The sequence below is a fragment of the Gymnogyps californianus genome, unplaced genomic scaffold (assembly GCF_018139145.2).
Source record: "Gymnogyps californianus isolate 813 unplaced genomic scaffold, ASM1813914v2 HiC_scaffold_37, whole genome shotgun sequence".
Classification (NCBI taxonomy): Eukaryota; Metazoa; Chordata; class Aves; order Accipitriformes; family Cathartidae; genus Gymnogyps; species Gymnogyps californianus.
Genome location: NW_026114257.1, coordinates 344,155 through 632,512, shown reverse-complemented (window position 1 = coordinate 632,512; position 288,358 = coordinate 344,155). Strand labels below are relative to the sequence as shown.

Sequence of the window (288,358 nt, the reverse complement as noted above, 5' to 3'; positions counted from 1 at the left end):
AGAGCTTCTTTAATGTAGAAGCTGAGAAGTCTTCCTGATGTGGAAGAATACAGGTTATCGAACTGGGAGATAAGACCTTAACTTCAGTTGGCTTACTGTGGGACTGATACAGATATGGGAACACTAATGGACTGTATTGGGTTTGCGTGGCAAGGTTTTGGTAGCGGGGGGGGGGCTACAGGGGTGGCTTCTGTGAGAAGCTGCTAGAAGCTTCCCCTATGTCTGATAGAGACAATGCCAGCCAGCTCCAAGATGGACCCGCCGCTGGCCAAGACTGAGCCAATATCAGCGACGGTGGTAGTGCCTCTGTGATAACATATTTAAGAAAGGGAAAAAGTTACTGTGCAGCAGCAATTGCAGATGGAGAGAGGAGTGAGAATATGTGAGAGAAACAACTCTGCAGACACCAAGGTCAGGGAAGAAGGAGGGGGAGGAGGTGCTCCAGGCACCGGAGCAGAGATTCCCCTGCAGCCCCTGGTGAAGACCATGGTGAGGCAGGCTGTCCCCCTGCAGTCCATGGAGGTTAACGGTGGAGCAGATATCCACCTGCAGCCCATGGAGGACCCCACACTGGAGCAGGTGGATGCGCCCGAAGGAGGCTGTGACCCCGTGGGAAGCCTGTGCTGGAGCAGGCTCCTGGCAGGACCTGTGACCCCGTGGAGAGAAGCCCACGCTGAAGCAGGTTTACTGGCAGGACTTGTGACCCCATGGGGGACCCACGCTGGAGCAGTCTGTTCCTGAAGGACTGCACCCCATGGAAAGGACCCACACTGGAGCAGTTCATGGAGGACTGTCTCCTGTGGGAGGGACCCCACGCTGGAGCAAGGGAAGAGTGTGACGAGGAAGGAGCGGCAGAGACAACGTGTGATGAACTGACCGAAACCCCCATTCCTGGTCCCCCTGCACGGCTCGGCGGGGGGGGTGGGGGTGGGGAGGAGGTAAAGAATTCGGGAGTAAAGTTGAACCCAGGAAGAAGGGAGGGGTGGGGGGAAGGTGTTTTTAAGATTTGGTTTTATTTCTCATTATCCTACTCTGATTTGACTGGTAATAAATTAAATTAATTTCCCTGAGTCGAGTCTGTTTTGCCCGTGATGGTAATTGGTGAGTGATCTCCCTGTCCTTATCTCAACCCACGAGCCTTTCGTTTTATTTTCTCTCCCCTGTCCAGCTGTGGTGGGGGAGTGATAGAGCGGCTTTGGTGGGCACCTGGCATCCAGCCAAGGTCAACCCACCACATGGACTTTCCAAAGAAGACAACCATTTGCATCCTGGAGAGAACGAAAAAAGAAGAAGAAATATAAGGGTGATCAGAAGCTATTCATCAGCTGGACAGTAGAGCTTTTTAAGCAGCTGTGTCCTGGTTTCAGCTAGGACAGAGTTAATTTTCTTCCTAGTAGCTGGTATAGTGCTGTGTTTTGGATTTAGTAGGAAAATAATGTTGATAACACACTGATGTTTTTAGTTGTTGCTAAGTAGTGTTTATACTAAGTCAAGGATTTTTCAGCTTCTCATGCCCAGCCAGCAAGAAGGCTGGAGGGGCACAAGAAGCTGGGAGGGGACACAGCCAGGACAGCTGACCCAAACTGGCCAAAGAGCTATTCCATACCATATGACATCATGCCCAGTATATAAACTGGGGGGAGTTGGCTGGGAGGGGCGGATCGCGGCTCGGGAACTAACTGGGCATCGGTCAACGAGTGGTGAGCAATTGCATTGTGCACCACTTGCTTTGTATAGTTTAATTCTTTTAGTATTACTATTGTCATATTATTATTATCATTATCATTGTTTTTCCTTCCTTTCTGTCCTATTAAACTGTCTTTATCTCAACTCACGAGGTTTTTTTTTCCTGATTCTCTCCCCCATCCCACTGGGTGGGGGGGAGCGAGCAAGCGGCTGTGTGGTGCTTAGCTGCCGGCTGGGGTTAAACCACAACAAGCTGGCCACTAAATATTGTTCTTAATACAGAAATCTTTTTTGGAGATAAAAAATCTCTGTCTTCAAGAAATATACCAGTAATAAAATCAGCCATTTTTGATTTATAGTGGATAAAGTCATTCAAATATTAAACTATTAAAACATTGATAGATAAGGAGAGGAATAGTAAAGGCTTAATTTAAACTAGCATGGGAACAGGATAAAAGAATAGAAAGTGAGATAATGAAGCACAGGCAGAATAGGTGTTTTAAAACTACAAAGCTATATGAAACATTGTAAAAATTAAACAGATCTAGAATTCTCATGGCAGTCTGTGGAACTAGATACTCAAATATTTGATACTCAAATATTGAGTATCCAGTTCCACAGACTGCCATGAGAATACTGAGTAAAATGTTTTAAGATATATGAAAAAACTCCAGCAGCATCTCCTTATTCCTGCTAAATGTCTCCCTAACCTAAAAAGTAGAGCAAACTACAGAAAATTAGATCTTGCTTGGATATTAACCATATATGAGATTATATACAGACAGTGGATAAAGCAAACCTTTCCATTTATACAAGATGAATGGATGAAAAAAAATGAAAAAGGCAATGTAGTACAGTGTCCCTCTGTTGTTAAAAAGCTGCTAAAAGCAGAGAGTTTGCTGCATTTCAGTGATGAGTGAAATTAGTCCTTCATATATTCATCTACCCATAATACTTTGCTAATTGAAGGGTAAGGCAAAATCATGTTACCACAGCTTGAATATATACTTTGTGTCATTGAGGCTTAAGGCTATCCATTTGACTTCCCACTTGCCTTGTTTATGATCATTTACATTGTCGTGGTGCATCCCTTATAACATTAAACCAAAAAATTTAGATCGCATGTCCAGATGCCAAGAGATGAAGCTGATCAAATGTATTTCCTCAGTAACAAAATGCTTAGAAGCAAGAATACTGTTAAGATAACACTCACATCAAATCCTAGCCTACATAAGTTCCCAATCTTCATATCATGCTATTCCTACATTGTCATTTTCAACTATGATGAACCTACAATAGTGATGCATACATCAAAAGTACTTTGGCATGAACTTCAAAATGCAAAATCTCATGTCTGAGTTTTTAAATAATCTTTAATAAATTTTAAATAATTTATTGAGATTTTTTATTTTAACATGGAAAGGTCAGACTTTCTGCTAACATTTATTCATGGTCTGCTATTTGAGACAATGAACCACTCCAAAATAAATATGATCAGCTTTGCCACACATGATCAGCTTTGCACACCAGCCAGAATAAGCAAGCAAAGATATTTAGTGTCCTCCATCACCTTTTGAAATGCATTATGTATAACATTATTCAAGTGTATATGGACACAGTTGTTCAGTATTATCTGAGCTCTGAAGAGATCAACAGATGAATGCTAAGGCTGAATTTTTCACTATGATGGATCCAAAGACTATGTGCTTGCATTTTAAGAATGGCAAGGAAAGGAAGGACAGAGAGAAGTAATGCTATAAGGGAGGCAATATGTACTATGGAAGTTTAGGATTATGCTAGTCACTTGTAATGAATTGTGAGTGAAGTTCAGCATGAAGAGGAACGGAAGAGAAGTGTGAGCTAACAAACGAACATGATCCTATTGGGCATTTCCATTCAAGGAGGAGAAAAAGAATCAACAGACTGTTCAAGTTACTTGAATTAATGCTTTGCCTATAATTCATGAAAATATATTTGGTTTATGTTCTTAGTCCACGTAAATTTGTCCTGCTTCAGAGACAGACTCAGCTATGATCCTAATCCACAGAAACTGAGTCATTTTGTCTGTCTTCAATATTATTGAATAACACTATTTCCTAGAAGCTTGACTGATATTACGGTAACAGTGAGATTCTCAGAAGTCTGTGTTGGCTGCAAATAGTACACAATCTAAATACCAAATTTTTCTGCATGTGAAAAGGTCAATCAATTGCACTGTGCTAACAGGAATCACAATGCTAAGTCAAGGCAACATTTCTAGAGTTTGTCTGGGATGATGTGGATTTGTTTTAGGCAATGGCCTGTCCTCACTCCCATGTCCTTAGTACCTGTTCTAAATCTTATTAAAATAACCAGAAATTAATGACATTTTTTCGACATTTTCTTCACTGCAGCCACGTCAAAATATGTCTCCTTGAGAAATGAGTTCAAGTGTAATAAAAAGGTGGAGAGCTATATTGTAAATAGCCAGGCCCAGTTAGTTCTTTTCATGTCAGTTCCTCTACAATCTATAGCAGAAAAGAGTTTTCAGAAGTACACTCATTGTTAGCTGGTTTTCTTCCATACTTTACATCAGAGAAACTGACTGCAGTTACAATAGTTTGTGCTTTCTCTTCTTTACCTATTGCAAGAGACTTTCTGAGTTGTAGGTTTAAAAACCAAACCAAACAGCAGAATGGCACTTCAATGACATTGCATTATCCTGGAATGGCAGTGAGGGAACTGGGGTCTACCCTAAAACCTCAGTTGTGTGTATATTAGCATGTGTGTATGTCCTGGTTTCGGCTGGGACAGAGTTAACTTTCTTTTTAGTAGCTGGTACAGTGCTGTGTTTTGGATTTAGTGTGAGAATGATGTTGATAACACTCTGAGGTTTTTAGTTGTTGCTAAGTAGCGCTTATCTTAAGCCAAGGACTTTTCAGTTTCCCATGCTCTGCCAGCAAGCAGGTGTGCAAGAAGCTGGGAGGGAGCATAGCTGGGGCAGCTGACCTGAACTAGCCAAAGGGATATTCCATACCATGGAACGTCATGCCCAGTATATAAACAGGGGGGAGTTGGCCAGGAGGGGCGGATCGCGGCTCGGGAACTAACTGGGCATTGGTCAGCGGGTGGTGAGCAATTGCATTGTGCATCACTGGTTTTTTTTTCTTTCCCCCCCCTTCCTCTTTTTTGTTATATTCCTTTTCATTACTATTATTATTCTATTTTATTATTACTATTGTTAGTATTATATTTTACTTTAGTTATTAAACTGTTCTTATCTCAACCCATGAGTTTTACTTTTTTTCCTTTCCTTTCCTCCTCCTCACCCCACTGGGAGGGGGGAGGGGGAAACGGCTGCGTGGTGCTGAGTTGCTGACTGGGGTTAAACCATGACAGTGTATGTCAGCCTTGCTAACTCAGTATTCTGCCCTTGTTTTTAAACAACCTCAGTGCTCCGCTTGCAACCACATCATGTGCCTTGTATGCAGGAAAGTACTTAGATATGAATTCAAGTTTCATTTCCTGAGAATGTAAAGAAAATACAGATACAAAACTATCTAGAAGAATAGTATGATGGATTCTCCTTTTGCTTTTAAATGCCTTTATATCAATGTATCCTCATTAGTATAAGGGGAACCTCAGTGGCTGTGAGGGGACAGTCCTGGTTTTTTTGTACAAAATATGACCTAGATATTTCCCTCTCCTGCCTCCCATATCTATTGTTATAGACTGAGATGCTGATGAAAGCCATGGGCAGCAGCAGCAGGCTTTTCAGATGGGAAAGTGCAGGAACCAACTTGGTATAGGATTTTCAGGTACTGTTGTGTAATGGTTGGTATGATTTTATTTGCTTTTCATTTGTATTTTGTTCACAGAAATAATATATACAGGAATCATGCTCATCATTCCATCTTGAAAATGTCAACCCAGGAGATGACAGATATGACACAATTACTTATTGGTCTTTCAACTTTACATGGTTGTCTAGTTACTTACAACTTTGAACAGGGAGTAGAATAAAGAACTTCCTAACTATAGAAGTACTCTGAGCAACTATTGAATATATCTAGGCTTCATATTGATGCACAGTGTATATCTAAAAGACTTAATATAGTGGAACTATTATTAAGGACCCTGCAGTAGTCCTTATTCATACTGATGTCAGTTGCAACAGGGATTTGTTTGGATGAAGGTTTTTAGAATCTAACAAAAAATGTCTCTTGCTGATCCAATGCCAATGCTAGACCATTGCTATTACTGTATGATTTCTTTTTTCAAGTATTTTTTAATTTCTGGCTGATCTCTTGTATTCTATACAGGAATCCTATTCTGCAAGAAAAAATGACACTAATGCAATTATTTTTTAAATGTTAGAAGGGGCCCTGATTTGTCATGTCATATACTGTGTTTGCTTTTATACAGATCCCCAGAAACTATTACAACTTTTATTCTCAGTCTTTCTATAAGCCAGGAAAATGGATGTGGGAACCATCATGCTATATCAGACCCACTGAAACCATGTCACTGTCCCATCTGTAACCAAAACCAACTGGTTCAGAGTAGGATACATAAAACATAGAGAAGATTGGTAATTAAGTCTGTCCACATCTTCTTGACTATTAAGGTCTGATTGCACCTTAAAACTCATTGTTAACATTAGTAGGCTCCACTTTACATCTGACAGCTGTATTTCAAACACTCACTCTATAAAGCACTGGCTTTTTAATTCAACTTTTCCAAAATGGTAGCCATTAAAAATAAAATTAGAATTGAAGTGGTGAAGAAATCAAGATGGTATTCAGTTTATTGTGTTTTGCCTAGACTTAGGAAATCATTAGTTACCAAGTACAGGTGCTCTCAGGAGCAGTAAAATATTCTAGACTATGCTGTCAGACCAGCAAACAGTAAAATGCTGTGCTAAGTTTCTGATTAGACATGTTTTTCCCTGATTATGGTTAAGTGCCATCTAGCTAAAGTGCTTTAAGTGACTCATACAGAATTAGATATGTAATTGGTTTTGTTAAGGTTTTAGTAAGTTGATATGGGATACAAAACTTCCAAGAACGTGCACAAGATTTTGAGTGGAACTTCTAGAGTTAGTTAGTGCCTATCCAAATGTTAACTGTTTGAACAGCCCTAACATTCGTGTACATGGTATGCCTTGTTATATATATCGCTGCAGTACTGTATTGGGTTTGCGTGGCAAGGTTTTGGTAGTGGGGGGGCAACAGGGGTGACTTCTGTGAGAATATGCCAGAAGCTTCCCCTATGTCCGATAGAGACAATGCCAGCCAGCTCCAAGATGGACCCGCTGCTGGCCAAGGCCGAGCCAATCAGCGACGGTGGTAGCACCTCTGTGATAACATATTTAAGAAAGGGAAAAGAAGTTACAGGGGAGTAGCAGTTGCAGCCGGAGAGAGGAGTGAGAATATGTGAGAGAAGCAACTCTGCAGACACCAAGGTCAGGGAAGAAGGAGGGGGAGGAGGTGCTCCAGGCGCCAGAGCAGAGATTCCCCTGCAGCCCGTGGTGAAGACCATGGTGAGGCAGGCTGTCCCCCTGCAGCCCATGGAGGTCCACAGTGGAGCAGATATCCACCTGCAGCCTGTGGAGGACCCCACGCCGGAGCAGGTAGATGCGCCCAAAGGAGGCTGTGACCCTGTGGGAAGCCCAGGCTGGAGCAGGTTTTCTGGCAGGTCTTGTGACCCCATGGGGGACCCACGCTGGAGCAGTCTGTTCCTGAAGGACTGCACCCCATGGAAGGGACCCATGCTGGAGCAGTTCGTGAAGAACTGCAGCCCGTGGGAAGGACCCACGTTGGAGAAGGTAGTGGAGGACTGTCTCCTGTGGGAGGGACCCCACGCTGGAGCAGGGGAAGAGTGTGAGGAGTCCTCCCCCTGAGGAGGAAGGAGCAGCAGAAACAATGTGTGATGAACTGACCGCAACCCCCATTCCCCATCCCCCTGTGCCGCTGGGGGGAGGAGGTAGAAAATTCAGGAGTGAAGTTAAGCCTGGGAAGAAGGGATGGGTGGGGGGGAAGGTGTTTTTAAAATTTGGTTTTATTTCTCATTATCCTACTCTGATTTGATTGGTCATAAATTAAATTAATTTCCCCAAGTCGAGTCTGTTTTTCCTGTGATGGTAATTGCTGAGTGATCTCCCTGTCCTTATCTTGACCCATGAGCCTTTCATTATATTTTCTCTCCCCTGTCCAGCTGAGGAGGGGAGTGATGGAGCGGCTTTGGTGGGCACCTGGCGTCCAGCCAGGGTCAACCCACCACAAGTACAAAATAGCTTGTCCAGCAGAACTGCAGTTGACGTTTCTGGTCACCCTGAACTGGCATGTCAGCTCTTGCTAGCTCAGAAGGTAATTCATATATCTCCAAGGAATTAAGTTGAAAATCAAATGAAGATTGTTTATTTTTTCAGGTGCAAGGGTCCATGTAATATCTCCAAAGACAAAGATACAGATAATACAGATGCTTATTTTGCCATGTACTGATTCTCTTTTTGCTTACGAACAATAAAAAAATCATTATTTTTTCTGTACATTTTTTACATAATAATTTTCAGAAGTTGTAAGTAGAAAACAATTGCCACTATTACTATATCTATAATCTATATCTATAATATATATTTAATCGGGGCTGTAAGATTCTGCAACATTTTATTTTTAGTCACTCCATTATTGGTAATTATAATGGTGCCCTGCTAGTCAATTAACTATTAATTTCACTCTTTCTTATGTATACATCACCAGTACTTCCTAGATATCTTTAAAAGGTTATGAGTTTGGGATGTTTGCCATGCCCTTTCTTAACAGGAAAGGAATCAGCAATTCCATAACATCAAATAATGTAGTAGGAAACCTGCTTTCCAACCTGGCTGAAATGATAAATTATGCAGTGTTCTGACTGTATCAACAGGCCTAAAAAGAGAGAGAAAGAAGGGGAGAGGGGTGGAAAGAGACGCCAAAAAATTCCGAACATAAAATGCTAATTGCAACTGAAGACAAACACCCGAATTTCTGCCACAATAGGGAGAATAGTGTTGCCAGGGTGCATTGCAATGGCCATTTGGCATTTCAGCTGTTGGCCCTGCAGCATATAATCACAGGGTGTATTTAAGTTCTCCAGCAATTGCAAGTCTACTAAAAATGTAGTATTCTGACATCCATCAAGCTGAAGGAATGACAGTTAAAAAATATATATGAATATAAATTGTGTTCTTCCTGAGGGTGCTTTTTGTATAAAAAATTATTGAGCTTGCATTTGAGTAAGGTTTTTTCAATCTTCTCCTTTGCAATCCTTGAAGTTACTTGGTAACAATAACACAGTATAATTGTTTTATGAAGCTATTATGAGTATTTTCATAATGACTACCTGTGCACTAGGCAGAGAGAAATTTTCCACTGCTGCAGTACGAGAGTCTCTGTGCCTTTGAAACATGCATGCCATTTCCCTCAACATGTCAAACAGTTTTAGGAACAGTTGTGAGGGATTTGAAAACCACAGCTGTCTCTTTTTCCTGCTCCTTTGGAAGCTATCTGTGCTAAGAGCAATAACCTCTGCTCCCTTCATGTGATGACATTCCCAGAAGAAATGTCTTTTATGCAATGGCTTCCAGGTCATAGAAAATAAAAGTCACTGAGTGGCCTATGTGGCAAAACCTAAAGAAATGGAATGAAATACCAGCTTAGTGGTGATGTAGGATAGAAACCCCATATCATGGGCAAGTAGCGGTTAAGCCCTTGCTTACCTCTATCATTGTGGGCTTTTGGTTGAAAGCTAATCTTCAAGAGCCAAGAGATTAAGGTCCCTGTCCAACACAGCATTGATACATAGGCTTAATGTTAAGTATATTGGTAATTCTACTGAGTCAACAATAGTCTTCATGTCATACAAGAACTTTCCAGTTAAAGGTCTCAAGTAGGCAGTGCTATACAGGCAGAATGTTGAAGAATTAAATGAAAAACATAGTTTTAAGCCACTAAATCAGGAACATCCTTTCCACTGTAGGATGAAACATGAATTTTCTTTCTCTTGTGGAAATACCTTCCTTGAAACATATTTTCTTCAGCTCCATCTCAGTAGTGGCAAAGGGACAAGTTTGAAGGTCAGACCTTAAGAAGATCTTTTATTTCAATATCTACAAAGGTATTGAACAAAACAAAGCTGTGCTGCAAGTCAGTCTCCAATTTGGAGCATTGTGGACACAGCTAAACAGGATTATTGGAAGCATCCTAAACTCATTAATGTATTCATTCTCTCAGACTGAATATCCCTTGCTTTCCTGGATATAATAGCTTGATTATTTCTGCATGGCACTTTTGTTGGATCTTGGAGATGTAGTTTACACAGCAAAATCTTAATTCCTTATAAATTTTTTTGGAAGTTGTGTCTAAATAATGACACAAAAATGAACCTTCTGCATCTGGATTGTTCACCCAATTCAAAAAGCACAAAAAACTTTCCACCCTACCTGCAAGCCTGGTTCAACATTACACACATTTACCTGAGTTTACAAGCAAACGTACAGCTAAAATAATGCAGAGGCTGCAATGGAGACATAAAAGGAATTTAAAGCTACTTCTCTGATAAAAAAAAGAAGAAAGATGATATTAGATGCAGGGCAAGAGGCCACATACAATCCCATAGCTGAATATTCCTGAAGGGAAAGGGGGAAAGGAAAGCAGGCCTGCATGAAGAGGCACCCTGAAATTAGTCTTCAAGCAAAAATCTGTGGTGACCACTGATCTGAGATTGTTTATTCCCCATCTCTAGCTGTTAAGTTTACAGATCTCAGCTGGGCCCATTTGGTATTTATCCTTTCTCTAGGGAGAGAAGGGGAAAAACAGTGTACAGACTTCCCAGTCTTTGAAAGTCCAAAATAATAGCTGTTATACTTCACATTGGCTGACCTCTGCAAGTGAGGACATGCCTCCAACTGGCTCAGCTATTTTCTCAGTGGAGATGTCACTGTGCTGCACATGCTCCATGTTACTGAAGGACATTTTGGCACATCTTAACAATCAGGACTCCAGTGAAAGCAACTTTCATTTTCATGAGAAGATTCAGTCCAAACTGTATCTGGCAAATTAAGATTTGTTGTGAGTTCACTGTGTTTAGATTGTGTGACACTGCTAAACCTAACAAATGGTATTACTTCATAAACTAAACATACATTTTATTGTAGTAATGCATCAAAAGATGATGCCCTAAGACAGTTCTTCAGATAACTCTGCAGGCATTATAAAATGATTACTTCAAAACATGAAAGCACAAGAAAGACTGTTCTTCATAGCAGGTGTTATAGACTTTATGACCAAGATTTTAACTGCATGTGGTTTAGCCATTTTCTTTGAACTTCAGAATTGTGACAATGAATGTGGCTTAAAAACTAAGATCAATGTTTGTCATGATAGTATGGCTGCCTAAGAACTCTTATCTCCTTGACAGCACATCAGCCACTATAGTAAGGGCTGGGATCAAGTTTAATAAGACTATGTCATTAAAAAAGAGGAAAAAAAGCATGATAAAAATTAAATCAGTTTCATAAGAAAAGTACTTCTTACTCCAAAATGCTCCACTGCCTGGTCCATAAAAAGATCTCAAGGGAAAAGGAGGGCAAATGAAAGAAATATAAGGCTTGTTCTTCTGTGCATGATACCAAAGATCTTACTATTTAGGTTAGCAATTTCACAAGAAAACAAAGCTCTGAGACCATGTGGAGCACCTAAATTTGTGGACGGATTTCAAAGTGAGGCGGGTGGTGGAAAAGACATACCCAGTAATGGCTTAGTGGTAGGCTATATTTTAGGTCCCAATCCACAGGAATTTAAGAGAGGCTTGGAAACTCCATTTACATTTGCATATGGTATGGCTGGACTCTAGATAAAAGTGCTGGGAGCAGAATGAATGAAGTGGAGCCTCTTGAACTTGGGGGTGTGGGGTGTCAGTCTTCTACAGTTACTAGTCAGAAGAATAAGTCTAGTTTGCAGCTGCCATATGGCCACCTCATATACATTGCCAAGTCCTGACAGTAGCTGGTGTGAGGTTCAAAATTATTTTTGTTCAAGACTCTCTGTATTGCAATTGAGATTTTAGAGGCCAGAATTAGAGGGTGCTGAATTCTTTCAGCTCCAACCAAACACAGCAGAAGTTGAAAGCATGCAGATTGGACCTTTTGAAGATACCAGTTGAACATCTTGTGGGAAAACTGTTCTTACATGATCATGCTGCTCTATGTATTATGCATCTTGGAAACATAAGATTAGTGTTGTGCAGGAAATACTGTAACAGGCCAGAAAACAAAACAAACAGCAGTCATTCCCCACTCTCAGCCATTTCATCGACTTTCTGCTACTGTTAAAGATGGTTTGACTAAAAGCAGAGAGAAGGGAGTCTGAGCACCCCTCCTACAGGAAAACCTGCAGTGCAGCATAATGGGGAAGGAAATCTCTGCAAACTCTATTAGAGAGTTCTTCTCAGTCATTCCAAATGGGGAGGAGGCAAGGTTTGCCTTCCTGTAAAGGGACACAGCAAATTCCTGTGGATATCAGCTACAGACTGATGTCAGAGTGATCCCAGGCAATCAACTGCAGAGCAAACTGTGCAGCCATGGAGTTATCTAACAAACTTGCACAGAAGATAATCCCCAGGGAAAAGCCTCATAAATAATCATATACATAATCCCATTATGAAAGAAATCCCTTGTAATCTTTAAAGGTTAAATGACATCAAGGCCCTCCCAAAATAAAAACAAAACAGATCATCAGGGAAATTGTTTCTGATTGTTAGAATATTAGAACAGTGTTGCCAGTTCAAACACTCTAAAGGACATTTGTCTGAAAAACCATATGATACAATTCATTGGACAATGACCTGAACACACAGCAAGCTGCTGTCTAGCTGCTAATACTGGGGGCATGAGGAGGGGAAGAAAAAAAATTGCTATGAAAAGAACAGCCATAGGATTAGCAGGCAGAAAATTCAACAAATGAGCTAAATTCTTGTGGATCTGTGATTCACAAAAAGAAAATTTATTTTCTGGATTACAGACTAGGAGAGGTGTATGGATTCCTAAGACCTGTTAGAGTTTCAGGTACATATGAAGCCTCTTCACTGAGAATACTTCACAGTTTACTGAGCATGAAGAGTACTCAAGGTATTCCTAACCAGTCATGGTTTGGTGTGTCTCAAGCAGGGTGAAATTGGATGTCGTTGTTTAGAATGAAATAAAAAATGCTGCAGTGTGACAGGCAGTTCAAAAAGAAAGAGGAAATATAAAAATGCTTATTTGAAAAGGGTGGACATGAGAAACACGCAAACACTGTGTGAAACAAGTGAAAGGGAATGTATTCTGAAAGAAAAGGCTGGCTGCAACATGAAGACTTGTCCTTTCGTAACATGCAGCACTGGGCTGTGATAAACCCAGTGTTATTTGCCAGTGTTGTTTCTGCCTTTCTGATGTATACATGAAATTTATATACAACTGAGTTCTTCAAGTTGTGGCATAAGCCTTGAGACTGTTAATTTTGAACATGTGGATTTGGAACATGTGAACTGTCAATAGCATATCTAATTATTACCTTGCTTATTTAACTAGCACTTACATCCTCCGGAAGAAAAACAGAACGATATAAGTTGGTCATCAGGCATTTGAGTTTCTGCTGTTAGAATGACAAACTGATCCACCTGCAACACCTTATAGCAGTTTATCTGTTATTTTATCTGTTTTGCAGTTGGGGTGCTTCTACTTACCTTTGCTTGCCCCAGGTTTTCAGCTGCCATTATCCCATTGTTGACTTTTCAAACAAGCACTGTTAGATCTTTTCCAATCCTGTCATTTGTGTTTGGAAGGAGATTGCCAAGTTAAGAATGCCTCTATCTTCAGTCAAACCCATCTTAATTTTTTTTTCCTGTGATGCCTACAAAAGCTTCTGCAATTGTTATGTTACTGACATGCAGACCATTGCTTAGGATGGTAAGACAGTGTCTTTGTTGCCTTTACTGCTTCATCTGGCTCTTTCCATCTGTTGATTCCTGTAGACTGCAAGGCATTTTCAGCCAAGATCGTAATTTTCTTCTGTGTTTGTAAACAATATAGAGCTGAAGGATTCTGGGACTCCAGCAGGGCTCTGGTAAACAGCAACAGCACCAAGCAACAACAAAATACTGCATGTGGTAGAAATACTCTTGTTGGATGACTACATGTTTAATAGAGAAGACAGTAAATATTTTTTTAACATTTTTTGTATGTTTTTTTATGAAGTGAATGGCGTTACCAACATGAGTAAATTAAAAGAGCTGCACCGAAAGGATTTATGGCCAACTTGACATCAAAGACATGAAGTTTAGGAGTTGCTTGAATTTTGAGGGAAATCGCTAAATGGAAATGTTGGTTTTTGTAATGAATGAAATGATAGCTGGAATCAGTGCAGGTAGTCTTTAATGAATGGGAAAGGAAGTGAAGACACAAGGGGGTAATATATACAAAGATATATATGTATATATATGTATATATATACAGGAAGGAAGAATTGTCTAAAGTAAGCAAATGGTTGACAGAAAGGAAATTATATTAAGCAGTGAAACAGACAGATCTAGGAAGAAAAAAAAAAAGAAAGAGGAGTTTTGAGGGAAGAACAATCAGAAAGTAGAGACAGGTATTGGGCAGTTAAGAGCATCAGTCTGAAAATGTTTAAGATGTCTCTTTCAAAAGAAAACACTGAAATTATGGGAAATGAAATTAAATAAATTGAACATGGAGTACTTTGGCAATCAATTAAAAAACCAACATAACTAAAGTAATAATAATAGATTTTTTTTTAAAACAAAACAGTCAAAGGAGTTTGCAAAGAAAGAAGTGGAAAAAGCAAAGATTTAAACCATTATTTCTGTAGCTTGGTATTAAAAAGAAAAGAAGCAAACTGATCATGTTTTACAGCATTGTAATCTGGAGAACCATGTTCAGCAGCTAAATTTAAAAGACATAAAGATGATAAACTATTGGTGATAGCTGAAGCACACTAAACAAATATGAACTGTGTTACACAGAGGACTATTTTTCAAGTTACAAAACCGTATCCGATTTGGTGGCACACACATGTTAAGATTCAGTTATTCAAACACCCTCCTTTGAAAACATGTATTCAAGATTTGATCGAGCATTTCTGTGGAGGATCTTAACTTAGTATATAAGAGGATGGTAACAACAGAGTTGATATTCTGCACAGGCCCATGATCCATGTAACCCAGAACTCTCTGACTGGCCATCAAAGACATTTAGTTCAAGAATATTAGAATTAAAGCAAGCACTGAGTAGTACTTTCTCTATATGGATACAGCATGTGTTTGTTCACTGACATAATGATGCTTCTGCTTTATTCTCCATTTCTTACTTAACTTTGGTTTTATTTTGTTTGTTTGTTTGTTTTTTAATTTTTTGTGCCTCAGCCAATCATTGAATAGACATTTTTCAGAGAACTTGGTGGTTCTCTTTTCTGACCAGTAATAGCTAATTCAAAGGCCAGCTGTTTTTTCCTGGATACCTTTAGGAAGAATTGGGCAATGGACAGTCCCACAGGAATGCCTATTATTTCTCCCAGTAGCTTTTTGAATATTCTTGTAGACTATTCCTAGCTGGGTTTTTTTAGGGAAACCTTGTTAAAAGTGAGTTTGTGACAAAGGCTGCCAAAAAGTAGGAATGAATCCAGCCAGCCTTATTGCATGGAAGATGCACTGTATGTGGCACAATGCTGACAGCATGAGAAGTATATAGAGTTTGTGAAGTGTCCCTGCAGTCTACCATGTAGTACCTATTCTTGCTTTCCTGATGAAATAGCTGGGGAAGACGTTTCAAAGATTTTTTGCTCCCTGAATTTTGCAGCTGAAAAGGTCAACTGAACCTTTAGAACAGGTGATCATAGACACGAAAATGTGTTTACAAATACAAAGAAAATAGAGATCTAAAACCAGAGTAATTTGTACATTTGTACAGGGACAAATTCTGCTCTCAATTATAGCTGAGACACAACCTTGTTGACTCAATTAACATTACCAAAGGGACAAATTGGCCTGAGGCTGAGTTGGCCCCTTATTTTTTGAATAACATGATTATTTGGAGAGGCAGCTGTAGGACAGTCTTAAAGCAGAAGTTAATAATCTAATTGTGTTACATTTAGGGCTAATAAAACTGTAGCATTTGAGTGTGATGAATTATGGAAGAAGACAGAAGATCCCAGGCAAAGTAATAAAGGAGAGATGATAAAGACAAGCTTATTACAATTAGTAAGTATCACTGAGGTGACACATGGTAGCTTATGATTAGATTACTGCAAGGGAAATTGGAACAGCTACAGTCAATAAAAAAGAAAAGTAATAAAGTGAAAAAGAAGCATGCTGGATATAAATATGAAGCAACAAATACAGAAGATTATAAGATTGAGCATAAACAATTATAATGCAATCAGAAATGAAAGACATTTAAGAAATAAGTGCCCAACTAAAACAAAACTCTCCTCATTACATAAGGAATAAAGATAAGTTAAAAGAGATAGCAGAGCCTTGGAATGTGATTTACTGACAGAAAGAAGTATACATAGCTAGACTTATAAAAAGACTTATTTAACTGAGGAATCCCAAAAGAATATAGGGACAGACAGTAAAAAACCTCATTTCCCAAGGGAAGAAGTAGAAGAAATACTGAAGAAAAATAAGAACTTGCCAACAGAGATGATCAGGAAATTAGAATGTTTGAAGACTGTGAAAATATCAGGACAGACAGATCCATTCCAGATCTCCCAAGGAAGAGGCAGGAGAGATAAGGAAGGTTTTAGCAGATATATAATAGGCAAAGCCATTCTGAAGGAGACAGGGAATGAAGCATTGGCTTTACTTGATATTTTAGAAGATATACAGGGAAGATTAAGATGACAATTGACCTCTGAAATTAAATCAGCAGACCATACATCTGGAAGGCAGCACTGACCAAGATAAATAGCACAGCGGGTGTTCATGAGTCTCACGGTTATAACAGCAAGTTGTGGTTGGATATTGGCAAATCCTCAATTTATGCCTCAGTTTCTCCATCTGGAAAGTTGAGAAATTGATATTTATTAAAAAGAATTCTAATTGCAGCTAATAAATTATTTACAATTTTTTTTTTTTTTTTTTTTTTTTTTACTTAGAAAGAGAGGAAATCTTCCGTTAATGAGAACTGTTTTGTCATAATTTCACACAGTTTGGAGAATCCCAGCCTACCTTTCTGTAGTTTCCACAGGGCTTTGTGGTCCTCTTATAGGATTTTTGACAGAACTTCACTAGCTACAATTGACATCTTTTTCATATGAAGTTAGGAAAGTTCAAATACTCTGGAGTTTAGCTCTGTTTAGCGTTATAGTCTTATCCAATCCAGTGGTTTTCTGGTGATTTAATGCACAGGAGAAAGACACCTCACTTTCTCAGTACTAGATGGCTGTTGCCTTGTGCTATAGCATTCAGCCAAACAGGATATACAAAACACTGACTTCTCTTTCTAAAATTCAGTCAAGTCTATTTTTTGGAGTCAGACAGTGAAGCTGTAATAGATTTCATTTTCTCTGTCTTGATTTCTATTCTTAAGATCACAGAAGATTATAATAAGGTGATTTATTGAAAATTGCTTTGGTTGTTTTAAGGATCAGTGGCATCACAGAGAACACAGAATTCATATTGGAGTTGAGGGTTTCTGGAGAGACATTATAATTTCTGCTAACAAATTGAGGGTTTACTTCCATTTATAAAAGCAATAGGTGCATTGTGAAAATGTGTATCACTATTGCAGTGGCTTCACATTAAATATTTTCACAGGAAGAGGTTTCAAAATACACAGCAATAAAGGAATGTAGTAAATAATAAACTTAAATGCTTCCACAAGACAACAGGCAGTACTGTATATAAGCCTGAATAATTCAGAATACAGTAATATTTTGTAATGTAAAAGATACTAAAATGTGAAATGGGAATTTTGGGGAGAACACAGGTGTTTGTTTCATTAGCTTTAGTGAGTTTGGGATAGGCCAACACAAAAAATCTCATTGTGAAAGTAGCTACATACTAATGAAAAAATAGCAGAAGCAATTAATAGAATTGCAAAAGATTTTGAATGACAGTAATTCTGTCTCAGAAATGAGGTCTTTTACAGACTGTTGAGAATTGTCTGCTTCTGTCTGTGGGGAGAATTTGGTCAGATTTCAGCTTCAGAGACATTCTTCCCATCATGAAGTCCATATTTAGGTACAGATTCCCAAGCTGATGATTTGCTTGAGAGAAAAATTTATCTATCATCTCCAGCTGAAGTGATTTGAAAGGTTCCCGTTGGCTCCAAATGGGAATTGGAGCAGGCTGTGTGTAAGAAGGTAGCCCCTAATCTCTCTAGCAGACTAACTCATCTTTGCTGCTTTTAAAATTGTTTCCTAGCACTGCCAGATCAACCAGTTTCAGTTGCTAAAACATATCAAAACGAGAGATTTCTAAGCTAGATGTGCTAGAGCAAGGCAACCTGGTTTAAATAGCCAACAGTGAGCAACACATAGTAAAAAAGAGACAAAACTGTACAAACAAAATAAAATAGGATCAACTCAAAATAAAATTAGCCTCAAATCATGTCTTGCTGTTGTTCAAAGGAGCACTTTCGCAGGTGTTAATGAAAGTTGATTTCTATCGATATAGGTGGGGAATTTTAATATGGTCAAACAGGGAGGAGCATTTCACTGTTATGGTCGGACAAGCTATTTCCTTTCTGTGCCTCCCTCCTCAGTTCTTGTGTATAATGCTCTCCTCTCCCCACTTACACTGTTATGCTCTTTTCCGGAATAGAAAACATCTCCTGGATTTGTTGGCTTTCAAAACAATGGAGAATATTTCCAAACATCAGGAAAATTATATGTTAAACACATTTTGTAGTTGAAATGGCCTCAGTACACTTATTTTTTTATGCAACAATAATGTAAAAATCTTGATGCAAATAGCAAAACAAAGTTATGGGGAAACAAACTGTCGTGGTTTAACCCCAGCCGGCAGCTAAGCACCACGCAGCCGCTCGCTCACTGCCCCCCCACCCCTGGGATGGGGGAGAGAATCAGGAAAAAAAACCTCGTGAGTTGAGATAAAGACAGTTTAATAGGACAGAAAGGAAGGAAAAACAATGATAATGATAATAATAATATGACAATAGTAATACTAAAAGAATTAAACTATACAAAGCAAGTGGTGCACAATGCAATTGCTCACCACTCGTTGACCGATGCCCAGTTAGTTCCCAAGCCGCGATCTGCCCCTCCCAGCCAGCTCCCCCAGTTTATATACTGGGCATGATGTCATATGGTATGGAATAGCTCTTTGGCCAGTTTGGGTCAGCTGTCCTGGCTGTGTCCCCTCCCAGCTTCTTGTGCCCCTCCAGACTTCTTGCTGGCTGGGCATGAGAAGTTGAAAAATCCTTGACTTAGGATAAACACCACTTAGCAACAACTAAAACCATCAGTGTGTTATCAACATTCTTTTCCTACTAAATCCAAAACACAGCACTATACCAGCTACTAGGAAGAAAATTAACTCTGTCCTAGCTGAAACCAGGACACTGCCACAGGAAAATCAGCCCAATTTGGCCTTCACCCATGACTGCCAGCTACCACAGAAGGCCTGACTCTGGTCTCTGCACTACTCCACTCCAGCACTATAGTAGTAGCTGGAATTTTCCTATTCATCCATATTTACCCTATACTCACCAACAACCAGACAACCCTCACCCTATGTTTATATTTGGGAGCCCTATCTACACTATTCGCCACTACATGTGCCCTCACACAAAATGTCTATCCACAGTTGGTGCCTCGATGTCTGTCCAATCCATTATCTGCAGGAAGCTGGTGTACAATGTCAGTGTGCTCTGTACAAACTTCTGCCATATGGACCGTGTGCACTGGACTTCATCCAGGTCTTTGGAGGCCTGGTTATTGTCCAGGTTGCTGTAGACCACCTCCACTACTGCTAATTCCCTCAGATACTGGATACCTTCCTCAGTGGTGGTCCACCTGACTCGGTAGTTTACAAGATCTTCCTTGAGAGGATACCTTAGAATCATAAAATCATTTAGGTTGGAAAAGACCCTTAAGATCATCGAGTCCAACCATTAACCTAACACTACCAAGTCCACCACTAAACCATGTCCCTAAGCGCCACATCTACACGTCTTTTAAATACCTCCAGGGATGGTGACTCAACCACTTCCCTGGGCAGCCTGTTCCAATGCTTGACAACCCTTTCGGTGAAGAAATTTTTCCTAATATCCAATCTAAACCTCCCCTGGTGCAACTTGAGGCCATTTCCTCTTGTCCTATCACTTGGTACTTGGGAGAAGAGATCGATACCCACCTCCCTACAACCTCCTTTCAGGTAGTTGTAGAGAGCGATAAGGTCTCCCTTCAGCCTCCTTTTCTCCAGACTAAACAACCCCAGTTCCCTCAGCCGCTCCTCATAGGACTTGTGCTCTAGACCCTTCACCAGCTTCGTTGCTCTTCTTTGGACACACTCCAGCACCTCAATGTCTTTCTTGTAGTGAGGGGCCCAAAACTGAACACAGGATTCGAGGTGTGGCCTCACCAGTGCCAAGTACAGGGGGATGACCACTTCCCTAGTCCTGCTGGCCACACTATTTCTGATACAAGCCAGGATGCTATTGGCCTTCTTGGCCACCTGGGCACACTGCTGGCTCATATTCAGCCAGCTGTTGCCCAACACCCCCCACGTCCTTTTCCGCCGGGCAGCTTTCCAGCCACTCTTCCCTAGGCCTGTAGTGTTGCATGGGGTTGTTATGACCCAAGTGCAGGACTTGGCACTTAGCCTTGTTGAATCTCATACAATTGGCCTCGGCCCATTGATCCAGCCTGTCCAGATCCCTCTACAGAGCCTTCCTACCCTCAAGCAGATCAACACTCCTGCCCAACTTGGTGTCGTCTGCAAACTTCCTGAGGGTGCACTCGATCCCCTCATCCAGATCGTTGATAAAGATATTAAACAAAACTGGCCCCCCAAAACCTTGCCTTCATGCTTGACAGGAGCCATTTCCAGAGGTTGTGGATTGTCGCCCCTCTTCCGATCCCTTTGTCCATTCCCCAATCCCCAGTTAGGGATCCCAATTGCTGGGCTTCCTTACCCTCCGATTCCTGACTGTTAAATATCCCAGCATTGGAGCAACCAGGTGATAGTTTGCTTGCCTGGATGATGGCTGTAATCTTTCCGCATATCTTGCAGCTCACTCAGGTATAGAGACTGGGTGGTTTCTGACTCATTTATGATTTCTGTCTCTTCCCTCTCCTGTTCTTGTGGCTGCTCTGCTGCAGAACAGGCTGCCTCTTCTGATTCTTCCTCCTGCTCCCTCTCAGGAGGAGCTTCTTCCTCCCTGACTAACTGAGTTGACTTCTGCTTCCATTGTTTCTTCCTGACTATAGGAGCAACTGTTATAGTCGAGGGTTGGGTCTCTGGCTTAGCCACAGTGTCCGTTTATATGTCCTCAGATCCAGAGACCCTTTTGCCCCCTTGAGGGTGCTGAACAGAGGCTCGGTAGGTGTAGGCCAGGCCCCAGCACAGTGCAAAACATTGTGTCTTTTTGGCATAGGCAAAGCATCCTTTCTTCAAGTGGTTTGCCACTTCAATGTCTGTTCGTGTGTGAAGTCCCAGACCATTGGAGGTGAAAACTGCTCTAGGTACCTGCCCAAAATCTCCCACGCACCTTGCCACCCATGACTCAACTGCCACAGGGCACATCCTTGTGTGGCATTCCTAACCAGTTGGTTAACCTTAGGAAAAGCCAGAATCAGATTCATGGCACACACCAATACGAGCATTCTGGTTGCCCAAGGATGTTCAAGAAACTGAACAGCCATTGTAACAAGGCAGGAAATATCTACCTGGGAGGAGAAGGGGCAGGTGCCATTCTTTGTTTCCCCCACAAAGTGGCTCCCAGAGGAGGAGAAAGGTGCAATTGTTAATTGTCTCCACGAGATGGTTCCCAGAGATGGAAGCAATGCAGGACCCAAATACCAGATTAGGCTCAAGGCCAGTGCTTTTATCATAGCTCTCCCAGGCAAAGCAAAACAAAAAGTGATAAACAGCACAGCAAACAGCAAAAGCTGAAAGCAGCCATTAACAAGCCGTGAAATCTGATGTACAGCAAGAGAGGGAGCATGCCACAGAGCAGGTAAGGAAACATAAACCAGTGTTGAGAACAAATAAGTCAACATCGTGACCAGCAACAGCAAGTAACAACTTGCCAAGCAACAGCTAAACAGGTATATCACAACTATAAATTCTATCTAGCACACCCCGATCAAATCTATCATTATCTCAAAACCCTTTGGCCACACATTAGGCACCAAAAAGGACTGTGGTGAGTTGACCCTGACTGGCAGGTAAGCCTCCACCCAGTCACTCGCTCGCTCACCCCGACAGCGGGATGCGGGAGAGAATTGGAAGGGCAAGAGCAAGGACAAAAAATTTGTGGGTCAAGATAAAGACAGTTTAATAAGTGAAGGGGAAAAAAAGAAAAGAAATAAGTCATGCAAAAAAATTCACTCGCCACCAGCAGACCGATGCCCAGCCATTCTCCAAGCAATGGCTACTTTGGAAAAACTCCCCCTCCCCCCCAGTTGATGTTACATGGTATGGAACAGCTCTTTGGTCAGTTTGGGTCAACTGTCCTGGCTGTGTCCCCTCCCAACTTCTTGCCCACCCCCAGCCTACTGGTGAGGGGGCAGAGAGAGAAACAGAGAAGGCCTTGGCATTGTGCAAGCACTGTTCAGCAATAGCCATTGGTGTGTTATCAGCACTGTTTTGGTCACAAATCCAAAACACAGCACCATGTGGGCTGCTGTGAAGAAAATTAACTCCATTCCAGCCAGACCCAGTACAAACCATTTTATAACATGTTACAGGAACTGAATCCTTGGTTGTGTAACTAAATGCTGGTAGAACTAGAACCTATAGGGGTTTTGCATATCATCCATTCATGCCATATCCAAAATGTAAAGACATGATAAATGTAAGTGCATTAGTCACTATTACATAACATATGTAATATTAAAATGTGTCAGATTTAAAATTTGCAACTTTTGCTTTTTATGCCTGGGTTACTTTTTGTTGAAACAGTTGTTGAAACCCAAAGACCACAATTGTTGAAATGCAAATGTACCACTACTAACTGCATATCATATTTACTGCCAAATCTTTCATTATATCAACAGCAAACAGTCCAAAACTATTTCCATAGATGAAAATATGGAACCGAGCCCAACAGGAGACTTTTATCCTCCTCCAAATTCACCAGCTGCTGGAAGTCAGACATGGCATGAAAGAGATCCAGGTGAGTATTATGGGACCATTTTGCCCCAAAGTTTTGAAACATCTAATAAATCTCCACATCTACCTCTCAATTATTGCAATAAAATGCTCCTTTTAAATGATGCTTTCTAAGAGAATCTTGTTTTTTCTATGTAGTATATTTGTTGAGGTTTTTTTAATGTAATTAAAGAAACAGCAAAGGTGCATAGTATGAAAAGTCACATAACTCTTTTCACCTGGTTGACTGTAATACTGTTATCAAAATATTGCAAATGAATCACAGAATGGTTGAGTTTGTCAGGGACCTCCAGAGGTCATCTGGTCCAATCCCCCTGCTCAAGCAGGGCCACCTACAGCCACTTCCCCAGGACTGTGTCTAGATTTTTTATTTAATATAATAAAAAAAAGGATGGAGATTCCACAACCTCTTGGACAACCTGTTACAGGGCTCAGTTACCCTTATAGTAAAAGAGTGTTTCCTGATGTTCAGACAGAACCTCCTGTGTTTCAGTTTGTGCCCATTGCCTCTGGTCACTGGGCACCACTGAAAAGAGCCTGGCTCCATCTTCTTTGCAACCTCCCTTCAGGTATTTCTATACATGGATAAGATCCTCCCCTCAAGCCTTCTCTTCTCCAGGCTAAACAGTCCCAACTGTCTCCAGCCTTCCCTCATAGGAGAGATGCTCCAGTCCCTTCAATCATCTTCGTGGCCCTTCTCCGGACTCTCTCCAGTATGTCCATGTCTCTCTTGTACTGAGGAGCCTAGAACTGGATACAGGACTCCAGGTGTGGCCTCACCAGTGCTGAGTAGAGGGGAAGGATCACCTCCCTTGACCTGCTGGTAACACTCCTCCTAAGGCAGCACAGGATATAATTGGTCTTCTTTGCAGCAAGGGCACATTGCTGGCTCATGTTCAACATGGTGTCCACCTAGACCCCCAGGTCCTTTTCTGCAAAGTTGCTTTCCAGCCAGGCGGCCCCCAGCATATATTGGTGCATGAGGTTGTTCCTCCTCAGGTGCAGGACTTTGCAGTTCCTCTTACTGAACTGTATGAGGTTCCTGTCAGCCCATTTCTGCAGCCTGTCAAGGTCCCTCTGGATGGCAGCACAACCCCCTGGCATATCAGCCACTCCTCCCAGTTTTGTGTCATCAGCAAACTTGCTGAGGGTACACTCTGCCCCCTCATCCAGATCATTAATGAAGATGTTGAACAGGATCGGACCCAGTATTGACCCCTGGGGTCCACCGCTATTTACTGGCCTCCATCTAGACTTTGTGCCACTGATCACCACCCTCTGGACCTGGCCATTCAGTCAGTTTTTCAACCAGCCTCACTGTCCAAGCCCATACATCAACAGCTTCTCTATGAGGATCTTATGGGAGACAGTATGGCCCTACTGAAGTCCAGGTAGACAATATCCAATGAAGTAATCTATATTGTGCACATTGTATAAAAGATCATTACAGTGGGATTATGAATAAAATAACTTGAGTTAAAAAACCAAGGTGTCTCCATACTTTACTAAGATAGCAATAATTTACTCAGCTGTTGGAATTTTACACTGATATAGCCTCTTGTATGTGGATTTAGTCCATACTGTATACCTATAATGTGTCTCAGAATAGGCCTAAGACTTTCTCTTAGGAACCCTCATGTCCCCTCTGGGGGACTACATCTGTATGTTCAAGTGTGCTGATATGTTTCTGTGCTTTGGATAATCGGAAACAAAGAACATGTTTGGAGAAGAAAATCGACTGCCAAAAGAGTAAATTTAATTGTCGTAACATTCTATGTTTCATAAACCTTAATGTCAGTGCAGACTTTTCCCTCCTCCTTATGATGCGAAAGAATAGTCGGACATATAGGCATTTGTGCACTGGTTAGTTTAACGGGTCCTATGTTTGAGGTTCTGTAGGGTGCGGTTTGGGTATTTTGGTTTTGGTTTTGGTTTTTTTTAGAATCTGAAATATGTAGCTCAGTGTGTAAAAGTGAAAAAGATATGCAGTTCCTTGCTTTTTTGCTCTTCCTGACGTTTGCCGGCTTCTCGACACACTGCTCACCATTCCTCTCACCTCTTTAGTTTTGGTTGACTCTTTGTGGCGCTCTTGGTTTTTATCTTGTCTTAGGAGTTTTTTGCTTATCTTTTCTGCCTTCAGGCTTTCTTTGATCGTTGTGTACGTGGTAACGTGTTCAGCACTTTAATTCAGCTGTATTTTTTTTTTTTCATGATACTTGGTCTGTTGATACTCTTTTTAATCTTTTTCTCCCGACTTTCATATTTTAACTCTGTATTTCATTACTTGAATATGGGAGGAGTCCATTTATGTTCTCATCATTAGGCTGTCTTTTTGTTAGCTTTGTGAGCCTGAAGACCTCATACCTAAACACCTGAGCACTACTAACACACTACTCCTAGCCACATCATTCACTGCAACCTCCAGCCTAAGCATAACCCTACTAGTCCAGACAGGATTCAATTGTATACCCACAATAAACCCAATAAATGGAAACAACCCAACAATCACCCATCAACACCCTAGGCAACATCGTAGCTGGCCTACTCATCACATCCTACATCACCCCAACAAACCACCCCCCACCCCCAATAACCATATCCACACTCACAAAAACTGCACCTATCATCGTTACAATCCTCGGCAATCCCCGTAGCCCTAGAACTCTCAAACATAGCACATACCCTAACCCAACCAAAACAAAACACCTACCTAAACTTCCCCTCCACATTAGGATACTTCAACCCTTTAACACATTGCCTTAGCTCTACAAACCTACTAAACAGTGGACAAAAAATTGCCTCACACTTAATTGATCTATCCTGATATAAAAAAATTGGCCCCAAAGGTCTTGCCGATCTACAATTCATAGCAGTCAAAAACCTCAACTACCCTTCACACTGGACTAATCAAACCTATCTAGGATCCTTCACTTTATCCATCCTTATCATCATTCTATCAACACATAGACCCAAAATTAATGGCCCCCAACCTCCAAAAATCTTGCCCCCTACTAAAAATAATCAATAACCCCTTAATTGATCTACCCACTCCCCAAACACCTCTGCTTCATGAAACTTTGGATCCCTACTAGGCATCTGCCTAATAACACAAATCCTAACTGGCCTACTAATAGCCATACACTACACCACGGATACAACCCTAGCCTTTTCGTCCGTTGCCCACACATGCCAAAACATACAATACAGCTGACTAATCCACAACCTACACACAAACGGAGCCTCATTCTTCTTCATCTGTATCTATCCACACAGTGGATGAGGATTCTAATATGGCTCGTACCTATACAAAGAAACCTGACATACAGGAGTTATCCTCCTGCTCACGCTCATAGCAACTGCCTTTGTAGGATATGTCCTACCATGAGGAAAAATATAATTCTGAGGGGCTACAGTTATCACCAATCTATTCTCAGCTATCCCCTACATTGGACAAACCCTAGTAGAATGAGCCTGAGGAGGATTCTCGGTAGACAACCCCACACTAACCCGATTCTTTGCCCTATACTTCCTCCTCCCCTTCGTAATCGCAGGACCCACTATAATTCACCTCACCTTCCTCCATGAGTCAGGCTCAAACAACCCTCTAGGTATCGTATCAAACTGTGATAAAATTCCATTCCACCCCTACTTCTCCCTAAAAGACATTTTAGGATTCATACTCATACTTCTCCCACTAATAACTCTAGCCTTATTCTCACCCAACTTACTAGGAGACCCAGGAAACTTCACCCCAGCAAACTCACTAGTCACACTCCCTCATATCAAACCAGAATGATACTTCCTATTCACATACGCTATTCTACGCTCAATCCCCAGCAAACTAGGAGGAGTACTAGCCCTAGCTGCCTCAATTTTATTCCTAAGCCCGTTCCTACACAAAGGCCAGAGCCCTGCTTCAAAAGAGAAAAACCTCCAGCAAGGGCTTCCACACAGAAGGTGCCAGGACTGAAAGTTGTTTGTAGCTATCAATTTTCCTTGGCAACCTTTTCACAGCCCCACCAACACTGGGGCTCCGCGCTTGCTCTATCACCCAACACTCTTTCTCACACTCGCCAGAGCCCAGCAACAAAACGTACAACCGCCACCTAGGACTGCCACACAGAAGTGGCCAGGACTGAAAGCTGTTGGCTGCCCTCAACTTCTCCTGGCAGCCCCTGTGATGGGTGCACTTTTCCTGTTTGAACTAACTGAACTTTGGGCCAGGCAGTTGCTCAACAAGTAGGCCTAACTGACATTAATCCTGTTGTGCAAGGCTATCGGCAAGAACCCAGCACCAAAACCACAAAACTGGTTTGGCTGTAGACTGGGCTGATAAGCGGCAGAAACTGCATGAACACAGCAAAAAACCTGACTACGAGCCAACAACTTTAAGCTATAAATCTATGCAGCCACCAGAGTCTGTTGAGCTCTCCTGCATGGCAGTGGGCTGCACGACAGTGATCTCCCCTTGAATAGGGATGCCTCTCAAGGTTATTCCTCAAGGTTGAGAGATCCCTTACTTGACACTTGATGTCTACAGCGAGGTAAATGATATTTTTTACACATCAAGCTATAGCTTAATTATTAGACGTGTAGTAGAATGCTTGACTGCCCTTTAATCATTGTTTAATAAAACGAGGACTCGTCTCAATAATTCTCCTGCGACACAGCACTCAGCTTGGTGTCATCCACAAACTTGCTGAGGGTGCACTCAATCTGATACTCTTTTTAATCTTTTTCTCCTGACTTTCATATTTTAACTCTGTATTTCATTACTTGAATATGGGAGGAGTCCATTTATGTTCTCATCATTAGGCTGTCTTTTTGTTAGCTTCCTTTCTCACAAAGTTATTTCAAGAGACTAGGTTTGTTTGGTTTTCTTCATTTTTCTGTACTTTCCTTCTCATGGGTCTATTGTATTTTTTTAATGTGTTTTCAGCATTAAGTGCTGAATTTAAAAAATGTAGCCTGTGGCTTTATGTAACCAGACATAAAAACAGCAAGGCAACAGAATTGTTCTTCAGCCCCCAGAAGGTGTCCTAGTCAAAACATTCTTCTTTGTGATTGTGGTCTCTTTTGCCTTCACACTTTTATTGCCATTTTTAATGAGACAGTATTGTACTTCTGCTTTTGTTGGGGGGGGGGGGATGTTAAATAAATCTTTGTGGTTGTGGGAAAAATAGTCCTAGTGTTCTTCTCAGAAGCGGCCTCTGCATATCCCCATTTGTGAAACACAGTTCTCTTGTGCTGCTGAGTGAGCTATAAGGGCTTCCTAGAAATGCAGTGCCTCTTGGACTGCCTGTGCCCCAGTTCAGCTGAGCCAGATTTTTACAGTTGATCTCTGCAGTCTCCAGCTATCTCAGTTCCTTCTTATCCACTGGTCATTTTTGCTGCAAAGAACTATGCCCTATGAATAGACTCTTGGCTTGTTTGCTTTTTACCGGCCTTCTTTATTTTAATAGTAGCAAACAATTTTATCGTTCAGATTGATTAAGTAGTTTTACAAAGAAACCTTTGCCCTTAGGTAGGTAGATTTTTGGACTGAAACTACCTTTGGCCCTCTTTATGTTTCACACACCAGAGAACTCTGAAAAATGAGAGAGAGAGAATGAAAGAGAGGCTTGAATTAATGTATTTCAACATCTTTCTGCTTGTAGGAGCTAGTTCAACATTCTTCTCTGTATATCATATTCTACGGCATTGCTAGGTGTAGTGGGCGTTTATATCTCTGACCCTTGAACACTTGGCAGTGAGGTTATCTTTGAGTGAGGCTTTGAGGCATTTTATTTTGTCTGTCCTTTAAGATGTTTGACCCTTCCTATGAAGGAACAGGAATACCACTGTTTTGGAGACCATTATAGTTGGGAAGCATAAACCTTTTGTACTTGAGCATCTATGTTTGGCTCCAGTCTGGCTCTGAGGCTATCATACCACAGAGGAAACATGGTAAGGTAGTGATTACCAAGATCTCTTGAGACCTGCACTCACTAGGAAGCGGCATGTGTCACTTCCTGGCATGTTGTCATGTCAGTTTTAGATGCCTGACATCATCTTTAAATTTGAAAGAGCTTTAAACTAGGTTCAAAGAGAGGGGAAAGGATAAAATCAGGCTTACTAGTGATAAGCTATGGGATGGCATGACAATGTTTGAGGGACAGTGTGCTAGTGAGGGATTTCACTCTGCTCCATGATGTACTGAGTACACTGGAGTGCATTTGAAATGTTTGTACACTAATGCACGCAGTATGAGGAATAAACAAGAGGAACTAGAAGCTTTGGCTCAGTCCCAGAGCTACGACATCATTGGCATAATTGAGAATTAGTGGGAAGAGTCCTGTGACTGGAGCGCTGTGATGGATGGTTATAGGCTCTTCAGGAGAGATAGGCAGGGCAGGTGAGGTGGACGGGTAGCGCTGTATGTAAAGGAGGGGTTGGACTGCACAGTGCTTGCAGTTGGGGACAACATGGTTAAGAGTCTCTGGGTAAGGACTGGGGGAAAAACTAATAAGGCGGATGTTGTTGTGGGAGTCTACTATAGATCACCCAGCCAGGATGATGACACCGACATATTATTCCATAAGGAATTAAGGGAAATCTATAGACCAATTACCCTTGTCCTTATGGGCGACTTCAACTTCCCAGATGTTAACTGGGACTATCACACAGCAGACACAAACAGGTCCAGGAAATTCCTGAAGCATGTTGAAGATGATAACATTTTGATACAGGTACTAAGGGAGCCGACTAGGAAAGGTGCCCTCCTAGATCTGTTGTTTGTAAAAAGAGATGGTCTCGTGGGTGAAGTGATGATTGGTGGCTGTCTTGGCCACAGTGATCATAGAATCATAGAATGGATCATTTAGTCCAACCCCCGCTGCCACGGGCAGGGACATCTTTCACTAGATCAGGTTGCTCAAAGCTCTGTCCAACCTGACCTCAAACACTTCCAGAGATGGGGCATCTACAACTTCTCTGGGCAACCTGTTCCAGTGTCTCACCACCCTCATCATAAAACATTTCCTCATGTCCAATCTAAATCTACCCTCTTTCAGTTTAAACTGTTGCCCCTTGTCATGTCACTACAGGCCCTGGTAAACAGTCTCTCTCTGTCTTTCTTGTAAGTATTGAAAGGCTGCAATAAGGTCTCCCCGGAGCCTTCTCTTCCCCAGGCCAAACAACCCCAACTCTCTCAGCCTTTCTTCATAGGAAAGGTGTTCCAGCCCTCTCATCATTTTTGTGGCACCTCCTCTGGACCTGCTCTAACAGGTCCATGTCTGTCTTGTACCGGGGACCCCAGAGCTGGATGCAGTACTCCAGGTGGGGTCTCACGAGAGTGGAGTAGTAGGGGAGAATCACCTCCCTCGACCTGCTGGCCACCCTTCTTTTGATGCAGCCCAGGATACGATTGGCTTTCTGGGCTGCAAGCACACATGGCCGACTCATGTCCAATTTTTCATCCACCAGTATCCCCAAGTCCTCCTCCTCAGGGCTGCTCTCAATCCATTCATCCCCCATCCTGTATGGATTGCCCCGATGCAGATGCAGGACCTTGCACTTGGCCTTGTTGAACCTGAGGAGGTTCCCAAGGGCCCACTCCTCAAGCCTGTCGAGGTCCCTCTGGATGGCATCCCTTCCCTCCAGCGAATCAGCTGCACCACTCAGCTTGGTGTCATCTGCAGACTTGCTGAGGGTGCACTCAATCCCACTGTCTATGTCGTTGATGAAGATATTAAATAGTATTGGTCCCAGTATGGACCCTTGAGGGACACCACTCCTTACTGGTTTCCACTTGGACATTGAGCCATTAACTGTAACTCTCTGGACACGGCCATCCAGCCAGTTCCTTATCCATCTAACATCTGTCAAACCCCTATCTCTCCATTTTAGTGGCAAGAATGTTGTGGGGGACCATATCAAAGGCCTTACAGAAGTCCAGGTAGATGACATCTGTAGCTCTTCCCTTGTCCACTACGATGCAGTTACTCCATCGTAGAAGGCCATCAGATTAGTCAGGCACGATTTGCCCTTGGTGAAGCCATGCTGGCTGTCTCTAATCACCTCCCTGTCTTCCATATGTTTCGACATGTCTTCCAGGAGGATCTGTTCCATGATCTTACTGGTCAGGGAGGTGAGGCTGACTGGTTGGTAGTTCCCAGGGTCTTCCTTTTTACCCTTTTTAAAAATGGGCATGATGTTTCCCATTTTCCAGTCATTGGGGACTCCACCTGACTGCCATGACTTTTCAAATATGATGGAGAGTGGCTTGGCAACTACATCTGCCAGATCCCTCAGGACCCTGGGATGCATCTCGTCGGGTCCCATGGACTTGTGCATGTTCAGGTTCCTCAGGTGACCTTGAACCTGATCTTCTCCTACAGTTCCCCCAGTTCCTGCGCTGAGGTTCAGGGGCTTGAGAGATGTGGGAAGAGAGATTACCATTGAAAACTGAGGCAAAAAATTGTTGAGTACCTCAGCCTTCTCCATGTCGGTTGTCACCAGCTCTCCTGTCTTATTTACCAGAGGGGGTACATTTTCTTTAGTCTTCCTTTTCTGGCCAATGTGCCTGTAGAAGCTGCTCTTATTATTCTTCGCATCCCTTTCCAAATTGAGCTCCAACTGTGCCTTAGCTTTCCTGATCCCATCCATACACATCTGGGCAGTATCCCTATATTCTTCCCAGGATGCGTGTCCCTGCTTCCACTGCCTGTGCATGGTTGAGTTTAAAATCTTTGGTGATATGAGAAAAACTGTCGGCAGAGCTACTACCCTGGATTTTGAGAGAGCAGACTTTAGGCTGCTAGTTTGTAAGGTCCCCGGGAATCTGATTTCAAGGGTATTGGGGTCCATAAATGCTGGTCACTTTTTAAGAGCCATCTTTTAAGAGCGCAGGAGCAGACAATTCCAATGCGTCAGAAGTCAAGCGAGCGGGGCAGAAGGCCAGCTTGGCTGAACAGGGAACTCCTATTGGAACTTAGGCGGAAAGTGTATGGACTTTGGAAGCAAGGTCAGGCTACACAGGAGAACTACAGAGATGCTGTTCGCCACTGTAGGGAGAAAATTTGTACGACCAAAGCTCAATTGGAGTTGAAGCTGGCCAGTACTGTGGTGGATAACAAAAAAAGGCTTTTTTAAGTATGTTAACAGCAAAAGGAGGACTGAAGAAAACATTGATCCTTTACTTGATGAGGTTGGTCACCTCACAAATAGGGATGAAGATAAAGCAGAGACATTTAATGCCTTCTTCGCCTCTGTCTTTAACACCAATGATGGGCCCTGGGACTCCTGGAGCCCTGGGTTGGAGGACCGCAACTGAGGGAGTGATAAGCTCCCAGTTGACTTTGAACTTGTACAGGATTTTCTGCTGCAACTGACTGCACATAAGTCTATCGGGCCCGATGGGATTCATCCCAGGGTACTAAAAGAGTTGGCCGACGTTATTGCGAGACCTCTCTCAGTTATTTATCAATGGCCTTGGGAATCTGGAGAGGTCCCAGTCAACTGGAAGCTAGCAAATGTTATTCCCATTTTCAAGAAGGGCAAGAAAGAAGACCCTGGTAATTACAGGCCTGTCAGTCTCACTTCAGTGCCTGGTAAAAGAGAAGATTATTCTGGGAGTTACTGAAAAACACTTGAAAGACAATGCAGTCACTGGTCAAAGCTAACATGGGTTCATGAAGGGAAAGTCATGCCTTTTACTAACTTAATATCCTTTTAGGACAAGGTTACCCGCCTAGTGGACAAAGGAGAGGCAGTGGATGTGTTTGGTTTTTTTATTTTAGCAAAGCTTTTGATACTGTCTCTCACAGTAGCCTTCTGGACAAAAAGTCCAGCATACAGCTAGACACGTACACAATACGATGGGTGAACAATTGGCTGAAGGGTCAGGCTCAAAGAGTTGTAGTAAATGGAGTAGCATCTGGCTGGTGGCCAGTCACTAGTGGTATTCCCCAGGGCTCAATTTTAGGGCCAGTTCTCTTCAATGTTTTTATCAATGATCTGGATGCAGGAGTTGAGTGCACACTAAGTAAGTTTGCCGACAATACTAAATTAGGAGGAGCCATTGATCCCCTCGAGGATAGAGAGACCTTATAGAGAGACCTTGATAGATTAGAGCACTGGGCAATCACCAACCGTATGAAATGTAACAAGGACAAATGCCGTATTCTGCACCTGGGATGGTGTAATCCTGGATGTACATATAGATTGGGAGACAAGAGGCTGGAGTGCATCCCTGCAGAAAGGGATCTGGGGGTTTTGGTTGATGGTAAGCTCAATACGAGTCAACAATGTGCCCTGGCGGCCAAAAGGGCCAACCATATCCTGGGGTGCATTAAGCACAGTATAGCTAACCGGTCGAAAGAAGTGATTGTCCCACTATACTCGGCATTGGTGCAGCCTCACCTCGAGTACTGTGTGCAGTTTTGGGCTCCACAATATGAGAAGGATACAAAAATATTAGAATGTGTCCAAAGGAGGGCACCAAAGATGGTGAAAGGCCTAGAGGGCATGACTTATGAAGAGCGGCTGAGGATACTAGGTTTGTTCAGTTTAGAGAAGAGGAGACTGAGAGGTGACCTCATTGCTGTCTACAACTTCCTCATGAGGGGGAGCGGAGAGGGAGGTGCTGATCTCTTCTCTCTGGTGCCCGGTGACAGGATGCGAGGGAATTGCTTAAAGCTGCATCAGGAGAAGTTCAGATTGCATATTAGGAAAAAGTTCTTCACTGAGAGGGTGGTCAAGCACTGGAACAAGCTCCCCAGGGAAGTGGTCATGGCCCCAAGCCTGTCAGTGTTCAAGAAGTGTTTGGACAATGCTCTTAGATATATGGTTTAACTTTTAGGTTGCTCTGTGTGGAGTCAGGAGTTGAACTCGATGATCCTCGTGGGTCCCTTCCAACTCAGGGTATTCTATGATTCTATGATATGATAGCATCCTTCTACCTTCACAATGGCCCTAAACATCCTTTAACTAAAGTCAATGATAAAATTTCCATGTCCTGTATATGAAATTGGAATCAAGATTTGATTTGGTAGCTATTATATGTACTCGGTCTATTCAGATGTTACTGAACAGAAGTTTTATTAGTATACTTTTCACTGGTCAGATCTTTAGGATATCAGGCTATTATTTTCTATGAGTGCCTGACCTGTGAGATGCAGAATATTTTGAGTTACCAGAAGGACTGATATTCAATACCTCATTATTTATAGAGTGTTTACAGTCAGTACATAAAAGTGTCTCTCTGCCACTCCTTTCCTCTCACACTTTTACTCTACTCCAGCATGGGTCCTCCACGGGCTGCAGGGAACATCTGCTCTGCCATGGAGCACCTCCTCCTCCTCCTTCTCTGACCTTGGTGTTCCCTCTGTTGTTTCTCAATCTTTTTTCCCCTCCTCCTCTGCTTGTCTAGTGCTTACTGCCCTTTCTTAAATATGTTTTCACAGAGGCACCACAAACTTCTCTGATTGGCTCAGCTTTGTCCTGCGGTGGGTCTGATACCGAGCTGGCTGGAACCAGCTGTGTCTGGCACAGGGCAGCCCCATATCTCTTTTACTTCTTCCCATAGAGGCCACCACTGCAGCCCCCGGCTACCAAAACCTTGCCACGTATGCCCAATACAGATTTACAAAGGGAAAATCATGCCTGACCAACCTCATAGCCTTCTATGTTGAAATGACAAGCTTGATGGATGAGGGGAGAGTAGTGCATGTTGCTTATCTCCCAACTTTAGTTAGGCTTTTTGACATCCTCCTAGAAAAACTAATGATGTATGGACTAGATAAATAGACTGTGAGGTAGATTGAAAACTGACTGAACTGCCAGGCTCGGAGGGTTGTGATCAGTGGCACCATGTCCAGCTGGAGGCCAGTCACTAGTGGTGTACCCCAGGGGTCGATACTGGGGCCAATGCTGTTTAACCCTCTCTGTTGATGACCTGGATGAAGGGGCAGAGCAAACCCTCAGCAAGTTTGCTGATGACCCCAAATTGGAAGGAGTGTTTGATACACCAGGTCAGTTTGCTGCTATTCAAAGAAACCTCAACAGGGTGGACAAATGGGCTGACAGAAACCTCATGCAGTTCAACAAAGGGAAATGGCAAGTCCAGCACCTGGGGAAGAATAACCTCATGCACCAGTATATGCTGGGGGCCACCCAGCTGCAAAGCAGCTTTATTGTAAAAGACCTGGGGGTCCTGGTGGACAACAATCTGAACACGAGTCAGCAATGTGCCCTTGCCACAAAGGCCGCCAATAGCATCCTGGGCTACGTTGCAAAGAGCGTTGTCAGCAGTTCGACGGAGGTTATACTTCCCCTCTACTCAGCACTGGTGAGGCTGCATCTGGAGTACTGTGTCCAATTCTGGGCTCCCTCATACAGGAGAGACATGGACATACCGGAATGACTCCAGTGCAGGGACACAGGGATGGTTAAGGGACTGTAGCATCTGTCATACAAGGAGAGGTTGAGAGCTGGAACTGTTTAGCCTAGAGAAGAGAAAGCTCAGGGGGAATCTTATCAATGTGTATAAATCCTGATGGGAGGGGGCAAAGAGGATGGAGCCAGACTCTCCTCAGTGGTGTCCAGTGACAGGACCAGAGGCAATGGGCACAAATTGAAATACAGGCAATTCCACTTAAACATAAGAAAAAAACATTTTACTGTGAGGGTGACCGAGCACTGGAACAGGTTGCCCAGAGAGGTTGTAGAGTCTCCATCCTTGGCAATATTCCTTGGCATTTCCTTGATTGGACACAATGATGAGGGTGGTGAGACACTGGAATTGGTTGCCCAGAGAAGTTGTGGATGCCCCATCTCTGGAAGTGTTCAAGGTCAGGTTGGACGGGGCTTTGAGGAACCTGACCTAGTGAAAGATGTCCCTGCCCATGGCAGAGGGGTTGGAACTATATGATCTTTAAAGGTCCCTTCCAACCCAAACCATTCTTTGATCCTATGATTCTATGATCTTTATGCAGTTGATCATCCACAGCAATAAAAAGCATCCTACAACTTCTCTGTATTGAGGAATGTTTTTGTTATTTTATATTCTGGGACATATAAGGACATATAGATAGAACCCTTCTATGTTTATGAAAGGAAATGCTGTTGAGGTTAATAAATCTGTTAAAATTTGAGGACTGTAAAGAGCAACAGACTGACAATAGAATTCAGTACTCTGGAAAGTTTGCTTGTAGGTGAGGATTAGAAGGTTGATCTGCTTGCCCAGTCTAAAGGATTTCTGGCTCTCATGATCTTACAGTCAGCTGAAAGGTCTTGCATCACTTTCCTCTCTTAGGTATCACAATACATTTTGAACACCGGAAATAAAATAATGAAATTGCATGGAAAGGTTTAATAGAGAATGACAAATAAAGTAATTCAGTTGATGCTTTAAGAAATTGATTCCCATTTTGTCATAACTTTCCTAAAGCGCAATATTGCCTAAGTGTTTTCTCTCCAGCTGTAGTACTGAAAATAGCATTGCAGGAAACTCTTCAGTTTTCTTTTCTTATCTCTTTCACCACTCATCACCAAACATAATGCAATAAAATGGTTTGCCTGCTGGAAAAGGCAAAAAAGCATAGCATGCTTTTTGATTGTCTTTGGGCATGGGTGCTGGAAGGGAAACCAGCGTCACAGTTTGATAGACTGGATTACCCAGTATCAGAGGTGTGCCTGTGAAAATATTCTTGGAGCTGAATAGGTTGATTTGAAAATGGGAGATTACTGAATGTTTATATGTTGAAATATTTTGCTCCAGTATAAAATTTACATGTAAAAATTTTTGTTCTGAAGTTGATGTAAAAGCAAAAATAAAATTAAGATAATCTTTTTAAACTTGAAGGGAGTCTCTCTCTTCAAACTGTCACCCAGTATGTTTATATTTTCACCTAAGAGCACTCTCTCTCTCTCTCCTCTCTCTCTCTCTCTCATGTACATGCATTATAACACCTAGGATTTCTATACCTGTCTCAGAAAGGTACCAAGTAAACTGATCAGGAGTGTTTTGATGATTTTCAGCCCTAGAAAACATTGATTTTTCAAAATTTAATTTTTCATAGAAATAAATTCATCAGCAAAAAAATATTAGGTGGGCTTTTCTTTGGTCTCAGATGAAATTTACGGTGAGGAAGAAAGAGACTCTAGATTAGCTAATAAACCAGTGGTCAGCACATTGACATGAAATATGGAAGAGCTAGACTCAAAGCCTGATCTCTGCCTGATGTTGAACAGGAATACAAGTGTGGGCTTCTCTATCCCAGGCATTAAGCATTTTAGACATCAAGTTGTTCAGACATGTCCATCTTTCAAAAAAATAAAATGTCACAATGTCAAAAGGTCCTTCTGTGAAGGATATTGTGCTGGTTTTGGCTGGGATAGAGTTAATTTTCTTCATAGTAGCTAGCATGGGGCTATGTTTTGGATTTGTGCTGAAAACGGTGTTGATAATACAGGGATGTTTTCCTTATTGCTGAGCAGTGTTTACACAGCGTCAAGGCCTTTTCTGCTTCTCACCCCACCCCACCAGCGAGTAGGCTGGGGATGCACAAGAAGTTGGGAGGGGACACAGCTGGGACAGCTGACCCCAACTGACCAAAGGGGTATTCCATGCCATATGACATCATGTCAATTAACATTTTTTGGTTTCTAGAATTCTTGGTTCTCAGCCAACCTCAGTGCCAAGCTGCCTTCTCATGCATGAGACTAATTCTGCTGAGCACAGTGGACATGATTCATCATCATCTTACACCTATCTGACATGAAGTAAAAATCTTAGTAAGCTACCCCACAAGGTGTGAGGCAGTGGAGATTCAGGCTCAGCTGAATGTAATGTTTGTAGATATAGAATATACTCTGGCATCAGAAATTAACTCAGGTATTGCCTCCTAGAAATGACCAGTTTGTTTGAAACTGTAGTATGAAGGGATGTCTCTGATGCCTTGTTAGTAATGTTATGGACTTCGTAGCTTCCACACTTTCACTAGAATTGTATGAACAGCATGTTGAAAATGGTTTTATCTAGTTTTTTTTCTGTGAATAGAACATGAATGTGCCATTATGATGCAAAGTACATTGTTTTAACAAAGAAGCTGCTACACGTATTTCAGCCTTTCATTCTTTACAGTTGTGTATTCTATATATGACATCTTTCTGAAGGTACTTCACTGTGCTGTGCAGTATACATTAAAGTTTGTTTTGGTAGGTAATGGGTATTTTCTGGCAGTGCAGGATTTTGTATTCACCTTGGTGAAGAAACAGTCTTCTGTGGCAGAACAGTTTGATGCATTTGCTTTGTAATTTATGCTGTCCTGTATATACTGACTAGAATTCTCGTTGCTCTAAAGTGAAAGCAGGAAAAATGGCATAGCTTTAAAGCAAAATAGTAGGGTTATAATAGCCACAAATCTCCTTTTCAGTAAATTATTTTCAAATTTAATAGGAATCCTCATTACATTGCAGTTCATATAGCATTCTTCTTTAAAGCAGCTAAAATAATTTTGTTTAAAAAAATCCAACAACTTTTGCATTTTTTAATGAAGTAACAGTCAGCAAATAAATTACATCTCTGTTTCATTTCAGAAATCAGAGGTGCAGACATATGCAAAACTTCTAAGCAGGAGCTAGGCAATTCATTCTTTCAAGAGTTCTTTTGCTGAATGTGGTTTTTCATAAGTGAAAGAGTTTTTACCTCCAATCTGTAGTTTATTTTTTCCTTAGGAAAATTTACCTGCAGTATTTTTAATTAGTAATAAAATTTAACTCTTTTTATATTCTCTCTCTTGCAATAATCTACATGTGGTATAATGAAATTGTGTCCCAGAAAGAATTTTATCAGGATGTTTGATTACTGGTAAGGTATGTGACAAATATTGCTGAACACAGTATACTAGTGAAAGGCTGTAACTACAAGCTATTCAGGCACACTTGTCTTTTCCTTTTCCCCCCCCGAGAAAATAACATTGGAATGTTTTTTCAGTGATAGTGTATGCGCACACATTAGAACCACAGTACAAAGGTGATAATTGATGAATTTTGTCCTATGTTTTATAAAAACATACCTCTGTTGTGAAATAGTGAAAAGATCCTTGTTCTTAGATGAAACTAGGGTCTTACATGAAGAAGCTGGGGCTGTCATTTGAGCAGAAAATGGAAGGGATAAAGGGGAATTGTGACCATTATTCTAGAGCACCTAGGTGCCAGGGCCTTCACAGGCCTCAACTGTGGAAGAGTGGCAGAGACAAAGCAGTCTCTCAGGTAGAGAGGTCCTGAGTTAGGTAAGGCATTCTAGGTCAATATTAACACTTAAACTCCAGTCAGTTCAGAAAGCACTGGCTGAATTTACTATCAATCATTAGGGCACTCACATTTTACAGGGCAAGCCTATCTTCAACTTCTAAGATTTAATGTCTCCAAGAATAGTACAATGTAGTGTGCTAATATTAAAAGTGACAATCTCACACTAAGGATAAGAGTAGCATAATCCATGTAGGAAAGTCAGATACAACATAGCCACAATCCAGTCAAATATGTATGAATATGTTAGTCTCATTGATTTGAAATTGAACTCATATATGATGCTGATGTGTGCCCTATAAATAAATGTTATAATTAACCTAGAAACCGAATAACTTAATTTGGTTCAAAGTATAAATACATTTTAATTAATTAAAATTTCAGACGGAATACAGTGTTTACTTTATGTAGTACCAATAATCTTATATAGTAGAAATTTTTCATTTGTCAAAGCTATTGTGTTATCATCTCCACACAGTGAGCCCAAAAGAGATGTTTATTGTTGATATGGAAATTGGAAGAGGTGGGAAGACCTTACTTGATGTCAGAGTCCAATACTCTCTGACCAGCTTCTTTTAGGTATTCCACACAAGGAGGGTTTAATGTTTTAATGCAGAATTTACTTATTTGAATATATTTGATGTTACGCGGGATTTTGATTTAGCAGTGTGATACAGCAATATACTGAAATCACAACACAATTATAGCAATTGCAATATACAGTTGGATCACAATACAAATGTGATTCCCATTACCGGTCTATGTATGCTCACCGTCACGACGCTGGGCATCCCCAATCACCGGGAAGGAATACATGGGTTGAAGCCAGCTCGAGCTCGTTGCTCTCTTCAAAGTTCATTTTATTGGTTGCTCAGTTTTTATGCTCTTTGTTGGGCTGAGACTCGTATACACTTCCTCCATGCTGGTCTGGCTAGCTCAGGAAGACATTCACTCCTTTTTTATTAACTTGGGGAAGGCCATTTACACAACCAGTTGATCCACTCCACTGATACAGCCATTTATCTAAAACAAAGGCCACCCTCAGGTCCCCTTTGTGTTGAGAGAAGTTCAGCTTTCTTTACAGCAGCTGTGGTCACTGCCTGCATTCTTCCCTGAGCTTCATGAGCATATGGCCTGTGCCCATCTCCTCTGAGCCTTTGTCCTGGTTTCGGCTAGGACAGAGTTAATTTTCTTCCTAGTAGCTGGTACAGTGCTGTGTTTTGGATTTAGTGTGAGAATAATGTTGATAACACGCTGATGTTTTAGTTGTTGCTAAGTAGCGCTTATCTTAAGCCAAGGCCTTTTCAGTTTCCCATGCTCTGCCAGCAAGCAGGTGTGCAAGAAGCTGGGAGGGAGCATAGCCGGGGCAGCTGACCCGAACTAGCCAAAGGGGTATTCCATACCATAGAATGTCATGCCCAGTATATAAACGGACGGGGGAGTTGGACGGGAGGTGCGGATTGCTGCTGGGGCATCGGTCAGCGGGTGGTGAGCAATTGCATTGTGCATCACTTGTCTTTTCTTGGGTGTTATTTCTCTTTTTTTTGTTATATTCCTTTTCATTACAATTATTATTATTATATTAGTAGTAGTAGTAGTAGTAGTATATTTTATTTTACTTTAGTTATTAAACCATTCCTATCTCAACCCACGAGTGTTACCTTTTTTTTTTCCCTCCTCCCCATCCCACTGGGAGGGGGGAGGGGAAGCAGCTGCGTGGTGCTTAGTTGCTGGCTGGGGTTAAACCACGACAGCCTTCTTCCATTGTAGGGGTTTGTTGATCGGTCACACCTGAGACATGGAAAATATGAACTAGTGAGACTTATGTATCTTTTATTTTTAGCAAAGTTACATTGTTTAATTGTGCTTTTGGGAAGGGCGTGGGATGGGTTTTGAAATAACAGAATAATAAATACCATAAAATGGAATGTGTATGGCAATTACCCTACACACCTGAGTGTAGGTGTTCCATTAAAAAGTGCAATAAAAAATATGTGGCTGTTGAAGGAACAGATAGCATTGTAATGTTCTGTAAGACTGCATCTAGGGAGTTTCTGAAGTCATAGATATCTTCACTGTTTGGCTTGTCTGGTATGAAAGGTATGTGCAGTTTTTTGCAGGACAAAGAGCAGTGGAATAATATTCATTAACATGTTGGAAAGTTTAAAATTAGTTTATTGGTCACAGGGGAGTTGGGTTACAAAATGATTTATAAAAAGAGTTGTAAACATAGATATTTTCAGTTTACAAAATGATGCGTACTGAAGTGTAACACTGGGCTTCTAGGCCAATGTGAATGTTGCGTTGTATTTCCACTGCAGACATGTCTTCTCCTACAGTGAAGAAACCTGAAAAGACTTTGCTTAGTTCTACAACCTCCCAGGATTCTTCACCAAGACTGAGCACTATTCCCCAGCATCACCATCCAGGAATCCCAGGAGTTGCACACAGTGGTGAGGGCTATGAAGGAGGAAGAAATGCTTCCCTATTTATTTGGTCTTCTGATGTGCTTTTTGCAGCTTTTCTTAGAGACTCAATCCCATATATATTACTGATGAGAGTGCAAAGGGAATGAAGTGTGTTGGAGATTTTGTAGTTTCCTTGCAGGAATCCTCATTAAACATAGCTTGACTGTTTCAAGTCACTGGAAAGGACTAAAGCCAGTGAATAAAATAAGCCAACTGCATGAAGAAATTGACATAGAAAATAAAGCTCCCAAATCTTTCCTCCCTCCATTTGTATTCTTTTTTAAAATTGTTGTTACTATTATGTACCTTAATGGGTAAGATTTCACTCAGTTTCATACCCAATAGAAGTCATAACCAGGTTGATTATATGAAACAGTGAAATAGATACCAAGGCTTCTTTTGCACAATCTGTCTAGAGATACGGCGTTCTGATATTTTTCATCAACTACTTCCTGACATCTATAGTAAAACTTTCTTTGATTTTGTATGGGATTTGCATGCAGAGATTAAAGGGTGAAGGCGGCACTTGGATTGTGATGGCTTGTCAAGTGTGGTGGGTTGACCTTGGCTGGACGCCAGGTGCCCACCAAGCCGCTCTATCACTCCCCCTCTTCAACTGGACAGGGGGAGAAAAATATGATGAAAGGCTCGTGGGTCGAGATAAGGACAGGGAGATCACTCAGCAATTACCATCTCGGGCAAAACAGACTCGACTTGGGGAAAATTAATTTATTACCAATCAAAAGTCAGAGTAGGGTAATGAGAAATAAAAACAAATCTTAAAACACCTTCCCCCACCCCTCCCTTCTTCCTGGGCTCAACTTCACTCCCAATTTCTCTACCTTCTCCCCCTGAGCGGCACAGGGGGACGGGGGAATGGGGGTTGCGGTCAGTTCATCACACGTTGTCTCTTCCACTCCTTCCTCCTCACTCTCTTCCCCTGCTCCAGCATGGGGTCCCTCCCACGGGAGACAGTCCTCCACGAACTTCTCCAACGTGGGTCCTTCCCATGGGCTGCAGTTCTTCACGAACTGCTCCAGCGTGGGTCCTTTCCACGTGTCCTTTCCACAGGGTGCAGTCCTTCAGGAACAGATTGCTCCAGCGTGGGTCCCCCGCGGGGTCACAAGACCTGCCAGAAAACCTGCTCCAGCCTGGGCTCTCCATGGGGTCACAGCCTCCTTCGGGCACATCCACCTGCTCTGGCATGGGGTCCTCCACGGGCTGCAGGTGGATATCTGCTCCACTGTGGACCTCCATGGGCTGCAGGGGGCCAACCTGCGCCACCATGGTCTTCACCACAGGCTGCAGGGGAACCTCTGCTCCGGCGCCTGGAGCACCTCCTCCCCCTCCTTCTTCACTGACCTTGGTGTCTGCAGAGTTGTTTCTCTCACATATTCTCACTCCTCTCTCCCAGCTGCTGTTGTGCAGCAGTTTTTTCCCCTTCTTAAATATGTTATCACACAGATGCTACCAACATCGCTGATTGGCTCAGCCTTGGCCAGCAGTGGGTCCATTTTGGAGCTGGCTGGAACTGGCACTGTCTGACACGAGAGCAGCTTTTGGTATCTTCTCACAGAAGCCACCCCTGCAGCCCCCCCGCTACCAAAACCTTGCCACATTAGCTCTCATTTTGTACCTTCCCACTAATGAAACAAAAATCTTTTTTTTCCTCCCCACTTCCATTGTACTGTCTCTCCCTTTTAATAAGGTACAAAATAAGTGCCCTCTAGATGTGTAATAAGGGTGCCATATACATTACTACATAGTATAACAAAGTAACACTGTCCAATTCTCTCTTGACAACTCAGCAGTAGCAGGGCATTCTGTACATTCCTTTAATTGTGAAAATATTGTTGGTTATTTAGACATATAGTCTGTAGATGGAGAAGCATGTGTTTTGTGGGAAGTGGGAAGAAAGAGAAAGCAAAGGAAAAAGGTATATAGAATAGATCCTTTTTGTTTGCTAGAAATATTTTTATTGAATGGAATGGTTTCCTAGGTCCTGAAATTGAGTGTTTGTTAGCAGTTTTGTCATGGAGCAGCAAGGGCCAGCTGCTCCCTAAGGTAGTGGGAGCCAAACACAATTAATACAACTAGCAGGGCAGGGGCATTGCCAGGCAGGGCTCAGCCCAGCCCCACAGTACCTGAGTGAGACAAGCAAGGCAGGCCCAGTGATAGTAGTCAAGTTCAACCAAGCACCCAGATCATCAGGCAAGCTTGTGGTGATAAAGCAAGTCCAAGGTCAAGTCAGACTTCAGATCAACAGGGTCTATAGCCAGACCTAACCATACTAAGCAGGAGACTGATGCTCTTACAATATAGCTCAAGCAAGGACTGAAGGCCCAGGGCTGAGCTTAAATGGAGCTCCTGGGCCCATGGGCAGAGGGTGTGGGTGGAGGTCCCAGATGAGGCTGGTCAGGGCCATTAAGGCCTATTAGTGCACTCGGGGTCCTGACAATTTTCATAATGGTCAGCTAATTATTCATGGTATTATTGCTTAATAATTATTGCCCTGTCCCTGCATGAGGCAAGTAGAGTACAGTACAGTGAGGAATCACTGTTTCCTAGGATTCAGTGACTGGTCTCTGTTGGATTACTGTAGCCAAAAACATAGGTTTTACATATTAAGCAACATATTTATTTTATTAATTTGGGCTCCAGAGAAGGAAACTTTATAACTGGAATATGTTTTCTGCTGAAGTATCACTATTAAATTTAAATAAAAATGAAATCAAATGACAGCATAATCCATAAGAACAAAAAATCTAGTTTATAAATAATATTTATGAATAAAATAACATTTATGAATTTGGAATAATAGCTCTTTCCATTCCCTGAGGAAGGACACAAATGTTTGTGTAAAGATATCATGAAGCAAAAGTACATTGTGCTGGTTTATAAGTGACTTTTTTTTGTCTTGCTGTAATATAGAGATGAAGAATAGTACAAGAAACAAGATGAAAAATAATTTTAATTTTATTTTATTTTCCTCTAGTCATCTCAACTAGAACTCCACCTCCACCTTCAACATTGCCATTTCCAGCACAAGCTATTCTCCCTCCTGCCCCATCTAGCTACTTCTCTCATCCAACGATCAGATATTCTCCCCACCTGAATCCTCAGGATACTCTGAAGAATTATGTACCTTCTTATGATCTGTCCAGCCCTCAGACTAGCCAGGTACTGTAAAAAAAAAAAGTGAACACTCCAAAAGAAATCCTCTGAAGAATGTATATCTTCTACGGTGTTTAGACCTGATATTTCACTAGTTCTGGTATCAGAGCAACCTGGAAGTTGGAATAGAAGTGATTCGGCAAGTTTTACAATTAGACATGGATAAATAAATTGGGTTGTTTGCTGGAGCAGATTAGTAATATTCTCTCACCATTGCTCTGTCAATCATAATAAAAAAACCTTGTATTGAATCTAGCAGCACTAACAGAACAGATTCTAATCCCACGCTCCTCTTGCACACAAAAATCTTCAGTGGCAGTTCTATATGCAAAAGGGCTACAGGAGTGATAGGAAACTTCAGTAAGCCTAATGCTAAAAGTCACTGTAATTTTCACCTTTGGTTTACATGCTAGAACACAGATGAAGCTCCTGCTGCAGGGAGGAGCAAGAAATATTCTAAAATAAGTACTCATACAAACACACTAAAGGACATGCAGGTATATTTATAGACCAGCAATTAAGATAAAATCTGGCAAGATAATATTTGTGATGTTTCACATATACTTGACAATTCTTTGCACAGATACAAAAGCATTTCAGTAATGAATATGACACAAGCCTGCAGATTTGATTCTTTCTTTATTTTGTAAAGAAAATGCAATAACAGTTGTGTTCCTGGCTGCTATACTGCTTCAAACTTGTTTCTGATGTGGGAGATTATTGTGGTTTTCATTAGAAAAGTAATCTGTAAAGGACTATGTGCAAGACTGCTTTTAGAATCAGCACATAGCATTAATATGATCTGCATTATAAGACAAACTGAAGTTGAGCCTTGGTCTTGTCAATACTTGAAATATTTCCAGTATCAGTGTAATATAACCTTTGCTGCTTGGTCTGGTTTCCAGGTTTGCTGCCTTGTTTGAAATGCAGTCCTGTAACTTGTACTGTAGTATGTTTTAGGGGGATACTTGGGAATATGCACTGAAACAACAGTGTAACTTTCTCAGGTTTCCCTGCTCCCAAGAATTAGTCTTTTTTGTAAAGATCATATTATCAGCTTTGATAAACATAAAGGGATTTTCACGATAAACATATTTAGCACAACTGACAGGCTCTTCAGTGAGCATTTCAGGCATTACAACAATAGAACTTCAGACTGAATCAATGTTTCAGTGCTGAATAACAGATAAGGCCCTTCTGGGCTGTTCAAAAAGTCATTGTGTTTACTGGCCCGCATTGGCTAACATTCTGATCCAGCTGCATAACTTTGCACGTATTTTAAAAATGTGTTGGTCTGTAAAGTCTCAGCTTACTTTGGAGCGAGAAGTACTAGTAATGTGATTTTTATAGGTTTACAATATTGATGCAAATTAAACCAACCAGTGAAATTGGAATATCTATCTCAGCTTTAGACTACAAATTACTGTCTGTCCGTGGATTAAAAGCCTTTCAGTCTCTTATAGCTTTTTTGCTGAGTCAACTGGGAACACTGCATGCAGGAACTGATTTTAATTTGTGCAAAATTTCACGAATAACAAAGTCTAATTAAGCTATCCATTAAAACTCTTTAACATTAATCCAGTGTGGAAAATCTTAGAGTTGTGCTGGAACTTTATTTTAAACTGATGCCTTAATTAGACACTATTAAGGGAAAAATATGCAAATTAAAACCAGGCCCTTAGTATTATGCATTTCTTTAATTTTTCAGTGCTTATTTCTTGCCTTTTGATTTCTTATATGTTAAAAGGGCAGATTTAGGTGATAAACTCTCTAGATTGTTCAGTATTTTGCTTTGGATCACCAATGTAAAAACACAACATCTAAATGAAGTATCTGAGTTTCTGCCAGTTGATAAATGTGCTGTTGTCATTTTAATATTGTGAAGTCCATTTACCGAGCAAGATAAGCTTTTTCAACTCTTTCCCAAGAGCCAAGTCCATTATCTGCAAATAAAAGATTAATCTGTTAACTTTAAAAAGCTAATGATTTCAGAGTAGCAGCAAACTAAAAACATTTCCTATTCTTGTGTTGTAGCACCCTAGAGAATAAGAGGCCAAATTGGCTTTGATTTACTACTTTTGTCACCTTTCATAACTTTTAGATCAGGGTAATATTTTTCATTTCACTTGATGTTTGATTTAATTTCTGAGAAAAGGAAATGGGTTACATAACACCAAGTGTGGGATTTCAGGCTTATGTACCAGCAATTCTCTGCAATTTATCATCATTAATCACTATTATTAATTTAATTTAAAATTTAATTCTTTAAAATTCTGCTCTATGTGCTACATTAGAGAACCTACATGCCTAGTCAAAATCTCTCCAAACAGAACAATTACAGGATGTCAATACAAAACTGTAACATAGCAAAAAATTTTTTTTTTTCTGTGAAGTTTCAGTGACAGAAGGAAATTGTTGTGATAAACTGGTTTGGCTCAAAGCATGCCATTGTTTCTTTTCTAAATAAAACATGATTTTTTATTCAAACAAAATTAATTATTATAAAATGCAGAACTGCGTCTGTAGGAATACCACATCAAATTTAATTATACTTTCCCACCTCAAAACATATTCATTTGGATTGCAAAAGGGGAACTATGATAATAGTTTTAATTTCAGCTTTAGAAATAGAAAGAATGGATACCCTGACAGCATTTACCTAAAATGAACTGTTTCCCCCCAACATCTTTCAGTAATACACTAATTTAGATTGTTATGACAAGCAACTGAGATGCCTTGTACTCTTCACAACAATTCTGAGCATAATAATAATTACATTAGTGCTGCACTAATTATAGTGAGTCATGCTAGTCAATAGAATGGTTTAACTACAATTAAAGACACAGAGCTTCCATAGGTTTCCCCGGGGGAAATAGTGGGCACTCTGTCCTGTCATCCAGGTCGTTAATGAAGACATTACATAGTATTGGCCCCAGTACTGATCCAATGCTGAATACAGCAGGATAATCACCTCTTTTGAGTGGCTGGTTATGCTGTGTTTAATGCACCCCAGGATGCGGTTTGCCCTCTTGGCTGCCAGGGCACACTGCTGACTCATGTTGAGCCTACTGTCAACCAGCACCCCCAGATCCCTTTCTGCAGGGCTGCTCTCCAGCCACTCCTCTCCCAATTTAATCTTGTGCCCAGCGTTACTCCGTCCCAGGTGCAGAATCTGGCGCTTTAACTTGTTAAATTTCATGCCATTAATGATTGCCCAATGCTCCAATCTATCTGGATCCCTCTGCAAGGCCTCTTGTCCCTCAAGAGAGTCAACAGCACCTCCCAGTTTGGTATCATCAGCAAACTTGCTAATGCTGCATTCAACTCCTGCATCCAAATCATTGATAAAAATATTGAACAGAACTGGCCCTAGAATTGAGCCCTGAGGAACATGGCTGGTGACCGGTCGCCAGCCAGATGTAGCCCCATTCACTACAACCCTTTGAGCTCTGCTGTTCAGCCACTTCTTCACCCAGTGCACTGTGAACCTGCTCATCCCACAGTTGGACAACTTGTCCAGAAGGATGCTGTGAGGGACAGTATCAAAAGCCTCACTAAAATCCAGAAAAACTACATCCACCGCCTTCCCTTCATCCACTGGGTGGGTGACCTTATCGTAGAAGGATATCAAATTAGTTAAACAGGACTTTCCCTTTGTGAACCCATGTTGACTGTGCCTGATGATTGCATTCTCCTTTAAATGCTTTTCAATAGCACTGATTAATGTACCTTTTTACTGTTATATGACCTAAGAGATTAAATTAATGCTAATTGCTTAACTTTCCTGTAAATGCAGGATTGGTCTCCATTTGCAAAATATGTCCACTTCATTTTTTCTAGGGATTTTTCCTAGTTTAGTTTTACATGTCCTAAAGAACAAGGCTCCCACTCTCTCCCTTCAGGCATTTCAAAAGTCTAGTAGATTACACTGACAGGAAATTTTTCCTGATATTCCTTTTAAATTTCTTCTTTCTATATTGCATTCAATTGCCCCTCATTTATACTTCCTGTACTTTCCAAATAATTTATTCCTGTCTTCTCTGTTTATACTTTGCACATACTTGTAGTAATAATATCAGTCCACAACTATTGTTTTGTTATCCTAGAGCCATGCTTACCTCTCTTAACCTTTCCTTATAAATCATTTGAATCAGGTCCTTATCAGTCTGTCTTCTGTGAATACTCTCTAGTTTGATAGTATCCATCTGATAATGTTTCCCAGTAGTCTTTGCATTGTATAGGTGTGGAGAAATGGGCAGGCAGGAACCTCATGAAGTTCAATAAGGGGAAGTGCAAAGTCCTGCACCTGGGGAGGAACAACCCCATGCACCAATATATGCTGGGGGCCACCCAGCTGGAAAGCAGCTTTGTAGTAAAAGACCTGGGGGTCCTGGTGGACAACAATCTGAATATAAGCCAGCAATGTGCCCTTCCTGCAAAGGCTGCCAACAGCATCCTGTGCTACCTTAGGAGGAGTGTTACCAGCAGGTTGAGGGAGGTGATCCTTCCCCTCTACTCAGCACTGGTGAGGCCACACCTGTGGTATTGTGTCCAGTTCTGGGCTCCCCAGTACAAGAGAGACATGGACATACTGGAGAGAGTTCAATGAAGGGCTACTAAGATGAAGGGACAGGAGCATCTCTCCTCAGGAAAGGCTGGAGACAGTTGGGACTGTTTAGCCTAGAGAAGAGAAGGCTCAGGGGGGATCTTATCAATGTATAGAAATACCTGAAGGGAGGTTGCAAAGAAGATGGAGCCAGGCTCTTTTCAGTGGTGCCCAGTGACCAGAGGCAATGGGCACAAACTGAAACACAGGAGGTTCTGTCTGAACATCAGGAAACACTTTTTCACTGTGAGGGTGAATGAACACTGGAACAGGTTGCCCAGGGAGGCTGTAGAGTCTCCCTCCTTGGAGCTATTCAAAAGCAACCGGCTCTAGGTGACCCTGCTTGAGCAGGGGGGTAGGACAAGATGACTTCCAGAGGTCCCTTCCAACCTCAATCATTCTGTGATTCTGTCATTCTGTGTATTTTAAAATAGTTCTGATTCACAGAAAACATAATCAGCTTCAAAATTTTTATCAGCCACTTTTGAAATAAGTCTTTATTTACTAGATGTTAATATTTACTTCAAGTTATGTACTGTTGATGTAAGGCTGAAGTCATGTTTAAACACTAGACAAATATATACATTTATCTTTGAACATTGCCAAGTTCAATTATGTATATCTGCAGAAGACAGAATATGCAGGCTGCCTCTTGTACACCCTGTGCATCTATCCATGAAAAGAAATTATTAGGCTCATTATACTATTGACAGGAACAGAGTTCCCATTATTAAAGTCCTCTGTGAAAGAGGCATTTTGGTAGGTGGCCTTTAGTCAGTTGTTCTGATATATGCCTTATAGTGCATCCTATTCTGATCCCCCAAACCCTCCTCCTGCCCCCATACATGTGAATTATAAGTTAGGTTTCCAGAGCATGTAATCTCTTTGAAGAGATGTGCCCAGATCTTACTTATGCTCCCAGCCAGAATAGTATGTGAACATACAGGTTTTGCAGTGTTCCCTTGTCAGCTGAATCCCACTGGGTGAACAACAACTTTATTATGAAACAATTTGATGGATGCTGCATTCAGAAAGGGATAAAACTTTCTAAAACATACTGTGACTTGAACATGTAGTGCCTATCTGCTAATGAAAGGATCTGATGCCTGCTGAAAATATCGTGTATAGTTTCATAGATTTTTTTAGAATGACATATTCCAGCATTCTGGAAAACCCTAAGATAGGTGAGTAGGATCCTTAAACACAAACTGTATATTTCACAAAGCATTTTTTTGGTTTTGTTTTGTAGCCTAACAGCAGTGGTCAAGTAGTAGGGAAAGTGCCTGGCCGTTTTACTCCAGTTTTGGCACCCTTGCCCCATCATAGTGCTGTGCGACCAGTGACCCTGACCATGACAGATGCTAAACCCATCACTACATGCACTGAAGGTGAGGCATCTTCACCTGCAGCAACCAGTGAGTATTTCTCTAGGAAACAAAAAATGTCCATGAAATATTTAATATGATTTTAAAATGAGACCAGAGAAAGGTGCCTTTTCCTACTATTTGACCAAGTAGATGCTCATCATCTTACATGGAGAGCAAATGTGATCTGATTGCAAAGCTTTTCCTCCTCAAATTTCAGCCAATGTATCATGTTACATGAATTGATGTTTGCAACACAACAGCCAAAATGAAAGGGAAAAGCCTGTCACTTGACTACTACACAAGAAAAAAGAAAACATGATTGTTCATCTAAGGTAGACATTGTTATGATGCTGAGAAGCACACTCAGACAGCAAGGTTTTATATAGTGACCAGCACTGGGATTTCCAAAAAGAGATTGCATAATTTGTCCCTCAATGAGCTTTTCTACAGAAATCAAGGCTTTTTACAATGCATACTGAATCTAAGTTATGACAATTGTGTGCTGATATAGGTTGTGTTATTTTAAGCAAAAATAAATGATGTGGCAAAATAAAATTTTAATTCCTTATCATTGATACAACAAGGAGTAGCAGATGAACTGCCTTTTTTTTATTTCTTAAGCCCCTTTAAAATTTCAAGCTCTTTGTTACTCTATGCTCAGGACCATGTTATTATTGTATTATCTTCAAAGGAATTGCAGTCTTGGAAAGAAGAACATTGGTGTTACTATACATGGTGTAGATTTTTCTTTTCTGATTAATCGTTTCATGCCCAGTGATGCAGAGAAATGTATTTTATCTACTTTCTGCATTTCTGTTGCCATTAATTTTTTGGACTGGAGAAGTCCAATATCACTATAGTGTTTATTCAAGTGGCAAAGGCTTTTAGGAGATACTTCTGATCATAGAATTTGGAAGAAAATCTATAGCAAAGTATTCATTTTTTTTCCTAAGGGGATTTAGAGCTCAAACTATATTTAAGTCAAATTGAATAACAACAACAAAAATCTTATCATGCATCAAAAATATTAATTTCTTTAGGATCAGTTACATTAAAATGGCTGGCTTTAGTCACATTCATTGTTTGAACTGTGGGTCCAGTCCCTAACCTTTGGACTGTCATTAATCAAGACCATAATCTGTATGCTTCTTAGGTATTTACACGATCTCAAATCTTTGCTTTAGAACATGAAGCAGACATTCAAATACATTTGAGCAGGTAGCATAAAAGATAAAAACCGTACAAGTATTTATTATAAATAAATAATAGCAACTTTTGGAATTCAGTTTAAGCAAACACCATTGTTTACTTGTAAATCAACAAGTAATTATATTGATAGGTTTATGGAAATATTTTAGCCATTCTTTTAGAATAGCAGATCTGCTAAAGAGATTAAGTGCTACAGTGGATCTGTATCCTCTGTGCTGGTTTACACTGCAATTCTTGCACCTTTCAAGTAGAGGTATTTTCAGCAACAAACTAGAAGTTATTGCTCTAATCTTTTACCTAGAATAGGCTGTGTTGGAATGTTTTCAGGTTACCTGCCTATAGTATGGCCTGTTATAAGAAAACAGACCTTATTTGTTCATTAATAACTGTCCTACTACTTAAAGGAAAAATATGGACTAAGTTTTCAAAACCACTTAATGACGTTTGGCACCCAGTTTCTATTGAATTTCATTGAAACTTGGGCACCTAATTGCTGTATGATTCTTTGAAAATCTCAGTGTAGCTATTTGAAATAAGACCTCTTCATGCATATAAAAGTGTGAAGCAACCTCTCCCTTAAAGATTTGCTGTCTGTCACTACAGTGCATAAATAAAAAAATCTACATGCAAAACTTATTTGAACATGCCTATTGTGTAAGTGCAATAGGATACAAATGCTACATGTTCTAGAGACTTGTGCTTTTCAAAGTTGTGCAGTTGTACACCTACATGATAGAGGCTTTTGAAAATGGATTGGTAACTGGAAAAAGAAAATAATAAAAAATAAAGGAATATATCCCTTTGATGAAGAAAATAACAAAAAATCAGGGACCATATCCTGTTGATATATAATATTATATATAAATATATGTACATATGAAAAGCTCTGACCACTCCCACATGCCTCATAGACTGCTCATATGTGAATCTAATGGGAGAATTAGGCTTGAATAGCTTTTTAAGGCATAATTTTAAATTTATTTCTAATAACTGATTAATTGTAAAAAAATCCAATGTTTGGCCAACAAGTTGTGACAACTATTCAGTCTAATGAGAATACAATGGCAAATTATTAATACTGCTTTCCATTCTGAAGTACAAAGTCAGAATTGTTTTGAATGAGAAAGAACAGCAGGCTTTGATAATATTTGGCAATCCTAAAGCATGATTTCCTTCTAATATCTGATCCATTTTATGGCAGTTTTTCAGTAAAACCCAATTACTGTGAAAAGTCAGATTTAAAAGACCTCAAAATGTGAATAATTTCATATACTCACATTTGCTATATGCTTTTACAATTTTGTACATACTCCCATCTAGTTTCTCATTGGCTTCTGTGTTTATATTCATTCAGTTTTAGTAGTTCTGCTTTGTCTGCCAACAAAGGTGCCAGGCTGTGATGATGCCTTTTACAGTATGGACATCTCCACATTTGGAAGTGGACTAAGACCACCTACCTAATTTCATAAATACCACCAAAAGCTATGAGAGGGTAATGACTTTCAGTGATTACTGATCTAGGTCAGAAATGAATGGTGAAAGGTGAAAGGTGAAAGGTTCCATTTCCTGAGCTTCTGTACCAGTGAAGGGGGTGATTTTATTACATTGCCCCTAAGTGAATTTTATTTCCTGATATATAAAGCAACTGAATATATAATGTTATGTTCCACAAAAAAAACCCCTCCCTTCTCATGTAAATAGTAATCAGATTGCACCCTTCTAAAGAATTGTAAAGATTAATTTCATGCCACATTAGTAAGCTGAGCTTTTGATTCTGATTTTCATTTTTCCCTAATGATTTTGTCATGGCCATTCACAACAGTGAGAATTAGTGTAAACTAATAGGTCATTCTTCTTCTCTCACATCAGCATAATATCACTGATTTCATTGGATACGAGACATACTGCTGTAATGGAAATGAGAATCAGGCCCACAATGCTTTCAAAGACAGTTCTTAATCTAATTACTTTTTAAAAAAGTAAAATTTAGTAATCAGAGGAACGATTATTTAACAGCAATCATCATTCTAATTTCTGATTTATACTTGCAGCTTCCACTTAGATTTATAGGAACTGCACATGCTTTCCTAATGGCTGAATCTGCTCCAAATTTACTTTTGCATTATATAAAAGAAAAACACAGGTATATCCTATATATTATAAATCATAATTCTGGATCTCTCATGATTGTACTGTACCTGCATAGGGTAATAGTTATGATAAGTCGTTTTTTTATCAGTCTGTTTTGTTCTTCCTTAATCAGCCTACACAGCTTCAGGCACATCCCAAGCCAGTCGATATGTGGGACTGAGCCTAAGAGACCCATCCTTTCTACACCAGCAACAGGTGGGCAAGCTTCACATAGCTGTAATGATATAGACAAGCTTTTGCATTATTACCTTTCTATATGCTGCCACTGTTATCTTGGATTAGAATGGGATCCTAAGGATCCCAGTATTTTGTCATCTGAAGACTAAATTTAATAAAAGTATTACCAAACCCTTTAAACATCAACATAATAAAAAAAGCAAAATTAAGCAGTCCAAATTATTATTCTCAAGCTATTTTCCAGATGTTTAAGCCTACATTTCTGCATTTTAGTTCCAGAAGATGAATTATAAAACCAAATTCTCAGTGGAATACATCATTATTCCTGGTTTAATAGATTTAAATTAGTTTGCTGATTTCAGACATGATAAGGACACATTTCTGTTCTAGTTTCTTACATCATTTATGCTTCAAGTAGCATTTTAAATGTCACATCTCATTAATGCTGTAAATTTAATGCAAATGTTTACCCAAACGATGAAAATATATAGATGAGATTAATGGTGGTTTATTGACAAATCAGACACAGTCAATAGCAAAGGCATGCAAATACGGAAATCCTACATTGTTAGTAACAATGTAATAGAAATAATTTCAGGCCCTTTAAAATCTAAACATATTTTATGATGTGTGTGCATGTTGCTCCTAGATCTTAACAGCAGAGGATTTTGAAATCAACAGCATGTAAAATATTTCAAGGAAAAAAAATTGAATATGGCAGGAAGAAAAAGGCTGTTATTATATTTATTGTACTGTTTTTTTCCTTGGGCTTGGGTTCCTCTCAACAGTTGGTATACACACCTGTTTTATTCTTAGTAAAACCTATCTGTTCTGTGTTTGTTGTGATATAGCTAAGCTATCTCTACCCACTACAAAGGCAAGGTAGCAGTATGTCTGTATTAAAGGTCACCAGATGCAGAGTTCAGAGAAAATCATAAAGATGGTAGTTTATTCAACATAGTTGTCATTTTGCCTTTTTTTAAACCAGTGAAACCTAACTGGAAAAATCTGTACACAGTTATGAAAATACCAAATAACAATTAGTGGGTTTGCCAACCATTTTTTTTTTTTCAGTAAATTTTCTGGTAAAGTTGCTTTTTCACCTAAGATTGTTATAATATGAAATGTGTTATAATTACTATAATATGGTTCTTTTTGACAGATGTACAGTATGAGTTCATTGTATTTTAAAATGTACACAGGATTTATAGACTTTTTAAAAAAAACAATGCAGATATTTTCTGGAAAAATGACAACCTTCTAACATCCTGTTAGTTTGGGGATTCACAGGAAAAATATATAAATATAAAATTTTGTACTATCACTATATGTGAAGAGACATTTTTCTATAAATTTGTTATAATTTAACTCCCTTCCCCTTCTTCCAAGTTCATTCAAAGAGTTACAGACACCATCTTACATTCCTAGAAGGTACTGGCAGCACACTTAATTTTCCTCTTAGCTGAGTTTAGCATATAAGTCATAAAAAGTACATACTTGCCATCACAAAATCACTGCTTATTTAATGCATCTTCTACATATTTTTGTTTTTATATAGTCTGAAATAAATTTGGAGAATTTCAGTAGCGTCATAGGACCATGAGTGGGAGGGATCTCAAGGGTCATCAAGTCCAGTCCCTTGGTATTCCAAGTACCATGTCATATACTCCCATGATAAAACATGTGGCCAGATGGTTCAGAGGAAATCAAAATAGATCTTACATAGACTTCACAATTGGAAAATATCTTCCTATTCAGTGCCACTATGGGAATCAAGTGTTCTCCCTTTTATAGTAAATTGTTCATTTGGTGACCAGTAGGAGCCATAGAGTAAAAAGGAAAAATATGTCATAGTTTCATCTTTGCTGTGAATTATGTATTCTGTTCTAAATTATGTAAGAGGTATGTTTGTATGCTTGCATATGTGTGTTTCATGTGTGCATGTGAATGCTTGCACACACACACACACACATATATATATATAAAATTAGGGAATAGGTTGTTCTGTTGAAGACATTGAAGGAACAGAATACTTTAACAACAAAGCTTTCTCAGAATGGATAGATATGAATGTATAAGTGCAGTGTATATAAAATGAGTTGATAATAAATTAATTTTCCCCTTCATCCTCTTAATTCCTAAAAGGATCTCAGAGATGACAGTGCCATATATACTTACTATCCAGAAAGGGGGAGAAAACCAGAAATTGCCTAAATTATTTCAATAGATTAAAGGTTATCCTTTGTTATGGCAGAAAAGACTGAGTTACTATGTCCTTTCATTACATTACAACACTTTGAGAGACCACTTTTATTTTAGCAAGTTCTAAATGCATTTTGTTTAAAGCAGCCCATGATGAATGGAAAGGAAACTCAAGGGTTACATGAAATAAGGGCAATCAATCATGTTATATTAGGTGAGAGAAATTCTGAATTAGAAAGCCAATGATTTAGTTCCATAGAAGTCTTTTAAATATTCACCATACCCTGTAATATACATTGACCCCTTAAGAATAAATATTGTCACAGGTACACTTTTCCTTCATTGGAGGGGAATTTATAAAGATTTATTCTCCCAAGTTATGAGAAATATCAAGATGTTTTACTGACTGGTTTTTTGTTGTTTTTGTTGCTGTTTTTAAAAAAAACCAAAATGTAGCATATATACATTATAGCAACAAATAATATTAAATATAACTGTGAAAGATAGAATATAATAGCACGTATGGGAGCAGCACATTTGCATTTACTGAGCTGAATACTGTGAAAAATATGCCTTTACATGTGTTACTTAGCATGCTACACTGATAAAAAGGCAGAGTTATAATGAAGAATTATAAGTCTATGCAGTTGAATTTCTGTTGTGACTGCTGCTGGGTCTAGTTGTTAGCTGCCTTGAAATGCCAGGTATTTCTGTACTGTAACACCATCAGTAGCAAAGCAAACCTCTTGCTTGAGTGGCATCTAAAGAGTCACCCGCATCTTAACATTTTGTTGGAGAAAAGTCATGTAATGATAGCTCCACCAAAATATCATAAATTGTTAATGACTACTTGGATTGTTTTCCTTGATTCACTGTCAACTTACAAGAGTTGTTAAGTATTAGTAATGGGCGGGGGTCAGGGGAATAATGGGGGAGGGGGAAGGGTACTGATCTTAAAATTATAGGGGTTAGTATTTGCATCAGGACATTTTTTTTCTTAATTTTCTATTGGAAGTTGATTTAATTTTATGAACTGAAATCTAGTGTTCTGTGCTCAGCATCTGTGCTAAGAAATATCTTTACTGAGTTATGCATAAAAGAAAATGTGGATAATCTTCATACTGGGATGGCAGCACCCTTCCCTCTTACCCTTTTTTCACTCATTCACTCACTGCTTATATGTGCAGGCACTGAAGATTCATGGTTTCTAAATGTGGCTAAAAAGAAAAAGCAACAATCAGTATCATCTCGGTCAAATTCAATCTTCTACAAGTGAACTCAGTCTCTGTGCCAGATTTTCATTTGTGTCTCCATTGTTGTGGCTGTAAAATTTTACTGGAGAAATAATTTTAAAAATAATTCAGTTCCAAATAACATATCAATGGCCAATAGACCACAGTTCTCATAGTTGTTTGATGACATTTCCTTAGCCTCACTGTATTTATATTCTCTATTTTGTGAACTCATTATATCCTTGAAATCACAGGAATATTTCGAGATTGATTGACATAATTTCTAGATCCAAAGTTAGAATATTGCCAGAAATACAAGCACTGAACTTTATCAGTTTGAAGTAAAGAAAATAATTTATATATATATTTGTATTTATTGTAAGTAAAGATTAATCTTTTCACAATTAATAAGATTCTTATTGAAGTGAACTACATATATAACTGGCGTACTCATTCTTGGCCATGATGCGATTTTATATGCACCTTTTAGCTAGGACTAGGTGGTTTTATTTTTGGTTAGGAAAACATAAGTAAATGGGATACGTTTGAAGCTTGTGAAGCCAATGACCATTAAAATTTTCTGTCATAGTAAAATGTGCTAACTAATGCTGGCCCAGGTACTGAGGAACTGGTGAACTCTTCCAGTCCTTGCATTGCTTAAGACAATTGCATGGATTTCAGTATGGCAATGTGAAGAATAGGGGACTATGGGGATGTCACATGGATTTCACATTGGGGATGTGAAGGTTAAAGGCAGACTTGGCTGCAGTGACCATGAGGTGGAGGAGTTCAGGATCCTGACAGGAGGGAGCAGGACAAAAAGCAAGATCACTACCTTGGACTTCATCAGAGCAGACTTTGGCCTCTTCAAGGATCTGCTTGGAAGAGTCCCATGGGATAAGGCCCTAGAGGGAAGAGGGCCAAGAAAGCTGGTTGATATTCAAGGACCACCTTGTATATCCCAATGAATAGGAAGTCAGGCAAAAATGCCAGGAGGCCTGTGTGGATGAACAAGGTGCTCCTGGCCAAAGTCAAACACAAAAAGGAAGTATACAGAAGGTAGAAGCAGGGAGAAGTAACATGGGAGAAATACAGAAACACTGGCCAAGCATGCAGAGACACAGTTAGGAAAGCCAAAGCGTAACTGGAATTGAATCTGGCAAGGGCTGTCAAAGGCAACAAGAAGGGCTTCTCTAAGTACATAAGTAACAAAAGGAAGACTAGGGAAAATGTGGGCCCACTGATGAATGGGGCAGGGGCCCTGGTGACACAGGACATGGAAAAGGCTGAGGTACTGAACACCACCTTCATCTCAGTCTTTACTAGCAAGACCAGCTTTCAGGATTCCCAGGCACCAGAGATCTGGGGGAAAATCTGGAGCGAGGAAGATGTACCCTTGTTGGAAGAGGATCAGGTCAGTGAATACTTAAGTAACTTGGACATACATAAGTCCATGGGCCCTGATGGGATGCACCCAAGAGTGCTGGCTGATGTCATTATGAGACCACTCTTGATAATCTTTGAACCATCGTGGTGATTTTGGAGAGGTGCCTGAACACTGGAGGAAAGCAAATGTCACTCCTATCTTCAGGAAGGGCAAGAAGGAGGACCCAGGGAACTACATGCTGGTCAGCCTCACCTCAATCCCTGGGAAGGTGATGAAAAACAAATCCTGGAAACATTTTCCAGGCACATGAAGGACAAGAAAATCATCAAGAGTAGTCAGCATGGATTCACCTCATGAAGTTCAATAAGGGGAAGTGCAAAGTCCTGCACCTGGGGAGGAACAACCCCATGCACCAATATATGCTGGGGGCCACCCAGCTGGAAAGCAGCTTTGTAGTAAAAGACCTGGGGGTCCTGGTGGACAACAATCTGAATATAAGCCAGCAATGTGCCCTTCCTGCAAAGGCTGCCAACAGCATCCTGTGCTACCTTAGGAGGAGTGTTACCAGCAGGTTGAGGGAGGTGATCCTTCCCCTCTACTCAGCACTGGTGAGGCCACACCTGTGGTATTGTGTCCAGTTCTGGGCTCCCCAGTACAAGAGAGACATGGACATACTGGAGAGAGTTCAATGAAGGGCTACTAAGATGAAGGGACAGGAGCATCTCTCCTCAGGAAAGGCTGGAGACAGTTGGGACTGTTTAGCCTAGAGAAGAGAAGGCTCAGGGGGGATCTTATCAATGTATAGAAATACCTGAAGGGAGGGTGTAAAGAAGACGGAGCCAGGCTCTTTTCAGTGGTGCCCAGTGACCAGAGGCAATGGGCACAAACTGAAACACAGGAGGTTCTGTCTGAACATCAGGAAACACTTTTTCACTGTGAGGGTGAATGAACACTGGAACAGGTTGCCCAGGGAGGCTGTAGAGTCTCCCTCCTTGGAGCTATTCAAAAGGTATCTGGACATGGTCCTTGGCAACAGGCTCTAGGTGACCCTGCTTGAGCCAGGGGGTAGGACAAGACCTCCGTAGGTCCCTTCCAACCTCAATCATTCTGTGGTTCTGTGATTCACTAGAGCCTGGACTTTCTGTGTACTATGTACAGTATGCATGATGTTCACACAGCTTTGAGCTATTTTACCATATATGCAGTAATGAGAAACACTTCTGATCTGTAAAATGTAATTTTAAAATGAGAAAATGTTAAACAGCTTTTTATTTAATTATTTCTTACATACAGGACTGTCCTGACACTTCAGTAGGAAATTGTTGTTTCTAGATGCATTGTTTAGTTACTGAATCATGCAATTCAAAATGGAATTCTCTTCATACTATTCAACATTGAAACTATAAACTTAAATTTCCACTGAAAGCAATTTCTGCTTTTAAATTGTTTCGGGTGTACATTGCTTTTACTTTCAGCAAAAAGATGAAAGAACACAGGAGGACTGTTTAAAAGAACTTCTCAGTAAAGGCAGGAAACAAGTTATCAACACGCAGACTGTTCTTATCGTGTCTCTTATCATAATAGAGAGTTTGACGTAAAACTTGGTCACATGACTACCAGAGAGGTATGTAAATGAATAAGAGGTCACCTTTCTTATGTGCTTGTTGGAAAGGAAACACATTTAAAGGAAATTTCAGTCAAAACAATGACAGTATGCAAATGTTTAGCTTTATGGGCTTTTCTCAATGGTTGTCTTTTTCTCACACACTTTTCAAAATATTTATTTACCTTTTCTAATGATCAGAGAGCCCTGAAATGAAGCTTAATCTTCATTCACCACTCTTAAAATATGAAAATACAGAATCTGCTTAAATAATAACCCCTAAAATTTTTCAGAATATGATTAGAGGATGAGCTGGTGCCTATGGGATTCTAATGTATATGAGAGCTGTACAGTTAAAACTCTGCAGAACAGTTCTGTCTGGAAGGTGTCCAATTTAAACTGAGAAGATAGCTATATTGATATCTAGCTCTTCTGTGGAACTTCACATTGGTAAGCCTCAAATCATTTTGCAAAGAGACATCATTATTATTGCCATTTTACCATTGGCAAAACAGGTACAGGGAGGTGAATGACTTGTAGACCAGTGGGAGTTAGGAACAATACCCAGTCTGCTGCTCTGTTACTTAGTTGGTCTATATCCCCTTTGCATTACTCTGCTGTGTTGGATGAGTGGTTGCATTGGCTCACTAGAGGAGTATTTTCAGAGCAGGTAGTCTTTACTACAGGCTTTGTGTTCTTTACTGCTTTCTGATTGTTGTGGTAAGATGTAAGAGAGGTGTGCAGGTGCAAGCCTGAAAACATGGTTGGGCTGCATGTGAGGTGTCACTATCCTGATTTGATCAACTGCAGAACTTGGCCTATTGAGAGGATTTCTTTTTCTCCTCAGGATAAATCTTCATGTTCTTTTTATGTGAAGTTATGTGAGAAATATAAAATATTCAATAATTTTTATGGATTGAAGATGTTACTGAAGGGGAGATTATATAGCATGCCTTGCTCAAAATAGCAAAGCTAGATGACTGAAATGCAGGTCATCCTAACGGACTTCTAGGAAAGATTTTAGAGGTTCCATAAGTTACCCTGAGGGCTGTAACTGTCCAGAAAGCCTTCAAAATTACCCCAAATAATATATAGAACTCAAATATTTTATTCTAGTGCCCCATGTACTTTTAAAGCTAGAAATAAATGTTAATGTTAGCTAGAAATTAGTGTTAAGCTAATCTCAGCCTTGCCCTACTGGAGTGTAAAGGTCCCCCCAGGGCAATATTCCTGCTGTTGGTCTCAAACTGACATTAGGGGAATCTTCCATTAAATGAAATTAGGGCTTTCAAAGATCTTTTAAGCTGTTCCAGACTTTTTACCCAGCAGAAAATACTAAATAAATTTTAGGGATGCAGATTTTGAAAGTGATATTTCTAAGTATTTTAATATCTTGGCCCTCTGTCTTAGACATTCTGATCTCTAAGCAGTAGTGATTTGTAGGAGAAAATTTTACATGAGGAAGGAAAAACATTTTCCTGGCAGGTTTACTTTTAAAACCAAAATGGCAGCTATTTGAAACTGCCAAGGAATGTGGAACATTAGATTTTAATGTTAGGAAGGTGGTTTTAGATATAGCCGATGCAATCCCAAGCTTGTTATAGCACCCTTTATCATGCAGATCGCCAGTTTTTCATGCACCTATTGCTAACACAAATATGACACAACTGATGCAATGAATAGCACTACAATTTAACTATAGATTTGGTCTAGTATGAATTTTCATATACATGTGAGTGTATGTGTGTACAGCATATATAAAAATGTATATGTGTTATAATTACAGTTATAGTATGTAGATGTATATGTGTTTGGATGTGCATGAGTGTATACAGTATGAAATATGCCATTATTAACATTTATGAAACAATGGAAAAGCTCTTTTTGGATTTTTTAAATTATACATTTAGGATATTAATTGTACATACAGAAAATCTTCATAAATACTTTAGGAGGAAAATAAGTATTTTGTACAATAGCTGATATATTAAAATGTAACATATTAACCATTTATTGTTTTACCCAAATACCAAATGCAATCAGATTCTATTACAAAGGAAGTGCTTGACAGATTTTTGAGTTAGACAAGCAAGAAATCATTCAGTAACAGTAAGTTTGGGATTTTTGCATCTCATGCTTTTAATTGGCCAAAGAATTTTTATACATAGGTTTAAAATTTTGTAAAAGAAAAAAAGTATTGTTTATATGTATTTTAATCTTTAGGCCTTATGTTTCAGGTCAAAAGTGAATTTTTATAACTAAGTTTTAAGCTCTTAAAATATGCTTCTGTACTGTAACTGATGACACATTCTTAAGGATTATAGCCAACATGCAGCTAGTTGCACTATTTGAGTAACTGAGGAGATACATTTTATTGGGTCATCAAAATTAAAAACTTACTTATGATACAGTTTTATATAATGACTACACCAAAATGCATATACGTACCCCTTCATTTTAGCATATTTAATGTACTTTTCATAGTTACCTCTAGCAAACTTTTTGATAAAATGGTTCCTTTTCTGATTAATTTCATGTAGTTTAATTATGCTTTTAATGGCTTTAGACAGTCTCTTGAATTCTTTATAGAACAAGAAACAAACCCTATGAAAACACCAGAGACTAAGATTTCTGTTTCTCAGATCTTAACATCAGGAAGCTTATGAGTGTAACAGCCAGACAGGGTCAAGTTTGCAATATTGTCTTGTCCTTAGCATATGTATTTGTCAGGAAAAGACTGTAATTAATTCTGCTTTTGTGAAAATAATTTTTTTCATTTTGGTTGCTGTAGCCTGCACTCTCTAAAGACTGTGAATGTGCATAGAGAAAACCGGAATAAATTTAAAGCAATTAAACTCGGCAACAAAGTTATCTTCAATTCAGAGTGCTGTGTCACGCACAGTATACAGTAATTTATATATAGCATGACAAAGGTTAAAAATGTATGCTTTTTGTATGTTTTATTCACAAGACAAAAGTTTAATTTCTTAAACTTAAAAATAAGTATATATTTTCAATAAATCTGCTAGCACTGTGGAACAGCTGTTAAAAACAGCTATATAGGGTTACATGAACAATCTGTGAAGGCAGAACTGATGATTTGAGTATCTGGGAAGAATTTGTTTTAGCTTACATTTAGTGCATTCCTCATTATATTTAAATTTAATAAAGTATTTTAAATGCTGTTATTCTGAGTCTAGAACAAGATTAGATTATTTTATCACCTTTTGCTAAGTAATACCTTTTTCAGTAACACTAAATTCATAAACTTCAATGAAAAATACCTTTATCCTTAAATAGCAAAATGAAGGCATACAGTTTGGGTAATTTGGGCAGTTTTTCTAAGTTGCATGTCTTCTATGTTTCATCAAATGCATGCTTCAAGATATTGATTATATTTGACCTTTACTTAATACACATTATTTAGAAGATTACATAGACCAAATAGCATTTTGATTTTCTTTCTTAAAATATTTCACTATTGCATATTAACATTTTCTTTTATTCCAGCTCAGTTTGTAATCTAATAATGGCTAATTGTTATGTGCTAAATATTAGTTACTCTTTTATGCTTTATTAATAGAGGTACATATAAGAGTTAATTTTTTCAGAATGTACTTTTTTGTTTGTTTTGTTTTCTTTTTTTAAAAAGTTACTTTTTGGGAAAGTAAGGCTTTTGCCATGTACAGTACTAGTTTGCATATATTCATTTAAATACTAAAAACTGTAGTACTGCTTGATCCATATCTGACTGCTAGGTTTCAATTGACAGCTGAGGATTTGTGACTGGACCATGAATCAAAACGGCAGGCATTTATACCCCAGTGCCAGTGAGGATACATTGGGAATTACTTGGCAAAGGTAACATTTTAATTATTTCCACCCCTACAACACATCTAAAAAAGTTACATTGAGCTACAGTATCTGTTTTAGCAGGCCTCCAGGAGAATATGTGTCAACATTTGAACAAAACATATCCATGTAACATTTCTTGAATACACATTTAGATTATATTTAATGTAAATTAAAGTTTAGAAAATACCTTAGTTAAGCATCTGGAATGCCATTGTTTGCTTTCAAATGCAAAGGGTTTGTAATTTTAAAGGAATGCAGATTTTAGGCTTTAAAAAAGGAAAATGTGATTTGCAGAATTAAAGGTCATATACTTTGGGGTCTAGTGGTTAATACAAAAAAAGAATGTGTGATTAAAGATATAGACAAGTAAAATAATAGACTTCTGATGTGGTGCTGTTTTGGGCAATGAATAATCATACTATCCGTAGAAACATTTCTGACTTTTACTGGTATAGATTTAGGTCACTAACATGTACATGAAGGTAAGATAAACTAACTCCTTTCTAAACAAAATTATAAAATTACAAAATAGTTAGGTTTGATATCCACAGAAGAATTTCTTTTAGTGTACAAGAAAAACCTTAACTAGTGGTACAGTAATCAATTACACATTTTTACCTCTGCTAATGTATAATTGGTTACAGTAGTAGTAGGGGTGTGTGTATATAAGTAGGTATATAAAGAAAGTAGGTATATAAATAAATAAGCATTATTATGAGATATATCAATCTTTCAGCTCTTTCAAGTGCAGGATTCTCCTTAACATAGGAGTTTAGGGGGTTTATACATGTGATATAAAGCCTGCAGGTTGGGGCCCTGTCAAATGAAGCAGTAGCTTTTTGCTCCCTCAAAGTAATTTTAAATACTTCAGGTACACATACAACAGCATAGTCACTTTTAAAATATTTTATATATGTATGTGAATGTGACTCTATACAGAAAATCTCGCTATACAAAATGCCATACGACGCACTGTATTGTACTACTGATAGCTAAAAAAGTTTGGAGGTTTGACTATCAACTTGGAATGGTAATTATAAAAATGGAAAATGAGTGCTGTGTACAAATCCAAAGTTTAAATATCATAAATATTAATGTTTTACAAACCTATTGGTAGTGACTTCCTTATTCAATTGCAAATATTTTCTGTACTTTTTCTCTAATAATAATATTGGAAATCTGGAAGAATTTTGATATCCTGGTGGAAGAGCAAGGTATAGTTGTTTCCTCCATCATAGATAAATTGGTACAATGGAGAATTAGCTAATGGAGTCACTTCAACTCCTCAAGGGCTGTGATTCACATTATAAATCCTCATCATGCAGTAATTGGCACAGTGTTCAATTACTTGTGTACCATCAAAAATGAATCCAAACTGAGATAATTATTTATTCTCCCCCTACAGAGGGTGTTGTTTTCTCAACATGTTGACAGGCGTTAGTAAAATACCTCACAACTACCTATCTAGAAAAATCCTTGGATGGTGTAAATCAGTCTTACCACTCTTGACCTTTTTAAAGCAAGGCCAGTTTATACCAGTTGAAGCATTGGAACAGTGTTTAGTGAATTCTGTTTTTCAGTACCTCTCATACATGATCCTTGAGTGTCAATTACAAAAAGAAAGGAAGAAAAAAAACCTTCGATGGTGGATACAAACATGTTCTGTGATCTTCTCACCTTTTGTATGGAAAATTGCTTTGCAGGTAGCCCCCAGGGTGTTGGTCAGGTGTGCTAGCTACCAAAAAGCTAAGCTGCACATGTGCTTCCATGGGCATCCTTTGACCATGCCTTGGCCATGCTTGCATATGCATGGTCTTTATGGAGCGAGTTGGGCACAGTCTCGAAGGACAGAGAAACATACCTGTAGTTCTCCCTAAGTAGAAGTTTGTTTGGTTTTTTTTTTTAATGTAGACTTTGGAATACATCATTCTTCAAACATCTGGGAAGGTGAGGACATAAAAACAGAAATGATATGTATTCAAACTGATGAGCTGTCTTTATAAAACTAAAAAGAAGAATGGATTCCAAAAAGGAATTATTGCTCATTGGTAAAATAATATATCCTAGTTCAAAAGGTTAAATTAAGTTTTTTTCCTACAAAATTGTTTGATAGGCCTGTTCCCTCAAATCCATAGTACTAAATTTGACAGTAACCAGACTGACCTTTTACAATAGGGTCTTGTGATTATTTTAAGTGGTGCATTGATTTTTCAGAAATTTTGTTGAACTCAGGAAGGTTAAAGAATTGGCAATGCCTGAATATGAGCTGTCCTGTCTATACAGAGCACCAAACCGAAAGCTTTCTCACGGTGCATTGGCAGTGACCTACACCTTGGGGATTTTGTGAAGGTGAGAGATGATAAAATCCCTATACTTGTTATTTTTGCATCCTTTGTCTTATTAGCAGCTGCCTGTCATGCCTAATGGGAAATGGTATATGAATTTTAAAATGCATCTGTTGGGGTTTTTTTTCCAAGTAAAACTATTTGTCTGTTGTCATTTATGATCCCAGATACAAGAGAACAATGAGATACATATGCAAAAGAATTGACATTTGCAAAGAGAAAGTGTTGAATAATGCAAAATAAAAATCTTAAATCATTGGTATATCTTTTTCTTCAAAAGTAGAACAGTTGTAATGGGTAATTATGATACAAATGTAGATTAATATTTTATGTGATTGAAGTAAACATACTGATGTCTTTAAAGGAGATATTTATATAAAACATCCTCTAAGCATCCCAAAGAATGAGAAAAAACAGGCTTTTGGTAAGATATTTGGAATTAAAATTATTTTGTACCATGACTGTCTAGAGCTAAATTTGTAGTTGTCCATTTACCATGTTTACTATCAATCTGTTAAGATTTAAACAATAGTTAAATACATGTCTAAAAGTAAACTCCCATGCAAAGTGCTTTAAGACTATATTGGTCAATTTTTTGCTGTGCAGATTAAGAAGATAATGCTATGAAAAAAAACCCTTCTTTTATATCTGCAGTTCTGTGAGAATAACTTTGTTTTCCTAGAGACAGAAAGAAAAAAAAAAAGCTGTGCAAATTATTTAGGCTCAAATAGGAAACTACAGTCTCAGACACTGCATAGAAAGTAAGAACATATGAAACAAGTAAACTTGAGTCATGAGTGAGAGCAAGAAAAGGAGGGGGGGAGAGATTTTGATACACAGGAGCTTGCGGTCTGATTCTGAAGCCATTCTAATACTAATATGTATTATTAGTATGATACTAATTCTAATATGACAACTGATAAGGGGCTGTAGGATTAGACTCTTATATTTTATTTGCGAGACCTTCACAAACTATAAACATACTCAGTACTGAAATGTACATTTTAACACAACTATTAAGTATCTTTTTATTCTAAACTATTGTTATTTATATTGTTTTTTAAAACAATCTTAACACGTTGAAGTCCTCGATTGCTTGTGGTAACTTGGTTCTTTGAAATTTGCATTTTGTTCATCGGATTATGGTCATTGTTTTGCTGTACTGAATTTTGTCTCGGTGTATTGACCGAACAGTTGACTATTACTGTAACATTACATTTGCACTACCTGGGCAAATGCACTAGGATAATATTTCCTGTTTTCAGGCTGTTATCTTGACACATAAGTACAGTATAACAGCTGGCTTGTTCCTGGAGCTCCTGAGGGGACCTTTCTTCTCAGAGTGCTGAATTTCTTTCTCAGCTTTAGCTGTAGCAGTATTCAAATGTTCAACTTTTCAAGCAGCACTTTTTTTCCCCAGCACCACTCTGGGGTTATGATAATAGCTCTGATAAGGCAGTCAAATGGGATAATCTACAGTTTGTGAAAGGAGTAGGAGGGGAACTGAAAATTGCTAAGAATTACTTTTTTTTACTTTTTCTTTAGAATCTAGCAAACACACTATTAAAGTAATACTTTCACCAGCATTGCTTTTTAAAATGTTACACATTTGGGCAACAGACACACCTGTTAGAGTAATGGTTTCCTCCCCCCCAAATTCTGTAATATTTTGGGAAAAAAAGTATCAGTTCAAGCATTTCAAATTAAGAACAAAAAGGCCAAAGTATCCTATTGGTAATTGTATACATAGCAGAAAAAAACCTAATGATTTCTGGTCTTTATCAATTTAAATTGCTATTTCTGATAGCTGCACCCAACTCTGTAATAAAGCTTTGCAGAATGTTGTTTCCTTTCCATCTAGGCAAACATCTTTAGAACACTTCCTAAGAAATTAATTGTATTCAAGCTAGACTTGCATGCTGCCATCCCACAGGAAATGGGTCAGCAATCCATTAAAATGCCATTAGATAATCTAATTTGGAACTTAATCTCTAAATTAACCATGCTCCATATTTGAAGTATACTTGAGAGAAAGAAAAGTTTATGTTTGAGTGGATTGGGGAGCCAAAGTATGAAGGAGGCTGTTTTTTCTGTAGCTGTGGTCACGTTTCAAGCTGTCTGGTAACCAGGAGAAACCAGACATGATGTAATTCCAGACTGAACTTGAATTTCAGGGATTTAGAATGGGGGAACAATGGACCATAGGAATTTATAATGTCCATTTTCCACATTATTTTGTTTGAAGCTTTAAGTTAATTTTTATGGGAGAAGCAGCAAGAACTGCAGTGTGACCAAAATTAGATGATCCAGAGATGTTAATGTAGAGAAAACAACTTCTTCAGTGATATTGTCTGAGCAGCACTGCAGATGTCAGCAGGGTTAGAAAAGTTCCTGCTCTGCAGTAAACTGGTTGCCTGTTCTGAGCAGCTTTGTTCACTTAGGTTGAACAAAACTTAATCTTATGTTTCCTGTCAGATGATTTTTGGCAGCACTGTTAGGGAAGGAGGAACAAGTTCCAGGAAATTCCCAAGCGTAAGCCATACCTTTAACCCCTTGGTTACTCTGAAATTCTATTTCTTGATCATCTTAACTCCAATTATTTCTTTTGAAACAATAAAACTACACTTTTGGGGGGTTTTTTTGTTTGTTTTTTTGGGGCTGCAATTAGGATTATCTGCATTCAGTCTTGTTATAGTGCAATAAACAAACTTTTGATTGTATTTACAAAAGTGTTAATATATAAAATTTAACAAATTGCATTTAAAAACTGTAAAATTTGGAAAAAGAAGTATAAATACTGCCATGATTAAGCTTACAAATATGTCCACTGACATTTGTGGAAGAGTGAATCAGAACAGATTTAGAGAACAAGAATAGCTAGTCTGGAAACAAACAGGTTTTTTCCCTAAACCTTTCCTTTGCATATTCCTACAGTTGTTTTCTTGTTGGTCTACCACAATACTCCTACTTGATAGCTTGTTACTTCTTTATTTATTTGGTTTAATTAGTTTACCTGAAAGTGTAGAATCTGTTTTTCTTATGTGACAGAACTGTCTCTGGTAACCCAAGCCCTCATTCTCCATAGTTTGACTCTATGGCAGTTGGCTCTCCAGTTGGTTACAGCCCTTTGTGTGCATGTGTGTGCTTGCAAGCCTTCCTCCTTTAACCCCTCTCCCCACAACAAGCATGCCCAAGTGGTCCAAAGCACATAATGGATATGCACCATATCTCCAGGCCCTATGTTCACAGTGGATTTTCTTTGGTAGACAAGGTCTGTATTTCCTATCCCTGACCCTTTTTACCTCTTTGTTACTCTATCCCAAAAAGGGGCCTGTGGGGAGAAGAAACAATATTTTAACAGTAAAATTCCCTTTTTCCTCCTCCAGGCATCAGCCTTCTAAATGAGGTTCTGATGATGAATATTTTATTAGTACCATAATCTTTTCATCAGATCATATTGGACAAATCTTACAAAATGTATAAATGGGTTTAACTGTGAATATTTTAAGATTTTTTGTTTGACTATGGTTTTTGAATTTAGACAACAGTAAAAAACATTGCATTGGGAAAAGGCAATAAGACTATTTTTTTATAAATAGGTTGAAAGCCAGTCTTTCAACAAGCAAAGATTAGCTGCTCTTATAAGTTGGAAATATAGTAAACACTTTATTACTATAGGGTTAAAAAAAAGTACGTTTTCAGGTAGCATTGAAGAATGTGCCCATTTAAAAAGAAAAGCTGTTGAATAATATTGTCACTACAGACATTTTAAAGACATCTTAGGGCATCCATACTTCTTATAATTCCTTGTGAAAAAAGTGAGTTCTGCTCCCTTCAGAGTTTGAGCATGATGAAGGCAGGCACGATTGCCAGTGTTTTCACATTTTTACTGTTAGGAATCAAAATGGTAAATTAAGGGGTTTAGAGATGAAGAATATTGCACATGAGTAAATGACAAAAGTTATTTCTTAACAATCATAGGACGTATCACCTGAGGAACATATTCACTGGATTTTACAAAATAATTTTATTCCTCTCCTCTGCATTCACACAGTGGCAACTGAAAGGATCACATAAATCTGTCAAAGTGAAATGTAATTATTAGTTAAATAGATAAAAGGACCATTTTCCCCTCTTAATAAAAACTTCTAACTCCTGCTGGCATTACCCATCAATGTACATACTCATGCAGGGAGAGAATACTATGAACGGATCACAGAATCAAAGAATCACAGAATGGTTGAGGTTGGAAGGGACCTCTGGAAGTCATCTGGTCCAACCCCCCTGCTCAAGCAGGGCCACCTAGAGCCTGTTGCCAAGGACCATGTCCAGATACCTTTTGAATAGCTCCAAGAAGGGAGACTCCACAGCCTCCCTGGGCAACCTGTTCCAGTGTTCATTCACCCTCACAGTGAAAAAGTGTTTCCTGATGTTCAGACAGAACCTCCTGTGTTTCATTTTGTGCCCATTGCCTCTTGTCCTGTCACTAGGAACCACTGAAAAGAGCCTGTCTCCATCTTCTTTGCAACCTCCCTTCAGGTATTTCTATACATGGATAAGATCCTCCCCTCAAGCCTTCTCTTCTCTAGGCTAAACAGTCCCAACTGTCTCCAGCCTTCCCTCATAGGAGAGATGCTCCTGTCCATCATCTTCATGGCCCTTTGTTGAACTCTCTCCAGTATGTCCATATCTCTCTTGTACTGAGGAGCCTAGAACTGGATACAGGACTCCAGGTGTGGCCTCACCAGTGCTGAGTAGAGGGGAAGGATCACCTCCCTCGACCTGCTGGTAACACTCCTCCTAAGGCAGCACAGGATATAATTGGTCTTCTTTGCGGCAAGGGCACATTGCTGGCTCATGTTCAACATGGTGTCCACCTAGACCCCCAGGTCCTTTTCTGCAAAGTTGCTTTCCAGCTGGGTGGCCCCCAGCATATATTGGTGCATGGGGTTGTTCCTCCCCAGGTGCAGGACTTTGCACTTCCCCTTATTGAACTTCATGAGGTTCCTGTCAGCCCATTTCTCCAGCCTGTCAAGGTCCCTCTGGGTGGCAGCACAACCCCCGGCATATCAGCCACTCCTCCCAATTTTGTGTTATCTGCAAACTTGATGAGGGAACACTGCCCCCCTCATCCAGATCATTAATGAAGATGTTGAACAGGACTGGACCCAGTATTGACCCCTAAGGTCCACTGCTATTCACTGGCCTCCAAGTAGCCTTTGTTCCACTGATGACCACACTCTGGGCCTGGCCGTTCAGTCAGTTTTCAATCCACCTCACTGTCTGCTCATCCAGCCCATACATCAACAGCTTCTCTATGAGAATCTTATGGGAGAGAGTGTCAAAGGCCTTCCTGAAGTCCATGTAGACAATATTCACCGCTGTCCCCTCATCTACCAGTTTGGATGCCCAAAGAAATGGAAGAAAAGAAAACTTGCAGCTTCCAGCCCTCACAAAAATATATCAGAGGTTTCAGATTTCATATGTGATATTATGAACTATATCAATCTAATGTCCAATGTGTATTCACAAGTAAGGAGGTGTGTTTGTGCAAATATCTAGTGTGGAGAAACATTTAATAGAATAAAATGTGCAGGAAGCATGTGTTTGCACACTGTATGTCCAGATTTGATTTTACTTGTTTGGTAATGATTGCTGATATAATGATGCCCTTTTCCTTAATTAACATGACCAGTTTTTTTCAAAAGCCCATTATTTCTGAGCTGTTACAAGCACATCTAAATAAAAGGCTGTTCATGTCTGCTCTGGCTTCTAAGTAGAAGCATCTCAATCCTTCTTTGAAATATGACATAAGTCCATCTTGTAAATACTTACTAGTAGGTACAGTACTTATTACTAGTTAGTATTTGGTAAAAACATGAAGGTCAATGGGACTTAGACTCCTGAGTGACATAGGTGCTTCTGAAATGGTGGTTTAAGTTTCAAAGTCACTGAATTGGCTTTGAAAATATTTCCCTTCTCTGACTTTGGTTAAACAATTTCATGGCACTCGTTGCTACCCCTGACAGTAAATGTGGAAAAAAATAATAGCTTTTTCAAACATTCTTTCAAAATTCTATGTTCTATTGGGGACTTGTGCACCTCAGAGGCATATCTTGCAAATTGAGAGAGGGTAAACTTGTGTAACACAAGCGAGTACAGAATTGCACAGGAGATTGTGTGCTTTTGAAATGAACAGTCTTACTTGTACACTCTAATGAACTTATTAGTTTTTAAATTATGTCTGTGGTTCCATATGGTGTCACACATACAGTTTAGTTATATCTGCTCCATATACTTGATTCTGGAACTTTTGGGGACTTTCATAGGCAGACTGGTGTAATACAACAATAACACTGCCTGCGGTTCATATCAACAAATTTACTTTTGTCTTTCGAATGAGTTATGCAGTTGCACAGGAAACTACATAGTGCAAATTCAGGTGATGTTCACAAATTTGATATCTTATGTTATCTTAAATAGTGTAATTTATAATGAATATTGATTTAATCCTTAGAAAAATTGTGTTCTTATTTTTGCAACATACTTAATTTGTGTTTCATTTTCTTTCTCTCTGTTTTCCTTTCTGTCATTACCTCTCTCCACCTCCTCTTCCAAAAGTCCTGGTACCTGGGCTAGCTTGATTCCTTTTCAAGTACCAAATGGGACACGAATTCTGCCAACAAATGTCCCAAATCATTGTTTGAACGTAATTGGAGAGCCTTTCCTTCAAGCAGAAACAAGCAACTGAGAGGAAAATGAAATTTTAAAAAAAAATTTAAGAAAAGAAGGAAGAAAGATGGGATGAAAAACAAAACTGAAGAAAGAAGAAAAATAGACCAGCAACTGCAGCACTTAAAATCACTAATTCCCTTACGGTTGAAACTGTAATGACATACAAAGAGTTGATGATATTTCACTAATGGGTAGAAAGAAGCCCCTGCGAAGTAGCCTTTGTTATATGAAGTCCACTGGGAAATACATGTTCTGTCTCTGACAATATATTTTAACTGACTTACTAGATGCCTTAATATTTGCATGATATCTAGTTTTACTGATTTAGTATTCTTGTTGTTTACACATGGGATCATTATTCCTGGTTATCTCACAAAACAAATACTAGATGGCAGCAACAGATCTGCAGGAGAGCAAGGGCCATGAGACAGCCATTTTCTCAACACTAATTTCAAAAAGTTTAAGAAATAAAAACAGTAGCCTTTAGTTATAAGTATGAATTTATTAAAAATTGGCCCTTAACCCAGCCTTTTCTAGTGCGTTACTGAGTTTGAAATTTTCAAAGTCAGTAGAAACACACAGGCTCTATGGAAGAAATGCCTCTATAAAGGTAAAAGTTTATCTCCTCATACAACAGTAAAAATAAATTTTAAAAAGAGGGTTTTTTCCCCACTAAAGAAACACTCACAAAGGCAAGTGCAATTTAAAAATCATATATAAAGGGGGTCATCATTATAAGTCCTTCAGCCCTTGGACTCTAAATTGAGGGGATTAAAAAGAAGAATTAAAAATTACTTTGAACAGATTTATTTTTTTCCCCTCGGTTTCTGAGGGCATTAAAAGGCAAATCATGTCCTTGAGAAGAAAGTAATGGAAACACAGCACTTACATTGGTTTAGCTGCTGCTTCAATGGAAGAGTAGGATCTATTTATTTAAAGTTACTGGTTGTATCAAGAACCCATATGGTGTACATACAGTTCTGTAAAATCTGCAGCATAGAGACAGGCAATCCATGTCATGAGGGCAAAGCATATCGGGTGAGGGATAAGATATATTTAAAACAATGTATTTGCAAAGTAAGTCTAATCACAGGGTGCTCAAAACTCTCATGGTGCTTTCAGAAATTAGCCTTTTTCAACAAATTTCTCTTATTGACAGAGCTGTAATGTGCATGGCCAGACAATTTTTGCCTCTATGTCACTTTAAAAAAAATTAATTAGAATACTTTTCCAGTAATCTAATTTGCACGAAGATATAATGTCTGTTACGTGCCTTGCCTTGAAATCTAAAAAAAATGGAAAAAAAATGACATTCACTACACGTGTTTTGCTGCATTTATTGTTATTTTAAGTCTTTATCATTTTTATGACAAAATATTTTGTACTCTAAATGAGAAAAAGTATGACATCATGGATGTTTTTAGACAGTTCTACCTTTATCTCACATTTAAAAAGCATATCATGGCTGTGTATAGTTGCTGCTTAAAAATTGTAATCAACCAGCAATATTTTCAGTATTTTGGTGTTTTTTTCTATTAATCTTTTGTGCTTTTATCTTCCAATTAATATATGGGGGGGAGGGGGTTCAATTTATATGAATTATACAATACCAGGTTTTGCTTATGTAGGTAGTGCTTTTAGCTGTATTGGTTATTATAGGTAAGTACTTGGATTTAAAAGAAAAGAAAGAGTAATGTATGCATTTTTGTTTGTTTTAATTGACCAAAGTGGGTACTGCTATTTTTGCAATGTGATGAGGCCCTTTTGTGTACTGAGTGATGGACAGGGGATTTTTTTTTTTTTATACATACATATATATATATTCTGGGGTGGATGGGGAGGATTTTTAACAGTTTACAGTGTAGCTGTGCACCCTTAGCCAGGCAAGGGCTGCAAAGCGACTGTTCTGCCTAATGTGACAAACTTTCAAATCAGTTCCCTCTTTTTAACTTCCCACGTGAGGTGCAAGCTGAAATAATTTCCGGATTAAAATAATAATACAAATGTATTCTGTTGGAGGCAGACATGACTTGAGAAAATTGTTTTACTTTAAATTTCTTTTTTCTTTTTTTTTTTTTTCTTGAAAGAGAAAGAGAGGTGAAGACCCACAGTGAGATGGAACCTTTTCCATTTTGGCAAAGATACCACATCCTAAAGTGTCCATTTTAGAAGGTGTTTTTAGCTCAGAATAACATAGAAACATGTTTCGTCTAGAAAATACACATACAGGGCCAAAAACTTCTCTGGCATAACTCCAAAGGAGTTTTATTTGCAGATAATTTGGCTTCCTAAATCTAAATGACTGGTGAATATTCTTTTTTTTCCCCTCTATGTCAAAGAATTATTTTTTTAATTTGTTAACACACAGCATCTGTTTTATAGTCATCTACATTCATAAACTATGTCAGTGATTTAAAATGTCTTCACATACAACAGGTCAGATGGAAAGTTGCATTTCTGGACTGTAATGTGAATGGAATTTTGAATGCATAGAATTAGTGTGATGTAAATAAAAGTTTATTTTCAGTACAAGCAAATCTTACAGATTAGCAGTAGACCTGTTGCTGGAGTCATTTTTACAAATAAAGGTGCCATGTTATATATGGCTCAACACAGGGTGTATTTCCCCTTCAAAGCACATCCTTCTATTATGGTGCAAGTAAAGGGGGAAATAGACTTGTGAAAATAGGGCACCCCTGTGGGATAACTCAGTCCATTATAGTTGTCTCTTCAGAGATTTTCTTAAAATATCCCATTCTTGAATGGCCAGTGAAGTGCAGCTCAGGCAATGGCAGCACCACTGAGATCTTGAGCAGTAACACACTGACTACAGTACTCTCTAATCCTTGTCAGAGCAAATGGAAATGAAGCAGTGGTTACAAAAGAGGCAGCTACAGTGGCTCAACCCCACTAGAGCTCCTGCTACCATGATTGTCACCAGTGAGCTGCAAAGATGGGCCATCTTAGGAGAAAGGTGCATAGGCAGGGTCTGAAAGGCTACAGAGAGAAGCTGTAGAAAAACAAATCTTTAAGATTTACATTTAGCTAAATTAAAAAAAAAAAACAAATCAACTTTATGTTGCTCTTTTTTTTCTGAACCTCATAGTAAGTGAAGTCATTCACTAAGTAAATGGTTGTTAAGAATAACATAAAGTGAACCTACCTGTGGATCCCTGGTAAAATAAACCATGCATTATCCTTTCAGCATATCCCTGATAATGAACAGTTATGGAACATAGGTATGTGCTGGAGGAATATCCTTGATTAGTTATGTTAGCAAGGTGTGCCCTTAAGCTTTTAATATCACAGCAGAATGAAACTGAAACAAATTTAGACTTCAAAGTGCAATAATCAAAATGTTGCCTATCTTTGTAGGAAAGTGGATGGTCTTAGCTGAACTTTTCCATTATCTCTGACCTCTTTTATGACCAAACTGAGCTTAAAGGTACAATATTTTAAAAAGTAAATTCCTTGCATGTGAATGAGTTGGTTTGTTAAGCAACTGTGGGTTTTCCTTCTTGCCTTTAATAGAAAGGCTTGGTTTGAATAAAGCAAACTTTTAATTTGCTATCTTTTTTTAAGCTTAAAAGTCAAAAGATTACAATAATACTGAGAACTCAAATCTAGTCTCTGTCCTCCTCCTTCACCAGGAAGTGAATTCTGATTAAATCAAGCCACCCCATTCTGTGATGTGCACTGTTCTGCCTTTATTAAGTTGCTTTGCAGTCCTGGCCTCATGGCTGTGCCACTGAAATGTGTTTCCCCTGGAGTGACATGAACATTTGAGGCTGGGGGGGGGGGGGGGAGGGGAGCGGGGAGCAGTGAAGGAGACTGTACATAAAGACACGGCAAAAATATTAATTATAGCAATATAGTTGTTGGGTGATGTTCAGGTGGGCAGCCCCATTGAAAATATGTGAATGAATTTGTGAAGCTGCAAGCAGCAAGAAGAATGGAGGAGCTTCTGAATGAACGGCCTACCTTGTAGACAGGAATTTGTACACTGTATAGTTTTGTTAAGATTTTTTAAAAATTAAAGTACCCTTGTTTGTAAATCTAACTTTTTAACAATTATAATGGAAATATATGTCATTTTGATTTTTAAAATAAACAAGAATATTCCTTGTTTGGAAACTGGACTTGAGTTAAAACTCTCCAGTTTTTAATTTATATATTAAAAAAATCATCTGTCCATGTCAGGAGTTATTTTGCAGATTCCTATGCTTGAAAAGCATAGGTTACTAATCCTCTGAAACATTTAAATGGAGAAAAGTTATATTTTATGAAGGTTATTTCACTGTATTTAGTATTAGAAAAGCTGGTTTTCAGAGCATTTCAAAATTTTGGAAGCACCACTGTCTTTTTATTAGTATATATGGCCTTTAACAAAACTTGTCATGATTGTTACATAATGGTATTTGAGATTAGGTTCACAGAGCAATTTAGGATAGTCAGAGAACTAAACCAGTACTTTTATCTCATATAGGTGTGTCCTCAGGGAGCAGAATTTTGGATTTGCAACTTGTAGCTTCATAAGGATTTAATGAAAGAGATTGCACAGGGACACACTAAGCTGTGACATCCAAGAGTGTTCCATACCTAAACTCTAAATTATATCTACTGTGTAAGATTATGAAAGCTGCAGAAAGTTAACCTATACTCAGTGCACAGTATTTGCTTTTAATGAAAAATCTCTATAATGTTGCTGGCAGCAAGACCCCAAACATGACATCCAATATAGTTTACATGTTCTTGTCAAGGTCTTTTGCTAACATTAACCAGGTGCACTTTTTGTAATTGAGTTTCTATTAAAAAATTAAGAAATATGGTAATATGCAGGCTAATCAAGATAAATAGAAAAAGCTCAAAATTGAATGCTCTTCTCCATGCTAAAGGAGCTGAAAACTATTGCCGCCTTATTTGCACTTTTTGCTAGTTCCCCTATTTTTCTAATCCCTCAAAATTATGTGGATGTGGTAGAGCACAGTAGTTGGAAGATAACATAGACCACTGATTTTGACCTTTAAACCTGCACAATGACCTTTGCATCAGCCAAACTTATTGCCACGATAACTCTTTGTACTGTTTCCATGCTACAGCTCTATTGGTCACACTGTTAGTAGTAAAGGGGACAAGATGGAAATGGTCAATTTTTAAATTTTTTGTTGCAAATTTTTCTTCAATAGTTCTAAGTAGTTTTTTAATAATAAAAGGGTTCACTAGTTATTACTCTTTAGAAATATGTGTTGAAATTCAAATGTATGTTGTATTTTTGAAAAGGGCTTCAGTGCCATTAGCATTGTAATACACTAGAATACACATTTGACACATTTATTGCATGATAGAGTACTGGTAAAAGAAAAGGTGGCCTAAATACATGGAAAGCAGTTTGAGCTAGTGACACTAAAGCCAGTCTTTGTATTACTGTATTCCTGACAGAATGGTTTTGAAAACTGTGCTACAGGGACTGATGTGGCAAATGTATGTCTATATGCAGAAGGAAATTTTCTAGGAAGTATGGCTTATTATGCATTCTTCATTGAGGGCATTGAATTTGCATGGACTGATAAAGGTTGATGCAAAATGAGAAAGAAACAAAAATCAGCAAAATGTTTACCAAAAATCTCAAACAAATGACCAGTGCCTGTTCAATTTCACACTCTCCGTTGAGTCCAGTTGTAAACGTTTCAGATATAGATAACATTTTCTTCTTCAAAAAAAAATCTCTACAACATTGTAGAATGTGAGTGGTACCTCAGTCCCAGGCATAGACTTCTCAAGAGCTGTGTTAGATTCTCTTCATCAAGCTCTTAATTTCTGCTGATATCATATAGAACCTTTAGTAAACTGCAAAGGGACACCCCATCTCAATGATATTTCTCTGAGAACAACTTTTGTAGAGCTGTGTATTTCTTTAGATACATTTAGTACAACTGTATGATGTGACAAGTATTCAGTTATTGCTTACTAGCTACACACTGGGGTTGATCCATTTTAAAGCTTCTGGCATTTTCCCTCTATGATGTAGGCCATAAATATTGAAAGTTACATTTTAATTAAAAAGGAGGTACATGCACATTCTTGGTGTAACAAACCTTATCTAGTAGAATGCATTACACTACATTTAATTTATTTTTGGAACTAGGGCCTCATGGCATCAGATCCATTTTGAGAAAGAATGTTAAACAAGGGTTTATATTGTGCCTGGTTGGAGGATAAAAATGTTCTTTTTGGTACTTTTTTGTAGGTTACAAATGACATCAAATGCCACGAGTTTTAAAATGGTGTAAATAAAGCTTGACTTCATGTGATTGTTACTGTTATATCCAGCCTAAACTGCTAGCAGCTGCTCATACTGCAGTCAGTTACTGGAAGCAAATATAATTCCTATGCAAAAAACATTTAAACAATAAAATGAGCTATGCTACAGACCCTGATCTCATGTTTTCTTTTCCATCTGTAAGAGTAATAAGTTGGTAATATTTTAGAAATTAACTTTAATCCTTGTATCCCAACAGCACTGCACACTTTAGAGAGGTCTCTCTATACTTCCTAAGCCAGATTTAACATATCTGTTTGCATAGATGTTGATTTAGTGCCTACCCTGAAAAAAACAAAACCAAAGAGGTGAAATGTTATAAAATCAGTAAATGAAAGAAGTACTTTATCAGCTCGCAGTATGAGAAACAAACAGGATGAACTGGAAGCGTTGGTCAGTTCCCAGAGCTATGATGTCATTGGTATTAGAGAGACTTGGTGGAATGAGTCCCACGATTGGAGTGCTGGGATGGAGGGCTACAGGCTGTTCAGGAGGGATAGGCAGGGCAGGTGAGGTGGAGGTGTTGCACTATATGTAAGGGAAAGGTTTGATTGTACAGCCCTTACAGTTAGGGATGATGTGGTTGAGAGCCTCTGGGTGAGGATTAGGGGAATGGAAAACATAGGAGATGTTGTAGTGGGTGTCTACTACCGATCGCCCAGCCAGGATGATAGCACTGATGAGTTATTCTATAGGCAATTAGGAGAAATCTCTGGATCGGTAGCCCTTGTCCTTATGGGAGACTTCAACTGCCCAGACATCAGCTGGGAATATCATACTGCTGTGACGAGCAGGTCTTGGAAATTCTTGAAGTTTGTAGGAGATGATGACTTCTTGTCACAAGTACTCAGTGAGCCAACTAGGAAAGCCGCCTTCCTAGACTTGTTATTTATTTGTGAATAGAGAAGGACTCATGGGAGATGTGATGGTAGATGGCTGTCTTGGCCACAGTGATCACAAAATGGTTGAGTTTAAAATTTTCGGTGTAATGAGAAAAAAGGTCAGCAGAGTTGCTACCCTGGACATCAGGAGAGCAAACTTTAAGCTATTCAGGGAGCTACTTGGCAGTGTCCCCTGGGAATCTGCTTTTGAGGGCTTAGGAGTCCACGAGTGCTGGTCAGTTTTTAAGAACCACCTTTTAAAAGCACAGGAAAAAGAAATTGTATGATCTCTGGAAGCAAGGTCAGGCTTCGCAGGAAGATTACAGAGCTGTGGTTCGCATGTGCAGGGAGAAGAGACGAAAGGCCAAAGCTCAACTAGAGATGAAACTGGCCAGTGTTGTGTCAGATAACAAGAAGGGCTTTTTTAAGTACGTTAATAGCAAGAGGTCTAAAGAAAACATTGGACCAATACTTGTTGAAGATGGTCACCTGACAAATAGGGATGAAGAAAAAAAGGAGGCATTCAATGCTTTTTTTGCCTCAGTCTTTAATAAAACTGACAGACCTTGGGCTGGCCGGTCCCCTGAGTCAGAGGGCCACGAGTGTGGGAACAGTGACTTTCCATTTGTGGATGCTGAAATTGTAAGGGACCAGCTGTATCAGCTGAATGTTCATACGTCCATGGGGCCTGATGGGATTCATCCCAGAGTACTGAAGGAGCTAGTGGATGTTATGGCAGGACCCCTCTCAATCATCTACCAAAGGTCTTGGGAGTCTGGGGAGGTCCCTGCTGACTGGAAGCTAGTCTACGTTATTCCAATTTACAAGAAGGGTGTGAGGGAAGACCCAGGGAACTACAGACCTGTTAGTCTAACCTCAGTACCTGGAAAAATTATGGAGAAGATCATACTGGGTGCTATTGAAAGGCATTTAAAGGGCAATGCAATCCTCAGGCACAGTCAACATGGGTTCACAAAGGGAAAGTCCTGTTTAACTAATTTGATATCCTTCTACAATAAGGTCACCCGTCTAGTGGGTGAAGGGAAGGCGGTGGATGTGGTTTTTCTGGATTTTAGTAAGGCTTTTGATACTGGGTGAAGAACTGGCTGAATGGCAGGGCTCAAAGGGTTGTAGTGAATGGGGCTACATCTGGCTGGCGACCGGTCACCAGCCGTGTTCCTCAGGGCTCAATTCTAGGGCCAGTTCTGTTCAATATTTTTATCAATGATTTGGATGCAGGAGTTGAATGCAGCATTAGCAAGTTTGCCGATAATACTAAACTGGGAGGTGCTGTTGACTCTCTTGAGGGACAAGAGGCCTTGCAGAGGGATCCGGATAGATTGGAGCATTGGGCAATCATTAATGGCATGAAATTTAACAAGACCAAATACCTGGGACGGAGTAACGCTGGGCACAAGATTAAATTGGGAGAGGAGTGGCTGGAGAGCAGCCCTGCAGAAAGGGATCTGGGGGTGCTGGTTGACAGTAGGCTCAACATGAGTCAGCAGTGTGCCCTGGCAGCCAAGAGGGCAAACCGCATCCTGGGGTGCATTAAACACAGCATAACCAGCCACTCAAAAGAGGTGATTATCCTGCTGTATTCAGCATTGGATCAGTACTGGGGCCAATACTATGTAATGTCTTCATTAACGACCTGGATGACAGGACAGAGTGCCCACTATTTCCCCCGGGGAAACCTATGGAAGCTCTGTGTCTTTAATTGTAGTTAAACCATTCTATTGACTAGCATGACTCACTATAATTAGTGCAGCACTAATGTAATTATTATTATGCTCAGAATTGTTGTGAAGAGTACAAGGCATCTCAGTTGCTTGTCATAACAATCTAAATTAGTGTATTACTGAAAGATGTTGGGGGGAAACAGTTCATTTTAGGTAAATGCTGTCAGGGTATCCATTCTTTCTATTTCTAAAGCTGAAATTAAAACTATTATCATAGTTCCCCTTTTGCAATCCAAATGAATATGTTTTGAGGTGGGAAAGTATAATTAAATTTGATGTGGTATTCCTACAGACGCAGTTCTGCATTTTATAATAATTAATTTTGTTTGAATAAAAAATCATGTTTTATTTAGAAAAGAAACAATGGCATGCTTTGAGCCAAACCAGTTTATCACAACAATTTCCTTCTGTCACTGAAACTTCACAGAAAAAAAAAAATTTTTTGCTATGTTACAGTTTTGTATTGACATCCTGTAATTGTTCTGTTTGGAGAGATTTTGACTAGGCATGTAGGTTCTCTAATGTAGCACATAGAGCAGAATTTTAAAGAATTAAATTTTAAATTAAATTAATAATAGTGATTAATGATGATAAATTGCAGAGAATTGCTGGTACATAAGCCTGAAATCCCACACTTGGTGTTATGTAACCCCATTTCCTTTTCTCAGAAATTAAATCAAACATCAAGTGAAATGAAAAATATTACCCTGATCTAAAAGTTATGAAAGGTGACAAAAGTAGTAAATCAAAGCCAATTTGGCCTCTTATTCTCTAGGGTGCTACAACACAAGAATAGGAAATGTTTTTAGTTTGCTGCTACTCTGAAATCATTAGCTTTTTAAAGTTAACAGATTAATCTTTTATTTGCAGATAATGGACTTGGCTCTTGGGAAAGAGTTGAAAAAGCTTATCTTGCTCGGTAAATGGACTTCACAATATTAAAATGACAACAGCACATTTATCAACTGGCAGAAACTCAGATACTTCATTTAGATGTTGTGTTTTTACATTGGTGATCCAAAGCAAAATACTGAACAATCTAGAGAGTTTATCACCTAAATCTGCCCTTTTAACATATAAGAAATCAAAAGGCAAGAAATAAGCACTGAAAAATTAAAGAAATGCATAATACTAAGGGCCTGGTTTTAATTTGCATATTTTTCCCTTAATAGTGTCTAATTAAGGCATCAGTTTAAAATAAAGTTCCAGCACAACTCTAAGATTTTCCACACTGGATTAATGTTAAAGAGTTTTAATGGATAGCTTAATTAGACTTTGTTATTCGTGAAATTTTGCACAAATTAAAATCAGTTCCTGCATGCAGTGTTCCCAGTTGACTCAGCAAAAAAGCTATAAGAGACTGAAAGGCTTTTAATCCACGGACAGACAGTAATTTGTAGTCTAAAGCTGAGATAGATATTCCAATTTCACTGGTTGGTTTAATTTGCATCAATATTGTAAACCTATAAAAATCACATTACTAGTACTTCTCGCTCCAAAGTAAGCTGAGACTTTACAGACCAACACATTTTTAAAATACGTGCAAAGTTATGCAGCTGGATCAGAATGTTAGCCAATGCGGGCCAGTAAACACAATGACTTTTTGAACAGCCCAGAAGGGCCTTATCTGTTATTCAGCACTGAAACATTGATTCAGTCTGAAGTTCTATTGTTGTAATGCCTGAAATGCTCACTGAAGAGCCTGTCAGTTGTGCTAAATATGTTTATCGTGAAAATCCCTTTATGTTTATCAAAGCTGATAATATGATCTTTACAAAAAAGACTAATTCTTGGGAGCAGGGAAACCTGAGAAAGTTACACTGTTGTTTCAGTGCATATTCCCAAGTATCCCCCTAAAACATACTACAGTACAAGTTACAGGACTGCATTTCAAACAAGGCAGCAAACCTGGAAACCAGACCAAGCAGCAAAGGTTATATTACACTGATACTGGAAATATTTCAAGTATTGACAAGACCAAGGCTCAACTTCAGTTTGTCTTATAATGCAGATCATATTAATGCTATGTGCTGATTCTAAAAGCAGTCTTGCACATAGTCCTTTACAGATTACTTTTCTAATGAAAACCACAATAATCTCCCACATCAGAAACAAGTTTGAAGCAGTATAGCAGCCAGGAACACAACTGTTATTGCATTTTCTTTACAAAATAAAGAAAGAATCAAATCTGCAGGCTTGTGTCATATTCATTACTGAAATGCTTTTGTATCTGTGCAAAGAATTGTCAAGTATATGTGAAACATCACAAATATTATCTTGCCAGATTTTATCTTAATTGCTGGTCTATAAATATACCTGCATGTCCTTTAGTGTGTTTGTATGAGTACTTATTTTAGAATATTTCTTGCTCCTCCCTGCAGCAGGAGCTTCATCTGTGTTCTAGCATGTAAACCAAAGGTGAAAATTACAGTGACTTTTAGCATTAGGCTTACTGAAGTTTCCTATCACTCCTGTAGCCCTTTTGCATATAGAACTGCCACTGAAGATTTTTGTGTGCAAGAGGAGCGTGGGATTAGAATCTGTTCTGTTAGTGCTGCTAGATTCAATACAAGGTTTTTTTATTATGATTGACAGAGCAATGGTGAGAGAATATTACTAATCTGCTCCAGCAAACAACCCAATTTATTTATCCATGTCTAATTGTAAAACTTGCCGAATCACTTCTATTCCAACTTCCAGGTTGCTCTGATACCAGAACTAGTGAAATATCAGGTCTAAACACCGTAGAAGATATACATTCTTCAGAGGATTTCTTTTGGAGTGTTCACTTTTTTTTTTACAGTACCTGGCTAGTCTGAGGGCTGGACAGATCATAAGAAGGTACATAATTCTTCAGAGTATCCTGAGGATTCAGGTGGGGAGAATATCTGATCGTTGGATGAGAGAAGTAGCTAGATGGGGCAGGAGGGAGAATAGCTTGTGCTGGAAATGGCAATGTTGAAGGTGGAGGTGGAGTTCTAGTTGAGATGACTAGAGGAAAATAAAATAAAATTAAAATTATTTTTCATCTTGTTTCTTGTACTATTCTTCATCTCTATATTACAGCAAGACAAAAAAAAGTCACTTATAAACCAGCACAATGTACTTTTGCTTCATGATATCTTTACACAAACATTTGTGTCCTTCCTCAGGGAATGGAAAGAGCTATTATTCCAAATTCATAAATGTTATTTTATTCATAAATATTATTTATAAACTAGATTTTTTGTTCTTATGGATTATGCTGTCATTTGATTTCATTTTTATTTAAATTTAATAGTGATACTTCAGCAGAAAACATATTCCAGTTATAAAGTTTCCTTCTCTGGAGCCCAAATTAATAAAATAAATATGTTGCTTAATATGTAAAACCTATGTTTTTGGCTACAGTAATCCAACAGAGACCAGTCACTGAATCCTAGGAAACAGTGATTCCTCACTGTACTGTACTCTACTTGCCTCATGCAGGGACAGGGCAATAATTATTAAGCAATAATACCATGAATAATTAGCTGACCATTATGAAAATTGTCAGGACCCCGAGTGCACTAATAGGCCTTAATGGCCCTGACCAGCCTCATCTGGGACCTCCACCCACACCCTCTGCCCATGGGCCCAGGAGCTCCATTTAAGCTCAGCCCTGGGCCTTCAGTCCTTGCTTGAGCTATATTGTAAGAGCATCAGTCTCCTGCTTAGTATGGTTAGGTCTGGCTATAGACCCTGTTGATCTGAAGTCTGACTTGACCTTGGACTTGCTTTATCACCACAAGCTTGCCTGATGATCTGGGTGCTTGGTTGAACTTGACTACTATCACTGGGCCTGCCTTGCTTGTCTCACTCAGGTACTGTGGGGCTGGGCTGAGCCCTGCCTGGCAATGCCCCTGCCCTGCTAGTTGTATTAATTGTGTTTGGCTCCCACTACCTTAGGGAGCAGCTGGCCCTTGCTGCTCCATGACAAAACTGCTAACAAACACTCAATTTCAGGACCTAGGAAACCATTCCATTCAATAAAAATATTTCTAGCAAACAAAAAGGATCTATTCTATATACCTTTTTCCTTTGCTTTCTCTTTCTTCCCACTTCCCACAAAACACATGCTTCTCCATCTACAGACTATATGTCTAAATAACCAACAATATTTTCACAATTAAAGGAATGTACAGAATGCCCTGCTACTGCTGAGTTGTCAAGAGAGAATTGGACAGTGTTACTTTGTTATACTATGTAGTAATGTATATGGCACCCTTATTACACATCTAGAGGGCACTTATTTTGTACCTTATTAAAAGGGAGAGACAGTACAATGGAAGTGGGGAGGAAAAAAAAGATTTTTGTTTCATTAGTGGGAAGGTACAAAATGAGAGCTAATGTGGCAAGGTTTTGGTAGCGGGGGGGCTGCAGGGGTGGCTTCTGTGAGAAGATACCAAAAGCTGCTCTCGTGTCAGACAGTGCCAGTTCCAGCCAGCTCCAAAATGGACCCACTGCTGGCCAAGGCTGAGCCAATCAGCGATGTTGGTAGCATCTGTGTGATAACATATTTAAGAAGGGGAAAAAACTGCTGCACAACAGCAGCTGGGAGAGAGGAGTGAGAATATGTGAGAGAAACAACTCTGCAGACACCAAGGTCAGTGAAGAAGGAGGGGGAGGAGGTGCTCCAGGCGCCGGAGCAGAGGTTCCCCTGCAGCCTGTGGTGAAGACCATGGTGGCGCAGGTTGGCCCCCTGCAGCCCATGGAGGTCCACAGTGGAGCAGATATCCACCTGCAGCCCATGGAGGACCCCATGCCAGAGCAGGTGGATGTGCCCGAAGGAGGCTGTGACCCCATGGAGAGCCCAGGCTGGAGCAGGTTTTCTGGCAGGTCTTGTGACCCCGCGGGGGACCCACGCTGGAGCAATCTGTTCCTGAAGGACTGCACCCTGTGGAAAGGACACGTGGAAAGGACCCACGCTGGAGCAGTTCGTGAAGAACTGCAGCCCATGGGAAGGACCCACGTTGGAGAAGTTCGTGGAGGACTGTCTCCCGTGGGAGGGACCCCATGCTGGAGCAGGGGAAGAGAGTGAGGAGGAAGGAGTGGAAGAGACAACGTGTGATGAACTGACCGCAACCCCCATTCCCCCGTCCCCCTGTGCCGCTCAGGGGGAGAAGGTAGAGAAATTGGGAGTGAAGTTGAGCCCAGGAAGAAGGGAGGGGTGGGGGGAAGGTGTTTTAAGATTTGTTTTTATTTCTCATTACCCTACTCTGACTTTTGATTGGTAATAAATTAATTTTCCCCAAGTCGAGTCTGTTTTGCCCGAGATGGTAATTGCTGAGTGATCTCCCTGTCCTTATCTCGACCCACGAGCCTTTCATCATATTTTTCTCCCCCTGTCCAGTTGAAGAGGGGGAGTGATAGAGCGGCTTGGTGGGCACCTGGCGTCCAGCCAAGGTCAACCCACCACACTTGACAAGCCATCACAATCCAAGTGCCGCCTTCACCCTTTAATCTCTGCATGCAAATCCCATACAAAATCAAAGAAAGTTTTACTATAGATGTCAGGAAGTAGTTGATGAAAAATATCAGAACGCCGTATCTCTAGACAGATTGTGCAAAAGAAGCCTTGGTATCTATTTCACTGTTTCATATAATCAACCTGGTTATGACTTCTATTGGGTATGAAACTGAGTGAAATCTTACCCATTAAGGTACATAATAGTAACAACAATTTTAAAAAAGAATACAAATGGAGGGAGGAAAGATTTGGGAGCTTTATTTTCTATGTCAATTTCTTCATGCAGTTGGCTTATTTTATTCACTGGCTTTAGTCCTTTCCAGTGACTTGAAACAGTCAAGCTATGTTTAATGAGGATTCCTGCAAGGAAACTACAAAATCTCCAACACACTTCATTCCCTTTGCACTCTCATCAGTAATATATATGGGATTGAGTCTCTAAGAAAAGCTGCAAAAAGCACATCAGAAGACCAAATAAATAGGGAAGCATTTCTTCCTCCTTCATAGCCCTCACCACTGTGTGCAACTCCTGGGATTCCTGGATGGTGATGCTGGGGAATAGTGCTCAGTCTTGGTGAAGAATCCTGGGAGGTTGTAGAACTAAGCAAAGTCTTTTCAGGTTTCTTCACTGTAGGAGAAGACATGTCTGCAGTGGAAATACAACGCAACATTCACATTGGCCTAGAAGCCCAGTGTTACACTTCAGTACGCATCATTTTGTAAACTGAAAATATCTATGTTTACAACTCTTTTTATAAATCATTTTGTAACCCAACTCCCCTGTGACCAATAAACTAATTTTAAACTTTCCAACATGTTAATGAATATTATTCCACTGCTCTTTGTCCTGCAAAAAACTGCACATACCTTTCATACCAGACAAGCCAAACAGTGAAGATATCTATGACTTCAGAAACTCCCTAGATGCAGTCTTACAGAACATTACAATGCTATCTGTTCCTTCAACAGCCACATATTTTTTATTGCACTTTTTAATGGAACACCTACACTCAGGTGTGTAGGGTAATTGCCATACACATTCCATTTTATGGTATTTATTATTCTGTTATTTCAAAACCCATCCCACGCCCTTCCCAAAAGCACAATTAAACAATGTAACTTTGCTAAAAATAAAAGATACATAAGTCTCACTAGTTCATATTTTCCATGTCTCAGGTGTGACCGATCAACAAACCCCTACAATGGAAGAAGGCTGTCGTGGTTTAACCCCAGCCAGCAACTAAGCACCACGCAGCTGCTTCCCCCTCCCCCCTCCCAGTGGGATGGGGAGGAGGGAAAAAAAAAAGGTAACACTCGTGGGTTGAGATAGGAATGGTTTAATAACTAAAGTAAAATAAAATATACTACTACTACTACTACTACTAATATAATAATAATAATTGTAATGAAAAGGAATATAACAAAAAAAAGAGAAATAACACCCAAGAAAAGACAAGTGATGCACAATGCAATTGCTCACCACCCGCTGACCGATGCCCCAGCAGCAATCCGCACCTCCCGTCCAACTCCCCCGTCCGTTTATATACTGGGCATGACATTCTATGGTATGGAATACCCCTTTGGCTAGTTCGGGTCAGCTGCCCCGGCTATGCTCCCTCCCAGCTTCTTGCACACCTGCTTGCTGGCAGAGCATGGGAAACTGAAAAGGCCTTGGCTTAAGATAAGCGCTACTTAGCAACAACTAAAACATCAGCGTGTTATCAACATTATTCTCACACTAAATCCAAAACACAGCACTGTACCAGCTACTAGGAAGAAAATTAACTCTGTCCTAGCCGAAACCAGGACAAAGGCTCAGAGGAGATGGGCACAGGCCATATGCTCATGAAGCTCAGGGAAGAATGCAGGCAGTGACCACAGCTGCTGTAAAGAAAGCTGAACTTCTCTCAACACAAAGGGGACCTGAGGGTGGCCTTTGTTTTAGATAAATGGCTGTATCAGTGGAGTGGATCAACTGGTTGTGTAAATGGCCTTCCCCAAGTTAATAAAAAAGGAGTGAATGTCTTCCTGAGCTAGCCAGACCAGCATGGAGGAAGTGTATACGAGTCTCAGCCCAACAAAGAGCATAAAAACTGAGCAACCAATAAAATGAACTTTGAAGAGAGCAACGAGCTCGAGCTGGCTTCAACCCATGTATTCCTTCCCGGTGATTGGGGATGCCCAGCGTCGTGACGGTGAGCATACATAGACCGGTAATGGGAATCACATTTGTATTGTGATCCAACTGTATATTGCAATTGCTATAATTGTGTTGTGATTTCAGTATATTGCTGTATCACACTGCTAAATCAAAATCCCGCGTAACATCAAATATATTCAAATAAGTAAATTCTGCATTAAAACATTAAACCCTCCTTGTGTGGAATACCTAAAAGAAGCTGGTCAGAGAGTATTGGACTCTGACATCAAGTAAGGTCTTCCCACCTCTTCCAATTTCCATATCAACAATAAACATCTCTTTTGGGCTCACTGTGTGGAGATGATAACACAATAGCTTTGACAAATGAAAAATTTCTACTATATAAGATTATTGGTACTACATAAAGTAAACACTGTATTCCGTCTGAAATTTTAATTAATTAAAATGTATTTATACTTTGAACCAAATTAAGTTATTCGGTTTCTAGGTTAATTATAACATTTATTTATAGGGCACACATCAGCATCATATATGAGTTCAATTTCAAATCAATGAGACTAACATATTCATACATATTTGACTGGATTGTGGCTATGTTGTATCTGACTTTCCTACATGGATTATGCTACTCTTATCCTTAGTGTGAGATTGTCACTTTTAATATTAGCACACTACATTGTACTATTCTTGGAGACATTAAATCTTAGAAGTTGAAGATAGGCTTGCCCTGTAAAATGTGAGTGCCCTAATGATTGATAGTAAATTCAGCCAGTGCTTTCTGAACTGACTGGAGTTTAAGTGTTAATATTGACCTAGAATGCCTTACCTAACTCAGGACCTCTCTACCTGAGAGACTGCTTTGTCTCTGCCACTCTTCCACAGTTGAGGCCTGTGAAGGCCCTGGCACCTAGGTGCTCTAGAATAATGGTCACAATTCCCCTTTATCCCTTCCATTTTCTGCTCAAATGACAGCCCCAGCTTCTTCATGTAAGACCCTAGTTTCATCTAAGAACAAGGATCTTTTCACTATTTCACAACAGAGGTATGTTTTTATAAAACATAGGACAAAATTCATCAATTATCACCTTTGTACTGTGGTTCTAATGTGTGCGCATACACTATCACTGAAAAAACATTCCAATGTTATTTTCTCGGGGGGGGGAAAAGGAAAAGACAAGTGTGCCTGAATAGCTTGTAGTTACAGCCTTTCACTAGTATACTGTGTTCAGCAATATTTGTCACATACCTTACCAGTAATCAAACATCCTGATAAAATTCTTTCTGGGACACAATTTCATTATACCACATGTAGATTATTGCAAGAGAGAGAATATAAAAAGAGTTAAATTTTATTACTAATTAAAAATACTGCAGGTAAATTTTCCTAAGGAAAAAATAAACTACAGATTGGAGGTAAAAACTCTTTCACTTATGAAAAACCACATTCAGCAAAAGAACTCTTGAAAGAATGAATTGCCTAGCTCCTGCTTAGAAGTTTTGCATATGTCTGCACCTCTGATTTCTGAAATGAAACAGAGATGTAATTTATTTGCTGACTGTTACTTCATTAAAAAATGCAAAAGTTGTTGGATTTTTTTAAACAAAATTATTTTAGCTGCTTTAAAGAAGAATGCTATATGAACTGCAATGTAATGAGGATTCCTATTAAATTTGAAAATAATTTACTGAAAAGGAGATTTGTGGCTATTATAACCCTACTATTTTGCTTTAAAGCTATGCCATTTTTCCTGCTTTCACTTTAGAGCAATGAGAATTCTAGTCAGTATATACAGGACAGCATAAATTACAAAGCAAATGCATCAAACTGTTCTGCCACAGAAGACTGTTTCTTCACCAAGGTGAATACAAAATCCTGCACTGCCAGAAAATACCCATGTCGTGGTTTAACCCCAGCCGGCAGCTAAGCACCACGCAGCCGCTTGCTCACTGCCCCCCCACCCCTGGGATGGGGGAGAGAATCAGGAAAAAAACTCGTGAGTTGAGATAAAGACAGTTTAATAGGACAGAAAGGAATGAAAAACAATGATAATGATAATAATAATAATATGACAATAGCAATACTAAAAGAATTAAACTATACAAAGCAAGTGGTGCACAATGCAATTGCTCACCACTCGTTGACCGATGCCCAGTTAGTTCCCGAGCCGCGATCCCCCCTCCCAGTTAACTCCCCCCAGTTTATATACTGGGCATGATGTCATATGGTATGGAATAGCTCTTTGGCCAGTTTGGGTCAGCTGTCCTGATGGTGTCCCCTCCCAGCTTCTTGTGCCCCTCCAGCCTTCTTGCTGCCTGGGCACGAGAAGCTGAAAAATCCTTGACTTAGTATAAACACTACTTAGCAACAACTAAAAACATCGGTGTGTTATCAACATTCTTTTCCTACTAAATCCAAAACACAGCACTATACCAGCTACTAGGAAGAAAATTAACTCTGTCCTAGCCGAAACCAGGACAACCCATTACCTACCAAAACAAACTTTAATGTATACTGCACAGCACAGTGAAGTACCTTCAGAAAGATGTCATATATAGAATACACAACTGTAAAGAATGAAAGGCTGAAATACGTGTAGCAGCTTCTTTGTTAAAACAATGTACTTTGCATCATAATGGCACATTCATGTTCTATTCACAGAAAAAAAACTAGATAAAACCATTTTCAACATGCTGTTCATACAATTCTAGTGAAAGTGTGGAAGCTACGAAGTCCATAACATTACTAACAAGGCATCAGAGACATCCCTTCATACTACAGTTTCAAACAAACTGGTCATTTCTAGGAGGCAATACCTGAGTTAATTTCTGATGCCAGAGTATATTCTATATCTACAAACATTACATTCAGCTGAGCCTGAATCTCCACTGCCTCACACCTTGTGGGGTAGCTTACTAAGATTTTTACTTCATGTCAGATAGGTGTAAGATGATGATGAATCATGTCCACTGTGCTCAGCAGAATTAGTCTCATGCATGAGAAGGCAGCTTGGCACTGAGGTTGGCTGAGAACCAAGAATTCTAGAAACCAAAAAATGTTAATTGACATGATGTCATATGGCATGGAATACCCCTTTGGTCAGTTGGGGTCAGCTGTCCCAGCTGTGTCCCCTCCCAACTTCTTGTGCATCCCCAGCCTACTCGCTGGTGGGGTGGGGTGAGAAGCAGAAAAGGCCTTGACGCTGTGTAAACACTGCTCAGCAATAAGGAAAACATCCCTGTATTATCAACACCGTTTTCAGCACAAATCCAAAACATAGCCCCATGCTAGCTACTATGAAGAAAATTAACTCTATCCCAGCCAAAACCAGCACAATATCCTTCACAGAAGGACCTTTTGACATTGTGACATTTTATTTTTTTGAAAGATGGACATGTCTGAACAACTTGATGTCTAAAATGCTTAATGCCTGGGATAGAGAAGCCCACACTTGTATTCCTGTTCAACATCAGGCAGAGATCAGGCTTTGAGTCTAGCTCTTCCATATTTCATGTCAATGTGCTGACCACTGGTTTATTAGCTAATCTAGAGTCTCTTTCTTCCTCACCGTAAATTTCATCTGAGACCAAAGAAAAGCCCACCTAATATTTTTTTGCTGATGAATTTATTTCTATGAAAAATTAAATTTTGAAAAATCAATGTTTTCTAGGGCTGAAAATCATCAAAACACTCCTGATCAGTTTACTTGGTACCTTTCTGAGACAGGTATAGAAATCCTAGGTGTTATAATGCATGTACATGAGAGAGAGAGAGAGAGGAGAGAGAGAGAGAGTGCTCTTAGGTGAAAATATAAACATACTGGGTGACAGTTTGAAGAGAGAGACTCCCTTCAAGTTTAAAAAGATTATCTTAATTTTATTTTTGCTTTTACATCAACTTCAGAACAAAAATTTTTACATGTAAATTTTATACTGGAGCAAAATATTTCAACATATAAACATTCAGTAATCTCCCATTTTCAAATCAACCTATTCAGCTCCAAGAATATTTTCACAGGCACACCTCTGATACTGGGTAATCCAGTCTATCAAACTGTGACGCTGGTTTCCCTTCCAGCACCCATGCCCAAAGACAATCAAAAAGCATGCTATGCTTTTTTGCCTTTTCCAGCAGGCAAACCATTTTATTGCATTATGTTTGGTGATGAGTGGTGAAAGAGATAAGAAAAGAAAACTGAAGAGTTTCCTGCAATGCTATTTTCAGTACTACAGCTGGAGAGAAAACACTTAGGCAATATTGCGCTTTAGGAAAGTTATGACAAAATGGGAATCAATTTCTTAAAGCATCAACTGAATTACTTTATTTGTCATTCTCTATTAAACCTTTCCATGCAATTTCATTATTTTATTTCCGGTGTTCAAAATGTATTGTGATACCTAAGAGAGGAAAGTGATGCAAGACCTTTCAGCTGACTGTAAGATCATGAGAGCCAGAAATCCTTTAGACTGGGCAAGCAGATCAACCTTCTAATCCTCACCTACAAGCAAACTTTCCAGAGTACTGAATTCTATTGTCAGTCTGTTGCTCTTTACAGTCCTCAAATTTTAACAGATTTATTAACCTCAACAGCATTTCCTTTCATAAACATAGAAGGGTTCTATCTATATGTCCTTATATGTCCCAGAATATAAAATAACAAAAACATTCCTCAATACAGAGAAGTTGTAGGATGCTTTTTATTGCTGTGGATGATCAACTGCATAAAGATCATAGAATCATAGGATCAAAGAATGGTTTGGGTTGGAAGGGACCTTTAAAGATCATATAGTTCCAACCCCTCTGCCATGGGCAGGGACATCTTTCACTAGGTCAGGTTCCTCAAAGCCCCGTCCAACCTGACCTTGAACACTTCCAGAGATGGGGCATCCACAACTTCTCTGGGCAACCAATTCCAGTGTCTCACCACCCTCATCATTGTGTCCAATCAAGGAAATGCCAAGGAATATTGCCAAGGATGGAGACTCTACAACCTCTCTGGGCAACCTGTTCCAGTGCTCGGTCACCCTCACAGTAAAATGTTTTTTTCTTATGTTTAAGTGGAATTGCCTGTATTTCAATTTGTGCCCATTGCCTCTGGTCCTGTCACTGGACACCACTGAGGAGAGTCTGGCTCCATCCTCTTTGCCCCCTCCCATCAGGATTTATACACATTGATAAGATTCCCCCTGAGCTTTCTCTTCTCTAGGCTAAACAGTTCCAGCTCTCAACCTCTCCTTGTATGACAGATGCTACAGTCCCTTAACCATCCCTGTGTCCCTGCACTGGAGTCATTCCGGTATGTCCATGTCTCTCCTGTATGAGGGAGCCCAGAATTGGACACAGTACTCCAGATGCAGCCTCACCAGTGCTGAGTAGAGGGGAAGTATAACCTCCGTCGAACTGCTGACAACGCTCTTTGCAACGTAGCCCAGGATGCTATTGGCGGCCTTTGTGGCAAGGGCACATTGCTGACTCGTGTTCAGATTGTTGTCCACCAGGACCCCCAGGTCTTTTACAATAAAGCTGCTTTGCAGCTGGGTGGCCCCCAGCATATACTGGTGCATGAGGTTATTCTTCCCCAGGTGCTGGACTTGCCATTTCCCTTTGTTGAACTGCATGAGGTTTCTGTCAGCCCATTTGTCCACCCTGTTGAGGTTTCTTTGAATAGCAGCAAACTGACCTGGTGTATCAAACACTCCTTCCAATTTGGGGTCATCAGCAAACTTGCTGAGGGTTTGCTCTGCCCCTTCATCCAGGTCATCAACAGAGAGGGTTAAACAGCATTGGCCCCAGTATCGACCCCTGGGGTACACCACTAGTGACTGGCCTCCAGCTGGACATGGTGCCACTGATCACAACCCTCCGAGCCTGGCAGTTCAGTCAGTTTTCAATCTACCTCACAGTCTATTTATCTAGTCCATACATCATTAGTTTTTCTAGGAGGATGTCAAAAAGCCTAACTAAAGTTGGGAGATAAGCAACATGCACTACTCTCCCCTCATCCATCAAGCTTGTCATTTCAACATAGAAGGCTATGAGGTTGGTCAGGCATGATTTTCCCTTTGTAAATCTGTATTGGGCATACGTGGCAAGGTTTTGGTAGCCGGGGGCTGCAGTGGTGGCCTCTATGGGAAGAAGTAAAAGAGATATGGGGCTGCCCTGTGCCAGACACAGCTGGTTCCAGCCAGCTCGGTATCAGACCCACCGCAGGACAAAGCTGAGCCAATCAGAGAAGTTTGTGGTGCCTCTGTGAAAACATATTTAAGAAAGGGCAGTAAGCACTAGACAAGCAGAGGAGGAGGGGAAAAAAGATTGAGAAACAACAGAGGGAACACCAAGGTCAGAGAAGGAGGAGGAGGAGGTGCTCCATGGCAGAGCAGATGTTCCCTGCAGCCCGTGGAGGACCCATGCTGGAGTAGAGTAAAAGTGTGAGAGGAAAGGAGTGGCAGAGAGACACTTTTATGTACTGACTGTAAACACTCTATAAATAATGAGGTATTGAATATCAGTCCTTCTGGTAACTCAAAATATTCTGCATCTCACAGGTCAGGCACTCATAGAAAATAATAGCCTGATATCCTAAAGATCTGACCAGTGAAAAGTATACTAATAAAACTTCTGTTCAGTAACATCTGAATAGACCGAGTACATATAATAGCTACCAAATCAAATCTTGATTCCAATTTCATATACAGGACATGGAAATTTTATCATTGACTTTAGTTAAAGGATGTTTAGGGCCATTGTGAAGGTAGAAGGATGCTATCATATCATAGAATCATAGAATACCCTGAGTTGGAAGGGACCCACGAGGATCATCGAGTTCAACTCCTGACTCCACACAGAGCAACCTAAAAGTTAAACCATATATCTAAGAGCATTGTCCAAACACTTCTTGAACACTGACAGGCTTGGGGCCATGACCACTTCCCTGGGGAGCTTGTTCCAGTGCTTGACCACCCTCTCAGTGAAGAACTTTTTCCTAATATGCAATCTGAACTTCCCCTGATGCAGCTTTAAGCAATTCCCTCGCATCCTGTCACCGGGCACCAGAGAGAAGAGATCAGCACCTCCCTCTCCGCTCCCCCTCATGAGGAAGTTGTAGACAGCAATGAGGTCACCTCTCAGTCTCCTCTTCTCTAAACTGAACAAACCTAGTATCCTCAGCCGCTCTTCATAAGTCATGCCCTCTAGGCCTTTCACCATCTTTGGTGCCCTCCTTTGGACACATTCTAATATTTTTGTATCCTTCTCATATTGTGGAGCCCAAAACTGCACACAGTACTCGAGGTGAGGCTGCACCAATGCCGAGTATAGTGGGACAATCACTTCTTTCGACCGGTTAGCTATACTGTGCTTAATGCACCCCAGGATATGGTTGGCCCTTTTGGCCACCAGGGCACATTGTTGACTCGTATTGAGCTTACCATCAACCAAAACCCCCAGATCCCTTTCTGCAGGGATGCACTCCAGCCTCTTGTCTCCCAATCTATATGTACATCCAGGATTACACCATCCCAGGTGCAGAATACGGCATTTGTCCTTGTTACATTTCATACGGTTGGTGATTGCCCAGTGCTCTAATCTATCAAGGTCTCTCTATAAGGTCTCTCTATCCTCGAGGGGATCAATGGCTCCTCCTAATTTAGTATTGTCGGCAAACTTACTTAGTGTGCACTCAACTCCTGCATCCAGATCATTGATAAAAACATTGAAGAGAACTGGCCCTAAAATTGAGCCCTGGGGAATACCACTAGTGACTGGCCACCAGCCAGATGCTACTCCATTTACTACAACTCTTTGAGCCTGACCCTTCAGCCAATTGTTCACCCATCGTATTGTGTACGTGTCTAGCTGTATGCTGGACTTTTTGTCCAGAAGGCTACTGTGAGAGACAGTATCAAAAGCTTTGCTAAAATAAAAAAACCAAACACATCCACTGCCTCTCCTTTGTCCACTAGGCGGGTAACCTTGTCCTAAAAGGATATTAAGTTAGTAAAAGGCATGACTTTCCCTTCATGAACCCATGTTAGCTTTGACCAGTGACTGCATTGTCTTTCAAGTGTTTTTCAGTAACTCCCAGAATAATCTTCTCTTTTACCAGGCACTGAAGTGAGACTGACAGGCCTGTAATTACCAGGGTCTTCTTTCTTGCCCTTCTTGAAAATGGGAATAACATTTGCTAGCTTCCAGTTGACTGGGACCTCTCCAGATTCCCAAGGCCATTGATAAATAACTGAGAGAGGTCTCGCAATAACGTCGGCCAACTCTTTTAGTACCCTGGGATGAATCCCATCGGGCCCGATAGACTTATGTGCAGTCAGTTGCAGCAGAAAATCCTGTACAAGTTCAAAGTCAACTGGGAGCTTATCACTCCCTCAGTTGCGGTCCTCCAACCCAGGGCTCCAGGAGTCCCAGGGCCCATCATTGGTGTTAAAGACAGAGGCGAAGAAGGCATTAAATGTCTCTGCTTTATCTTCATCCCTATTTGTGAGGTGACCAACCTCATCAAGTAAAGGATCAATGTTTTCTTCAGTCCTCCTTTTGCTGTTAACATACTTAAAAAAGCCTTTTTTTGTTATCCACCACAGTACTGGCCAGCTTCAACTCCAATTGAGCTTTGGTCGTACAAATTTTCTCCCTACAGTGGCGAACAGCATCTCTGTAGTTCTCCTGTGTAGCCTGACCTTGCTTCCAAAGTCCATACACTTTCCGCCTAAGTTCCAATAGGAGTTCCCTGTTCAGCCAAGCTGGCCTTCTGCCCCGCTCGCTTGACTTCTGACGCATTGGAATTGTCTGCTCCTGCGCTCTTAAAAGATGGCTCTTAAAAAGTGACCAGCATTTATGGACCCCAATACCCTTGAAATCAGATTCCCGGGGACCTTACAAACTAGCAGCCTAAAGTCTGCTCTCTCAAAATCCAGGGTAGTAGCTCTGCCGACAGTTTTTCTCATATCACCAAAGATTTTAAACTCAACCATGCACAGGCAGTGGAAGCAGGGACACGCATCCTGGGAAGAATATAGGGATACTGCCCAGATGTGTATGGATGGGATCAGGAAAGCTAAGGCACAGTTGGAGCTCAATTTGGAAAGGGATGCGAAGAATAATAAGAGCAGCTTCTACAGGCACATTGGCCAGAAAAGGAAGACTAAAGAAAATGTACCCCCTCTGGTAAATAAGACAGGAGAGCTGGTGACAACCGACATGGAGAAGGCTGAGGTACTCAACAATTTTTTGCCTCAGTTTTCAATGGTAATCTCTCTTCCCACATCTCTCAAGCCCCTGAACCTCAGCGCAGGAACTGGGGGAACTGTAGGAGAAGATCAGGTTCAAGGTCACCTGAGGAACCTGAACATGCACAAGTCCATGGGACCCGACGAGATGCATCCCAGGGTCCTGAGGGATCTGGCAGATGTAGTTGCCAAGCCACTCTCCATCATATTTGAAAAGTCATGGCAGTCAGGTGGAGTCCCCAATGACTGGAAAATGGGAAACATCATGCCCATTTTTAAAAAGGGTAAAAAGGAAGACCCTGGGAACTACCAACCAGTCAGCCTCACCTCCCTGACCAGTAAGATCATGGAACAGATCCTCCTGGAAGACATGTCGAAACATATGGAAGACAGGGAGGTGATTAGAGACAGCCAGCATGGCTTCACCAAGGGCAAATCGTGCCTGACTAATCTGATGGCCTTCTACGATGGAGTAACTGCATCGTAGTGGACAAGGGAAGAGCTACAGATGTCATCTACCTGGACTTCTGTAAGGCCTTTGATATGGTCCCCCACAACATTCTTGCCACTAAAATGGAGAGATAGGGGTTTGACAGATGTTAGATGGATAAGGAACTGGCTGGATGGCCGTGTCCAGAGAGTTACAGTTAATGGCTCAATGTCCAAGTGGAAACCAGTAAGGAGTGGTGTCCCTCAAGGGTCCATACTGGGACCAATACTATTTAATATCTTCATCAACGACATAGACAGTGGGATTGAGTGCACCCTCAGCAAGTCTGCAGATGACACCAAGCTGAGTGGTGCAGCTGATTCGCTGGAGGGAAGGGATGCCATCCAGAGGGACCTCGACAGGCTTGAGGAGTGGGCCCTTGGGAACCTCCTCAGGTTCAACAAGGCCAAGTGCAAGGTCCTGCATCTGCATCGGGGCAATCCATACAGGATGGGGGATGAATGGATTGAGAGCAGCCCTGAGGAGGAGGACTTGGGGATACTGGTGGATGAAAAATTGGACATGAGTCGGCCATGTGTGCTTGCAGCCCAGAAAGCCAATCGTATCCTGGGCTGCATCAAAAGAAGGGTGGCCAGCAGGTCGAGGGAGGTGATTCTCCCCTACTACTCCACTCTCGTGAGACCCCACCTGGAGTACTGCATCCAGCTCTGGGGTCCCCGGTACAAGACAGACATGGACCTGTTAGAGCAGGTCCAGAGGAGGTGCCACAAAAATGATGAGAGGGCTGGAACACCTTTCCTATGAAGAAAGGCTGAGAGAGTTGGGGTTGTTTGGCCTGGGGAAGAGAAGGCTCCGGGGAGACCTTATTGCAGCCTTTCAATACTTACAAGAAAGACAGAGAGAGACTGTTTACCAGGGCCTGTAGTGACATGACAAGGGGCAACAGTTTAAACTGAAAGAGGGTAGATTTAGATTGGACATGAGGAAATGTTTTATGATGAGGGTGGTGAGACACTGGAACAGGTTGCCCAGAGAAGTTGTAGATGCCCCATCTCTGGAAGTGTTTGAGGTCAGGTTGGACAGAGCTTTGAGCAACCTGATCTAGTGAAAGATGTCCCTGCCCGTGGCAGCGGGGGTTGGACTAAATGATCCATTCTATGATTCTATGATCACTGTGGCCAAGACAGCCACCAATCATCACTTCACCCACGAGACCATCTCTTTTTACAAACAACAGATCTAGGAGGGCACCTTTCCTAGTCGGCTCCCTTAGTACCTGTATCAAAATGTTATCATCTTCAACATGCTTCAGGAATTTCCTGGACCTGTTTGTGTCTGCTGTGTGATAGTCCCAGTTAACATCTGGGAAGTTGAAGTCGCCCATAAGGACAAGGGTAATTGGTCTATAGATTTCCCTTAATTCCTTATGGAATAATATGTCGGTGTCATCATCCTGGCTGGGTGATCTATAGTAGACTCCCACAACAACATCCGCCTTATTAGTTTTTTCCCCCAGTCCTTACCCAGAGACTCTTAACCATGTTGTCCCCAACTGCAAGCACTGTGCAGTCCAACCCCTCCTTTACATACAGCGCTACCCGTCCACCTCACCTGCCCTGCCTATCTCTCCTGAAGAGCCTATAACCATCCATCACAGCGCTCCAGTCACAGGACTCTTCCCACTAATTCTCAATTATGCCAATGATGTCGTAGCTCTGGGACTGAGCCAAAGCTTCTAGTTCCTCTTGTTTATTCCTCATACTGCGTGCATTAGTGTACAAACATTTCAAATGCACTCCAGTGTACTCAGTACATCATGGAGCAGAGTGAAATCCTCACTAGCACACTGTCCCTCAAACATTGTCATGCCATCCCATAGCTTATCACTAGTAAGCCTGATTTTATCCTTTCCCTCTCTTTGAACCTAGTTTAAAGCTCTTTCAAATTTAAAGATGATGTCAGGCATCTAAAACTGACATGACAACATGCCAGGAAGTGACACATGCCGCTTCCTAGTGAGTGCAGGTCTCAAGAGATCTTGGTAATCACTACCTTACCATGTTTCCTCTGTGGTATGATAGCCTCAGAGCCAGACTGGAGCCAAACATAGATGCTCAAGTACAAAAGGTTTATGCTTCCCAACTATAATGGTCTCCAAAACAGTGGTATTCCTGTTCCTTCATAGGAAGGGTCAAACATCTTAAAGGACAGACAAAATAAAATGCCTCAAAGCCTCACTCAAAGATAACCTCACTGCCAAGTGTTCAAGGGTCAGAGATATAAACGCCCACTACACCTAGCAATGCCGTAGAATATGATATACAGAGAAGAATGTTGAACTAGCTCCTACAAGCAGAAAGATGTTTGAAATACATTAATTCAAGCCTCTCTTTCATTCTCTCTCTCTCATTTTTCAGAGTTCTCTGGTGTGTGAAACATAAAGAGGGCCAAAGGTAGTTTCAGTCCAAAAATCTACCTACCTAAGGGCAAAGGTTTCTTTGTAAAACTACTTAATCAATCTGAACGATAAAATTGTTTGCTACTATTAAAATAAAGAAGGCCGGTAAAAAGCAAACAAGCCAAGAGTCTATTCATAGGGCATAGTTCTTTGCAGCAAAAATGACCAGTGGATAAGAAGGAACTGAGATAGCTGGAGACTGCAGAGATCAACTGTAAAAATCTGGCTCAGCTGAACTGGGGCACAGGCAGTCCAAGAGGCACTGCATTTCTAGGAAGCCCTTATAGCTCACTCAGCAGCACAAGAGAACTGTGTTTCACAAATGGGGATATGCAGAGGCCGCTTCTGAGAAGAACACTAGGACTATTTTTCCCACAACCACAAAGATTTATTTAACATCCCCCCCCCCCAAACAAAAGCAGAAGTACAATACTGTCTCATTAAAAATGGCAATAAAAGTGTGAAGGCAAAAGAGACCACAATCACAAAGAAGAATGTTTTGACTAGGACACCTTCTGGGGCTGAAGAACAATTCTGTTGCCTTGCTGTTTTTATGTCTGGTTACATAAAGCCACAGGCTACATTTTTTAAATTCAGCACTTAATGCTGAAAACACATTAAAAAAATACAATAGACCCATGAGAAGGAAAGTACAGAAAAATGAAGAAAACCAAACAAACCTAGTCTCTTGAAATAACTTTGTGAGAAAGGAAGCTAACAAAAAGACAGCCTAATGATGAGAACATAAATGGACTCCTCCCATATTCAAGTAATGAAATACAGAGTTAAAATATGAAAGTCAGGAGAAAAAGATTAAAAAGAGTATCAGATTGAGTGCACCCTCAGCAAGTTTGTGGATGACACCAAGCTGAGTGCTGTGTCGCAGGAGAATTATTGAGACGAGTCCTCGTTTTATTAAACAATGATTAAAGGGCAGTCAAGCATTCTACTACACGTCTAATAATTAAGCTATAGCTTGATGTGTAAAAAATATCATTTACCTCGCTGTAGACATCAAGTGTCAAGTAAGGGATCTCTCAACCTTGAGGAATAACCTTGAGAGGCATCCCTATTCAAGGGAGATCACTGTCGTGCAGCCCACTGCCATGCAGGAGAGCTCAACAGACTCTGGTGGCTGCATAGATTTATAGCTTAAAGTTGTTGGCTCGTAGTCAGGTTTTTTGCTGTGTTCATGCAGTTTCTGCCGCTTATCAGCCCAGTCTACAGCCAAAACCAGTTTTGTGGTTTTGGTGCTGGGTTCTTGCCGATAGCCTTGCACAACAGGATTAATGTCAGTTAGGCCTACTTGTTGAGCAACTGCCTGGCCCAAAGTTCAGTTAGTTCAAACAGGAAAAGTGCACCATCACAGGGGCTGCCAGGAGAAGTTGAGGGCAGCCAACAGCTTTCAGTCCTGGCCACTTCTGTGTGGCAGTCCTAGGTGGCGGTTGTACGTTTTGTTGCTGGGCTCTGGCGAGTGTGAGAAAGAGTGTTGGGTGATAGAGCAAGCGCGGAGCCCCAGTGTTGGTGGGGCTGTGAAAAGGTTGCCAAGGAAAATTGATAGCTACAAACAACTTTCAGTCCTGGCACCTTCTGTGTGGAAGCCCTTGCTGGAGGTTTTTCTCTTTTGAAGCAGGGCTCTGGCCTTTGTGTAGGAACGGGCTTAGGAATAAAATTGAGGCAGCTAGGGCTAGTACTCCTCCTAGTTTGCTGGGGATTGAGCGTAGAATAGCGTATGTGAATAGGAAGTATCATTCTGGTTTGATATGAGGGAGTGTGACTAGTGAGTTTGCTGGGGTGAAGTTTCCTGGGTCTCCTAGTAAGTTGGGTGAGAATAAGGCTAGAGTTATTAGTGGAGAAGTATGAGTATGAATCCTAAAATGTCTTTTAGGGAGAAGTAGGGGTGGAATGGAATTTTATCACAGTTTGATACGATACCTAGAGGGTTGTTTGAGCCTGACTCATGGAGGAAGGTGAGGTGAATTATAGTGGGTCCTGCGATTACGAAGGGGAGGAGGAAGTATAGGGCAAAGAATCGGGTTAGTGTGGGGTTGTCTACCGAGAATCCTCCTCAGGCTCATTCTACTAGGGTTTGTCCAATGTAGGGGATAGCTGAGAATAGATTGGTGATAACTGTAGCCCCTCAGAATTATATTTTTCCTCATGGTAGGACATATCCTACAAAGGCAGTTGCTATGAGCGTGAGCAGGAGGATAACTCCTGTATGTCAGGTTTCTTTGTATAGGTACGAGCCATATTAGAATCCTCATCCACTGTGTGGATAGATACAGATGAAGAAGAATGAGGCTCCGTTTGTGTGTAGGTTGTGGATTAGTCAGCTGTATTGTATGTTTTGGCATGTGTGGGCAACGGACGAAAAGGCTAGGGTTGTATCCGTGGTGTAGTGTATGGCTATTAGTAGGCCAGTTAGGATTTGTGTTATTAGGCAGATGCCTAGTAGGGATCCAAAGTTTCATGAAGCAGAGGTGTTTGGGGGAGTGGGTAGATCAATTAAGGGGTTATTGATTATTTTTAGTAGGGGGCAAGATTTTTGGAGGTTGGGGGCCATTAATTTTGGGTCTATGTGTTGATAGAATGATGATAAGGATGGATAAAGTGAAGGATCCTAGATAGGTTTGATTAGTCCAGTGTGAAGGGTAGTTGAGGTTTTTGACTGCTATGAATTGTAGATCGGCAAGACCTTTGGGGCCAATTTTTTTATATCAGGATAGATCAATTAAGTGTGAGGCAATTTTTTGTCCACTGTTTAGTAGGTTTGTAGAGCTAAGGCAATGTGTTAAAGGGTTGAAGTATCCTAATGTGGAGGGGAAGTTTAGGTAGGTGTTTTGTTTTGGTTGGGTTAGGGTATGTGCTATGTTTGAGAGTTCTAGGGCTACGGGATTGCCGAGGATTGTAACGATGATAGGTGCAGTTTTTGTGAGTGTGGATATGGTTATTGGGGGGTGGGGGGTGGTTTGTTGGGGTGATGTAGGATGTGATGAGTAGGCCAGCTACGATGTTGCCTAGGGTGTTGATGGGTGATTGTTGGGTTGTTTCCATTTATTGGGTTTATTGTGGGTATACAATTGAATCCTGTCTGGACTAGTAGGGTTATGCTTAGGCTGGAGGTTGCAGTGAATGATGTGGCTAGGAGTAGTGTGTTAGTAGTGCTCAGGTGTTTAGGTATGAGGTCTTCAGGCTCACAAAGCTAACAAAAAGACAGCCTAATGATGAGAACATAAATGGACTCCTCCCATATTCAAGTAATGAAATACAGAGTTAAAATATGAAAGTCGGGAGAAAAAGATTAAAAAGAGTATCAACAGACCAAGTATCATGAAAAAAAAAAATACAGCTGAATTAAAGTGCTGAACACGTTACCACGTACACAACGATCAAAGAAAGCCTGAAGGCAGAAAAGATAAGCAAAAAACTCCTAAGACAAGATAAAAACCAAGAGCGCCACAAAGAGTCAACCAAAACTAAAGAGGTGAGAGGAATGGTGAGCAGTGTGTCGAGAAGCCGGCAAACGTCAGGAAGAGCAAAAAAGCAAGGAACTGCATATCTTTTTCACTTTTACACACTGAGCTACATATTTCAGATTCTAAAAAAAAACCAAAACCAAAAACCAAAATACCCAAACCGCACCCTACAGAACCTCAAACATAGGACCCGTTAAACTAACCAGTGCACAAATGCCTATATGTCCGACTATTCTTTCGCATCATAAGGAGGAGGGAAAAGTCTGCACTGACATTAAGGTTTATGAAACATAGAATGTTACGACAATTAAATTTACTCTTTTGGCAGTCGATTTTCTTCTCCAAACATGTTCTTTGTTTCCGATTATCCAAAGCACAGAAACATATCAGCACACTTGAACATACAGATGTAGTCCCCCAGAGGGGACATGAGGGTTCCTAAGAGAAAGTCTTAGGCCTATTCTGAGACACATTATAGGTATACAGTATGGACTAAATCCACATACAAGAGGCTATATCAGTGTAAAATTCCAACAGCTGAGTAAATTATTGCTATCTTAGTAAAGTATGGAGACACCTTGGTTTTTTAACTCAAGTTATTTTATTCATAATCCCACTGTAATGATCTTTTATACAATGTGCACAATATAGATTACTTCATTGGATATTGTCTACCTGGACTTCAGTAGGGCCATACTGTCTCCCATAAGATCCTCATAGAGAAGCTGTTGATGTATGGGCTTGGACAGTGAGGCTGGTTGAAAAACTGACTGAATGGCCAGGTCCAGAGGGTGGTGATCAGTGGCACAAAGTCTAGATGGAGGCCAGTAAATAGCGGTGGACCCAGGGGTCAATACTGGGTCCGATCCTGTTCAACATCTTCATTAATGATCTGGATGAGGGGGCAGAGTGTACCCTCAGCAAGTTTGCTGATGACACAAAACTGGGAGGAGTGGCTGATATGCCAGGGGGTTGTGCTGCCATCCAGAGGGACCTTGACAGGCTGCAGAAATGGGCTGACAGGAACCTCATACAGTTCAGTAAGAGGAACTGCAAAGTCCTGCACCTGAGGAGGAACAACCTCATGCACCAATATATGCTGGGGGCCGCCTGGCTGGAAAGCAACTTTGCAGAAAAGGACCTGGGGGTCTAGGTGGACACCATGTTGAACATGAGCCAGCAATGTGCCCTTGCGCAAAGAAGACCAATTATATCCTGTGCTGCCTTAGGAGGAGTGTTACCAGCAGGTCGAAGGGAGGTGATCCTTCCCTCTACTCAGCACTGGTGAGGCCACACCTGGAGTCCTGTATCCAGTTCTAGGCTCCTCAGTACAAGAGAGACATGGACATACTGGAGAGAGTCCGGAGAAGGGCCACGAAGATGATTGAAGGGACTGGAGCATCTCTCCTATGAGGGAAGGCTGGAGACAGTTGGGACTGTTTAGCCTGGAGAAGAGAAGGCTTGAGGGGAGGATCTTATCCATGTATAGAAATACCTGAAGGGAGGTTGCAAAGAAGATGGAGCCAGGCTCTTTTCAGTGGTGCCCAGTGACCAGAGGCAATGGGCACAAACTGAAACACAGGAGGTTCTGTCTGAACATCAGGAAACACTCTTTTACTATAAGGGTAACTGAGCCCTGTAACAGGTTGTCCAAGAGGTTGTGGAATCTCCATCCTTTTTTTTATTATATTAAATAAAAAATCTAGACACAGTCCTGGGGAAGTGGCTGTAGGTGGCCCTGCTTGAGCAGGGGGATTGGACCAGATGACCTCTGGAGGTCCCTGACAAACTCAACCATTCTGTGATTCATTTGCAATATTTTGATAACAGTATTACAGTCAACCAGGTGAAAAGAGTTATGTGACTTTTCATACTATGCACCTTTGCTGTTTCTTTAATTACATTAAAAAAACCTCAACAAATATACTACATAGAAAAAACAAGATTCTCTTAGAAAGCATCATTTAAAAGGAGCATTTTATTGCAATAATTGAGAGGTAGATGTGGAGATTTATTAGATGTTTCAAAACTTTGGGGCAAAATGGTCCCATAATACTCACCTGGATCTCTTTCATGCCATGTCTGACTTCCAGCAGCTGGTGAATTTGGAGGAGGATAAAAGTCTCCTGTTGGGCTCGGTTCCATATTTTCATCTATGGAAATAGTTTTGGACTGTTTGCTGTTGATATAATGAAAGATTTGGCAGTAAATATGATATGCAGTTAGTAGTGGTACATTTGCATTTCAACAATTGTGGTCTTTGGGTTTCAACAACTGTTTCAACAAAAAGTAACCCAGGCATAAAAGCAAAAGTTGCAAATTTTAAATCTGACACATTTTAATATTACATATGTTATGTAATAGTGACTAATGCACTTACATTTATCATGTCTTTACATTTTGGATATGGCATGAATGGATGATATGCAAAACCCCTATAGGTTCTAGTTCTACCAGCATTTAGTTACACAACCAAGGATTCAGTTCCTGTAACATGTTATAAAATGGTTTGTACTGGGTCTGGCTGGAATGGAGTTAATTTTCTTCACAGCAGCCCACATGGTGCTGTGTTTTGGATTTGTGACCAAAACAGTGCTGATAACACACCAATGGCTATTGCTGAACAGTGCTTGCACAATGCCAAGGCCTTCTCTGTTTCTCTCTCTGCCCCTCACCAGTAGGCTGGGGGTGGGCAAGAAGTTGGGAGGGGACACAGCCAGGACAGTTGACCCAAACTGACCAAAGAGCTGTTCCATACCATGTAACATCAACTGGGGGGGAGGGGGAGTTTTTCCAAAGTAGCCATTGCTTGGAGAATGGCTGGGCATCGGTCTGCTGGTGGCGAGTGAATTTTTTTGCATGACTTATTTCTTTTCTTTTTTTCCCCTTCACTTATTAAACTGTCTTTATCTTGACCCACAAATTTTTTGTCCTTGCTCTTGCCCTTCCAATTCTCTCCCGCATCCCGCTGTCGGGGTGAGCGAGCGAGTGACTGGGTGGAGGCTTACCTGCCAGTCAGGGTCAACTCACCACAGTCCTTTTTGGTGCCTAATGTGTGGCCAAAGGGTTTTGAGATAATGATAGATTTGATCGGGGTGTGCTAGATAGAATTTATAGTTGTGATATACCTGTTTAGCTGTTGCTTGGCAAGTTGTTACTTGCTGTTGCTGGTCACGATGTTGACTTATTTGTTCTCAACACTGGTTTATGTTTCCTTACCTGCTCTGTGGCATGCTCCCTCTCTTGCTGTACATCAGATTTCACGGCTTGTTAATGGCTGCTTTCAGCTTTTGCTGTTTGCTGTGCTGTTTATCACTTTTTGTTTTGCTTTGCCTGGGAGAGCTATGATAAAAGCACTGGCCTTGAGCCTAATCTGGTATTTGGGTCCTGCATTGCTTCCATCTCTGGGAACCATCTCGTGGAGACAATTAACAATTGCACCTTTCTCCTCCTCTGGGAGCCACTTTGTGGGGGAAACAAAGAATGGCACCTGCCCCTTCTCCTCCCAGGTAGATATTTCCTGCCTTGTTACAATGGCTGTTCAGTTTCTTGAACATCCTTGGGCAACCAGAATGCTCGTATTGGTGTGTGCCATGAATCTGATTCTGGCTTTTCCTAAGGTTAACCAACTGGTTAGGAATGCCACACAAGGATGTGCCCTGTGGCAGTTGAGTCATGGGTGGCAAGGTGCGTGGGAGATTTTGGGCAGGTACCTAGAGCAGTTTTCACCTCCAATGGTCTGGGACTTCACACACGAACAGACATTGAAGTGGCAAACCACTTGAAGAAAGGATGCTTTGCCTATGCCAAAAAGACACAATGTTTTGCACTGTGCTGGGGCCTGGCCTACACCTACCGAGCCTCTGTTCAGCACCCTCAAGGGGGCAAAAGGGTCTCTGGATCTGAGGACATATAAACGGACACTGTGGCTAAGCCAGAGACCCAACCCTCGACTATAACAGTTGCTCCTATAGTCAGGAAGAAACAATGGAAGCAGAAGTCAACTCAGTTAGTCAGGGAGGAAGAAGCTCCTCCTGAGAGGGAGCAGGAGGAAGAATCAGAAGAGGCAGCCTGTTCTGCAGCAGAGCAGCCACAAGAACAGGAGAGGGAAGAGACAGAAATCATAAATGAGTCAGAAACCACCCAGTCTCTATACCTGAGTGAGCTGCAAGATATGCGGAAAGATTACAGCCATCATCCAGGCAAGCAAACTATCACCTGGTTGCTCCAATGCTGGGATATTTAACAGTCAGGAATCGGAGGGTAAGGAAGCCCAGCAATTGGGATCCCTAACTGGGGATTGGGGAATGGACAAAGGGATCGGAAGAGGGGCGACAATCCACAACCTCTGGAAATGGCTCCTGTCAAGCATGAAGGCAAGGTTTTGGGGGGCCAGTTTTGTTTAATAACTTTATCAACGATCTGGATGAGGGGATCGAGTGCACCCTCAGGAAGTTTGCAGACGACACCAAGTTGGGCAGGAGTGTTGATCTGCTTGAGGGTAGGAAGGCTCTGTAGAGGGATCTGGACAGGCTGGATCAATGGGCCGAGGCCAATTGTATGAGATTCAACAAGGCTAAGTGCCAAGTCCTGCACTTGGGTCATAACAACCCCATGCAACACTACAGGCCTAGGGAAGAGTGGCTGGAAAGCTGCCCGGCGGAAAAGGACGTGGGGGGTGTTGGGCAACAGCTGGCTGAATATGAGCCAGCAGTGTGCCCAGGTGGCCAAGAAGGCCAATAGCATCCTGGCTTGTATCAGAAATAGTGTGGCCAGCAGGACTAGGGAAGTGGTCGTCCCCCTGTACTTGGCACTGGTGAGGCCACACCTCGAATCCTGTGTTCAGTTTTGGGCCCCTCACTACAAGAAAGACATTGAGGTGCTGGAGTGTGTCCAAAGAAGAGCAACGAAGCTGGTGAAGGGTCTAGAGCACAAGTCCTATGAGGAGCGGCTGAGGGAACTGGGGTTGTTTAGTCTGGAGAAAAGGAGGCTGAAGGGAGACCTTATCGCTCTCTACAACTACCTGAAAGGAGGTTGTAGGGAGGTGGGTATCGATCTCTTCTCCCAAGTACCAAGTGATAGGACAAGAGGAAATGGCCTCAAGTTGCACCAGGGGAGGTTTAGATTGGATATTAGGAAAAATTTCTTCACCGAAAGGGTTGTCAAGCATTGGAACAGGCTGCCCAGGGAAGTGGTTGAGTCACCATCCCTGGAGGTATTTAAAAGATGTGTAGATGTGGCGCTTAGGGACATGGTTTAGTGGTGGACTTGGTAGTGTTAGGTTAATGGTTGGACTCGATGATCTTAAGGGTCTTTTCCAACCTAAATGATTTTATGATTCTAAGGTATCCTCTCAAGGAAGATCTTGTAAACTACCGAGTCAGGTGGACCACCACTGAGGAAGGTATCCAGTATCTGAGGGAATTAGCAGTAGTGGAGGTGGTCTACAGCAACCTGGACAATAACCAGGCCTCCAAAGACCTGGATGAAGTCCAGTGCACACGGTCCATATGGCAGAAGTTTGTACAGAGCACACTGACATCGTACACCAGCTTCCTGCAGATAATGGATTGGACAGACATCGAGGCACCAACTGTGGATAGACTGGCCTGCCAGCTCTGGTGATTCGAAGAGAATCTCTCTTCCTCCCCAACCCTACAAGCCTGTGTCTCAGCTGTGGAGAAATTGTCCCAACAGGTCCAGCAATTTAAAGAGAATATCTCTTCCTCCTTGCCCCTACAGGCCGGCGTCTCAGCTATCAAGAGTGCCATATGGAGTCAGCATTTATCTGCTCAAGGGTGACACCGCGTGCCACTCTGTGGTTCTATCTGTGTGACACAGGGAGGACATGAGGAAGCAGGATGGTGCACCTACCTTGAACGTAGAAGCTTGGGTACATGAACTGCAAGGAAAAATAGCAGCCAAAAAGAGTCCATCCAGGAAGATTACTGCTCCTGTTGCTGTTGAGCAATTCTGCAGACACAGTAGAAGAAGGGCTGATCCTCCTTTTAATCCTAATGAAGGGACTTCTGGTTTGCAATTACAGGACTCATGTAATGAATGCTCTGACCAGGAATAGAGGGGCCCTGCCTCCAGCCAGGTGGAGGAAAGGGACAACCGGGTTTATTGGACTGTGTGGATTCGATGGCCTGGCACATCAGACCCACAGGAGTATAAGGCTCTAGTGGACACCGGTGCACAGTGTACTCTAATGCCATCAAGCTATAAAGGGGCAGAACCCATCTGTATTTCTGGTGTGACAGGGGGATCCCAACAGTTGTCTGTCTTGGAGGCTGAGGTGAGCCTAACAGGGAACAAGTGGCAAAAGCATCCTATTGTGACTGGCCCAGAGGCTCCATGTATCCTTGGCATACACTACCTCAGGAGAGGGTACTTCAAGGACCCAAAAGGGTACCAGTGGGCTTTTGGTATAGCTGCCTTGAGTATGGAGAAAATTAAAAAGCTGTCTACCTTGCCTAGCCTCTTGGAGGATCCTTCTGTTGTGGGGTTGCTGAGGGTTGAAGAACAGCAGATGCTGATTGCTACCATGACAGTGCACCAGCAGCAATATTGCACCAACCAAGACTCCCTGGTTCCCATCCATGAGTTGATTTGTCAACTGGAGAGCCAGGGAGTAATCAGCAGGACTCGCTCACCCTTTAACAGCCCCATATGGCCAGTGCAAAATTCTGACGGAGGGTGGAGGCTAACAGTAGATTGCCATTGCTGAGTGCTGCCGTACCGGGCATGCTAGAACTCCAGTATGAACTGGAGTCAAAGGCAGTCAAGTGCTATGCTTCAAATGATATTGCTAATGCACTTTTCTCAATTCCTTTGGCAGCAGAGTACAGGTCACAGTTTTGATGTGGAGGAGTGTCCAATACACCTGGAACCAACTGCTCCAGGGGTAGAAGCACAGCCCATGGACTGATACAGACTGCACTGGAACAGGGTGAAGCCCCTGAACACCTACAATATATCAATGAGATCATCGTATGGGGCAACACGGCAGAAGAAGTGATTGTGAAAAGGAAAAGAAAAATCCAAATCCTTCTGAAAGCTGGTTTTGCCATAAAACAGAGCAAGGTCAAAGGACTTAAAAGGCAGCTACAAAGAGAATGGAGGCTCTCTCTTCACAAGGAGTAGCCAAGGGGCAATGGGTACAAGTTGCACTGGGAGAGGTTTCATCTTGACATAGGAAAATAACTTTTACAGTAAGAACAATCATTCACTGGAAAAACCTCCCCAGGGATGTGGTAGAGTCCCCATCACCAGAGGTTTTCAAGATGCAATCGGACAGGGTGCTAGATAATCTTATCTAAGCTCCCTTTCCCACGAAAGGTTGGACCAGATGATCTTTCAAGGTCCCTTCCAACCTGGGCTGTTCTACAATTCTATGATTCTATGACCTGCAGAAGAGATCCAGTTTGGGGGAATAAAATTGCAAGATGGGCATCATCATATTCCAATGGATGTGATCAATAAGATAACAGCCATGTTCCCACCAGCTAACAAAAAAGAAACACAAGGTCTTCTAGGTGTTGTGGGTTTCTGGAGACTGTATATTCTGGGTTACAGTGAGCTTGTGTGCTCTCTTTATTGAGTGACCTGAAAGAACTGTTTCAACTGGGGCCCTGAGTAGTGATAAGCCTTTGAACAGATCAAACGGGAGACAGTTTGCACAGTAGCCTTTGGGCCGGTCTGGACAGGACAAGATTTTAGAAAGCTGGTCTACACAGCTGGGGAGCATGGCCTCAACTGGTGCCTCTGGCAGAAAGCACCCAGAGAGACTCAAAGTTGACCTCTAGGGTTTTGGAGCCAGGGGTGTAGAGGATCCAAGGCCCACTACACCCTGACTGAAAAGGAGATACTAGCAGCATATGAAGGGGCTCAAGCCGCTTCAGAAGTAGTTGGTACAGAAGCACAGTTCCTCTTAGCACCGCGATTGCCTGTACTGCAGTGGATGTTCAAAGGAAGGGTCCCCGCTACACATGCAACCAAGGCTATGTGGAGTAAGTGGGTAGTGTTGATCATGCAATGGGCTCGAATGGGGAACTCCAACTGCCCAGGAATCCTGGAAGAGATCATGGACTGGTGTTGTAGGTTAACCCCGGTCAGCAGATAAGCCCCACACAGCTGCTTGCTCACTCTCCCCCAGCGGGATGGGGGAGAGAATCAGAAGAGTAAAAGTGAGAAAACTTGTGGGGGATAAGGACAGTTTAATAGGTAAAGCAAAAATTGTGTGTGCAAGTAAAGCAAAATAAGGAATTCATTCACTGCTTCCCATTGGCAGGCAGATATTTAGCCATCTCCAGGAAAGCAGGGCTCCATCATGCATAATGGTTACTTGGGAAGACAAACACCATCACTCCAAACTTCCCCCCCTTCCTCCTTCTTCCCCCAGCTTTATATGCTGAGCATGACATCATATGGTATGGAATATCCCTTTGGTCAGTTGGGGTCAGCTGTCCTGGCTGTGTCCCCTCCCAACTTCTTGTGCACCCCCAGCCTACTCGCTGATGGGGCAGCGTGAGAAACAGAAAAGGCCTTGACTCTGTGTAAGCACTGCTCAGCAATAAGGAAAACATCCCTGTGTTATCAACACTGTTTTGGTCACAAATCCAAAACGTAGCACCATACAAGCTATTGTGAAGAAAATTAACTCTATCCCAGCCAAAACCAGTACAACTGGCCAGAAGGCAGAGATTTTGGAGCATCGCCCAAGGAGGTGACTCATGCCAAGAAGGCCCCACCGTATAATAAATTACCAGAAAAAGAGAAGCAATATGCTCTCTTTACTGATGGGTCCTGTCATATTGTGGGAAACCATCAGAGTTGGAAAGCTGCTGTGTGGTATCCCACACAACTAATCACCAGGCTGCTAGAATTGAAGTGTCTCAGGTGGACCTGGACTTGGAATGTAAGGGTGAGCTATTCGTAGCTTGGTGGGCCCATGATACATCAGGAGATCATGGATACGTCATGATGTATCCATGATACATCAAGAGATGCAATGTACAGATGGGGTTGTAACTGAGGGGTGGACTTGACCATCAACACCATCACACAGGCTATCCATGAATGAGAAATATGCGCCATAAGCAAGCCCAGCAGGTAAAGCCTCCCTGGCATAGAGGACGGTGGCTGTGATATCAATATGGTGAGGCCTGGCAGATCGATTATATTGCATGGCCACAAACACACCAAGGCAAGTGCAACGTTTTTACAGTGGTGGAAGTGACTACCAGATGGCTGGAAGCATACCCTATTACCCATACCATTGCCCAAAACACCATCCTGGGCCTTGAAAAACAAGTTCTGTGGTGACACAGGAACCCAGAAAGAATTGAGTCATACAACAGGACTCATTTCCGAAACAACCTCACAGACACCTGGGCCAAGGAACATGGCATTGAATGGTGTACCACATCCCATATCACGCACCAGCCTCTGGGAAAATTGAATGATACAATGAACTGTTATAAACTGTACTGAAAGTGATGGGTGCTGGGATATTCAAGAATTGAGATGCAAATTTAGCAGAAGTCACTTGGCTGGTTAACAGTAGAGGGTCTGCTAATTGACCTGGCCCTGCCCAAACAAAACCCCTATGTACTGTGGAAGGAGATAATGTCCCCATAGTGCATGTAGGGACCTGGCTGGGAAAGACAGTGTGGGTTACTCCGTCCTCAGGAAAAGGCAAACCCATTCGTGGGATTGCTTTTGCTCAAGGACCCAGGTGCACTTGGTGGCTAATGCGGAAGGATGGGATCCTGTCTCACTACTCAGATACTTCCTGGTTCACTGAAGGTGCAGAATCCTGCAGTATGAGCGATTCCATAGTATTTGTGATATTATGGTATAATAGGATAGCTTCAGAAAACAAAGGTATTCTAGGGAGTAGCAAAACCACATTATTCTACAATTGTAATGAGAGTAGAGAAGATTCTTCAGCTCTGTGGTATTACTTGCCTCTCTGAAAGTATGAAAGGAGTGTTTCTCAGAGTTGGGGGGGGGGGGCACAGGGGACAGCAACCACACCCAAGTGTGCCGAAGCAAGAAAGAAGTGGCCTCTTGAGACCAAATCTCACTGTATTAGATGCATGGAGAACCTCAAAAAATGACCAGTTGTGATAATAATAAGAAGATGACGATGGTTGGCAGGTATTTTGCCAACCCTTATTTAAAGGGTGAAGTAAGAAACACACTTTCATATAGCAGTGGTAATGCTATGAATATAGACCATTTGTGATTAACCCTGGTTGCTTAAAGTACCCTAAAACCTATTCCAAACAAAAAAAAAATCTGTCCTAACATAACAATCAAGAAGGAAAGCCAAGAAGGAGCCCTCAAAGACAGGTTTTATGCATAAAATTAGCTACTAATATTATACACTTAGTATTCTCCAAGCCATAAGATCTTTTTGTTATTGAGCATCAGTTTCAGGGCAGCTAACACTGATTTCTTAATAGATCATTAGTAATTGTTTCAAAACCTGACAGAAAGGTCATTATCTGTGATAATACAGATAATGACACACAGTTATGCCATCATTTCAAATTATAGGAGATTTTTTTTTCCTAAGTTACTTATCTATATATTATAGACTATAAGCATCCTACTTGACAAAAATCAATGAAAATTCAGAAAACATTATGCTGTTGATAGCATTTGTGAATTACTTTTCCCACACTGTTAATGTTGGCTTCACATCAGTATTTATTTAATGGTTTTACCTGCTTGGTGGAGAGGACAGTGACCTCTCTAGATTTACACCCGAGTTCATGTCATGGTAATATAGTTGGCTCGGAAGCTCTCCAATTGGGAAGTTCACACCAGTTCCCCGGGTTATAGGTGCTGAAAAAATACATCATTGAGAAGAGTGAAAGCTAATCTCTAATTTTTTTTACCATCTTTTCATTTCTTAACACTGGGGAAAAAAACATCATGATGTTATTACATGTTTTCTGCCTCCCGCAGAAACCAAGTTCTAGCAATGATTATATATCTTCAAAATTAATCTCCTCCCAAACCCCTAGAAATCCCTTGATGGTTATGCAGACTTAACATATTTATGTACATAATTGTTTCAATGTGAAGGAGTGAAAAAACCCATGACATGAAGATATTATTATTTGTACAAAAAGTGGTCTTCTGCATTGAGACCATATGGTAGTGCTTCCCTTTTCTTTCGCTCAATGACAGAGATGCTGGTTTGCTTATGTATACCTACATGCAAACACACATATGCTCAATGTTACAGAGGCACTGAGTATTTTAGCATTTCAAGAATAAATTATACGTTGTGGTATATTTACCTTTGTTCACTCTGTACATTGTTCATGTTAACTACCTTTGACACTTAAAAGAATAACTGCATGTTGTGTAACATCTGAAAGTTTGTATTTTTCCTGACAGTTAAAAACCACAATTCTTTTGTGACCCAAACTTAAAACAAAAACAATAACAACCCCCCACACACACAACCACACCCCCACCACCACCATGGTAAGAAATCCCACAAAAGTCACATGCTTTAAAATTCAGTATTAGAGTCATAGAATGGTTTGGGTTGGAAGGAACCTTTGAAGATTATCTATTCCAACCCCCCTGCCATGGGCAGGGACATCTTTCACTAGATCAGGTTGCTCAAAGCCCCGTCCAACCTGACCTTGAATGTTTCCAGGGATGAGGCATCTACCACCTCTCTGGGCAACCTGTTCCAGTGTCTCACCACCCTCATCATAAAAAATTTCCTCATGTCCAATCTAAATCTACCCTCTTTCAGTTTAAAACCGTTGCCCCTTGTCCTGTCACTACAGGCCCTGGTAAAAAGTCTCTCCATCTTTCTTATAAGCCCCTTTAAGTACTGAAAGGCTGCAATAAGGTCTCCCCGGCCGGAGTCTTCTCTTCTCCAGGCTGAACAATCCCAAGTCTCTCAGCCTTTCTTCATAGGAGAGGTGTTCCAGCCCTCTGATCATTTTTGTGGCCTTTCTCTGGACCTGCTCTAACAGGTCCATGCCTGTCTCATACTGGGGACCTCAGAGCTGGATGCAGTACTCCAGGTAGGATCTCACGAGAGCGGAGTAGAGTAGAAGTATATTATGTGCAACAGTCAGCAGCAGAAGGTATGATTTCATAAGGTAACTACAATACTGATACATTTTAAAATATTTTCCCACTTAAAGAATTTAAACACCTTTCAATTACAAGTAAATCTGAATTTCATATATGCAAATCCTCAACTTCCTCAAAATGACATGGCTATGTCTTGAGCAAACACAAAAAAACCCCAACATGTGTCTTAACACTGCAGGATCATGCTGTTCAGTATTTTGCTGATGCAAAAAAAAATTTATTATAATTGTTAGAAGTTAATTCTTGACCATAGTGAATGAAAGTAGAATGACACCTTAAGCCTTGCTAAGTCAATTAAATTCTTAAGCATCCTGTCCTCGTATAAATTAGTTCCCATGTAAGATCTAGGACAGATAGTTTTGGATAGTTCTGTCTCATTTTTGTTCTTGCTCTCATCTAATCATGAAAGATTTTCCTGGACCATTCAATTGTCATCACCTTGGCAATATATTATGTCATCACTGCAAACACTTCTACACATCACTTTCAAATTTGTTTTTGTTTGTTTTTTAATGAAATCTTGAAATACATTAAATAGCATTTGTACTAATGGGGGGTGGTGCTGAAAAAGCAGTGAAAACTGAAAAAATGCATTGTTTTTATGCCATAGCATTACAGTAAGTTTTTAGATGTAAATAAAACAGGTCTTCAATCTATATTCATTATATATAAAATTTTGTCTTTTTCATCTACAAAAAAAAGCTTTACCTGCCCTTTGATATTTGTAAGTGATGCTATCTTTTGTGTCTTTGTGTGTTTTTGTGTGTGCTGGTGTTCATGTTCTTTCCAACCTCAAAATAAACTACTGCAATTAAAAACTCAATTAGTACAGGAAGTGCTATAAATAAGAGAAATAGACTAGCCTATAATACATTAGTCATCCTCCCTATCCTTGCTATGATGTAATTTTCCTTTAAGAGGTATGAATTAGAAAGCAAACTAAGAGAAAAGAATAATCAGATGGTTCACAGAATTCAAAGATGTGCAGAATAACCTGAAAAAGTTGAAATTCTAACAAATAAGTTTCATTACCTATGGTAATTTTATTAACATATCAGTCCATGAAGTTGTGCACAAGAACACGCAACAAATTCATTCAGTTTTTAAATAAGAGATTTCAATCTATATTTGAAGAGACAAAGAAAGCCTTCTACTTGTGTTTTTATAAATGCATGCAAGGAACCATAAAATTGTGCTCAAAGTTATCAAAATTCTGCACAACAATAAGCATTTTCTACCCATCTTTGGGCCCGAAACAAACTCCATTCTAATCAATAGAAAACCTTCACTTTATTTCAGTAAGCTTTTGATACAGTTCTTAGCATGTGTTATATCATTAAATGTAATGGTTAACTTACTTCTGGATACCCTCACAAGTTCTGACACATTGAACACTCCAGATTTTATAAAACTATCTTCAAGGTACACTGAAAGAGATCACAATGCCATAATCAGTATAATTAGAAGAAAAATAAATATACAGAAATACACACAGTATATAACAACAGTATAAACATAGAAAGTTCAAAAGTTACACCAAAATACACTGAAAGGAGAACACAGGATGAAATAAGAGCTGAAATGCAAATAGAGGTGTAAAAAAATTTGAGAGTCTAGTCTGTAGGAAAAGAGATTCCTTAATACATTCATGAAAATTAGCAAGCAGTATGATGAGTTCCTAGTTAGCCATCTGAAAAAAAACTATATAAAAATCAGTTCCTTTATTTTCCTTTTTAATTTTTATGTCAGTATCAAACTAAGATCATTATCGACAGGACAAGGCAGTTTCATTATAGGATAGGCAGTAATCCATTTCTGTTGAACAGCTTTTTTGCTTAAATCTTGTCCTGTTGCTAGTGACTTCACATGACCTTAGATACCGAATCTTCACTTGAGGCTGAAGAGTGTTTTACTGTTGATGTCAATGAAAGCAAGAACTGAGCAATAAAACAGTGGTTTTATTCAAACAACCCTATTCAAACAGTGTTTTTTTTACTTACATGCTGAAATATAGATTTAGCAATTTACATTCAGGCAACCAGGTTTTACTAGTTAATAGTGTTACCATTTTGGCATTTGTTTACTTATTCCGAGATAGGCAGTTGTCGTTTACTTTCCCTGACGCAGAAATTCAGACACATTTTGGAGTAGTGCAATGAAGTAACAACATATATTGATCGATTTCATTATCAGCTATCCCAGTTATGTAGCTACATACCTTTTATATAGACAGTTGAGAAACTAAGCCTTCCATGGAAGTCTCTTATCTGTAATTATTAAATAAACTGATATGGCTACATAAGCTGTTATGTCTGAACTTGAGATTACATGACATGATGACCTTTATAAGTATGAATACAGTCCATTTATCTTTAGAATTATTGGGATTTATATGCTGTACACATCACTACTCCACTACTATTACATTACTGAGAATTTGCTTTTACAAAGAGGATATGCATGTATGGTATTCATGTGGGACAGCACACTAAGCATTGCTTACTGTGGTTTGTATAAAGTAAAATATAGTCTCCTTTCTCATTTAAAAGTGCATTTTTGGTTTGGAAATTACCAAACTTATGTTCCAAGTGTTTGAATGTGTAATACTAGCATCATAAATACACACAAAAAATATAGATGCAGCTAGTGGAATATTTATCAGTATAGAAAATATGATGTCCCTTTTCTCTTAAAGTGTCTTTTAGCAACTACTGTTTTATCATCAAATAATTTAGCATAATAGCACCACTATAATCAGAGACATGACTTTAAGAGTAGTACACTTAAGAGATCTGTCCTTGGATATACTTGGAGAAGTCTACACTTACTTACTTTTCTGGAGCAAGCAAGGAGGGGAGAGAGAGAGGAGTTTCTGCTGATTTTCAGTCTTACTAGTCCTGCAGAGCTGAGTCAGCCAGAATCCCTAACATTATTTACTAGCACATGTATAAATGGTGCATCTGACAACACAAGCTGAGAAATGTGAACACATCCAATTGAGTGCAAACTTGGCAGCCTTCTCTAACATCTGTTATGCTACATCTGTTACAACTATAAGCCAGTGTGAAAAGAACAAAAGACACACTTAAAAATGGAAACAATTTCATATTGTAAAAGGCCACAGGAGCAATTCCAAGTCAACCTTCCAGAGCTGAAAAGCCACTAATAAGTGGAGCTGCAGTAGACATATAGAGTACCATAAATCTATTGAGTCTACTGAATTATTTTGAATGATGCTCTGACAGTACCATGATGTCTCCATCTTCAAGTTATGCCATATGATATCACTGTATCTGTTTTCATTAGTAGTTTTTGTAAATCTTCCCCTTTCACCTACTTCTTTTCGTGTTCCCTCCCTGCTCTTATTTTTAACAGCTTCTCTCAAGTTTTTCCACTTTTTTCTCTCTATTCTCCTTCTCCTAGAAGCTGCAGGCATCTCTGCAATTTTCTTCATCTCCAAGATGACATAGTTTGAAATTACTCAAACTATCACTGCTCATTTTATTTAGAGAAAAAAAAAATCCTATAGGAGTTTTCTATATATATATTATTTCAGGCCTTCTCATAAATTTATTTTTCCATGTTGGCAATGCTAAGGGTACCCACATAATGTAAAGGGCAATAGGAAGGTTTTCTCCTTGTGATAGCAAAGCAGCAGCAGAGAAAGAGTTTTGCAACTGCATGGCATCATTATCATCACACACACAAAAGGACAAGATAAAACTGGCCATATGCTGCAGAGAGATGGTCTTTATCTATCACCCTGCAGATTTCACCCCTGCTGTGGATGAGCTACAAATAATCATAACCATAGATATATACAAATACTTTGCCCGACATTAGGAAAGAGCAAGAAGACATGCAGATGTTAATGACAACGAGGCCTGATTTCATCTTTATCTAATGTAACAAAACATTATGAAAATTTTGAAGTTAAAACACAGCAACCATAAAGACTATATTTTACAGTTATTGAGCTATTTCATTCTGAGCCTTATGTTCTAATAGTGAAGGTGGATTCCAATGATGTCTTTGAGTACAGAAAAACACACACAGTATGTTTTGCTGCTAAATTGGAGAGATATGTTTGATGGATGGATCATTAGATGGATAAGGAATTGGCTGGATGGCTGCATCCAAAGAGTTACAGTCAGTGGCTCAATGTCCAAGTGGAAACCAGTAAGGAGTGGTGTCCCTCAAGGGTCCATACTGGGACCAATACTATTTAATATCTTCATCAACAACATAGACAGTGGGATCAAGTGCACCCTCAGCAAGTCTGCAGATGACACCAAGCTGAGTGGTGCAGCTGATTCGCTGGAGGGAAGGGATGCCATCCAGAGGGACCTCGACAGGCTTGAGGAGTGGGCCCTTGGGAACCTCCTCAGGTTCAACAAGGCCAAGTGCAAGGTCTTGCACCTGCATCGGGGCAATCCCCAATATCAATACAGGATGGGGGATGAATGGATTGAGAGCAGCCCTGAGGAGGAGGACTTGGGGATACTGGTGGATGAAAAATTGGACATGAGCCGGCCATGTGTGCTTGCAGCCCAGAAAGCCAATCGTATCCTGGGCTGCATCAAAAGAAGGGTGGCCAGCAGGTCGAGGGAGGTGATTCTCCCCTACTACTCCATTCTCATGAGACCCCACCTGGAGTACTGCATCCAGCTCTGGGTCCGCCAAGTACAAGAAAGACATGGACCTGTTAGAGCAGGTCCAGAGGAGGTGCCACAAAAATGATCAGAGGGATGGAACACCTTTCCTATGAAGAAAGGCTGAGAGAGTTAGGGTTGTTTGGCCTGGAGAAGAGAAGGCTCTGGGGAGACCTTATTGCAGCCTTTCAGTACTTAAAGGGGGCTTATAAGAAAGACAGCAAGAGTTTTTACCAGGGCCTGTAGTGACAGGACAAGGGGCAACAGTTTAAACTGAAAGAGGGCAGATTTAGATCAGACATAATGAAGACTTTTTTTGCAATGAGGGTGGTAGGACACTGGAACTGTTTGCCCAGAGAAATTGTAGATGCCCCATCTCTGGAAGTGTTCAAGGTCAGGTTGGATGGGGCTTTGAGCAAGCTGATCTAGTCGAAGATGTCCTTGCCCGCAGCAGAAGGGTTAGAACTATATGATCTTTAAAGGTTCCTTCCAACCCAAACCATTCTATGATGCAGTTTCAGCACCAGTAGAGTTCAGCAGTTTTAACTGGTTAAGAAGTCAATTTGTGGTAGATACATTATAGCTGTCTTCTTGCTGTGCAATAGAAACAGTAGCTTAATAACACAGAACACTTTAATTTATTTAAGAAGCAGGCACTGTAATTATGGTAAGATATAAACAGTAAAATTCTGTACTTCAAAATTGAGCACTGCAGAACATTTTGATTTTAAAGATTTGAGGCAGAGCCCATCACCTCGGGAAGCTGACCTCCCTATTGAACAAGACTTAACATTCATATTCAACAGTATTATACTGCATGCAAGAAAGCAATACTCTGTACAGTGTATGTGGAGGTGTTGGTTTGGGTGGTTGTTTTGTTTGGGGTTTTTTTTGGTTTTTTTTCCAAGTATTCCCTAACGTACTGCCCCCATTAACATGTTAAAGATAATCTAAATTGACATTCTTACTGTGTGTTTCTGAACTATTCAGTATAGAAACTAAAGTATTTGATAACACTTTATTGTTGTAATGCTGCTTCATTGTTCTTAAAGAATGTACTATATCTTTTGATAGTCATGATGACACATTGCTGTCCTTGCTAAATCTAAGTACAAAGCATTGCCATTTAATAAACTTATCTTGTCTGAGAGATGACACTCTCCAAAATGCATTTCTTTATCTTTTTTTTTTTTATCTGAATCCTATAAAAAGACTTTGTCAAAAGCTGCATAGTGGAATTTCATATAATTAATTGGTCACTTCCCAAACCTGTAAACTAACACTAGATATTCCCCCCTCTTTTAGTTTTATTTTTTTAGCATAAAAGACATTCTTATGAAATACATTTTCCTAACAGTATTACAAAGACCAGACTTGTGATGTTAATGATAACAGGCAAAAAGGTTAAGAGTTGAGCAGCAGTTCTGAACAAGCCATTCTAAAATAGCCTGTAAACAAGAGGAACCTGAGATAACTTCCAGTTCTTATATTTCTTCCACCCTATCTCTGGGCTATGCATCCAAGATCTGAGTTATGATTATCAGTTTTAAGCATTTTGAGAGTTAAAAATGAAAAAAGTCTGAAACTATTGAAAAATATTTTCAACTTGCACTAACATGTACTGTACGGGCCTTGTTCTCAAGTTGCTTAAAAGCTTACCAGTTACATCTGGCTTTACAAATCTTTAACCAGCCTTTTTAGTGTGTTCTGATTTAATCGCACTTTTATGAATGCCCATTTATGTTCTGCGGTATACTGTCTAGTGTCAAAACATGAAATTGCTTCCTGCTACCATTAAATATCTTCCCCCCCCCCCCCCCCGATATGGCCTTGATTTTGAATATCTTATAAAGCAGGAGTAAGGATCCAATCAATGTAGGAAATATTTAGCTTCACTGTATTTTTATTTTTTTTTGAAAGTGGAATTATAAATGAGTAGGTAGACTTCCCAGCAGTGAGATGATAGAGTCAATTACAATGGCTACTCTGAAGAGAAGGGAATGGAAGCCTGAGCCTTTTATCCAGCACTTTACATCACCTGACTTAAAGCCTAGCCTAGCGTGTTAAGTGCTGGATGCTACTACAGGTTTGTTTAACCTCTGGAACAGCTATGATTAAAGATAAGAGGAGCAGTCAAGATTGAAGTATTTTATCACAATGTCTGAAAATAGACATTTTAAGGACCAGTTCCCATTACTCTCCACAGCAGCAAACGTCAACAGGGAGCTCTTAAAATTTCAGTTGGAATACTAATAGCATAAAGCTACTACTCAGTAAGGCTGATGCAAAATTAGTCTCACAATCCTATATATATGTTTACTATGAAGTCTAGCAAATTTCTGACTGTTTCTTATTGGATGCATTTTGGAAGCCAATATCTTGAACAGAGTAACAAAAACATATTACCATGGAACCAAAATTTCCCCAAAGGGAACTAAGAGCAGACAACATGAGCCAAGAAGCAATGCAGATTTCAGCAGTGATGTCAGTTGTAACAGCTGAATTAAGGCCCTGGCCAACTTACTTACAAACATCATAGATAGAGGTGATTTTTTGTTACCATGTGATTGTCTCTAGCCTTATTGTATGGCTACAGTTCATTTTTTTCCCTACAAATTGCAGTGATGTGTGTTCCCTGTCCCAGTTACAAGTCCCTTGACTAAATTGAATTTTAGCATAGTAAGGACCTAAGAAGGTGCCTATCAAAATTTAAAATTAACTAGATAATATGAATAATATTATAAATCTTAACTAAAACAATCTTCTAGAATGCTGTAGCAATTTCAAGATGGTAAAGCTCAATTTAATTGAACACAGAGCATCAATTTAATTGAACACAGAGCACTGCAATCCATCATATGTGTTGCCATGCAGCCTAGCAAAAAGAAAAAAGAAGAAAAAAAAACCCACACCACACGAAAAAGGGGAACCAATATGAGTACACAGTACCTTCCACCCAGAAGGACATGAAATGCTTTACAAGCTACAGTCAAAATTTTAAAAAGATATCAGGGAAACTGTTTTCTAACATTTCAGCAATTATCTAGTACCCAAAACAAGACTTTGGAATTCTAACTTCTAACACAACCAGTATTTAGTAAATTTGCGGTTGCATATGCTTCCGACTAGAAATCATTGTGTGCACCGTTGAGCATGAGTGCATCTGAAGTGAAAAAAACAGCATCAATTTAGAAAGCACACCATCACATACTAGCTTATTAAAAGACAACTAGCCCATCCAAATGAAAATGCAAAGACAGTTTTAAATAGACTGCAGAAGTCACCCAAACCAATATTCAAACAGGATGCATAGCCATCATTGGAGAAAAAAGGAGGGAGGCTGTGGAATTTGTAGGTTTCTGATCATCAAGATAGGACAGCTGCACATCCATCCCCCCCCTTGGCTCAGAGCTCAGAGACTGATGAGAATGAGTATCATCTCTCAATCACTCATTACTAATTCTTGGAGCACTTGGGAAAGGGAGAACTCCCAAGAAAATCAAACCCTGACCAAGCCAAATCCTGTTTTATTTGGAGATTGCTATCTGAGATGCTATGGTTGCAGGCATACAGGAAACAGCAAGCATTTCAGAATATCCACGCCCATGCTGATAAAGCAAGACAAACTGTATGTTTAAATACCATTCTGTTTGAAGCCCCAAACTGCTACTATAGCATCATTGCTTCGACAAGAAAAGCTGCTTATATTGATGAGGCCAGATGGTTTCTCTTCTATTCCTATTAATTAGGGGGCTAATTCCCCATCCACAAGAAGGTTACTTACAATATGACAAAATAATGAAGTCATCTGTGCCAAGTCACACAGAACGCAAACACATTTGCTTATTGCATTTCAATAAGAGTACAAAGGTTGAGACTATATGCTACTGTTTGTTAAGAGATGATTCCTGAAATTTTATATTTTAAAACATAAAACCAAACCATTTCTTTCTAGAACATTCATATAGGCAAATTTATTACACATTTCTTAGGGCTTGATCCAGAGTAATGTGTTCCCTATGCCTACTAGCCCATCTGAAAGCTCAAAAAGCCTCTTGGGTTCTACAGCTGCAAGGTATATTTGCATAATGAGAAATAGGTGAAGCTGGTTGCAAGTTTGGGTTTTTTTCTTTTTTCTTCTAATTAAAAAAGATGTTGTCAAAAAAAGAATAAATAAATGGTGATTTTACACAGTTTTTTTATTTTAAAAAGGAAAAATAGCAAGGTTGGGGCTAGAGATCAATTTAACTACACCTCATTCAGATCAGGAATCTGATCCTGGATTTCGAACATCTTAGATGAATGCCTTTAACACGTTACAGGTTATTTTGGAAGACAGAAGGGAGACAGTGAGGAGGAATGAAAGGGGGGAGAGGCAGTATCTCTCTCCTAATAATGTTTCACTTTGTATAAATAACTTAATATTCATTAGCACAGGGAATTGAACCTGAGTCGTCTTCACTCCAGATAAATACCCTGACTGAGGTTTTCTAACTAATACTCTCAGTCTCCAAGTATTTTCAGTTTAGGATCTTCCCAAGCCAGATGATGTTTCAGTCCATTTAGTAACCCTCAGTGGATTTCTCTTCCATTAACTTGTCCAGTCTCTCTTTAAACTCATGTAAGCTTTTACCAGCCAGCACACTGTTAGCGTCCCTGAACCAATCTGGACAAAAGTAGTGTTCAAACTCCTCTCTGGAGGAAGCGTCTCTCACTCTGGTGCAGTTCATCTATCTGTTTGGAGCCAACTTAACGCCTACAAAGAAGTGACCCTTACAACCTGGCTCACAAAAATTTTTCTGAAGAGCAAGTTTCATTCTTTCGCAATGTACCAGCTGAAAGCTGCTGAAAAATAAAACTTAGAGGAGAGTATCCCCTGGATCTTGCTACAAAAGTTACATACCACTCCCACCACAATCTACACCATCTTAACACTGTAATATGCAATAAGAGTATTTCATGCATTTTAAGGAACCTATTATAAAGAATTCCAACACGTTCACTTAATGTTCTTTTGTTTGACAAGTGATATTACCCTCCCTTTATGGTTAAGGCAAATTACTAGAAACCCTACAAAATTCCACACTCCAGCCAAACCTAGAAAACTCCACTTTTAACATCAACCGCCTTGCTAGCTACCAGTCAGTTTCCAACCTCCTTTTTCCTCAGCAATGTCTTTAAGAAGGCAGTGGCATCCAAAGCTGAGCACCTGTCCCTTGCCAACATCCTGGCTCCTTGATACACAAGTATCAGATCAAAATATGATATAAGAACCTTCTGGCGTTGCTGGACCCTGTGCTCCTGGCCTGGGATAGAAAACACTCCTCAGAGTGGATATTCTCTGGGATTTTGACAGAAGTGACTGCATGGTCCTAATAGGAGTCTTGTTAAGTTTAGTAAGTAAGAGCAGGACATCATTCATTCTTCTCAGACTTTAAGGTATGCAACCTCCCTCTTGTTCCCTTGAACAGTTCCAAATCTCTATTTTATCAAGTCCCACAAACCTCAGTGCTTCTTTCCTCTTTAACAGAGAGGCTGTAAGTTCATGCATCCTCAAATAGGCAGATGATATCCAGTTATGCATCCGTCCAGCTCTCATCCCTTTTCAAACAAGGGGTTTCAAGGGAAGCAAGTATAGCTTCAATTTTCTCTTCCCACTTAGCAACAGATAAAAGGAATAATATCACCAACAATGTCTTCAAAGACAGATAAAATGTTGAGATCAAATTTAAAAGCAAGTAGTTTCATAATGAAACTAGACATTAATGTCTCTGCTTTACATCACTCTACCTCCTGGGAAGCTGGAGTTCTTGGAAAAGATGTCAAAGGGGTATTTGATCTCAACCCAGCAGGCAAGCCAAAAGGAAGCCCATAGGGCTTGTCTTCTCCCAGCCCCATAGTTCTAGCTTTGGCAGCAACGTTACTCCTCTGGTGATTGCCAAAGGAGAGTACAGATGGAGTTGACAATGTGGATTGGTGGGAATAGATTAACCAGAGGATGTTATCCTCACCAGTGAAATACATACCTGTACTTCCCTAACCCAAATGTTAAATGGCCCTCGAAAAAGAAAGAAAACATGAAATGAGATGAAGGTCCAGACCCTGCAGTCAGCTCCTCAAACCCATAGGCTACAGATTTGATCCTCCAAAATGAGGTGATACATTTGGCTTTTTTCCTTACACTTGCAAACAGACATATTTTAAAATAAAAATAAATGTTCTAAAGCTGAATGGTTCCAAGTCTTACAAAACCCTAATTATCCTGAAGGAAATTTTGTGGGCTTATTGTATGTTTAAGTTTGCTGTTGTGACTTCTTAGGTGGGGCAGATTTTGCGGTGGGTTGTTTTGTTTGTTTTTTAAATTGGTACAATACATCGTTTGTGTCATATATTTAACAGAGAATTAAAAGCCTTACCATATAACTCACACAGTTTGGAGGGAAACAGTATCAAAGTCTGCATTCAAGAATGATTTTAAACTTCAATATAAGCCTACATGATAAAGAAAACACTTTAAAAAAATCACTGCATATCATGAGTTTTTCTGCCTTTATCGGTCTAAAACACATCAGAAATACATACAGGAAGATTGAAGATGTTTATATTATAGAAGCAATGGAAATTGGTTTTTAACATTATATAACCAGCTCTGATTGTTTTACCACCTTTAGCCATTCCCATCCAACATGTGTGGCATATTCCAACCTACTTACAGGATACTTTTGATCATATCTGTAATACAACAATATATAGTCACAATGTAGATTATTTTCCCTAATGTTTGCATAGATCCACAAAATACTTATTTACATGTAACAGCCCAGCATTACACAATTATTGCTTTGCTAGACTTAGTGTGATTCACTTAGCAAACTGAGTTAGCCCCAACTTCTTTCAGATAGACACTTTGAGAGCTGAAATGAGAAGATTCCTTGCCCATTAAGAAACCTGCTAGTATGAGGAAGCCTCTGACACACTTGTTTGTCTTATCTTGATAAAATTAATAAAACAAAGTTTTACAGGATTTACTGACATAGCCTATTTGATTACAGGAATAACTCCATAAAAATAAGAAGAGTTTTTGCACAGTATGTGGAATGGCAAAATCTGGTTTTGATTTTCTCTTTTACTTTTTTTTTTTTTTGAGAAGGGTCAGTGATTTCATGGAAACAATTACTTCAATCACCTTGCCCCCAAAAAACCATTAATACACCCTACTAACTGTGTGTGAAAGCAAACAAACAAAAACCCCAGAGCTATGAGTTGATAAGCTTTTAGAGAAAATGAACATATTTACAAGGCATGCATTAAAAAAAATATTACAGGAAAAATGCAGCTTGTAGTTCACGTCACAAACTTTAAAGGAAGGGCAATTTTATGTCACCCATGGTGAAAGAATAATTGTAGCATTTGGAGGTTTGAGATTGTACTGGTTTTGGCTGGGACAGAGTTAGCTTTCTTCATAATAGCTAGTATGGGGCTATTTTTGAGATTTGTGATGAAAACAGTGTTGATAACACAGGGATGTTTTAGTTATTGCTGAGCAGTGCTTACACAGAGTCAAGGACTTTTCTGCTTCTCACACTGCCCCACCAGCAAGTAGGCTGGGGGTGCACAACAAGTTGGGAGGGGACATAGCTGGGACAGCTGACCCCAACTGATCAAACAGATATTCCATACCATATGATGTCATGCTCAGCAATAAAAACAGGAGGGGAAGTTTGCTGGGGTTGCCATTGCTCAGGGACTGGCAGGGCATCAGTCAGCTGGTGGTGAGCAATTTTTTTTTTTTTTTTTTATCTCAACCCATGAGTTTTTGCACTTTTACCCTTCTAATTCTCTCCCCCATCCCACTGGGGGAGAGTGAGCAAGTGGCTGTGTGGTGCTTAACTGCCTACCAGGGTTAAACCACAAAGATTAATGTTATTTAGGTTCTTGTGTCCTTGTTTTTCTGCCCATCCCCCACTTACAAATTTCTAAAAAGCAGCAAAATTCTTTTGATTGAGCAAGTCTTAATGAACTGAGGCATTGCCAGTCCAAGAGAGCTAATATCATCCCACTTTATCTTGATTATATGTACTTACCAGTGCAAAATACATTGCTGACCAATTATGTTCTCTTTAACTATTAACAGTAGTATCTCTTCTTAGAAAAAGTTAGATTGCATGTGTCTTGGAACTCATATTTACCTGGTGGATTCCTGGCAGGATCACTGTGGCTTGGACTTCCTGATTGTCCAGAATCTGTAAAGAAAAAAATCAAAGAAAACAAAATAACAATAGTAAATTAACAAACAAACAAACCAAACCACAGAGTAATTTCTTCTGAAATTATCTCACAACCCTTTAATATCCTCCTTCAGTATTAAACTAGTACTTTGTTCTTTAAAAGTAATTTCCCTGCCTTTCTACATGAAGGCATTACTGTACAAACACATTATATGTAACTCATTTTATACAAAACTAGAAATACTGTGAAAGATGTAATGATTCTGACAGAAGGAACTCAAAGATCACTGAATTAGGACAAGAAAGTCATTCAAGTAAATATTCAGGATGTAGACAAAGGTACCTTTTCATTCCCTTTCCCTCCATCCCCCAAATATTATATTGCATAACCATCAAAGTAAGACTAGCTGCTTCTGATAAAATGACCAGAAAAACATATGTTGTGGTTTAACCCCAGCCAGCAACTAAGCACCATGCAGCCGCTTCCCCCTCCCCGTGGGATGGGGAGGAGGATCAGAAAAAAAGGTAAAACTCATGGATTGAGATAAGAGCAGTTTAATAACTAAAGTAAAATACAATATAATACTAACTAAGAATAATAATATTATAATAATTGTAATGAAAAGGAAGATAACAAAAAAGAGAGAAATAAAACCCAAGAAAAGACAAGTGATGCACAATGCAATTGCTCACCACCCGCTGACCAATGCCCAAGCAGCAATCCACACCTCCTAGGCTAGGCTAGGCTAGGCTAGGCTAGGCTAGGCAACGCAACGCAACGCAACTCCCCTCCCCTCCCCTCCCCTCCGTTTATATACTGGGCATGACTTTCTATGGTATGGAATATCCCTTTGGCTAGTTCAGGTCAGCTGTCCTGGCTATGCCCCCTCCCAGCTTCTTGCACACCTGCTTGCTGGCAGAGCATGGGAAACTGAAAAATCCTTAACTTAGGATAAGCGCTACTTAGCAACAACTAAAACATCAGTGTATTATCAACATTATTCTCACACTAAATCCAAAACACAGCACTGTACCAGCTACTAAGAAGAAAATTAACTCTATCCCAGCCAAAACCAAGACAACGTACTAGACAAGACAACTAACAGAATCTGTTATAGTGAATCCTGTTTTTTTACCCTTCCTTTAAAACATGAAGGCATTGGTTGACTCCGCAGACACAGAGACTGCACTGATGACCAATTTAATACAGATCATTTCACTATGAAATGAAGTTGATGTAAAAACTGACAAAACCCAACCCCCCTGGACTTCAAAGAATACGTTCTCCTCCTGATAGGTGCACCTAATGAATCAAGAGAATAATACAATTTGATGTTAACACAGTAAATTTTACTGTTAGCGGCTTCTAACAAAAATAATCAGCTGCCCTTGACCCGGGGTACTTAGAGCCTTTACTGCATCTATGCACTGATTAGGGAGGGTCAAGTACCTTTTTAGCTGGTGCTAGGGACAGGCCTATATAAGAGCTAGGCCTGCAGTGCAGCTTCTAGAATGCAGTCAACATTGTCTTTGAAGAGCTGTGAAGGAGTTACAGGAGGAAGTCAGTAGGCTGTAAGTGCACTGTCCTCTAAATTGAAGACAAACGTGCCTTCAAGCAAAGCATATGGGCCACCTGACTCTAAACTATGCAAGACCACCAGGAAGAAGCAGCAAGTGATGGTAATGGGTGACTCCCTGATGTAGGGGACAGAGATACCCATCTGCCCACCTAACCTATCATCTAGAGAGGCTTGCTGCTTTCTGGGGGCCCAGATGCAGGATATTGTGCAGAGGCTGCCAAAGCTTGTCTGACTATTATCCCTGTACTGGTTTTGGCTGGGATAGAGTTAATTTTTTTCATAGTAGCTAGCATGGGGCTATGTTTTGGATTTGTGCTGAAAACAGTGTTGATAATACAGGGATGTTTTCCTTATTGCTGAGCAGTGCTCACACAGCATCAAGGCCTTTTCTGCTTCTCACACACCACCCCACCAGCGAGTAGGCTGAGGGTGCACAAAAAGTTGGGAGGGGACACAGCTGGGACAGCTGACCCCAACTGACCAAAGGGATATTCCAGACCATATGATGTCATGCTCAGCAATATAAAGCTGGGGGAAGAAGAAGGAAGGGGGGGGACATTTGGAGTTATGGTGTTTGTCTTCCCAAGTAACCATTATGCATGATGGAGCTCTGCTTTCCTGGAGATGGCTGAACACCTGCCTGCCGATGGGAAGTGGTGAATGAATTCCTTGTTTTGGTTTGCTTGTGTGCGTGGCTTTTGCTTTACCCATTAAACTGTCTTTATCTCAACCCACGAGTTTTCTCACTTTTACTCTTCCGATTCTCTCCCCCATCCCACTGGGTGGGGGGAGTGAGCGAGTGGCTGTGTGGTGCTTAGTTGCCGGCTGGGGTTAAACCATGACAACCCCCTACTGTTCCATGTGAATCTGTGAGTGAACAGGAAGACCTGACACCATACAAGCATGCTGTTAGTCCCCACATATCTGTTGGGGATTGACTTCAGTCACTACTGTGAACAAAAAGTATCATGACTACCTCCCAAACTGTCATCCTTAAGTGGGTACGTCATAGCAAATTTAAGCCTAGTTTTGTACCAGTGTAAAGACCATACCAACTGCAACTTTTTACCTTTCAAAGCTTGACAGCTCAGAACACTGTCATGGTAGTAAAGACTATATAGCAACAAATAAGCAAAACACTTCCTCCACTTAAAAATAAAAAAATTTGCAAAAATACAACAAACCAAATACAGTCTTCCATCTCTACATTTGTAAAGATTACTGTTAATTATTTTCCTAGTTTTACTATGCACCTACATTCTAGCACCTATGGCATTTTAATCTGAAAAAACAACCAATTAGATTGATAAGTTTCCTAGTGACTTGTAGCAAATTAAATTTTCAAAAGCAACTTTATTGTATAAGTTACCATTTCTAGAGCTGATAGAATTTCTAGAGCTGTATAATAAGTTAAGGTTACATGCATTGTCCTCACCAACTCTAATATTAAGATATTTGTCAAGGCGCAACAAGGGGGATAATGCAGCTGGCAGGGCAAGGGCCTCACTAGTCAAGGCCCAATCCCAAGCAAGGCAAGCAGGACAGACTCAAATATAGCAGCCAGGTTCAATCAAGAGCTCAGATCCTTAGGTGAGTTTGTGACGATGAGGCAGGTCCAAGGTCAAGCTAGGAAGTTAATCTGCGGGTCAGAGACAGGCCTGGTGAGGGTAGCAGGATCAGACACAGTTCATTGATCACCAGGTAGGTCTGAGGTCAAACCAGGAAGTCAGTTTGTAGGTTAGGGTCCAGATTAACAAGGTCTATGGTTAGGCATATACATGGCTGTAGTTCAGCTGAAGACAGAGAATGAAGGCCAAAGCCTGAGCTAAAATAGGGCTCCTAGGCCCATGGGTAGAGGGTGTGGGTGGAGACTGCAGGTGAGGCTAGTCAGGGCCATTACAACTATTAGTGCACTTGGGGCCCTGACATTGCTTATCATATATATATTAGCAATGTTTGATTGTATTTAATATCTGCTAAAACAATACTATAAACAAGACACTGGAATTTGCCTTCTAGAAGTATGTTAAATTGAGGGGACTTTTTTTTCCCCTCATATTTTTAAAGGCTTTTAAATTTTTATTTACCAGAATGACTTTCACTGAGTTTGACTAACAGGCTATCTGTTAGAAAATATTGACTGCAACGATTTTCTTTACTGTGTAAACCCAAAGATTTTCTGTATGAACCACAGTTCACAGAGAGGAAAGCAGCACTTCACAAAAGCAGAGGCCTTCCCTGTGAGAAAGACATGTCTGCAGGATGAAGTTTCACATCTGTTTCCCAACAGTACAGATTTCATTTGCAATATGTTCCCTTTCATTACACATAGATTGAAGCTGTGCACACTACAGAAGTAATGAATTTTTAAAAAAATAATTTCATTATTATCCTTACTCTACAAGTCATCCTTCTGTGTTCACCAGGATTGCTATAGAATAGAATACTATTTCATTTGGTAAGTATACCAGGTTCTAGCTCTACATTTTTTTTTAATGTACTTATATTCATACAAATGATGCTAAATGGGAAGTTTGGAAAACTGAAGTCAGACATTTAGCTACAAGACTTGGAGCGATAGCTTATGATTCTCTACATGACACTGATCTTCCAAACTCCATCAGCCATGTTGTGGAAGGAACATTCATTGCTAGACTGCAAAGACTCCATCATACCCTCCAATTTTATGAAGAAGGATTCTCATTGGTGTTAGCTTCGGTCAGCTTGTATGCCTGGTTTCTACAAATTTAAATAAGTACCAAAAAGTCATTTGTGTGCAAAAAACTCTTAAACTGACACAAAAATAATGCCCCTGGTTACTACTGATGTGGAGAGTATTCAAATCTCAAGGAAGCCTTCTTACCTCAGTCAAAAAAAACATTTTGGCCATATAAAAAAAGAGTATTTAAACTCAAAGGATCATGGGATATGCTTCCAGGCACACACATGTAAGTGCAGAAACAGTGAGGACACAGTGACCTGGGGCTTTGTTGCCGAAATGCCTGAATGTCAGTCTGGCTAATCCAGTTTATCAAACTTGAGTGCTGTTAGCAGTGAAGACATAACATGCGATGCATAGGGGATTTAGAACAGCAAAGGTCATGACTGACTTCCAGGTTCATCTCCTATTTTAGACCTCCTGCTGCCAAGTCACCAAACTGTTAATTTTTTTTCAAAGTGTTTTAATTTGGTAAATAAAAAGTGGTAATTAAATCAACATTTTGTAATGTCTTTCTGATTTATAATCTAATTTAAATTGACTCAGCCTTTGTTTAGTTTTTAAACTGCCCTAGTTAAAAAGTGGAATTCTGGGAGTAAATCCAGTTTTTGTACAAATGAAACAAATCCAAGGACCTAGAAACACTTTTTAGAACCAAAATAGCAATAAGCATACTTATCTTTTCAGCTTTGTGGCCCATGTACAGATTTATTTTTTTTAATTCTCACATTCATGTAAAATAAATCATGACACATTAAAAATATTTCTTATTCAATTTATAAAGACCATATGTAGCTCTTTTTGGAAACTGAAAAACTTTCCCCATCTATGTTGTAAGATATATTGTGCATGGGATTTATATTTATTTATATTTTTTCATGCCCTGAAACAGATGCTTACTGTATTTCATAATATTAGCTAACATCTTTTTTGTCATGTACTTTTAAGAAGCAATTTACATAGGTATCTTGCCACATGTGGATGAATGTGAAAAACTGAAGTTTCCTTCCCAAACTTGCTGGATTCAGTAGGAAAAGATAAGATGTGAATGCTTATTTTTATCCACCTGGAAGATACTGTGAATGCTAGTTATACTCTTTAACACTGAGTTGCTCTTGGAAACCAAGAAATCTTTTATGTTTAGGTATGTGCCATAAAGGGCCTTCATTATAGATTCTTCAGAAAAAAAAGGCAGAAGATAGAACACAGTGAAAGACTTATTTGGGGATTTAGAAAAGAAAACCATATACAATGTACTGTATGAATGAAAATGTTCATATTCTCAGGTAAAGAAGAGAGAAATTTGCTTGCATGTATCTTTGACCAATTAATAAACTGGTTTCACAGGCCATTCCATTCCTTTGTAAAAGACACAAAGCATGACCCTCATTTTCATGTACTGTATCTAAATAATAGTGGGGGTGGGGGGGATCTTGGCCTTATGGAAGGCAACAGGAATTTTACCATTGACTCCCATACAGCCAGGATTTCATTTTCTCTTAGTAGTTGAGGTCAGTAATGCAACAAGAGTTCAGGGAGAGAAAATACTTTCCACTACATAAGACTATTTCTAAACATGGGAGAATAATGATGACTGAAAAAATCACTTTTGTTCACTATGGGTTGATGTGAGCAGCCCAAAAGGCAGCCTGGTTAGAAGGGGAAAATTACTGAACAAAAGAAAATGTCTGCCAGCCTGGGAACTGTGAGCCTGGGAACTAGGCCTGGGAACCAGAAGCATCCTTAAAAAGTGCAGCTGGCATCTTTGAAGTGAAGCTGGGTACCTAGAAACGGGAGACATCCTGAGATACCATTGATAAGCACAAAACCAAGGAACTGTAATGGCAACTTATCATCTGAAAAGGTGAAAAATAGTCTGGAAAAAAGAGGAAAACATCCTGAGAAAGTAAGAAGCGGTAACTGCAATTGGCTGTTCTAACTGCAAGAACAGGAAAACAGTCTGGAAAAATAAAAATTGGTCTAAGAGAACAGAAATCATCATCATCTATTGGCTGTTACAGGTGAAAAATCAAAATTAATCTATTGGCTGCTCGAAGTCATGGTGTCCTATGCCCTCTTATGTCTCCAGGATATAAAAAAGACATATATTATCCAAAATGGAGCTTCTCTCTCTGAGAACGTCCCGTGCTGCACATACTTTTCCTTTCCTAAACAGGTTGAATTCTCCACATGAACTTTCTATGAGATCTTGGCCTCTCACCAGGGACACCTGGCTGACTCCAAACTCCATGACGTGGATCATCTTTAAAGTGAGACTCTGTTATTCTATTGGTTCCCCTCTGGGACCACTTCTGGGGTCGGTTCAGTTTGTCCTCCCAACTTTGGGATGGTTGAGTCCCCCTCTGGGATCCATTTCTCCTCCCCTCTGGAATGGTTTGGCCCCTTCTGAGATCTAATTTGCTTGATACCAGTATTATATATCCATATAAGTAATCTATCAAAAGTATATCTGCTGTGATATTGTTGATAAGGTTGCTTCGCTAATGATAAGTTTGTAGTAACCTGTAATAGTATATACCTACTTGGTTGTTGCTGTTGTTAGTTGTTGCTATTATATTGAACCACCTGAAGAACATGAACATACATAAGTCCATAGGACCCAACGAGATGCATCCCAGGGTCCTGAGGGATCTGGCAGATGTAGTTGCCAAGCCACTCTCCATCATATTTGAAAAGTCATGGCAGTCAGGTGGAGTCCCCAATGACTGGAAAATGGGAAACATCATGCCCATTTTTAAAAAGGGTAAAAAGGAAGACCCTGGGAACTACCAACCAGTCAGCCTCACCTCCCTGACCAGTAAGATCATGGAACAGATCCTCCTGGAAGACATGTCGAAACATATGGAAGACAAGGAGGTGATTAGAGACAGCCAGCATGGCTTCACCAAGGGCAAATCGTGCCTGACTAATCTGATGGCCTTCTACGATGGAGTAACTGCATCGTAGTGGACAAGGGAAGAGCTACAGATGTCATCTACCTGGACTTCTGTAAGGCCTTTGATATGGTCCCCCACAACATTCTTGCCACTAAAATGGAGAGATAGGGGTTTGACAGATGTTAGATGGATAAGGAACTGGCTGGATGGCCGTGTCCAGAGAGTTACAGTTGTCCAAGTGGAAACCAGTAAGGAGTGGTGTCCCTCAAGGGTCCATACTGGGACCAATACTATTTAATATCTTCATCAACGACATAGACAGTGGGATTGAGTGCACCCTCAGCAAGTCTGCAGATGACACCAAGCTGAGTGGTGCAGCTGATTCGCTGGAGGGAAGGGATGCCATCCAGAGGGACCTCGACAGGCTTGAGGAGTGGGCCCTTGGGAACCTCCTCAGGTTCAACAAGGCCAAGTGCAAGGTCCTGCATCTGCATCGGGGCAATCCATACAGGATGGGGGATGAATGGATTGAGAGCAGCCCTGAGGAGGAGGACTTGGGGATACTGGTGGATGAAAAATTGGACATGAGTCGGCCATGTGTGCTTGCAGCCCAGAAAGCCAATCGTATCCTGGGCTGCATCAAAAGAAGGGTGGCCAGCAGGTCGAGGGAGGTGATTCTCCCCTACTACTCCACTCTCGTGAGACCCCACCTGGAGTACTGCATCCAGCTCTGGGGTCCCCGGTACAAGACAGACATGGACCTGTTAGAGCAGGTCCAGAGGAGGTGCCACAAAAATGATGAGAGGGCTGGAACACCTTTCCTATGAAGAAAGGCTGAGAGAGTTGGGGTTGTTCAGCCTGGAGAAGAGAAGGCTCCGGGAAGACCTTACTGTGGCCTTTCAGTACTTAAAGGGGGCTTATAAGAAAGACAGCAAGACTTCTTTTTAATAGGGCCTGTAGCAATAGGACAAGGGGCAACAGTTTTAAACTGAAAGAGGGCAGATTTAGATTGGACATAAGGAAGATCTTTTTTTGCAGTGAGGGTGGTAGGACACTGGAACAGGTTGCCCAGAGAAGTTGTGGATGCCCCATCATTGGAAGTGTTCAAGGTAAGGTTGGATGGGGCTTTGAGCAAGCTGATCTAGTCGAAGATGTGCTTGCTCATGGCAAGGGGGTTGGAACTATATGATTTTAAAGGTTCCTTCCAACCCAAACCATTTTATGATTCTATAATTCTATGATTCTATTGATTGTTGCTATAATATTGATTGTTGCTATTATTGATTGCTGCCATACTATTGATTGATACTGTATTACTGATTGCTGATCAGTAATAGCTTGTAATAGCTTGATATATATATTTACTTTATTAATCATAGGTATACTTGTTAGTGGTGATTTTTTTGTGGTAATATATTTGCTAGTGGTGATTTGTGTGGTATTTGTGGTAATCTGTAATAAAGTAGAAAAATTTGGAGAATAAAAACCTCCATGTCCTTGTGTATTATGGAATCCTATGAACCCACGGTTGCAATCTCTACACGCCTGCAGGCTGGGTAAACCTTTAGACTGTGACAGGAGTCTGAACCAAAAGCTGTTGAAATCAGTGGAAAGACTCTTAGGTGCTCCAGTGGGCTTTGGATAAGGCTGTAGCTGAAAAGCACAAAATAAAGCACTATTTAACAGATACTGTAGGGTAAAAATGCATTTTTCTTTTTAATAGGAAGAACTACATTGTATCTTCCAATAAAACATACAGTAATAAAAGCTAGATTTCTCAACCTTTCAAAACATTACAGTCATAACACTAATTTGCAAGTCTATAACATCATCTAACCAAGGCCCACAAAGTATATAAATACTAATTAATGGGGAGGTTTATGAAGCCTCTATGAGTGTATTGGGTTTACATGGCAAGGTTGAGGGGGGCACTGCAGGGGTGGCCTCTGTGAGAAGGGAGCAGGGGCCACCCTGTGCTGAACACAGCTGGTTTCAAAGCTGAGTCCATCAGCAAAGCTGGTGGTACCTCTGTGAAAACATGTTTAAGAAAGGGCAAAATACTGCACAGCAGTGTGAAGAAGGAGGGGGGAAAAAAAGAAAACACCAAGGTCAGTGTATAAGGAGGGAGAGGACCTACTCCAGACTCCGGAGCAGATTCCCCTGCAGCCCATGGAAGAGACTACACTGGAGCAGTTGGACATTTCTTGCAGGACTGCAGCCTATGCAGAGGACACACTCGAGCAGTTTTTCCTGAAGGACTGTATCCTATGGAGATGACCCACACTGGAGCAGGGAGAATAGTGTGAGGAGGAAGGAGTGGCAGAGAAGAACTGTTATGGACTGACCACAACCCCCCATTCCTCATCCCCTCTGCACCACTCGGGGAGGGGGCAGGAGGTAGAGGAGTTGGGAATGAAGGAGTGAAGCTGAGCCTGGGAAAAAAAAAAGGGGGGGGGGGCACGGTGGAAGGTGTTGTTTTAATTTGTCTTTGTTTCTACCTATTTTAATTTACAATAAATTAAATTAATTTTCCCTAAGTGGAGTCTGTTTTGCCCATGACGGTAATTGGTAAGGGATCTCCCTGTCTTTATCTTGACCCACGAGCTTTCTCATCCTATTTTCTCCCCCGTCCTGTTGAGGAGGAGGAATGAGAGAGTGGCTGGATGGGCATCTGGCAATTGGCCAAAGTCAACCCTCCACAATGAGATAAATATTCTATAGAAAGCAATCTCTTAAAACAGTAAGTATGCCATGGCACAACATACTAATTAGGAGAAATAAACAGCAATTACACTAGAATGTTGCGTTTTAAGTACCATAGGAACTTTAAGATGAGACTGGAACAGACTTTCCTTGAACATTTCACTGTTTAGTGTTTCGTCAAGCCAACATCAGGTAATATTGGCTCTGCCAGTAAGTATAAGTGTGTTTAGGAGCTGAAAAAAAAATTAATATTTTCTTAAGAAAAAAATAAAAATGTTTAACCACTTGAATACCATTGTAATGCATCTAGATACTGTAAGATTTATCAAAGCATCTTCTAATTTGGATTTATAATGTAGAGTGCTATAGCAACTATATCATAGATTTTAATTTCCATTTTATTTTATTGTTATAACTGATGATTAAAAAACAATATTTAGCATAACAGAAGATGGCATCTGTGTGTTTTTTAAACATCATGCTGTCTGTACATTAGTAAGTATTTTTCATCTTGAGTTTTCCAATTGATGCCACATGAATTTTTAATCACTGGGATATTTACTTTATCTCTAATATAGGTGAAGTATGAGAAGACTGATAGGAAACATCATAATTCTATGTATTTGTAAGTAACACTGTTTTTGATTCCCAATATCCAGTGTATTGTAGCTACATAACAGATTAGAGTATGATCCTATGGCAGAAATATTCTAAAATAGGTACCTCTCAGGACAAAGTATTTCAAATGGTATTTGTCCATACTTGCATCATGTCAAAAGAGACATCATGGTCCTAATTCTGTTAAATGAACAGCCCTAAAACCAGTGGAAAAATGTCCAGATATAAGCCCTATACTTATTAATATTGAGCTCTAATGCCAGCTATGATGTGAGTCATAGAATAAAAACAAAAAAACAAAACTTGCCCATCTTAAAAATGTGCAAGTATATGGAGATGGTTTGCTTGGTGATACGGATCCTATATCAGTCTAATATCATAATTCATAAATAACCTTAAAAGAAAAGGACAGTGAAGCGCATATGTCAATAATACCAGCAGTTTCCTCTGTATTAGAACAAAATAATCAAATCACTTTAAAAGAAGACAGAAATGCTTATCAAGAAGGGAATTGTTTGTCTTTCCAACTACAATTTAAAAAAAAAATGTGAGATGTATATAGGCTGAAGTTTAATTTTACCCTACTGCATAGAAAATTAAGATTGGACAAACACTTCTTTGAATCTTTTTCATTGATATACTTTTTTTTTTACTTCTGTCTTTGTATTATCAAATTTTCTGCATTTCCTTCCAGTCAAGTTTTTTTTTTTGCTAAAATATGAATTGAATTCAGTCATTTTCAAGAAAAAAAAGAAAAAACCGACACATTTCCCATTATTTACAAATTCACAGAAAAAATAGTTATACATTACTTTTCCTGTCTATATTTTCACATAGACATATACATACACATATTATTAAGAATATGTAACTGAGAAAAAGAAGAGTAAAGGTGCCAGTTCTTTGATGGGCACTCATAAGACAAAACATTACCTTATGTTTTCCCAATGATAGTCCAGAAACTTGACTAGAATTGTATGTGCATTCACAATCATCACATTTCTTTTGCAACATTTGATATGCACATAGGTGATGAATGAGAACAGGTACTGTATGCAGTAGTTGAATTAACAGCACTGACCAAAAACAAAACCCCAAACCCATGCCTGATCAACTGATTGATTTTCTGTCTACTTTGGTCTTTTACAGTAAATAATAATGAGGACCTAAGTTCTGTGCTGTGCCACAAAAGAATGAGTTCACAAATGTAGTACCATACATGATTAAACTGTTTTGGGTTTTTTTGCAAAAAAGGCAAGCAATCTTTTTTAACTGCATATTTGGGGGAAAAAAACATTCAGGCTGAAACCTTGTCTTTGAAGTTTTAAACAAAGATGAAATTTTAAGAACATTTTTCCCAGACTCTCTATCTTCCTATTGGTAATAGTACTTCTGTTACAGTCATAATGCTCTAAGGCTATAAAAAAAAGTGAACTCTATCATGTTTGTGCCTTGCCAGCATAATTCTGTTGCTTTGTGGCTAATATCGCATCTATTTGTAATTCAGTAACTTTTAATATGTTATATGTCAGCATATCCATCAGTTACATTAATATTTAATGAATTAGCACCATCTATGTAGGTGACATGTTCAGACACACAAACTACATTTTGTATTGCGAGGGCAAGATTGGGGGAAGGGAGGGGCAAGATTGTAAAATGTGCTTGCCCCTTCAGTATGCAGAGGCTGCTTTTGTTCTCTGTATCTCAACTTATGTACCAAGGTTGGGGCAAGCTGTCTCAGTCATTTGTATCTATGGGGATTCCTTGGCTGGGAAAAAAAAAAGAAAAAGAGGATATACAGATGTATGTATGGATCAAATCCCAAGGTCTTTATTTAAATTCTATTTGGGGGGTGGGGGTGAGGGGTGGGTGCCTGAGTAAGAAATTTATGTTAATTAAGTAAAAAAATACCAATTTTTTTCCCTACAAGAAGTTGTCGCTAGACCTGGTGAAATGCTAGCACCACGAAAGTTACTTCATAGAATCACAGAATGATTTGGATTGGAAGGGAACATTGAAGATCATCTAGTTCCAACTCTTCTGCCATGGGCAGGGATATCTTCCACTAGATTAGGTTGCTCAAAGCCCCATCCAACCTGACTTTGAACACTTCCAGGGATGGGGCATCCACAAATCTGAGCTACCTGTTCCAGTGTCTCACAACCCTCATCGTAAAAAAAATCTTCCTTATATCTAATCTAAATCTACCCTCCTTTAGTTTTAAAGAGAGTTGAAACTGGCCAGTGTTGTTTCAGATAACAAGGGCTTTTTTAAGTACGTTAATAGCAAGAGAAGGTCTAAAGAAAACATTGGACCAATACTTGTTGAAGATGGTCACCTGACAAATAGGGATGAAGAAAAAAAGGAGGCATTCAATGCTTTTTTTGCCTCAGTCTTTAATAATACTGATAGACCTTGGGCTGCCTGGTCCCCTGAGTCAGAGGACCATGACTGCGGGAACAGTGCCTTTCCATTTGTGGACACTGAAATTGTAAGGGAGCAGCTGTATCAGCTGAATGTTCATAAGTCCAGGGGGCCTGATGGGATTCATCCCAGAGTACTGAAGGAGCTAGTGGATGTTATGGCAGGACCCCTCTCGATCATCTACCAAAGGTCTTGGGAGTCTGGGGAGGTCCCTGCTGACTGGAAGCTAGTCTACGTTATTCCAATTTACAAGAAGGGTGTGAGGGAAGACCCAGGGAACTACAGACCTGTTAGTCTAACCTCAGTACCTGGAAAAATTATGGAGAAGATCATACTGGGTGCTATTGAAAGGCATTTAAAGGGCAATGCAATCCTCAGGCACAGTCAACATGGGTTCACAAAGGGAAAGTCCTGTCTAACTAATTTGATATCCTTCTACAATAAGGTCACCCACCCAGTGGATGAAGGGAAGGCGGTGGATGTGTTTTTTCTGGATTTTAGTGAGGCTTTTGATACTGTCCCTCACAGCATCCTTCTGGACAAGTTGTCCAACTGTGGGATGAGCAGGTTCACAGTGCACTGGGTGAAGAACTGGCTGAACAGCAGAGCTCAAAGGGTTGTAGTGAACGGGACCACATCTGGCTGGCGACCATTCACCAGCGCGGTGTTCCTCAGGGCTCAATTCTAGGGCCAGTTCTGTTCAATATTTTTATCAATGATCTGGATGCAGGAGTTGAATGCAGCATTAGCAAGTTTGCTGATGATACCAAACCGGGAGGTGCTGTTGACTCTCTTGAGGGACAAGAGGCCTTGCAGAGGGATCTGGATAGATTGGAGCATTGGGCAATCATTAATGGCATGAAATTTAACAAGACCAAATACCTGGGACGGAGTAACGCTGGGCACAAGATTAAATTGGGAGAGGAGTGGCTGGAGAGCAGCCCTGCAGAAAGGGATCTGGGGGTGCTGGTTGACAGTAGGCTCAACATGAGTCAGCAGTGTGCCCTGGCAGCAAAACTGCATCCTGGGGTGGATCAAACACAGCATAACCAGCTGGTCAAAAGAGGTGATTATCCTGCTGTATTTAGTGTAGGTGCAGCCTCAGCTTGAGTGCTGTGTGCAGTTCTGGGCCCCACAATTTAAGAAGGATGTGAAGGTCCTTGAATGCATCCAGAGGAGGGCAACAAAGCTGGTGAAAGGGCTGGAAGGCATGTCCTATGAGGAGCAGCTAAGGACACTGGGTTTGTCTAGTTTGGAGAGAAGGAGGCTGAGGGGCGACCTCATTGCTCTCTACAGCTTCCTGAGGAGGAGAAGTGGAGAGGGAGGGGCTGATCTCTTCTCCCTGGTATCCAGTGACAGGATGCGTGTGGGGATGGTTCAAAGCTGCATCAGAGGAGGTTCAGACTGGACATTAGGAAGCATTTCTTTACCAAGAGGGTGGTCAGACACTGGAACAGGCTTCCTGGAGAGGTGGTCAATGCCCCAAGCCTGTCAGTGTTTAAGAGGCATTTGGTCAATGCCCTTAATAACATGCTTTAGCTTTTGGTCAGCCCTGAATTGGTCAGGCAGTTGGACTAGATGACTGTTGTAGGTCCCTTCCAACTGAACGATTCCTATTCTATTCTATTCTATTCTATTCTATTCTATTCTATTCTATTCTAGAGTGGTATAAAGCCAATCTATCTGTGCTGTTTGACCAACCCAGCATCAATCCAGAAAAGTTTGCAGTCTTAAGGCTAGACTTCACTCAGATCACCCTATCTTTACGTGGTTCAGATTTCCATGCAATTGCTATCATGAGAACAATAATAGAGTCTCTTCAGGACAGCAGTATGCTATCAGTAGCAGCAAGAACATTAGAAACAACAGCAACAGAAACATCACAATCCCAGGATCCAGCAGAAATAAGAAGCCTGCTCCTCAGCCTGCCTCAACTCCATTTCAAATCCTCTCCAATCTTAAGATGTCCAACAGCAATGTATCCCTTTTTTACTTTTTCTCTAAAACTGTCTCTCTACCTAAACACTGCAGTTCAGCTAAGCTCTATAGTGCAGTGCAGAGCAGAGTAAGAAAGACTCAACTCAACCAACCCCTTTATTATCTTCTTACATATCTTACATACCCACCTCTAAGGCTGCAAAGGTTGTAATATGTGTGGGGTCATGAATAGAAACTGTAGTTATTTCCTGTGTCATTAGTAGTAAAAGCTGAGAACTACAGGCTCACGTGAAAACCTTGATTCTCAAGAGCTCTAATCCTACTGCTTACAATGACACTCTGGATGTCATAAACTAGCTACTTAGCATGTCAGACTTTATCGAAACAGACATTTTTCATATGATGCCTTGCTGTTCCACTGGCATTAATGCGCTTCCACTAGTGAGAGCAGAATGTGGGACCCTAAAGGCACAGATCTATGGTGTTATTATGACCTACTCAGAGCAGAATTAAGGACTATCAAGACTAGCAATAGAGAACTCCATCAGCAGTAAAGCAAGCACAGGAAACTAGGAAAATGTCAGCTTGAACTTTTTGGCCAAGTTTTCAAAAGCAAGTCTGGCACTTACCTTCCTACATACACTATTGTTCAAAATGAAGTTTATATAACAAAGTTAAAACATACTCCATATCAAGCTGGTTTGTCTGCTCTGAGTTAGAAATTCTGTGTCCCTCCAGGAAACACTAGCATTACTGTATTGCCCCTTTCTTCTACTTTACATCTGTGGGAAAATAACAGAAGATTGATGAGGAGGATTGTAAGCACGCTCAAGTGACTTGCAGCTGGGGTGTAGAAAAATACATATATCGTTATTTAGTCTTGTGTGCTTGACAAGTAGAACATCTGTGTTTAGATAACATAGGCCTGTGATAGACTCAGAGGCACCCTATCAAACATGCTTGAGATTCCTGCGCTGCTGTGCTGATCAAAGCACAATGGTAAACTACGCCTGCGCGAATCCCTGAAAAATAGGTGCAAACAGCAGGTTCAGCAATCCTCTAGCAAGGACCGAGCTCCGCGATGTCTGCATTCCCACTTGTGTGCCTCTGCCCGGGTGCTGCTTCGGGGATCCCCCAGTTGGCGAGGTAAAGAAAATAAATTTACTCTTTGCATTTCATCTGTGGTTTTGTGGTTGTTCCTGCATCCTGCCTGTGTCAGCTCACACAACATCAAATGAACAATCAGATCACTTCCATATGCATTGCTATTGATAATGGCATGATGTCAGCATTCAGGAGATGGAAACAGCACAAGATGACAGATTACCATGACAATAAAAATAAAAACTCAAGCTTTATACTGAGTTTAGTGTAAAGGTCACCATGGCTTCTTTGTGAAATATAGTAATGCTGCTCCTGTGTTTTATTTTCAGCTACATGAGAAAATAACTGTTCCCACTCTGGCACTGAAGAATGTTCACAATGTTCACCAAGAAACAAAGAAAACTGGATTACTATTGAACAACTGCATGCCTCAAATAGAGGGCAAATATGGCTAGCAGTGTGTAAGTCACAGCCTAGTGAAGGAAAGTTTGAAGGATAAATACATACATATCTCCCTTCAGAATACACAGGGGATAACAACGAGTGATGCCATCAATAGTCATAGAGGATTTTTCTGTTGTATTATTAAGGGCATGCGTGTGAGTAAATTACTCCCTGGTATGCAATGAATTTAGAATATGTGACTTTGTATGCGTGGAGTTAGAGGTGATTGTCCACGTGCAACACAACTCTGGGAAGCACACTGCTATTCTATTCATGAGATTTGTGATGCTTCATCTTATTTAGTTTCTACCCATTGTATATGAAACTGTTAAAAAAGTACTCTAAACTTACACCCATCTGTTCAAATAAACTAATAATCAGTGATCTATTCATTTCCCTACCACCTCGTTGCAATCTCACTCAAGCTTCATTCGTTTGCTATCACCATACTCCTGGGAACATTCCTCAACCTTGCAACAGGACCTATATGCCCAGGAAAATACTGCTATGTAGGCAGACTAAGAAGTATTAAGAAATATACAGATTGATTATGCAACTGAATAACAGTCAGGTGATCAAATCTTGCTTATTATGAAGGAATATATTACTAAAAGTCTTTTTCTTCTTTCTCTTGCTTGTTGCTGTTACTTTAAAGAAACACCTCTTTAAATGTGTGCAAGGTAGGAGAGAGACTAAGAAGGTGATGAATAAAGCAAATTGCCTCTTGAAGATAGAGCAAAATATGAAGCTGTGCTCTGATGAATCATCTGAACAGAATACTCCCCCTTCAATCATGTGACTTTACAACCTATGACCAACAGTCAAGCTGCATTTATGGACGCTGTTATTATCAGCTTTAGCATTTATTCCAAAACCAGGAAATGAAAGCATTAGGTGAATATCATGGTAAAGATCTGAAACATTATAGAAATAAAAGTGGTAGACATACTTTCTTGCTTCACCTTCACAAAGTAGAGAGAAGTTGAATAAAAATCAGGAGAACAAAATTGGTCTGGGAAAAAAAATGTACAAAACTGTTCAGTGCAGGTATCAATCCAATGACTTCTAATATTTATATTGGTGAAATTCAGGTTCTGACCAGGAATATATTCATCATTAGAAAACTTCCTAGTTATGAATATTCCCTTAAAGTAAATTGCATCTTCTTAGTAGTTACAAGAAAGTCACAGATATTAATGTAGATTCAACTACACCATTCTCCAAAGATATGTGGTCCTACACCTTAAAGGAACTTGAACTCCCAAATATAGTACAATTGTATGAGTAACCAAAATCAATGTAAGTATATGCGTGTGTATATAAATCCAAAAAACCAAAATGATTATGTGTCTTTAGCACTCTGCATTTCACAGTTTTAATCAGAATTCTTCTTGAAACATTTACTGTTGACTGTCTCTGTGAGCAATTTGAAAAATTGTAATGAATATACATGTTAAGGGACGTTATGAGTGGTTGCTGCCTCCAGCAGCTCCAGGCCAGGACTTCCTCCTATCTGGCTGCTGAGGCCCCGTCCAGAGACCCCATGGGTCTCCTATCCCAGGCCAAAAGACAGGGCTACTGCTTTCCTGTTTACAGGTTCAACCAGTAACAAAGCTGAGCACATATCCCAGAGACACACACACGCGTGCACATACACAAAAAGGACACTGATACAGCCAGCTACACAGACTGCCACAGACAAGGCGCTGCCTTCAACAGCATCTACATATAGGACTCACATAAAACAAGTACAGACAGCCAAGTCCCTTTCCTCCTCTTTGGCTGGTAGAGATAGAAGTTCACCTAGTGAAAGCACACACACACACACACGGTCTCTAGATTTACAAGCACATGCACATTCACAGATCCCTCAAGTACTAGCACGGCCCCTCTGTCCCTCTTCCTGCATCCTGGGCCCTCTTACCTGCTCCATGGGTCTCCTACTTGTCAGCTCATCCAGCTTGAAATTTGCTAGTGAATTACACATGTACACCCCCACGCACATCAGGTTTGGGGAAGATACAGACACTTGCCTTATATTCTAGATAGCCCTATCTCCTGGATGGACCTTGGAGTCACATTATAGGTAACCTTGTCTATGTCCATGTCTCCTGCTGCTCCTCACTGGACTGCCTGGATAAACCTGACTCATTACCTTGCCTTGTCTGGTTCTGTTGATGGCACCTGTCACTATCACCAACCTGGCCCTGCTCAGATCCTGTGGGACTGTGCCCTGGTCAGCGAGGTCTCTGTGCCTGCTTTGTGCTGGTGTCATCCTTTGCTTCCAGCTTGTCTTCCTTTGTGGAGAGGCCTTGCTTTTGCTGCTCCCTGACAGGAACCTCCAAGATATGGGTAGGGTAGGCAGCTGGGATGAAAAACACTATGGTTATTCCTGCTCCTCAGTCAAAACCCTCAGAGCTCCTTCAACTTACACTAGACCACATGAACTTCAAAGGGGATGTAGCAGAGCACAGTATGCTTCACTCATGCTTTTTAGTAAGACCTGGCATGGTCCTCCTTGGCGAATTTATGCCACTTAGCAATTTGCTTGCGTACAGGAAACTCTAAGCTAGTTTCAAGGGGACCCTGTTCTCCCAGAGACTGGTCTGTCAATCATCTAGATTATTTCTTTTTTTTGAGCATCACTGATAGACAAAGAACAAGATGTATTTTGCTTCCAATTATCACCTCTGTTCTTGCAAAGATTTTTGTTCTTGGTTTTTAAACCGATCTTTATCAGTTATCCATGAAACTAGGTAAAACTTGATGCAAACCATCACAATATGTTTCATTTTAAGGCAAATGAATAAATTATGATGTATCTTTTTAAAAATAAAATAAAAAAAGCTCCTTATGGATTGTGATCAGCATTCTCATGGACATCTGCTGCCTAATAAAGAAATCAATAAGGATTTCCCTGATGGGACCCTTTCAAAAGTACCAGGCATGACCAAACTGAATTGTTACTCCTCATGAAATAGCTAAAGTCTATTAAGAAGTCTCTAGCCTTTTACTCTGAAAGGCATTTCTACTCCTATTTCTATACTTACATTCTCAATAATTAACCACAGTAGCAACTCTGAATAATTATGCTTCTAACTAGGAGAACAGAACCTTATAAAAACAGCTATATAATTTTAATTTACACTGACTTCTTGGGAAAAAGAGAAAAGACAACAAATCAACTAAAAGTAATTATTACTTCCCAAACTTGGAGTCTAAGAATCTCTCTTGTGACTAGGAGAGACCACAAGTTATTTTAAATTATTCCAGTAACTTAGTTTATGGATAGAATCCCACCTGCTAGGTCCCTTTCCTTAGAGATAATATTTATAACCTGATAGGTGATAGTGATAGCATTAGCCTCATAACTAGACTCTAGCTTATGTTATTATGCTTTAACATTGATTTTGCTTTCTCCTATTAGCTTTTTAAATATAATTAGTCTTCTCTTGTTGTTCTTTGGTACTTATTCACCTAATTGCATTTCTTTGTTATCTATAAAAAAGAGAATACACTTTTAAAACAGCATTTAAAATTAATTCAGTCCAATGAAAATTAGGAATAGGCAAACCTATTTCGACAGTCTCTTGTTTTTTTCATAATCTCTCACCCACATTCAGAATTCAACCTTCTAGGAGTTTCCAAGAAGCTCAAGGAGTTTCTTTCCCTTGCCTGCTTTTTGGTTGCATCATACCCATTTAAAACCATCCTAACAACTTAGGCATTCAGCGATACTCACAAAAATTGTCACTGGTACCTATTTCCACATCTTTCTTTTCTTCGTTTGAAATTTAAAGGAAAACTCCATCACCCAATCCCCAAGGCATTTCTGTAAATAAACCCTGTGGTAGTATTTCAGAACCTTTCACAAAGTGTTAGCCTGCCTTCTCACATCACTTATCAGCCCTACCCATTTAAAAATATAGCTGGATGCTCTACAGGGCAGAGACTATGTCTTTCCAGATTGTTGTGAAACATCCATCACACTTTTTTCTTTTTCTGCTATTGAATCAATAACAATCAATAACAGAAAGTGGCTTGGTCTGGAGATAGAAATGCCAAAAACACAAGGCAGTCATAATAGTTGTTTCTATTCCAATTTTCATGACTAAATGTCTCAATATTCTTTCAAGTAAATATACAATGTTTCACTACTTCTCACTGTCCAAACTAAACCGAGACTTTGAATCATGAAGTCTGTCATCCCTAGAGAAAATGCAAATTTAATTCTAATACTGTGCTAAAGATTTTGTTTTCCTGAGACTCTGAATATGGAGCCTTCCATATACAAAACACTCCCTCTGACTTCAACACAGTTGCTCACAGGAGTAGGAGTTCAGGATTGCATGGAAGGCCTCAGCATTTTGGTCTTTCAAAGTCACATCGAAGCTTTTAATTCCCCCAAAATCCATAAAAGAAACAGAGATTAATTTTAATGTGTGCAATATCAAGTAGAAAGATTATCTAATAACTCTTCTCATATTAGGAAAAAAGTCAGTTTCATAAGCTCAGCTAACTGATTTTGTTATGAAATTCTTCTAACCTTCAGCATTTTGAAGTTTGCAGAAAAGGATCTTTGGCTGTTTTACATGTCTAAAGCTGAATAATATTTGAGATGGGTATCCTGGTTTCGGCTGGGATAGAGTTAATTTTCTTCTTAATAGCTGGCACAGTGCTGTGTTTTGGATTTAGTGTGAGAATAATGTTGATAACACGCTGATGTTTTAGTTGTTGCTAAGTAGCGCTTATCCTAAATTAAGGATTTTTCAGTTTCCCATGCTCTGCCAGTGTGGTGGGTTGACCCTGGCCAGATGCCAGGTGCCCACCAAAGCTGCTCTATCACTCCCCCTCCTCAAATGGACAGGAGGAGAAAATAAAACGAAAGGCTCGTAGGTCGAGATAAGGGCAGTTTAATAAAGCAGAAGCAAAGGTCGCGCGCGAAAGCAAAGGAAAACAAAAGATTTTATTCTCTACTTCCCATCAGCAGGCAATGTCTGGCCACTTCCCGGGAAGCAGGGCTTCAGTACGCGTAGTGGTTGCTCTGGAAGACAAACGTAAACAAACGAATGCCCCCCCTTCCTCCTCCTCCCCCTAGCTTTTATACTGAGCAGATGTCATATGGTATGGAATATCCCTTTGGTCAGTTTGGGTCAGCTGTCCTGGATCTGTTCCCTCCCAACCTCTTGCCCACCCCCAGCCTACTGGTGGGGGGGCAATGTTGGAGAGACAGCCTTGATGCTGTGTGATCACTGCTCAGCAGTAGCCAAAACACTGGTGTGTTATCAACACCTTTCTAGCTACCGATACAGAGCACAGCACTATGAGGGCTGCTATGGGGAAAATTAACTCCATCTCAGCTAGACCCAATACAGCCAGCAAGCAGATGTACAAGAAGCTGGGAAGGAGCACAGCCAGGACAGCTGACCCGAACTAGCCAAAGGGATATTCCATACCATAGAACGTCATGCCCAGTATATAAACTGGGGGGGGAGTTGGCTGGGAGGCACAGATTGCTGCTTGGGCGTCGGTCAGTGGGTTGTGAGCAATTGCATTGTGCATCACTGGGTTTTTTTGCTTTTTTTTTTTGCTTTTTTTGCTTTTTTTCCCTCTTTTTTTTAATATTCCTTTTCATTAATATTATTATTATTATATTTCATTATTATTATTTGTAGTGTTATATTTTACTTTAGTTATATAAACTGTTCTTATCTCAACCCATGAGTTTTACCTTTTTCCTGATTCTCCTCCCCATTCCACTGGGAGCGAGGGGGGAGTGAGGGAGCAGCTGCGTGGTGCTTTGATGCTGACTGGGGTTAAACCACGACAGTCCTTTTTGGCGCCCAACGTGGGGCCCGAAGGGTTGAGATAACAACAGATCTGACCAGAGCGTGTTAAAAAGAATTTGTTATAAGCATTCATTATATTAGTTTAATAGTTGCTGGTCACAATGTTGGTTTATTGGCTCTTAGAGTTGTGGCACTCGTTCTTAGAGTTGTGTTATGTATCACCTCACTTGCCGTATATAGTCCCTGTGCTGCTGCTTATCACCCATAAGGTGAGGTGGATTAAGGTTTTCGCTTTGCTTTACTATGTAACACTGGTTTATGGTACAATAAAATTATCGGTCATGGGACTAATCCGGTATTTCTACTCAGCATTGCCATTATCTCTGTACTTCAGGAGCTATCTAGCAGAAACTATTAATAATTACACCCTTTACCTTTTCTCCTCGGAGAGCCAATCTATGGGGGAGACACCTTCCTTCACCTTCCCCTCCTCCTCCAGGCTAATTACAGTAGTGTTTGAGAATTTTGAAAATTTTGAATATCCTTGGAATGTTGAAACTAACATGGTCCTATTGCTAGGAACTAGCATGTTCCTGAATGTGGTTCAGGTCTTGTTCAGGGTTAAACAACTATTTAAGAGGATCACCCAGAGATCTGCCCCAAGGCTGGAGAGTTATGAGTGGCAGGGTGTGTGGGGTAGCATGGGCAAATGCCTAGGACGGTGGGCACCTCCAGTGTTTTGGAACTTCACCCTTGAACAAGTGCAGAATCCTGAAAAACTAGGAGAACATTTGGAAAAAGTATGCTGTCACCCCGACAATTCCCGGGAGACACAAATCACTGCAATGTGCTGGGGCCTGGCCCATGCCTACCGAGCCCTGTTCAACACTATTCAGTACCCTCAAGGGGACGCAAAGGTCTCCGGATCTGACAACAAAAGGACAGGCACTGCAGCCACTCCAACCCCCGTGACAGGCACTGCAGCCACTCCAACCCCACAACAGGCACTGCAGCCACTCCAACCCTGGCGACAGGCACTACGGTTACTCCAACCCCCATGACAGGCACTGCAGCTGAACCAGAGAACCAACCCATGTCGGTATCAGTCGCCCCTCTACAGAAGAAGAAATACTCAGAAAAGACAGTTCACTTAGCAAAGGATGAAGGTGAAGCAGGGTCATCATGAGAACAGGAGGAAGAGGCAGAACCGGAGATAATCACTCGATCCCTATCCCTGAGCGAGCTGCGAGATATGTGAAAAGATTTCAGCCACCATCCAGGCGAGCACATTATCACCTGGCTGCTCCGATGCTGGGATAATGGGGCAAGTAGCTTGGAACCTGAGGGTAGGGAAGCCAAGCAGCTGGGATCCCTTTCTAGGGAAGGGGGCATTGACAAGGCAATTGGAAAAAAGACACAAGCCCTCAGCCTCTGGAGGCGACTTCTGTCAGGCGTGAGGGCAAGGTATCCCTTCAAGGAAGATGTTGTATGTCATCCAAGCAAGTGGACTACCATGGAGAGAGGTATCCAGTACCTGAGGGAATTAGCCGTGCGGGAGATGGTTTATTATGACCCAGACGATGGGCAGTTACCCACAGATCCAGATGAAGTCCACTGCACATGACCCATGTGGTGGAAGTTTACACAGAGCGCACCATCGTCCTATGCCAACTCATTAGCAGTAATGGACTGGAAAGACAGAGGGAACAACAGTAGATGAATTGGCTTGCTGACTTCAGCAATACCAAGAAAGTCTCTCTTCCTCCCTCGTCGCGGCTGTGGAGAAATTGCCAGACATACTAGCCGACAAATAGTCCCAAGAGTTCCAGCGATTTGAGGGTAAGTTCTGCCTCCCACCTGCATGGACCAATGTCTCAGCTATTAGAAAAAAGCGTTCCTTTGCTCAAGAGAGAGGAGATAGAAGGTACACACCACGGGGTACCCTGTGGTCTTACCTGCTTGACCACGGAGAGGATATGATGAAGTGGGATGGAAAACCTACCTCGGTCCTACATGCACGGGTACGGGAATTGCGAGGAAGAACAATATCACAGATGAGGGTTCTTCCAGGAAAATTGCTGCTCCAGCCTCTGGTGAGCACTGTGAGCGGTGTGCCAGACAGAGTGGAAGGGCTGATCTTACTCCTGATCCTATGAGAAGGAATTCTAATCCATTTTTACAAAAAGAGAGTGGAGAATCCTCTGACCAGGACTAGAGGGGCCCTGCCTCCAGCCAGGCGGAGGAGAGGGGCAACCGGGTTTACTGGACTGTGTGGATCCGATGGCCTGGCACATCAGATCCACAGGAGTATAAGGCTCTAGTGGACACCGGTGCACAGTGTACCCTAATGCCATCAAGCTATAAAAGGGTAGAACCCATTTGTATTTCTGGGGTGACAGGGGGATCCCAACAGCTAACTGTATTGGAGGCTGAAATAAGCCTAACTGGGAATGAGTGGCAGAAACACCCCATTGTGACTGGCCCAGAGGCCCCATGCATTCTTGGCATAGACTCTCTCAGGAGAGGGTATTTCAAGGACCCAAAGGGGTACTGGTGGGCCTTTGGTATAGCTGCCTTGGAGACAGAGGGAATGGAACAGTTGTCCACCTTGCCCGGACTCTCTGAGGACCCTTCGGTTGTGGGGTTGCTGAGGGTCGAAGAACAACAGGTGCCGATTGCTACCACAAGGGTGCACTGGTGGCAATATCGCACCAACCGAGACTCCCTGATTCCCATCCATAAGCTGATTCGTCGACTGGAGAGCCAAGGAGTGATCAGCAGGACTCGCTCACCCTTTAACAGCCCCATATGGCCAGTGCGAAAGTCTAATGGAGAATGGAGACTAACAGTAGACTATCGTGGCCTGAATGAAGTCACACCACCGCTGAGTGCTGCCGTGCCGGATATGCTAGAACTTCAATATGAACTGGAGTCAAAGGCAGCCAAGTGGTATGCCACAATTGATATTGCTAATGCATTTTTCTCAATCCCTTTGGCAGCAGAGTGCCGGCCACAGTTTGCTTTCACTTGGAGGTGGATTTTTCAGTTTCCCATGCTCTGCCAGCAAGCAGGTGCGCAAGAAGCTGGGAGGGGGCATAGCCAGGACAGCTGACCTGAAGTAGCCAAAGGGATATTCCATACCATAGAATGTCATGCCCAGTATATAAACAGGGGGAGTTGGCCGGGAGGGGCGGATTGCTGCTCGGGCATCAGTCAGCAGGTGGTGAGCAATTGCATTGTGCATCACTGGTTTTTTTTCTTTTTTTTCCTTTTTTTCCCCTCTTCTTTTTTTTGTTATATTCCTTTTTATTACTATTATTATTATTATTATATTTCATTATTATTATTTGTATTATTATATTTTACTTTAGTTATTAAACTGTTCTTATTTCAACCCACGAGTTTTACGTTTTTTCCTGATTCTCCTCCCCATCTGACTGGGAGCCAGGGGGAGTGAGGGAGCGGCTGCGTGGTGCTTAGCTGCTGACTGGGGTTAAGCCACGACAGATGGGAAACTATTTTTCTTTGACTCTAAGAATAATTATCACAGCTATCACACAATTATTGTAATTATATGCATAAGATGTAATATGTAATGTAATATTATTTAATGCTGGGAACATTTATCTTTTCTAATAATCACCATCACAAATGTCTTTTTGTAGCTCTGGAAGTAATTTCACCTCTTTCTGTTAAGATCCCGTTACTTGCTTTGGGAGCAACTAAAGGAGACAGGTCACAATTAATATAAATTTTTAATGTGAAGGCTTTTAATGAAGCCAGAATTATGGCGTTTTGAAACAGGAATTGACACTTCCCCTCTATGGCAGCCTAACATTTTCAATGTATTGTTACACAGATAGAAAGCACCCAAAAGACTGCAAATCTGTGTTTCAAAACCTGCACTCTAACAGAAGTAGCAATAAAGTTTATTACAGACCTAAAGTATCTGCATAAATCTAGTTAATTGAAAAGTGAGTGGAAAACGCTGCCAAATAAAATGTTTACATTAGCACAGCTATATTGTAAAAACATTCTGCCCCTTGTGCTTTGTAATTATAAGATATTTCTGGACTATGTATCTCTACAAGGTTTATCTCTACTGTCAAGAGTGTTTTGGCACAGTATCTGCAATTTTTGGCAGCCAGAGAGCTCTCAATGCATGCAGTTTCTAAAATGGCTGCCGAACAGTTACCCCGAAATGTCGTCGAACTGTGTGAAGGGCAAAAGTCAAAGATGGTTTTAAAACAGTCCAATTGTTTTAAATGAAGCTAAGCGAGCTTGGTTTCTACACAAAGGCAGGACCTGGCACCACAAATTTGTAGTATCATGTTCATAAAAAGGCTGGAAAAAGATAGTGTGCGGGAAGGAAAACTGACTGCTAGGAATATACAGAAAATGAATATCCAGGGTGTCAGGGCCCTGAGTGCACTAGTAAGCCTTAATGATCCTGACTAACCTGACCTGGGACCTTCTCTCACACCCATGGGTTCAGGAGCTCTGTTTAAGTTCAGCCCTGGGTTTCAGTCCCTGCCTGAGCTATGTCATCTCTAGTTCAGCTACAGCTATGCCCATGCCTGCCTATGGATCCAGTTGATCCTGGACCCCAACCTGAAAACTAATTTCCCAGCCTGACGTTAGTCCTGCCTTGTCATAGATGTCATTATGGACCTGCCTGGTGATCACTGGACCTGATCCTAATCCTGACCTATGGATTGATGTCTGTCATGGTTTAACCCCAGTCAGCAACTAAGCACCATGCAGCCGCTTCCCCCTCTCCCCTCCCAGTGGGGTGAGGAGGAGGAAAGAGGAAAAAAGTGAAACTCGTGGGTTGAGATAAGAACAGTTTAATAACTAAAGTACAATATAATACTAACAATAGTAATAATGAAATATAATAATAATAATAGTAATGAAAAGGAATATAACAAAAAAGGAAGGGGGGAAGAAAAAAAAAAACCAGTGATGCACAATGCAATTGCTCACCACCCACTGACCGATGCCCAGTTAGTTCCCGAGCCACAATCCGCACCTCCCGGCCAACTCCCCCCTGTTTATATACTGGGCATGACATTCCATGGTATGGAATACCCCTTTGGCTAGTTCAGGTCAGCTGCCCCGGCTCTGCTCCCTCCCAGCTTCTTGCACACCTGCTTGCTGGCAGAGCATGGGAAACTGAAAAGTCCTTGGCTTAAGATAAGCGCTACTTAGCAACAACTAAAACATCGGAGTGTTATCAACAGTATTCTCACACTAAATCCAAAACACAGCACTGTACCAGCTACTAAAAAGAAAGTTAACTCTGTCCAAGCCGAAACCAGGACAATGTCCCAGCTTGACCTTGGACCTGTCTCATTACCCTGGTATTGCTGTATGATCTGGATGCTTGGTTGGACCTGGTCACCATCTCCAGGTCTGCCCTGCTCACCTTGCTTGAGTACTGTGGGACTGGTCCCTGGATGGTGAAGCCCCTGCCCTGTTGACTGTGTGATTATTTTTTTCCCCCCACCCGTCTCCCCCCTGCCTTGGCTTCCTTTAGGGAGTAGCCCTGCTTTTGCTGCTCCCTGACAAAGGGGAGGAGGGCTTTTCTTAGAAGAAACTTAATTTTATTGTTTTAAATTATGCATCAACCTTAATATTTTCTCCAGTGCAGAGAGTATACACATTAAGACCTTTGCCAAGCATAACTTCTATGTACTGTCACAAGACATCAAACCATCTAATACATTGCTGTCTCAGTTCTTGACACTTGTGCTGGTTTTGGCTGGGACAGAGTTAATTTTCTTCATAGTAGCTAGCATGGGGCTCTGTTTTGGATTTGTGCTGAAAACAGTGTTGATAATACAGGGATGTTTTCCTCATTGCTGAGCAGTGCTTACACAGAGTCAAGGCCTTTTCTGCTTCTCTCACCACCCCACCAGCGAGTAGGCTGGGGGTGCACAAGAAGTTGGGAGGGGACACAGCTGGGACAGCTGACCCCAACTGACCAAAGGGATATTCCATACCATATGACATCATACTCAGCATATAAAGCTGAGGGAAGAAGAAGGAAGGGGGGGACATTCGGAGTGATGGCATTTGTCTTCCCAAGTAACCATTATGCATGATGGAGCCCTGCTTTCCTGGAGATGGCTGAACACCTGCCTGCTGATGGGAAGTAGTGAATGAATTCCTTGTTTTGGTTTGCTTGTGTGCGCGGCTTTTGCTTTCCCTATTAAACTGTCTTCATCTCAACCCACAAGTTTTCTCACTTTTACTCTTCTGATTCTCTCCCCCATCCCACTGGGGGAGAGTGAGGGAGTGGCTGTGTGGTGCTTAGTTGCTGGCTGGGGTTAAACCACAACAACACTGAACATATTCACCCATTTTTTTGAAGGAAATCTCTACCAACTTGTAAAAAATTAAAAAATGTTTCCATATGTTCAAGCCTTTAACTGCATGTTTCTAAATAAACCTGAGTTAGAATTTGCTGTGCCTACCTCTTTTTATTTGATTTCCTAGGAACTTTCCTATTAATCTATGCTATATTTAACAAAAAAAAAACCCTAGGAAACCTTGGGCATTCTATCTTGTGCCTGAATAAGTTAGGAAATTATCTTTCTCTAGCTACATAAGCAGATCAAATATAAGTTGAGAGACTTGTTGGGCCCAGTTAACTATTCTGGACTCATAAATGGCCTTGACTGAAGGACAGTGATTTTAAGTTTCAGCCAAAACCACTATTTTTGAAATCACTGAGTAGTTTCTCAAGAGTGTCAGACTGACTTGGTAGTTTGGATAACCACAGGTAACACTTGAGTGTATCATAATGATTCTCCTTAATTTCCTTTAAAATAATACAAAATTCTACAGGGATTTTAGCATTACTCCCAATTAATGAGTTGTTTATTTAAGAAGATGATCCATTAGTAAAAGAATCTCAAACTTATCCACAGTCAATAACTGAATAGAAAACTTGTCTTGTCAGTGTTGTCTCCTACTATTCATCATCCTGAGCCTTCCTGGCCTATCAAATATTTTACAACAAATTCTGAACAGCAGTATTTTATGAAAACACTAGTCAACTGATCTATGAACTATTCATTACCTATAGCCACATTGCTGCTTCAGAGGACTTCAGGTATTATTGATATAATATTTACTGTAATTTTATCCTTCTGCAATATATCAGTCAAATCTTTGTCCCTGTAAATACAAAGGACTCTCACTGCTATCCATTCAGTAGGCTTCTAAATTAAGGGATTTTCACCCTCAGTCTAATTAGTCATCAGGGTCAAAGTCACACAGCTATGCAATAGTCAATGTCTTTCTTTGTAAATTTCTGGTGAGCATGGTGACTGTATTGGCATGCAAGTTTAATTGGTCTGACTTTAATGACCATTTAATAAGTGTACTTTCATTTTCTACAAAATCTGCATATATTAAAAATTGGTAAACAAATTAACTGGAAATATTACAAGAATAAAGAGATAAATGCTCAAATGTGAATTGTCTAGTGTGTTGAAACTAAAAATGTGCAGAAAGAAGGGAGCATTGCCACAGAGCTGAGCACAGCGCAGGAAGACTTGATGCAACCTCCCTGTCCCCATCACCACAAGCAGGTCTGCCAAGGTACTTTTTTTCCTGCATCTACAATCTTCCAATGTAACTCAAGCCTACAGTTCCCTGGCAGATAATTTGCCAATTGTGGTTTTGCAATGCACTCCAATAGTGACTATGATGAAACCATTCTCATCTTCCTTATGGAACACCACAAATGATGGATTTAGTGCAGTCACTAGACAAGCAGCTTTACATTTATTAAAAAGGTGCTGAACATAAAAAAGCTTTATACAGTGATGCACAATATAAATAAGACAGAAAATACTTGGCAAACTAGCATCCTGACTGGCCCCTACACAACAAAATGTCAAGTTCCAACTACACAGTTTACTAATATCTTAGATGCCAGGGTTTAGGTTCTACAAATCACACAGTCCAACTAGACTCTGCTACCAATACACACTCTTTACAAAAATTAAGCCATTTTCTATATCCTCTGTGCTGTTCACAGCCTGTGGAGACCAGGCTGCCACCTGTGAATGTGATGCCACTCTTCTTCCTTCCAAGTGCTTCTTTCTTCCAAGTGTTTTAAGAATCAAAATCTACCAGCTCGCTACCTCTCCTACTCAGTTACCTGGTTGACAAGGTACTTTCTGTTACAACACTAAGCAAATACAGTCCATTTTCCCCTGTGGAGACAGCAAGCATTTTGTTTATTGGAAATTCCACAACTTAAAATTTTTATTTGGCTAGGTTGAAAGAAATATTTAAAGTGCCCAATGATACATTTCTGCTCATTTATTAAGGACTTTAAAAAAAAAAGTAAATAAAAACAGCCATCAACTAGCACAGAATCAGAAAATTATATAGATTGGGAGGGACCTCTGGAGGTCATCTAGTCCAACCTCCTGCTCAAAGCACAGCTTGCTAAATCAAGTTGCTTAGGGCCATGTCCAGTCTGGTTTGGAATATCTCCAAGGTCAGAAATGTCACAACCTCTCTAGTACCCTTTTCCAGTGTTTGACCAACCTCATAGTGAAAAAATATTTCCCATGTTGCAACACATACACACACACGAAAAAGGATTTCTTTATTCTAGCAGAAGCATTACTATATGTTTCAACTTCACAGAAATAGTATAAGACCTTTTCCTTCCTTAAACACATCAGCTAATATCTAAATCTAAATCGATCAAAATCTATTGTGAGAGAGCATTGAAATGTGTAGCTGATACCAAAAAATGAGGAGAAAAAAGTTATCATGGGTTAATTCTGTTTCTTAGAATCATAGAATCATAGAATGGTTTGGGTTGGAAGGGACCTTCTTCAACTAGATCAACTTGCTCAAAGCCCCATCCAACCTGACCTTGAACACTTCCAGAGATGGGGCATCCACAACTTCTCTGAGCAACCAGTTCCAATGTCTCACCACCCTCATTGTAAAAAATTTCTTCCTTATGTCCAATCTAAACCTACCCTCTTTCAGTTTAAAACCCTTGTTCTGTCACTACAGGCCTTAGTAAAAGTCTCTCCATCTTTCTTATAAGCCACCTTTATGTATTGAAAGGTCACAATAAGGTCTCCCCGGAGCCAGGGAGACCTTCTCCCTGGTCTCCCCTTCTCCAGGCTGAACAACCCCAACTATCTCAACCTTTCTTCATAGGAAAGGTGTTCCAGCCCTGTGACCAGTACCCCCTGCTCCTGACCCCTGGTAATATGGTTAGCATAACTAACACAATTTTATAAGGCAAAAAGCCATTCTCTGTGACCGAGGTGGTCACGTATCAGTCCCCTCTCCCCTCCTTATCAGGCCCTGAAGGCCCTGTGCACCAGGCAGATTTCTTCCCCTCCCTATCAGCCTCAAGGTTCCTAGGCACTAGGCCTATTTCTCTCTTCCTTACCGTCCTTGAAGTTTCCAGGCCCCCAGCGAATCAGGTTGTGATGACCTCGTCACAGAACAGGGAAGCGTAACAGCACACAGAGCGCTGTCTATAAAATCAAGCAGTTACAAGTCCTAAGTGGGACTTGGACCAGAACTGCTGCTAGATGGCAAAACCCATGATTCCCTGGTGGTCAGGGATGCCTCCACTGTTGTCTGCTTCCTCTGAGGACTGAGTGACTTGTATTCTTTTACGTGTTTTCAAGTCTAGATCATGATTGTTATATTGATACAGCAAGCCAAGTATTAAGATTTGACCTGATCTGCAGAGGGCCCAGGTGATTAGAAACCATAAATTAGGCTGTGCTATAAAATTCTGTGCTATGCTACTTATAAAACTGTGCTACACTGATTCTGCTTATAGAAATCCTGTGCTTCTCCGATCATAAAATTCGATGCTATGCTAATCATAAAATTCTGTTAAAAAAAAAAAAGCTTTAACTGTAAGTACAACTTAGTGCCGTCATCATTCTGCCAAGGATCCCTAAAAGAACCTGTTTGTCCCCGTAGTGTCAGGTGACAAGCCCTCTGATCATTTTCGTGGCACCTCCTCTGGACCCACTCCAACAGGTCCATGTCTTTCTTGTACTGGGGACCCCAGAGCTGGATGCAGTACTCCAGGTGGGGTCTCACGAGAGTGGAGTAGTAGGGGAGAATCACCTCCCTCGACCTGCTGGCCACCCTTCTTTTGATGCAGCCCAGGATACAATTGGCTTTCTGGGCTGCAAGCACACATGGCCGACTCATGTCCAATTTTTCATCCACCAGTATCCCCAAGTCCTCCTCCTCAGGGCTGCTCTCAATCCATTCATCCCCCATCCTGTATGGATTGCCCCGATGCAGATGCAGGACCTTGCACTTGGCCTTGTTGAACCTGAGGAGGTTCCCAAGGGCCCACTCCTCAAGCCTGTCGAGGTCCCTCTGGATGGCATCCCTTCCCTCCAGCGAATCAGCTGCACCACTCAGCTTGGTGTCATCTGCAGACTTGCTGAGGGTGCACTCAATCCCACTGTCTATGTCGTTGATGAAGATATTAAATAGTATTGGTCCCAGTATGGACCCTTGAGGGACACCACTCCTTACTGGTTTCCACTTGGACATTGAGCCATTAACTGTAACTCTCTGGACACGGCCATCCAGCCAGTTCCTTATCCATCTAACATCTGTCAAACCCCTATCTCTCCATTTTAGTGGCAAGAATGTTGTGGGGGACCATATCAAAGGCCTTACAGAAGTCCAGGTAGATGACATCTGTAGCTCTTCCCTTGTCCACTACGATGCAGTTACTCCATCGTAGAAGGCCATCAGATTAGTCAGGCACGATTTGCCCTTGGTGAAGCCATGCTGGCTGTCTCTAATCACCTCCCTGTCTTCCATATGTTTCGACATGTCTTCCAGGAGGATCTGTTCCATGATCTTACTGGTCAGGGAGGTGAGGCTGACTGGTTGGTAGTTCCCAGGGTCTTCCTTTTTACCCTTTTTAAAAATGGGCATGATGTTTCCCATTTTCCAGTCATTGGGGACTCCACCTGACTGCCATGACTTTTCAAATATGATGGAGAGTGGCTTGGCAACTACATCTGCCAGATCCCTCAGGACCCTGGGATGCATCTCGTTGGGTCCCATGGACTTGTGCATGTTCAGGTTCCTCAGGTGACCTTGAACCTGATCTTCTCCTACAGTTCCCCCAGTTCCTGCGCTGAGGTTCAGGGGCTTGAGAGATGTGGGAAGAGAGATTACCATTGAAAACTGAGGCAAAAAATTGTTGAGTACCTCAGCCTTCTCCATGTCGGTTGTCACCAGCTCTCCTGTCTTATTTACCAGAGGGGGTACATTTTCTTTAGTCTTCCTTTTCTGGCCAATGTGCCTGTAGAAGCTCTTCTTCGCATCCCTTTCCAAATTGAGCTCCAACTGTGCCTTAGCTTTCCTGATCCCATCCATACACATCTGGGCAGTATCCCTATATTCTTCCCAGGATGCGTGTCCCTGCTTCCACTGCCTGTGCATTTCCTTCTTACACTTTTGTTTGACCAGGAGGTCCTTATTCAGCCATGCTGGTCTCCTACCTTCCTTGCCTGATTTCTTACACATGGGAATTGAGAGCTCTTGCGCTCTAAGGAAAATGTCCTTAAAGAGCTGCCAGCTCTGTTCAACTCCTTTGTCCCTGAGGGTAGTTTCCCAGGGGGTCCCATCCACTAATTCCTTAAACAACTCAAAGTTTGCTCTCCTAAAATTCAGGGTCTTGATTCTACTCTTCACCTGGCCCATATCCCTCAAGATCACAAATTCCACCAGGGCATGATCTCTGCAGCCCAAGCTGCCACCAATCTTGACCTCTCTAATTAGTTAATCTCTGTTGGTGAGCAACAGGTCCAGTAATGCTTCTCCTCTGGTTGGGCTGTCTAGCACCTGGATTAAGAAATTATCCTCGATGCACTCCTAGAGTCGCCCAGACTCCTTACAGCTTGCTGTGCTGCTTTTCCAGCGGATGTCAGGGTGATTGATGTCCCCCAGCAGGATCAGGGCCTGCAAGCGTGATGCTTCCTGTAGTTGAAGAAAGAACACTTCATCTACAGGCTACCCTTGGTTGGGTGGCCTGTAGTAAACACCAGGCACAGGGTTTCCTTTGTTAGTTTGGCCTCTAATTTTTACCCATAAGCTCTCGACCTGTTCATTACTGTTTTTCAAAGACAGCTCTGTGCAGTCAATCCATTCTTTTACATAGAGGGCAACCCCTCTGCCCCTCCTTCCTGCTTCCTTGCCTGTCCCTTCTGAACAGTTTATAGCCATCAATTGCAGCGCTCCAGTCATGCAACTCATCCTACCACATTTCAGTGATAGCGATTAGTTCATAGCTTTCTAGCTGCACAGTGGCTTCCAGCTCCTCCTGCTTGTCCCCCGCTAAGTCTAGTTCATTCTTCATTCATTCTTGAAAGAAGTTTTTATTTAATCCTTAAATCTACAGATCTTTAATTTATCTGATCTAAAATATAGAAAAACTATATTAAAAAATCAAAGTTGCATAATCAAATGCTCAAGTCAAAATGTTACTGTTAATGTTGCAAACAGTCTTTACTTAATTCTCTTGACTATGTCATAACATTAATAAAGTTTCTTAAAGGTTTTGGTAGGCGGCCATCACAGCCCATTAACTCCTTGTGAGTTGTAAAAACCAGTAATTTCAGGCTGCTTTGTGGTTATGAATGAAGCAGCAGGCAGTTTGTATGGAAACGTTACTTTGGATATGGCATTGGTAATGGATGCTTTGCTGCTAAATCAAAGCAGTATGGGGATAAGTTGATGCACTAATTCACAATCAAAACCATGATGCACTGCAAAACTGATTTAGTTAAAAGTAGAGGAAAAATGGCAAAAGATTCCAAGTAATGAAGATGTCTTTATTTTAATAATAGGGTTTCATTGCATCTATGTATATTTGCCCACTGTGAAACCAAAAATTATACAATAAGTTTTCAGTTATTTTAAATATCTTGTAAGATTGCTTAATAAGATAAATTCAATTTTGTGTCTTACTATTAAAAATATACATAAGAAAACTAAGTACCATTTTGCTTTATCTTTTCCTTTTTTTTTCTTTCTAAAACATATGAAACAAATGCTACCTTTTTTTCATTCGCTTACACAAAGGAGCATAACTAACTTCAACAACTGATAACTAAGTGGCTTTCTTTAAGTTTGTCTAACAATTTCAATTAAAGCACTATACTTTCTCTTTAAGCTTTATATCATTTGTTCTCCCTTTTCATGATGTTATAAACATTTCCATGTGGAGAAGGGAATTAGCATTTTACATCCTTTTTAGAGGAAAAGGCAAACGTAAATGGTGATGAATATTCTGAGGCATCCATGATTTTCCAAGTAAGGAAGGGAACTGGGTGCAGATTTAGAACAGTTTCCTTAATTTGTGTCCAGCCTTTCCTTTTCTGATGTCATTAAGCATCAACATGTATCGAAGATTAAAAATAAGTTCTAAAACAACTGTATTTTAAAGTGTGTTTTTGAAAAAAAAAGTAAACAGAAAACAACTTGTGGAACAAAATTCTCTGCACTCCATTGGAAAATAATTAAAATGGCACAATCTGGTCACTGATGCTTTCACATATTTTGAAAGCAAATTCAAATTCAAAACTGAAAGTTATGTAAGATTCTCAGCATGCAAACATCCCTGAAGGGTTTGGGAGGGGCAACAAACTAATTAGCTTGAACAATGTATTAATCTTTTACCTCAGACAGCTCAACCTCATGAGTGACTTAAATCACAAATGTAAACATTGCTTGTCTAGCACCCAGTGGGAATTTGCCGAATTACAAAACCACAGAATGTGTCAAAATTAGCAGTCTCTTCAGAGGCTGCCAACTATTTAAACAGAAGGGATGTTGAGGCCAAGGATGAAGTACAACAGCACTTGTTACTCAAGACAGCTTATAAAATATATGACACAACTGTGTCAAATTCTTACTGATCTGTTTTCCAGTTTGTAGTAAGCCTTTTATCCATAAACAACAACATGATTACATACCAAAGACTGCCTAACATCTTTGGTATTGGCAATGCATAGGAGAATTTTCAAAAAGTCAGTTATGTACTAGGAAATGTCCACAATTCACATTATATGAAATGTGTATACACATGAACACACCTTCTCTCTGATCCAAAATAGAGCAAGAAACCAGGATACCTAGAAGTTTTCTATTTGGCTGAAGATAGAAAATAAGAGAAGACAAAGGGATGTTAAAGCCACTAATAAATTGCATGGCCCCCAAAATGTTTATATTCAGAAACGTGTACTTAAATCTATATGAAGAATTGCATTCTATTCTCAGTGTTCCAAGGTAAATTGAAAATAATTCTACTGACTTCATCCAGATTTATCTAACCAAGATTAATCCAAATTTATGCAACCGAGGACAGATTATGGCCCCAAAATGGCCTTTCATGCACAACTGAATTTCAGCCATCTCTGAGATATGCTTTTTAGCACCATACAACTCATGGATGTCACAGTTTATAAGCCTAACCTAATAAATCCTAAAAGTAGTCATATTCAAGTGCAATAGAAGCAAGAAGGTTTAATTTCACCCAGGTTTACCTAAAAATTCACTTTCTTTGAGAAAAAAAGAGTGAAAATCTTATGGATCTGTCAACTGTGGTCTTGTGAAGAATACTTTAGTAGAGTGAAACTGCATGGAAAAATTAAGGTGGATGTGCGACATATATCTAAGATGAATTATTTCAAAACATCAGGTTCTTTGGTCAAGTGTCTTTAGTAAGCACGGTCACACTTCTATTGACTTTCATCTGAAACTCAAGAGTTTCCTGCCAGCATCGCCTTTAAATGGGAGTAGAGGAGGGCCTATGGAAGATGCTTTTGAGACTGTCACCCCCAATAATCTTTTCGAAAAGAAGTTTTAATGCCATAGGTGCTATATTTCATCTTCTCAAAATATCTTATCGCATTAGTGCAACCAGTTCCCATAACTCACAGGCAGAGAAAGCTCTAAGGCTATAGAGATCTCGAAAAATGACCTTAGGCAGTTTTTGTATACTCCAGAGTGGCAATCTTTTTTTCCAAAATGAGGCATACAAGTTATGTGCCCTTGGCAGTCCCTTGCTTCATATAAGCATAATAGAGACATTCTAACCTTCATGTGTCCTAGCACAACACAGTTTCATCTGGTCATTCATGCCAGACTCAATATAGAACCATAGAATCATTTAGATTGGAAAAGACCCTTAAGATCATCCAGTCCAACCGTTAACCTAACACTACCAAGTCCACCACTAAACCATGTCCCTAAGCACCACATCTACACGTCTTTTAAATACCTCCAGGGATGGTGACTCAACTACTTCCCTGGGCAGCCTGTTCCAATGCTTGACAATTCTTTCGGTGAAGAAATTTTTCCTAATATCCAGTCTAAATTTCCCCTGGTGCAACTTGAGGCCATTTCCTCTTGTCCTGTTGCTTGTTACTTGGGAGAAGAGACCGACACCCACCTCGCTACAACCTCCTTTCAGGTAGTTGTAGAGAGCGATAAGGTCTCCCCTCAGCCTCCTTTTCTCCAGGCTAAACAACCCCAGTTCCCTCAGCCGCTCCTCATAAGACTTGTTCTCCAGACCCTTCACCAGCTTCGTTGCTCTTCTTTGGACACACTCCAGCACTTCAATGTCTTTCTTGTAGTGAGGGGCCTCAAGCCGATCAACACTCCTGCCCAACTTGATGTCATCTGCAAACGTACTGAGGGTGCACTCGATCCCCTCATCCAGATCATTGATAAAGATATTAAACAGAACTGGCCCCAATACTGAGCCCCGGGGAACACCACTTGTGACTGGCCACCAACTGGATTTAACTCCATTCACCACAACTCTTTGGGCCCAGCCATCCAGCCAGTTTTTTATCCAGCTAAGAGTGTACCTGTCCAAGCCATGAGCAGCCAGTTTCTCCAGGAGAATGCTGTGGGAAACAGTGCCAAAGGCTTTACTAAAGTCCAGGTAGACAACATCCACAGCCTTTCCCTCACCCACTAAGCAAGTCATCTTGTCATAGAAGGAGATCAGGTTAGTCGAACAGGACCTGCCTTTCATAAACCCATGCTGACTGGGCCTGATCACTTGGCTGTCCTGTACGTTTCCTGTGTTGGCACTCAAGATGATCTGCTCCATAACCTTCCCCGGCACTGAGGTCAGACTGACAGGCCTGTAGTTCCCCAGATCCTCCTTCCGGCCCTTCTTGTAGATGGGCATCACATTTGCTAACCTCCAGGCAACTGGGACCTCCCTGGTTAGCCAGGACTGCTGATCAATGATTGAAAGTGGCTTGGTGAGCACTTCCACCAGCTCCCTCAGTACCCTTGGGTGGATCCCATCCAGCCCCATAGACTTGTGTGTGTCTAAGTGGTGTAGCAGGTCTCTAACCATTTCCCCTTGGATTATGGGGCTTCATTCTGCTCCCCGTCCCTGTCTTCCAGCTCAGGGGGCTGGGTACCCCAAGAACAACCGGTCTTACTATTAAAAACTCAGGCAAAGAAGGCATTAAGTACCTCAGCCTTTTCCTCATTCTTTGTCACTATGTTTCCCCCCGCATCCAATAAAGGATGGAGATTCTCCTTAGCCCTCCTTTTGTTGCTAATGTATTTATAGAAACATTTTTATTGTCTTTTATGGCAGTAGCCAGATTAAGTTCTAGTTGGGCTTTGGCCCTTCTAATTTTCTCCCTGCATAACCTCACGACATCCTTGTAGTCCTCCTGAGTGGCCTGCCCCTTCTTCCAAAGGTCATAAACTCTCTTTTTTTTCCTGAGTTCCAGCCAAAGCTCTCTGTTCAGCCAGGCTGGTCTTCTTCCCCGCCAGCTCATCTTTCGGCATATAGGGATGGCCTGCTCCTGCGCCTTTAAGATTTCCTTCTTGAAGAATGTCCAGCCTTCCTGGACTCCTTTGCCCTTCAGGACTGCCTCCCAAGGGACTCTGTCAACCAGGCCCCTAAACAGGCCAAAGTCTGCCCTCCAGAAGTCCAAGGTAGCAGTTCTGCTGACCCCCCTCCTTACTTCTCCGAGAATCAAAAACTCTATCATTTCATGATCGCTGTGTCCAAGACGGCCTCCAACCATCACATCACCCACAAGTCCTTCTCTGTTCGCAAACAACAGGTCCAGCGGGGCGCCTTCCCTAGTTGGGTCCCTCACCAGCTGTGTCAGGAAGTTATCTTCCACACACTCCAGGAACCTCCTAGACTGTTTCCTCTCCGCTGTATTGTAATTCCAGCAGACATCTGGTAAGTTGAAGTCCCCCATGAGAACAAGGGCTAGCGATCGTGAGACTTCTCCCAGCTGCTTATAGAATATTTCATCTGCGTCTGCATCCTGGTTGGGTGGTCTATAACAGACTCCCACCATGATATCTGCCTTGTTGGCCTTTCCCCTGATTCTTACCCATAAACACTCGACCCTTTCATCACTGTCGTCAAGCTCTAGACAGTCAAAACAGTCCCTAACATGCAGGGCTACCCCACTGCCTCTCCTTCCTAGCCTATCCCTTCTGAAGAGTTTATAGCCATCCAGCACTCCAGTTGTGTGAGTCATCCCACCATGTTTCCATGATTGCAACTATATCATAGTTTTCCAGCTGCACAATGGCTTCCAACTCCTCCTGTTTGTTGCCCATGCTGTGTGCATTGGTGTAGATGCTCTTCAGTTGGGCCATTGATCCTGCCACCTTTTTTAGGGGAGAAGCCCTAATTCCTATGTGACCGTTCTCAGGTGCTTCCATGGTTTCTAACACATCGACAACCCTTACATCTTTGCTGCCGCGGGGATCTCCATCCCCTACCTCCACTGAGATGGCTAAGGTGCTGCGCGCCTTAGTACAGAGACATTTCAAATGTGCTCCAGTGTACTCAGCACATCGTGGAGCAGACTGAAGGACCTCGCTAGCACACTGTCCCTCAAACATTGGCATGCTGCCCCCAGGCTGATCTCTAGTGAGCCTGGTTTTATCCCTTTCCCCCTTCAAATCTAGTTTAAAGCTCTTTCAATGAGCCCTGCTAACTCTTGCACAAAGATCCTTTTCCCCCTTTGAGACAGGTGTACCCCGTGTGTCGCCAGGAGGCCTGGTGTCGTGTAGACCGACCCATGATCAAAAAAACCCAAAATTCTGCTGATGACACCAGTCTTGGAGCCAGGTATTGATCATCTGGGTCTTCCTGTTTCTTCCCTCATTATTCCCTGCAACTGGAAGGATAGAGGAAAAAAACACTTGTGCTCCTGATCCCTTAACCAGTCATCCCAAGGCCCTGAAGTCTCTTTTGATTGCCCTTGGACTTCTTATTGCAACTTCATCACTGCCTAAATGAAAAAGCAATAATGGATAATAATCCAAGGGCCGTACCAGGGTAGAAAGTTGAACCAGGGTAGGAAGGGGACCTCTTGGGCTTTGGATCATTTTATTTTTGGCTCTTTTTGCTGGGTTTTTTTGGTGCTTTGTTTTGTCTGGATTTCATTTTTGATCTTAGAGAAAAACAGTGAAGGCTTCTCATCTGTAATGGAAACATTTCTCCAAAAGGTTAGGGTTTTTTATGGTTGATCTCAGGTGTTTGGAATGTCATAAGTAGTCCCAAAAGAAGGGATTACTGGGTCAAGTGCTCTTATCATACCATGATTAACAGTGATCAACCTATTTAAAATAATGGTAGGAAAAGATATTATATTAAATAGCATAGATTTTTTTTCACTAAAAAAAGAAAAATGTGTTTCAGTTTGGTTTAATGCTTTCTATGTTGTAAATGGATGACTCCAACTCTTGTTTTACTGCTTTTAAGATTAGGTCCATGATGAGAAATTCTCAAATGACTTGAGAACACTGGTTCAAAATAATTTTTTTACAGATGAGACTTCATGAGGTATGGCCTGAGTACACACCACTGCCATGAATATTTTTTTATAATTAAATCTACTTAGTCACTTTCTGATTTGATAGCTTTTCCTGGCATGTATAAGATAAGATAACACTGCATGTCCAAGCCCCAACTGATGTCAATCAATGGAGAAACCAGTCTTCCACACTAGCTCAGAGTCTAGTGCATCATCTTCAAATACTACAGAGGCCTAACTTACTCTTAAAACATGGCTTTCTTAAGAATCTCTCTAAATTTTCAATGTGAAGCAGTGTGAAGTGTTGTCATATGAGTACCATAAATATTGTTCCTCAGTTTAGAAGCAAAAGGGGTGCGTGTTGTTTTGTTACATTTTTTTCCAGCCTGCTAGCCCTGCAAACTCAATCAGGCCTCTGACAGAAAAAAATGGCTTCTTGCATTTCTCGTGCACCACCTCCAGTAGTAATGGTCCTATGAGCCAAAGTATGAACTCTAATGCCTGTGCAAACCTGCTGTTCTCCAATCAATTGACTTAAGCAATCCTTTCTTCAATTCTCCCACATCTGTACTTCTCATCAGCTGGAATTGTTTTTCCTGCAGTTGTAGGAGAAGAAAGAGTAGAGCAGAGAAAGCTGGAAGCTACCTCCAACTCTTTTCTCATTTTGAAGGGATCCAGTATTCTCTCTCTTTCCTGAGAGAGGAGAGAGTAAAAGGTGCAAAAGATATTTTGATGATTGCAAGGGAAAATTCCATAACCAGACCCACCCATTCTATTGGCCAAGAAAGCTGGATTCTCAGCAAGAAAAAAGCCACAAAGCTGAGGCTGCTCCTGATGAAAAGTCAGAGGTTAAGCAGATCTAAGCAGCATAAAGTTAAGGATCAAGACCAGCCAACACAGGAACGAGTCTGCTCCCTCCATTCATCCAGTGACAGAACGACTGACAAAAATATTGAAAATATTGACTATTTATGTAAACCAGTATAGGGTTATTCATTTCCCAAAAGAAATGAAAGATCTCCTCTTCACTGAGCAAAACTTATTTTCAGCTTGTAGCTCAAAATGCACTTACTTACAGATTTGGGATTTGTTTCTCTAAAGATACCAATATATTAGGAACACAGAATGATATCATTTATTTAATTAAATGGACTCTCTACCACATAGTGTTAATCCCTCAACACTATACTGTTAGCTGTCCTTGCATAACTTCTACCCAGCTATTACAACACTCCTGTATTGGGTTTGCATGGCAAGGTTTTGGTAGCGGTGGGAGCTACAGGGGTGGCTTCTGTGAGAAGATTTCAGAAGCTTCCCCTATGCCCAATGATAGAGCCAATGCCAGCCGGCTCCAAGACAGAGCTGCTGCTGGCCAAGGCTGAGCCAATTAGTGATGGTGGTAGCACCTCTGTGATAACATATTTAAGAAGGGGAAAAAACTGCTGTGCAACAGCAGCTGGAAGAGAGGAGTGAGAATATGTGAGAGAAACAACTCTGCAGACACCAAGGTCAGTGAAGAAGGAGGGGGAGGAGGTGCTCCAGGCACCGGAGCAGAGATTCCCCTGCAGCCCATGGTGAAGACCATGGTGAGGCAGGCTGTCCCCCTGCAGCCCATGGAGGTCCACAGTGGAGCAGATATCCACCTGCAGCCCATGGAGGACCCCACACCAGAGCAGGTGGATGTGCCCGAAGGAGGCTGTGACCCCATGGAGAGCCCATGCTGGAGCAGGTTTTCTGGCAGGACCTGTGACCCCGTGGGGGACCCACGCTGGAGCAGTTCATGAAGAACTGCACCCTGTGGGAAAGATCCACGTTGGAGAAGTTCGTGAAGGACTGTCTCCTGTGGGAGGGACCCCACACTGGAGCAGGGGAAGAGTGTGAGGAGGAAAGAGCAGCAGAGACAATGTGTGATGAACTGACTGCAACCCCCATTCCCTGTCCCCCTGTGCTGCTCGGGGGGAGGAAGTAGAGAAATTGGGAGTGAAGTTGAGCCTGGGAAGAAGGGAGGGGTGGGGGGAAGGTGTTTATAAGATTTGATTTTATTTCTCATTATCCTACTCTGATTTGATTGGTAATAAATTAAACTGATTTCCCCAAGTCGAGTCTGTTTTGCCCATGATGGTAAATGGTGAGTGATCTCCCTGTCCTTATGTCGATCCACGAGCCTTTTGTCGTATTTTTTTTTCTCCCCTGTCCAGCTGAGGAGGGGGAATGATAGAGCAGCTTGGTGGGCACCTGGCATCCAGCCAAGGTTAACCCACCTCAACTCCATTGACTTTTTTCCATTTCACCATGCTTCAAGAATGTCTAATAAGTCACATTTTGTCTAGATGCCTTCTTAGAGTCTCAATCTTCCCCATATGATCCCATTGTATCCATTGTATCTTCCTTTCCTACAATACTTGGCACAATGGAGCAATAGGTGAAAACTATATCAGTTTTTTCAGGTTGACCTCACTTCCGAGTTTTTCAGAACATTAGAATTATTTTAGTGTTTTTATTTATGCATGGATGACCCAATATTCTTAAAATAAATGCAGTTGTTATATATGAATAAAATGTGATTTTTTGTTTAAAAAGAGAAATGGGTATCTATCTCCAATAATTAGTCAGAATTGTATCCAATATTTAGTGTGTTCACCTAAGTATTATTTTTTTTTAATAAAAGAGTTTAGGATTGTTCTGGGGAAATTCTGGTTTAATATTTATGGATTTATAAATCATATTTCTTATTCATAGGAAACATTTTGGTTTTGTTACAAAATTAGGCTAAAAATGTTTTTTTCCAGAGAAAAGTGATCAGTTATTACAAAAAAAGGAAAATCAACTTCATCATAATTGCAGAGTTCATTTGTATTAAAAAGGATTAAAGAAAGAAAAGCAATTTGGGGTGGTCTTGGGTCTAACACTTCAACTTTGTCTTGTTTCTCATTCATTTCACCATGTGAGAAAAACCTCTGTAGATGGCAGTTGCGTGTGCTAAGCAGAAACAAATGCCCCTAATGGGATAAAGTGCGCCACTCTTAGTACATCTAACTTTCCTTTCTGGTTCCTCTGCCTTGCTCTTCCTCCTCTCTCTTAGTGAACATTTACACTTTCCTATAATATTCACATTCCCTCTCCTTCTTCCTTTCTTTTCCAACTCCCTGCACATTCTTCCCTTCAAAATCCAATCTGTTTGGTTAGTGTTTCCATATTTCATACAAACAGTTTTGCTGTTATATGTTTGTTGCAGCACAGCCCTCTTAATTAAAAAACACTGGAAAATAAGCAGAAAACCGTCACACAACAGTATAGCCATCTACTACACAGTATGCTTCCAAGATACCAAATAAATGCATGCCAAAAGATGGCAATGAATGTGGTTTAAAAAAATAATGAACTTAGCAAATGCCAACACACAGTCCTTCACTGGGAATGCTGCAGAATGCACTGCATATACACACTGACTACCTAGGACACACCAAAAAAAGAAACCACCCCACCAGATCACACCCACAATCCACATTACCTCATTATCCTATTTCAGTGATTGGTACTAAATACTTGATGATATGATGATATAAAACTTCCATGTTATAAAATTATGAACAAACAAGCCTAGGTGGAAAATTTTCTTTTTCTCAGACAGCATTTGTACTAAAGCATAAAAGTTGAAATCCTTCCTGTTTTTTTTCATGATGCACATTCTGTCATAGCAGCCAAGGCTGCAGAATTTGCAGGCGCTACTTCTACCAGTGCCTGAGGTCTTTTAGCATTTACTAGAAAGTTATCCAGTCCACCTCCTTGGACCTCAAAACTACCATAAGAAAAGATGCACAAACATAGTGCTCTTAGATTGGTCTAGATGACTTTATACATACCAGCTGGCAATGTCTTGTCATTATTCATAAAGATGGTATAAAAAATAGGTGCTTCCCAGGTTTTGTGTGAGTCCCAAATATAAATGCCCACATTTAGCAGGCAAGTTGATGCTGGTTTACAAAACAGTTAGAGATTCAAACTTCATGCAAAAGCTGTGAACCACCTAACTGGCAATCTCACAATTTTACTACTCAGTTTTACAAAGATTTATCCTAAATTGGACCTAAGAACAAAGGTACTGTTATGCCAAAGTGCTAGTTACATTTGGTACTTGTTATAGCAATTAGGCTTGAAGAGCCTTGGAGAAAAGTTAGTGGTAATGTTGCGTGTGTTGATTTGGTATTTTCCTGTGTAAATTGCTTCATGATCCTCAGATATGTACCCATAGAAACATAGAGCCCTAACTTTATGTGTGCTTTTCTCTCTGCCCCAATCCTTGTAGCAGGCCATGCTACCCTAAGAAGATTAAAATGTGACAATTTCAAGAAGGGTTCCATCCTGAAACTTGAAGTGGATTCTGCAATGGCAAGTGTATCTTGTATCTAAACTGAATTTTAGTTAAACATGCTTCTCCTTCTATTGATTTTAAACAGTACGAAAAAGGAAAACTCCAACAGTAACTTTGATTTCTATTTATTTTGATTAACAAGATTACTTCCCCTCCCCGCAATGCCTTCAAGTGCATCCTTGTTCTCAAAAGCATTCCACTTGACATCTAGGTCTCTCAAAGAGACCTTGTGGTTTGGTTCTCACTTTGACTTTGAGTGGATGGCTTCTGGAAGCACATCATTTATTTAGAATCTTTCATCATGATTAGATTTGATATTATACAATTTTAGGTCTTGTAGAAATTAGTTTTATTGCGGAATAACCCTATTTGTAACACAGCATCTGAGAAAAATTAGTTTAATAGGGTTTTTTATATTTTATTTTCAAGGAAATCCAGAGTGGATAACTTTCAGTAGCTTATTTCTACAGTACAGTATCTCCATTTGCAAATTTTTATTTCAACTATTGTGTTTTTATGTGTGACAAGCTGTTTTTGCCATTGTATAGTCTCAAAAAATTACCTGAAAGGTCTACAAGTTGCTTAGTTGGTGAATTTCTATTGTTGTCCCATTAATGTATGATTATATCCTGCAAAGTAACTGTGCAAAATGTCATCTTCTTATTCAGCAAATCTATTCCCTGAATTTGCTGGCACCAGGGTAGGAAACGAAAAAGCACTGTCTGCTAATCTGACTGCACTCCCATTCAAGAAAATCAGTTTTACTATTGAGATCAATAACCACTTCTGCAAATCTCACCTGAACCTGTTTTTACTTGTTTTTTCTCCTACTGACACTACTGCGACAGCACACCTATGAGGGACTTAGCTGAACTTCCTCCAGTTTAAACACAGTCAATACAAATTTTGACTGAGTTCCAATAGCTAGATAAAATTCTTCCTAGAGATACATCTCATGCAGTGACTCCCATCAGTGGAATTTGGATGGCACAGCTTTTATTATCAGTAATGGTGTATTAGCCAAGAACTCAGGCCTCAGGCCTCTCTTTCAGTGTACAGGACTTGCAATCTTCACAAATACTACACTTAATCTTAGCCAAAAGGCCAAGAAGTGAGAATCTTCTTTATTTTTTCTTCCACCTTCACCTTTTCTTCCCTCTCCCCCTTCCTTTTAAACCTACAAATACATCAACTTGATATGGCAGCCCCCTAAGGCCCAAACACAGATGCTAATGATAACACAGTGTAATTGCCTTCCATAAGAGAACCTCAGTTTAAAATGTAGATATTGCAGAGTGGGGATCTTAAATAAACATATTTTTATTCAGTGAAACACCCTGGAAGATAGCATGATGAATAAATTTCAGATCATGTGCCGTTTGCTAACTCAGGGAAGCTTTAAAAAAATGAAAAAATATAAAGATCTGTTATCACAAATCACTTTGCATGTAAAAGAAAAGCCCTAAGTAAAAATGATTTATTTTTCACCTATTGTGAGATTAACTCTCTTAACAGTTGATTCTCTTTTTGAAGGTGTACTTTCTACATTCCCTGTCATATTTTTATTAAAGAGAGGTTTATAACAGGTTTTAACTTAAGAATGATTGCTGATGGTGAAGTGCAGTAATTATATGCCTTATGACAAGACATGAAGGTATATACATGAGAACTGCATAAAATGCCAACTTAAACACCCTCATATGGAAAGGAGTACTTTACAAGCTGGTAGTTCTTCAGCTCTTGGTAACAAAACACTTTTCTTTTTCTGCACAAAACAAAAATGGGTTAACAAAAGCAAAACCTAAAATATCTCTATTTTCCTCTCTCTCTTGTTCACAAAATATAGTTTAATACTATAATTATTTGAAATGCCATGATGTGAAAAGCTGTGTGAAGCAAAAGTGTCCTCTGATAATAAAACAGTCTTTTTTGAAAGCAAGTTTATAAGTAGTTCATAATGAAGGCCTTTGAGATCCTTCATATTCATTATATTAAATTAGTTTGAAAGCAAAACAGAAAATCTAGGTAAAGGACAAAAGGCATTATGGGTGCAAAAGTTAAACTAACAGTGTATCCTGTTTCAAAAAAAAAAAAAGAATGAGCAGCAATGAGCAGTGGTAGACAAGTCAATGGTGTTTATACTGTTTCTGCATGACTGCATTTTGCCATTCAAGCAAGCAAGAGACTGTGGTAAAGCATCTGCTTAGGAAATAGGGATCCTGAAACACTGTGAATGTTCATTTCAAACTAAATTGGTCGCGTGTTTAACTCTGCATTTGCCATTGTCATCCAACAACACACAGAAGTGCTATTTTTTTAAAATTCCTTGACCAATCAAAGATGTTGTTTTATTGGTCTTGAAAAATGTTTTACAATCAGAACAATGTAGCTATAGATTGTAACGTAAATTACAATCAACTGGACTATAGTTATGGGATTCAAAGACCACTTGATTATCAACAGATGTTTGAAATGCTCAAACAATAAAAAATGAGACAAATCACACAGCATAATGTAAACAATCTGAGATTACAAGAAGAAATACAGAAAAGGGATATTTAGTGTACATTTCAGGAAAATCTTTCCATTGATGAAACATTTAGTGCTGTGGTATCTTTTCCCAAGAAAGGTGATGTAAACACCAGACCAGAGCACATATATAGTGGTTTTCTAATGAGAAAGAGTCTCAGGAAGTTTGCTGCTTGCCTGAAGCCAAGATCTAGGATGTAATGGAGAAATTGCCAAGACTTAGCCCTGGGAGCTAGAGTAATGAGGACAGGTGCTCAGGTTGTTTTCTCCTCGATCCTGCCAAAGGGAAGAGTGCAGACAGAAGCAGGCATATCATGCTGATCAACACCTTGCCACATGGCTGATGTCGCTGGCAGAGTTTTGGCTTCCATGACTATAGGACACTCGTCAAAGACTGTGAGATTTTGGGGAGAGATGAGATCCACTTATCAAAAAGGGGCAAAGATATCTTTGCCAATAGACAAACTTAGTGAAGTGGGGCTTAAACTAGGTTTAATGGAGAGTGGTGTATGTGGAAAACTGTCTGAAATGCCAAGGTTGCCAAGATAACTTTGTGGAGTCTCTGTCCTTGGAATTTTTCAAGGCCTGACTGCACAAAGCCCTGAGCAACTTGGTCCGAATTCAGTGCTGACCCTTTTTTGAGCAGAGGGTTGGACTAGATGACCTTCTGAGGTTCCTTCAAGCCACACTGGTTCTATGACATTGTGTTCTCTGGAAGTGTAATTGCAGCTGTCACAGGAATGTAGCAATATACTTTAAAAAAAAAAAACAACCTGGAGTGGCATCCAGATAATGTAGTAGGTATAAAGCATCATCTGACAGTTATCAGCCCCATCACCTATGTATTGGGTCTGGCTGAGATGGGGTTAATTTTCCCCATAGCAGCCCTCATAGTGCTGTGCTTTGTATTGGTAGCTAGAAAGGTGTTGATAATACATCAGTGTTTTGGCTACTGCTGAGCAGTGCTCGCACAGCATCAAGGCTCTCTCTCCAACATTGCCCCCCCCTCACCAGTAGGCTGGGGGTGGGCAAGATCTTGGGAGGGGACATAGCCAGGACAGCTGACCCAAACTGACCAAAGGGATATTCCATGCCATATGACATCTGCTCAGCAATAAAAGCTAGGAGAAGGAGGAGGAAGTTGGGGGCATTCATTATTTATGTTTGTCTTCTGGAGCAACCGCTACGCGTATTTGTCCTGGTTTCGGCTAGGACAGAGTTAATTTTCTTCCTAGTAGCTGGTATAGTGCAGTGTTTTGGATTTAGTAGGAAAATAATGTTGATAACACACTGATGTCTTTAGTTGTTGCTAAGTAGTGTTTATACTAAGTCAAGGATTTTTCAGCTTCTCGTGCCCAGCCAGCAAGAAGGCTGGAGGGGCACAAGAAGCTGGGAGGGGACACCACCAGGACAGCTGACCCAAACTGGCCAAAGAGCTATTCCATACCATATGACATCATGCCCAGTATATAAACTGGGGGAGCTGGCTGGGAGGGGGGATCGCAGCTCGGGAACTAACTGGGCATCGGTCAACGAGTGGTGAGCAATTGCATCGTGCACCACTTGCTTTGTATTGTTTTATTCTTTTAGTATTACTATTGTCATATTATTATTATCATTATCATTGTTTTTCCTTCCTTTCTGTCCTATTAAACTGTCTTTATCTCAACTCACGAGGTTTTTTTTTCCTGATTCTCTCCCCCATCCCACTGGGTGGGGGGGCAGTGAGCGAGCGGCTGCATGGTGCTTAGCTGCCGGCTGGGGTTAAACCACGACAGTATTGAAGCCCTGCTTCCCGGGAAGTGGCTGGATATCGCCTGCTGATGGGAAGTAGAGAATGAAATCTTTTGTTTTCCTTTGCTTTCGCACATGACCTTTGCTTTTGCTTCATTAAACTGTCCTTATCTCAACCCACGAGCCTTTCATTATATTTTCTCCTCCTGTCCAGTTGAGGAGGGGGAGTGATAGAGCGGCTTTGGTGGGCACCTGGCATCCAGCCAGGGTCAACCCACCACAACCTAATACAACAAGCCTTTAAAATTTGAGTGTAGGCAAATGAGCCATACCATTGGTAGACTTTCAAAACCCGCTTATATGGAAAAAAGGTAGGATGTCTGCTGAAATCAAGAGGCAGTTGAGTTACTTGTCACTGAGTACAATCAAGGAAGATCCCAAGGATAAAATATAAGACTTTTTTTTTCTGCCCTTTAGGGGCTGAGTCTCAAGGAAAAAGGGAGGAACAAAGGCATGGGAGAAATAGACAGCTGGCAGCCTGTCACAAGTGGGGTCCTGCAGGGATTGATACTGGGCCCCATGCTGTTCAACACAGAAACATAGAATGATAGAATGGTTTGGGTTGGAAGGGACCTTAAAGGTCATCTAGTTCCAAACCCCCTGCCATGGGCAAGGATACCTTCCACTAGACCAGGTTGCTCAAAGCCCCATTCAACATCTTCATAAATGATCTGGGTGATGGGATTGAAAGCACCCTTACCAAGTTTGCTGATGACACCAAACTGAGTGGTGAGGTGGACACCTCAAGAAGGGAGACCCATCTTACAGAGAGACCTGGACAGGCTGGAAGAGTGGGCTAGCAAGAACTGTATGAAGTTTAACAAAGAAGACAAGTGCAAAATCCTGCACCTGGGATGACATAACCAAAGAGCCCGGTACAGGCTAGGATCTGTGTGGCTGGGGAGCAGCCTTGCTGAAAGGGACCTGGGGGTCCTGGTGGACAACAAGCGGAACATGAGCTAGCAGTGTGCCGCTACAGCAACAAAGGCAAATCGGATGCTGGGCTGCATCTGCGGGGGCATTGCTAGCAGAGATAGAGATGTGATCATCCCACTCTACTCAGCAACAGATTGAGAAAAATCAGTCACTGGAACAACCTCCCCAGGGATGTTGTAGAGTCCCCATCACTGGAGTTTTTCAAGATGCGATTAGACAGGGTGCTAGATGATCTCATCTAGGCTCCCTTTCCCACGAAAGGTTGGACCAGATGATCTTTCAAGGTCCCTTCCAACCTGGGCTGTTCTATGATTCAATGATTCTAATATAGAAACACTGTCCAAACATCCAGGGATGAGGTTAAGAAAGCTAAAGCCCAACTGGAATTGAATCTGGCGAGATATGTCAAAGGCAGCAAGAAGGGCTTCTATAAGTACATAAGCAGCAAAAGGAAGACGAGGGAAAATGTGGGCCCACTGCTGAATGAGGCAAGGGACCTGGTGAAACAGGACATGGAAAAGGCTGAGGTGCTGCATGCCTTCTTTGCCTAAGTCTTTACTAGCAAGTCCAGCCTTCAGGAATCCCAGGTCCCAGAGACCGGGGGAAAGTCTGGAGCAAGGAAGACGTACCCTTGGAGAAAGAGGACCAGATGAGGGAATACTTGAGCAAACTGAACATACATAAGTCCATGGACACCCACAAGGGATGAGGGAGTTGGCTGATGTCATTGCAAGGCCACTCTTGGTATCCTTTGATCGATCATGGCATCGGGGAGAAGTGCCCAAGGACTGGAGGAAAGCAAATGTCACTCCTGTCTTCAAGAAGGGCAAGACGGAGGACCCAGGGAACTACAGGCTGGTCAGCCTCACCTCGATCCCTGGGAAGGTGATGGAGCAGCTAATCCTGCAAAACCATTTGCAGGCACATGAAGGACAAGGAAATCATCAGGAGTAGTCAGCATGGCTTCACTAAGGGGAAGTCATGCTTGACCAACTCGATAAACTTCTATGATGAAGTGACTGGCCTGGTAGATGAGGATGCAGTGGATATTGTCTACCTGGACTTCAGGAAGGCCTTTGACACTGTCTTCCATAAGAACCTCATGGAAAAGCTGCTGATGCATGGGCTGGATGAGTAGACTGTAAGGTGTGTTGAAAACTGGCTGAATGGCCGGGCCCAGAGCATTGTGATGAGTGGAACAAAGGCTAGATGGAGGCCAGTAACACGTGATGTACCCCAGAGGTCAATACTGGGTCCGATCCTGTTCAACATCTTCATTAATGATCTGGATGAGGGGGCAGAGTGTACCCTCAGCAAGATTGCTGATGGCACAAAACTGGGAGGAGTGTCTGATATGCCAGGGGGTTGTGCTGCCACCCAGAGGGACCTGGACAGGCTGCAGAAATGGGCTGACAGGAACCTCATGCAGTTCAACAAGGGGAAGTGCAAAGTCTTGCACCTGAGGGGGAATAACTCCACACACCAGTGTACTGGGTCAGGCTGGGATGGAATTAATTTTCTTCATAGCAGCCTGTATGGTGTTGTGGTTTAGATTTTTGACCAAAACAGTGTTGATCACACACCAATGTTTTTACTATTGCTGAACAGTGATTGCACAGCGTCAAACCCTTTTCTGTTTCTTAACACTGCCCTGACAGCAAGTAGGCTGTCAACAAGAAGTTGGTAGGGGCCACAGCCGGGACAGCTGACCCCAACTGACCAAAGGGATATTCCATGCCATATGATGTCGTGCTCAGCAATAAAAGCTTGTGGAAAGGAGGAGGAAGGGGGGGATGTTCGGTGTTATGGAGTTTGTCTTCCCAAGTAACCATTAGGCATACTGAGGTGCTGCTTTCCAGGAAGTGGCTGAGCATCTGCCTGCTAATGGGAAGTAGTGAATAAATTCCTTATTTTGCTTTCCTTTGCATGCAGCTTTGCTTCACCTAATATACTGTCTTTAACTCAACTCACGGATTTTCTCTCTTTTGCCCTTCCAATTCTCTCCCCTATTCCACTATGGAGGAGTAAGCGAGCGGCCATGCTTAAATGCCTACCGGGGTTAATCCACAACAAACACTATATGCTGGGGACCGACCAGGTGGAAAGCAGCTTTGCAGAAAAGAACCTGGAGGGCCTGGTGGACACCAAGTTAAACATGATCCAGCAATGCCCTTACCGCAAAGAAGGCCATGAAGAATCATCAGAAGATGATTAAGGGACTGGAACATCTCTCATATGAGGCTGAGAGAGCTGGGACTGTTTAGACTAGAGAAGAGAAGGTTCAGGGGGGATCACATCAATGTGCACAAATACCTGAAGGGAGGGTGCAAAGAGGATGGAGCCAGGCTCTTTTCAGTGGTGCTCAGTGACAGGGCAAGACGCAATGGGCACAAAGTGAAACACAGGAGGTTCCGTCTGAACGTAAGGAAACACTTTTTTACTGTGAGGGTGACTGAGCACTGGAACAGGTTGCCCAGAGAGGTTGTGGAGTCTTCATCATTGGAAATATTCAAATGCTGTCTGGACACGGTCCTGGGCATCTGGCTCTAAGTGGCCCTGCTTGAGCAGGGGGGTTGGACTAGATGACCTCAGAAGGTCCCTTCCAACCTCAACCATTCTGTGTTTCTGTGATGGGGTCCTGTGAAGTTCTACATGTTGCACCATATGCTTTCCAGTGAGCTTCACTTTGGGCTGCAATTCCAACCCAAATTCTAGAGTGAGCAGGACTGCATCTGGCTGATAGTAGAATAGGAAAAAGAAACAGGAAGTAGTGGAGATGATAAATTTGGAAACCTTTCTTGTGAATCACTAGCTATCCAATGCTAATGAGCTACTGAATGTCATCTTCTTCAGATAAGATCTAAACCAGATCTTAAAACAATTGCTGTTAAAAAATAAGGATTGTTAAGGTTTATGTCCTGGTCCATTCTCAAACAGCCAACAGTGATGTTTATGATGCGGATGACCAAATTAAACTGAGAAGAGCTGTACTGTAGCATGTTGATAAGACACACTACTGGATATACATCAAGATGTTTAAAATATTTATTAAAAAAAGAAACTACTGAAAAGTTTGTTATGGTTTTATATGACTAGAAATTAATTATCCACCACAGATATGCAACTCCCTGTGGATGGAAGAATTCATAACTCTTACATAGAAAAATTACACAGAAGTGATGAATAAAATATGCAGCTGAAATCCAAAAATATGTAAGGAGGCAGAATACAGTAACTAAACTGGAATCTGACAAAACTGTATGGTTAACAACATTCTTAGTTAACATAATTTTACTTTCTCAGAGGTATCTCGTGACTGCAGTGTTTAATCTAAAGAATCTAATATTCTGTACAATCACAATATACCACTGTCAGATACAAGAAAGCTACCTCATCCAAGCAAAGGCAACCTTAGTCCAAATAAGTTCTATGAACAAACAACTGCATTAAAAACAGAAAAAAAGAAATCACGGAGTGGGGGAGGAAGTTGAGCGAAAATGTATTATGCTATCTTTGCTATTACTATAAAGTATTACTTTCAGGTTTTTTAACCTGATTCATTATTTTATTGCATATTCTCAATGGTATGGTATAGTTGGAAGTGTGACATTTCAGCTTATATACATAACAATAATTCTTTTTTTCAAATTAATATGCTTTTTTCTGTATTTCAATACTATTTATGAAAATTTAAAATATTACTTCTCAGTTTTTGTATTTTATGAAAAAGAAGTCTTAGTTGTTCTTTATATAAAACAAAGAGATTTAATTCTTGCTTTTCCTTGTAAAACTTGATCTAATTTTAACTATGGTACACCCCTACATATATTATGAATATTATGTTTTTCATGGATCTCTTGCTCATTTAAAAAATATGCACAATATTCTTTTTTTCTAATATTTACCAACCAAATGTTAATTGCCTTCAAAGGTTTCTTCATATTTTAAGGGGTCAAACAGACTGCATAAATAGAATTCAATATGGAGTATATAACAAGAAGAAAGCTATATGAAATTACCTCATACTTGGCCAAAATCTCAGCACCTTAAATTCTTTACACAGGTACAAAAAACTATGCAGAGCACAGTTAATAAAACAAAAAAGGAAATGTACTCTATGGAAAGGAAAAGTTAAAAGCAAAGTACAGTAATGGTACTATCTTGTTACAAACACTTGGCAGTGTGTCTAAAGCACCATGGTCAAAAAGCATGATACAGAATGTGTTGTATTCCTGCCAGAAGCACTCCTCAAGTCCAGTCCTCTCTAGCCATCATCACCACCTCATTTGGCAATGGCTCCAAAGATGCATTGTAGCTACTCTGGATTTACTCCATATGAAGTAGACACAAATTTACTGGATCTGTATTGTTGTGATGGGTCAAGCCCAGCCAGCAGCTAAGCACACATACAGCTGCTTGCTTGCTCCCCACTCTTCACCCAGCAGAACAGGGGGAAAAAAATAGGAAGAACAAAAGTGAGAAAACTTGTGCATTGAGATAAAGACAGTTTAATAGGTGAAGGAAAGAGGGAAAAAACAAGCAAAACAAAGGAAATTGCTCACCACCTCCCACAGGCAGACCAATGCCTAACCCTCTCCAAACAATGGCCACATTGGAAGTCAAACCCCCCCTCATACTGAGATATATACTTGTATCTGAGATACTATTTGTATCTCATTTTCAGTTGGGGTGTAGTGGGCCTCAGATCCTCGATACCCCTGGCTCCAAGACCCTAGAGGTTGACCTCAGGTCTCTCTGGGTGCTTTCTGACAGAGGTTCCAGTTGAGGCCATGCTCCCCAGCTGTGGTGTAGAGCATGTTTCTCACATCTTGTCCTGTCTGGACTCGCCCTAGGGCTACTGTGCGAACTGTCTCCTGTTTGATCTGTTCAAAGGCTTGTTGCTGCTCAGGGATCCACTCAAAATAGTTCTTCCTTCAAGTCACTCAATAGAGAGGACTCACAAGTTGACTGTAACTCAGAATAGCATTCTCCAGAAACCCACAACAACTAGGAAAGCTTGTGTTTCTTTTTTGTTAGCTGATGGGGACGTGGCTGTTATCTTATTGATCACATCTGTTGGGATGTGACAATGTCCACCTTGCCATTTTATTCCCAAAATCCGGATCTCTTGTGAAGGTCCTTTGACCTTGCTTTGTTTTATGGCAAAAACAGCTTTCAGAAGGATTATTCTTTTCCCTTCTTTCACTGTGTTGCCCCACACAATGATGTTGTTGATGCAGGTGTTCAGGGGCTTCACCCTTTTCCAGTGCAGTCTGTATCAGTCCATGGAAATGGTTGGTAGGGCTGTGCTTCCACCCCTGGGGCAAATGGTTCCTGGTCTATTGGACACCTCTCCACGTGAAAGCAAACTGTGGCCTCTACTCTGCCGCCAAAGGAGTCAAGAAAAATGCATTGGCAATATCAGTTGTAGCATAGCACTTGGCTGCCTTTGACTCCAGTTCGTATTAGAGTTCTAGCATGTATGCTACAGCAGCACCCAATGGCAGCATGACTTTGTTCAGGTGACGATAGTCTACTGTTAGCCTCCACCCTCCATCAGGCTTTCGCACTGACCATATGGGACTATTAAAGTGTGAGCGAGTCCTGCTGATTACTCCCTGGTTCTCCAGTCAACAAATCAGCTCCTGGATGGGAACCAGGGAGTCTCAGTTGATGCGATATTGCTGTTGGTGCACCATCATAGTAGCAATCACCACCTGCTGTTCTTTGACATGCCGCAACATCCAAGAGGCCAGGCAAGGTAGACAACTTTTTAATCTTCTCTGTATCTGCAGCAGCTACACCAAAGTTCCACCGGTACCCTTTTGGGTCCTTGAAGTATTCTCTCCTGAGGTAGTGTGTGCCAAGGATACGCAGAGCCTCCGGGCTGGTCACAATAGGATGCTTCTGCCACTTGTTCCCTGTTAGGCTCACCTCAGCCTCCAAGACAGACAACTGTTGGGATCCTCCTGTCACTCCAGAAAGCCAGATGGATTCTGCCCTCTTGTACTCTGATGGCATTAGGGTACACTGTGCACTGATGTCCACCAAAGCCTTATACTCTCATGGGTCCAATGTGCCAGGCTATCAAATCTATACAGTCCAATAAATCCAGTTGTCCCTTTCCTCTGCCTTGCTGGAGGCAGGGACCCCCTATTCATGGTCGGAGCATTGATTGTCTGTCTTCTGCGATAGCAGACCCAGAAGTCCCTTCACCAAGATCAGGAAGACGAGAGGTGTTCTCAGCCCTTCTACTGTGTCTAGGGAAATGCTCGACAGCAACAGGAGCAATAATCTTCCTGGATGGACACTTTTTGGATGCTGTTTTTCCTCACAGTTCACACGTGTGAGCTTCTAGGTCTGAGGTAGGTGCACCATCCCACTTCTTCATGTCCTCCCCATGATTGTGCAGATAGAACCACAAGGTGGCACATGGAATTTGCCCACTATTACCTTTCCCTCCAGCAGGGAAATGATGACTCCATGCAGCACCCTTTATAGCTGAGACACTGGCCTGTAGGTGCAAGGAGGAAGACATATTTTCTTCGAATTGCTAGAGCTGGCAGGACAGTCTCGTAACAGCCAAGATGCAGGCCCATAGGGTCGAGGAGGAAAAGAGATTGTCTTTGAATCACCAGAGCTGACAGGACAGTTTCTCCACAGTTGGTGTCTCGATGTCCAGCCAGTCCATCGTTACCGGGATGTTGGCATATGACACTGGTGCATTCTGTACTAACCTCCACCACATGGCTCGTGTGCACTGGACTTCATCCCCATCTTTGGAGACCTGGTTGTCATCCAGTTTGCTGTAGGTCACCTCCACCACCACGAATTCCCTCAGATACTGTATACCTTCTTCAGTGGTGATAACCTCGCCTGAGTAGTTTACAAGATTGTCCTTGAAGGGATAACTTACCTTCACATTCGACAGAATCTGTCTCTAGAAGCTGTGGATTGTTGCCCCTCTTGCAATCTCTTTGTTGATTCCCTGGTCCCTAGCTAGGGATCCCAGCTGCTGGGCTTCCTTACTCTCTAATTCCTGACTGTTGGCCCCAGTATCCCAGCATCAGAGCAGCCAGATAGCAATCTGCTCACCTGGCTGGCAGCCATAATCTTTCCACATATCCTGCGGCTTGCTCAGGGATAGGGACTGGGTGATTTGCAACTCGTTTATGATTTCTCTTCCTTCTCCTGTTCTTTTGGCGCAAGGAGGAGATTCTTCCTCCCTTACTAACGAGGTCAACCTCTGCTTCCATTGTTTCTTTTTTACTACAGGAGCAACTATTATAGTTGACGGTTGGGTCTCTGGTTTAGCCACAGTGTCCATTTGTATTTTCTCAGATCCAGAGACCCTCACAGCGTCTGTTTATATGACCCCAGATCCAGAGACCCTCTTGCTCCTTTAAGGGTACTGGACACAGGCTCAGTAGGCATAGGCCAGGCCCCAACACAGTTCTGGAAGTTGCTGTGTCTCTTTGGTATAGGCAAGACATTCTTTATAGCAATGTTCTCTACCTGGGCAGTGATGTCTTGCCATAATGCAGCAGCCCAGATGGGTTTACCTCTGTGTTCACAGTTGGTCTGTTCCCATTGCTGTAGCCACCCCCACAGGGCATTTGCCACCATCCATGAGTGAAATAGAGTACTGGACACTTTTCTTGTTCAGCAATCTCTAGGGCCAGTTGGATGGCTTTCAGTTCTGCAAACTGACTCGATTCACCTTTTCCTTCAACAGCTTCTGCAACTTGTGTGGGACTCCATACAGTAGCTTTCCACTTCCCATGGTTTCCCACAATACAACAGGATCCATTGGTAAACAGACCATATTGCCTTTCACTTTCTGATCATTCATTATATGGTGGGGCCTCTTGGACACAAGTCACTTCCTCATGCAATGCTCCAAAATCTCTGCCTTCCGGCCAGCCCATAATCTGGATTCCTGGGCAGTTGGGGTTCCCCATTCAAGCCCGTTGCACGATCAGTGCTACCCACTTACTCCATGTAGTGTCGGTCTCTTGATGTGTAGAGGGGACCCTTCCTTTGAACATCCAGTGCAGCACAGACAACTGTGGTGCCAAGAGGAGCTGTGCTTTAGTACCAACTACTTCTGAAGCGGCTCAAATCCCTTGAGCCCCATGTTGGGCGGCATATCAAAAACAGTAAGCTTGGCAATCAGCAATAAAAGATATATCTGTGAGGCTACAAAGCCAGTTGCACTATATCATCATGAAAACTCACTTGTACATTGAGTCCAAGTCCTGTTTTCATTTTAACATTTCAGGAATTTCCTAAGTTCCTTGAGCTCCTCAGCCCTCCACTTTTTCCATGCTGCTGCTGCTGTACTAAACACAAAAGCAATATGATCAAAGCAGACTGTACTGGGTTTACAGGGCATGGTTTTGGTAGCAGCAGGGCTGCAGGGGTGGCCTCTGTAGCATTTTAATGGATAAAGTAGGCAAAAAGATACAAAGGAAACTAGCTGATGTCTCATTGATCAGGGGTTGAGCTATGAAAAACCTGGAGGCTATATTTTACTTTCTTTAGAGTTCTTGCTAAAATTATTTTCTCAGATTCTCTACACCAGCCCACACAAGGAAATTCATGAATTCATGCATACTGATTTTAATTTATTGCCTGTGTCTTTCATAAAAAGGTCACATGTAAACTGGAAGGATGGGTTTTTCAAACAACTTTGGGGACTGTGAGATTTGGGTGTTGGTTTTCTTTCTTTTTTTTAAGCAAACCTTAAAGTATAGTTAAGTGGTTAGCTATTCAGTAGAGTGAAAATAACAAACAATTTCAAAGTCAGCTTGGTGTGTACCAGAGACTGTGTATAGAAGATATAAGCCAAAATACGTAAGAACAAAGGGTGTTATGCTAACAAAAATATTCCTTCTTATGTTGCTTTTTTTTGTAAACTTCCTTGAAGACACCAAAGTAGGAATTTCCTTTAGTGCCTAGCATGATCCCATTGATTATATTAAACTGGTTCATCTTCAGTCTTTCTTCACTTGTGCAGCACAAGATAGGCCTGAAGGCCATGCTGGACATGCAGTGCAGCACAGCACAGCACAGGCCTGGGCCAACTCAGATTAACTGTATTGTGTATCACTAACTCCTCAATGTACAGTGGTCTCCTGGTCAGGATCACTACATTCCACCCCTTGATCCACATACAGTTTACCTTTCCCAAAAATATTATAAGTTACAGATTACATTAACATACAGGCTTCTCAAGCCCTAATATAGGGCAGACATGGCCAATAGAGCAGACGTGGCCTGTTCAAGATCATTATCTCCTCAAATATAACATCTTCTACAAGGCTCCCAATACAATAGCCCAAGCTGATTCTTCAATACACTGCTATTTTTTTCTCTCCAAATAGTAAATTTTAAGACATATTTCTATATCTTGAATGACTAATTTCATGTTCCTAAACTTTGAAGATAGAAAATTATAAAAGTCCTAAGTATTTATTATTACTGTCATTAGAAAGAGACATGATCTGAGCAGAGGACCCGAGCACTCATGTAGAGTCTATTCCTGATTCTACCACTTCCAAGAGATGTGAACTTGACTAAGTAACTTAACATTTCTGCCTTAATTTCTCCATATGTAAAATGGAGATAATGCTACTTATTTACATATCTCAGTATGTAATGAGGATTAGTTAATGTTTTTAAGTGCTGTGAAGCTGAAAAGCAATATTTAAAAGCTTAGTTTAACAGAGCCATTTTAGAAATTTATACAAGTAGAATTCTGTTATTTGTTGGAATGATCACTATAATAATTATACTGAAGAGAGCATCCAAAGACTTAAATTTCTTCAAGGTTATTTTTTTTTAATTGCATTCCTGTGTGTCACAATGTTGAGGAGTTCAGGACTGAAGTCCTCCCACCTTTGCTTTAACTTGCCAGGCTATCATGAGCCTTTCTCCTATTCTGTACATCAGAGAAGTCTACTGGGGTAAAAAATACTATGATGAAAGAGAAGTTTTAATTTAGAATTTAATAAAAAAATTGATTAAGTATCACAGAGCACAAACAAAGCTGCTTCATAAATCTTTCAGCTCTTTTGTGCAGGAATGATAGAAAATGTCTGCCAAAGCAGATGACAGATGCTGGATTAAAGATAAGTATTATTTATACTTCTGTACCAGTTTTCTTCTTATGCATAACTTATCATGCATGGATATAAAATCAACAAAGCAATTATTCCATGTCAGTCAAACACATTACAATATACAGTTACACCATGGGAACTTGTTTTGCATACTTCATGTCCATGGATCAATAAAAAAAAAAAATGGGGAAAGAAAAGTCTCAAGAAAATGTTTAAATTATCATTTGAAATACTCTTTTATGTTGAAGTACTGCAATGCAGCAACTGAAAGTTGAACAAACTGTCATCTTCAAATATGCATTTATGCATTTCAAATGACTGGGGAATGTCTGCAATGTAGGGAATTTTTTTATTAAAATCAGCTAGGCTGGATGAATCCATGCCAAACTAGTCCATTAACCTCTCCCTTCTCCCCAACAACTAGAGTATGTCCTCCCAACCACCCATGAATTTAAGGAGGTCTTTTTTAGCATTATCATGGGTATGAACATATCTATTTGATTTTAAAATAATTAATTTGGCTACAAGCAAAATTAAATATAACTTCAGAGGTCAAATGCCTTTTCTTTTTCCTCTCATTCTGATGATTACAATCAGCAATATCCCACTGAAACATCATGTATTTTTACGGCAAAATAGTCTTAACAAGCAAAGCAAGCAAGCAAGCAAGTCTTGGCAACCAAGCCTGTGGGAGGTGTGACCAGATAGATGAACTGCTCTGCTTGGTGGCTGAGCTGCAGGAGGAGGTGGGCAGACTGAGGAGTATTCAAGAGTCTGAGAAGCAGATTGATCAATGGAGCTGTACTCTGCCATCTCTGATGCATGCAAGCCAACTCAGTGTGGCCACTACAGAGGCAGGTCCAGGATCTGTTTTGTGCCAGGAGGAAGGCAGTGTTACAAGGGACAAGGAGGGGTGGAACAAGGTTACAGCACAGAGCAGTAAAAGAAACCCCTCCTTACCCTCTAAGATAACTCTACAGAATAGGTACGAGGCCCTGGGTACGGTAGATGAAGTGCATAATGAGATAGAGGAGGAACCTATGCAAGCAGTCTTGCCAAGGTCAGAGAGACCAACCCCTTGCAACAAGACCTGCATCAAGACCAGCATCAAGAAGAAACAACAACGAGTTATGGTCATTGGTGATTCTTTCCTGTGCGGAACAGAAGCACCCATTTGCAGATCGGACCCTCTTTTCAGGGAAGTTTGCTGCCTCCCTGGGGCCTGAATTAGGGATGTCACAACAAGACTGAAGAGCTTAGTACAACCTTCAGACTACTATCCATTCCTGCTCTTTCACGTGGGTACTAATGATGTCACAACAAAAAGTCTGAGGTCAATCAAAAGAGATTTCAGAGCCCTGGGAAGAACGCTAAAAAATTCAGAAGCGCAGGTAGTGTTTTCCTCAGTCCTCCCAGTAATGGGAGGAGACTTTGGAAGAAACAGGTGAGCCCAAGGTATCAATACCTGGCTCCAGGACTGGTGCCTCCACCAAAACTTTGGGTTTTTAAACCATGGAAGAGTCTTTGAGGCACCAGGTATGCTGGGACCTGACGAGATCCACCAGTCCCAATGGGGAAAATGCGTCTTTGGATGTAAGCTGGCAGGACTGATTGAGAGGGCTTTAAACTAGAACTGATGGGGAAGGGGATACCAATAGGATTGCAGTAGGTAAGCCAATGGTTGGCATGGCATCGCCTGAGGGTGGCCATGGTAACGGGAGAATTTATGCTGCTCCAGGGAGCACTGAGGGCTTAGGAGCACATCTGAAATGCCTGTACACCAATGCATGCAGTATGAAAACCAAATAGGATGAACTGGAAGTGTTGGTCTGTTCCCAGAGCTATGATATCATCAGTATTGGTGAGACTTGGTGGAATGAGTCCCATGATTGGAGTGCTGGGATGGAGGGCTACAGGCTGTTCAGGAAGGATAGACGAGGTGGAAGTGTCACACTCTGTATGTAAGGGAGAGGTTTGATTGTACAGCCCTTACAGTTAGGGATGATGTGGTTGAGAGCCTCTGGGTGAGGATTAGGGGGATGGAAAACATAGGAGATGTTGTAGTGGGTGTCTACTATAGATCACTGTCGTGGTTTAACCCCAGCCAGCAACTAAGCACCACGCAGCCGCTTCCCCCTCCCCCCTCCCAGTGGGGTGGGGAGGAGGGGGGAAAAAAAGTAAAACTCGTGGGTTAAGAACAGTTTAATAACTAAAGTAAAATAAAATACACTACTAACTAATAATAATAAAATAATAATAATAATAATAGTAATGAAAAGGAATATAACAAAAAAAAGAAATAACACCAAGAAAAGACAAGTGATGCACAATGCAATTGCTCACCACCCGCTGACCGATGCCCCAGCAGAGATCCGCCCCGCCCAGCCAACTCCCCCCTGTTTATATACTGGGCATGACTTTCCATGGTATGGAATACCCCTTTGGCTAGTTCAGGTCAGCTGTCCTGGCTATGCTCCCTCCCAGCTTCTTGCACACCTGCTTGCTGGCAGAGCATGGGAAACTGAAAAGTCCTTGGCTTAAGATAAGTGCTACTTAGCAACAACTAAAACATCAGAGTGTTATCAACATCATTCTCACACTAAATCCAAAACACAGCACTGTACCAGCTACTAAGAAGAAAATTAACTCTATCCCAGCCAAAACCAGGACAATCACCCAGCCAGGATGATAGCACTGATGAGTTATTCTATAGGCAATTAGGAGAAATCTCTGGATCGGTAGCCCTTGTCCTTATGGGAGACTTCAACTTCCCAGATATCAGCTGGGAATATCATACTGCTGTGATGAGCAGGTCTTGGAAATTCCTGAAGTTTGTAGGAGATGATGACTTCTTGTCACAAGTACTCAGGGAGCCAACTAGGAAAGGTGCCCTCCTAGACTTGCTATTTATTTGTGAATAGAGAAGGACTCATGGGAGATGTGATGGTAGATGGCTGTCTTGGCCACAGTGATCACAAAATGGTTGAGTTTAAAATTTTCGGTGTAATGAGAAATAAAGGTCAGCAGAGTTGCTACCCTGGACATCAGGAGAGCAAACTTTAAGCTATTCAGGGAGCTACTTGGCAGTGTCCCCTGGGAATCTGCTTTTGAGGGCTTAGGAGTCCACGAGTGCTGGTCAGTTTTTAAGAACCACCTTTTAAAAGCACAGGAGCAGGCCATCCCATTGTGTTGCAAGTCAAGCAAGTGGGGCAGAAGACCAGCTTGGCTGAACAGGGAACTCCTCTTGGAACTCAAGAGGAAAAAGAAATTGTATGATCTCTGGAAGCAAGGTCAGGCTTTGCAGGAAGATTACAGAGCTGTGGTTCGCATATGCAGGGAGAAGAGACGAAAGGCCAAAGCTCAATTAGAGTTGAAACTGGCCAGTGTTGTGTCAGGCAACAAGAAAGGCTTTTTTAAGTACGTTAATAGCAAGAGGAGGTCCAAGGAAAACATTGGACTGGTACTTGTTGAAGATGGTCACCTGACAAATAGGGATGAAGAAAAAGTGAAGGCATTCAATGCTTTTTTTTTGCCTCAGTCTTTAATAATACTGATAGACCTCGGGCTGCCTGGTCCCCTGAGTCAGAGGGCCATGACTGCAGGAACAGTGCCTTTCCATTTGTGGACGCTGAAATTGTAAGGGAGCAGCTGTATCAGCTGAATGTTCATAAGTCCAGGGGGCCTGATGGGATTCATCCCAGAGTACTGAAGGAGTTAGCGGATGTTACAGCAGGACCCCTCTCGATCATCTACCAAAGGTCTTGGGAGTCTGGGGAGGTCCCTGCTGACTGGAAGCTAGTCTACGTTATTCCAATTTACAAGAAGGGTGTGAGGAAACGACCCAGGAAACTACAGACCTGTTAGTCTAACCTCAGTACCTGGAAAAATTATGGAGAAGATCATACTGGGTGCTATTGAAAGGCATTTAAAGGGCAATGCAATCCTCAGGCACAGTCAACATGGGTTCACAAAGGGAAAGTCCTGTCTAATTAATTTGATATCCTTCTACAATAAGGTCACCCACCCAGTGGATGAAGGGAAGGCGGTGGATGTGTTTTTTCTGGATTTTAGTGAGGCTTTTGATACTGTCCCTCACAGCATCCTTCTGGACAAGTTGTCCAACTGTGGGATGAGCAGGTTCACAGTGCACTGGGTGAAGAACTGGCTGAATGGCAGGGCTCAAAGGGTTGTAGTGAATGGGGCTACATGTGGCTGGCAACTGGTCACCAGCCGTGTTCCTCAGGGCTCAATTCTAGGGCCAGTTCTGTTCAATATTTTTATCAATGATCTGGATGCAGGAGTTGAATTCAGCATTAGCAAGTTTGCTGATGATACCAAACTGGGAGGTGCTGTTGACTCTCTTGAGGGACAAGAGGCCTTGCAGAGGGATCCGGATAGATTGGAGCATTGGGCAATCATTAATGGGATGAAATTTAACAAGTTAAAAAGCCAGATTCTGCACCCGGGACGGAGTAACGCTGGGCACAAGTATAAATTGGGAGAGGAGTGGCTGGAGAGCAGCCCTGCAGAAAGGGATCTGGGGGTGCTGGTTGACAGTAGGCTCAACATGAGTCAGCAGTGTGCCCTGGCAGCAAAACTGCATCCTGGGGTGGATCAAACACAGCATAACCAGCTGGTCAAAAGAGGTGATTATCCTGCTGTATTTAGTGTTGGTGCAGCCTCAGCTTGAGTGCTGTGTGCAGTTCTGGGCCCCACAACTTAAGAAGGATGTGAAGGTCCTTGAATGTGCCCAGAGGAGGGCAACAAAGCTGGTGAAAGGGCTGGAAGGCATGTCCTATGAGGAGCGGCTGAGGACTCTGGGCTTGTCTAGTTTGGAGAGAAGGAGGCTGAGGGGCGACCTCATTGCTCTCTACAGCTTCCTGAGGAGGGGAAGTGGAGAGGGAGGTGCTGATCTCTTCTCCCTGGTATCCAGTGACAGGATGCGTGTGGGGATGGTTCAAAGCTGCATCAGAGGAGGTTCAGACTGGACATTAGGAAGCATTTCTTTACCAAGAGGGTGGTCAGACACTGGAACAGGCTTCCTGGAGAGGTGGTCAATGCCCCAAGCCTGTCAGTGTTTAAGAGGCATTTGGACAATGCCCTTAATAACATGCTTTAGCTTTTGGTCAGCCCTGAAGTGGTCAGGCAGTTGGACTAGATGATCATTGTACGTCCTTTCCAACTGAATGATTCTATTTATTCTATTCTATTCTGTTCTGTTCTGTTCTATTCTATCAAACAACAAAAACTGAGAAAGGCAGACATGAGGCATGTTTCTGCCATGATATACATACATCTACATCATAATCAAAAAAGAATGGTTGTGAGAGAATTCAAATGGCAGTTCTTTAAAATGAAATTGGCAAAGCACATAACTTGTTGGGTTTTTTTCTTTAATTGAATGATGTTAACTCTGGAGAATTAGAACTGCACAACTAAAGATACATAAATCAGCACTTCTGCTGTGATATTGGTCCAATGTATGTAATCAATTTTTCTTTTTTGAATTATACATGAAAACACTATAGGAGCATACCAATTAGAGGATGATAGCTTTTAATGAATTCTCCTTCCCATAAATCTCACCATAAATCTATATGGCATGGGAAAGATTCTATTTGAGAAGAGTAGAGAACAATCTGGCTAATTCAAAATATTTATTTAATATTTATGCATATATATTACAACACTATCCAGATATTGAACATTTCTTTAAATTCAATGCTATGATTAAGATTGGAATAATGTTAAAGCAGTTTAAAATAACACATATATACATATATCTTACCTCTATATTATGTGCCTGTTCTTTCTTTCACTCATTCATTCCCAAAGACTCACTGAGATTTATGTGACTTAAAATAATTTTACATTCTTACTTTAAGTTATGAAACCCTGTCATTACAAATTTGCTGTCCTGTCCTGACCATTTGTGACTGACTAAACCCCTAGGGATGGAATGTGTCTCACTGAATAAACTCCTACGATGGAAGAAGGCTCAGTGGAGATGGGCAAGGTTGATGTGCCCATGAAGCTCAGGGAATAATGCAGAGTGTTACTGACCACAGCTGTTGCAAAGAAGCTGACTTTACCTCAGCACAAAGGGGACCAGAGGGTGGCCTTTGTTTTAGATAAACAGCTATGTCAGTTGAGTGGATCAACTAGTGGTGTAAATGTAAATGAGTTCAATTAGAAGAGTGTAAATGTCTCCCTGAGTTAGCCAGACCAGCATGGGGGGAGTGAATATGTAGCTCAGCCCAACATAGAGTATAAAAACCAGACAACTAGCAAAAGAATTTCAGAGAGAGCAACAGGCTTGAGCTGGCTTCAACCCATGTATTCCTTCCCAGCAATTGGGGATGCCCAATGTCGTGACAGTGAGCATATTATAGAGACCAATAGTGGGAATCACATTGGTATTGTGATTGAACTCTGTGTAACTTATATTTGTATTGTGTTTTCAGTATATTTTGTATCACAGCTAAATCAGAAATCCCATGTAACATCAACTATCTTCAAATAAGTAATTTTTTTATTAAACATTATGCCCTCCATGCTTGGAATATCTAAAAGAACCTGGTCAGAGAGTATTGGACTCTGACAGGGTGAAGGGCTGCTTGAAGACTCTACACAGCCAGCCAGAGTGGTCAAGAATCATAGTAATGGACTCAGCAGCAAGTCTTAATTTTGGTGCAGAAAACCAGTCATTTCATGGACTGGTCGGTCTCTAGGAACAATAAAACTGAAGGTCAAAAAGACTCATCTGATCTTGGAATAAACAGATAAATGAAAGGACTGAAATAGTCCTGTCCATGGAACACCATGACCTTTAGTATTTTAGTAAGCCGAGCACAATATCTACTGTTAGAGTAATGCTCACAGGACCCAAACAGGATCTAGGCACCATCATGCTCAGTCATCCCTATGAACACATATGGAAACTCACTAACTGTCCCTAAGACCTTACAGTCTGGGAAGCAGTCATCTGGGAGAACAAAAGCAAATCTTCACCAGCTACTGAAGAATAGAGCATGCAGCAGAAATAAACGCAGTTATTCCTGTCTATGCCTTATACAAATGCCCTGATCTTTTTTTTTTTTTTTTTTAACAATTCCATGGCAGGCATTCACGGAACTGCATGAACAGCACACCCAAAGGTAGCAGTCAGCTGAATTGCCTTACAGCCCTGTATTTTTTAATCTGGATTTCTTGATAAATTTACAGCAAGATGTTTTAAAAACTGATGGAGAACAGAATTTTGGGAAGGAGTGAGGAAAGGGACATAGCTTAACACTGCAAACTGTAACTTATTAAGGAAGCAAAGACAAAATTAAAGAAGAATTTCAGAGATCAGGCTGCTCTTCAGAAGTAACTGGATACAAGCATATTAAATTGCAATCCTTAATGAGACAATGTAGTTAGAGCCTCTCAAGTTTATCATTTTTTATTTGTCTACATGCTTTAGTGGGATGAGGCATCTGCCTCTACAGGAGCTATGCCTCCTCCCTACCATATACACACATACCACTACAAATCTGAAGGGATATTTCAATCACCATTTTGATAAAGGAGATGATTTTGGCATACAGGTGATGTCCTTACATATTAAGAATATTTACTTTCTACCTGATGGATCATTCCCAGAAATACCAACACAACACAACACAACCTACACAATTTGTTTTCACAGGTGGCTGTTATGCCTCCAGTAAAACTGTTTTTCTTTCTCCTCCTGCAAGTCATCGTAGAGCAGATATATATAAAAGCACTTCAAGATCTAGAATAAACACTTTAATAACTGCAGTTGTGATGCAATGCATCATTTCTATGTGACTTGAATTATGGAATGAACTCTTGTTGTCAGGATCAAAGCGGGTGGAGGATGGGGAGCAGTATAAGGATGAGGGAAGATAGGGGCTTAGAATAAGAGTGTTAAACAATCTCAGAGACTCTGGGGGTAAATGCCAGCTGATTGAAAGCACCACCTCTCTGTATAATCTGTTAGGCAATCTATATAACCAGGCTGGTGTTACAGTACAAGACAAATCTAAGTATTTGTCCACAATTTATCCTATAGAATTGAGGTTTATCTAAAAGTCCACCATACATTGTGTGCCACAGACAGTAGTGGACTTCCCAAAGGTTTACAAAAAGTGCATTTGAAGTTATAATTTCCCCCTCATCTTCAGCTGGCCATTGCCTAACAAAGTATATAAGAAAAAAAGCTTCTAAAAATTGTACATCCTATTTTCAAGAACTGCATTTCCAAGATACTACAATGTTAACACAGATCTCTTGAGCTAAACATCTGTTAAAACTGTTTCTGTGTCAAAGGTCTGTTAAATATTAATGGTTCAGATATGACTTTTTTCCCAAGGTCTTTCAGGAATGCACTATATACAGATATCACCATATTGTTTAAACATCTGGCATGCTTCTCCCAAAAAGAAAATAATTTTTTAATCATATATTGCAACGTGAAAGACTTAAAAGAAAAACTCCTTATTTTTGCTAAATTTTCTTTACATTCTTGACTTCTGAGGTTATTTGAACATTTAGGCTTCACAAGAGAATTAATCTTTTCACTAACTTTACACATGCAAGTCTAGAAATGAGGAATACAAGTTCACTGAGTGGCCATTGGTGCCAGCAACCTACTCGCAACCTACTAGTGATTCGGTATCTTCCATGAGGTGCCAACTGAGCAAAAAATTGTTTCCTTGAAACTTAACACATTTTGTTTTCTCTTTCAAAAAATGTAAAATGCATGAAGTAGAGAAACATGATGTTCTAAATCCAGATAAAAGAAAAAGAGGAAAAACTGGGGGAAAAAACCCCCTTCATCAGCTCCTTCAGCTTGTTGGTTTCTGTGAATGATCTAGGGATCATTTTGTGCACCATAATGCAACAAGTGGTCATTACCAGTAAAAAACTATTCTCACTGATTACAGAAACTTTTAGCTTTTTCAGGCACAAAAGGGAAAACCATCTGCAACTACAAATGTTATTTTTTCCATGCAAAAGTTGGAGTTTAATGTTGCTAGGTAGATATATGCTAATATGGAACAGTCCTCAAATTCAGTGCTGAAAAAATATAAGGCAACATAGTCTGCAGCTCTCCTAACAAAAATTGCTAGTTATTAAAACTAACAGTGGCAGATTAGTCAACCAAATTGTAGTTCTAACAAATAACAAAGAGCTTAGTGATAAAATATGTAAGGTAAATCTATGGGGACAGGAGAAGAATGAACTACTGTATAAATACCTATGTTACATAATGATCAACTGAGACAAGACTGACCATTTAGTTAAAGGCCCAAATCTGTCACTCTTATTCATGCAAACTGTTCATGAAAGCAATCTCTTCTGTAGGTACTGTTGACCAGAATGGAAATCCTAAATAGTATTTAGTTTTCAATGTAATCCAAATACAAAAGTCTGAGTAGATACTTAGGACACATGGATAATTGCAAAAGTATGGTTAGACAAGTATATATAAATATATATATTCAGCCATTTGTGCAAACACATTTTCTCATTCATTTTCTAAAGAACAGCTTCACTAAATAAAATGGAGGGTGATGGACATTGGTGGGAGGACCTCAGATAAAGGCAAAGATCAGAAGTTAATGACAGGAACGTTTAAAAAGAAAAGACTAATCCAAAATTTGATCTGTGTAAAAAATGACAACTTCACTATTAAAATACCAGCAGCATATAGATATCCAAAGCCAAACCTACTCAATTTTGGAAACTAAAACAGATTTTTACTCAAACTTGCTTTGAAGAGCTAACAAAGATATGAGAGCATGAGAAATAAATTCCAGACCACCACCGCTACATTTGTTTATTAAAGTTGCACACCTCTGCAAACTGACTCAAGACAAAAGTGCAACTGAAGGCATAGTTTGGCCTGCAGAATATTTGTTCCTAGCAATGTGTGAGAATGAGCGAGCTCTACTCAACACTGAGCTCAGGCTAAGTTTTCAAATTGATAGTGTAGTGTGGTGGATTGACCCTGGCTGGATGCCAGGTGCCCACCAAAGCCGCTCTATCACTCCCCCTCCTCAACTGGACAGGGGAGAGAAAATATAATGAAAGGCTTGTGGGTCGAGATAAGGACAGGGAGATCACTCACCAATTACTGTCATGGGCAAAACAGACTTGACTTGGGAAAAAAAAAATAATTTATTGCCAATCATCAAATCAGAGTAGGATAATGAGAAATAAAATGAAATATTAAAAACACCTTCCCCCCACCCCTCCCTTCTTCCCAGGCTCAACTTTACTCCTGATTTTCTCTACCTCCTCCCCCTGAGCGGTGCAGGGGGATGGGAATGGGGGTTGCAGTCAGTTCATCACACGTTATTTCTGCCGCTCCCTCCTCCTCAGGGGGAGGACTCCTCATACTCTTCCCCTGCTCCAGAGTGGGGTTCCTCCCACGGGAGACAGTCCTCCACGAACTTCTCCAACATGAGTCCTTCCCACGGGCTACAGTTCTTCACGAACTGCTCCAGCGTGGGTCCCTTCCACGGGTCCACAGGTCCTGCCAGGAGCCTGCTCCAGCATGGGCTTCCCACGGGGTCACAGCCTCCTTTGGGCGCATCCATCTGCTCTGGTGTGGGGTCCTCCACAGGCTGCAGGTGGATATCTGCTCCACCGTTAATCTCCATGGGCTGCAGGGGGACAGCCTGCATCACCATGGTCTTCACCAGGGGCTGCAGGGGAATCTCTGCTCCGGTGCCTGGAGCTCCTCCTCCCCCTCCTTCTTCCCTGACCTTGGTGTCTGCAGAGTTGTTTCTCTCACATATTCTCACTCCTCTCTCCTGGCTGCAATTGCTGCTGCGCAGAAACTTTTCCCCCTTCTTAAATATGTTATCCCAGAGGCGCTTCCACTGTTGCTTATTGGCTTGGCCTTGGCCAGCAGCGGGTCCATCTTGGAGCTGGCTGGCATTGGCTCTATCGGACATAGGGGAAGCTTCTAGCAGCTTCTCACAGAAGCAACCCCTATAGCCCCCCCACTTCTCTTCTCTAGGCTAAACAGTCCCAGCTCTCTTAGCCTTTCCTCATAGGAGAGATGCTCCAGTCCCTTCAATCATCTTCGTGGCCCTTCTCTGGACTCTCTCCAGTATGTCCATTATCTCTCTTGTACTGGGGAGTCCAGAACTGGACACAGGACTCCAGGTGTGGCTTCACCAGTGCTGAGTAGAGGGGAAGGATCACCTCCCTCGACCTGCTGGCAGTGCTTTGTCTAATGCAGCCCAGGATGCCATTAGCCTTCTTTGCTGCAAGGACACATTGCTGGCTCACGTTCAATCTGGTGTCCACCAGGACCCCCAGGTCCTTTTCTGCCAAGCTGCTTTCCACCTGATCAGCACCCAGCATGTACTGGTGCATGGAGTTGTTCCTCCCCAGGGGCAGAACTTTGCACTTCCCCTTGTTGAACTGCATGAGGTTCCTGTCAGCCCATTTCTGCAGCCTGTCCAGGTCTGTAAAGAATTTAAGGTGCTGAGATTTTGGCCAAGTATGAGGTAATTTCATATAGCTTTCTTCTTGTTATATACTCCATATTGAATTCTATTTATGCAGTCTGTTTGACCCCTTAAAATATGAAGAAACCTTTGAAGGCAATTAACATTTGGTTGGTAAATATTAGAAAAAAAGAATATTGTGCATATTTTTTAAATGAGCAAGAGATCCATGAAAAACATAATATTCATAATATATGTAGGGGTGTACCATAGTTAAAATTAGATCGTTTTACAAGGAAAAGCAAGAATTAAATCTCTTTGTTTTATATAAAGAACAACTAAGACTTCTTTTTCATAAAATACAAAAACTGAGAAGTAATATTTTAAATTTTCATAAATAGTATTGAAATACAGAAAAAAGCATATTAATTTGAAAAAAAGAATTATTGTTATGTATATAAGCTGAAATGTCACACTTCCAACTATACCATACCATTGAGAATATGCAATAAAATAATGAATCAGGTTAAAAAACCTGAAAGTAATACTTTATAGTAATAGCAAAGATAGCATAATACATTTTCGCTCAACTTCCTCCCCCACTCCGTGATTTCTTTTTTTCTGTTTTTAATGCAGTTGTTTGTTCATAGAACTTATTTGGACTAAGGTTGCCTTTGCTTGGATGAGGTAGCTTTCTTGTATCTGACAGTGGTATATTGTGATTGTACAGAATATTAGATTCTTTAGATTAAACACTGCAGTCACGAGATACCTCTGAGAAAGTAAAATTATGTTAACTAAGAATGTTGTTAACCATACAGTTTTGTCAGATTCCAGTTTAGTTACTGTATTCTGCCTCCTTACATATTTTTGGATTTCAGCTGCATATTTTATTCATCACTTCTGTGTAATTTTTCTATGTAAGAGTTATGAATTCTTCCATCCACAGGGAGTTGCATATCTGTGGTGGATAATTAATTTCTAGTCATATAAAACCATAACAAACTTTTCAGTAGTTTCTTTTTTTAATAAATATTTTAAACATCTTGATGTATATCCAGTAGTGTGTCTTATCAACATGCTACAGTACAGCTCTTCTCAGTTTAATTTGGTCATCCGCATCATAAACATCACTGTTGGCTGTTTGAGAATGGACCAGGACATAAACCTTAACAATCCTTATTTTTTAACAGCAATTGTTTTAAGATCTGGTTTAGATCTTATCTGAAGAAGATGACATTCAGTAGCTCATTAGCATTGGATAGCTAGTGATTCACAAGAAAGGTTTCCAAATTTATCATCTCCACTACTTCCTGTTTCTTTTTCCTATTCTACTATCAGCCAGATGCAGTCCTGCTCACTCTAGAATTTGGGTTGGAATTGCAGCCCAAAGTGAAGCTCACTGGAAAGCATATGGTGCAACATGTAGAACTTCACAGGACCCCATCACAGAAACACAGAATGGTTGAGGTTGGAAGGGACCTTCTGAGGTCATCTAGTCCAACCCCCCTGCTCAAGCAGGGCCACTTAGAGCCAGATGCCCAGGACCGTGTCCAGACAGCATTTGAATATTTCCAATGATGAAGACTCCACAACCTCTCTGGGCAACCTGTTCCAGTGCTCAGTCACCCTCACAGTAAAAAAGTGTTTCCTTACGTTCAGACGGAACCTCCTGTGTTTCACTTTGTGCCCATTGCGTCTTGCCCTGTCACTGAGCACCACTGAAAAGAGCCTGGCTCCATCCTCTTTGCACCCTCCCTTCAGGTATTTGTGCACATTGATGTGATCCCCCCTGAACCTTCTCTTCTCTAGTCTAAACAGTCCCAGCTCTCTCAGCCTCATATGAGAGATGTTCCAGTCCCTTAATCATCTTCTGATGATTCTTCATGGCCTTCTTTGCGGTAAGGGCATTGCTGGATCATGTTTAACTTGGTGTCCACCAGGCCCTCCAGGTTCTTTTCTGCAAAGCTGCTTTCCACCTGGTCGGTCCCCAGCATATAGTGTTTGTTGTGGATTAACCCCGGTAGGCATTTAAGCATGGCCGCTCGCTTACTCCTCCATAGTGGAATAGGGGAGAGAATTGGAAGGGCAAAAGAGAGAAAATCCGTGAGTTGAGTTAAAGACAGTATATTAGGTGAAGCAAAGCTGCATGCAAAGGAAAGCAAAATAAGGAATTTATTCACTACTTCCCATTAGCAGGCAGATGCTCAGCCACTTCCTGGAAAGCAGCACCTCAGTATGCCTAATGGTTACTTGGGAAGACAAACTCCATAACACCGAACATCCCCCCTTCCTCCTCCTTTCCACAAGCTTTTATTGCTGAGCACGACATCATATGGCATGGAATATCCCTTTGGTCAGTTGGGGTCAGCTGTCCCGGCTGTGGCCCCTACCAACTTCTTGTTGACAGCCTACTTGCTGTCAGGGCAGTGTTAAGAAACAGAAAAGGGTTTGACGCTGTGCAATCACTGTTCAGCAATAGTAAAAACATTGGTGTGTGATCAACACTGTTTTGGTCAAAAATCTAAACCACAACACCATACAGGCTGCTATGAAGAAAATTAATTCCATCCCAGCCTGACCCAGTACACTGGTGTGTGGAGTTATTCCCCCTCAGGTGCAAGACTTTGCACTTCCCCTTGTTGAACTGCATGAGGTTCCTGTCAGCCCATTTCTGCAGCCTGTCCAGGTCCCTCTGGGTGGCAGCACAACCCCCTGGCATATCAGACACTCCTCCCAGTTTTGTGCCATCAGCAATCTTGCTGAGGGTACACTCTGCCCCCTCATCCAGATCATTAATGAAGATGTTGAACAGGATCGGACCCAGTATTGACCTCTGGGGTACATCACGTGTTACTGGCCTCCATCTAGCCTTTGTTCCACTCATCACAATGCTCTGGGCCCGGCCATTCAGCCAGTTTTCAACACACCTTACAGTCTACTCATCCAGCCCATGCATCAGCAGCTTTTCCATGAGGTTCTTATGGAAGACAGTGTCAAAGGCCTTCCTGAAGTCCAGGTAGACAATATCCACTGCATCCTCATCTACCAGGCCAGTCACTTCATCATAGAAGTTTATCGAGTTGGTCAAGCATGACTTCCCCTTAGTGAAGCCATGCTGACTACTCCTGATGATTTCCTTGTCCTTCATGTGCCTGCAAATGGTTTTGCAGGATTAGCTGCTCCATCACCTTCCCAGGGATCGAGGTGAGGCTGACCAGCCTGTAGTTCCCTGGGTCCTCCGTCTTGCCCTTCTTGAAGACAGGAGTGACATTTGCTTTCCTCCAGTCCTTGGGCACTTCTCCCTGATGCCATGATCGATCAAAGGATACCAAGAGTGGCCTTGCAATGACATCAGCCAACTCCCTCATCCCTTGTGGGTGTCCATGGACTTATGTATGTTCAGTTTGCTCAAGTATTCCCTCATCTGGTCCTCTTTCTCCAAGGGTACGTCTTCCTTGCTCCAGACTTTCCCCCGGTCTCTGGGACCTGGGATTCCTGAAGGCTGGACTTGCTAGTAAAGACTTAGGCAAAGAAGGCATGCAGCACCTCAGCCTTTTCCATGTCCTGTTTCACCAGGTCCCTTGCCTCATTCAGCAGTGGGCCCACATTTTCCCTCGTCTTCCTTTTGCTGCTTATGTACTTATAGAAGCCCTTCTTGCTGCCTTTGACATATCTCGCCAGATTCAATTCCAGTTGGGCTTTAGCTTTCTTAACCTCATCCCTGGATGTTTGGACAGTGTTTCTATATTAGAATCATTGAATCATAGAACAGCCCAGGTTGGAAGGGACCTTGAAAGATCATCTGGTCCAACCTTTCGTGGGAAAGGGAGCCTAGATGAGATCATCTAGCACCCTGTCTAATCGCATCTTGAAAAAACTCCAGTGATGGGGACTCTACAACATCCCTGGGGAGGTTGTTCCAGTGACTGATTTTTCTCAATCTGTTGCTGAGTAGAGTGGGATGATCACATCTCTATCTCTGCTAGCAATGCCCCCGCAGATGCAGCCCAGCATCCGATTTGCCTTTGTTGCTGTAGCGGCACACTGCTAGCTCATGTTCCGCTTGTTGTCCACCAGGACCCCCAGGTCCCTTTCAGCAAGGCTGCTCCCCAGCCACACAGATCCTAGCCTGTACCGGGCTCTTTGGTTATGTCATCCCAGGTGCAGGATTTTGCACTTGTCTTCTTTGTTAAACTTCATACAGTTCTTGCTAGCCCACTCTTCCAGCCTGTCCAGGTCTCTCTGTAAGATGGGTCTCCCTTCTTGAGGTGTCCACCTCACCACTCAGTTTGGTGTCATCAGCAAACTTGGTAAGGGTGCTTTCAATCCCATCACCCAGATCATTTATGAAGATGTTGAATGGGGCTTTGAGCAACCTGGTCTAGTGGAAGGTATCCTTGCCCATGGCAGGGGGTTTGGAACTAGATGACCTTTAAGGTCCCTTCCAACCCAAACCATTCTATCATTCTATGTTTCTGTGTTGAACAGCATGGGGCCCAGTATCAATCCCTGCAGGACCCCACTTGTGACAGGCTGCCAGCTGTCTATTTCTCCCATGCCTTTGTTCCTCCCTTTTTCCTTGAGACTCAGCCCCTAAAGGGCAGAAAAAAAAAGTCTTATATTTTATCCTTGGGATCTTCCTTGATTGTACTCAGTGACAAGTAACTCAACTGCCTCTTGATTTCAGCAGACATCCTACCTTTTTTCCATATAAGCGGGTTTTGAAAGTCTACCAATGGTATGGCTCATTTGCCTACACTCAAATTTTAAAGGCTTGTTGTATTAGGTTGTGGTGGGTTGACCCTGGCTGGATGCCAGGTGCCCACCAAAGCCGCTCTATCACTCCCCCTCCTCAACTGGACAGGAGGAGAAAATATAATGAAAGGCTCGTGGGTTGAGATAAGGACAGTTTAATGAAGCAAAAGCAAAGGTCATGTGCGAAAGCAAAGGAAAACAAAAGATTTCATTCTCTACTTCCCATCAGCAGGCGATATCCAGCCACTTCCCGGGAAGCAGGGCTTCAATACTGTCGTGGTTTAACCCCAGCCGGCAGCTAAGCACCATGCAGCCGCTCGCTCACTGCCCCCCCACCCAGTGGGATGGGGGAGAGAATCAGGAAAAAAAACCTCGTGAGTTGAGATAAAGACAGTTTAATAGGACAGAAAGGAATGAAAAACAATGATAATGATAATAATAATATGACAATATGTATTGGGTCTAGCTGAGATGGAGTTAATTTTCCCCACAGCAGCCCTCGTAGTGCTGTGCTCTGTATCGGTAGCTAGAACAGTGTTGATAACACACCAGTGTTTTGGCTACTGCTGAGCAGCGCTCCCACAGCATCAAGGCTGTCTCTCCAACATTGCCCCCCCCACCAGTAGGCTGGGGGTGGGCAAGATCTTGGGAGGGGACATAGCCAGGACAGCTGACCCAAACTGACCAAAGGGATATTCCATACCATATGACGTCTGCTCAGTATAAAAGCTAGGGGGAGGAGGAGGAAGTGGGGGGCATTTGTTTGTTTACGTTTGTCTTCCGGAGCAACCACTACGCGTACTGAAGCCCTGCTTCCCAGGAAGTGGCCAAACATCGCCTGCTGATGGGAAGTAGAGAATAAAATCTTTTGTTTTCCTTTGCTTTCGCGCGCGACCTTTGCTTCTGCTTTATTAAACTGCCCTTATCTCGACCTACGAGCCTTTCGTTTTATTTTCTCCCCCTGTCCAGTTGAGGAGGGGGAGTGATAGAGCGGCTTTGGTGGGCACCTGGCATCTGGCCAGGGTCAACCCACTACAGTCCTTTTTGGCGCCCAACGTGGGGCAAGACAACGGCAGTTTTGTATTAAGCGTGCTATAGCTATAGTAGTTATTAAGTGGCAAGCTCCTGTGCGGGTCACGGAGTTTGTTGGCTGCACTGCTTATCTCTTTATTTTGCTGCACTTGGGAACATGTTAATAGAAATAATGGCTCTGTGCTTTGCCCTGGCATTGATGGCCTTGCTGTGCTGGGGGAGCTATTTTGTGGGAAGGATGAAGGAACTTGGGAACTTGCTGGTACAAACAATGGCTATGTGCTTTGTCCTGGCATTGATGGCCTTGCTGTGCTGCGGGAGCTATCTTGTGGAGAAGATGAGGGAATACATCTCCCTGTCCCTACCTGGGATTGATGTGGATGGTTTTATTATGCAAGCTCCTGAGGTCCTTGCTCACCCTTATGTGAGCTGCTTAATACTATTAATTAATACTATTGGCATATTATGGGTTTTGTGGAATATGGTCTCATCCTGGTGTAAGAGGAGAAAAATTTTGGGTGAGGCAATACTGAAAAGTGCCCTGAGGCAGCCGGTCCCTGGGTGGCAGGGTGTTTGGAAGGATTTGGGCAGATTCCTAGGACGGTTATCACCTCCCATAACCTGGGACTTTACACCTGAACAGGCAAGCAACCCTGGCAAACTGACGCACCACTTGATAGAGGGGTGCCTTGCCTATCCCAATGAAAACCAACAGCTTCTAGCACTGTACTGGGGCCTGGCCTGTGCCTATCGAGCCACAGTTCAGTATTCTCAGAGGATTACGGTTGAGGCAGGGACCCAAACTGCATCTGAGAACACCACGGTTGAGATAGGCACCCAAACAACAACAACTACAGTAATTGCCCCAGTAGTGAAAAAGAAACAGTGGACAAGGAGAACAACAGGTCCATACCCTCGATTAGTAAGGGAGGAGGAAGAAGAGGAAAGGTTTGTTCAAGAAGCCGGTCCTTCAACAAAGAAATGGGAGGAAGGAATGAGAGAACTTAGCCAGGAAGCAGAAACTACCCGGTCTCTGACCTCATCAGAGCTTCGAGACATGCGGAAAGATTACAGCCGCCAGCCAGGTGAGCGGATTGCTGCCTGGCTGCTCCGATGCTGGGATAGCGGGGCTGACAGCAGCTGGAAGGTAAGGAAGCCCAACAGTTGGGATCTCTTGCTAGAAACCGGGGGATTGAGAGAGGAATTGGAAAAGAGGCAGCAATTTGCAGTCTCTGGAGACGACTCCTCTCAAGTGTGAGGGCAAGATATCCATTCAAGGAAGATCTTGTCAGCTCCCCAGGAAAGTGGACTACTGCAGATGAAGGCATCCAATACCTGAGAGAATTAGCAGTGCTAGAAGTAATCTACAGTGATCTAGATGATGATGAGGTCTCCAAAGATCCAGAGGATGTCCTGTGCACACGGGCCATGTGGAGGAAGGTGATTCAAAGTGCTCCAGCGTCCTATTCTAACAGCTTGGCAGCGATGTATTGCCCAGATATGGATACACCAACTGTGGAGAAAGTGTCTTCTTGGCTCCAAAACTTTGAAGAAAATCTCTGTACATCCTCATCCCTACAGAACAGCGCCTTGGCTGTTAGGGGCGCCCCAAGAAGTCAATCCCCTCCTGCCCCGGTCGGAAGGAAAGGGAGCCCCAGGCGCATGCCGCGTGGTGCACTCTGGTTCTTCCTGCGTGACCAGGGGGAAGACATGAGGAAGTGGGATGGTGAACCCACCTTTAAGCTGGAAGCCCGAGTACGTGAACTGAGAGGGAAGACTGCTGTTAAGAAGGGGTCACCCAAGAAGTCTGTCAGCGTAGTTGCTGTAGAGACACAAGAAGGCAATCGGCGATCTCCCAGACATAGAAGAACTGAAATCACCTCCCTTGATTCTGGTGAAGGGACTTCTAGTCTGGCACTGAAAGGGTCAGACAGTGAATACTCTGACCAGGAACAAGAATAGAGGGTCCCTGCCTTCGGCCAGGAGGAGGAAAGGGATAACCGGGTATACTGGACTGTGTGGATCCGATGGCCTGGCACATCAGACCCACAGAAGTATAAGGCTTTGGTAGACACCGGGGCACAGTGTACGCTGGTGCCATCAGGATATAGGGGCACAGAACCCATCTGGATCTCTGGAGTGACAGGGGGATGCCAAGAATTGTCTGTATTGGAGGCTGAGGTGAGCTTAACAGGGGACAAGTGGGAAAAGCACCCCATTGTGACCGGCCCAGAAGCCCCTTGTATCCTTGGCATAGACTACCTCAGGAGAGGGTACTTCAAGGACCCAAAAGGGTACCGATGGGTTTTTGGTGTAGCTACTGTGAACACAGAGAAGATCAAACAGCTATCTACCCTGCCTGGCCTCTCGGAAGATCCCTTCGGTTGTGGGATTGCTGCAAGTTGAAGAACAGCAGGTGCCAATTGCGACCAGGACAGTGCACCGGCGACAATATCGCACAAACCGAGACTCCCTGTCTCCCATGCATGAGCTGATTCATCAACTGGAGAGCCAGGGAGTGATCAGCAAGACTCACTCACCTTTCAATAGTCCCATATGGCCAGTGCAAAAGTCTGACGGAGCATGGAGGTTAACAGTAGACTATCGTGGTCTGAACGAAGTGACACCACCACTGAGTGCTGCTGCACCAGACATGTTAGAGCTCCAATATGAACTGCAGTCGAAGGCGGCCAAGTGGTATGCTACAATTGACATTGCCAATGCGTTTTTTTCAATTCCTTTGGCAGCAGAGTGCAGGCCACAGTTTGCTTTCACGTGGAGAGGTGTTCAATACACCTGGAATCGACTGCCCCAGGGGTGGAAGCACAGCCCTACCATTTGTCATGGACTAATCCAAACTGCACTGGAACAGGGTGATGCCCCTGAACATCTACAATACATTGATGACATCATCGTGTGGGGCAACAAGGCAGAAGAAGTGTTTGAGAAGGGAAAAAGAGTAATTCAGATTCTTCTGAAAGCTGGTTTTGGCATAAAGAAAAGCAGGGTCAAGGGACCTGCACAGGAGATTCAGTTCTTGGGAATAAAATGGCAGGATGGACGCTGTCATGTGCCTATGGACGTGGTCAACAAGATAGCAACTATGTCTCCACCAGCTAACAAGAAGGAAACACAAGCTTTCCTAGGCCTTGTGGGGTTCTGGAGAATGCATATTCCAGGTTATAGTCAGCTTGTGAGCCCTCTCTATCGAGTAACCCGAAAGAAGAACTATTTTGAGTGGGGCCTTGAGCAACAACAAGCCTTTGAGCATATCAAACAGGAAATAGCTCGTGCAGTAGCTCTTGGGCCTGTCCGGACAGGACCAGCTGTGCAAAATGTACTCTACACTGCAGCTGGGGAGCATGGTCTCACCTGGAGCCTCTGGCAGAAAACATCAGGAGAAACCCGAGGTCGACCATTAGGGTTTTGGAGCCGGGGGTATCGAGGATCAGAAGCCCACTACACCCCAACTGAAAAAGAGATACTAGCAGCATATGAGGGGGTTCGAGCCACTTCAGAAGTTGTTGGTACAGAAGCATATCTCGTCTTGGCACCACGATTGCCTGTGCTACACTGGATGTTCAAAGGAAACATCCCCTCTACACACCACGCAACCAGCGCTACATGGAGTAAGTGGGTAGCGTTGATCACACAACGAGCTCGACTGGGGAAGCCCAACCACCCAGGAATCCTGGAAGAGATCATGGACTGGCCAGAAGGCAGAGATTTTGGAGCATTGCCTGAAGATGTGGCTCGTGCCCAAGAGGCACCACCATATAATGAGTTATCAGAAGATGAAAGGCATAATGCTCTGTTTACTGATGGATCCTGTCGTGTGGTAGGAAACCATCGGAAATGGAAAGCTGCTGTGTGGAGCCCCACACGACAAGTTGTTGAGGCCACTGAAGGAGAAGGTGAGTCAAGTCAGTTTGCCGAAGTGAAAGCCATCCAACTAGCCCTAGAGATTGCTGAACGAGAAAAGTGGCCAGTACTCTATCTCTATACTGACTCCTGGATGGTGGCTAATGCCCTATGGGGGTGGCTGCAGCAGTGGAAGAAGACCAATTGGCAGCGCAGGGGTAAACCCATCTGGGCTGCTACATTATGGCAGGACATTGCTGCCCGGGTAGAAAACATGGCTCTAAAGGTACGTCATGTAGATGCTCACATGCCCAAAAGCCGTGCCACTGAAGAACATCAAAACAATGAACAGGTAGACAAGGCTGCCAAAATTGAAGTGTCTCAGGTGGACCTGGACTGGGAGCGTAAGGGTGAGCTATTTGTAGCTCGATGGGCCCACGAAACATCAGGACATCTAGGGAGAGATGCAACATACAGATGGGCTCGTGATCGAGGGGTGGACCTGACCATGGAGGCCATCACACAGGTCACTCACGAATGTGAAACATGTGCTGCAATCAAGCGAGCCACAGGAGTAAAATCTCCCTGGAACAGAGGGCGGTGGCTGGGTTTTCAATATGGCGAGGCCTGGCAAATTGACTATATTGGACCACTGCCAGGAACACGCCAAGGCAAGCGCTACATACTCACCATGGTGGAAGCAACCACTGGCTGGCTAGAAACATACCCTGTAAACCATGCCACTGCCCGAAACACCATCTTAGGCCTCAAAAGGCAAATTTTGTGGCGACATGGTACTCCAGAAAGAATTGAATCAGATAATGGGACTCATTTCCGGAATAACCTCATAAACTCCTGGGCAAAGAAACACGGCATTGAGTGGGTGTATCACATCCCCTATCACCCACAAGCCTCTGGAAAGATTGAGAGATATAATGGACTGTTAAAGACTATGTTGAGAGCATTGGGCAATGGGGCATGGAAGCACTGGGATACAAATTTAGCAGAAGCCACTTGGCTAGTTAACACCAGAGGATCTGCTAACCGTCCTGGTCCTGCCCAAACAAAACCCTTACATACTGTGGGAGGAGATAAGGTCCCCGTAGTGCACATGGGGAAGTGGCTGGGGAAGGCGGTATGGATTGCTCCTCCCATGGGAAAAGGCAAACCCATTCGTGGGATTGTCTTTGCTCAAGGACCTGGGTGTACTTGGTGGGTAATGCGGAAGGATGGGGAGACCCGGTGTGTGCCTCAAGGGGATTTAACCTTGGGGGAAAAATAATCTGTGATGTGAGTTGTATGTTGTAGGAAGTAATGCAGCAGGAATGACCTGAACTAACGAAGAGTGAGTTTCACAAGGAACAAGACGAGTGCAATGATGACTGAAACCAAGCCAGTGTTGGTGCTCAACAATCAAACATACTGCTTCTCCTGTCCTGAACGCCCATCTTGACAGATGGGACCCAAGTCATAGCCTGTTTGTGAACATCTGGAGGAGTGCAAGAAGCCCATGGAATGGGAGAGTAATATCTCTCTGTTAAAGGACAGAAGATAGTAGTTAATGAGAATGTGTAAATCTGTATGTTGGGTATAAAGATGGTTTAAGTCTGTAGTTTAAGTCGTAAGTGTTGGTAAGAAGGGATTTCAGTAATGGGAATTAAATACGATGGGATGGTTAGAAGATATATGTATATGTATGTGTGTATTAAATTATGTGGGACCTGAGCATGACGCAAATGGTATGGAATAAGGGGTGGAGATTGTATTGGGTCTAGCTGAGATGGAGTTAATTTTCCCCACAGCAGCCCTCGTAGTGCTGTGCTCTGTATCGGTAGCTAGAACAGTGTTGATAACACACCAGTGTTTTGGCTACTGCTGAGCAGCGCTCCCACAGCATCAAGGCTGTCTCTCCAACATTGCCCCCCCCACCAGTAGGCTGGGGGTGGGCAAGATCTTGGGAGGGGACATAGCCAGGACAGCTGACCCAAACTGACCAAAGGGATATTCCATACCATATGACGTCTGCTCAGTATAAAAGCTAGGGGGAGGAGGAGGAAGTGGGGGGCATTCGTTTGTTTACGTTTGTCTTCCGGAGCAACCACTACGCGTACTGAAGCCCTGCTTCCCAGGAAGTGGCCAAACATCGCCTGCTGATGGGAAGTAGAGAATAAAATCTTTTGTTTTCCTTTGCTTTCGCGCGCGACCTTTGCTTCTGCTTTATTAAACTGCCCTTATCTCGACCTACGAGCCTTTCGTTTTATTTTCTCCCCCTGTCCAGTTGAGGAGGGGGAGTGATAGAGCGGCTTTGGTGGGCACCTGGCATCTGGCCAGGGTCAACCCACTACACAATAGTAATACTAAAAGAATAAAACAATACAAAGCAAGTGGTGCACGATGCAATTGCTCACCACTCGTTGACCGATGCCCAGTTAGTTCCCGAGCTGCGATCCCCCCTCCCAGCCAGCTCCCCCAGTTTATATACTGGGCATGATGTCATATGGTATGGAATAGCTCTTTGGCCAGTTTGGGTCAGCTGTCCTGGTGGTGTCCCCTCCCAGCTTCTTGTGCCCCTCCAGCCTTCTTGCTGGCTGGGCACGAGAAGCTGAAAAATCCTTGACTTAGTATAAACACTACTTAGCAACAACTAAAGACATCAGTGTTTTATCAACATTATTTTCCTACTAAATCCAAAACACAGCACTATACCAGCTACTAGGAAGAAAATTAACTCTGTCCTAGCCGAAACCAGGACAAATACGCGTAGCGGTTGCTCCAGAAGACAAACATAAATAATGAATGCCCCCAACTTCCTCCTCCTTCTCCTAGCTTTATTGCTGAGCAGATGTCATATGGCATGGAATATCCCTTTGGTCAGTTTGGGTCAGCTGTCCTGGCTATGTCCCCTCCCAAGATCTTGCCCACCCCCAGCCTACTGGTGAGGGGGGGCAATGTTGGAGAGAGAGCCTTGATGCTGTGCGAGCACTGCTCAGCAGTAGCCAAAACACTGATGTATTATCAACACCTTTCTAGCTACCAATACAAAGCACAGCACTATGAGGGCTGCTATGGGGAAAATTAACCCCATCTCAGCCAGACCCAATACATAGGTGATGGGGCTGATAACTGTCAGATGATGCTTTATACCTACTACATTATCTGGATGCCACTCCAGGTTGTTTTTTTTTTTTTAAAGTATATTGCTACATTCCTGTGACAGCTGCAATTACACTTCCAGAGAACACAATGTCATAGAACCAGTGTGGCTTGAAGGAACCTCAGAAGGTCATCTAGTCCAACCCTCTGCTCAAAAAAGGGTCAGCACTGAATTCGGACCAAGTTGCTCAGGGCTTTGTGCAGTCAGGCCTTGAAAAATTCCAAGGACAGAGACTCCACAAAGTTATCTTGGCAACCTTGGCATTTCAGACAGTTTTCCACATACACCACTCTCCATTAAACCTAGTTTAAGCCCCACTTCACTAAGTTTGTCTATTGGCAAAGATATCTTTGCCCCTTTTTGATAAGTGGATCTCATCTCTCCCCAAAATCTCACAGTCTTTGACGAGTGTCCTATAGTCATGGAAGCCAAAACTCTGCCAGCGACATCAGCCATGTGGCAAGGTGTTGATCAGCATGATATGCCTGCTTCTGTCTGCACTCTTCCCTTTGGCAGGATCGAGGAGAAAACAACCTGAGCACCTGTCCTCATTACTCTAGCTCCCAGGGCTAAGTCTTGGCAATTTCTCCATTACATCCTAGATCTTGGCTTCAGGCAAGCAGCAAACTTCCTGAGACTCTTTCTCATTAGAAAACCACTATATATGTGCTCTGGTCTGGTGTTTACATCACCTTTCTTGGGAAAAGATACCACAGCACTAAATGTTTCATCAATGGAAAGATTTTCCTGAAATGTACACTAAATATCCCTTTTCTGTATTTCTTCTTGTAATCTCAGATTGTTTACATTATGCTGTGTGATTTGTCTCATTTTTTATTGTTTGAGCATTTCAAACATCTGTTGATAATCAAGTGGTCTTTGAATCCCATAACTATAGTCCAGTTGATTGTAATTTACGTTACAATCTATAGCTACATTGTTCTGATTGTAAAACATTTTTCAAGACCAATAAAACAACATCTTTGATTGGTCAAGGAATTTTAAAAAAATAGCACTTCTGTGTGTTGTTGGATGACAATGGCAAATGCAGAGTTAAACACGCGACCAATTTAGTTTGAAATGAACATTCACAGTGTTTCAGGATCCCTATTTCCTAAGCAGATGCTTTACCACAGTCTCTTGCTTGCTTGAATGGCAAAATGCAGTCATGCAGAAACAGTATAAACACCATTGACTTGTCTACCACTGCTCATTGCTGCTCATTCTTTTTTTTTTTTGAAACAGGATACACTGTTAGTTTAACTTTTGCACCCATAATGCCTTTTGTCCTTTACCTAGATTTTCTGTTTTGCTTTCAAACTAATTTAATATAATGAATATGAAGGATCTCAAAGGCCTTCATTATGAACTACTTATAAACTTGCTTTCAAAAAAGACTGTTTTATTATCAGAGGACACTTTTGCTTCACACAGCTTTTCACATCATGGCATTTCAAATAATTATAGTATTAAACTATATTTTGTGAACAAGAGAGAGAGGAAAATAGAGATATTTTAGGTTTTGCTTTTGTTAACCCATTTTTGTTTTGTGCAGAAAAAGAAAAGTGTTTTGTTACCAAGAGCTGAAGAACTACCAGCTTGTAAAGTACTCCTTTCCATATGAGGGTGTTTAAGTTGGCATTTTATGCAGTTCTCATGTATATACCTTCATGTCTTGTCATAAGGCATATAATTACTGCACTTCACCATCAGCAATCATTCTTAAGTTAAAACCTGTTATAAACCTCTCTTTAATAAAAATATGACAGGGAATGTAGAAAGTACACCTTCAAAAAGAGAATCAACTGTTAAGAGAGTTAATCTCACAATAGGTGAAAAATAAATCATTTTTACTTAGGGCTTTTCTTTTACATGCAAAGTGATTTGTGATAACAGATCTTTATATTTTTTCATTTTTTTAAAGCTTCCCTGAGTTAGCAAACGGCACATGATCTGAAATTTATTCATCATGCTATCTTCCAGGGTGTTTCACTGAATAAAAATATGTTTATTTAAGATCCCCACTCTGCAATATCTACATTTTAAACTGAGGTTCTCTTATGGAAGGCAATTACACTGTGTTATCATTAGCATCTGTGTTTGGGCCTTAGGGGGCTGCCATATCAAGTTGATGTATTTGTAGGTTTAAAAGGAAGGGGGAGAGGGAAGAAAAGGTGAAGGTGGAAGAAAAAATAAAGAAGATTCTCACTTCTTGGCCTTTTGGCTAAGATTAAGTGTAGTATTTGTGAAGATTGCAAGTCCTGTACACTGAAAGAGAGGCCTGAGGCCTGAGTTCTTGGCTAATACACCATTACTGATAATAAAAGCTGTGCCATCCAAATTCCACTGATGGGAGTCACTGCATGAGATGTATCTCTAGGAAGAATTTTATCTAGCTATTGGAACTCAGTCAAAATTTGTATTGACTGTGTTTAAACTGGAGGAAGTTCAGCTAAGTCCCTCATAGGTGTGCTGTCGCAGTAGTGTCAGTAGGAGAAAAAACAAGTAAAAACAGGTTCAGGTGAGATTTGCAGAAGTGGTTATTGATCTCAATAGTAAAACTGATTTTCTTGAATGGGAGTGCAGTCAGATTAGCAGACAGTGCTTTTTCGTTTCCTACCCTGGTGCCAGCAAATTCAGGGAATAGATTTGCTGAATAAGAAGATGACATTTTGCACAGTTACTTTGCAGGATATAATCATACATTAATGGGACAACAATAGAAATTCACCAACTAAGCAACTTGTAGACCTTTCAGGTAATTTTTTGAGACTATACAATGGCAAAAACAGCTTGTCACACATAAAAACACAATAGTTGAAATAAAAATTTGCAAATGGAGATACTGTACTGTAGAAATAAGCTACTGAAAGTTATCCACTCTGGATTTCCTTGAAAATAAAATATAAAAAACCCTATTAAACTAATTTTTCTCAGATGCTGTGTTACAAATAGGGTTATTCCGCAATAAAACTAATTTCTACAAGACCTAAAATTGTATAATATCAAATCTAATCATGATGAAAGATTCTAAATAAATGATGTGCTTCCAGAAGCCATCCACTCAAAGTCAAAGTGAGAACCAAACCACAAGGTCTCTTTGAGAGACCTAGATGTCAAGTGGAATGCTTTTGAGAACAAGGATGCACTTGAAGGCATTGCGGGGAGGGGAAGTAATCTTGTTAATCAAAATAAATAGAAATCAAAGTTACTGTTGGAGTTTTCCTTTTTCGTACTGTTTAAAATCAATAGAAGGAGAAGCATGTTTAACTAAAATTCAGTTTAGATACAAGATACACTTGCCATTGCAGAATCCACTTCAAGTTTCAGGATGGAACCCTTCTTGAAATTGTCACATTTTAATCTTCTTAGGGTAGCATGGCCTGCTACAAGGATTGGGGCAGAGAGAAAAGCACACATAAAGTTAGGGCTCTATGTTTCTATGGGTACATATCTGAGGATCATGAAGCAATTTACACAGGAAAATACCAAATCAACACACGCAACATTACCACTAACTTTTCTCCAAGGCTCTTCAAGCCTAATTGCTATAACAAGTACCAAATGTAACTAGCACTTTGGCATAACAGTACCTTTGTTCTTAGGTCCAATTTAGGATAAATCTTTGTAAAACTGAGTAGTAAAATTGTGAGATTGCCAGTTAGGTGGTTCACAGCTTTTGCATGAAGTTTGAATCTCTAACTGTTTTGTAAACCAGCATCAACTTGCCTGCTAAATGTGGGCATTTATATTTGGGACTCACACAAAACCTGGGAAGCACCTATTTTTTATACCATCTTTATGAATAATGACAAGACATTGCCAGCTGGTATGTATAAAGTCATCTAGACCAATCTAAGAGCACTATGTTTGTGCATCTTTTCTTATGGTAGTTTTGAGGTCCAAGGAGGTGGACTGGATAACTTTCTAGTAAATGCTAAAAGACCTCAGGCACTGGTAGAAGTAGCGCCTGCAAATTCTGCAGCCTTGGCTGCTATGACAGAATGTGCATCATGAAAAAAAACAGGAAGGATTTCAACTTTTATGCTTTAGTACAAATGCTGTCTGAGAAAAAGAAAATTTTCCACCTAGGCTTGTTTGTTCATAATTTTATAACATGGAAGTTTTATATCATCATATCATCAAGTATTTAGTACCAATCACTGAAATAGGATAATGAGGTAATGTGGATTGTGGGTGTGATCTGGTGGGGTGGTTTCTTTTTTTGGTGTGTCCTAGGTAGTCAGTGTGTATATGCAGTGCATTCTGCAGCATTCCCAGTGAAGGACTGTGTGTTGGCATTTGCTAAGTTCATTATTTTTTTAAACCACATTCATTGCCATCTTTTGGCATGCATTTATTTGGTATCTTGGAAGCATACTGTGTAGTAGATGGCTATACTGTTGTGTGATGGTTTTCTGCTTATTTTCCAGTGTTTTTTAATTAAGAGGGCTGTGCTGCAACAAACATATAACAGCAAAACTGTTTGTATGAAATATGGAAACACTAACCAAACAGATTGGATTTTGAAGGGAAGAATGTGCAGGGAGTTGGAAAAGAAAGGAAGAAGGAGAGGGAATGTGAATATTATAGGAAAGTGTAAATGTTCACTAAGAGAGAGGAGGAAGAGCAAGGCAGAGGAACCAGAAAGGAAAGTTAGATGTACTAAGAGTGGCGCACTTTATCCCATTAGGGGCATTTGTTTCTGCTTAGCACACGCAACTGCCATCTACAGAGGTTTTTCTCACATGGTGAAATGAATGAGAAACAAGACAAAGTTGAAGTGTTAGACCCAAGACCACCCCAAATTGCTTTTCTTTCTTTAATCCTTTTTAATACAAATGAACTCTGCAATTATGATGAAGTTGATTTTCCTTTTTTTGTAATAACTGATCACTTTTCTCTGGAAAAAAACATTTTTAGCCTAATTTTGTAACAAAACCAAAATGTTTCCTATGAATAAGAAATATGATTTATAAATCCATAAATATTAAACCAGAATTTCCCCAGAACAATCCTAAACTCTTTTATTAAAAAAAAATAATACTTAGGTGAACACACTAAATATTGGATACAATTCTGACTAATTATTGGAGATAGATACCCATTTCTCTTTTTAAACAAAAAATCACATTTTATTCATATATAACAACTGCATTTATTTTAAGAATATTGGGTCATCCATGCATAAATAAAAACACTAAAATAATTCTAATGTTCTGAAAAACTCGGAAGTGAGGTCAACTTGAAAAAACTGATATAGTTTTCACCTATTGCTCCATTGTGCCAAGTATTGTAGGAAAAGAAGATACAATGGATACAATGGGATCATATGGGGAAGAGGAACGATTTTAAATGGGGCCCTGAGCAACAACAAGCCTTTGAACAGATTAAACGGGAGATAGTTCATGCAGTAGCCCTTGGGCCGGTCCGGGCAGGACCAGATGTTAAAAATGTGCTTTACACCGCAGCCGGGGACAATGGCCCTACCTGGAGTCTCTGGCAGAAAGCACCTGGGGAGACCCGAGGTCGACCCCTAGGGTTTTGGAGTCGGGGATATCGAGGATCTGAGGCCCGCTCTACTCCAACTGAAAAGGAGATACTGGCAGCATATGAAGGAGTTCGAGCTGCTTCAGAAGTGGTTGGTACTGAAACACAGCTCCTGTTGGCACCCCGACTGCCGGTGCTGGGCTGGATGTTCAAAGGGAAGGTCCCTTCTACACATCATGCAACTGATGCTACATGGAGTAAGTGGGTTGCACTGATCACACAATGAAGTCGAATAGGAAATCCCAGTCGCCCAGGAATTTTGGAAGTGATCACGGACTGGCCAGAAGGCAAAGATTTTGGAATATCACCGCCAGAGGAGGAGGTGATGGGTGCTGAAGAGGCCCCACTGTATAATAAACTGCCAGAAAATGAGAGGCAATATGCCCTGTTCACTGATGGGTCCTGTCGCATTGTAGGACAGCATCGGAGGTGGAAGGCGGCTGTATGGAGTCCTATACGACAAGTTGCAGAAACTGCAGAAGGAGAAGGTGAATCGAGTCAGTTTGCAGAGGTGAAAGCCATCCAGCTGGCTTTAGACATTGCTGAATGAGAAAAATGGCCAATACTTTATCTCTATACTGACTCATGGATGGTGGCAAATGCTCTGTGGGGGTGGTTGCAGCAATGGAAGCAGAATAACTGGCAACGCAGAGGTAAACCCATCTGGGCTGCTGCATTGTGGCAAGATATTGCTGCCCGGCTAGAGAACCTGGTTGTGAAAGTACATCATGTAGATGCCCACATACCCAAGAGCCGGGCCACTGAAGAACATCAAAACAACCAGCAGGTAGACAAGGCTGCTAGGATTGAAGTAGCTCAGGTAGATCTGGATTGGCAGCATAAGGGTGAATTATTCATGGCTCGGTGGGCCCACGACACCTCAGGCCATCAGGGAAGAGATGCAACATATAGATGGGCTCGTGATCGAGGGGTGGACCTGACCATGGACACTATCGCACAGGTTATCCATGAATGTGAAACATGTGCTGCAATTAAGCAAGCCAAGCGGTTAAAGCCTCTTTGGTATGGAGGACGATGGCTGAAATACAAATATGGAGAGGCCTGGCAGATTGACTACATCACACTCCCACAAACCCACCAAGGCAAGCGCCATGTGCTTACAATGGTGGAAGCAACCACCGGATGGCTGGAAACATATCCCGTGCCCCATGCCACTGCCCGGAACACTATCCTGGGCCTTGAGAAGCAAATCTTATGGTGACACGGTACCCCAGGAAGAATTGAGTCAGACAATGGGACTCATTTCCGAAACAACCTCATAGACACCTGGGCCAAAGAGCATGGCATTGAGTGGGTGTATCACATCCCCTATCATGCACCAGCCTCCGGGAAAATCGAGCGATACAATGGATTGTTAAAGACTACATTGAGAGCAATGGGTGGTGGGACCTTCAAACATTGGGATACACATTTAGCAAAGGCCACCTGGTTAGTCAACACTAGAGGATCTGCCAATCAGGCTGGCCCCGCCCAATCAGAACTTTTACATACTGTAGAAGGGGATAAAGTCCCTGTAGTGCACATAAAAAATATGCTAGGGAAGACAGTTTGGGTTACTCCTGCCTCAGGCAAAGGCAAACCCATTCATGGGATTGCTTTTGCTCAAGGGCCTGGGTGCACTTGGTGGGTGATGCGGAAGGATGGGGAAGTCCGATGTGTGCCTCAAGGGGATTTGATTTTAGGTGAGAACAGCCAATAGATTAAATTGTATGCTATTAATTGCTATATAATCCTGCCAGTGTATGTCATCATTATTATAATTGTTATGTGCTATATTAATGGTATTACAGTAAGAATTACTTAGATTAATGAAGAATGAACTTTGACAAAACTCAGTGAAGTGCAGTAGTGATGGAACCAGGACTGACTTCAGCATGCAACAGTCCGACACCACACACCATCTGCCTGCTGCTCCCAATGTCACCTGCCTGCCACATCACACCGAAGCCCAATCCTGTTCTACCGACTGAGCGGACTTTGCATCATCCCTCCTGCCCAGACAGACTGTTATGATAGATGGAGCCCAAAGTCATGGACTGAATGAACTCAACAGACATTGGATAGAGATGGCCCATAGACCGCGGGAATGATATCTATATGTATATATTAAAGGACAGGAAAGGTGATGGTGATTAATTGGAAATGTATCAGAAAGTGTGGGATCTGGGCATAACGTAAATGGTATAGAATAAGGGGTGGATATTGTCCTGGTTTTGGCTGGGACAGAGTTAAGTCTCTTCTTAGTAGCTGGTACAGTGCTGTGTTTTGGATTTAGTGTGAGAATGATGTTGATAACACTCTGATGTTTTAGTTGTTGCTAAGTAGCACTTATCTTAAGCCAAGGCCTTTTCAGTTTCCCATGCTCTGCCAGCAAGCAGGTGTGCAAGAAGCTGGGAGGGAGCATAGCCGGGGCAGCTGACCTGAACTAGCCAAAGGGGTATTCCATACCATGGAACGTCATGCCCAGTGGTTAGCTCAGTTGGTTAGAGCGTGGTGCTAATAACGCAAAAAGGTGGCGGGTTCGATCCCCAAATTTCTAGTATATAAACAGGGGGGAGTTGGCCGGGAAGTGCGGATTGTGGCTCGGGAACTAACTGGGCATCGGTCAGCGGGTGGTGAGCAATTGCATTGTGCATCACTGGTGGGGTTTTTTTTTGGTTTTTTTTTTTGCCTTCCTCCCCCTCCTTTTTTGTTATATTCCTTTTCATTACTATTATTATTATTATATTTCATTATTACTATTGTTAGTATTATATTTTACTTCAGTTATTAAACTGTTCTTAACCCACGAGTTTCACTTTTTTTCCCCTCTTTCCTCCTCCTCACCCCACTGGGAGGGGGAAGGGGGAAGCGGCTGCATGGTGCTTAGTTGCTGACTGGGGTTAAACCACGACAACATCCACAACAAGGCCCTCATTATTGGTGAGTATGAGGTCCAGCAGAGCACCTCTCCTCATTGGTTCCTCTATCACTTGGAGGAGGAAGTTATCATCAGTGCACTCCAGGAATCTCTTGGATTGCTTATGTCCTGCTGTGTTGTCCCTCCATCAGATATCGGGGTGGTTGAACCTGGGGACCATGAGGACCAGGGCCTGCAAACGTGAGGCTGCTCCTATCTGTCTGTAGAGGGCATCATCCACTTGTTCTTCCTGGTCAGGTGGCCTATAGCAGACACGCACTATAATGTCACCTTTACCTGTCCTCTCTTTAATCCTACCCTATAAACTCTCAGTTGGCTCCTCATCCATCCCCAGGCAGAGCTCCATGCACTCCTGCTGCTCTCTCACATAAAGGGCAACTCCTCTTATCTTCCTATCCTGTCCTTCCTAAAGAGCCTGTATCCCTCCATTGCAACACTCTAGTCATGGGAGCCATCCCACCACGTCTCCGTGATCCTGACAAGAATGTAGCCCTGGAACTGCAGACAGATCTCTAACACTTTGTGTTTATTCCCCATACTGCGAGCATTAGTGTACAGGCAATTCAGAGAGGCACCCCAGCATGTTGAGTTCCTGGAGAGGGTTTGGGGTATTTCTCCATAATGGTACCTTGTAGGCCCTTCCTTGCTGTATTGGGTTTGCATGGCAAGGTTTTGGTAGCGGTGGGAGCTACAGAGGTGGCTTCTGTGAGAAGCTGCTAGAAGCTTCCCCTATGTCCAATAGAGCCAATGCCAGCCGGCTCCAAGACAGACCCGCTGCTGGCCAAGGCCAAGCCAATAAGCAACAGTGGAAGCACCTCTGTGATAACATATTTAAGAAGGGGAAAAAAAAACCTGCACAATAGCAATTGCAGCCAGGAGAGAGGAGTGAGAATATGAGAGAGAAACAACTCTGCAGACACCAAGGTCAGGGAAGAAGGAGGGGGAGGAGGAGCTCCAGGCACCGGAGCAGAGATTCCCCTGCAATCCATGGTGAAGACCATGGTGAGGCAGGCTGTTCCCCTGCAGCCCATGGAGATCCACGGTGGAGCAGAGGAGCAGATATCCACCTGCAGCCCGTGGAGGACCCCATGCCAGAGCAGGGTGTGACCCCATGGGAAGCCCATGCTGGAGCAGGCTCCTGGCAGGACCTGTGGACCCGTGGAGAGAGGAGCCCACACTGGAGCAGGTTTGCTGGCAGGACTTGTGACACCGTGGGGGACCCACACTGGAGCAGTCTGTTCCTGAAGGACTGCACCCCATGGAAGGGACCCACACTGGAGCAGTTTGTGAAGAACTGTAGCCCATGGGAAGGACTCAAGTTGGAGAAGTTCGTGAAGGACTGTCTCCCGTGGGAGGGACCCCATGCTGGAGCAGGGGAAGAGTGTGAGGAGTCCTCCCCCTGAGGAGGAAGGAGCAGCAGAGACAACATGTGATGAACTGACTGCAACCCCCATTCCCTGTTCCCCTGTACTGCTCAGGGGGAGGAGGTAGAGAAAAACAGGAGGGAAGCTGAGCCTGGGAAGAAGGGAGGGGTGGGGGGAAGGTATTCTAAGATTTAGTTTTTATTTCTCATTACCCTACTCTGATTTGATTGGCAATAAATTAAGTTAATTTCCCCAAATCGAGTCTGTTTTGCCTGTGACGGTAATTGCTGAGTGATCTCTCCCTGTCCTTATGTTGACCCACAAGCCCTTTTGTTATATTTTCTCTCGCCTGTCCAGCTGAGGAGGGGGAGTGATACAGTGGCTTTAGTGGGCATCTGGCATCCAGCCAGGTTCAACCCACCACACTTGCCTACATGCAAGTGCTGGAGGTGACACTACTTAAGCCCCATTTTGTTGATTTTGTGATCCCTTCCCATCACATCACTCCATGCCCTTTGCTCAGGCATCCCATTGTCACTCCCTCACAGGGCTGCTGGTTACTCTGTCCCTCCCCCATTATTCTTAGTTTAAAACCCTCCTTGCGAGGTCAGCCATCGTGCTGGCAAAAATAGCTTTGCCCTGCTTAGTGAGGTGGATCCCATCTCTCCCAAGCACACTCTCATCTGCAAACAGGGTCCCATAGTCGTAGAACCTAAACCCCTGTCATCAACACGAGCTCCACAGCCAATTATTGACCTGTCCTATTAGTACCCTCCTTCTACCATCCTTTCCCCTCACCGGCAGGATTGAGGAGAACATCACCTGGGCCCCCACACCCTTGACTACCACCCCCAGAGCTTTGTGGTCACTTTTGATTCTGTCCAGGTTTCCCCTGGCAGTATCATTGGTGCCCACAGGGAATAACAGCAGGGGGTAGTAGTCAGAGGGCCGGACGAGTTTTGGCAGTCCCTCTACAACATCCCAGATCCTGGCCCCCGGCAGGCAGCAAACCTCTCTAGATGATAGGTCAGTGCGACAGATGGGTGCCTCTGTCCCCCGCAGCTGAGAGTCACCCATTACGATGACTCGCTGTTTCTTCCTGGTGGTCTTGCATGGTTCAGGGTCAGGTGGACCAGGTCCTTTGTTTGTAGGCACATCTGGCTCCCCTTCAGCTTTGAGGCTGGTGAACCTGTTTTGCAGTAGTAAGCTCTTAGGTGGGGCAGGAGCCTTCCTCTTGGTGCCAGAAGTCACTAGCTTTCATCCATCCCCTTCTCCAGAAGTTTTGCTTACCTTGATAGTGGGCGTAGACACTGCCTGCTTCTCTACTGTGGATGGGGACTGAGGCTCTTCAATCTGTCTTGTCTCAGAGGAGATCCTGTCTATCTCCTTTTCATCTTCTCTGATGCTGCACAGCCTGCTCACTTCCCCCCACAACTCCGAATGACTAACAAACAGACACTTTGCTTCTCACCTCTCTGAGATGCACTGCATCTGAGAGGGCCTACCAGAGGAACCCAGGAACACACATACTCTCCTCTTCTTGACTCCTTCCAATACTGTTATTAGGAAGAGGCCCCCTTCCAAAGCACTCTGCCCATTATCACACCAAGTATAAAGGCCATACGAAAGCCTTGCTCTCATACTGTCCAGCAAGCTTTCTCAAGGGAACAGCATGCTTGACTTTTACCATAATTTGACTTAACATTGTAAATGCCTTTTTCAGAACTTTGGTGGGAAGCCGACTATACAATGATAGTAACATAACATAAATTGTGTAAGGGGGAACAACGTATAATAATAACCAGCTAAAAGTCACACACCTAATAATTCCAAAAATACAACAGCTTCTTTAACAAAAATGTAATAGTTTATGTATGTAGTGAGGCCATACATTATGAATACGTAGAACCAAATTCAATTATTAAAGCACTGCCCTAATCGGGGATTTGCATGATTTAGGGAGGGTTGCAGACAGTCTCAGAGGCCCCCTCCTTTCTGGAAAGACTGAAGACAATAGGAAGTCTAGCCCTAGTCAATACTAGAAGACTACATAAGTGGTCAACCCTGGCAGGAAACCTTCTAAGAAACTTACAAAGAAAAATGAGGCAGATTTTCTTTTCAAACCATACTGAAAAATGGGACAGTGAAGTGAAGGACTGTTGTGGTTTTAACCCCAGTCAGCAACTAAGCACCACGCAGCCACTTCCCCCTCCCCCCTCCCAGTGGGGTGAGGAGGAGGAAAGGGAAAAAAAAAGTAAAACTCGTGGGTTGAGATAAGAACAGTTTAATAACTAAAGTAAAATATAATACTAACAATAGTAATAATGAAATATAATAATAATAATAATAGTAATGAAAAGGAATATAACAAAAAAAGGAAGGGGGGGGTAGAAAAAAAAAACCAGTGATGCACAATGCAATTGCTCACCACCTGCTGACCGATGCCCAGTTAGTTCCCGAGCCGCGATCCGCGCCTCCCGGCCAACTCACCCCTGTTTATATACTGGGCATGACGTTCCATGGTATGGAATATCCCTTTAGCTACTTCGGATCAGCTGCCCCGGCTATGCTCCCTCCCAGCTTCTTGCACACCTGCTTGCTGGCAGAGCATGGGAAACTGAAAAGTCCTTGGCTTAAGATAAGCGCTACTTAGCAACAACTAAGACATCAGAGTGTTATCAACAGTATTCTCACACTAAATCCAAAACACAGCACTGTACCAGCTACTAAGAAGAGAGTTAACTCTGTTCCAGCCGAAACCAGGACAAGGACCTTATCTGAAGCCTGATTTGTGCTAGAGAAGTATAACTGAAGAACAGCCTACACAACTGCAAACATGTTTCTACAGGGTTTTGCTGTAAAAAAAGGCACAGCTTCTACCAACATTACTCTAATGCCAAAAGTTTCTATTGCAGATCTGGCCTTTGCCTCACAAGAAGATATTTCAAGAAATATTGGACTGGGAGTCTTATGAGATCAAGCAATACTTTCTCTCTCCAATTGGAGCAGAAATAGTGTTAATATCAATTGTCTTGTGGTATTTCAGCATTTTGGTCCCGGATAGAAATACAAAGTGGAGAAGAATAAAAATTTGTAAAAGTTCAATTAACTATTTTACTCCTTTAAAACTACTGCTGGTACAAGATTGGCTTGAGTTTGCAACAAATTGTTATACTATTACTGCAGTCAATGCTAATCATAAGTATTTAAAAATCATCATTCTTGAAGTATAGATACTAGAACTAAAACTAATATTCTAGCAATGACTGCCCCAGGACCAAACACAAAGGTAAAATGCCCACCATATTCTTGTTCAGGATTTCCCTATTTACATATAAACCCTTAGCATTTGTTGCTATGTTCAGCTTATTATCTATTGTGAATATTCATTATTTTTCAGAGTCATTATTTATCATGCTTATATGATCATTGTTCTTTGTTCCTACCCATGTAGCTTTACATTTGGACATATTGAAAGACATAAAAAGCCAGTATATAAACTAGTCCAGACTGCTGAGTATCAGTGATTTTTTTTTTTTTTTTCTCTTATATTCCATACCTCCCATTGTATCAACTGCAATCTTTATCAGGGAAGATGTTAGCTCTCATCTGGAAGAAATGCAAAGTGTCTTGACTGATTCATAAGCTCCATATCCTATTATTTGCAATGTTCAATTACAGAGATGATAACAGCCGTTTTCAGTAATAGAATCATAGAAACATTCAGGTTGGAAGGGACCTCAGGAGGTCATCCAGTTCAGCTTCCTGCTCAAAGCAAGGTCAGCTATGAGGTCAGACCAGGTTGTTCAGGGCTTGATCTGGTTGGGTCTTGAAAACCTCCAAGGATGGAGACTGCACAACCTCTCTGGTCAACCTGTTCCAATGCTCTACTGTCCTCACAGGGAAAAAGTTGCTCCTTATATCCAGTCTGAACCTCTCTTGTTTCAACTTATGCCTATTGTCTCTGGTCCTCCCACCATGCACCACTGTCAAGAACCTGGCTTCATCTTAGAATCATAGAATGGTTTGGGTTGGAAGGGACCATAAAGATCATCTACTTCCGACCCCCCTGCCATGGGCAGGGATACCTTCCACTAGATCAGGTTGCTCAGAGCCCCATCCAACCTGGCCTTGAACACTTCCAGGGAGGGGGCATCCACAACTTCTCTGGGCAACCTGATCCAGTGTCTCACCACCCTCACAGTAAAGAATTTCTTCCTAATATCTAATCTAAATCTACCCTCTTTCAGTTTAAAACCATTACCCCTTGTCCTATCACTACACTCCCTGATAAAGAGTCCCTCCCCATCTTTCCTGTAGGCCCCCTTTAAGTACTGGAAGGCCGCTATAAGAGCCTTCCTGGAGCCTTCTCTCCTCTAGGCTAAACAACCCCAACTCTCTCAGCCTTTCCTCATAGGAGAGGTGCTCCAGCCCCCTGATCATCTTTGTGGCCCTCCTCTGGACTCGCTCAAGCAGGTCCATGTCTGTCTTATGCTGGGGGCCCCAGAGCTGAACACAGTACTCCAGGTGGGGTCTTACAAGAGCGGAGTAGAGGGGGAGAATCACCTCCCTTGCCACCCTTCTTTTGATGCAGCCCAGGATACGATTGGCTTTCTGGGCTGTGAGCGTACATTGCCAGCTCATATTCAGTTTTTCATCCACCAATACCCCCAAGTCCTTCTCCGCAGGGCTGCTCTCAATCCACTCATCACCCAGCCTGTATCCATGTTTGGGATTGCCCCGACCCAGGTGCAGGACCTTGCACTTGGCCTTGTTGAACTTCAGGAGGTTCCCATGGGCCCACCTCCCTAGCCTGTCAAGGTCCCCCTGGATGGCATCCCTTCCCTCTAGAGTATCAACCACACCACTCAGCTTGGTGTCATCTGCAAACTTGCCGAGGGTGCACTCAATCCCACTGTCCATGTCACCGACAAAGATGTTAAATAATACCGGTCCCAATACGGACCCCTGAGGGACACCACTCGTCACTGGTCTCCACCCGGACATCGAGCCATTGATGGCAACTCTTTGAGTGCAACCATCCAACCAATTCCTTATCCACTGAATAGTCCACCCATCAAATCCATGTCTCTCCAATTTAGAGACAAGGATGTTGTGCAGGACAGTATCAAATGCTTTGCACAAGTCCAGGTAGATGACTTCAGTCACTCTTCCCTTATCCACCAGTGCTGTAACCCCGTTGTAGAAGGCCACCAAGTTTGTCAGGCACGATTTGCCCTTAGGGAAGCCATGTTGGCTGTCACCAATCACCTCTCTGTTTTCTGCGTGCCTTAGCATAGTTTCCAGGAGGATCCGCTCCATGATCTTGCCGGCCACAGAGGTGAGACTGACCAGCCTATAGTTCCCCGGGTCTTCCTTTTTTCCCTTTTTAAAAATGGGGGTTATGTTTCCCCTTTTCCAGTCACTGGGAACTTCACCAGTCTGCCACGACTTCTCAAATATGATGGATAGTGGCTTAGCAACTTCATCTGCCAGTTCCCTCAGGACCCTCGGATGCATCTCATCAGGTCCCATGGACTTGTGCACATTCAGGTTCCTTAGATGGTCTCGAACTTGATCTTCTCCTATGGTGGGCGGTACTTCATTCTCCCAGTCCCTGCCTTTGGATTCTGTGAATTGGGTGGCGTGGCTAGAGCACTTGCCTGTGAAGACCGAGGCAAAAAAGTTGTTGAGTACCTCAGCCTTCTCCACGTCGGTTGTAGCCAGGTCTCCCGTTTCGCTCATCGGGGGGGTACAGTTTATTTCATCTTCCTTTGTTGTCCTATGTACCTGAAGAAACCCTTCTTGCTATTTTTTATGTCCCTAGCCAAGTTCAGCTCCAGCTGTGCCTTGGCTTTCCTGATCCCCTCCCTGCACTCCCGGGCCATATCCCTATAGTCTCCCCAGGATGTGTATCCCTGCCTCCACTGCCTATGCATTTTGGTTTTGTATTTTAGTTTGGCTAAGAGGTCTTGACTTAGCCAAGCTGGCCTCCTGCCTCCCCTACCCGACTTCTTGCACGTCGGGACTGAGAGCTCTTGCGCCCTAAGTTTGCTGTCTACCAAGACCCCCAGGTCCTTTTCAGCAGAGCTGCTCCCCAACCAGTCAGTCCCCAGCCTGTATTGCTGCAACAGGCTCTTCCTTCCCAGGTACAGGACTTGGCATTTGTCCTTGTTGAATTTCATAAGGCTCCTGTTGGCCCATTCCTCCAGCCTGTCAAGGTCCCTCTGAATGGCAGCTCTGCCCTTGAGCATATCAACTGGTCCCCTCAATGTTGTGTCATCTGCAAACTTGACGAGAGTGCACTCCATTGCCTTCTCTGGTCATAGAATCATAGAACAGCCCAGGTTGGAAGGGACCTTGAAAGATCATCTGGTCCAACCTTTCGTGGGAAAGGGAGCCTAGATGAGATCATCTAGCACCCTGTCCAATCGCATCTTGAAAAACTCCAGTGATGGGGACTCTACCACATCCCTGGGGAGGTTGTTCCAGTGATTGATTGTTCTCACTGTAAAAAATTTCTGTCTTATATCAAGGTGAAACCTCTCCCGGTGCAACTTGTACCCGTTGCCCCTTGTCTTCTCCATATGGTTCCTTGTGAAGAGAGAACCTCCGTCCTCTTTGTAGCTGCCCTTTAAGTACTGGAATACTGTGATGAGGTTCCCCCTGAGCCTTCTCTTCTCCAGGGAGAAAAGACCTAACTCCTCCAGTCTTTCCTCATAGGGCAGGTTCTCCAGTCCTTTGATCATCTTCGTGGCCCTCCTTTGGACCCTCTCCAGTCTGTCCGCGTCTTTCTTGAATTGTATGGACCAGAACTGGACACAGTACTCCAGGTGTGGCCTGACAAGCGCTGAGTAGAGTGGGATGATCACATCTCTATCTCTGCTAGCAATGCCCCCGCAGATGCAGCCCAGCATCCGATTTGCCTTTGTTGCTGCAGTGGCACACTGCTGGCTCATGTTCCGCTTGTTGTCCACCAGGACCCCCAGGTCCCTTTCAGCAAGGCTGCTCCCCAGCCACACAGATCCTAGCCTGTACCGGGCTCTTTGGTTATGTCATCCCAGGTGCAGGATTTTGCACTTGTCTTTGTTAAACTTCATACAGTTCTTGCTAGCCCACTCTTCCAGCCTGTCCAGGTCTCTCTGTAAGATGGGTCTCCCTTCTTGAGGTGTCCACCTCACCACTCAGTTTGGTGTCATCAGCAAACTTGGTAAGGGTGCTTTCAAGCCCATCGTCCAGATCATTTATGAAGATGTTGAACAGCGTGGGGCCCAGTATCAATCCCTGCAGGACCCCACTTGTGACAGGCTGCCAGCCTGAGTAAAAAAACATTGATCACCTCCCTCTGAGTGCAGCCTGTTAGCCAATTTCCTACCCATCTCGCAGACCACCCATCCCATCTGTATCTTGTCAGTTTGTCTAGGAGTAGGCTGTGGGAAACAGTGTCAAATGCTTTGCTGAAGTCCAGGTAAACAGTATCCACAGATCTCCCCACGTCGACAGAAAGTGTTACTTGGATGATCAGGTTAGTCAGGCCTTTGGTAAATCCATGCTGGCTTTTCCCAATCACCTGCTTCATTTGGATTGTAATAGTTTCTAGGAGGACTCGTTCCATTACTTTCCTAGGGACTGAAGTAAGACTAATGAGCCTGTAGTTTCCTGGGTCCTCTTTTGGGCTCTTCTTGTAGATGGGCGTGACATTTGCCCTCTTCCAGTCATCGGGGACACCCCCTGATCTCTACGACTTTGCAAAGATTATAGACAGTGGCCTTGCAACAATATCAGCCCCTTGTCTTAACATCCTGGGGTGGATTCCTTCCGGACCCATAGATTTATACAGGTTGAGCCCTTGCAAGAGGCCGCAGACCAGCCTTTCTTCCAGTACTGGTGGGTTGACACATGCGTTGTCGTAGCTACTTGATCTTGTGATCTGGGGTCCAGCTACGCTGGTAAAGACAGAGGCAAAGAAGGTATTGAGAACCTCTGCCTTGTCAGCATTATTAGTGACTAGTTTCCCTGCCCTGTTTAGCAATGGGCCTATGTCTTTCCTGTGCTTCTGCTTACTGCTCGCATATCTGAAGAACTCTTTATTGTTGTTCTTGGTATCGTTGGCCAAGTTCAGTTCTAGCTGAGCCTTAGCCTTCCTGACTGCATCTCTGCATGCCCTAGGAAGCTTCTTGTAGTCCTTGATGGGTATTTGTCCACCTTTCCATCCCCAGTATGCTTCTTTTTTGCTTTTAAGCACATCCAAAATCTCTTTGTTAAGCCAGGATGGTCTCTTGTTCTGCCTTCTTCCTTTCCCTTTGTAGGGGATGGACTGTTCTTGTGCTTCCTGGAGGCTGTTCTTGAATAACTCCCAGCATTCGCAAGCACCTTTGCCCTCCATGGATGCTTCCCATGGAATCCCTCGTGGCTGGGCTCTGAGCATATTGAAGTTGGCTCTTCTAAAATCCAGGGTCTTTGTCCTACTACTGGTCTTCAGCATGCTCAGCAGGATCTTAAACTCCACACTGTTGTGATCGCTCTATCCAAGGCTACCATTGGTAGTTATACTGTCAAGTAAGTCTTCTCGGTTTGTGAGCAGCAAACAGCGCATCTAGCAATGCACTGTTCTTAGTCATGTCCAGCATCTGTAGCAGGAAGCAGTCCTCAATGCATTCCAGGAACATGATGAATGACTTGTGCACCACTGAACCGCTGGCCCCTAGGGAGCACCAGCGACCTGGGCATGCAAACAGGAAGCGGGTCTGTTGGGAGTCACAGGGTGTGCAAACAGGGAGTGGCGTCTGTTGGGAGCGGCAGGAGCAGTGTCTGTTGGGAGTGATGTTGGCAGTTTGCGCGGCAGTTTGCGCGGAAGGTTGCTTAGGAAGGGCTGCACACTCTGCCAGTTATTGGGCTGCTGCCTGTTCTGCTCACCTGCAGGCTTAGGCTGCAGCCCTGACAGTCACCCCAGATAGCTGGTGGCTGTGCAAGCCTACCCAGCAACTTGAGGTCTCCAGGGAATTAGAAGGGCTTATTAGGCAGTGCTTCGAGGTTGTCGGAAGCATGGTGGTAGAGACCAGGCAAGGGCTGCGCTCTGCAGCAGCCAGGAATCAGTTACCTAGTCAGGCTAGCCTGGGACAAGTGGAGGCAGCCACACAGACAGAGTTTTCTGTCAGGGAAGCTGCTGTCCAAGTGGAGGGTGCAAAGACTGCACCCCACACTCCTGGGTGGAGGAGGGTGGAAGCTCCGCCTGTGCAAGGTATGCTCTGGTGGAGTCACTCAGGCAGTGGATGGAGGAGCTGCAGGAGGAAATTAGGAGGCTATGCTGTATTAGAGAGGGTGAACAAGAAATAGGTAGAGTATTATTCAAGAAGAAATGCTAGGGCCCCATGGCACTGACCTGCAAAGACTACCAGACAAAGAGCTTCAACAGCAAACAGACAGCACCTTGGAGAAGGAGGTGCCATGGCCTCTGGTGACCTGTGGGAACAGGATATCACTTCACTCCCCTTCCTCATATGTACCAACCAGCAACAGATATGAAGCCTTGGCAGCAGAACAAAACCAATGAGCAAGACTCACAGGGAGAAACCGCACCAGCAGCACATACTAAAAGCTGCAAAAGGAAGTGGCGAGTGCTAGTAGTAGGTGACTCTGCTGAGAGGCACTGAGGCACCCATCTGCCGGCCTGATATACAGTCAAGGGAAGCTTGCTGCTTGCCAGGAACCAAGATCCGGGACGTCACAGAGAGACTGCCACAACTGGTAAAAAGCACAGACTACTATCCCCTACTTCTTTTCCATATGGGCACCAATGACATGGTAAAGCATAACCTGGGCAAGATGAAGCAGGACTTCAGAGCCCTGGGGGCACAAGTGAAAGGGACTGGTGCCCAAGTGATCTTCTCCTCTGTCTTGCCAATCAGAGATAGGAGTGCAGGCAGAAGTTGAGGCATCATGCAGATCAATACCGGGCTTCGAGGCTGGTGTCATCGCCAGGGCTTTGGTTTCTATGATCAGGGGACGTTCTTCGACGAATACAGTCTATTGGGGAGAAATGGGATCCACCTATCTAGAAGAGGCAGGAAAATCTTTGCTGGCAGATTGGCTGACTTTTAGTGAATCATGCTTTAAACTAACGAACTTGGGGGGTGGAGTCCACAGCTGTGACACCTGCATGTTCATAAGCAACAGGGTGGATGTGCGCACCTACCAGAGTAGTGAGGAATGCTCCCCAACCTTCTCCAAAGGCAAGAACCCTAAGACCAGCCACCTCAAGTGTATGTATACCAACACACGTAGTCTGGGCAACAAACAGGAAGAACTGGAACTCTGCCCAGTCTGAGAGTTATGATGTCATAGGAATCACAGAAACTTGGTGGGAAAACTCACATGTCTGGAAGACCGCAATGGATGGCTACAAACTCTTTTGGAAAGATAGGAAGGGAAGAAGAGGAGGTAGAGTTGCACTTTATGTAAAAGAGAAAATTGAGTGTATGGAGGTGAGCTATGGAGACAATGACAGTTCTATCGAATGCCTTTGGATCAAGATTAGAGGGATTGTCACCAAGGGGGATCTTATGTTAGGTATCTGTTACCGACCTCCCAATCAGGATGACAAGGCCAATGAAACCTTACTTCGGCTGCTCAAGGAAGTCTCGGGCCAACACAACCTCATCCTCATGGGTGTGAGGCTGTGACCTCAATTACCCAGATATTTTTTGGGTCATTGATAAAGATGTTAAACAGGACAGATCCCAAGGTAGACCCTCATGGTACTCCACTTGTCAGTGGCATCCAGGTAGAGAAGAACCCATTAATCACTACCCTCTGAGCCCAATAATCCAACTAGTTTTTATCTTGTGGGAGACAGTGTTCAAAGCTTTTCTAAAGTCCAAGTAATTGACATCCACTAATTTCCCCTTGTCCACAAATCCAGTCATTTCATGATAGAAGGCAATCAGGAGTGTCACGCATGATTCACCCTTGGTAAATCCATGCTGACTGTTCCCAATTGCCTTCTTGTCCCTCATATTCCCATAAATATGTTCCAAGAGGACTCACTCCATGATTTTCCCAGAGACCTAAGCAAGGCTAATTGGCCTGTAGTACCCCAGACTGGCCTTTTGGCCTTTTTTTTAAGATGGGTGCTATAGTTGCCTTTCTCCAGTTATTGGGGACCTTCCCTGATCTCCATGACCTTTCAAAGATGATAGAGAGTGGCCTTGCAAGGCCATTAGCCAGCTCTCTCAGCACTCTTGGATGCAGCCTGTCTGGTCCCATGGATGTATATGGGTTGAATTCTCTCAAGTAATCCCTGACTCCATTGCTGGTAGTTTTTCCTCTGCCTTGAACCCTGTTTCTAAGTGCAAAGGCCTGGGAAACCTTGTCTGTGAAGACTGAGGCAAACAAGGCATGGAGTACCTCAGCCTTATCTGTGTCTGCTGTCACTAAATCACCTGCCCCATTCAGCAATGGTCCCACATATTCCTTGTTCAGACTTTTACTACTGATGGAGCAGTAGATGCTCTTCTTGTTAAATATAATATAATATAATATAACATAACATAACATAAAATAATACAATATAATGAAAAGGAATTGCAATTTTTCAAGTGAAGGAACTTTTTTACTTTACATTCAGTTTAATATCTCCTTTTTTTTTCCTCTTAAAACAATGTTGAGCCATCAAACTAGCGCCTAGGGACTGTTAAAAGTATTTTAATTTCAACCTTATTTTACTTAATTTTTCCCCATGACTATGACATATTGTATAACTAAGAAACTGAAACAGCAGAAAAACAAGGAACCATTTTACAAATGTTCAACTAACCATTCAGTGTGTTCTAAAGTCTTAAATATAGACTGAGAGCCAAATCCTGATATCTTTATTTTTATTTTCATTTGGTCCTTTTTCAGGCAAGATTCTCATTGACTTCAAAACTGGTAAGGGGCAGAAATGGGAGCCTCAGGCCTGTCACCAACAGAGATGATGATACAAGTTTGCCCTGGGAGAGCAGTACATTTCTGCAGCCATATTTGAGGGAATCAACAGCTTAGTTTTTCAGCTATTCTCCCCAACCAGGAAGTCAATAATGTGAATCTATTTTGTAGTTCAATGGAAAACCATAGGTTAAGCAAGCCATGTTTTCATCAAATGTAATGGGTACATAAAAAATGTGTATCTCTGAAGTACATCTATTATGCCAACACTTATTCTTTTTATATACAAGTACATTGTGAAGAGGATTAATATCAAGTGTCTAAATATAAAAAATGTAATTCAAAATAAAGAAGCATTAAACTATGAGTGCATTTTTAATCACATTAATGATTCTATATAAATGGCTTCTAAGCACTAAAATGTGAATTGTGTTGAAAAAATGTAAAAATTCATGAAGTGAAGAATAAATGTATTAATTTGGGAGCTCATTATCACTTTGAAATCTTGGGAAATTTGCTTTTGTCAAGCATTGGAACAGGCTGCCCAGGGAAGTGGTTGAGTCACCATCCCTGGAAGTATTTAAAAGACATGTAGATGTGGTGCTTAGGGACATGGTTTAGTGGTGGACTTGGTAGTGTTAGGTTAACAGTTGGACTCAATGATCTTAAGGGTCTTTTCCAACCTAAATGATTCTATGATTCTATGAAATATGCAAGTCTTTTGTGTTCTGATTGAAAAAACAAATCCAGCCTAGTAAAAAGAACACCCTGGTAAACAATTTCTTCCTCTTAAGCTTTAACAATACTACTGCATTACTAATGAAGACTACTGAAGATTTTAAGACAAAATCATACTAAATATGTAAGTGTGCATATTTTTATAAAAAATCCATTATTCATCAAGGTGCTTTAAGACCTCTGCTCAGAAACTCTTTTTTCACCTAATAACTACATTACAAATGTCAATGAGCCATGACCTGTACATCTGATATGTACCAGTGAATTTCCATGATTAAGTAAACTGTGAGACAAGCCTTTGTCTAAGAGTACCACATCTATCTGCAAAAGAAACAGCAAAATATTGCTTCATGTAACAAATAAAACACAGAGGTTGAAGTCTCATAACATCATCTTTTATGAAGTATAGTCACCTGGGTCTTATGACATTTTTCTGCTGTATCTAATTTAAGTAGCATCTATTTCTTTCAAGTCACTTATACCATACAAGCCATTATTTCTGTCAACAGAGAGATTTTTGTTTCTCCATAGGCACACAATCTGTGCATATACAAATTTGAAAGTCAGGAGAGAAGTTCCAAGCCCATTATCAAAAATTATTCTTTGACAATAATATCCCCAGAGCATGTGCTTGAGATCAACACAAAGAAAAAAGGGATTATAGAATTTAATCTAGAAAGAGAGATATGTTCTAAAAAGCCTGGGATCACAGAGGAAAAACAAATTTGGAGAGGGCAGAAGACAGGTTAGCTCAGTTTTCAATCCAATCAATTTGTCTCTACATATACATCTGCTGGATTTTCTAAAAAAACAAACAAAAAAATCTCAAAAGAAAAATTAATTTGGGAGGTGACAGGAAACAAAAGAGCATATTGTCTTAAAGTTACACAAACTAATGTACAGTAATAAAGCAGAACCTAAGAGTTCTGGTAAATGTCAGAGCAGTCATAGTCATTACATCTGTTGATAGGTATGAAGCAAAGTCCCTGTAGGCCCTTCAAAAATTGCACACACAGCCAATTTAATACAAACCAGAAGTCATTGAGTGCTGGATGAACATTCAGTTTCATTCCCACGTAGCTATTAAGACAAGGGGGGAGGGGAGTCCTCAAAGGGTGGGTCTTTAGGAATGAGCATGAGGCCAGCAGAAGTATGAATTTGGTTTATGGGAAGACACCTCCCTCCCTCACAACATTCTCTAGCCACTGCAGAGAAAGTGCCTTGGTTGTGTGTAACCTCCTCCCCCATCTAGCATCTGCCTTGCACAATCTTGTCTGGGCCCACTCCAATAACAACATCTGCTTGGCAGCTTTTCAAATCCATGGATAGTTATCTAACTGAGGCTTTTGCGCTGCACTATTTATTCTATGTGAAGAAATGCCTACTTAGCTGAATGAGTACTTTAGAAAAGCTGTACGGCTATTAACAAGTGAAGCACAAGGCTAATAACCACCACCTGCTCATCAAATTAATTATGACATCTGAGTCATTATAACTCAAAAAGAACACACGACTGCAGATTTGTCACATGTAGAAATAAACGCACTCCACATAAGAGTGGAAAACAGGCTAAAACATGCATAAAAACATCTAATCCTCCACTCTTCAGTTTTTTAAAATGTGCATTATTAACTTTCCAAAGGAAAAAATCTAAAAGAGAAAACCAGGGAGTGGAAGATTTTTTCTTGCAGAACATACATAGGCTTTGTGAGGGGGAGGAGGGACAGAAAAATAGGGAATTAACACACTGATCTTTACAATAAGACTATAAATCATCATATTCTTTTGTATGAAATCTTGTTTAGAAAGACATTCTTTAAGAGCCTGGTAAAAGAGGTATACATATCACCTTACCTTCCCCAGAATGCAATTACTTCAAATATAACATGCAAAACTTTAGTCAAGATATATATTTTCAGACTGAAGCACATTCAATAAAGTCTAAGGTACAGAAAATACTGTGGAAAAATTCAGCTCTACATCAAACTTTCTTTAGGTGTCTGGCAAAACAGCAAAAGGAGTAATAATTTTAAAATATAAAATTTCTGCAAGGCAGATTTCACTGAGCTCAGACACTGAAGAATAAAGTACTGCCATACTTAATATTCAGATATTGCCTATTAATCCAATTATCGATATTGTTGGATCATTATGCCACAGTTCGAGTAGATGACAGTTTCTTTCAATCACAATCATGCATTTGCTTGTTAAACTTCCAAAGGTCTCTTGTATTTATAGACATTGTATGCATTTACTATATTTTACAGCACTTTTCTGGAAAAGATAATTTTCCACTATATAAGTATAGCAAGTGAACTCCTGGAAGTTAAGTTCTTATACATGAAATAAAATAATGTCCAATTAATTTTAAGAAATTCTCAGATATTTTTGTTATAAAAATAAAGCAATAGGTAAACAGTCTATTAGTATGTTAATGTACTGTGTTTAAGTTTAGTGAACTACAAATGTCACTGAACAGATAAACTCTGGGAAATTATTTATGTGCCATTTGTATTAGTCCCAACTCATTGTTTGTCAACAGCACTTACTCCAAAATAGCACACAATGCCTGAAGAGCTGAATAACTTCTCTCTTTTAAAGAGTCTACTGTTAAGAAATGTCTTAACCACAAATTATTTTTTTAATCAGTTAGAAGGGCAGAAAACATGTTCTACAGAAATCACAAAATACAGCCTGAAAAGTGATAGGTTATATGATAAAAGCTTATCTGCACACCCGCAAAGGAGCTCAGAGAGACAATGGCAGGAGGGGGGGAATCCAAATAATATCCTGACAGGCTACTCCCAAGTCCATCACAGGACCCATCAGCCCATCACAAGTCTGTCTGCACAAGCCCAGAGGGGCACAGGGCTGCAGAGCTGGGAATCCAAATCAAGGGCTCCCAAGGAACGAGCACCTTGTCCGGGCCCCTCCCAGGGCTGTCCCAGCAGAGCCATCAGCCCCAGTGTCCAGGCGTGAAACTCATCACGATGAGTCATCAGGAGCAGCTCTCCTGATCACCTTTCAGACTGAGGGGGGTCACTGACTAGGTGTGGGACACATTATGGGATGCAGGAGAAAAGCAGTTTGGGATCGTACAGGACTTATTATGAGATGTTTAGGGGAGGAACCAAAGGCAGGGCAAGGGAGGGGTTTAGGTGATTTGGGGAGGAACAAGAGTGGGAAAATAGAGGAGTAAGGGGATAAAAAGGGCTGGTCAAGTGTAAATATTTGGCTGATCAGTATGCTTGTCTGGCTATGCCCCACACCTTATTAAATTCCTTTCTACCTCTGTCCTGGGTGAGGACTCTCTATTGTGAGAGAGTGTGCATGTGTGTATATGGGGGTGTGAGTGCAGCAACTGGGGTCAGACCACAGGTCAGAGGGCCCATGTGTCTGGGGTGCCAGCAACTGGAGTGTGTACAGGTATGTGAGTGAGTGTGTGATTGCTAGTTAAGATCAAGCCAGACTAGCCAGTGAATAGGTGAAGTGGCCTGGGAGCAAGGGGTTGAGTGGGTCTCTAAGGGCCAACTCTGGGTATGAGAGTGCCTGAGTATCTCTATGGACGAGAGCATAGGGGTGTCAGCTATTGGGACCTGGAAAGTCCTGGCAAGCTCTGTGTATGTGATGGTCTGTACCAGCAACTGGAGTGGAGCTGTGGCTTCGGGGGCTTGTGAAACCCCTGCTCTGCTGGCAATGTGATCTTCCTCGGCTCCCCGTCCTTTAGGGAGCAGCTGGCCCTTGCTGCTCCATGACACCTAGACCCACAGACTGACTTCCCAGCCTGACCTCAGACCTGCCTCATCACTATGACCTTGCCTGGAAATCAGTGCACTGTGTCTGACCCTAGTTACTGTTACCAGATCTGCCTTGCTCGCCTCACTCAAATACTGTGGGGCTGGGCCCTGGCTGTCAAGGCTACTGCTGTGCTGGCCTTGCTATCATCTCTTAGGAAGCAGCCAGCCCTTACTGCTTGACTTGATTGGTTGCCATTAAAGCCTATGGTAAATCACCATAGTAGGATTAGGCCCATAGACAGAAAAAAAGTGAGCACGTTCCTCCCTACTATACCTTTCACTACAGAACCATTTGTACTGCAGTCATTGCAACTTGTTCCCATCCTATGGTATCAGCATGTATGTATTGCTACATCCTAGAAAAACATCAGGGAAACACTGAAGAAACAAAGCAAGGAAGAGCATGTTACATTCAAGATTCTCACTAATTTTGGTTTAACAGACTATTTGATACAAGATGAAAAATAATGCATATATTGCATATTTTCACGGATATAAGCATCACTAATTTAAACAATGTGCAGGAACTTCTTGCCTTTCCTAATTACCATAGGAACTCACAAAGTATATATTGCTGTAAGAGATAATGCCCTGGTGATGCATTTAAGCATGCTATGAGTTTGGCCCTGTATTAACACATTTTGGGGGTTTTAATAGGCAGGGAAAAATTGTTCTTAGTTATACTGGTGTAACTTACTTGAATTTACAACACTATGCATGAAAGAAGTTTGAGTGGTACCACCAATTTACAAAATACCAAATAAATCTGGATTCCATTTCACATGAGAAAAATTTTATATCTTTTGGCTGTTCCCAAAATATTACCCCATCAGAATTTAAAATTAGCAAAGGCACAGAATTCATATGTCCAAATGTAAAAGTTGATGGACTATTACTTGGGGATTGTATTGGGTTTACATGGCAAGGTTGAGGGGAGGGGGGCTGCAGGGGTGGTCTCTGTGAGAGGCCATGGGGCTGCCCTGTGCCGGACACAGCCAGTTCCAGTCAGCTTGGTAACAGACCAACCTCAAGACAAAGCTGAGCCAATCAGCGATGCTGCTGGCGCCTCTGTGATAACATATTTAAGAAAGGGTAAAAAACGCTGCACAGCAGCTGTGAAAGGAGTGAGGAAAAAAATGTGAGAGAAACAACCCTGCAGACACCAAGGTCAGTGAAGAAGGAGGGGGAGGAGATGCTCCAGGCACCGGAGCAGAGATTCCCCTGCAGCCTGTAGACAAGACCATGGTGAGGCAGGCTGTCCCCCTGCAGCCTGTGGAGGACCACGCTGGAGCAGATATCCACACTGCAGCCCATGGAGGACCCCACGCCTGAGCAGGCTCCTGACAGGAACTGCGGCCTGTGGGGAGGAGCCCACGCAGGAGCAGGTTTTGTGGCAGGAACTGTGACCTGTGGGGGATCCATGCTGGAGTAGTTCTTGAAGGACTGTATCCCATGGGAGGGACTCCATGCTGGACCAGGGGAAAAGTGTGAGGAAGAAGGAGCGGCAGAGAAGAATTGTTATGGACTGACCATAACCCCCATCCCACATCCTCCCCGCGCTGCTCGGCAGAGGAGGAGGTAGAAGAGTCGGGAATGGAGGAGTGAAGTTGAGCCTGGGAAGAAGGCGGCGGGGGGAAGGTGTTTTTAGTTTTGTCGTTGTTTCTCACCATCCTACTCTGTTTTTAATTGGCAATAAATTAAATTAATCTTCCCCAGGTCGAGTCTGTTTTGCCTGCGATGGTAATTGGTAAGTGATCTCCCTGTCCTTATCTCGACCCATGAGCTTTTTTCATCTTATTTTCTCCCCCTGTCCTGTTGAGGAGGGGGAGTGGGAGTGCGGCTGGGTGGGCATCTGGCAGCCAAGGTCAACCTACCACAGGGATGCAACAGGAAACTGGGAAAAGCTAACGCTACACTGTTCAAATATTTTTAAAGTTATTTTTAATAACCGGTTCCCACAATTATTAAATACCTTTATCCTGATAAATAATAGCTATGTATTCCAGAGAAGCACAGCTAAAGCATATGAATGCCCGCATGCCTGTACACAGACACACACATTCACATGCACAGTGATATGCAGAAAAGTGTAGCCTGTAACAAACAGGTGAAAAACAATTCTGCATGGAGTTTTCTGGCAGGTTACTAGATTTAGTGCCACTGTCACTGAACTCTTAAAAGTACCAAAGTACGTGCCAGAAAGAGGGAGTGTGTGTTTCTTAAAATTCTGCAGTTCCTAGATATTTACACAGCACGATGCTTCTCATAGCTACTTAATCTCTGCACACATCTCCACCTCTACTTCCTTCCCAATGATACGTGGTTTTGAAGACACACATGTTCAGGTTTCCTGGAGCTGAGCTAAAGAAGAAAATTTTCACTCCCAAGAGGCAGAGCTAAAGGCTCTTGGCGCCCCTGAAGTTCTTAACTATAGCACAATATAGTCTGACAGTTTACCAAAACTAGCTTTAGGGAAACAGCCTTTTTTTCCCACCTCCAATGACACTTAACAAATAAGACAATCAATTCCAGATCTTATCTAAAGGCAAAGGTCTCTGAACATAAATGTGTTTATGTGGAAAGGAAGTTACATTTTGTGTGGCTGATCAGGAAACAAACAAACAAAAATCAGGACAACGCTCTCGTCAGTAAGAAAAAATCGTGTCAGCAGACTTTGTTAGCAGGCATAATATTAGTATATAATATAGCAAAAAACCCCAATCCTCTAGAACAAAGTCCTGTGATAGCTTTTTCCTCTTTAAATAATCATTAATGAAATTTGAGAGAAGATATACCCAGTGTACAAATACAATTCCCTAATATTCTTCAGAATATCCCTGAAGTTTCTTAAGACTGTCCTACTGCTTTATTTGGATATATTATTTCTAAAAGTGCCAGTTTGGGTATTCCAAATGTTTCTTTAGACAGAAAAGCCCCATTTACCAATGTGTTTTAAGTAAAATTATTTCTATTAATTTCTATGAGCAATGCTGAGCTACTTTTCTTTCCTTTATCTTTCTATACAGCTGTTGCTCCCTGCACTGTAAGTCATGTTAAAAGTAAAGTCTTTTCAAAGCACTTTCTTTCTTCCCTCTCTAGGCTGCATGTAGAGTTACTAATGTCTTGTTTGGATTTAAATCAGAAGCAACTTAAAGCATGTGTCACTCCACTGAAAATGACAAATCATAAACTGCTACCATACTCTCTGTAGTCAGTATCAAAAAATTGTCACAGAACTCTATCCTCAAAATAATTAAAACAACAAAAGCAAGAAAAAAAAATCTGAGTGTGCACTGCAAAAATTTACCTGTCCATAGCTATGCATCGCAATACTTACAGTTAATAGTTCCAATATTTCAGAACTCCTATGGTAGTTGTGACATTTGTGTAAAACACAAATGTATATCACATAAACATGCCTACTAATGGCTTGAATTTTCCATTTACAGAGCAAGTCATGCACAAACAGCAGCACTACAGTTTCTTCTTGCTGTTCTGCCAATGGTTCTCAATGGTTTTCTAAAAGAAGCACATCAAAGGGGGAAAATGATCATCCAGTTCCCATGCCTATTTGTTCTTGGGTCTCTGCTGAAATTACCAACCATTTCAATGGTGCTTGCTTTTTTTTTTTTTTTGTAACATAGACACCAGTCCACCAGAAACCAGGCTGAGACCTTCAACCTTCTTTTTTAACTTCAGACTATGGTCTTCAGCTGGCACTTTTGATCCAGATTTTAACTGGTAAATCCCAGCAGTAGCTTCCAGTCTGTTTTGTACAGTTTTTACCATTTTAGACCAATACTTGGCAGTGTTCAGTGTTACCAGTTAGTGTGTACTCCAACCACAACAGTGCTTGGAACATTTCAAATGCCAGCCTTGCAACAGCCCTTCATTGAACTGTATGTGAGCAAAGAGGGGCACATGCAGGGCTAGCAAAGCCTCACTCTTACAGGAGAAAAAGATTTTTTTCAAGCATTCATATTTCATGTTTTCATACATTCTATCACTTTGATTTAATTACCTTATATATTGAAGATTAAGAGAAACTGTAATAGTTACTTCACTGCTAGATAAGGAATGGCCAAATGTATTGTTCTGTCTGGAACTACGCTTTCTGTTCCTGTTCTGAATTATCCTCAACTACAGATTACACCAATGAGGGTATGTGTTTTTGGTGCCAGATGCTAAACTTATTTTAAAAAACATTGTAGCTCACTATCATTAAGCCAAACCAAAACTCTGTCAGTGCCAAACTTGGTACCACTACCAACACTTCACTACTGTTAGACTATACCACCCATTGTGAGTTTTCCTCTATGCTCACGCAATAAAGCGGCTGGACTCATTTCTCCTGGAATGACACATCAATTTTAACTCAGAAGTTCAAACTCATTTTTGCACATAACAAACCTTTTTTTATCCAACCTTTAATAAATAATCCACTTCAAGATTTTTGGCATAATTGTGGAAGCAAAACTTCAATTACAAACTTGGAGTAACAATTTGATAATGGAGCCCCTAGAAATAAAGATTTTATTTTAAATGAGATGGTGATCACATCTCTCTTACTGAGCTAACAGAGTGCCCAAGTTTAAATAGATTTGAAGAGAAAAATCTTTTTCTCTTCATCTTAAAATTAATATTTCTAGGGTAAAACTTGGAAAAGTTGTGCCCAATCAGCATGACTGTAGTGCGTTTACATGGCAAGGTTTTGGTAGCGGGGGATGATGATGACGACACTGCAGGGGTCGCTTCTGTGAGAAGATGCCAGAAGCTGCCCCCATGTTGGACACAGCCAATTCCAGCTGGCTCCAAGATGGACTCGCCACTGGCCAAACCTGAGGCAATCAGCGACAGTGGTAGCACTTCTGTGATAACACATTTAAGAAAGGGGAAAAAACGCTGCTCAACAGCAGCTGGGAGAGAGGAGTGAGAAGATGTGAGAGGAACAACTCTGCAGACACCAAGGTCAGTAAAGAAGGAGGGGGAGGAGATGCTCCAGGCACCGGAGCAGAGATTCCCCTGCAGCCTGTGGTGAAGACCATGGTGAGGCAGGCTGTCCCCCTGCAGCCCATGGAGGTCCACGGTGGAGCAGATATCCACTCTGCAGCCTGTGGAGGACCCCACGCCGGAGCAGGTGGATATGCCCTGAAAGAAGCTGTGAGAAAAAAAAGACAGTTTATGACCTTTGGAAGAAGGGGCAGGCAACTCAGGAGGACTACAAGGATGTCATGAGGTTATGCAAGGAGAAAATTAGAAGAGCCAGAGCCCAACTAGAATGAAGCCCCCATAATCCAAGGGGAAATGGTTAGCGACCTGCTACACCACTTAGACACACACAAGTCTATGGGGCCGGATAGGATCCACCCAAGGGTACTGAGGGAGCTGGCAGAAGTGCTCACCAAGCCACTTTCAATCATTGATCGGCAGTCCTGGCTAACCGGGGAGGTCCCAGTTGACTGGAGGTTAGCAAATGTGACGCCTATCTACAAGAAGGGCCGGAAGGAGGATCTGGGGAACTACAGGCCTGTCAGTCTGACCTCGGTGCCGGGGAAGGTTATGGAGCAGATCAGGCTCTCATCCTGCTGGGGGACTTCAACCACCCCAACATCTGCTGGAAAAGTAGCACGGCGAGCTGTAGGCAATCCAGGAGACTCCTGGAATGCATTGAGGATAACTTCTTAAGCCAGGTAATAGACAGCCCTAACAGATGGGATGCGATACTGGACCTGATGGTCACCAACGCAAGTGAGCTAATCGGTGACGTCAAGATTGGAGGCAGCCTGGGCTGCAGTGATCATGCACTGGTGGAGTTCACAGTCCTGAGGGACATGGGACAGGTGAAGAGTAAAGTCAGGACCCTGAATTTTAGGAAAGCAAACTTCCAGCTGTTCAAGGAGTTAGTCAATAGGACCCCCTGGGAAACTGCCCTCAGGGACAAGGGAGCAGAACAGAGCTGGCAGATCTTTAAGGATGCTTTCCATAGAGCGCAAGAGCTCTCAATCCCCAGGTGGAAGAAATCAGGAAAGGAAGGCAAGAGACTGGCATGGCTGAGTCAAGACCTGCTGGTCAAACTAAAGGGCAAGAAGGAAATGCACAGGCAGTGGAAGCAGGGACAGGTATCCTAGGAAGAGTATAGGGATGCTGCCCGGTTGTGTAGGGATGGGGTCAGGAAGGCTGAGGCGCAGCTGGAGCACAACTTGGCAAGGGACGCAAAGAATAATAAGAAGGGCTTCTATAGGTATGTCAGCCAGAAAAGGAAGGTCAAAGAAAGTGTACCCCCCCTGATGAACATGACTGGCAAACTGGTAAGAATGGACGAGGAGAAAGCTGAGGTACTCAACAACTTTTTTGCCTCAGTCTTCGCTGGCAACGTCTCTTCCCACACCTCTCGAGTGGATGGACTGCAAGACGGGGACTGGGGGAGCAAAGTCCCTCCCACTGTAAGAGATCAGGTTCGAGACCACCTGAGGAACCTGAACATGCATAAGTCTATGGGACCTGACGAGATGCATCCCAGAGTCCTGAGGGAATTGGCTGATGTAGTTGCCAAGTCGCTCTCCCTGGGACCCTGGGAACTACTGACCTGTCAGCCTCACCTCTGTGCCTGGGAAGATCATGGAACAGATCCTCCTAGAAGCTATGCTAAGGCACATGGAGGACAGGGAGGGGATTCGAGACAGCCAGCATGGCTTCACCAAGGGCAAGTCCTACTTGACCAACCTAGTGGCCTTCTGTGATGGAGTGACTACATCAGTGGACAAGGGAAGAGCTACAGATGTCATCTATCTGGACTTCTGCAAGGCCTTTGACATGGTCCCCCACAACATCCTTCTCTCTAAATTGGAGAGATATGGATTTGATGGGTGGACTATTCAGTGGATAAGGAATTGGCTGGATGGTCGCATCCAGAGGGTAGTGGTCAATGGCTCAATGTCCAGATGGAGATCAGTGACAAGTGGTGTCCCTCAGGGGTCCATATTGGGACCAGTACTGTTTAATATCTTCATCAACGACATAGACAGTGGGATCGAGTGCACCCTCAGCAAGTTTGCAGATGACACCAAGCTGAGTGCTGCGATTGACATGCCCAAGGGACAGGATGCCATCCAGAGGCACCTGGACAAGCTTGAGAAGTGGGCCCATGGGAACCTCATGAGGTTCAACAAGGCCAAGTGCAAGGTCCTGCACATGGGTCGGGGCAACCCCCAGTATCAATACAGGCTGGGGGATGAAGGGATTGAGAGCAGCCCTGAGGAGGAGGACTTGGGGGTACTGGCGGATGAAAAGCTGGACATGAGCCGGCAATGTGTGCTCGCAGCCCAGAAAGCCAACCGTATCCTGGGCTGCATCAAAAGAAGGGTGGCCAGCAGGTCAAGGGAGGTAATTCTGCCCCTCTACTCTGCTCTCGTAAGACCCCACCTGGAGTACTGCATCCAGCTCTGGAGTCCTCAGCACAGGAAAGACATGGACCTGCTCGAGCAAGTCCAGAGGAGGGCCACAAAAATGATCAGAGGGATGGAACACCTCTCCTATGAAGAAAGGCTGAGAGAGTTGGGGTTGTTTAGCCTGGAGAAGAGAAGGCTCCGGGGAGATCTTATTGCAGCCTTTCAATACTTAAAGGGGGCTTATAAGAAAGATGGGGACAAACTTTTTACCAGGGCCTGTAGCAATAGGACAAGGGGTAATGGTTTTAAACTAAAAGAAGGTAGATTCAGACTAGATATAAGGAAGAAATTTTTTACAATGAGGGTGGTGAGACACTGGAACAGGTTGCCCAGAGAGGTGGTAGATGCCCCATCCCTGGAAACATTCGAGGTCAGGTTGGACTGGGCTCTGAGCAACCTGATCTAGTTGAAGATGTCCCTGCTCATTGCAGGGAGGGTTGGACTAGATGACCTTTAAAGGTCCCTTCCAACCCAAACCATTCTATGATTCTATTCTATGATTCTATTTTATGATCTTGAGTGCCATCACACAGCATGTACAGGACAACCAGGTGATCAGGCCCAGTCAGCATGGGTTTATGAAAGGCAGGTCCTGCTTGACTAACCTGATCTCCTTCTATGACAAGGTGACCCACTTCGTGGACGAGGGAAAGGCTGTGGATGTTGTTTACCTGGACTTTAGTAAAGCCTTTGGCACTGTTTCCCACAGCATTCTCCTGGAGAAACTGGCTGCTCATGGCTTGGACAGGTGCACTCTTCGCTGGGTAAAAAACTGGCTGGATGGCTGGGCCCAAAGAGTTGTGGTGAATGGAGTTAAATCCAGTTGGCAGCCGGTCACAAGTGGTGTTCCCCAGGGCTCAGTATTGGGGCCAGTTCTGTTTAATATCTTTATCAATGATCTGGATGAGGGGATCGAGTGCACCCTCAGTACGTTTGCAGATGACACCAAGTTGGGCAGGAGTGTTGATCTGCTTGAGGGTAGGAAGGCTCTACAGAGGGATCTGGACAGGCTGGATCAATGGGCCAAGGCCAATTGTATGAGGTTCAACAAGGACAAGTGCCAAGTCCTGCACTTGGGTCATAACAACCCCATGCAACACTACAGGCTTGGGGAAGAGTGGCTGGAAAGCGGCCTGGCAGAAAAGGACCTGGGGGTGTTGGTCGACAGCCGGCTGAATATGAGCCAGCAGTGTGCCCAGGTGGCCAAGAAGGCCAATAGCATCCTGGCTTGTATCAGAAATAGTGTGGCCAGCAGGACTAGGGAAGTGATTGTCCCCCTGTACTTGGCACTGGTGAGGCCACACCTCGAATCCTGTGTTCAGTTTTGGGCCCCTCACTACAAGAAAGACATTGAGGTGCTGGAGCGTGTCCAAAGAAGAGCAACGAAGCTGGTGAAGGGTCTGGAGAACAAGTCTTATGAGGAGCGGCTGAGGGAACTGGGGTTGTTTAGTCTGGAGAAAAGGAGGCTGAGGGGAGACCTTATCACTCTCTACAACTACCTGAAAGGAGGTTGTAGTGAGGTGGGTGTCGGTCTCTTTTCCCAAGTAGCAAGTGATAGGACAAGAGGAAATGGCCTCAAGTTGCACCAGGGGAGGTTTAGATTGGATATTAGGAAAAATTTCTTCACCGAAAGGGTTGTCAAGCATTGGAACAGGCTGCCCAGGGAAGTGGTTGAGTCACCATCCCTGGAGGTATTTAAAAGACGTGTAGATGTGACACTTAGGGACATGGTTTAGTGGTGAACTTGGTAGTGTTAGGTTAACAGTCGGACTTGATGATCTTAAGGGTCTTTTCCAACCTAAACAATTCTATGATTCTATGACCCCGTGGAGACCCCGCACTGGAGCAGGCTCCTAGTAGGAACTGTGGCCCTGTGGAGAGAAGCTCACGCAGGAGCAGGTTTTCTGGCAGGACCTGTGGCCCCGTTTGCGACGCACACTGGAGTAGTCCATTCCTGAAGGACTGCACCCTGTGGAAAGGACACATGCTGGAGCACTTCTTGAAGAAAAGCAGCCCGTGGGAAGGACCCATGCTGGAGATGTTCGTGGAGGACTGTCTCCCGTGGGAGGGACCCCATGCTGGAGCAGGGGAAAAGCGTAAGGAGGAAGGAGTGGCAGAGACAAAGCATTATGAACTGACTGCAACCCCTATTCCCCATCCCTCTGCGCTGCTCAGGGAAAGGAGGTAGAAGAGTCAGGACTTTTAGGGCAACCTAAAAGTTAAACCATATATCTAAGAGCATTGTCCAAACACTTCTTGAACACTGACAGGCTTGGGGCCATGACCACTTCCCTGGGGAGCTTGTTCCAGTGCTTGACCACCCTCTCAGTGAAGAACTTTTTCCTAATATGCAATCTGAACTTCCCCTGATGCAGCTTTAAGCAATTCCCTCGCATCCTGTCACCGGGCACCAGAGAGAAGAGATCAGCACCTCCCTCTCCGCTCCCCCTCATGAGGAAGTTGTAGACAGCAATGAGGTCACCTCTCAGTCTCCTCTTCTCTAAACTGAACAAACCTAGTATCCTCAGCCGCTCTTCATAAGTCATGCCCTCTAGGCCTTTCACCATCTTTGGTGCCCTCCTTTGGACACATTCTAATATTTTTGTATCCTTCTCATATTGTGGAGCCCAAAACTGCACACAGTACTCGAGGTGAGGCTGCACCAATGCCGAGTATAGTGGGACAATCACTTCTTTCGACCGGTTAGCTATACTGTGCTTAATGCACCCCAGGATATGGTTGGCCCTTTTGGCCGCCAGGGCACATTGTTGACTCGTATTGAGCTTACCATCAACCAAAACCCCCAGATCCCTTTCTGCAGGGATGCACTCCAGCCTCTTGTCTCCCAATCTATATGTACATCCAGGATTACACCATCCCAGGTGCAGAATACGGCATTTGTCCTTGTTACATTTCATACGGTTGGTGATTGCCCAGTGCTCTAATCTATCAAGGTCTCTCTATAAGGTCTCTCTATCCTCGAGGGGATCAATGGCTCCTCCTAATTTAGTATTGTCGGCAAACTTACTTAGTGTGCACTCAACTCCTGCATCCAGATCATTGATAAAAACATTGAAGAGAACTGGCCCTAAAATTGAGCCCTGTGGTGGGTTGACCTTGGCTAGCTGCCAGGTGCCCACCAAGCCGCTCTATCATTCCCCCTCCTCAACAGGACAGGGGGAGAAAATATGACAAAAAGCTCCTGGGTCAAGATAAGGACAGGGAGATCACAAGTAAAACAGTCACAACTTGGGGAAAATTAATTTAATTTATTACCGATCAAACCAGAGTAGGATAATGAGAAATAAGAACAAAATCTAAAAACAGCTTCCCCCCACCCCTCCCTTCTTCCTGGGCTCAACTTCACTCCTAACTTCTCTACCTCCTTCCCCCGAGCGGCACAGGGGGATGGGGTATGAGTGTTGTGGTCAGTTCATCACATGTTGTCTCTGCTGCTCCTTCCTCCTCACACTCATCCCCTGCTCCAGCGTGGGGTCCCTCCCATGGGAGACAGTCCTTCACAACCTTCTCCAGCATGGGTCCTTTTCACAGGGTGCAGTCCTTCAGGAATAGACTGCTCCAGCGTGTGTCCCAAACGGGGCCACAGGTCCTGCCAGAAAACCTGCTCCTGCGTGGGCTCCTCTCTCCATGGGGTCACAGGTCCTGCCAGGAACCTGCTCCAGCACGGGCTCTCCATGGGGTCACAGCTTCCTTCAGGGCACATCCACCTGCTCCAGCGTGGGGTCCTCCACGGGCTGCAGGTGGATATTTGCTCCACTGTGGACCTCCATGGGCTACAGGGGGACAGCCTGCCTCACCATGGTCTTCACCACGGGCTGCAGGGGAACCTCTGCTCCGGTGCCTGGAGCACCTCCTCCCCCTCCTTCTTCCCTGACCTTGGTGTCTGCAGAGTTGTTCCTCTCACATCTTCTCACTCCTCTCTCCATCTGCTGTTGTGCAGCAGTTTTTTCCCCTTCTTAAATATGTTATCACAGAGGTGCTACCAATGTTGCTGATTGCCTCAGGTTTGGCCAGTGGCGAGTCCATCTTGGAGCCAGCTGGAATTGGCTGTCTTCTTAAACTGTTAAGGAAAGGCTTAAAGCCCCATGGCATATGTAGTTAACTGAAATGTTTTTCCAACAGGAAAGAATGTGTTATGCTGAGAAAAGAAAAAAAGGCTCTGACTTTTTCTCCTTATACTAAGCTGTCAGTAGTGTCCAGACCAAAAGCCAAAAGCTCAGCTTATGGCATGAATTGTCTTTCATCACTCATCTTTCACCACATTTTGAACATTGCACACACAAAAATAAACAAATACAGTCAAGGTTCTCAGGGGACAAGATTTCCACAGCTATGGTTTTGAAACCTAAGAAAACTCAGATTTCTAAGTTTTTATATGATGTCTATTACTGTTCTACTGAAGTATGGATATAAATATGAAATACAAATACACTGCAGAGGCATCTACCCGACTTTCCTGTACATACATTTTGCATTCATAAAAATGAAGATTTGTCCACACTAGGAAATATATGAAAATAGCTATTCTGAATTTAACAAAAATCCCCATATGGAAACTTGTTCTGAAATAAGTCCCTCTACCTCATTTAGCTTTATCTACTTCTAAAATATGTGTGCCTGCATAGCAACTTATGTTGGAGTAATTATTACAAAATAAAATTACCTGGGATTTTGCATACTCACTTCTACACTGGTAGAGAAGCACAAAAAAAAGAAAAATACCCTTTTAAAACTAAAGGACAAATTCAAGCTCCTTTTAAAAATGCAATGGCTGATTATTTCTGTATTATGTTTCATTGCAAGTATATTTCAAACTATTAGAACATTATATATGCTTTTAAAATTAAACATTTTAATCAGATCAATTCCCAGATTCAGTTCGGTCCATGGCCAACCAAACGCCTCCTTCCAGTATGAATATTTGAAGTATTTCACCTAAAGAGGGTTACTATAAAGAACAATGGTTACTATGGGAGAAAAAGAACTAATTTATTGAGTATGGAATTAATTTTATGATGTTTGTACTCTACTTTGACATTTACCAGCACTAGTTGATGTGCTCTCTTGTGACACTTTAAAAATGCAACAAGAGGAAAGCAAAGAAATAATATAAAACAAAGCCATTGAAGAAAACAATTCTAACAGGCACTCTTCATCACTATCCCAGTTCACGTATATATTCTCTGTGAATTTTCTGTTAGTAGAAACCATATCATTCCTTGCACAAAAACCAGAAAGCTTCCTAATAAATCTAGAACTCCTGTTAAATCGATAGTTATACAGAATCATCAAATCCCAAATGCAAATGTAACGCACACACTGTTTGGGCAAATTCATACTGAACTTCTCCAAGTGTCTGACACACATACAAACAAACAGTAATGAATTTTTGAATCAGTAAGTCTGAGGCATGTTTCTGGTGGTGTGCCAAATTCTGTGCCTCTGTGGCTTTCAAATCAGGATTACATAGAGCTTCAATTACATACTCAGGGCACTACCTCTTAATTCTCTAGAGTTTCAAAGCAAACTTTATTCTAGTTTTTGCAATCATTACAGCATTCTGCAAATGAGGGACATCATTACATTTTAATCTGAATTTACCAAGAAGACAAACACAAGTACAATGTTTTTCCTGTAAATCCTCTATAAAGTGTCATGCAAAGTCTGTCAGTTTCTTCACCTTATAGATAAGAATAATGGTTGAGTTACACATGGAAAAGCGCAACCAGGAGACTTTAAAAAAGGTTAGAAAGGATTACATACTGACAGTGGTCCATTGTTAGTTAGTCCCATGCATGAAAGCTACTGAAATTTTAGTTTATACAGCTACTGCTATTTGTCATAACATTGCTAACAAGATACACATGTTAAATCTGAGCCTCTCTTTTCAGTCCCTAAAAAGGAATGACCATACTAAATTCCATTACAAATATTAATTGAGAAAAATCAATCCTACTTCCTGGGATATGCGGCTATTTCAGATTATGTTTTTCCGTTTACTATGACAATAACCATTTTTCAGAACGGTTTTCTACTAAGTGAAAATTGACTATTTGTAGAGTATGGAGGAAAGGATTGAGGGAAACTGAAGGTCAAATCACAGTAATTTCTCCACTGTACCTCCAAATATAAGTTTTTAAGGACTTCTTCAGAAAAAAATGTAAAGTTGCAGTTACTGTCAGCTGAAATCAAGAACTTTGAAATTGAAAACATCCATAACAATAAAAGAAAAAAACATACAACATTTTGTTATGAAAGTAATGGGAACTATTCTAATGCTTGTTCCACTTTTACTAATCCCAGTGTAATTAGTGGAACTGCTGATCAAGTTGAATGAGGTACTGCTGCAATTAAGAAACATGGAGAGCAAAATAATCTAGAATGAGACTGTCACTCCATGCAAATAGGACCAGATCTCACAAAGGAGAGAAATTTTGATTAACTGGAGCCACTCCTGATGCTGGTGTGTTAGGTCACATTGGGTGGGCTACAAATTAAATGTTTCACATCCTGAGTTCTCAGGGAGAAAATAATATTTAAATAATCCCATGATGCTCACAAGGACAAAGAATAAGACATAAACCACAACAAAGAAATGATCATTCTTCTACCTGCTCAAAGAACATTCAAATATAACTGCCAAATAACAGGAATTAATAATACCTGTAAATACACCTCTAAAATAGAATTTACTAATTAATAATTATATAATATAATAAAGATACTATATAATAAATAAATAATATATAATATACTAATAAATTTAATATCTTCATCAATGACATAGACAGTGGGATTGAGTGCACCCTCAGCAAGTCTGCAGATGACACCAAGCTGAGTGGTGCAGCTGATTCGCTGGAGGGAAGGGATGCCATCCAGAGGGACCTCGACAGGCTTGAGGAGTGGGCCCTTGGGAACCTCCTCAGGTTCAACAAGGCCAAGTGCAAGGTCCTGCATCTGCATCGGGGCAATCTCCAATATCAATACAGGATGGGGGATGAATGGATTGAGAGCAGCCCTGAGGAGGAGGACTTGGGGATACTGGTGGATGAAAAATTGGACATGAGCCGGCCATGTGTGCTTGCAGCCCAGAAAGCCAACCGTATCCTGGGCTGCATCAAAAGAAGGGTGGCCAGCAGGTCGAGGGAGGTGATTCTCCCCTACTACTCCACTCTCATGAGACCCCACCTGGAGTACTGCATCCAGCTCTGGGTCCGCCAAGTACAAGAAAGACATGGACCTGTTAGAGCAGGTCCAGAGGAGGTGCCACGAAAATGATCAGAGGGCTGGAATACCTCTCCTATGATGAAAGGTTGAGAGAGTTGGGGTTGTTCAGCCTGGGGAAGAGAAGGCTCTGGGGAGACCTTATTGCGGCCTTTCAATATATAAAGGTGGCTTATAAGAAAGACAGAGAGACTTTTACTTTTTACCTGTCATCTGTAGTGACAGGACAAGGGGCAATGGTTTTAAACTGAAAGATGGTAGATTTAGGTTGGACATAAAAAAAGTAATTTTTTACAATGAGGGTGGTGAGACACTGGAACAGGTTGCCCAGAGAGGTTGTGGATGCCCCATCACTGGAAGTGTTCGAGGTCAGGTTGGACAGGGCTTTGAGCAAGCTGATCTAGTGGAAGATGTCCCTGTCCATGGCAGAAGGGTTGGACTAGATGATCTTCAAAGATCCCTTCCAACCCAAACCATTCTATTATTCTATGATTCTATGATTTAATGCCTAATGTTAAGACTTACAGTGCCACAGAAAACCTGTCATATATTAGCCTCAACTATATTCATTACAATCCTATAGGCTGCTGCCTCATTTAAATCTCTTTAATAAATACTCACATGTAAACCAAATACATGATAGTGGCTATGACAGGCAGCTGAAAACTTCAACATGCTTGCTATAATTTTGCATACATACTACACCAATGGTAAAAACTGCATTGGGTCTCTATAGCACAAATTCCAGGTTACTGTAGAAAGTTATTATCCATAATCTATTATGGATATTTATCCATAGTTATTATCCATATCTAGAGCACAAGTCTTATGAGGAGCGGCTGAGGGAACTGGGGCTGTTTAGCCTGGAGAAAAGGAGGCTGAAGGGAGACCTTATCACTCTCTACAACTACCTGAAAGGAGGTTGTAGTGAGGTGGGTCTTGGTCTCTTTTTCCAAGTAGCAAGTGATAGGACAAGAGGAAACGGCCTCAAGTTGCACCAGGGGAGGTTTAGATTGGATATTAGGAAAAATTTCTTCACCGAAAGGGTTGTCAAGCATTGGAACAGGCTGCCCAGGGAAGTGGTTGAGTCACCATCCCTGGAGGTATTTAAAAGACATCTGTTTTGCCCACAATAGTAACTGGTAAACAGTCTCCCTGTCTTTACTTCAACCTATGAGCTTTCAGGCTCCTATTCTTCCCATTCTCTTCCCCATCCCGCTGGAGGGGGGGAGGGGGGAAGTGAGCCAGTGGCTGGGTGGGAGTGTGGCTGTTAGTTGGGGCCAACCCACCAAATAGCTTCAAACAGCACTGAATCAATTGGGGAAAGCACACACACAAACGTTTCTTTGCACAGAATCACAGAATGGTTGAGGTTGGAAGGGACCTCTTAAGATCATCTAGTCCAACCCCCCTGCTCAAGCAGGGTCAACTAGAGCAGGCTGCCCAGGACCGCGTACAGTCGGGGTTTGAATATCTCCAAGGATGGAGACTCCACAACCTCTCTGGGCAACCTGTTCCAGTGTTTTACCACCCTCACAGCAAAAAAGTATTTTCTTGTGTTCAGATGGAATTTCATGTGTTTCAATTTAATGGTTGGACTTGATGATCTTAAGGGTCTTTTCCAACCTAAATGATTCTATGATTCTATAATTTACAGTTTTGCTGACTCAGAAGGAAGAAGTGGTAAATATAAACAACAGGAGAAAAGTCACAAAACACAGAATTGCTCTTTATGTGGTCACATAAACACAACAGAGTGCTAAACCCCCAAACCCCAAATTTAAATAACAATTATTATAAAACCAAAAGAATGTACAGCAATGATTTTATCCTGTAATTCTTACTGGATGTACTGTATGCATCAATGTCATATTTCACTTTCCTAGCTTGCTGCTAAATTAGACACATGGATATAATTATAGTTGTTGGCTTTTAACTCTTTGTAAACCATGCAATGATAAACTGCTCTTAGTGAACATACCAACTCAAAATAATTGTGTTTTGTCAATATAGGTTAAAAAAAAAAAACAAACCAAAAACACCAGAAAGAAAGAAAACAAGCACAGCAATTATAAACATCATGCCAGAAACCACACCAGGTGTCCTGGTTCAACCCCAGCCAGCAACTAAGCACCATGCAGCTGCTTCCCCCTCCCCCCTCCCAGTAGGAAGGAGAGGAGGATCGGGAAAAAAAAAAGTAAAACTTGTGACTTGAGATAAGAGCAGTTTAATAACTAAAGTAAAATAAAATATAATACTAACTAATAATAATAATAAATTAATAATAATTGTAATGAAAAGGAATATAACAAAAAAAAAAAAGAAAAAAAACCCAAGAAAGACAAGTGATGCACAATGCAATTGCTCACCACCCGCTGACCAATGCCCCAGCAGCAATTCCCCCCTCCCGGCCAACTCCCCCCAGTTTATATACTGGGCATGACATTCCATGGTATGGAATATCCCTTTGGCTAGTTCGGGTCAGCTGTCCTGGCTATACTCCCTCCCAGCTTCTTGCACACCTGCTTGCTGGCAGAGCATGGGAAACTGAAAAATCCTTGGCTTAGGATAAGCGCTACTTAGCAACAACTAAGACATCAGAGTGTTCTCAACAGTATTCTCCCACTAAATCCAAAACACAGCACTGTACCAGCTACTAAGAAGAAAATTAACTCTTTCCCAGCCGAAACCAGGACACCAGGTCACTTGTGGTCTAGACTAATTTGTAGCAGGCGAAAAATTCCTTTCACTTTAACGAACAAATGCATTTACTTTCTTTATTTATCTATTAAACCAGCCTAAGAATAATTTATTTTCAGACTTAAAAATAACTTTACATGATTCTAAAAAATAAGACATTTAAAATCAGAGATCAAACATCTTAAAATTGTGGACTTTTTTAGATGCTTCTAATTTCTTACCTTTCAACAAATGTTGAAGACAACATTATCTGCCATGCATGTTCAAATATTTATTTAATTTAGCAAAAAAATTAGTATCTTCAACTCATAAAGAACATATGACATTTTCATTTTGACATTATTATTTGTATTGAAGATGTGCAAGAGACATACTTATTTTGCAGAACTACCTGTGCATCCCAAACACTTTGCATCAACGAAGGGCATACTACTAATCTTCAGCACTTCTCACAGATCACCAAGCACTTTTATCATCAAACTTTTAATTAAAAATACTATTAAAAGCACTGTTCATTATGGTTTCATGAACCAACAGCAGACTATTTAACATGGGTAATATGTAGACTACAGATTGGGAACCACTGGTCTATATAAATTTGCTTCTTGAGTCCATGCCTTTATATAGTTCTGACAAGTAAAAAAAATTAAGCAAAGACAAACTCAAAAACTCACAGTTGTGTATCAAGAGTTTTGAAATGTCAAAATGGAGAACTAGAAATTGCAATTTTAAAAATCCTTTAAATTGTGAATAAAATTAAAAGGAACTATAGTTCTAAAGAGAACTCATGGAAACATATGCTGGGGCCAAATGCCTTGAATTTCTTAGAATCTGAGGATTTTACAAATTATCTTATTTGAATCAAAAGCAATGATAGGATTATGAGACTAAGCATTATCAACTAAATGCCCCTATTGTCAAGCATTCCCAGCAAAACCCACTGAAGCAAATTCATCCTCTAAGTTTATATACAGTTTTTCTTTTTCTGTTTTCTTCAGAGTAGTAAAATATAACCAGTAATAATTTATTTTCTTTCTTAGTAAACTTGAAAAGATCATTTTTTTATTTAGGATCTTTCCTACTATTTAGAATTTGGTGCATTAAGCTTTGGTTACCAACTATCAAGTTCAAGAACTCAAATCAGTTGTTCAGTATATTTAACACACACATTATTTTTCTAGTAATTGTAAGTGAAGTTACCTTCAATGTGCTGGAATCCTTATTAAGCAAACTGTTCATGAGGGGAAATGAGTTTTGCTTTCTTATGTTTTTTTTTCTGTGCCACCCATAACCCCACACTGTAATTACCCCAATTCCACCTTCTAGTTTGAGTCCACATTTTGCTTTTTGTCTTTCATTAAGGTGTGAAGTGATCTGGAATTATTTTGATGTGATTTTAATTGTTCCATTTTGCTTAGAAATAATTGTTCTTCTAAAGTGCAAAATAATATGAATGTGCACAGCCCAATATTAACGGGAAGTTTTAAAAAATAAAAACTAAATAACTATAAAGTTTGAAAGGGATATCAATAGGGTTTTTTTTAATTACCATACTAGTGAGAGGTGAGCTTGTGAATAAAAATATCAGCCTTGAACATCATCTCATGTAAACTGCAAAAAGTCCTACTGCAAAATTAGTATCTAAAGTCTAGAAGATAGCGTAAACATTATTTTTCAAAGTAGCTCTTGCATACTAGTTCAAATACAGGGCCTGAAAGCCTTATCTATCAGGCTTTGAGCAATATTTGACTAATTTCAGCAAGGTGAAAAGGAAATAATTTCAAATATTTAAAATTATCATGATAAATGTTCAAGAATATACTGTAGTCTAGAGAAATCATATGCCTATACCTATCATCTCTGCAGCTTTTGACAGAAAACTAGCATTTTGTTAGGATACTTGCTATCTTACAACTTTTTTCCATTTTTCTGTCAAACTGGGTAGCAGTAGCTTATAGCCAGCAAACGGGTTTATGGAAATTGATGACACCAAGCTGAGTGGTGCAGCTGATTTGCTTGAGGGAAGGGATGCCATCCAGAGGGACATTGACAGGCTTGAGGAGTGGGCCCATGGGAACCTCCTGAAGTTCAACAAGGCCAAGTGCAAGGTCCTGCACCTGCATCAGTGCAATCCCCAATATCAATACAGGATAGGTGGTAGGACAGGTGGCCAGAAAGAGCTAAAGGACCATTATGCATCCATTATCACCTGCAAATTGCTGTCTCCTGCAGCCATTATCTTTTGTCTGGCAGTTTCCTCAGAATCCACTAACTTATGGAAATGGTATAGACCAAACCTCCAAGTTGGAGGGTATAAAACAACAGCTTACCCAAAAAGCTTTTGAAACAGATCCAACAGCAGCTGGACTACTGAGGCTTTCATGCTTCCCGGTGTGATACAGGGGATGCCTGCACCGTGACAGAGGAGGAAGGATGAGCACTCTCACCATTGGCTAGGTACCTATTTCTTTTTTTTTTTGCTCATAGGTGTAAGATATTAAGAGTTAAAGGGTTATAAGTTATGAAATCTTATGACTTGAATGGTGAATAAGTGAATTCATGTGATATAGACTAGTCTGGGCAAAAGGGGATTGAGCCTCCATTTGTTGTATTTGTTTATTATATTTCTTAACAAGCTCATGAAATAAAGTTTAAATCACAGACTACATTGTCCTGTAAATTTGAGAGATCCGAACGGACTGTGACACACAGGAACTCATTCCTTTACTCACCTAGCTATTCCTACTTGCTAATCCCATACTTCTCTTGCTTTACCCAGCTCTTGCATTCTGAGCAAGTTCTGGCAGTAGCTGGGTTATTGCTGCAGACATTGGCAACAGAGCTGCAGCAGATCATGGCCACCAAGCAATCAGTTGGTGTTAGACACTGAAAAGCGGATGAGTGGTAATCGCTTCTGTAGAGACACTTACTCTAGGGAGCTGGTAAATGCCAGTTCAGTTACCAGTGTCATCAGTTTCATCTTATGTGCATTCACTCCTCAGCTCAGGTAAGTGCTGCCCAGGCAGCCAAAAATATGCTGATACATACCACTTTGAAACAGATCATGTACTACCAAGGATATGAAATCAGGCATCTATATCAATAAAATATATAATGACTAGACAATGGGTCAGACACCTTTCACTTCAAATGTAAACCACATATCAAACACCAAGTCAACAATACAGAGAGACCTGGACAGGCTGGAAGAGTGGGCTAGCAAGAACTGTATGAAGTTTAACAAAGACAAGTGCAAAATCCTGCACCTGGGATGACATAACCAAAGAGCCCGGTACAGGCTAGGATCTGTGTGGCTGGGGAGCAGCCTTGCTGAAAGGGACCTGGGGGTCCTGGTGGACAACAAGCGGAACATGAGCCAGCAGTGTGCCACTGCAGCAACAAAGGCAAATCGGATGCTGGGCTGCATCTGCGGGGGCATTGCTAGCAGAGATAGAGATGTGATCATCCCACTCTACTCAGCGCTTGTCAGGCCACACCTGGAGTACTGTGTCCAGTTCTGGTCCATACAATTCAAGAAAGACGCGGACAGACTGGAGAGGGTCCAAAGGAGGGCCACGAAGATGATCAAAGGACTGGAGAACCTGCCCTATGAGGAAAGACTGGAGGAGTTAGGTCTTTTCTCCCTGGAGAAGAGAAGGCTCAGGGGGAACCTCATCACAGTATTCCAGTACTTAAAGGGCAGCTACAAAGAGGACGGAGGTTCTCTCTTCACAAGGAACCATATGGAGAAGACAAGGGGCAACGGGTACAAGTTGCACCGGGAGAGGTTTCACCTTGATATAAGACAGAAATTTTTTACAGTGAGAACAATCAATCACTGGAACAACCTCCCCAGGGATGTGGTAGAGTCCCCATCACTGGAGTTTTTCAAGATGCGATTGGACAGGGTGCTAGATGATCTCATCTAGGCTCCCTTTCCCACGAAAGGTTGGACCAGATGATCTTTCAAGGTCCCTTCCAACCTGGGCTGTTCTATGATTCTATGACCCAGAGAAGGCAATGGAGTGCACTCTCGTCAAGTTTGCAGATGACACAACATTGAGGGGACCAGTTGATATGCTCAAGGGCAGAGCTGCCATTCAGAGGGACCTTGACAGGCTGGAGGAATGGGCCAACAGGAGCCTTATGAAATTCAACAAGGACAAATGCCAAGTCCTGTACCTGGGAAGGAAGAGCCTGTTGCAGCAATACAGGCTGGGGACTGACTGGTTGGGGAGCAGCTCTGCTGAAAAGGACCTGGGGGTCTTGGTAGACAGCAAACTTAGGGCGCAAGAGCTCTCAGTCCCGACGTGCAAGAAGTCGGGTAGGGGAGGCAGGAGGCCAGCTTGGCTAAGTCAAGACCTCTTAGCCAAACTAAAATACAAAACCAAAATGCATAGGCAGTGGAGGCAGGGATACACATCCTGGGGAGACTATAGGGATATGGCCCGGGAGTGCAGGGAGGGGATCAGGAAAGCCAAGGCACAGCTGGAGCTGAACTTGGCTAGGGACATAAAAAATAGCAAGAAGGGTTTCTTCAGGTACATAGGACAACAAAGGAAGATGAAATAAACTGTACCCCCCCGATGAGCGAAACGGGAGACCTGGCTACAACCGACGTGGAGAAGGCTGAGGTACTCAACAACTTTTTTGCCTCGGTCTTCACAGGCAAGTGCTCTAGCCACGCCACCCAATTCACAGAATCCAAAGGCAGGGACTGGGAGAATGAAGTACCGCCCACCATAGGAGAAGATCAAGTTCGAGACCATCTAAGGAACCTGAATGTGCACAAGTCCATGGGACCTGATGAGATGCATCCGAGGGTCCTGAGGGAACTGGCAGATGAAGTTGCTAAGCCACTATCCATCATATTTGAGAAGTCGTGGCAGACTGGTGAAGTTCCCAGTGACTGGAAAAGGGGAAACATAACCCCCATTTTTAAAAAGGGAAAAAAGGAAGACCCGGGGAACTATAGGCTGGTCAGTCTCACCTCTGTGGCCGGCAAGATCATGGAGCGGATCCTCCTGGAAACTATGCTAAGGCACGCAGAAAACAGAGAGGTGATTGGTGACAGCCAACATGGCTTCCCTAAGGGCAAATCGTGCCTGACAAACTTGGTGGCCTTCTACAACGGGGTTACAGCACTGGTGGATAAGGGAAGAGTGACTGAAGTCATCTACCTGGACTTGTGCAAAGCATTTGATACTGTCCTGCACAACATCCTTGTCTCTAAATTGGAGAGACATGGATTTGATGGGTGGACTATTCAGTGGATAAGGAATTGGTTGGATGGTTGCACTCAAAGAGTTGCCATCAATGGCTCGATGTCCGGGTGGAGACCAGTGACGAGTGGTGTCCCTCAGGGGTCCGTATTGGGACCGGTATTATTTAACATCTTTGTCGGTGACATGGACAGTGGGATTGAGTGCACCCTCGGCAAGTTTGCAGATGACACCAAGCTGAGTGGTGTGGTTGATACTCTAGAGGGAAGGGATGCCATCCAGGGGGACCTTGACAGGCTAGGGAGGTGGGCCCATGGGAACCTCCTGAAGTTCAACAAGGCCAAGTGCAAGGTCCTGCACCTGGGTCGGGGCAATCCCAAACATGGATACAGGCTGGGTGATGAGTGGATTGAGAGCAGCCCTGCGGAGAAGGACTTGGGGTATTGGTGGATGAAAAACTGAATATGAGCTGGCAATGTACGCTCACAGCCCAGAAAGCCAATCGTATCCTGGGCTGCATCAAAAGAAGGGTGGCAAGGGAGGTGATTCTCCCCCTCTACTCCGCTCTTGTAAGACCCCACCTGGAGTACTGTGTTCAGCTCTGGGGCCCCCAGCATAAGACAGACATGGACCTGCTTGAGCGAGTCCAGAGGAGGGCCACAAAGATGATCAGGGGGCTGGAGCACCTCTCCTATGAGGAAAGGCTGAGAGAGTTGGGGTTGTTTAGCCTAGAGGAGAGAAGGCTCCAGGAAGGCTCTTATAGCGGCCTTCCAGTACTTAAAGGGGGCCTACAGGAAAGATGGGGAGGGACTCTTTATCAGGGAGTGTAGTGATAGGACAAGGGGTAATGGTTTTAAACTGAAAGAGGGTAGATTTAGATTAGATATTAGGAAGAAATTCTTTACTGTGAGGGTGGTGAGACACTGGATCAGGTTGCCCAGAGAAGTTGTGGATGCCCCCTCCCTGGAAGTGTTCAAGGCCAGGTTGGATGGGGCTCTGAGCAACCTGATCTAGTGGAAGGTATCCCTGCCCATGGCAGGGGGTCGGAAGTAGATGATCTTTATGGTCCCTTCCAACCCAAACCATTCTATGATTCTAAGATGAAGCCAGGTTCTTGACAGTGGTGCATGGTGGGAGGACCAGAGACAATAGGCATAAGTTGAAACAAGAGAGGTTCAGACTGGATATAAGGAGCAACTTTTTCCCTGTGAGGACAGTAGAGCATTGGAACAGGTTGACCAGAGAGGTTGTGCAGTCTCCATCCTTGGAGGTTTTCAAGACCCAACCAGATCAAGCCCTGAACAACCTGGTCTGACCTCATAGCTGACCTTGCTTTGAGCAGGAAGCTGAACTGGATGACCTCCTGAGGTCCCTTCCAACCTGAATGTTTCTATGATTCTATTACTGAAAACGGCTGTTATCATCTCTGTAATTGAACATTGCAAATAATAGGATATGGAGCTTATGAATCAGTCAAGACACTTTGCATTTCTTCCAGATGAGAGCTAACATCTTCCCTGATAAAGATTGCAGTTGATACAATGGGAGGTATGGAATATAAGAGAAAAAAAAAAAAAAATCACTGATACTCAGCAGTCTGGACTAGTTTATATACTGGCTTTTTATGTCTTTCAATATGTCCAAATGTAAAGCTACATGGGTAGGAACAAAGAACAATGATCATATAAGCATGATAAATAATGACTCTGAAAAATAATGAATATTCACAATAGATAATAAGCTGAACATAGCAACAAATGCTAAGGGTTTATATGTAAATAGGGAAATCCTGAACAAGAATATGGTGGGCATTTTACCTTTGTGTTTGGTCCTGGGGCAGTCATTGCTAGAATATTAGTTTTAGTTCTAGTATCTATACTTCAAGAATGATGATTTTTAAATACTTATGATTAGCATTGACTGCAGTAATAGTATAACAATTTGTTGCAAACTCAAGCCAATCTTGTACCAGCAGTAGTTTTAAAGGAGTAAAATAGTTAATTGAACTTTTACAAATTTTTATTCTTCTCCACTTTGTATTTCTATCCGGGACCAAAATGCTGAAATACCACAAGACAATTGATATTAACACTATTTCTGCTCCAATTGGAGAGAGAAAGTATTGCTTGATCTCATAAGACTCCCAGTCCAATATTTCTTGAAATATCTTCTTGTGAGGCAAAGGCCAGATCTGCAATAGAAACTTTTGGCATTAGAGTAATGTTGGTAGAAGCTGTGCCTTTTTTTACAGCAAAACCCTGTAGAAACATGTTTGCAGTTGTGTAGGCTGTTCTTCAGTTATACTTCTCTAGCACAAATCAGGCTTCAGATAAGGTCCTTGTCCTGGTTTCGGCTGGAACAGAGTTAACTCTCTTCTTAGTAGCTGGTACAGTGCTGTGTTTTGGATTTAGTGTGAGAATACTGTTGATAACACTCTGATGTTTTAGTTGTTGCTAAGTAGCGCTTATCTTAAGCCAAGGACTTTTCAGTTTCCCATTTTTTTTTCCCTTTCCTCCTCCTCACCCCACTGGGAGGGGGAGGGGGAAGTGGCTGCGTGGTGCTTAGTTGCTGACTGGGGTTAAAACCACAACAGTCCTTCACTTCACTGTCCCATTTTTCAGTATGGTTTGAAAAGAAAATCTGCCTCATTTTTCTTTGTAAGTTTCTTAGAAGGTTTCCTGCCAGGGTTGACCACTTATGTAGTCTTCTAGTATTGACTAGGGCTAGACTTCCTATTGTCTTCAGTCTTTCCAGAAAGGAGGGGGCCTCTGAGACTGTCTGCAACCTCCCTAAATCATGCAAATCCCCGATTAGGGCAGTGCTTTAATAATTGAATTTGGTTCTACGTATTCATAATGTATGGCCTCACTACATACATAAACTATTACATTTTTGTTAAAGAAGCTGTTGTATTTTTGGAATTATTAGGTGTGTGACTTTTAGCTGGTTATTATTATACGTTGTTCCCCCTTACACAATTTATGTTATGTTACTATCATTGTATAGTCGGCTTCCCACCAAAGTTCTGAAAAAGGCATTTACAATGTTAAGTCAAATTATGGTAAAAGTCAAGCATGCTGTTCCCTTGAGAAAGCTTGCTGGACAGTATGAGAGCAAGGCTTTCGTATGGCCTTTATACTTGGTGTGATAATGGGCAGAGTGCTTTGGAAGGGGCCTCTTCCTAATAACAGTATTGGAAGGAGTCAAGAAGAGGAGAGTATGTGTGTTCCTGGGTTCCTCTGGTAGGCCCTCTCAGATGCAGTGCATCTCAGAGAGGTGAGAAGCAAAGTGTCTGTTTGTTAGTCATTCGGAGTTGTGGGGGGAAGTGAGCAGGCTGTGCAGCATCAGAGAAGATGAAAAGGAGATAGACAGGATCTCCTCTGAGACAAGACAGATTGAAGAGCCTCAGTCCCCATCCACAGTAGAGAAGCAGGCAGTGTCTACGCCCACTATCAAGGTAAGCAAAACTTCTGGAGAAGGGGATGGATGAAAGCTAGTGACTTCTGGCACCAAGAGGAAGGCTCCTGCCCCACCTAAGAGCTTACTACTGCAAAACAGGTTCACCAGCCTCAAAGCTGAAGGGGAGCCAGATGTGCCTACAAACAAAGGACCTGGTCCACCTGACCCTGAACCATGCAAGACCACCAGGAAGAAACAGCGAGTCATCGTAATGGGTGACTCTCAGCTGCGGGGGACAGAGGCACCCATCTGTCGCACTGACCTATCATCTAGAGAGGTTTGCTGCCTGCCGGGGGCCAGGATCTGGGATGTTGTAGAGGGACTGCCAAAACTCGTCCGGCCCTCTGACTACTACCCCCTGCTGTTATTCCCTGTGGGCACCAATGATACTGCCAGGGGAAACCTGGACAGAATCAAAAGTGACCACAAAGCTCTGGGGGTGGTAGTCAAGGGTGTGGGGGCCCAGGTGATGTTCTCCTCAATCCTGCCGGTGAGGGGAAAGGATGGTAGAAGGAGGGTACTAATAGGACAGGTCAATAATTGGCTGTGGAGCTCGTGTTGATGACAGGGGTTTAGGTTCTACGACTATGGGACCCTGTTTGCAGATGAGAGTGTGCTTGGGAGAGATGGGATCCACCTCACTAAGCAGGGCAAAGCTATTTTTGCCAACACGATGGCTGACCTCGCAAGGAGGGTTTTAAACTAAGAACACTAAGTTAACTAAGTTAACACTGATTGCTAAATTTTCATCTCATGGCACAAAATTTAACTGTTTCCTTTGTCTTAAACATGAATAATGTGATTTAGTCCTGTGAAAATGACCCCCTGGTTGTATCAGATAGGAGAAAAGAAAACAGAAAAGATTCTTTTAAAAATATATTTATTTCATTCATGCCTGGAATATTAAAATTAAATACTGAAAATTCTTTCTTCTTTCTCACCAGCCTGTTACACCACCCATAATCCTGTTCTGAGGGAAGCTACAAGAAACAAATACTGTTCATTCTGAATTCTTAATTTTTACCTTCTAAATATCAATCCACATGCACATTCTGAGAAATCATAAAGGATAGGTGATCTTTTCAAATGTTTTAATTCCCTACATCTTCGTGTACAGAATACTTGTGAGAATCAATCAGAAAATAAAACTATACTTGCGTACAAATTAAATTAATCACCATTTTTTAATGATGCATTTCATGCCCGATCTTTTCAGCGCATTGAAGTAATAAAGTACAATGAAGTAATAAATTACTTGACAAAGTAATTCTGTACTGTGTAGTAGATAAATAGGAGAGAAGTCAGTATGGTGTCTTTTTCAGTTAAACCAAAAAGTCATATTTTCTTCATACATGAATGAACTGGAATTGCTCACAGCAAAGTGAAGTTTTAAAAAATTCATTATTCATTATTAGATAGTTATATTACAAAAAGTTCTTAAATGAGAACTGATAAAATATTGAAGCCATCATTCTGCTTCTATATTGGTTCTTTGATTCAAAACTGAGATTTGTTTTAACACAGGGGATCAGCAAGTCATTTCAGTATATGTGACAAGCTTCTAAAGCATCTATAGGTACAGAAAGTAATGAGCACAATTTCCAGTCAATGTCAGATCATCTACCAATTAGTTGTGTGAACTCTGACAAATCACATTGTGCCTTGATATACCCTTCTGTGAAATGGGTAAAATTTTCAACTAAAGGTTCCCATATGAAGTATTCAGAAGGAGCCAAATTACTGAAGTTATTGGAAGTAGAGACAATTAGCAACTTAATGGACTGTTTAAACCTTCCAGACCTAATATTTTCAGTAATTAAACATGAAAAAATCAAAGTTCAAGGAATACAAACCTTTGTCCTAAATCCATGAGAATATTGTGGAATGTTGAACATATGAATCATACGAACTACACAAAAAAAAACTATTCCGGAACATTATTTTGCATGCTATTTTTAAACAAAATTGCTTATATTCATAGTGAACTAGCCATCCAAAGAAATTGCATACATGCCTTTAAAATATAAAAAGTACTATTTCAATATTCCTAACCAGTTTTCTAGAGGCCTGTTTACTAAATGTAAACTACAGTATAATTTAAAAATGCCTACCCAAACCTGTTGAAGCTCCCTAAGATAATAAATCCATAAAACTCTCAAGAACAGCTCAGTAAAGATTGAACCAATAAGCCACTAAGATTTCACTAGCTTCTTTTTATGATATATCACATTTAAAAAAAGAATTCTAATGCCTTTAAAATTAAGTTACATTTTTCACAGCAAGACTATGCTTAAAAACAATACAGATGAGGTAAAAAAATTTCTGAGCTTCAGTTGAGATTATCTGAAAATGTGCTTAACAGTTCAAAGTGCATTACAAAAATCAGTAAGCCTGAGTTAGTTTAAAGTTCAAACTGTTGAAATCATGTGATTTTTCACACAGTGCACACAGCAGTCACTATTTCTTGGGATCTGTAAACTTCTTAGTGGTACAGCAGATAAATCTTTGCACTCAAAGTTTTCCCCTACCTACTCTACAGAAAAAATAGCTTTCTCTCTCTCTCTGCACCCCCACTTTTCCCAAACACACAAGACAACCCTGACAATTCAGGCACTCACATAGGCCAGACTTCCTTCTGTGCAGACCTTTGGATAGAACTGCTAATCCTTCTTAATTAATGAGGTAATGGTGGTTAACCATAAAGCAATATTAATACTAACTCTCTAGGAAACTTCAACAGAAGTGATTTAGCATTTTTGTTGATTTCCTGGTAACAAAAATCATGGAGCTGGAACTGTTACAGCATCTTGATGTTTAAGAACTTACAAATTCAGGACTGTCTGAACAATATCAGACTAAGCAGATCTGTATCTATTTTCTGCTCTCTTTCTTGGATAGTTTAAAAGATTCTCCCCTCAACTTCAGATTTTATTAATAGCAGAGGATGCAGGTTCCCCTCCCAATTATATCAGTCTTACACAAGGACAAAGGAGAGTGTAAACAGTGGATAAACATGAGTGATCAGAGAAATGTACTGAGAGGAGCACACATTAAAAACAATTGCAAATGTTTAGTGCATTTAACATTGCTTCAGTCTCTTAGACTCTCAAAACATTTCTCAAGGTCCACTATGCTTCATTCAGTATGTGATTAAATAGCTAACATCAGGTTTGCATTTTATTTATGTTGGAAAAGAAAAAAGCAGCAGAGACAACACGGGGATTAATAATTCTGCAAATGAAAAACATTGCAGCAGATATTTTTTTTACACAAACAGCAATGCAATTTTTTTTAGTCAGTTATAAGACTAAGTAAAACATCTATAAGGATAATGATTTTATATTATCTGGGATTCTATTACAGCAAACAACTACTGCAGCTTTCATTCAGTGATTGTCAAAAACTTTCCAATATGCCACTGCAATGCAGATGCCAACTAGCAAATCAAAGGCATTCAGCAACTAGACAAAGAGGGTCTGATGCCAACCTTGGTGCTACTGGCAACCATTATTGTCATCAAACACATTATCTGCCTTTATTTTCCTCCTCTCCTGGCACTTGACAAACAAAATGGAGGTTTTTGTAGCAACAGAACTCAGCATAAATGCTGCGCTTATTGACTCAAATACCACAAAATGATTTTATGAACTGAGATGCATTTCATATCAAATGATAGAGGCTGTCTGATGTCTGACAAAAAAAAAAAAAAGTTTTGTCAACAGAAGCAATGATCATGGCATTTTCAAGGTTTGAAGGTTTTTTAAAACTCAGGAAAAAAACCCAAACATAGAATGAACAGAACCCCATAGAAATATATCATTAAGAATTATTTTGATGCTAAATATTTTAATGGATGAAGTACTGATGTAAATTTCACTGTTTCTTCCTCCAAACCAATCAAAGCAGCAGCATTGCAACCTATGTCAAGCCACTTCTATTTAAGATCCTGAAACACAAGAGGATAGTAAGAGAAAGGGAGAAACAAGCTACATTCTGAGAGGAGCAAGCAGAACGAAATTAAGTTGGTCAAAACTTGATAGGCTGGTCCTTATTTCCCCCCCCCCCCAAGAGAAACAAGGAAGTAGAATCTCTTTTTATAAATAACCAAAAGGATTACTGACGTTTCTAGATTTTAAAATTGTCAATATATTGTAACATTACTCTGCACCGCAATGCAGATGCCAACCAACAAATCACAGGCATCGTAGGCTAAACAAAGAAAGATTGATGCCAATCCTGGTGCCACTGGCAACTATCCTTGGCACTCAAACTATTCTTTCTCCCCCTCCCATCAGTTTTAAAGCAACAACAACAACAAGGAAAAAAATGCTACTTTACCCTTTTTTATTCATTTTATGTGCTAATTCCTTCATATTTCATTTGCAAATTATTTTTATTTCTCTGCTTAGCTTTTATGATACCATTTGATATGATGTGAGTTTTCATATTCTAAAAGAAAAATAAAAAGCAAAATATTATGTGTAAGATGCAGCGGTTTGATTGAATTTTGCAAAGCCTGGTGTTCTTAAGTGCACTACAAAGTGACATAACCTGTTTTCAATTAGATTAATTAAAAAAAATAAAGAAAAAATACTAGGATAACTTAATGACTTTTTCAAGAGAGCCACCAGATGTGAAGAGATTTACCATGAAGCAGCAAAAGAGATACAAAATACATTGTTTACAATATAAAATGGTCTACCAAGTGTGATTTAATACAAATAAATTAACCAACATTATCTTTCAGTATATTATCTCAGTAGCTCCTTGTAACTTTGGAAATAATAATGAAGTCATAACATTAGAGTATGCTTCTCTTACTCATTTCTATTTAGAACAACTTGGACAATTTAGACAACTCTTGAATAAACTCATATTGTCAATTCATTTAAACTAATAAAATCAGGAATGTCCTGCAACCCCTACTCCCCATTTCACGTTACAGGCTTCCACCAACAGAAAAAATTGGCAATGTTTAAAAGTACACTGACCCTGGTTTCTTTGGCTTAAAAGCTACTTAATTAATCAATAAGCTATGTCTTGAAATATGTGTATTAAAATATCATTTTAACTTTCCTGCACAAAAGAAGCTTAAAGGGACAAATCATATATAATTAAGATTTTTTTTTCGGTACTATCACAGCACACTTACTTTCTATGTTATCCAGGATCAGTTTTAACAATTAAGCAGCTGCTTAAAGTCATTGCAGAACAACTGTTGTATACTTTGTCTACTGCTGTGGAAAAAAATGTTAAATACAAGCAGGAAAAAAACACCAACAACAATGAATTATATCCTTTCATCATGAAAAGTTCAGAAAGACTAACTGTATTTATATGTTTCTGTAATCATAATGCATCACTTGGGCAATTAAACATGGATTCTAAAAGAGAGGTTCATTAAAATTAAAAAGTTTGTGCTGTGTATGTGTTCTCTTAAAGAATGAATATTCATAGATAATAAGAAAAAAACCCATCAATGGTCAAATGAAGACGTGTCATTTTACTTTTTTGTTACTAATAAAAACCATTCAGTTAAATCCCTCTAGTTATATACTGAACATCAGATAACAGCCTGCCACCTGCTCTCCTGTAGGCCCTTTCTGCCTACTACCAGGACAAACTGAGAAATGGTCCATCATCTGTGGCAGTTCAAACTTTCCCTAGTTTGGATTTGCAGCTAAGAAATAAATGCTTTATTAGTGTGGACCAGTCAGTAATGCAAAGACTTCCAGAGGATGATACAATCACCAGAGAGGACCCAAAAGACCTTTCAGGAAGAAAATGTTTTTCCATGATCCTCAGTATCTGAGAAAAACTTTATCTACTTACATCCATTTATGATTTAGAGGAACTGCAAATGAATATTGTAATATATAAGAGTTTTCCCCCCCCAATAAAGAATTATCATCAGCTGATTTTCTTTTAATTCTATAACACTAAACTTATGCAGCTTTTCCATAGTGTACCTGGGATTTTCCATATTAAAATATCTTTCAAACAAAACTGAGCATACCAGTGTGACTATGAAAATATAACTTTTATGGAATATTTTGTGAAAATATTACAACGTGGTTTGTTGTTTTAAAGTTCAGACAAGTAATATGAGATGGTATTGTCAAGTATGAATAAAATGTAAATATTGTATGCAGTAAATCTGAGTATATAGTTATGGTAGTTACTAAGGAGTATTTCTTTGCTAAAGTTTTTTCATGTTTAATAATGATGAGAAAGTTTACAATTGTTCTTCAAAGCAACTGTAGATTCATCAGTGTAAGGAAAAATATTGAATATTAGTAGTTAAAAAGGTGAAAATAAATATTTATATTACCTATGTGTCTGTGCAATTGCACATACCTGCATCTGTTATTAACATTACTGGAGAAAAAGACCTATAATAATGTTTTCTGAAGCACTAACTGGAAAATACTGCCGCTGACATAAATAGCAACTGCAAAGGAACTTAAGTACTTCCTTAGTGTGTCCTAGTCTCTCTTGAAAGAGAATGTGAGACTTGTTTCAAATTTATATATCATACGTATACATAGCCACATTGTGTAGATAGACCACAGAAGAGCATTTCATTACAAGTCATCGCTTAGGAGAAAAAGGGCTACTTAGAATCAGTTTGACATACTAACACAAAATGCAACAATCTGCTTCCTACCTTTCTCCTGCACGTAGTATGCCAAAAAAAAATCAAGCTCCTTGACTGATACTGTTATATGATGTGGTTGGATGCAAAGTGCTGGATTTATACAGTGTGGGGATTTCATGAGTCGTTCTCCATCTGTACTTTCCAAGGGGATGCCTTTGAACAGGATCACCATGACTAGATCCAGACGCCAGACTTTGTCAGCCTGTCGCAGACAGTCAATTCTCCTAATCTTACCCTTTTGGTCAGGATTGGACAATACACAGCATGGATGCTTCTTCCCAGTAACCGTGAGCACAAAGTCCTCCCGGTACTCTTGGCGAATATCCTTGCGAAGCTTGGCAAGGAGCCTGGATGCCCACTTCTGTTTAATTTCAGGCTTCTCACTAAGTAACTCATCCTTGACTGCTCTTTCCTCATCCTTTGACATTCGCTTCTCATGTTTTTTAAAATACTTGCGTTTTCGAGCCTGAAGGTTGAACCAAGTATAGGCAATTGCACGGACATGTGGAAGAAGTGCCTCAATGAATGGGTGAAATTCATCCTGTGGAAAAAAAGTGGAGAGGGGGAGGGGAAAGGAAGAGAAGAAGAAAACTCAAAGTCACTTTGTTCTTATAAGCAAGGCAATATCGAGATAGGTTTCTGAAACTATCAAAGTGAAAACCAAGATGAAAAGAATAATTAAAATTTAGACAAACTTCTATCACTATCAGGCAACAGACAATTACTCAGAGTATCACATTTTCTCCACATTTCACTCTTTGAAAGATCCATGTAAATATTTTATTTGATATGCCTCCCCTCACTTCATCCCACAATGCTGTACAGACTACATCATTTAAAAGAGATGCTATCAAGATGTTTTGTTTCTAACATGTAAATAGCAAGTGAACAGCTAACACCAAGCAAAGTACCATTATACAAAGAGGACACTATATGATTTAAAAAAAAAATCTGAGCAGAAACATTTGGAACACTGAAGTGAATACCACAATTTATTTCTCTGTGGTACAGAAACACAAAGCATATACATGCTCACTGTAATACCACAGAGTTCCCACTTTTGGAGCATGCTCTCAGCAAGAAACTGCTGGTGGCACAAAGAGCATGTGCCATTAAACTTGATCCATTTTCTTATCAAATGTCCAACATTCCACCACTGAAACAGCACCATTCCAGTGATGGTAACTAGATAAATCAGTATACAGTAAGGGAAAGTAGGTAAAAGACACAATATGTCATATAAAATTCCTGAACAAAAGCTTCTGTACTTTCAACTCTGCATGGTTCTCTCCCACCACTCAAACTCTGTAAAATACAAGTTTATGAAGTTGAGAACAAGAATTACATTAATGTTTTTCCAGCAGCTCCACTATGGCATTTGAAGCATCACCAAGTCAGTTTTTTAACTGATCACTTGAGTACGGCAATAATTGTAAACCCCTTAAAAAACAATATCTGAGTTATACAATGAAAAAATGGCAACTTGGCACAAACATTGCATTCTTTGTGTTTCTGTGTGCTGTGGCAGGGTGATATTAAAAGTGTACCATTGGTCAAACACTGCTTTTCCATGCAATTTAATTACAGTTCTAAAATATCCCTTCCTGTCATATGGCTTCACCTGCAAGTTTATATCTTCTGCCTAGTTGCAATATTTATTGCATTAAAGAGGTAATGCTTAATTGTTGTCTACAAGTACATTCTACAGCAACTAAATTATTTCATTTTATCTGCTTTAAGCATCTTCTTATGCATCCATGTTAATATCTAAATAGGCCTTTCCCAAAAACTATTGTCTTTTTCTGTGAACAAATATGAATATAATTAATTTGCTGTTTAAAACAGAGCAATCTGCTTATCAAACATTACTATATTTTGGTTTGGAAGTCAGACCTTAGGGGGAAGTATCTTTTTCTGTGTGTAGGCATATTTGGTTTTAAATACTGTGCAGAGACTGTTCATCATATGGAATGACAGTGCAATCAAACTAAAACTGAAACTTTTTTATGTGAATATATTCAAAAACACAATTAAACTAATGTTTTCATTACTCTGATAGACAGGGAATGAATTATATTTAATCAGCAGGCTGATTAGGTAAAAAATGCTGAAAGTATAACCAATTGTCTCATAATGATAAAGATTTCAGACTACCACTGTGAAAACATACTGACCTTTGGGATGAGAATTTAGTATTAAAATGTTCAAATTTCCGAAGATTTAAAAAATTTCCTGAATGTTAAAAACCTACAATGTCTAGTCATTCCTCTTCCCTAATCACCCTCAAATCAAAGACAAAACAAAAGAAAAATTGCAAACAGTTTACATATAGCCATCACTACCTTTATAGAGAAGAAAGAGAGCCAATATCAAAAGACCATTCAGGACATAAATGATTACATTTCAGTATGATGCTTAACAAAGAACCACAGAGACAATAATTAAACTGATTAGGAGTTTCCAGCAGAGATTTTTAACAACTCTGATACTATAATTGCATGTTAAAGCCATGGAAATAGTTAAACCACAAACTGTTCTTTCTATGGAAAAGCAATAGTGCTGTGATTAACCACAGCCCATGATAAGATTTCCCTGTCTTCATACACTTTCTGATGCCATGCTTTTTCCTCCTTCAATTATAACTAATACAGAAAGTAGTAGTTCTCCAGAAGTCATCTTAATAAAAGCATTTTAATAAAATGTTAATAAATTTTGAATTTAACAGAAACAGCAAGCCTGTGTCAGTAAATCATTCCAGTTCATTTTATACTGAATAAAACAGATTTACTACAGGTTTTGAAAACTGGAGGCTAAAGCAGGGGAGCTGAAGGGCTTGGGGAGAAAAGATTCTTTTGTCCCAGGTACAATAATTTCCCCTATGTCTAAAATAGATTGCAGCATTTCTAGTTTTAAAAATGGTGATAAAATTGCTGCAGAAATATTCTACAGTATTAGAATACCAGAGATCTAGTTTTTCTTTCTAGTAAGGACATCATGAACATTGGATTGGCTTCTTCTGTAGATACTGCATATAGTATTAACAATAATAACTGATAGTATTGTAAATCCATAAATAATTTATGTAGTCAAATTTCAAATTTTAAATTCCAGTCTATAATGACTGAATGACTTTGTTTTAAAAAGTGAAAACATTTTATTTTTTTAACTATGGTCATGCTTTTGCTTCATAATATCATAAAGTCCTAAAACTATAAAATGTATGTTAAAACGTGAGAAAAGAAGCACAGCAAATAATGTCCTCTTCTAAAGCAATATTATCAAATAACTTTGAGATTCATTGTGCATCTGGATTCCTTTCAAATGAAGCATTATTTGACAAGAAGTGGCCCATAAAAATGATCCTAAATGGAGATTTGCTATTAATCATACATATTCTCCAGTAAACCTCCTACCTATCTACTAAATTTCATTTTTCCCTGTACTATTTGTAGAGTTAATGTTGAAACAATGTTTTTTATGTGGCACTTACTCATGTGCCATAACTGCTCTTTCAGCGAAGTGATTTATGCAGGTAAAATATTCAAATGTCTTAAGAAATTATGCTGATGAATCAACGTGCACTGACAATTTAGATTAAAATGGAAGTTATTTTGAAATATTTACATAGTTTGCAAATAACTGAAAATTATCTATACTCTAATTGTGGTATAATAATGATAGGTCAGATTTTCTTTTTCTAATAGTTAAAAGGGAAACAGAAATCCTTTCGTCTTCCTTCTACCTTTCCAAACTTTGTATCAATTAATCCAAGCTTGAATAAAGGACCATACAATAAATAAGGTAGATATCTAGCAATTACACATAGGAAATCTTGCATTCTCAATTTCACTGCATGGATTTTCTCTGCCAATAAATAAACAACATATTCTAGGGAGGGAAGAAAATTAAAACATATTTTAAGATTCCTGGACAACTGCAATATAAAAATAAACGATGGTAAAATATGACAAGAAACTGATCTCTTAAAGGCATGCAGTAACTGCATCCTATCATGCTTCAGCAAGAGAAGTAAATGAAGTTTATATTCATTCCAAAATAAGGGTAAGGGGGTACATGGGAGATGAGAAAACAAAACAAAACAAAACAAAAACATTAAGTTGTATTTGGCAAGTCTTCATTCTTCCTTGCAGTTATCTCATATTCATATTACTGTAATGATAATGGGTAATACTCCCAACTGCCAAGGACTGACTTAAAACCACACTTAGATTTCAGATCTGGTTTTAAAAGGTGCTGCAATGCTGTCTCCATGCAAACTGAACTACTGCTTCTGCAAGAACCTTTGTCCAATCAAGTATTCTATTTTCATCTGTGTTAAGAATTTATAGCAAACATTTTTGAGCACATATTACTACAGTCGAATTGTATCTGAGGCATCTTACAGACAGACAATACAACAGATACAACTCTGATAGCTTTAACTCAACTACAACTGAAGAGTAATCAATCTTTTACTTTAAATAAACAAATAAATTCTCATTTACCCTGTAAACTTAATCTTTAAAATTAGGCAAAGAAAAAATGACTAAAGAAACCCTTTAATCATTCCAAGCAGAAAAAAAAAGTTAACAAATTAAAGGAAATCAAAATTGCTGCAATTGTATTCCATATATTCATTACTAAATACAAGCCACTTCTACATGGCACATGATACAGCATGATTGGAAAACAATATATAGAAGTTTTTAAACACATGAAGACAAACAGTGCTTCATTTATACTTGCAAAAATCCAATGAGTTATATTTTTAATATAAACTTAAGTAGTGGCATTTTAATATAGATTTGGTAAAAATAATGGACTTTATTACATCTTTGACAGAAAAAGTCCAAAAAACAAACATATGGGGAAAAAAGTCATTAAAGCAGAAAATAACAAAAGTCCTACGTGCTTTATTACAGGTAGAAGTTAAAGTTTGCTATTTTCAATGTAAAAAAACCCAAACAACTTTGTTTCCTTTGTATTACTCATGTATATATTCATGTGTAGAGGTCTCGGTAGCTGTCAATAATTTCATAGAAAGGACAGCATTTGGAGATATTTTTTTAACTAATCGTGGACTCCACCAGAAGTAATTCTTAAGTGTGTAACTGTAAACATGTGTATATCTGTTACACAAAGTGCAATCTATACATAGTATATTATTTTTCTTTTATAGTACAACTATTTCAATTTCCAGTTTTGCTCCACTCAAGTTCACATTTACTTGCTGAAAATACCCATATTTAAGTCAATCACACTTAGAAACCAAACAAAATATAAACAATAAAAAATGCGTCAGCCAAAAAGCTACAGGACTGTAACCAAACACTAAATAAGCCTTATCATTGTTTTCATCTTCATTCATATTTTACGAATGCTTTGGTCCTTTTAAATCACAATGCTTTTTAATCATCAAATAACTGAAATCACAATTATCTGTTCACTATGCAAATATAAGTGCATTATTAGGTGTTTAATACTAATGTAACAGTAAGACTTAGTTTCATGCATTTTCTTTTTCTTAAGCTATTTGCTGCACCAATGTGGAAGCAAGCAGTTATCGCTTAATCAGTTTGCATCACATCCTCCTAATACTGACTAGCACAAAAACTTCTGAGAACTAACCCATAGCTTTACAGATATAATTTACTATTCTGAATATGCTCCAGTATCAAGATGCTTGTTTCTTATTAAAACGATAATGACAAACATGCTCTGCAGACACTTATGTTTAACTTCTGAAGGATTACTTCCTATACCACTAATGTCTCAAAATGATAGTTTTAAAAGAACAATATCCCCACTTGACTCCCCTCACAGAAGAAGGTTCTGAAGAACTTCAGAAACCCATACATGTTACTAAACTACTCTCCACATTCAAAGCAGTATTCCTCGGTTTGTTCAAACATTCCCCATTGTTTTAATAAACAATGTTAATAAATAGCCTTGTACATGCTGATTTATAAACACCAAAATTAGACAAGAAAAATACCATATCCCTACATAACCAAGTAAGAAAATATCCTATAGCTTGGTCATCCCCACTCAAACCCTTCACGCTGTTGGCAGACTATATATTATTAATTAAACAAAGTATTATGTTGCACCAGACAATGATAAGTGTTTTTTGTTTTGATTTTTTCCAAAAATAACACTTTCCTTTAACACCCTTTTATTGGAGTGAATAAACTGACAGGATGAAAAGACAGCAGATTGGTGTTTTCCAATCAAATCAAACCTGCTTTTTATCGTAATTTGCTCATTTCCATGTTGTTAACCTTTGACTTTTTATGCACTAACAATAAACAATATTTGTCTACATGTGACACTTTGAATGAGTCTCCCCAAAACAAAGGCCTGGTACAGCGCATTCTCTACTGTTCTCTTGTGCAAGAGGAGTTTGGACCTGACAAGCAGTTAGAAGCGTGCTTTAACCCATTACAACTACTAGCAATGACTCATTAACAACTCATATATAAAAATAAATAAATAAGAACAAAATGCATCTATACCTGAGTGAGACAGATTGGAGAATACATCATGACTTCGCTTTGATAACACGCTGCCTGGAGAGCCCCTAAGAAAAGCCTCAAAAATTAATAATTTCATCTATTAATTTTACAGTCATCTTGATGAAGATTTAATCAATCAAGACGAGGCTCTGCCCTGGATCACCGCAACTTCACAACAAACCCCAGTCCTCCTTAAATAGCCAAAAATTCAAGTTCACTCCTTGTGCTAGTTTTCCAAGGGTGAAATCCAATATATGCTTCTAACCCTCTTGTAGTCGGCAGTGCAGGAGTCTTGCTTTTGCTGCTGCTGGCGGTTGTTCTGCAGATGAGGAGGGGGGAGGCTCGGCAGAGGGCAGGAGATTTTTTTGTTTGGCTGCTTTTTAAAAAGAAAAAAAAAGTTAATGGTGGGTTATTATAGTACTGTCACCACACTCTAAAAACAGTTCGTTACAGCACGGAGCAGAGCAGGAAAATCCCAGAGTGATGGCAGGCGAAACTTTACAAGGCAGCAACCATGTGTGTGAGAGTGAGTATGCGTCCCCCAAGGGTGGAAAATGCTCCGCAGTGCACAGTCTCCGGGCTCCTCTCCCAGCAGCAGCCTCTGCCTCTTCCTGTCTCTGTAGGTAATGTTAAGAAACTGCTTTCCAAACGCCCACTATAATAAGAATGATTTCTTGAAAATTCAAATGATAAATATATCTCTCTCCCTATTTGCTCGCATGCCTTCTCTGTACAAAATTTAGAATTTGAAAAATTCACCGGTTACACCCTCTGGACCCTATCCAGCACTCTCTTCAAATGAATGAGACTTAGGGATTTTTTTGTTGTTGTTGTTAATTAAATAATTACACAAACATCAGTTACACTCCTCCTCCTGCAACCACATTCCTTTTCCACAAGATCTACCTCCTCTGCCCTCCCTCTTTTTATTAGTCATCACTAATACGGTAGAAGGCACTAGCACATTTTACAAACAAGCCTCACTTTCCCCTCTCCTGGAGGTAGAAAACTAGGGGTGGGGGGAAGAGGTGGTCCTGCTGTCTGAACGATTTTTTTTTCTTCTTTTGGGATGGTTTGGGGGTATTATTTTGGCAGCGGCGCATACGTGACACAACAGCAACATGCCCAAAGCTACTTCCCCTCGCTCCTCCTGGGAAGCATCTGGTGGAAAGAGTCCCTTACAGCGCTATAAAGGAGCCATAGCTGGCACCTTGAAACAACTACTATGGCTGTGTCGCCACTCTGGCCTTTGCCAGCCTGGGAACCACTGTATGCAGTCTGGGGAAGAGCTAAAAGTAGGAAACTTAGCCAAATCACCACTAATTAACGGAGATTAAGGAAGGGCGAAGGGGCAATGAGGAAGGAGGTGTTTCTTTGCCTTCCTAGTCAGCAAATGCTGTAATTCTCTCCCTGTCTGCATGTGAGAGGAATAGTTTTGCATCATTTGTATTATGCAGTTATGACCTATCAGGGGGAGTTTGTCTTTTTCGCTCCTATCTCCACTTCGGGACAGTCCCAATCTACAGCCACGCAGAAGGTGTAGGGAAGAGGACAAGAAGTTAGTACTTTTTTTGCCGCCCTCCCAAGGCACCCCCTTTAATAGGTAGTCCTCCTCCATCCCTACCCCCGCCCGCCTGTTATAGCCTGACCACACCCTCGAAGTACCGGGATAGCCTGTGAGGCAAGCTCTGTCCCAGGGGGCGACAGCAGTGCAGGGCGGGGAAGGGAACAGAAGAGGAGGTATCAGCCTTGTCCTCCCAGTGAGGAGGAGGAGGTGGCGGTGGTGGTGGCGGTAGCACGATAGAACTTCATGCAGCAAAAAATCTGGAGAAAGGGAACCGACGGGAACAAGAATTTTGTTTCAATCTCCTAGAGTAGCTTTTACTAGAGAAGCTGAAGCCAAAGCCCGAGGAGTCTTGTTATAGGGAAAGGAGGAAGAGGAAAGGCTGGGCAGGAGTGAGTGTAGTGAGTCGAGGGGGGAGGGTGTCAGTCAATGAAGTGGAGGGAAGAAGTCAGTGGAGGGAGGAAGGAACTCACTAGAGGGAGGGAGGGAATGAAAGGAGGAAGAGAGGAGGGAGGGAGGGAGTCAGTCAATGGAGGGAATCAATGGAGAGAGTGTGGAGGAGGGAAGGAGGAAACTGGAAGGAGGAATGGAGGGAGGAAAGGAGTTGAGGCAAGAGAGGAGGAAGGGAGTGAAAGGAGGGAAGCAGTAAAAGGAGGGAGTGAGTGGGGGAGAGAGTGGAGAGTCAGTCAATGGAGGGAGGCAGACCCTCAATAGAGGGGCAGTGTGGTGATCTGAACTGGGAGACCATTGTACATCAAGGAGGTAGTGATCCACATAACAGTTAACCTGAGGCAGTCAACTAACATTGGCTTAAATGAAGAGTGGTAGTCAGTCAGTGGAGGGAGGCACTCAGCCGAGGGAGGCAGGAATGTTGGGAGGCACTCAGTCAACTGACGGAGGTAGGAATGGACGGGAGTCAGCGGAGTGTGGGAGGGAGGCATAGATGGAGGGAAGATGTTGAGGCAAATGGGGAGTCAATGGAGGGAAGGAGTGAAATGGAGGAGTAAGTCAATGGAGGGAGGGAGTGGGTGAGAGAGCGGGGAGTCAGTCATTGGAGGGAGACAGGAACTGAGTTAGAGAGTCAGTCAATGGAGGAAGACAGTCATTTGGTGAAGGCAGGCAGGAATGGAGGGAGGTAGTCAGTCATCCCAGGAAGGAAGGAATGGAGGGAGGCAGTCAATCAACCGAGGGAGGCAGGAATTGAGCGAGTCAGTCAGCAGAGGGAATCGAGAATGGAGGGAATCGAGAATGGAGGGAGGCATTTAGTCAAATGAGGGAGGCAGGAACTGATGAATGCACTCAGTCAATGGAGGGAGGTAGTCAGTAGAGCAGGCCTGTGTTGTGCTGCACAAATTCCTTGGCCGCAGGATAAACTAAGCCAGCTCATTGTAACAGAGGAGCTTGCAGGCAGCTCCCACTTGGTAGCGTCGATTATGCCACCTGCATGGCCTTGCCTTTATCTAACAGTGCAGCAAGAAGTTCTCATGAGAACATCCTTTAGGAATATTTTTTTTCCGTGTAATGAAATTATATATTGGCTTGAATGACCAAAAGGGAGAGCTTTTCTCCACAGACAGGTTCTGCTTTGTGCAGCATGTCGTGGGAAAATCTGTGCTCTGTCCAATGCTGCAAGAACACAAGGTGCCCCATATCTGAAGGGATGTAAGATTTACTTGGTATCTATATTCCTCTTCTTATTCTGTCTTATTAAAGCAGCTTATTAAGCCATTTGTTGTCAGACCTTCCTTACTGAGATCCAGAAAGAACCCTGCACTGGCTCTTTCTCTCACCTCACCCCCACCACCCTCCTTCCCCAATATAGAACACATGGCCCCTTCCCCAAAAGCAATACCCAATCCTAAGGGAAGCAAAGGAAGACATACAAACTGTCATCTAGATATTACATGCTTGAGGCTATATACAAAAGGGTGCTTCATGCATTAATGCACCAGTTTGGCCATTTAGAAAACCTAACAGGACTTGAAGCCTTATTGTTGATTATCATTTGTTGAATTGGGTCATGCCTGTTAAGGGATGTTAAGAGTGCCTTCTGCCTCCAGCAGCTCCAGCCCTGGACTTCTTCATGGCTAGCTGCAGGAACCCAGTTCTTTTCACCCGAGGTCTCTGCCCAGGCTGATTGATGCAGCTGCCACTTTCCCATTTGCAGGTTCAACCAGTAGCGAAGCTAAGCACCTATCCCAGAGACACACACACAGGACACTGACACGGCTGGCTACAAATACTGCCACAGACAGGGTGCTGCCTTCAACAGCCCCAATGTATAGGACACGCATAAAACATAAAAATAGACAGCTGTCATGGTTTAACCTGAGCCGGCAACTAAGCACCACGCAGCTACTCCCTCACTCTCCCCCAGTGGGATGGGGGAGAGAATCAGAAGGGCAAAAGTAAGAAAACTCGTGGGTTGAGATAAAGACAGTTTAATATGGAAAGCAAAAGCCATGCATGCAAGCAAAGCAAACCAAGGAATTAATTCACTACTTCCTGTCGGCAGGCAGGTGTTCAGCCATCTCCAGGAAAGCAGGGCTCCATCACGTGTAACGGTTACTTGGGAAGACAAATGCCATCACTCTGAACTTCCTCCCCTCCTTCTTCTTCCCCCAGCTTTATATGCTGAGCATGACTTCATATGGTATGGAATATCCCTTTGGGCAGTTGGGGTCAGCTGTCCCGGCTGTGTCCCCTCCCAACTTCTTGTGTACCCCCAGCCTCCTCGCTGGTGGGGTGGTGCAAGAAGCAGAAAAGGCCTTGACTTAGTGTAAGCACTGCTCAGCAATAACTAAAACATCCCTGTATTATCAACCCTGTTTCCAGCACAAATCCAAAACATAGCTCCATACTAGCTACTGTGAAGAAAATTAACTCTATCCCAGCCAAAACCAGCACAACAGCCAAGTCCCCTTTCTCCTCTTCAGCTAGTAGAGATAGAAGTTCACTAGTGAAGACACACACATGACACTAGATTCACAAGCACATGCACATTGCATTTGTACTGACACCACCCCCTCTGTCCGTCTGGTACCACTGTCTGGATCCCAGGACCTCTTACCTGCTTCATGGGTCCTCTGCTCACCGGCTGGTCCAGCTTGATGCTTGCTAGCAAACATGCATGCACTCACACACTTGTCCCACAGGCACTCCACATTCGCAAGTCCCTTCAGATACCAGCAAGGATCCTCTGCCCACCTGATCCCCCTGCCCAGACCCAGGGCCTCCTACTTGCCAGCTGGTCCTGCTTGCAGTTTGCTAGTGAATGATACACACACACACCCATGCACACTCAGTTTGGGGAAGATAGAGACACTTGGGCCTCCCAGCAGCCAACACCAGGCTGTGACCTGTGGTCCTGCTCCAGCCACCCGCGCTGAACCCCTCAATGGCCTCATTCACTCTAGTTCTCCTCAGTAGCTGGTTTTTGGGACACATACCATTCCCGCCCCAGTGGCTGGCGGCCAAGACCCCCACCTGCTGCAGTAGCTGACACCACAGGACAGTGGTGCCTACACCCCGGGTCCAACTCCTGTAGCTGGCACCAAATCCATTTACACAGGTCTCACCAGTAGCTGACACTTAGTCCTTGTGGCACACATATACACAGGACAGAGAGTGAGATTACGCAGAGAGATAGTTAAGAAAAGATCTAATAAGACAGGACAGACTGCGGTGATCAGGCGCAGGGCTCAGCCAGACAAATGCACTGACTGACCCTGTTTTACCTGGGACTGACCCATTTTATACCCTGTTCTGTCTAACCCCCTCTTTGTTCCTCCTTGCTCCCCCTTCTCCTGCACATTGCTTCATCAGCTGGCATAGTTCCATCAACCCCCCTCCAACATCCTGGACCCTCAGGTTTGCATCCCTATCAGTCACAAAGCCCCAGTTTGCCTGCAGAGAGCCCATCAATTAGTGTGACTGACCAGGTTTGTTTCTGGTTATTGTCTTTGTTAACACTAATTGTTCAGGTTTTATGTCTCTGTGTGTTTGTCCCCCTCCCTTTCCTTATCCTCCCAACTGAAAAAATAAACATTCTCACACTCCATTTATCCTTACCAATTAGTGCCACTGACCAGGTTTGTTCTCATCAAGACCTCCCTTATCATGTGTCCATCAGATTTGTCTCTCTATGTTCTTGTTTATGGCTCTTTTGACCAGATACCCTTAAAGGAGCAGACACTCTCCTTCCACATACCCTTACAATGCTCACCTTAGCCCCTCTGGTAGCCTGCCTCCCTGAAACTAATGCAAAGGTGCAACATAGGTATAAGTGATTTTCTGTACTCGACATTTATGATGGACTCTTGTCTAGCCCATTCAGGGAGGGGGACACACAAAGGAAAACTGTGTTCACTTGGGAAGGAAAACAGCATTTTTGGACACAATTACTCATCATTAATAGTCCCCATCATAATTCCTGAACCCTCTAAAGAACACTTTTCAGCTACAGCCTCACAAATGCAACATGGGAAAGAAATAGCCTTGGGATATGGTAGTCACTGCCTTTCTAGTGTAAAGCAAAAATATGTGGAATGTGAAGTCCTTTTAACCTGTTATTGGGTGGTACGCCAATTCCATTATCTTATTTGTGGTGGTACAGTTCAAATACTCACAAAACACAAACCGCAGAAATTACTTAGGACAGGGGAGTTATTGCTAAGTGGGGTTACCCCCTCCCAGGTTGATCAATGGACTACTGCTGTAGACCAACCTCACATTCAGTTTATAGCCCCACAAAGCCCTCCCCTGCATGACCGTCAGCCAGGAAAATGGGCATGAAGATTTCCGATTATGGCGATCAATCTGGAAAAACTCCCTTCAAAACAGGTGGTTTGGTATATAGAAGGAGCATGTTCCAAGTGTCAAGGAGATTATAAAACATCAATTGGAATTGTTGGACTGGGAATTCAGAAGGGGTGGATGATTCCTACCAGCACAGCTCAAACAGCAGAACTCACAGCGTTATGGGCGGTGCTTCACTATGTCCCCCAGACAGGGACAG

The 288,358-nt window shown here is 41.6% G+C and overlaps 2 protein-coding genes across 2 annotated transcripts; one reads left to right on the top strand and one right to left on the bottom strand.

The window, feature by feature from the left end:
* The first annotated feature begins 21,890 nt into the window (after positions 1-21,890).
* On the top strand, positions 21,891-73,881 carry LOC127028623 (nuclear factor 1 B-type-like). The gene is made up of 8 exons (XM_050914344.1): positions 21,891-21,904; positions 22,947-23,065; positions 41,676-41,807; positions 44,818-45,002; positions 50,852-50,990; positions 54,442-54,524; positions 64,703-64,791; positions 73,752-73,881. The coding sequence occupies exons 1-8, from the start codon at positions 21,891-21,893 to the stop codon at positions 73,879-73,881; spliced, it is 891 nt and encodes a 296-aa protein (XP_050770301.1).
* An 11,569-nt stretch (positions 73,882-85,450) lies between these two features.
* LOC127028622 (nuclear factor 1 B-type-like) lies at positions 85,451-281,833 on the bottom strand. The gene is made up of 10 exons (XM_050914343.1): positions 281,778-281,833; positions 275,272-275,803; positions 131,058-131,111; positions 129,531-129,533; positions 119,575-119,643; positions 116,815-116,935; positions 108,139-108,257; positions 88,810-88,941; positions 85,614-85,798; positions 85,451-85,525 (listed from the first exon to the last, which is right to left on the bottom strand). The coding sequence occupies exons 1-10, from the start codon at positions 281,805-281,807 to the stop codon at positions 85,451-85,453; spliced, it is 1,320 nt and encodes a 439-aa protein (XP_050770300.1). The 5' UTR covers positions 281,808-281,833.
* Between the last annotated feature and the right edge of the window lie 6,525 nt (positions 281,834-288,358).

Coding starts and splice junctions, on each gene's coding strand:
- LOC127028623 (XM_050914344.1), top strand. Junction 45,003..50,851: donor CCAGCCCTCAGACTAGCCAG/GTACTGTAAAAA, acceptor TTTGTTTTGTAG/CCTAACAGCAGTGGTCAAGT. Junction 64,792..73,751: donor TTGGGAATTACTTGGCAAAG/GTAACATTTTAA, acceptor CTCTTCCAAAAG/TCCTGGTACCTGGGCTAGCT.
- LOC127028622 (XM_050914343.1), bottom strand. CDS start 281,807: ATGATGTATTCTCCAATCTGTCTCACTCAG. Junction 131,112..275,271: donor ATACTACGTGCAGGAGAAAG/GTAGGAAGCAGA, acceptor TTTTCTTTACAG/ATTCTGGACAATCAGGAAGT. Junction 116,936..119,574: donor ACTTGTGAGGGTATCCAGAA/GTAAGTTAACCA, acceptor GTATTTTTTCAG/CACCTATAACCCGGGGAACT.